Source organism: Cynocephalus volans, chromosome 1, assembly GCF_027409185.1.
Source record: "Cynocephalus volans isolate mCynVol1 chromosome 1, mCynVol1.pri, whole genome shotgun sequence".
Classification (NCBI taxonomy): Eukaryota; Metazoa; Chordata; class Mammalia; order Dermoptera; family Cynocephalidae; genus Cynocephalus; species Cynocephalus volans.
In genome coordinates, this window is record NC_084460.1 from 83,044,532 (window position 1) to 83,332,889 (window position 288,358).

The following is a 288,358-nucleotide window of genomic DNA, read 5'->3' on the forward strand; positions in this document are numbered from 1 at the left end:
TGGTTAATATCAGAACTTTTTCCTGATCTGTGGGGTGTTTTTATTTTTCTTTAAGTTCTGTGTTGGATTTTTCATTGTTCCCACCACTTAAACTCTGCACTAGAACTAATTTGTTGTCCTTTGCTTACTTCTAAAATGGGGGAACTTCCTGTGGTGAACAGCACTTGAGTCCTGTGGTTGAGCTAAATTGCTGCTTTGCTGCTGATTCTCTGAGGAAGGCTTTTTGTGCAGCTCAGGTTTTAACTGTTGAACTTGTAAGCATTTTTTTTGGGTCTTGTGAGGTCTGGTACACCTGGGTTGTGTGGAAACTCTGGCCTGGGCTTTTCAGCAAACTTCACCCCCTACAGTTCTATATTCCTGACCAGTCTCCACTGAGTGATCCTGTGCTGACTGGAGGGCAGATCAGCTGTCCATGCTGTGCCCCCATGTTCCCCTGGTGGGCCTGTCTCCCCTACTGCCCACACTCCAAACACTTCCCATGGGGCGGGCTGTGTGCCAGTCTTTTGCAATGACTCACTAGTCTTTGAGTGGCTCCTTTTTTCAGTTGTCTGTGGCTCCTCATTCCTATGTGGGTCTGTGGGAACCCTGTCAGTGGTCTTGCTGGCCTGAGGACCCCCAAGGCCCTCTTCTGCCCTGTTGCCTCCAAGCAACTTCATCTGAAGGGCACAGGGGCAGCATTTGCCAGGTCTTGCTCTGTGTGCTCACCAAGGCTGTCCTTGAAGTGGTTGGGTCTCGAAATGGTCTGAGCAGTCCTTTCTTTCTCTTATCATGGCTTCTCCTGCCTTCATGAACTCCGTAGGTCTCTCCTCTTCCCATTAGCTCTAGTGGCCCCAGCTTGGCAGTCATTGCTTTTTAATAGTTGTAAATTGGTTGATTTGTGGGAGAGAGTGATGCTGGGGACCGTCTATTCCATCATCTTGATAGGAAGTCCTGGCATGGTTACTTTAAATAATTGGGGAGGCAGTAGTATTTTTTAAATTAAAAAATAATTCCTGGTAATGAAGTACAGCTCTGGCATTACCAACTATTATTATTACCCGACGTCAAAAGAAAGCCCGCAGCCTCTGAACACATCAGACAAGGTGGGGGAAAAGTTAGAAAAAAGATTTCATAGAGGCGTGGGTTGGTAGCTTTTAAAAAATGAAACTCAAAACATTCCCAGCCATAACTCATACATGGTCTTGAGGTTTAATTTATACAACATGAGTAGTCAGAAACTCCAAGTCAAGACATTAACACAAAGCAACTCTAGTTTGATAGCACCTCTGCCACCTGGTAGAACAAGAAAATGAAAAGTCTCTACTGGCAGCCATGTATGCTCACTAAGGGCTCCCTGCCCTGACCTCTCCCAAGTCTCCCCATAAGGTCATCTTGGCCCCTTCTTGCACTGAGGCAGCCCAGTGAAGGCTGGGGTGTGGTTATTCCTTTTTACAGATGGAGAGGAAGGTAGAAGAGAGCACATGAGCTTCTCACTGCCAAGTTCAAGTATAGGAGCTTTCCTGGCCCCTCAAAAAGGCCAAATCCCAGGACTTCCTCCTCTGCACAAAGAAATCTCTTGGAATTGCTTCTCGGCCTTTTGGATAAGATCAAGTGAAGAAATCTCTTGGGGCCCCCAATGGATTCAGGTTAGGGCAGAGCCCCAGGGCTCTGAGTGGGAGTCACTCATTACCCTGGGCCCTAGCATTGCAAAAGTGACAGTTTGGTCTCCCCACTGTTCCCATCCATTGCCCACCAGGGACAAGGCTTCCAGGATAGAGGGACCACTGGGAAACTTTGCCTCTTGTTCATATCAAGCCCTTCTTGTCTCAAGGCTCCAAAGTTTACTCTTTTTGTTTTTTTCTTACAAATAAATTTTTAATAAGAAAAGCTTTGGATCTATAGGAAGAAGACCATGTGATCTTCTTTAAAGCCATAAAATGAACACTGACAAACTGAACCACGTGTCAAAGTTTTAGATAAGGAGATAAAACCATAAAAACAATTTCTTAAATGGATATAAAAATTCAAATGCATTCCATTTAAAATCCCAGGAATTTTTCTTTTTAATAAAATAATTCTAAAGTATATGCAGAAGAATAAATGCCCAAGAAGATATAATAAACTTGTCTGTATTAGTTGGGATTGCCTTTAGTCATATTTGGTAGAAAACAATTTAGGAACTTAAATAAACAGGGTATTTCTTTTGTTTTTTGTTTTTAACCAAATAATAAGTCCATAAATCAAGTCTAGGTACACAATGGTAGTATTTAAAGTGATGATATAGTTTTTTGAATGATATAGTTTGAATAATGTATCCTCCTAAATTCTTGCTCCACCATGTTTTTCACGAAAAATTTGTCCTAATGTTTGGAAAATGTCTGTTCCAAGTTTTAGGACCATGTGTTTTGTCCAAGTTTCAGGAAGGAAGAAAGAAAAGGAAGAAAAGGATAAGAAAAGAATGAAAAAGTTTTTCAGGAAGTAAAACTTTCCCAGAATTCCACAATAAATTTCCATTTAGAGTTCATTGTTTCACAGCTATGTCACATGGCTAAACTAGTTATCATGGAGATTGAGGAAATGCCAGCACAAATTATCTCAGGATACTGACAGTGATAAAGAAGGAAAGATTTGGGTAGGCTGCTGGCAACATCTAAAGTAATACTGGTATATAAAATAAGAACCATGAAGGGGAATTTGCTTTCTTAGATATAAGGTCCATAGGGTATTGGACAAATAATTTTTTGAAGAGAATTTGGAACTTAGAAATATTTCTGAGTATATATAAAGAATGTAATACATGACAAAATATACTTCTGTCTGTAGACCTCCCTCTGTTAGATCACATTCTTTGTCACTAGGAATTTTTCTCAATATATTTATTTAGCCACTTATTCATTCAACAAATACTTATTATTTATTAAATGACAGCCATTATCCTAAGAACACAGTGAAAAATCACTGATACTCTACCTTCGTTGAGCTTATGTTCTAATTGACAGTCAGTAAATAAAGTAAATACACAAAATGTATAATATGTTACATACTAATAAGTCTATGAAGAAAATAAAACAATAAAGAGAGATAAAAAGATTTTAGATATGAATATAAATGTGTGTGAAAATTTTATAAAGGTTGACTTGGAACGTATTCCCTGAGAAGTTGACTTTTGAGTAACAAGCCAAGCAAATGAGTTTACTAGCCATGCAAACACCTCAGTGGGAAAACTTCCAGGGCAAGCTGCAAGGAGAAAGTTTAAGAAATAGTGAGCAAGCCAATAACATTGGATAAATGCAGGATGGAAGGTAGTAGGAGAGGCAAGAGGGGCCCAAATTATGTGGAACTTCCTAGGACTTAGACCTTGACTTTGACTGATGCTGCTCAGTTTAAAATTAAAGGGGAGGAAGAGGTGCAGGAAAAGGGAGATGAGACTGAGGAATATTACAATAATTCAACAAAAATGGTGGGTATGTGAGTTCAAAGACAAGGTCTGAATTGAGAGATAAAAAATGTGGAGTCATCTGCGCATAGGGAGTATTGTAAACCATGAGATTATATGAAATAACCAAGATTTAAAAGAAGACAGGCTCAAGAACTGAGCCTTGTGATGTTCCGATATAGAGAATTTGGTGAGATGAGCAAGAGTTTCCACAACATGAGCACACCTGTGTAACCAGCATAGCATCAAGAAGCTGGATGTTAATGAAACTCAGAAGCACACTTGAGCCTTGTTTCACTTATCAGCTTTCCCTCATCCAATTAAAATTACTATCTAAACTTGTAACACCAATATATTTGCCTTTATATATATAAAACTATACAGAATACACCTATTTGTATCTTGCTTATTTTGTTGAATATTATGTTTATGACATTTATTCATCATGTTGTTCGCAGCATTCATTCCTTCTCTTTGCTGTATAGTATTCACTGAGTGAATATGCCAAACTCTTTATATATAAAAATTTTGATGACCTTTTAAGATTTTACTTTTTTTTTGATGTTCAGTTATTTTATATAGTGCCATTATGAAAAATTTTGGCCATATTGTTTCATGAACATAGTTAAATATTTTGGGGGGGTTAAAACCTGACCAAATTGTCTGAGTTATAAGGTACATATGTGTTTATCTATTTTAGATACTGTAAAAATATATACATAGTAAACTCTAAAAGAAAGCTCATGCATCTATAATATGAGACAATTATGGAAAAATCACTAAAGATAAAGATGATTATTTCAAAGTGATAAAGGGAAGGAATACAATATGATACAAAGAAGAAAATACAATTCATATTTCCATGTAATCAATAACAGCCCTTTAAAGTAATAGAGCCCCTTCTGCCTAAAAGTAGGCAATAGAGAGCGTGCCTGGGGTCCTAGGCAAGGAGCCAAGGGCTGCAACCCCCTCTGCCCAGAAAAAGGCAAGAGAGAACACCTGGGGTCCTAGGCAAGGAGCTGAAGGCAGTACCTCCCACCCAAATGTGGGTAAGAGAGCACACCAAAAACACTACTTCCATGTGGGTGACCATCTGTAGCCACTGCCACAGCCACCGCTGCCAAAAAAGTGGCTCAATGGCACAGCAGCAGCTACAGCTACCATGCAGCACTCAGCTGCATTGACACAAATAGAATCACCAGTGGAGACTGGAAAAAGAGGGCGTTTCTCTCCTCAGAGCCCACTCCAGAGTGATAGAAGAAGCAACTGTCCTTCCAGATGGCCAGATATCAACATAGAGATACTAGAAATACAAAAACCTGAGAAAATATGGCACCACCAAAAGAATACAGTGATTCTCAAATACCAGACCCTACTGAGCAAGAAACCCTTGAAATGACTGAAAAGGAATTCTAAGCAACAATCTTAAAGAAACTCACCAAGATACAAGAAGACTCAGTTAGCCAACTTAGTGAAATGAGAAAAAAATCCAGGAAATGAAGGGTGAAATTTACAAAGAGATTAATACTTTAGGAAAGAATGTAGCAGAACTCATGGAACTGAAAGATTCACTCAGTGAAATAAAAAACACAATCAATAGCTCAAGCAGCAGGCTAGAGCAAGCAAACAAAAGAATTTCTGATCTTGAAGATAGTGTTCTTGTAATAACCCAGGTAGACAAAAAAAGGAAAATAGAATTTTAAAGAAACAAGGAAAATCTAAGACAGCTAGCAGACAACCTTAGGTGTTCCAGAAGAGGAGGAGAAAGGAAAAGGCATGGAAAACCTATTCAATGAAATAATAATGGAAAACTTCCCAGGTATGGGGAGAGACATGAACCTTCAGATCCAGGAGGCTCAAAGATCCCCAAACAGACTCAACCCAAAAAGACTCTCTCTAAGACACATTATAGTCAAACCGGCAAAGCTCAAGGACAAAGAGAGAATCTTAAAAGAAGCAAGAGAAAAGCATCAAGTCACCTATAAGGGAGCCCCTATCACACTAACAACAAACTTCTCAACAGAAACACTACATGGCAGAAGAAAATGGGATGATATATTCAAAATACTAAAAGAAAAAAACTGCCAGCCAAGAATACTATACCCAGCAAGGCTACCCTTCAGAAACGAGGAAAAAATAGTGTATTTTCCAGACAAACAAAAGCTGCGGGAGTTCACCACATGACCTGCCCAACAAGAAATTCTCAAGGAAATCCTGAATCATGAAACCAGAAAATGATAATCACTACCACGAATACACAAGAACGAACAAACCCCACTGGTAGACAAAAATGCAAATGAAAAGAGAAAGAAACTGAATCTTAACATCATGAAAAGCCACAGTGACAATGCAATAATGCCTCTACTTTATTTCTGATTTTAGTAATTTTGGTTTTCTCTCTTTTTTCTTGGTCAGTCTAGATAAAGGTTTGAAAATTTTGTTGATCTTTTTAAAGAATCTACTTTTGGTTTTGTTGATTTTCTCTATTGTTTTTTAATTCCCTATTTCATATATTTCTATTGTAATCTTTGTTATTTCCTACTAATATTTGCTTTTGGTCTAGTTAACTCTACTTTTTCTATTTTCTTAAGGTAGAAGTTTACATTACTGATTTGAGGTTTTTCTTATTTTTTTGATATAGGTATTTACAAGTACAAATTTTTCCTACAAGCACTGCATGAGCCCTGCACCCTATAAATTTTGATATGTTGCACTTTGATCTTTATCTCAAAGTATGCTCTAATTTCCCTGTGATTTTTCTTTTTAGCCATTGTTTATTTAGGAGAGTATTGTTTAATTTCCACACATTTGTGAGCTTTCTAAATTTCCTTCTGTTATTGTGGTCAGAACATATTCTCTATGATCTTAGTCTTTTTTTTTTAAAGGAAAAATTTAAACAAACAAAAAGTTCATAGAAAGATTTCCATTATCTTTCAATTCTAGTTTTCCATGAACTTTTTGAAGTGCCCTGTGTTTACATTGTATTTTATTGATTTTTTATGCAATTTATGTTGCTAAACTTAGATATTTAATTTCTGTTCTTGATTTCTTTTTATTAAGTGGACTTGTTGATTTGCTCGTAAATTAATTTGCCTTTGAAAAGTTTATTCATCTTCCTCTGTTGAAATTAATTTGATATTTGCATGCTTTTGGAAGACTTTAGAGAACTATCTTAAAAAATTGTAGAGATTATAAAATGAAATATGTAAATTTTAACAAGTTTTACATCTTCAGTTTTTGTGAAAATTTAAGCCCTGCTTTCTACAGAATATTATTTATATGTTATCTATGTATTTGTTATTTGAACAAATACACTTGCATATCCTTTAAAAAAATAATAATTTGGGGATAGAAGGAAAGAAAGCCATTGAAGACTTTAAAAATAAAATAATATAGGTAAAGAAAAACATCTATAACTATAAGAAGAAATAGATGAGTTTTTCATCATCTTGGGAGACTTAGACTTTTCCACTGATGAATAAAAGAAACAATATAATCTAAAGATATATAAGTTCTAAATGGCATAACTAACAAATTTGTCCTAGTTAACTTACATTGAATATGATTCCCAACAAAAACAACATATACATGTTTCGTAGTCCACGTAGAACATTTACCAAAATCGATCATTTTCTGCATCATAAAGTAAGCTGCAGCAGATTTCAAAGGACTCAAATCATTCAAAATATTTGTGTGTGTGTGACAGCCAAGCCTCACTCTTCATCCCCAGATCTAGAATGGGGTAGAGGACCATTTTCCAAAAAAAAAAATTATATATGTGTGTATATATAATCAAAATAACCCACACAGTGTAAATCTCATAGATAAACCTCACCAACATGAAGTCATAAATCATAATTATAAACACATGAGTAAATAATCTACTAAGAGTGACAGTTAATACAAACAGGAAGCAGTGTGATTAGAGCCTAAAAGTTCAGAAAATAAAAATATTGAGTACAAGATATTTTATTTTAAATAATTAAAATGATAAGATAAAGGAATAAGATACTATTAAAAAAATACCTGGAAGATTTTATAAAAGAACCAAATAGAAATTCTGGGAATGAAAATATAACCATTGAAACACAAATGTGGTGTAGAGGATAAGCACCAGGACACAGGTGGAAAAAGAATGAGTGAACTGGGAGATACATGGAAAGAGATTACGTAGAATGTAGTGCAAAGAGATGAGAAGATGAACATATGAAAGGCAGGCTAAAACATATGGAAGATGTGTAGGTCAAACATACATTTAGAAGGTATTTCATTCCATTGCTAGGTATTTTACCCAAAAGGAATGAAAACATATGTCACAAAAAAATTTGTACAAGAATGTTCATAGCAGTCTTACTCACAATAGGCAAAAACTAGAAACACCTCAAATGTCTATCCTCTGGAGAATGGGAAAACAGATTTTGGTATATTCATACAATGAATGGAATTGTACTCAGCAGCGAAAAGGAATGAACTACTAATACACATAATCACATGGATGAATCTTAAAAACTTTATGCTGAGAGAAAGCCAGACATGAAGGAATACATACTGTATGATCTCATTTATGTGAAGTTACAGAACAGGCCAATCTAATCTATGGTGGTTGCCTCTGAGGAGGGGTATGAGGAACTTTTGGGGATGATAGTAATATTCTATATCTTGTTTAGGGTGTTGATAACATGGGCTTACACAATTGTCAAAACTCATGAATTGAACATGTGTGGTATGTAAATTTTATTGTATGTAAATTATACCCTCCCAAAATTAAAAATTAAAAAGTGAAAAAAGAAGAGAAACCAACCAAGGATATATGTCTGAAAAATGTAAAGAGCCCTAAAAATTGATGCAAAAAGATAAACGACTTAGTACAGGAAAGTGCAAATAACATAAACTGAAATTTCAAAGAAGAGAAAATTTTTAGAGCCAATAAATATATGGAAAGTGCATAATCTCACTAGTAATCAGAGAAATAAAAACAATAACAGCACCGCTTTGGCATTTTCAGATATAAAAAAATTATAAGTCTCAAAAAATTCCAAAATGCTGACTAGGATGAGGGCAAAGGACATTCTCATACATTGCAAGAGGGTGTATGAATGGGTACAGTCATTTTGGAGAATAATTTGGAAATATTTGGTAAAGGTAAATTACAATCTAGGAATTTCACTTTTGGGTATACCCTAGGTCATCAATTCCTTTAACTTTTTGGTCTCAGGATCCTTTTAAACTTTTAAAAATTATTGAGGATACCAAAGAGCTTTTATTTATGTGAGTCGTATCTATCAATATTTACCATATTAAAAAATGAAGTTGAGAAATTAAAAATATATTGTTATTTAAAAAGCAATAATAAACCCATTACATGTTAACATGAATAATATATTTTTACAAAATAATTATATTTTCCAAAACAAAAGTTTTCATGAGAAGAAAAGCAGTATTTTACATTTCTGTAAATATGTTTGGCTTAATAGAAGACAGCTGGATTCTCTTTCTGCATTTAATCTATTGTGGTATACTGTTTTGATTGAAGTATATGAACAAAATACAGAATTGGAAAAGGAAGGAGTATTTTAATAGTCTTTTCAGATAATTGTGGCTATTCTTTGATACTGGACCCAAAACTAAAAAGTGGTAATTTCTTAAAGATTAGTTTGAAACCATGTCAACGAATTTTTCATACTCTGTTAAATTAACATCCATATTTTATCTTGCACTTTGAATGGACTTTTTACCCATGCATAATTTTGTAACATTTTTACATTGGTCATTTGGAAATATTAATTTACTAAGTTATACAGATTTTCAAAATGTTGATATATTTACACTATATAATACCAGAAAAAAATCACTACCCATCTCATCAGAGAAGTCATGAAGCACTGAGAACCTGTTAAGCTGGATTCAAATTTTCAAAAATTCTAATTTTTCTTGAAAACTGAAATTTTATCATCAATAACAATACTGTCAGTTTTCTTTTGAGTGGCAGGCTTGCGTCATTTGTTTTTGAGAAGATTTCTGCCAAATACCCAAGAGTTAATAATCAGTTTGCTAGTTGTTCTTTCAAATAAAAATGATATTCCATGAAAAAAAGTGGTAGTTCTTCTTACAACTAAGACAATCACACAAATGCTTTTTTTCTGGAGACAGGTATTGCACTTTGGCATGCAACAGGAGTAATGTGTGCTTACTTCTCATTTAAACATACACAATATTAAATAGATAATTATGTAAGAGTTGAAATTTAATAAAGTTAATATTTGTTGGTGATTTCTTAACCCACCAGTACACAATGGTGAAGAGTATAGTGATTACTAGTATATCTTGGTGCCACTGCCTTGATTCATGCTAAGGTACCATCAGTTTTACCTGCTGCAGCTTTTGCACCATCAGTGCAAATGTCAATACAGGGAAAAAGATAAATGACATGTTATTTTTATTATGAAAGTGTTTGCCCTCATGAACTGCCTGAAAGGATCTTGGGTCCACCAGGGATCTTTGGACCACACGTTGAGAATAGCTGGTCAAAGAAATATTTGACTTTGCACACAAAGAAATGGTACTTTCATAGCAATATTTGTTTGTCATTGCAAAGATCAGAAACAACCGTCCCCCAGAAAGTGGACAAAAAATTGAATGACATGCAAGGAAATGACACACAGTACTGGAAATCAGCTAGAGATAAATATATCAAGATACAAACATGAGACTTAAAAATAAAGGAAGATTCATGCAGTATGACACCATTTATGTAAAGTTTAAGTATATACAAAACAACACTATGTGTTTTTTAGAGATGCATATATTTGTAGTGAGCATATACAGAATTGAATTGGAGGGGCTGGACTGTTAGCTCACTTGGTTACAGCCTTAGCCCTGATAACACCAAGCTCAAAGGTTTGGATCCCTGTACCAACCAGTTGCCCCCCCAAAAAAGGGGAAAAAAAAGTTGCATTGGAATGATAATTACCAGATTCGGGATAGTGATTACCTGTGTGAGTTAGGGAAGGAATTACATTTGAGGAGATACACAGAGGACTTCAAATGCACTTGTAATGTTTTACTTCTTAAGCTGAGGGGTGGTAGTAAGGGGTTCATTATATCATTCTTTGTAGCTCTCTCTATCCTGAAGAATTTCAAAATAAAGAACAGCCCATCTATAATCATATTCTTTCAGATACTTGACTGTGAAATTAGGCAGTCATATAGTTGAACTATTACTATCGCAACTTCAGCATGTAGACATAAAGTCAGGGACTATCTTCATAGTAACAGTGTAATATCTCTTAATAACACAAAAATATATTCCACTATATGGGTCTCTTTTTTTCCCTTAGGTACAATGACCACCAACACTCACTGACTGGATGGTTTAAAATTACCCACTAGTCATCCATGCTCGATTACAGAAAGCATCTCTCGATATGCCCACTCCATGGTAGGTAAGAGCGTACACTGTCCTGCCCCCACAGTGTTCCGGGCCATCAATTTAGCCTCTCGATGTTTTCAGCATTCTCAGCAGACAGAGCTCTGTGTGCATCTGCTATTTTAGTTCCTTCTTCAGGGGCCTCCTTACCCTCTTCAACTTTGTAACTGAAGTGGGAATTCTTTGCTCTGTTCCTGTCATTATAACCTCAGCGGCCTCAGAATGTGCACACATTCCTGAGCCTGTCCTTCCTAGTGGTTTGACATTTAAAACAAACTGGCTGGGCTTCAGCTTAGTGAGTGATGGCAGAGACAAAATAAACATAATTTCCATAATGACTTTTTCATTTTGGGGGACAACATTACGTTTTTCTCAGGGGCTTTTATTTAAAACAAATACTACGCCTTGCTTTTTTGAAGCAGATATCCTAAGTATGGAAATATTATGTAAATGAATAATGGAGAATCTTGATTCCCCTTGGACGAGCCTTGTGAAAGGCTAAGTTGGACAGTTTATCCATTCCTCCCCTCTCAAATATGTTCCTGACTTTATTGTGAGGTACCAGATGCTGTCTCTCTGGGCCATGTAGTTTGGATCCTCCACCAAAATTACTTTTATTTGTTCTATATACTAGTGTCACGCTGCTGGTTTTCACTGAGGAATGTGATTTCTTTTTAAACTGTAACAATCTATTAACCAATATGTTTTTTAAAAATTCCTGTTATTCATTTTATCACCTGTAGCACCCTTCTGCCTTCCCCCTGCCACCCCACCCCTTCATTCAAACTAGGCAGGAGGCATCCATTGCCTCAGAAAAGCGGTGTTGTAAAGAAATTAGAAGTAGCAGTAAAGTGTAAGCATCTGAATTTCAAAGTAGATTTCTGAAATACAGCAGAGATACTTTGAGAAAATAGGGTTTTAAGTCTCAAAAATCAGGATTTTGAGGTTAAAAAATCCATAACTCTGAAGAACTACGATATGAACCTTGTTGCATAGATAATACATTTGGAAGACTATTTGTTGAGCTGGGGACTAGGAAAAACTGGAACAAATGGAGAATACTCTGAGTTGACTGGGTTTATGCTGAATCAACTAAGATTACCTTTTTTGTCACTAAATGAAATGGGATCCAGGGCTCAAGACATAAATTAAGTTCAGATACAAAGAAATAAAGAAAATTACACTATTATATGTTTGAACTTGTAAGCTAGGGTTTGTACCCTTACACACCCTATAAAACATGTTGTTGCCCTTATGGGACAGATACTGAGGCTGTTGTTGCTGTGTTAGTGTTCTCTTCTTGAGACCCTATAGAAAAAAATTCTTGCATCTCAGTATTGGGAGAGCTTTTCTTCCTCTGCGCAACTGGTTATTTTTAGTATGACTCATGGATACGATTGAAAATCTCTCAACTTTGGCTGCGTGAAAACATGGCGTCAACTCTGAGCACTACCTTTTGCTAGTGTATAAAACCTCATGGGACACATTTCATCTACTTTTCTTATTCTGATGACTATTCTTACTTTGTTTTCCTTTTGGTTTTATGTCTTTACTTGCTGTCAATCTGGCTGGACTCTCTGGGAAGCAGGATGCTTTTTAAGGAGTGCCCTTGGGATTAAACACCCATGGAAGGGAGTGAAGAGGAATCAGAATTGGGGAGGGGGAGAAGTTAAGTTTCAATGCAGCCCCTGTGATTGTCTCAACGGACCACATGGGGAGCTGTGCAGCAAGAATGGTTCCTTGGAGTTGTCCCAATTTGGGCCTGAATGGCCAGGTATTTAAATCAGGGTACTTCAAAAAGTTCATAGAAGATTCATATTATCTCTTAATTCTATTTTTCCACGAACTTTTTTGAGGTACCCTTGTTTCTATTCTTGCTTTCCCACAACCCATTTTCTACACAGCAGCTAAAAATGCGGATCTATGCCATCCCTGTTTTTAACCTGCCAAATAGCTTTCTCTCAAGGCCTGCAAGACTTACCCACTTCCCAGCCTCACCACCCTCATCAGTCATCTGGTCTGTTTTGGTTCCTCTAATGTGCCGTGTGCCTTTTCTCCCCAGTCTTCTCACATTCTGTTCCCTTTCTGGTCTGCTTTTCCTCTACTTCTCCCTTAAGACTAGTAACTCCCTCTCATCCTTCAGATCTCAGACAAATATCTCTTCCTCCAGGAAGCTGTCCCTAACTTTCTAACTGACCACCTCTCCTTTTATAATTTCATATCAATTGTGCTTTTTTTGTAGCATAGGTAGCATGTCAATTTTATCATTCATTAAGAAAAGACTTTAACATCTTTTTCTTCTACTAGAACATACATTCCACAAAGGTTGGGACATCTTGATCACCTTAGCATTCTTAATGCCCAGCACAGATCCTACACATAGGAGATGCTTTATGTATTCATTTACTTACTAAATAAAATATATTTATTGCAGGATTTCAGGAGACCACAGCATTATAGTGATGCCAAAGACATGATTATGTAGGTGAGAGGTGCTTGTGTGGGAAAGCAGGAGATATCCCCTTATGACATGTTTGAGTGAGTCCTGATTAAAGTGTACTCAAATCAGCACTTACGGCACACATATCCTCAGTATTATGATTAATTTTCTAGGATAGACATTTCCAAACCATGGTTTTGGCTAAATTAAAAGGATAGGCCTTACTCTGATTTTTGTTTATGAGCTAGTTTGGCAAACAGAATCATTGTTTTTCTCTCTTAAAAGAAAAGACATTTAGACCATTTCTTCTCCATATTACCATAGTTCTGGATTAAGAAGGAACAAAATATTCCCAGAGGAAATCTGGTGTGTGGAAGTGAGTCTCTGTTAAGAACAGTGGAATACACAAAATTTCTTATGACTACATGAAATCCCAGCCAAGACAGAGAGAGAGAGAGAGATAGAGAGAGAGACAGAGATAGGTATTGGAGATATGTCTAATATAAGATAATGAAGTAATCAGATTGATTTCTACAACGCATATATAAAAACAATTGTTTTGTTGTTATAACACCTGTGTAAAATATGTATGTAGGTATATGTGTATAGATGTACACTGTGGATTTTATACTAATATGAGTGGACTGGTAGTTCAAAAATAAAACAAGGCAAAAAAGAATTCTAAAATAATTCAAAAAATAAAAAAATTAGAATTTACTATAATTAACACTTCTTTCATCTTAGTTTCCAACAAGGCCTCATGGAGTTCTATTATTTCTATGAATGAGTAAGCCTGCCATTTGTGTGAGTGCTTGACATTTTTACATTATTTGAGTAGTATATGGCTCCTCCAGATTCTCAGTACCAAAGTGAATTCTAGTCATCCTTATTGATTGAAAGACAGAGCAAATGTATTTTTTTTTCTATTCAGTCCAAGCTTTAAAAAGGTCTGTCTATAAAGACATAAGGGAGCTATGTAAACACGATGTGTCTGATTATCATTTTACAGAAAAAATGCACAAGAAAGTTCCAGGATTTCCAGTCCCCTCCACCCGCCATATCCCCAGAAAGTTTTTCTTTGAAGTAGACAAGTTCAATATGTACTGGGGTTGGGGGTGAGGGGTATCAGAAGAGTCAATACGGAACATGCTCTGCTGAGGCTGGGGTTTTCATGGCAGGGCTTGGGAGCTACAGCTTCCACTGGAGCCCATTGCCTGTTATGCTAAGCACATGGCTGTAGGTCTTGCATAACCTGTAACAAAAGATGTATATGAGGAGGTGGAAATGAGTCTCATGAAAGCACATCTAACAGAACCCTCCTCACCCAGGCAAGTACCTACCTGTAAAAACCCAGCCATGGGAATTGTCCTGCTCCTCTGAAGTTCATACAGCAGACCACCCGTCCACCCTCTTGGCTCTATGCCTCACTCTGCTCTTCCATGGTTTTCCAGCATCTAACTTGGCTCCAGGCCTTGGTTCTCTAGTCTTGTTTTTGGTACGGTTGACTTTGAAAGTCTCCTCTGGAAACGTTCCTCTTACTTGATCTGGAATTCCTCCTTAGACACCATCCAAATTTTACCTCCAAGATCCCCAGTCTGACAGTGAGTAAAAGACACACAACGTGTGCACCCCCTGCCCCCACTTCTGCCATATCGGCCCATTCCCTACGCAGCCTCCCTGCCAGGGAAGGGGACTTGGGTAAAGGAGAGCACTGAAGGGGGTATGTAGAGACATCAGAAATATGGCTTGTATGTGGACATTAGCGATCCTTGTTTCTGTCAAAAGAGGGAGCAGGCACCCACAGGAATGGCTGATCTCATTCATACTCTTGAGAATGGATGCATTGGGAGCATTTTAACCACTATCTTTAAGTATTTTTTTTTTACATTTGCAATATGCTTTATTGTTCACAAAAACCTTAGCATACAGTTTTGATTACTGTGAAAGAACCTGTGTGGAATTCTTAAATTAATACTTATTTTGTTCCCTCACGTTTCAACATCTCTGAAGTTGGTAGGTGTTTCACAATCAGTGGTGTTTTACAATCAGTGTCCACCAGGAGTGGCTGTGACTAGGTGTCTGTTGTTGCCTGTTGATGTGTAAACTTGGTCTTAGCTCTTCATGTTGTCACGTCAGTTGAATTATGTGGATGGTTGACACTACTTATGTTGATTGCTGTTTAGTATTTCTTAAACAGATTGCAATAGGACTTGACTTTGAAACGAAAAGTTATCATGTACACAGAAAAACACAGAAGCAGAGGAGTGGAATGAGATGTGATATGTGAGCCAAAGAGCCGTCATTGGAGGAGTGACCATAGTTCCATAGGGTCTTGTAAAGCAACCACCAAATGTTTACCTAAGAAAGAAAGACTTTGACATGTGGATGATGCCATGTTTCATTTTCTTGTTGAAACAGATACAAAAGAATTACCTGTCATACACCAAGCCATGTACCTAAAGTCAGGAGAAACTGCCAAATTCCTCAGAATAAAGGGAAGACCTTTTGAAGTAACAACAGTCCTCATAGAACCATCACAGGACATTGTATTGTAGTTTCATTGGGAGGATTTTTTCCATACTTAATGGTACATAAAAAATGGAGTGTCTTTTTCAAGTACCTATTAAGTTAAAGTTTCTTTTGCTGATGGATGCTTTTACATGACATGTGTGCCTCATATCAATTCTACTCTGTCAATATTATTATCCCCAATGCACCTTGCATTCAGTGCACATATTCTCTTACCTCATTTCACAATTGTCTTCTGAAGTGGGCAATTCTTCCTTAACCATTTAATCTTTATTATGCCTAAAAATAAGTCAGTACCACAGATAGGCCTGTAGGTGCCTGTGAAAAGTAGATGAATTAAAGATGACCCAGTAGATGTCCCTTGACATCACTAGACAAGCATTTTCTAGAAAACTCAGTATTAGAAATGTATTGAACATTTGTTTTTACCAAATTCCAGGTTCTCAAGACATAACCAGATGAGAGTCTCAAACATACACATAAATGGGAGGAAAGAAGAATCAAAATGAAGTAAAATGAAAACCACTTGAATTTCTGTCCATGATTATAATTTTATTTTATTTTACTTTTTGGCGGCTGGCCAGTATGGGGATCCAAACCCTTGACCTTGGTGTTATAACACTGGGCTCTAACCGACTGAGTAACCGGCCAGACTTCCATGATTATAATTTTATTTATACCAATATTTTTTAATGTTTAGGCATGTTCAGAAAAAGTGTTTTCTTCTCAGATGAGGATTTTCTTGGGAAAGGCCAGTCTGTGGTAAGCACGCTGGCAACAGGGGTGGAATTGCCAGAAATATATTGTGGGAAGGAGATGGCTCTGAAATTTCTAGTGTGATTCTGAACCCAGGAGAATTTACTTGCATGGAATTACTGCATCACGGAATGAAACCAGAAAGATTATTATTTACACTTCATACATTTGCTTCTTTTTAGATCTGGTTCAAAGGCACTGAGAGTTATGTTCTAAATTAGAGGCATCTAATTAATTAAATCACAAGTGCTGTGTAACAAGTAGTAAAAATAATTCTTTTCCCCCAAATTGAGCTGATAGGGCCATTCTCTTCTTTCTTAGGCCAAACATTCAGTGAAAAAAGAATTGGTGGATAGCCATTGTTTTATCACAGTCTCTTGGCTATAAAAGGTTTGAGCATGTTATTGGCATTCAAATTGTTAATAACAAATGCAATGCCACCTAATACTTTGTTACTATTTATCTGTAATCAGTTTTTCCTAATTGATTAAAACAGCTAGGGCTATTCACTGACTCTTGAGAATGGGCTGGTAGATTTAAAAATAATATTTATAGAATCATTTGCAACTATACCTATTCTCACCCTTTTCCTGCCCATCTTCATAGGATGACATAACCCTTCAGTCCAAGGTGAGTCCCCTATCTACTTCCTGAATGTATACATCAATATTAAATTTACCAGTTACCTCACCTCTGAAACTGATGCTTCTGAATTTTCTATCTTAGTGAATACCACCATTATCCACCAGGTTTCCCAAGCAAGCACCTAGGAATCAGCAGAAACACTTTTCTTTCCATTCCTATACTCGAGTTCCCTCCAATCCACTAGTGTCCTGTCCATTTCACTAATTCAACATTTTTCCTGCCTGTCCATTTCTCTCTAACTCCTCTCTATCAGTCCAGGTCCTCACCTTTGTAGAGCCTCCTAAATGGTTTCCCTGCTACAATTTTTGATATCACTATAATCCCTTCTCTATACCACTACCAAGGTTGTCTTTGTAAGTGCAAATCTGCTTAAAACCTTTAAAGGGTGCTTCACCATCTCTAGGAGAAAATGTAAGGTCCTTGGCATGGAACCAAACCCTAAGGCTCTGGCCCCGCAGGCCTTTCAGGATCACTCTGCATCGTTCTCCGAAGACCCCTCATGTTGTAAACATAGGAAAGAACTTGCTATTTTGAAAATGGACCATGTTTCCTCTCCCCACTTTGCATTTGCAGGGTGGTTCCCCCTATGACCATTTGTTCCTTGCTTGCCGCAAATGTTCCTACTTGTTCTCTAAGGCTAGCTCATTCTCTAACATCTTTAGGAAACATTGAGGCAGCACACTCTGAGTTCAAAGTCAGTTACAATGGTGCCTTCTCCTGTGTTTCCACAGGGATCTGTGCATACCTTCATTGAGGCACTTGTCCCGTAGCATTTAAGTTTTTGTTGTATGTGTCTGTTTACCCATGATACTTTAAACTCCTTGAGGAGAGAAGCTGTGTCTTTTATTTTTATATCTCCAGGCCAAGCATGGTACTTGTTGCTTAGCAGCTGCTCAATAAATTGCTGCTGAGTAAAGGAGTTTTAATCCTTTTCTATCACTTCTAAAACTTTGTTCAAGCAAAGTTATTTTTCAATTTTTTTATGTATTTTTATCTTCTTCTTTTCCTTAAGTCTCATTCATTTTAAAAAAAAACAAGAAAACGTTTTCTCTGTCTTAGCCCCTTCGTTTTAGCCCCACTTTGTGGAAAGGATAGTCCGATTATTGCTTTAAACTCCTAACCTCCCATGGATTCTTCAACCCACTGGAATTTGACTTCTAATTCAACATTCCAATGAAATTGTTCTTACCAGTGTCACCAATTGCTTCCTAATTGTGAAAGTCAGGCTTTATCTTAAGTGATTACTCTTCAGGATTTCAAATTATTGACCTCCCAGCTTTTCCTGAAAATACTTATCACTTTGGCTTTTGTAACATCATTTCCCCTGGTCTACATCATCTCTGAACACTAATCAGCTAATCCAGCCTGGCTTTGCTTAAATGCTGGTGTCCCAAGGGGCCCTTATTAATTCCTTTATCTTCTTATTCTCCTTGAGTAATTTCATCTAATCTCACATCTTTGGTGACTACATACCCCATGAACCCAAATTTTGACCCCCAGAACTCTATTTCCAATGTGCAGTAACTTCTGTGACTCACAGTACCCTCAAGTTTTATGTGTTAAAATTAAATTTCCTTTCTCAAACATGGCCCATTTTATATTTCCTACCTTAGTGAGTTAGCAGTACAGTCAGGGTGTTGACTACTTATAATCTTTCTCCAGGTTTTTATACTAGACTACGTAATAAAAAGAAAAAAAAAAAAGGAAAAGAAAAAAGAAAAGAAAAGAGATTAGACTACATAATAAATAATTTCAAGGAAAAAGTTATTGTCTATATGTATTCCAAGTTAGCTTTTGTATTAGTTATTGCTGCATAACAAATCACTACAAATTTAGCAGTTTCAAACAGCATACATTTATTATTGCGAAGTTTCTGTGGGTCAGGAGTACAAGCATGGTTTAGCTGGGTCCTCTGCTCAGTTTCACAAAGCTGCAGTCAAGGTGTTGGCTGGGGCTTGGCTCTTAAATAAGAGTCAGAGTCTTCTTCCAAGATCACATGGTTGTTGGCAAAATTCATTTCCTTGCAGCTGTAGAATAGCTTGCTTATTTGTGGGCAGCTTGCTTATTTAAGGCCAGTAGGAGAGAGAGTCTCTGACTTGTTCACCCTCTTTTTTAAAGGGCTTGTCTGATTAGGTTGGGCCTACCAGGATATCTTTTTTATTAAGTCAAAGTCAGCTGATTAGGGACTGTAATTACTCCTGCAAAATCTCTTCACCTTTGCCATGTAATGTAACATAATCATGGGAGAGACTATCCCATTGCTTTTGCCATATTCCACTGGTTGGAAGCAAGTTAAGGCCCTGCTCACACTCAAGGGAGAGGATTCACCAGGGCATGGGTCATTAGGAGTCATACTAGCATTCTACCTACTACAGCTTAATTAAATATTTATATATATATGGGTAATGACAAGAACCAATAAATGTTTATCATTTGGAAGTATTAAAAGGTTGAATACAAAGAAGAAAATGATAGAACTTTAAATTTTAAAGTTTAATGACAATGGCACATATTTTGAAGATGGAAAAATGGTTTGTTATGCTTATTCTATCTCACAGTTACTGTCTTGAGCGAAAGATATATCCAAGTACCTAAAGATATATCCAAATACCTAAATAAATAGTATATTTATTAAAAGAAATAATAAAATAAGTAATTCTAAGAGACAGACATTTAATTACATAGCTGGCTTAATTTAAGAACCGTTTTACCATGTGTTAGCCTCATTAGTATTAAGAGAGAATAAATGTAATTATATTGTATGTCTCTAAGTAAATTATATGGTTTTCCTTAGTGTATATTAATTCAGCTTTTCCTAATAGGTTTTATTTTTTTCCTTTTTCTTTTAATACCTTTGACAGACTGATTTCATCAGAAGTGCGAGTCTCTCCTCAGGATAGGCAGTTCAGGCATTTTTTTAAATTGTTTCCTTACAGTTTTAAATGACATATCTACAGAAGTTCCTCTGTCAATGACTTTTCCCTTAGTGGCCCCACACTATCTGAGGGTATACTCTGTAGTGCCTTTTCCTATGTGCATTGGACAGATATTGTACAGTTACTACAAAAGCTATTAGAGTATGAAATCTACTAAGAATTCTACCATTTCAGGCTATTTTTCTTAGGGACAACTATCCTACTGGTATTTAGTAAAAAGTGGCATGGCTTGGTGAACTCATCTCTATTTCTTGACATTGGCAATGATAATACAATGCCTGTGGTGTATGATCGTGGGAGACTGGCTTGCAAATCCCTACAGATATGTGGTCACCTCTCTGCTTTCCCTCTCTCTTGCTTGGGCAACTGCCACGTTGATGCACTGGAGCCACTCTTCTGCATTCTTCTCATCTTTGGCTTTGAACACATAGGTTTTATTGTCTGTGAAGATTTCAAAAGCCCGAGGGAGAGAGCGGTCCCTGCGTTTCTTGGCCACAGCTTTCACACTCTGTACTTTGCTGAGTTCTATTGGGGAGTCGTCAGGATCGTCTTTCTGAAACGCATGGCAAGGAAAGAACATGAGCTAGCTCCTACTTTAGGCAAAGATCTCTGGCTACTGGAGAATTTTCCAAGAGGGCTGGAATTCTTTCACTTCCTGTGGCTCAAGACCTTTGTTATTTTGGGTGCTGAGGCCTCAAGGAGTCGTTAAAACAACTGAAGAAATGGATGATTGGGCCTTTGTTATAGTATTATAAATTGGCACAAGATAGCCAATTTACAGAAAATTTTTATAAAGTGGGATTTAAACATGCTTAATTCACAGTTCTTTGATTTTCAGTCATTTTCTGTTGATGTTAACAGAACAAAATGCAGCAGTACAATTTGGAATACTATTAACTCCTCAGAATTTCAGATAGTTTGGGAAGCAGAAAGTTGAAATTTCCTTTATGCTAGCTCTAAGAGAGGGTTTGCCAAACCTTTAATTGAATAAATGGGGTGTCAATGTTTGAGTAAGTCAAACTGTTTATGAAACTCTCTGCAGCTTTGGAAGCATGCATTGTCTACAAACACTAAGTGAAGGAATATTAATGATGTTACACTTGCCTTTTATCAAAGCAGAGGTTTAAGGATGTCTACAATACCAGGCTCACCATGAACACCAGGCTATTATGAATAGTTTTAAGAAATCAGATACTTTTATAAAACAATTTCAGATCTTTACCATCCCTGAATTTGTCTCCTGGAGAATGTACCTGTGGTTGAGAATCTTGCCATTTCTTCTTTCCTGCCTCTCCTTGTACAATCACTCTTTTGCTGTGCAATTAAAAGCCACCCTTTCACCCCTCACAAATGTTTTAGTGTATTGTCCAACTTGGAAAAATCTCAGGAGCATCAAACAAAAAAGCAATTCCAAATATTGATATCAGGGAAACATGCATCAACCAAAGCAACATAATCATGTCCCATCTATTTCACTAAGAATACCCTAAATGAATCATTGTGCAGTACATGCTTGTATTGAAACAACATAGTGTACCCCATAAATATGTACACGTAAGTGTTAAGATATTTGGAATAAAAAAAGAGATGCATTTCTAATAGCATTTCCCTTTTTAATGTTTAATAATCATTTATTAAATTTGTTATCATACGTACAGATTTTCATAAATGATATAACTTTTTAAAAAGATAAATCAATCAGAAAAAACCTTATCACTTAGAGACCGATGGTCACAAGAAATTAAAATAATTAAATTTCAATTTATACACAGTTTTATTGCAGTGAAAAATGATAGGGCAATCAGATAAAATGCTGTGGGAGAGGAAGAACAGAAATATTATTTCAAAGAGAAAAGAAACAATATAAACATTTCTCTTGAAGAAGAGCTAATTTATGTATTTTTTTTAAGAAATTGCTGGTGTTAGTTACCAAAGTGTTATGGTATTTTTTTCCAGGGGTTACACTGAAAGGAGAGATGTAATTTTTTAATTTTAAAATGTCAATATTTACAATTCAGCAGAAATCACAGTCCATGCAGCTGTTTGAACTTATGATAAAAGTGTTGGTGCAAGTTAAAATGCTTTGAGGTATGGGACAGATTTTTCAAAATTCTTTTAGGGGATACACAGGACAAAGTTTGAAGACATCTATACCAGATAGTTCTTAGCCTAATTTGATTTATAGTAAGTATCTGACAGTAGTAAAATTGTATATCTTTGCATTAGTCTATAGTAATATGTAATGTATATGGAGGAACTGATCAAGAAAATTAAGTTGCCACAGTAATCTGAAGAGGGACAGTGAATCAACTAAGACAGGAACAGACTGAAAGTCAAAGGACACTGTTGGCTAACTGGTTAGTGGAGACCATGACCTTGAGAATGCAAAAATAAAAAATTACACTATAGTCCTTTAGCCAGTTCTTATTTTAAAATGCACACTTCTTTCATGTCAGAGAAAGGGCCTTTTACAACATGGCTAAAGCTTCAGCAGCACTGCTGACCTCTGGTAGGTTATTATGTCCCTGGAGATTAGAGGAATTTTCTGCGGCAATCACGCTATATTATCTTATTTCTCACTGTTTGAGCCATATGTTTTGTCAGATTTCTAGAATGTCAAACCATTATTTCCCAATAGAGATGTCAAACAAATCAGCTCATTATAAATAGCTTTTTCTTTAAACTTTATCAAAAAGCCTTCAATCAAGAAATATAAGGTCATTATTTGAGTTCAGGAAAAACATTCTTATGGACTAACTCTGCTTTCTCTTAAGGGATCTGACAAATCACTATGTCTTCACTTTTATTCCTGATTTCTTGGGTAAAAATAGGAAATTTAGATGGCTATTTTAAAAACTTTAAAAACACTTCGGTGTGAATCTGTGCTAAAAAAAAAAACAACAATGTTTCTTTAAACCGCCTAAATTGAACATGCCATTATACTTCCCTTTCAAGAAGATCTTCAGCAACAGAAAAGTTCATCTGTTTATGTTATAATACACACAGGTGAAGAAAGGAACATGAGTTCAAGGTAGGTGTCACAAGCATATTCTTTCTCATTCAGAAAGTTAACATAAAGTCTTATTAATTAAAAGAGCACTGATCAGAATTTGTCATAATTTACACACATCATATTTGATTTCTGTTGAGTAAAATGTTCAAATAAGTTTTATAATGAGGCCTCTATAGCTATAGTGCATATATCCAGAGTGAATTGTAATTTAACACTTTCATTAATTAATTCAGACACAATTTGTTCTATGTGATGGTTAAGTTTATGTGACAATTTGACTGGGTTAAAGGATGCTCACATAGCTAATAAAATTATTTCTTGGAGTGTCTGTGAGGTTGTTTCCAGAAGAGATTAGCATTTGAAACAGTAGCCTGTGTAAAGAATATCACTCTCACCATTGTGGGTGGATGCCAAAGTGAGAGCCTAGATAGAACAAAAAAGCAGAGAAAGGAAAAATTTGCTCTCTCTTCTTGAGCTGAGATATCCATTTTCTACTGCTCTCGGACATTAGGGTTCCTGATTTTCCAGCCTTTGGACTCTGGGACTTACACCAAAACCTCACTCCACCCCTGCACCCTGCTTTGGTCTCAGACTGAATTTTACCACCTGTTTTTGTAGTTCTCCAGATTGCAAATGGCACATCATGGAACTTCTCAGCCTCCATAATTGCATGAGCCAGTTCCAATAAATCTCTTATATCTCTCTCTATATCCTATTGGTTCCATTTCTCTGGAGAACCCTGACTAATACAGTTTTAATACAGCTTACCACTAGCTCTGTATTTTAAGCGTGCCTGGGAAGCAGTATGCTCCTTTAAAAACATGCTTTGTTGTCACACTACCTAAGCTTAACTCTAGTTTTACTCTATCCTTAGATAAGCCAGCCAGTCTCTTTGAGCCTCAGTTTCCTCATCTATGAAATGGCAATAGTAATAGTGCTGGCCTCAAAGGATTGTTCTGAGGATTATTTGAGGCAATCCAGGGTGGCATATGATGAGTCTTGAATAAATGCTAGCTATTATGATTGTATTTCAAAATAGCCAAGAAGTAGGTCAATACTGATCTTGAGTGAGTAGAATTTAATGATAAATAAAACCGAAGAGGATAATTTTGCATTATTGATTGGAATAGAATGCTGTTTCAGAGGTTTCCCACTGAAAATTCTTTTCTTTTTTTCCAGTGGATGGCTGGTACAGCGATCCAAACCCTTGACTTTGGTGTTACAACTCCACACTCTAATCAGCTGAGTTAACTGGCCAGCCCCCGACTGAAAATTCTGAGTACAGGTATTTACTGAGCATCCTACTCAGATTGAAAATTATATTAAATGCATATTTATTAATTCTATTAGAATTCTATTCTATCCTATTCATTAACTCGATATTAAATGAGTAAAAGATAGTAGTATTTTTTCCTAATCAGAACTGAGCTTTGTTGATTATTAAACATACTGAAAATAAATCAGCCCTTATTCCTTCCTCCCTGCCTACCGTCCCCCTTCCCTGGACCCCTACTTCCAAATATTACCTATAGTTATAAGAAAATCAGAGTTGGTCTCATAACTATAAATTTATTCAGGCAATCCACAAGGAAACAAAAGGCATGGTGTTTGAGTCAAGACCAACAAATAGCCCTTCTGCAGTTCATCTTCTAAAACTTAAGTCAACTAAAAAAACTTCCATAATAAACTGAAGAGGGACAGTGAACAAACTAACATAGAAATGAACAGAATGGACAGAGGGACATATGTAATAAAATAGCACTGTAAGACTGTAAAATAAAGAAGAAATTATCGCAGTTTTAAATCCAGACAAAATGCCTAGCTGGTTGGTGGAGATCAAGACTTTAAAAATGCAAGTATAAAAGATGACGGAGGAACTTACAGACTTTCCTTTTTGAAACAGAAGTTGATTTCCAGCTAGTGTAAAATAACGGGTTTTCCACCTTTTGATGAACTTCCATCTGACTTGCTTCTCTTTAAGTTTTCCTTCTATGAGAGGCTGGCCATCTTGATTTACAACTGTTGAAGGTAACAGAAGGATCAAGCCATTTATTTTCCATTATTTATTTGGCAAGTGATCAAAAGTCAGAATTGTATAGTGAACCCGAACCCAGTAAGCATATTTAGAAAGTGGTCTAATAAATTATGAATTTGGTTAATGTTTCCTCCTTTATCCCAGAAGAATGCACAATTCAGACATGATAACGGGTAAGTGTTGGAAGTTGTCATTGAGAGTTCAGAAAAAGAGCATCTGGTTAGCAGTATTTAAGGTTCTTCCAGATATCCAGCTTTCTGTGCTTCTTCTTTCTTTAATGGCATTCTGATCCTTAGACTGAAATGACCATATTGATTTAGAACAGTTTTAAATTTTGGCACAAAATATCTAGTATGCCATAAGCTTCATTTCCTATTGTTGATTTGCCAGTAACTTTTTTAATAACTAGGTTATTAAAAAAAAATTTCCATGCTTTAAGACATAAGAACTGCTTAGAAATATAGTTTTAAAAATAATCATAAGCCAATTATATTTAGCTATTTGGCAGCAAAAGTCAATGTGGCACTGCAAATGACTTGTCCTTCTACAACCATACACTAAGCCTCAAAGGCAAACTTACCCAACTCTTCTGTACATGCTGTTTCCACTTTCTGGAACACACATACTCTCTCTCCTCCCATATTCCCATCTTCACCTAGTCAACACTGATCATTTCATATTTCAACTCAAATGTTGATCCCTTTGGGAAACCTTTCCAAAACCCAGACAAGAGTGCTGTCTTCCCTATACGTTTTCATAGCACACGGCATGTTTCTTTTAATCAGGTATCATCATTTGTCAGTAATTATTGGTGTTTATCTGACTACTGTCTTTCTTTCTCATCAACTGAAGGCTCCACGAGGGCAGGGCTATTACTTTGTTCACTGTTGCATCTCCAGGCATCTAACACAGTGCCTGGCAAATAGTAGGGAATCTATAAATATTTGTTAAATGAATAGATTAATTTTACATTGAAGCAGAGTGTGTATAATTACACATAATCATAGAATTAGAAGATCCATTACAATGTCAAACATTAGATGTTGAACTGAAGAATTTCATTCCTTTCACCAGCTACATTAGATTTATCTTCCAGTTTATCTCAAAGCATCTGATTTGGGCAGGGAGGGGCAATGGAAAGCAAGTGGAAATTTGGAGTAGGACAATATTTACTTATACACATTTATGTTCAATTTTCATGGCAGCTTAAAAGTAACACAATTTGTTCCACTGCTTTGGAAAAAATGTGAACAGGGCTTGTCTGACCATATAAAAACAACCTGTCCTTTTCATGCTACCATTTCTTTTTTCTAGTGTAGGTCAAGTAACTACTTCAGACAGCAGGAGGACTGTCCACCTTGACTAAGCACTTTCAGGTTAAGAATAATGAAATGTATAGTTTTCATAAAAAAATTTCTATTAAGGCTAGTTTGGCTTTTTTTTTTTTTTCTTCTTGTCTATTCAACTATTCAATTGGCCGTTCCATTGTCAACTTCAAATCAAGGCTAAAAACTAAAAAATACATATCAAATCTATTGTTACGCAGTGATAAGGGCTATGATGAAAATAGAATAGGGAGTGAGTGACTTGAGGGGTTGGTGTGTGTGTATTCGAGTGGTCAGGAAAGAGCTTGGACATTTGAGGTGACATTTGATCTGAGACCTCACTGATGAGAAGTGTCTCCCATCTTCTGAGAATCTCCATGGTGACCAGTGCTGTGGAAAGCAGGAACTCTACACATATTTATTGACCATCAATATCAAGAAAGTTATTCCAGTGTTCTGCTTTGGTTTACTAGGAATCATCTGATTTAGAGCATTCTTTGCAAATTTAAATTTTCCATAAACATAGCGGTTGCTTCCTTTCTGCAGCCTCCATGCCCTGAAGTTGCCTAAGTTCCAGCGCTTGTGATGCTGTGTCCTTCCCCTTTGCTACACATTCCCCAGAGCGGAAACAGCCTTCACACAGTGTCTGCCTGGGCGAGGGGTTCAGTAAATGTTTAAGAACAGCGCATAGTTGAGTCATAAAGGGTGCAGTAGTCCGTCTGAGAGGAGAAAAGAGTTTCAAGAGGAGATCCAAGAAGAGAAAAAAAGGGAAATATAATAAGCAAAAACAAGCAAACAACAAAAAAACCAAGCCAAAAATTAGATTAAAAAAATTTTTAAGATACCTGTTTTCTGTTTTCAAGTTAGAAAAAATTGCTAATCTAATTGTAATGTTCAAGGATTTTAAATATGAACTCACAAAATTTAGATTTGAGTTCTCTCAATTACAGTTTTCTGATCAGCAAAGAGGAAACAATAACCTCATCCTGCTTAACAGGGATGTTGAAAAATCAAAAATCAAAGTAAAGAAATTTATGTAAGGACACTAGGTAAATCTATTTAGCACCGCTCAAAGCCCTTTTATTACTTCACAGTTTGTAATCACATTGTTTCTTGCCATGGTTCTAATGATAAGATGATTTAATGTCATGCCATTTAATGACGGTACATTTTTCCTATCTCAGTCTTTCATATTTACTCAGAGAAGCATTTGAAATAGCTACAATATCTGCGATCATTTGAAATCATGATTGATTCAGGTAATATTTAAGCACATGGACCCTTCTGGATCTGACATAGGGATTAGTTAACTGTTTCTCCTCGAGACAGCTCCATATGCTTCACTTGAAGACTATGTGTGACAAAAGTTTGCAAGGAGCACCTGGCAAATTTCTGAAGGAATCATTAGAAACATGAGTGAATGGGATATAATAATCATGACAAGAGACTCAAGACAAAATGATAGGCTTACCAAGAACAAAGGACGGAGGACTTCAGAGGTATGCAGCTAAGCAAAGACTTTTCACTGTAGCCTTGTGAGAATCAACCCCAAGGGAAAAGTCCATGAAAAGGGTTTCCTAAAGGAAGTGCTAGCAAAGCTTTAAAGTAGCTGAATGTTAGGCCCAAGTTTAGGTATCAGAGTCAGCTTCAGAGGCTGTTTGTACCTGTAAGATTAATTTAAAAATAGTTTCAAAAGACAAAAGGAGTAAGACTTAAAATTTTTTTCCAGCTGCTATCCTATATCTTAAAAAAAAGTTTTTTTGCGATTATGTATAGCATATCCATGACTGGCATATGTCATTTTAATTGGTCTATTGCCCATAGCACATACTTGTAAGAAAGTAATTTTCATATGATGCCACAGCCTCTTCATGGGAAAAACAAGGAAATATTTTTTTCCTAAGGATTATTATATTCCATTTGAAAAATAAGATGTGGAATGATACTATGAGGGCATGATCATATATCTAAAATAATCTCATTTGGATGTAACACGTACAGGATATTCAAACATTTTCTCATTTTCTAATGAACACATTCTTTTATTCAAAGCACCACAAATTGGCTAAGACATTCTCAACTAAACTGGATCTGATCCTTTCTTTAAATATTAACTGGCTGAAAAAGCTATGTATTATTAAACTCTAGTGTAATTAGAACCCAAACTTACCATGTTTATCAACCTAAAACTTTTTCAGGATGCTAATAAAAATGTTTATACATTCATTGTATCCTTTTTGTGCACCAAGAGTTGAAAATATTTATGTTAATAAAATGAATTTTGAAGGTGCTCATCTTACTTAACATAAAGTTGATGAATGAAAGTAAAATGATAATAGATCCCCTAGAGCTGAGAAGCTATGTAACAGGAAAAATAAAGCAAAAAATAATATTCATCTGTTTATCTATCAACCATCCATCCATCCCACATGCATTTTTGAGCACAGATAAGCTGTAAGGCACTATGTTTGGTGCTGAGGGGTTCCAAAACTCTGCTCACAGGGAGCTTGAATTTATCATATTGTAGGGGAGGTGAAGCATTTTGCAAATTCAGAGTTTGGCGAGTGCCATTGGGGAAGTATAAGCCAAGTGTTACAGCATTCCAAGAGAAGAAATTCCACTTCTAGTTCAGAAGAGATGACATGAGAGATCAGCTCCTGATGAAGAAGAGGGAACGAATTTTTTAGGAAGAGTACAGAAAAGGATCAAGGTAACAAGAGAGACGTGTGTGAGGGGAAACACATGAAAAAACCTGAAGAAGCTGGAAGAATGAGTGAATCAGAAGCAAGTGTGTAAAGCAGTTTTCTAGGACAAAGTCACGGGCTGAGGGCTTAGGGTATAAGACAATGCAAGATTTTCTAGGTGTAAGAACTAGGAAAGAGATTGGGTATCAGTCATGAGGAGGTCATATTAGACTTTATTGAAAGGTTATCTAAAACCATATTAGATAGGACTAACAAGGAGCTTAGAGCCTCTGAGGGTCCAACTAGCACAGGCATGAAGCCTCGTGAACCTCAGATGGGATCAGCTATTTAGAGTCCTGGAAGAAAACAGATGGCATCTTGAGTCAGGTAATTTATTTGGCAGCCTTGTGGAACATGGAGCAGGACAGGAGAGATGGAGAACAGAAGCTATTGAGCACAGATTATATATCCAACTGGGCAAAGTTGGAATATACTTTGTACCTGCAACTTGCCTATTTGTAGGTAGTCTGTATCTGAGTGTTTTTTTTCTTGTTTTTTTCCCCCATGTCATAGAAGCGTGTGCACGATAAACATGGTGGTGATTGCCTTATTATGGGGGAAGGATAGAAAGGAGGAAAAAAAGAAGACCATGGGACCAAAGTATAGAAAAAAATAAATCCCTTTTATTCCTTGGCAGTAGAATTGACTAGAAGTAAATGAGGTGCCTCTCTAGTGGTTTCTTCTCAGTTAATAAGAGGATTTAATATTCGTATAGTTCTTGTCATGGAAGACTGGAGTTCCACTTTTTATTAATAACCTTTATCATTTATTAATTCTCCCATTCTTTTACTCACAGTGCATTTATTGAATGTACTAGGCACCTGCCAAGTGATGGGAATACAAAGACAAATAAATAAGATGATCTTGGTCTTTGAGATGTGGAAGAATGCAGTAGGAACACTGGTACAGGGTCAAGTGTAGTATAATGGGATAAATACCAGGATAGAACCACACACAAAGTCTTATTGGAACACACCAGAGAGGCACTTATTCTAAACTGGGGCAGAGGAAGCAGGAAAGCTTCCTGGAGTAGATGCTGTCTGAACTGAATTCTCAGGAACAAGTAGTAGTTTTGAAGATGGGGGAAAAAAAAAATCATTGCAAAGGGCCAAAGCTGAGAGAGGGGGCATGAAATAAATTCTAGGAACTGCAACTCATTCTATATGACTGGATCCTGGGTGGTAGCAGGGTGGAAAAGAAGCAGGAAGAGACAAGGAGTGAGATTCAAAGTGAGACCAAACCTAAAGAACCCTGGGCATCATGCAAAGTGGACTCTAATGCTTTGTAATGTAACATAATAAAAAATAATAATTTTTGTAGCCATACAACCCCTTTTATCTCAAGAGCACAAGAGTTCAATAATTCAAAGTCTCCATTTTGTTTTAGGATTTGTTACAATTCTTAAAGTTTTCAACCAAATATAATTTATTTAAACGTGGTGTGCTGAATGGCATATTTACTCCTTATTATAATAGATCAAATAGGACTGTATCAAAAACTTTCTCTGGTATAGGCCCACAGTTTATGGGATAAGGGCACTGTCTTCGGAGCCAGACCTCAGATGAAGTCTAGAATCTGTCACTTAACAGATGACTTGTCTTGGGCAAGTTACTTAACCTCACTGTGCTTCAGTTTTCTCCTCTCTAGAGTTGTTATACTTAACAACAGGGCCAACACAAACGTTTGTGCAGGTTTTTCACTGCACAAGGGCACTTGGCCAAGGTGGTGAGTCGGGGCTAAAATCCAGCCTGAATTTTGCATACATCCCCAAGTGGACTACACCCACCACAAATAAAGGCACATTAAAGAGCATAATGGTTAGTAATGGCCTTGCTTAACCAAGACCTGATCACAGTAAGGAACTGAAAATTGTAGATTCTATCATCATGATCATGATCAACATGAAATGATCGTATCCGTCCTTTTACTGTGATGATGAATGGGTGGTTTTTAGAAATACTATACCCTAATGGCTTTAGGATAAGAACCACCTCCCTTCTTTTAATCAAGAATATATTGAAACCTATATGAAAGTGTTAGGTATAGTGAGAGAATTCAGAGTAAGACAGGGACTCCATTTAAGGTTCAAGGCCTGCAGGTTTTGAACTTATACCTTTAATAAAAATGCAGGTGTGGGAGGTAATTCAGAGTCCTAAAAGGAAGGTGAACTCTTCTGTTTTTGAATAACTGATCCATTTATTCACCAAGACTGCCATTTTCAAGCCAACCCAAAATGGATTGGCTGCACTGGGAGCACTCCCCACATTGTCTGTGTTTGCTCTCTTTTCTTCCTAGACTTCCCACTTGTTCTTGTGACAGGCTGTTAGGGATGACAGTGACCTCCACATAACTACTATTCACATTGCACACAACTTCCATTCAGATTCAGAAATTCCTATGCTATGTATGTTTTGACTTATGTCAATTTTGTTTTTGAGTTTAATTTGTGATATTTGAATTTTTAGACATTATTTTCTGATTGTTAAAGATAAATGCCTTCAAAAGAAGACATATTCTAGAAGAAAAAATATAAACCCCAAATAGTTTTAAAATAATAACTGAAAAAAGTATGCTTTCCCCCCCCCCTTTAAATCACTGCTTCTGGGAATTATGGCTCCTATACAGTCCTATGGGGAATTTCTCTGTATGTATTAAGAGTTTCAAATTTACTTCAGTCCCTTCCACGGTTTTACTGATTTTTTTTGTGTGCATGCCAGTTCTAATAAAGCCAACTATAATTATAGAGGATATGCTTAAAGAGGGATAGAAACATTAAATCAGGGGGTCATAGGAGCCACATTTAGTAGACTGAGTGTCTGTGGTTTTTGAAATCACTAAGAATCATAACAAATGGAATGTTTCTTGTGAATATCTAGGCAGTGCTTTCGAGTGACATGTTTATCGGTAATGAATAAATGAGAAGGCTTAACCAACGTTGATTTTGCAACATCCTACAAGGTGCTGTGGGGACCAAAATAGGACAGAAAAATAAGTTTGACAGCAGCCCATTGAGGGTACCGCCACATATGACTGAAGGCTTTCTTTCTCGATACTTTTATACCCATCAAAATGTAGTATGCTTTCTAGGCTTCTCTGACCAATTGCTGATGTATTGCTCTAAAAAAGCCTCAGAACTATTATTTTATATGCTGTTGGAGCTATGTTTCCCAAACTGTGCTCTAAGGGCCATCTACATCAGAATTATTTGCTGGCTTGTTAGAATGCACATTCCAAGGCACCACCCAAACCTACTGAATCAAAATTTTGGGGTGGGGTGAGGGAGCCTGCATTTTTAACAAGGTCTCCAGGTGATTCTTAATAGGTCAAGAATGTCTAGGAAATGATTAGTATTCTCATGGTAGGTGACAGTAATAGGTCATATAATATACGAAAGAGTAAAACTGCAAAACCAGTAGTAGGAAGAGAATTGTTATGACCTTCTATGAAATTTAAGAATAGCATGGCAGCTTAAGATCATATTCACATCCTTGGCTTTAGTCAATAGAGTTACAGAAAAAATACTCAGAATCAATATTCGTGGAATTTGATATATTTATTGCGTTATCGGTGAAATAAAAATTCTAAGTTCACTTTCCAAGAAGATAACCTGCTCATAGTTCTGAGTGGTGTATGTGGTCACCTTTGTACCTTTATGAGAAGCTCATCAAAGAAGATTGACCCAGATGTGCTGAGTAATGACTAATAGGGACGAATGAGAAAAGATCAGGAGGGTGAAAACGAATGGAGATAATTGTCTAATCATAGGTTTTATACACATATCCCATGTTGGTCCTGCTTAGTCTCATTAATAAGATCTCATGGATGCCTATTACTGGCAACATCTGGCCATAGGACCTTAGATAGTTGTAAATGTTGAGCACTTTTCCATATTGCCTGGACATTATAGAGCTTGCTCAGGGTTGGGAAAAATAGATCTGCATTCTTGTGTCAGGTCTGTGATAAGGAGGCCTAACTTGTTTGGGTTGTGCAGATTGAGCACATTCTAACCATTGTCCCACCTGCCTGTACATTCTTGGTATTCTGGAACATTTTAAGGTGTTACCTAAAATGCTTTCATAAAATTTTTTAACATGAGTTCTATTTGTCATGGTTGAGCACTTGGCCTCAAACCTTTTGGTAATGAGTAGAAGTTTACAATGTTTGCATTGGAAGCTTTAGCTATAATAGGTATACCATCATATCCAGTGTGTTACACACACACACACACACACACACACACCCCTAAGTATATACCCATATGTATACATATACACATATATGTATGTTTTTAATACAAACCCTCACTGTATATATAAACACCTCACATATTCTGTTAAGAAAATAATCTGTTTATCATAGTACTTTTGAAAAGAACTTATTTAAGAAGGGACTGTTTATATGAAGAATATATTTGGCACAAAAGATACACTGCAAATGTTATCGTATGAATATCTATCTTTTTTCTACTAAAATAAATCACTGTGAATTCATTAATTTTTTTGTCACCACTTGGTTGAGAAAAAATTTACTACTGAAAATTTTCTGAGAAGATGAAAACTTTGGTCATTCATTTATTTGGTAAATATTTATTAAGCATCTGTTGTGAGCTAGGGGCTGAAGATAAATGGATGAGGAGAGCCCACTTCATAGAACTTATTGTTTACTGGAGGAGATGGACATTTATCAAATAGTCACACATAAAAAAGAAAGTCAGTACCTGTAACCAGTGTTATGGAGGATAAGTTTGAGGTGCTTTGAAGACCTTGGTATAGTCAGGGAGGTTACAGAAGCCTTCCCTGAAGCAGTGGATCTGAGTTGTAATAAGAAGGCTAAGACTTACATTAACTAGGTGAAGGAGGGAGAAAGGGAATTTGGGGTAAAAGCACATACAAAAGCCTGGTGGCAGGCAGAAGAAGCATGGTGAGTATGGGAAACTCAAAGAGTCTTTGGGCAGAGCAGAGAGAGAGGGAGAGCGGAGGGAGTGTTAGACAAGATAAAGCTGGAGAGGCTGGAAGAGACCATTCCATGTGAGACCATAAAAAGCATGTTATGGAGTCTGGTCTTTCAGCTAAGAGATATGGGAGGCTATGTAAGAATTCATGCAAGGGGTGGCACCATCAAATTCTTGCTTTGAAGAGATCATTCTGACTGCAGTGTAGAAGACAGACTGGAAGGGTCCAGAGTAGTTCAGTGAGGAGTCTATTGCCGTTATTTTAGGTAAGAGGTGATAGTAGCTTACACTAGGTCTATGGGGAGAGGTAGACAGATTTGAGAGAAATTGGGAAAGTAAAATCCTCAATGTTGGGGCGATAGATTGGATAGGAGGGATGGAGAGGGCAGTGGGTCTCTGGTTAGTGCAACAGACTGAGTGATGTTGTGTTTACTGAGCTAGGGGATGGTGGACAAAGACCAAGTAATTTTTTTGGGGGGGGGGCAAAGGAGAGACAATCATGAGATTTAAATGGACTGAGTTTGTGGTGCCTTAGAAGCAGCCTAGTAGGTGGTGGGAGATATAAATGTGGAGTTCAGAGGAGAGGCCTGGACTGCGTATTTGGAAGTTGTCTCATAGAAGTGGTTACTGCAACTGCAGAACCAGTGAAGATTGGTTGTAGGGAGAGTGTACAGTGAAGAGAAGACAGCTACCCCAACAATGAGTAGCTAGGTAATGAAAGTGGGCCCAGAAGGGGGGCTGAGAAGGAGTGTCTAGAGAGTAGGAGGGAAATCAGAGAAGTGTTGTGTTACAGAAACGAAAGGAAGAGAATGTTTTAAGGACCACAGGATTGAATGCTGCTAAGAGGCAAGTAACATGAGGACTAAAACACTTCCAGTGCATGGGTGACTTGCAGGTTGTTAATGACCACAGAGGGAGATAATGGCGTTAGAACCTGCATTAGAGAGAGGTGAGTATTGAGGAGGAGGCAAGTAAGAGGAGAGAGACAGACAATTCTCTGGGCTTTAAAGAAGTGAGAGATAAGACAGTAGATGGAGTGAAAGGAGAGGTTAAGCCACTTGCGTGTGATTAAAGCCAATGGAAGGATTCTGTTGGGAGGGAGAAAAAGAATAGAGAAGAGAAAAGGATAATCTGTACTGTTAAGTTTTGAGAAAGTGGGAAGGATGAAATCCAAGGCAAAATATGACCACTCTATTGAGATATTTGATGACTTCATTCTCTGTGGCTGCTGAAAAGCACCAACATGTCTTTTAAATAGGTGAGTTTGTGGCTGAAAAACAAAATTCATTCCTAGTGTATTTCTGTAGGTAAATAAAAAATTAGAATTAGTCTGAAAGGTGATGACTAGAGCTCTTTTAAAACATATTAAGTGCTTTATTTTAAAACTACATAGAAATTCTTTAAATTGATGTTATCTTAATCCTGTATGATGATGAGACTGATTTACTCACGTCAGTCTGCCTTTCTAACGTTTCCCCTCATCCATGCATTGGCTTAACTCAGCTTGTTTTCCATGTGGAAAAAGACACTTTTCTATGCATGAGAATTTGTGGATAATCACAGAGAGACTAAAGCTTTGCTGCTAGTATAAGGCCTATTAGACACTTTTACTCTATATCAAGACAAGACTGCTGACCCAATATGGAAAAGCAGACACAGTAGGAAGTGAGGCTGAGTGAAAAATGGAACTTAATGCCTGAGGAGTGTTAGGTTACTGATCTTAGCTTGTTTCCCGTCAAGGTCACAAGTTATTGGCAAGTTTATGATGGGCTCTGTGTATATATGCATATTGAAACATTTTAGTATGTTAAAATTGTTATTCCATAATATGTTGAAACCTTGTACACAGCAACATTTTCTTCTTATAAAAGCTTATTTTCCAAAAGATGCTATTTCAAGGTTTCATTCAGTTAGTTTTTTCTTTTTTAATTTTGAGAAAGTGTTATATTTTTTAAGTTAGATTTAAAAATTGCATTTCTTCCACAGCTATCTTATCACTTAGATGATTCATGAATTAACCATATATTTGCCAAATGGTTATTAATCACTACTGTATGCAAGGCACTGGGTAGGGCCTACAATGATGAATAACCAATGGTTCTTCCTCCTTTAGTTTACTGTCTAGTGAGGAGGCTGATGGCAACATGCAGTATACAGTATAGAGGTGTGTGCAGAGGACGGAAAGGACAGAGAGGAGAGGAATTTATTCTGCTCGGGGGTGGGGTGTGTGTGTGTGTGTGTGTGTGTGTATGTGTGTGTGTGAGAGAGAAAGAATGAATGTGTATGAGGAGGTTTAACAGAGAGAAGAATGTCCATGCCACAGAGGCATAGAACAGGAAGATAGAAGGTGGGGAAAGGGGGAAAAGAGTTTAGGACAATAAATTATCGGAGTGGGTGAGTGTGTATTTGTTTTGTCAGTAAATAATTGATATCTGTGAAGAACAAATGGAGGTTGAATTTTATGTAATTAATATGTATTCAGTAGTCACTAACAGTACATAAATGTGAAAAGGGGAAGTTACTCTATGACAAGCATTGCACTGACGTTGGTCTTCTAACAAAGTTCAGCATAGACAGTGCTCTAACATATGTGGTAGGAGAGAAGGTATCATAAGGCACACTCAGCCACTGCACAGGTCCAAATTGTTTTTTTTTCTTGTCATCTTTAAAGTTCTATGAAAGTCAACACTGAAATTAAACAGAAAAGTTTCATATTAATGGACTCAACAGGCTATTTGTAGCCTTACAGGTTGGATCCTCTCAGAGGTCAATTAGTCCATTTTCACATTGGCACCTGGAGTGGAAAGATATCTGGCCCATACGAAGGGTGTCAAAGAAGAGCTACATTGCTGTCACTAGTCATTTCTGCCATCTGAAGAAAATCTCCTTACGGAGGAGGCCATTTCTATACTGATACCATTTTGAAGCTGTCTCTTTATGCCCACACGATATAATGGACAGTATGCTCTTATAACACAAATATTTGAAATCAGCTTCTAAAGAGGAATCATGATAGAAGGTTGTCTGAAAAAAAATTCTTCCATTTTCTTTGAGAACTCAAGGAGACCTCCTAGTGACAACCACATTCAAATTCTAAATATCTAGTGACTAAGAGAGTAATCACACTGGGAACCACTCAGATTTATAGAGAAGGATGCAAGTGCCAAAACTCTAAGTTGTTTTATGTAGGGTGTAAGAAAAAAGACATTCCATTTGTCTCCAGAAAAAAAAAGTGAAAGTCACGACCTAGTTCTTCCTCCTACTTTTAAAAAATGTGACTGAATGGAAAGCCAGCTGTGTTCCAGGACGCTGCAGCTGACTAACTCTTACTGTTAGGATGCGCTGTGCAGTTCCAAGACACAAGGGCAGCTGATAAGGGGCTCAGCCTGATTTTCCAGAAATAATTTCTGTCTGTTCAATGTACTTGCTCAATCTCTGTTCTCTCATTCATGTGGAGTAGCGAGATCTGCAATAAACACCACCAGGCAAGTCTCTGAGGATTATTAAGTTATTTTGGTGATTTTCTAATCTTCTACTCTGTACTTTTATAAAGTGATTATTGAAAACTGAATCAGTAATTGGAGAGATTGGAAATAGCTTCTACTATAATCATTTCCTGCATGTAATAATTTCCCACACATTATCATACCAAAGTCCCTGCTCTTCTTTAAGTAGAATAAGTCATCAAGAAGGTAGATCACTTCTAAAACATTAGACTTGCCTCTTAGTCTTTACAATATATTATAAAACTATGGCATAATTGCTCTTGGAATTTCCAAGATTCTATGTCCTTAACTTGGATTTGCCCTAAAGGTTGAAATTACAGGTTCTGGAACCAGCCTGTCTGAATTAAAATCCTAGTTCCACCACTGTCTTGCTGTGTGACCTGGGGAAAATTACTTAATCTCTCTGTTTCAGTTTTCTCATCTATAAAATAGAGTCATCTTTTCTCATCTATAAAATAATGGTGAGAAAATGAGAAAAAATACATGTAAAGCTTAGCATTATAATGATTAGAATGATAAATGCTAGCAATTATAATCATTTCAGGGCCTCTACATCATTCTAGCACTTAGTTTCCTCTGACTTTATCAGCACTTAATTAAATAAAAAATATTTTATTGATCACCAGATATTAAACTACTATGAATTTCTGTGTGTTGATGGTGAATTTGATGGGAAGATGGCGATGAGACTTTTACCTGAAGAGGTTGTATTAGTCCTTTTTCTGTTGCTTATAGCAAAATAACTGAAACTGGATAATTTATAAAGAAACAAAATTTATTTCTCACAGTTTCAGAGACTGGGAAGGCCACAGTCCAGAGAATACATCTGGTGAGGGTCTTCTTCTGGGTGGCAACTCAGGGTACTACATAGCGAGAAATGACCTGAGCAAGAGAGAACTAACCTTCTCACTTGCCCTCCTTATAAAACCATCAGAACCACATCCAGTACTCCATGAATGTATCAACCTATTCATGAGAACACTGTCCTCATGATCCAATCACTTCTTAAAGTCTTCACCTTTCAAATACCATAATTGGATTTCCCACCCTCTTAGCATTGTTATAATTGGGTATAAGCTTCAAGAGTTTTGGGGTGACAATCCATAGCAGAGAGGAATGACCATGTAAGTCAGCGGATGTGCTGTCAGTTTCTGAAGAAGTCCCATGGCTTAGTCTACACACTGTTAAGAAGTGTTTTATATTTCTGGATATCTTTCCTGATGTGTAATTGGAATTTTCTAATTGCCTTATGTTTTGTTCCTCATTTACAGAGATGCTGGCCAACATTTTTAAAAAATGGTGGAACGTTGAATATCTGAAAACAGTTATTGTATCATTTGTCAGTACTTTTTGAAAATATAAAAAATCCAGTTTCTTCAGACTTTTGTCCTAGTCTTTGATCCTACTTCTTTAGACCCCTCCTCCCTGAGCCTGATAGGGCATCTGGCACCTGTGGGGTTGCTGATGAAAGCCAGAACATTGCACCGTACACAGTTGGGCACAGTACAGTCAAGCACTAAGACAGTCAGGGAAGTGGATCCTTTGCTTTAACTGTGGGAACTTCTCTCAAGTAGCAAACAGCACTAAACTCCATTTACCAGATTAAAAGTGCACTGGGTATGGTATAGCAATGTCTTTGATATGCTTAATGCAATCAGTCTGGAAACATCATATTTTAATATTTAAGGCATATTTGACTTTACCATTTCTAAGTATTTATTCATTCATTCATTCCTTCACTCACTCAACAAATATTTATTGCATGCTAAAAACACACAAGAAGGTATGCTAGATTTTCTCACATACGCCTTCTGGCCCTACCTGGATTATGAATCCCTTTCAGAGCAGAGATATCGTAGCTTATATTTCTATCCTGACCCTCAACCTGTAGAAGACACTTAACCGATACATCAGATGTACATTGCATAAATGAAAAAAGGGATGCAAGTACTATGCTAGCTGTGCATGACCAATAACAAAATATTTATTCCTATGTCTTGATCCTCTTTAAACTTAGAATTTAAGCAGACCATGAATGCAAATACCATCTCGAATAATACATCTGGCAGCAGTGTTATGTAAGACCTTTCACTTAGATTAAATATATAATTTATATGCTTATGTAAAAACAAGAAGATGAAATCAACAACCTATATAAACTTTTTCAGGGAGCCAAAGGCTTTTGGTGAAAATAATAGTTTAAAATAGGATTTCTGTCAGACTCAAATCCCTTTTCATGGAGCAAAAGGAAATGAGCAAAGAAATTCAAACCCACTGAAGTTTTCAAGGCCAAACATTTTGATTCAATATGTTCTGCTATAAAATATTTGGCCTTGTTTGAATTTTTACTGCTCTATGTTCTCAGATTATATTTAACTGTGAGAAACACAAATAGGAAAGTGTGAATGTGCAGAATGTTCTTGTCAAGTGAATGGCAGTGAACTTGAAAAAACGTACTTTAAAGGAACACTTTGTGTTTTTAACTTTCAGCCCCTTTTCTGAGGCTTCCCTAGGCCAGATATGATTAAATATTTATTGAACTAAGGACTCAGCTTACTCAGAGTAAAAACTCTTAAGGGCCTCTCAGTGCCATCGAAGATAAGTACCTTGTTTTACCATGCTCTCAAATAAAGTTTATTTTATGCTCTTTTTCACATGTGAATAAGGTCTAATTAGAAAGTTTTATAACAGAGACATTTAATTCCCAATTCCTTATTTGCTTGAATTAACTTTTTAAAAATTGGGGTGTTTGTGCTGGCATCAGCTCAATCCAGACTCTGTAATCAGCCAACAATCTGTGCCTCACAAAGGCTGGCATCCTAAACTGCCAGCTTCTTCTATCCACACCTTTTCCGTGGGGTAATACATTTTAATTGGTACCTTTCTGTGAGCCCCTTGCATCTCCATCTGGCCAAATAAACATACTTTTTTGATTCAGCCTCATCATCTTGGCAGTAAACAAGAGGATAGACTTGCCACAATGAGTAATCTTTAAGATGCACAAAATCCAAAACGTAAAGCACCGAGTACAGGTGGTATAATCAGTGGCTTTCTAGAGGATGGCTCATCTACAAAGGGGCTTTTTGTTCAGTAATGTGTTAACACTGCTCCCTTGGTCTAAACTGCAGTTCCTGAGCAGTGTCAGCATTGAGAACTCTCTCCTCTCAGAGGGCAAATAGGTGATGAAATATTTTGTTTCCAAGGACAGCATAACTTTATGGACATAGATTTAATATCAAGCTATTTCCACTGGCCAGACTGGGCCAAATGTAACCAGGAGACAGAATGGCAGAATGGTTAAGAGCATGGTCTCTGTAGTCAGATTGGTTCATATCCTGCCGCTGTTAATTTATTACTTGTGTTACTTTAGGCAGTTACCAAACCTCTCTGTGCCTCAGTTTCCCCTTCAGTAAAACAGAAATAATATCAATACTTACCTCAAAAGATTATCAAGAGGACTGATTAAATACAATAAGGTATCTGACATGTTTATCATAGGGCTTGGCTCATATTTTCTAATAATTACTATTTTAGGCAAGGTTGGTAGACCAAATTCCTTGGGCCGCAGAAAGGTGAAGAGTGAATAAATAGCCATGAGGTTATTCCTCAAATAATTCCTTACTCTTTACATGTTTCACCTTTTTCACAGTTACAACAGTGTAAGTAATAACTATGAGATAGTATGATCTGTGTGCTCATTCACTCATTTAGTGTGGTCTCATTTCTTTGAGGCTCTGGAACACACCTTGACAGAATGCTTGTTTTTCTCTAATCCTCAGGGTCATTTGGGTGAAATGAAGAATCCTTTCAAGGCAAAAGGGTCAAGGCTGCTTTCTTGATAACCACATACAGGTAGGGGATAGTTTCTCTCGCTCATTTCTGGTTCTGTGTCTCTGTTCTTTCTAACATCTTCCCTTCTTCTCCCGACCACTTTGATGAGATGTTTTTCTCAGCATGAAGCAAAGGAGATCAGGCACAACTCTGTGCATCAACACAAGTTAGGATGCTTACGCAAGAGGAAGGCCAACTAGAACAGTGGGGCTCATAGAGCCCTGTAAATCCAAGGGGCACAAATGGTTCTTAGCAGCAAATGGGGTGTCTCTCACCAGTTGCTTTTTCAGGGTTGTTGCACATGAAGCATTGCCATGCTCCTGCTGTTTCGCTGAAGCCAAACACGTCAAAAAACCTCACTTCTTCCAGATGGAGCTGTACCTGGTCCAGATCCTGTATCAGGAACACAAAGCACAAAGAACATAAGCTGATCTGCCTGCTACTTAGCATTCTGAGCCTAGAAAACTGGGTTGTAGCATCAGGACAGCCGATGCTCAATTCCAGTGCTAAGGACTAAGAGGGAGCTTTGGAAAAAACTTCTCTCGGCCAGCCTTGGAAAAGAGAAGTCAGCTCAAACTCTTCCATGGGAATATTCTCAAATGCAGAGCAAGTGAACCTGGGCCCCAGGGCTGGGTGTCCAGGTTAGCGGGGAGGTGTCAGAGCCTGAAGAGGCCCAGAATTTTCTTGCATCTAGCAGCAGCTCCAGAGTTTCTGAAAAGGAAGGATATCTAAGAGGCAGTGTGGTTGAAGGAAATGCTGCTGGGGGATTTGTCTCTTATTTACATTTTATATAAACCAAGAACCAATTATCCATATCAAAAATTATTATATTTATTAGGTTGGCTTTGCAGGGGACTGATGGAAAATATGAGGGCAGGCTTAATCCCTCAGCCCTTGGCTCCAACACTTAGTCTTATGTCTTATCTGAAAAGTGTATGCAAATTTTGGATTCTGTTCCATGACATAGCTGTATGGGTTTTAATAGAAAATAATGTCTTAAGTTATTTATCAGTAAATTAGTTAATTTTTTTCCATCCAAATGGTTGAGAAGAATTGATACACCACGAAGACTGCCTATAGTTTGTATGCCCTGTGGCCCCCTGCCAATGTGCTCTCTTTTAAGAGGCAGAGGAGAGAGGTTCCATTAGCGTATAACTGGATGGAAATCTATTAGCCTAACCAAATTAAATAGCTTTACTGTCCTCCTGAGGCTTTCCTATTATGTAAATAACTCGTATCCTTTGTTATAGGGTGGCCAGAACTGTACTCTTAAAAGGTTGCTCTTCTGAAAAGGGATTTAATGTCCTTGCTAGCCTTGCATGTGCCCAGACAGCTCACGTGTTTGTCCTCTGTTGTTGCTGTGATTTTATTTTCTTCTGTTTGGCCGACACACTCTTATCTTCTCTACTTATAGTAACAGTTTCTTAAGCATTCCCAAGAACTGAGTAATGTAGGTGCTATTTTCACTTTTTATAATGAATCTAAATAGAGAATGATCAAGTGCCTAGTCAGATCCTACCCAAAAGCTCTGGTTCGACATTTCTTGCAGAGGTGAGAAGTTTGCTAGACTATAAGCTCCTTGAGAGCAGAAACATATCTACTTTGTTCACAATTGTATACCCAGGGTTTAGTCCAGCATTAGGAATGGATTAACATCATTCATTTGCAGGCCCAGTAAAAGCCTGTTTTCCAGTGAACTATATGAAAGATATTATAAAAATTTAAAGGTAATTTCTTTCTTTTTTTTTTTTTTGAGAACATTTAATCTAGCTGGACACAATGAGGACAGGGATTTTGTCTAATGTGTTGGCTGCTGTAAACTCATCACCTAAAAGTGCCCGTCACATAGCAAGTATTAAATAAATATTTGTAGAATAATGAAGGCATAAACCGGGACTAGAAGACAAAATTTTTCAGCATCCTTTATTAAAAGTCTTATGGCTCGTGCTTTAGAATTGGACATTTTTGAGCCTCAACATACTGAATACGGTATTTTGGGTTGCTAAAATTAATACCATATTGCAGGCATTCCAATAGGCACTGTATATATAGGAATGTTGTTTTAACAAAAGTGATTTCGAATGTGTTCAATGGAAAACAAGGAAAGTTTTTTTTTTTTTTTTTTTTTTTTTTTTTTTTTTTTTTTAAAAAGGCATATTCCCCGAAATAATGAAAAAGCACCTGGGAGTTCTGTAGTTTTCAAAGGATGAAATCCATATTAAAATTTATGGGGAAAAAGCAGATGTTCATAAATATCAGTTTCAAAACTGCTAAGTCTCTGAAGTCTGTAGTTGGCCATTGGCATGCAGATCGTTTCTCTGTTTCCCACACAATTAAGGATCAATTTTTTATTCAGCACAAACACTACTAGCAAGAAAATACTTAAAATAACATGTAGAGATTCCTTTATTTTTCCTGTTTTGAGACCAGATATGTCCCAGGTTGTTGCCTATAATCCACATTTGTCTTGGCAAAAAGTTACTTTAAAAGTTTAGGACAGATGGTAAGCTACATCCCAGTGTTCGAGTTCTGATGCCAAAAGCAGGCTTACCTCTTCAGAGGATTTAGGTGTTACACAAAGGGAACTGAGTGAAGAAGATAGATGGTAGTTCTATGAACTACTGAAGTTGGCAATCATAGCCAACTTTGAATTGAAAGACAAATGAAACATGTAGTTTCAAATATTTGTGGAAAAATCAAAGCAAAATAAATCAAAACAAACAAACACAAACCAAAAACCAGTGATACTAAAATTTTTGGAATTGTAACCTCATAAATGTGCTTGAGGTCATTATTTCTCTCTCCCACTTTTCTTTACCATTCTGGGTCCTGTAGCTTCCCCAGGCCTTGACCAAGAATTGTCGTGTGACTTGTATTTTTACTTTTTTTAAGCCAAGAGAGCTAAAATTAATTCATTTAGAGAATTACAAAATTAAGGCAACTAGACTCCAGAAGAGTGAAAAAAAAAATTCATACCTAACTCTAAGTCACACCCTGACTATTTCAGTTCTACTGGGGTTGTGGTACACAGACCATAGGGTGATCTCCCAATAATTTTCACCTCCTGATGGTCATCTGTTTGTGTAATCCCCTCCCCTTGAGTGTGGGAGGGACCTCTGACTTCCTTCGAGCCAAGAATAATAGCAAAGGTGATGTGATGTCACTCCCATAATAATTACACACACACACACACACCCCTATATATATACATAAGACCTGTCTTGCTAGCAGATGCATCGTGATTCTCTCTTGCTGGCCTTGAAGAGACAAGTTGCAGTATTATGAACTGCAGGTGGCCTCTAGAATCTAAAGGCAGCCTTCAGCCAGTAGCCAATAACAGATCAGGGCCTTCAGTCCTTCTACTGCACAGAAATGATTTCTTCCAACAGCCTGAGTAAGTTTGGAAACAGACCCTTCTCATTTGAATTTCCAAATGAGAACAGAGCCCAGCCAACATCTTGACCGCAGCCTCATAATGGCCTAAGCAAAGGACCCAGCTAAGTTATAAATGGAGTCCTGACCCTCTGAAACTGTGAGATCATAAATGTGTGTTGCTTTAAGTTGCTAGGTTTGTGGTAATTTGTTATGCAGCATTGAAAACTAATACCGAGATAGTGCCATGAAGAGAAAGGGAAAGTGACATCCTATTGACCAATTCTCAATGAAAATAATTATTCTGTTTAAAGGAATCACATTCTCCCAAGTACACTCCAAATCAGACTTCAATAAAACTTGAAAAATTTTGAAGTTCAAGTTATTTTGGTTGACTTAAAAAATGATATGTAATTATAATAAGCATGCACTAAGAATGATTTTCCTGATAAGAATCATTTAATTCAAAAAGATTGAAAGCCACTGGAGAGAAAATGATATTTTTAAGCAGTTGTTTGAGTATTTCTCCAACGTAGAAAAAAATCATTAATGAGAGTAGGAATTTGGAAAACCTATATAAAATATTTCTTGTAAAGCCTCTTAAGGGAGAGATAAGCCAGACAGCATGAAAAGATGAGAAGATACTTACAACATTATTTTGCTGACAAATGACAGCATGAGTCAACACAATGGACTCTGAAGAAGTGCATAGTGGCCTCTGGATCTTATAATGTGGTCTATGTACTCTAAGAGGGTACTATGAAGCAATTTTCCAGAAATCAGTGAAAGCATACATCTGGAAGAACTCTGGGTTCTAGAACATTTAAATTCTGTCCTAAAGCCATTTGTGCACAGATACAAAACATAGGATTGCCTCACGTGTTCTGTGTGCCTGTGGCTAATAGGATCAACTCCAGGCACATATTTCAAGTATGTTTTAAGAAATGTAAACAATATTTTTTAAAAATCCCAAATATTTTTACATACTAATGAGGATGTTATTTCTAGTGCACATACTCTAACTATACTAAATCCAGGGTGTGAAATAAACTTATTTAGGGAATATAATTAACAATTCATTTTTATATTGTACTACATTATACAGGAATAATGTCTTGTAAGAAACACTGGATGTTAAATGAATAAACTAGCAGAAGAGACTTAAAAGAAGATCCACACTTTAATTTAATTTTTTTATTTATTTGAACTTCTGAAAAGTACTACTGTTGAATTCAATTCATAACACTTATTATTTGTAGCACCTGGTATCAAGAACCATGGACAGAGAGATGAAGGAGACACAATTCTGCATTCCAAAGGAGTGAGAAGGTAATTCCCTGGCCCCACAGTACAACAGAGAAAAACTGGAATACACCTTTGTGTGTGTGTGTGTGTGTGTGTGTGTGTGTGTGTGTGTGTGTGTGTGTGTGTGTGTGTGGTGTGATTGTTACTAAACTTCCTTTAGTGTGACTCTTTTGGCCCACAACTGGATTAAAGATCCTTAGCATGAGGACTGACTTCTATATTATTTGGTAGCTTCTGAAAATACTTAGTATAGCACTTTGCCCATAGTAAATGTTCAATGAATTATAAATTTTTACTAATTGAGGCACATAGATCTTATCTCTAATTTAAATCAACAGTAGCATTTAGGTTTTCAATTTTCATGTCTATTCAACTAGGACCATTAAGCCTTTTCAAAACACATTTATTTTTAAAAAATATACCTGCATCTCTATGGGTATTATAGGAATTCATTTTATTTAACTTTATGTAACAAGTTTTTAGAACAAAATGGTAATAATTGAAGAAGGGTGTTTGTCTGAACCCATCAATATAGCATATTGACAGCTTGTTCTCAAGACTCTCAGCTTTTCCAGATCATTAATTCTCCATCAGTAATGGCATCAGAAATCGCTAGGAAACTTGTTACAAACATCAGATACAGGTCTTATCCCTGAAAGCCTAGCCTGATAAGTCTGTGGTCAGGCCTGGGCATATGCATTTTTAAACAAGCTCCCCAAGTTATTCTGGTGTACACTGATTAGAAAGTTAATCCTGTACCCTTGGGAGCAGATGTGGGGATGGCTGATCTGTGTCCATTAATTGGTATTTGAGGAATTTGTCAGTCTCCATGTGCATACGCTCATACATTTCCACAATAGTTTGGCTTTATATGACAAAATATGTGGTCTGGTCCTAATAACAAAGTTTCCATCCTTGAAAGTTTGAGATATTATTCCAAATTGTGCAATATAGAAGGAAGAGAGGAGACGTGAACATTGAACTCCTTGGGCCTACTTTGGAAGTTGGCAGAAGGCTGGGGTATGTGGGGAGGAGGGTGGGCAACAGGTGGGAGATAGCCTCTGAGAAGAGGCAGCAGGGTGCTGGCATGGCAGAACTCACAGTGTGTGTCAGTGTTCCACTTGGATGTCACACACGTGCTACAACCCTCTGGCTCTCAGTTTTCTATCCCAAATTAGCAAGGGAACTCCAGGTCATATATGACTATATGGAGTCAGTGTGGCAAGAGAGGTACTGAATTCCTTCTTGGCAATTTGTGGCAATCCTGACTATGGGTCTGGCTTCAAGTGGCTGGAGGAAAGAGAGAAGTTCTAAAGAACACTTTCATTTAAGAACTAGCAAATAGGATAGAGTATTTGATTTGATTTAAAAAGTCATATTTTCATACTCATCTAAGGATTATGAGAAAATTATCTTACTACAGAATGTTAGCAGTTAACATGACAAGAGTTGAAATAAAGCAGTTTATGGAAGAGTTAATAGAAGCATATGGGTTGAGTAGAAAATAAAGTTGGCAAATTGGGTGAAGCTATGTAATAAGCTTTATGAATGTCTGGTAAATAACAGTTACTTTCTTTACAAATCCAATTTATTTTAAAGTGCAGCCTGTTAAAACCCTCAAGATATTTTTATCTGAGTGGAAGCAAGAGCAAAAAACTGCAAATGTTCAAATTGTCCAGAAAACTTTAACAATTTTACAGTGGTGTCTGCAGTAAACTGTAATCACCAGAACTTTTGGCAATTAAAGCCAGCATTTACATGTTCTCCTTATATTGGAAAGCAAAGACTGGCAGTGATTTTGTTTTTCTAGTTGATGATTGACACCTACATTTGACAAATATGTATTGAGCTTCTACTGTGTGGACTAGACTGCAAAGGGTGCTGGTGTAGAAAGAGCTCGTTGGAGGGGCTTTCTTTTCCTTCCTTCGAGAATAAGGTAATATAAAAACCATACTCCTCAGGCATGTAGTTATTTTATTGGAAGTAAGGTCCTTCTCTTGTCATCTTTTTTCCCTTTATCCCTGATATCGTTCTCATTCCCAGACTACTCCTCCCACCTTCCCTTTATATAAGTACTCCCTTTTTGGGTTTGATATATGTCTTGGAACAGATAGGTATTCTTGAAAACTATGTAGCAATGTTTAGTACTTTTTTCATTTTTGCAAATGATGCTATGCTGTGGACCTCATTCTGTCTCTTGTTTGTTTCATTCAAGAGCCCTGCATGGTATTGCATGTGTATTTCGCTTGTTGCCTCTACTGCTGCCCAGTCATTCCACAGAGTGCATCCATCACCCACCACATTTCATCCAACCATTCCCTCAGTGATGGGCACCAAGGCAGCCTCCACCTGTGCACTTACATGAACCATGTAGCAATAAATAACCTCGTACATGTCCCCTTGTGGATGTGAGCAAGAATTTTTCTGGGCTAATCACTCAGGAATGGAATTGATGGGCCATAGGGCATGTATTAGTGTAAAACTGTAGGGAAAATATTTTTGTTTCTGCAGTTAGGGCTTTCTGAGCAAATTTTACTGAAACTTGGGACCTAGGCTAAAAGAAGAAGTTTTAGAAGTGAATTTATGGCTGATTAGAAAGTGAGGGACCCTCTAGAGAGATTTATTTTCCCAGAGCTATGTGTTTACATTTCAAGGTGGGGATGAGACCCAGGATCCTGGACATCCCTGGGTCATCAAGCTGGAGACATTAGTTTTACTTTCCCCCGGAGAGATTTATTTACATTCCAAAGGGTAAAAGTAAGAACCCAGACCCCTTCCCAAGGAGCAAAGATTTTTCTCCTCTCTTTTCAGGAGGTGGCAGGCAGAGGGGATGGAGGCAGCTGTCATTACAGTACAGAACCTAGTATGTGTAGGATGACATCTGTTCTCATCTTGTTGCCCCAGGGCTAACGACTGAGGTGAAAGGGAACCAGTGAAGTTATCTGCTATAAGTTATTTGCTATATGTAAATAATAATAATAATCTGCCCTACTCCAGAACCTTGTTTGCATGAGACATTAAAAATTTAACATTATGCATATCCTGAACTTCACTAGGTTCTGCCAAATTGCTTTCCAGAATGGCTGTCCAGTTTACATTCTTATCAGCAGAGCATGAATATTTCTTTTTTCCACATCACAGTGGGAGGCCTTTCTAGGCTCTGAATTTTCTGGAAGAATTACCAGCCAAGATCTTTTCTCATGTCTGAAATAGGCCATGCTTTTGTTGACCATCAGCATACTGGTCTGATTGCATCAGGGGCATGTAACAGTCTCCAGTGACTTCTTAAGCGACTACTTTTAAGCCATGAGAAAAATCAACCACACTTCTGTAGAAAGCATTGTATCTTTCTCCTTTTACTATTTTTCCTATTATTGCCTTTCGCTAGTGTGAAGCATTCTGGGTTCTGGGAGTCAGACCACCATTTTTAGGTTCAATTATTTTAATACACTAATGCATGTCAACATTTGGGAAGGATCTAGTTTCATTTTAAGAACTATCATATGGTTGACATGTTTACTACCTAGAGTAGTTACAGAGAGGATAAATTGACTCTACCATGGACTTGGGGAGAAGGCATTAGTTCTCATGACGTTGGAATTTTAAATGTCTCCATTTAATCATTCAACAGAGAAACCAGAGGTAAGCACTGATGAAGAAATATCGATTGAGGCAGATATGGTAAGTTGAACTACCCCTCAGCAGAGAAATGGATAAAACTGTGGTCTATTTACACAATGGAAAATTTTAGATACTAAAATGAATGAACTAGCTCTACATGTATGAACATATATATTTTAAAAACATAGCATTAAGTGAAGAAAGCACATTGCAAAAGATATATGCAGTATGATAACATTTAGGTAAAATTTTAAAATAATAGTACAAAAATATTCATGGAAATCATATACACCAACCTCAGGAGAGTATTTTCCACAGTTTCTTTTCATAAAGGGGGATAGATATTTGAAGTAAATATGAAAGTAATGTAAACATCTCTTCTATCTTGTTGTGGGTATAGGTATCATATTTCTGTACTTTTCTGAGTTTATGAGCTATTTCATAATCTAATAAAAAGTAAAAGTGAGGGCAGAGAACATAATTCAGTGAAGCAAAAAGACTGGCAAGGGTTAGAATCTGTGAGGAAGAAAGGGTCTGCCTCTGGGTGGGGGGCTTTCTTGGTACTCCTCAAATCTCTGGTACAGGAGTCTCCTTATTTTTGCCTGTATGAGGGTGGCCTTGGTAGCAAAAATCATTAAGGGACCATCTTTCTCCTGAATTTTGCACTTATTCTTGTCAGAGGGCTCCATGTTAAATTTTCTTTTAACCTAACTCTTTAAACTTGGAGACGAAGAAACAGACATGAAATACAAAGTGTTTGAAATATGTTCTATTTTGTTTTAGAAAACAAAACTTAAAGCATGCTGACACCAAGTTCTATCTTAGGGAAGTTTTATGGAGTGGGTTAAATGACAAAGGTGATACTTAAAAATAAGATTTTTTTTTTTTTTTTTTTTTTCCTGCTGTAGTGGTATGGTATAAAGAACATAGGTTTTGGAGCCAGAAGATCAGAGTTTGGGCCTTGCCTCTGTCATTCGCTGGCAGTTCTTGGGAAACTATCTTAATTTCTTGGTGTTTCTAATATGCTCCCCAGACTGTAATACTACTAGGATCCCTAAGCTGTCTGATTCAGGGAGCTGTTGCCACAATCAATTCTTCGATAATTATACTCCTTTGTAAACTGTAGAGAGATAATAAAAAGTAGTGATAATGATGATTACTTGAGTAAGGCAAGATAAGAAGAACCTTTTTATGCATCTAAAATGTACTGTTTTGGGTCTCTTAGTTAGATAAGCACATGTAAATCTTTCTGAAATGAATGACTTGTTTAAGAAGCACTGATGTTAGGCGCCTGAGAAACATATTTAGTTTTCTAAAAGCAAGTAACGTACTTATTTGTCTGTGTTTGTTAGTTTGTCGTCAAACCTAGGAGCACTGGATGTAATCAGATGCAAACATAGAGAGATGTAATGCATGTGAACATTTCAAAGGGGAGAAATGACATGCGCAGGCTTGATGGGGCCATAATGAAATGCACAAATAGAAATGCACATAGAAATATGCATGGGTAATGGTGTAACAAGATGCATAAATGGATGGGTGGAATGATAAAGGCATTGGGGGGTGTAATGTGATTTATAAATGGGAGCATTAAATGGGGAGGACGGGAAGGGCAGGGTGTGATTAGAAGCAGAGAGAAAGAATGCAGGACCATGCATGAATGGAGGAGCTAATGACATGTGCATGATGAAGATGTAATGAGATAAAAATGGAATGGCATAATGAAGTTCACAGATGGAGGGTGTAATGAGCTGTGTAGAAAGGAGGGAATAATGACAAGCATGAAAGGAAGGATTTAATACTGTGAATAAAGAAATGAGCATAAGAAGACGTGAGGACTGAAAGAAGAAGCAGAAAAAAAAGGACATTAGAGAATGGATGGGAAATAACAAGGTGCACCAATGAGCACCCTAATGAGATGCTGAAATGAAAAGATGCAAGGATGGGTGCCCGTTTAGGGAATAATTAGACATACACACGGGAGGATAATGAGGTACCCGGGCCTGATCAGACACAGACTATAGCATTCAGCTCTTACTAAGGAGGTGAAAAATGGGAAAGAAAAAAAGAAATTCAGAGCAGAGCCAAAAAGATATCTAAATCCAGAAAAGAGAAGAATAAACAGGTGATTTAACCATAGCCTGGAAATTTACGAAGTAGTGGTTTTATAGTTGCTGTTTATAGGGCACATATTCTGTGCCAGGTGCTCTGCTAGGTGTATAACTAAATGCATCATCTCATTTCACCTTCCTCACAATCCTGTGAGGGAGGAGGATTTGTTCCTGGTTTGTAGATGAAGAAATTGAGCTGCAGTGAGGTTAACCGACTCACTCCGATTCCCAGAGCATGTCAGTGGTTGAGATGTGATTCAAGTCAAGTCAATTGGATTCCAATTGCTTTTGCCTCTGTTTCGGTGTTTTGTAAGAGGAGGCTGTGGGACCTCCTGCCTCGAACTACCAGGATCACTTGTCAGAGATGCAGACTCACAGGCTCACCCCAGCAAGTATTATTTGCAAGATCTGCAGAGGACCCAGGAACTTGCGTTTTTAACAAGCTCCCCAGGGACTCTTACATGCGCTAAGGTCTGGGAAGTACTCAGCAAAAGCAGTGCTAGAGTGGGTGGCAATCAAGTGCTGCCATCAGCTCAGTGAAAGATCATGAAGAAAGGGGATTATGTACAGCATGAAGAATTTAGGTTGCTTACAGGGAGACTGTCTATTGGTAGAAAGAGTTACCAGACCCTGGAGTGAGGCATCAAATGGTTCTGTGGATTGCCATTTAGTAGAGTTGTTTTTTTTGTTTTTTTTTTAAAGTCCCTTTCCCCTCAGATTGGTCTTCAATAGGAACTTGAAATTATATTGAACATAATATAAAAATGTAAAAAGTATTTAATATAATTAGATTCTAAGAAATACTTGTTTACTAAATTAAAAAAATAAAAAATTATTCCATATTCCTGCATTCTCTAAGGGGAAGAGGGTAATGTGTCCTTAGAACCAAAAGTTTGCCAGTTCAAATGCAACTTTCAGGGTTCTAAAATTAAAAGCAAATAGTGCCACTGATTGTTATCTTTCTTGATGTATCTAGTTTTGAGATATCGAAATCGCTATGATTTTTTTAGGGAAAAACCAGAATTTATATTTTGAAATGAGTGTTAAAGTTGGATGACTACTCATATTTTAGTGACATAGCTTCTGCTCAAAACCTTTCTAGCAGTCTCTTTTGAAATTGTTTTTAGAGTGTATTCGTGAGCCACACAAGAAAACAGGTTTCCTTACTTTAGTGAAATCCAGCTTTTACCTGGGAAAACTATTATTCAGTTTGATCCACCTCCTTTTATAATACACCTGGGCTCAGATAAATTTGGGGCTATTTGTGAAAATAAAATTCATTCTCAAAAGATGGAGCTTTTGTCATGACTGAGAATATATAGTCACAAAACATTTACTGAGTACTGCTGTGCCTCAGGCCAAGGTCGGTGCTGGAGGATACAGACATGAATAGGAAGACCCTGATCCCACAGCCTGTGGGAGGCACAAAGACATTAAAATCAAACTATTCCGCAGTACATTGACTGCTTTATTGACATACGTATGAAAGCTTATGGGAACATGGCTGAGGCGGCCATTCATTTTGTTTGGAGGAGTATTGAAGAGGAAGGACAATAAAATATACTAGCTACCATTTATTGAGCTCTTACTATAAGCCAGTGACTGTTTCAAAGATTTTACATGTATTATGTCTTTTAAGTCATAACATCCTTGTGAAGTGGGTATGATTATTTTCTGCACTTTGCAGGTAAAGATGGAGCAAAGAGGAGTTAAATGAAAGAGCTGGTAAGTAAGTGGTGGAGGGAAGATTGAGAGCCAATCCCGAGCTTCTAGCTACCACACTTTCACACTGCACCAAGAGAGGTGCTGTTTATTCCAATAGTTTAGTGCCCAATGTTTGTAGGCATTCATGCAATATCTACAATAACAGCAAGGGAAAAACAAAAACATTTTACTCCCGCACTGATTATTTAAAAAAAAGAATCCAAAGCACTGTTGGATTAGAACAGACATTTCAGAGGGACTGCATACCTCTGTTCCCCCAGGAATAAAGTTATTTCGTTAACTATTTCTAAAGAATTTTTTTAAAAAATTTCCTTGACTGATGCAGAACATCTGGCTGACTGTGAAGGAATGTTCATGACAGTAATAAAATTGACATGCTTCATTATAGGACAGTCTGGCTTGTGAAACATGAAGGAAATACAGTACAGGTGATCAACCGGGATTTCAACTAAACTGAGAAAACATTTCTATGCCAACTTAAAATTTTTAAAAAAGCATATGTACAGCATAAGTACAGTATATGCGGACAGTGCTTAAGGAGGTATGAATAGTAGTGTATATAGTTAGCCACGTGTAAGGCTAGTAATTTTCTAAAAGGGATAAGAGGATTCAAAAACAAGGACTATAATACAACAGACCAATGTATAACAGTGGAAACAAATCTGATTTCTAACGGTGAATAGAACTGTCACTTAAGTTCAATGTGTTTATAAAATCATGTGCAATCACTTGATATAATGGGTTGTGTGTACAGACTTGTTTAAATGGGGGGCCCTGATGTATAGCTGTCAAGGGAAAACAATGAATTCAAATTAAGGTAGAGATAATATTTAGGGAGGCAAAGTTTAGAATTTGGCTGAACTTTCCAAGTCAGTGGTCTTAAGTCATCAATAAAAGTCATGCTTGTCAATGTCTTTAAGGGTCATGCTATTTTTCTCAAGTACTCTTTACTTTCGAATCTCTCCTGTGTTAATCACATAAATCCCAGCTGACTACTACGTGGCTACAGTGGAGGAGTGAGTGCAGTGATATTACATAAACTGTGATAATAATTCATCTTGTGCTTCAGCTAAACCTTTCCCAGTGTTACCCAGCATTGCAAGCCGTATCCACGGAGCATGGTATAAACATGGCCGTGATCAGCTGACCTCATCTCGCTGTTGTTATCTATCCTCCTTCACTGTGGCCAGCTGTGTGAAGGGTGCGCCTGTGCTGTTGTTTCAAAGGGTGTAGTAGAGTCTGTTTGGGGGATAGGAGGAGAAGGAGGTTCTTGTGTAGAGAAACTCAGCACAGATCCAGCATCTTCTTCACTTAGAATAACTATTTTTTCCCTTTCCTGGGCTCTAAAGACCATCTTTCTCCTTCCCCAATTGGTTTTCCTATGTATAGATGCTTCCTTTTCAGCATTTAAAATTTTCTCTTTTGGTTTACATCTTTACCTTCCATATTCCCAAACTACTCAACCAAAAGATAAAAATCCAAGCCTGGATCAACTCCATCTCAGCCTCTGAACAGCTGATCATGGCTGGAGAAAATCAGATCTCCATTTTACGTCAAATCCATAATCTCAGACTTCAAATGGTTGCTCTTCATTGCCTGACAGCCCTGCAGTATTTCTCTAGGAAGCTCATGGTTCCTTTCTCTCAGACTCTTCATGTCAGACCTTCTCTGTCCTCAAATCTCCCACATTCCACCCCTCCATTCCCTACCCCACTTTCAGCTGATGTTCTCATTTCTTTCACTGAAAGAGTTGAAAAGCCATGAAAGCATTCATTCATCTCTCCACCATGAAATCTACTAGTTGACCTGGAGCTGTATGCGATCACCTCTTCTCTCATCTGCCTCATTGATCTCATCCTCTTTATTGTATCACCCTAACAATTTACAAACATGTTCTGGGGGCTTTCACTTTAAACCATCTCCATGACCCCTCCACTTACCAACCCGTTCAGCACCAAACTTCTCAGTACAGCTCTCTACATATTCTGCGTTTCCTTCCTCATTCTGTCCTTCTTGTTCCCCCATCTACTCCTTTCTGGTCCTTGCCCTTAAAACTGTTAATATTCTTTCCAAGTTGTCCACTTGGATGGACACTTATCTTGATCTAGCTGTTGAATCTCATACAATTCCTTTCTCTCTCCTTGGATGCTCTTAGTATCAGTGACTTCTACACTTTCTGGGTTTCTTTTGTCTCTTGGCCAACTTCTGGACTCAGTCCTGAACTGGGCCCTTCTCCTCTCTACACTCTCTTCTTCGATTGCTTTAACCTTCCTATGGTTTTCATCATCTGTATGCTGATGATGCCTTCATCTATATTTCTGGCCTAAATCATTTTATATTTGAATACCCAACTGCCTACAGCACAATTCCACTGAGACATCTCACAGGCATTTGACAATTAAGATGTCCAAAGATCTTGCTTCCCAGCCCCCTTCCTTCTTGCCCATTTCCAAAGCTAATTTCCTCCCAGTTTTACTCACCTTAATAAATGATACCACCATGCAAGAAACTTGCCATCAGCCTTGATTCATCACTTTCCTTCACCCTTATATCCCATCCATTAGCTAGTTATGTTACTTTACCTCCAAAATTTATATTGAATATGTCATTTATTTCTCTCTCTATGAGTACCATCCAAATTCAAGCTACTCTCTTCTCCCATCTGGATCAGCAATAGTCTATTCTGTGATCATCCTAACTCTATTTCTGTCCCTCTCTGACTTAGTCTTCACACAGCAGACTGAGTGTGCAATGGACTGAAGCCTATACACCCCTCCCCTCCAAGTTCATATGTTGAAATCCTAACACCCAAGGTGATGTTGTTGGAAGGTGGGGCCTTTGGGAGGAGATCAGCTCTTGGGAATGGAGCCCTAGTTGATGGCATTAGTACCCTTATAAAACAGGTCCAAGAGAGGCCCCTTGCCCCTTCCACCATGTGTGAACACAGCAGGAAGGCACCACGCATGAGCTAGAAAGCAGCCCCTCACCAGACACTGAATCTGCCTTGATCTTGTATTTTCCAGCCCCCAGAACTATGAGAAAGAAATGTCTGATGTTTGTAAGTCACTCGGTCTATGGTATTTTGTTATAGCAGCCCCGACTGACCGAGACACTAGGTAATGTCTGCTGAACAAATTCTTCAGTGGTTTCCCATAGACTGCAGTGAAAGCTATACTCCTTGCCATGATCAGCAAGGCCAGGAGTGACTAACTCTCCAGCCTTCATTCTCCCTTTGTTCACTGGCTCTCCCCTGGTTCTTTCACTTCCAGTGCTGAGGAAGGGGAACGTAACTCACTCCTGGGTGACTGGGAGACAGGAAGATGAAAATATTAGAACCTTCACTTTTATTTACTTTTTATCTCACCCTTTAAAGTTTCTATTTTTGAATAAGTTTCATAATGAAAAAACAAGTGTGTGAAATAATGCATGTAAACAGTTTATAAGTAAATAAGTATGCACATATTGAAGGTTCTTGCTCAAATTTTTTTTCTGATGGGATGTGTGATTTAAACTTGGAGGAGAATGCTCTAATACACCAAGGTTTTTCCTTTTCCTTATTCTTGCTTTTTTGTTGTTCTTGTGTTTTGGTCTCAAAGCCTTTGTGCAAGTGGTTCTCTTTACCAGGGAAACTCATGACATCTGCTCAGAGAAGCCTTCCCTGACATCCAACAAATGCTCACTTTCTCTAGGCATTTTATTTTTTTACAGTATCTTTCAGTGTGGAACTGTGTATTTGTTTACCAGTATTTTACTTGTCACCATGAGGGCAGGGACCATGATTGTTTATGTCCAGTCTCTGCACAGGGCTTGGCATAGCGCAGGCATTTGCAAAAAAATATTTTTGGCGGAATGAGTGAATTTGGAGTTACATTTACCAAGATTTCACTGTGATTCTTTTTTTTTTTTTTTTGTCTCCTCCATTTTCTTGCTCATGCCATTCTTCCTACATGGAACTGTTTCCCTCTTTTTAAAATACACTTGAAGTCTGTATTTTGATGTCCACCACCTCCCAACCAGCTCCCTCCCTGAGCAAGGAGCATCCAAAACATTTGCATCTGGGTCCACATTCCACCCTCAGTCTGCCACCCAAACCTCTTGCCTCCAGTTCCTAATCATGACTTGCAGTCTTCATTTAGTTTACCCTCTGGTCACTGGATTAACCCCTTGGCCTGGCTTTTTTTGGATAGACTCTTATTCACACCTTTAAAAATCTCTTTACCTCACCTTTACTACTACTTAGATACTTACTGCCAGATTTTCCTGGTTCTGAGCTCATAGCCACAAAGCCTAGAAGCCCCCACCTCCATCTAGGCTTCTGAAACCACAAACCCCACTCCCATCTAGCGTGCTCTGGAAGGGAGTTCAACATAGCTAACCTCTCTCAAACACTGAGTCACACCACTCTCCCTGGAGGCTGACCTTCCACAACACATGTCGTTTACATCACACTTGCAGACTTCAATTTCTCACTAGACTTTAGATCATTACATACTACGTATATAAGCCCACCCCTTATTTACTTACTTATGCATTTATTTATTCAAGCACATTAACACCTTAATTCGAAACACTAGATCTAAGCCTTTGGGAGCATCAGAAGGTCTGCTTTTGTTCCACTTCAGTTTTATTCATGCTTTGACACTACAGCCAGTCACCCTGGGAACTGTCAAGTATGTTTGCAGTGATGTGGACTGAAAACAAATCTCCAAATGTTAGCCAGATGGGGCACATTTTATTTTGGCAGTAAATTCAATTTATTATTATTTTTTGTTTCCATAATGGGCATAGTTTTGAGAGCTCATTTTTATGGCATATGGAATTTCCCCATGCTTTGGGAACTGGAACACGTGTGTCAATAAAATTGTTTTTTTCTCTCAAATTCTAGCCTTTTAGCAATTCCCCGATCAACGTGGTCAACTATCTGGTCCTCTGATAATCAGAGTGCCGCTGCCTCTGAAAGGCTGGGCAGCACATGTACTGGAATGGAATTATTAATAGTAATCTCTAGTTGCTCTGTGGAGGTCCTTCCTATTTCTTCAACAAATCAACTAGTTTTCCATTCTCCTTCTAAAATCCTTGTTTTATACTGGAAATTGATTATCTTGGATTGAATTTTCTTTAAGTAAACTGCTCATTTGCCTAAAGTAATTTTTTTCTTGATATATTAAAGAAATGCATACTTAGAGAAAATTTAGAAAGTGCTAATCCCATCAACCAGAGCTAACCGTCATTAACATTATGTTGTATTTCCTTTGGTTGTTATAATGGGAAATCCTCCAAATAATATTCTTTATATAAATAATTTTGTATCCAGAAATATGGTATGTACCATAAGTATATTTCAGGTCATTAAACATTTCTAGTAAACATGACTTTTCATGGTTTCTTAATATTCTTTTGTACTAATGTATAATAATTTTATTCTCTCATTTTTAGATACTTAGGCTATTTACAAATCACTCCACAATATTTTTGTGTGTGCGTGTGTGTGTCTTAGGTTTTGTACACAATTCAGATTATTTCTTTAGAACAGATTCCTAGAAATGGAATCACTATGTTACAGGATATGAATATTTTTAAGACTCTTGACCTGCATTGCTAAATTGCTTTTTAGAAATGTTGAAATAATTTACACTCTAACTAGAAATGTGTGAGTGTCTACACTCTCTTACTCTACCAACAATGATTATTGTGTTTTAAAAAATAGGTTTAAAAGGGTAACTTGTTATTCTGTGACTATTTTGACTACTATTGATGCTAAACACTTTCTGGACAGAGTCTCCTTTGAGTACTTGCTCATGTTCTTGGCAATTGATCATTGATTTGCATAAACTTATACGATCTTAAGGATATTAAACCATGTCTTTCATGCTTGTTACAAATATTTTCATTTTAAATTATTGTGTATAACATGTTTTGCTTTTTATAAACTATATTTTTATGTAGGCAAATCTATCAATCCTCTACTCTTTGACATTGCTTATAGGTTTAATTAACTTAAATTTAAAAAGAAAGAAACAAAGACAAAAAAAAGCATGTGCAAGGATAATGTAACAAACTACCTGCCAGCCAAACTTAACAAATGCTAATATTTTGCTTCTGATTATTTAAAAATAAAATTACAGATGAAATTGAGATCTCCTCAATTTCCTTCCCCAGTAACATTTTCGTGCCTCCTTTCCCCACTTCCTCCTTATCCAAAGGCAGCCCCATGAATTTGAATTTGCTATGCTTCTAAATATGGTGTATTCTTATCATGAATTTGGTATGCTTCTAAATATAGCTTATTATTATCACAAGTATATGTACTCATAAGTAATGCATAACACTGCTTGATGTGTTTTAAACATTTGTACAAGCTTTCATACTAATCATATCATAGTTTTGTAACTTGCTTATTAAAACTCAATATTATATTTTCAAGATTTATCCAATGTTATCACATATAGGTCTAATTAATTGACTTTCACTTACTACAGCATGACTATACCACAACAATTTTCTCCATTCCTCTACTGATGGACATTTGTATTGCTCTTGATTTTTTCCCTTCAAACAATGCTGCAGTTAATATCTCTGTACATGTTTCCTGATGCAGGTATGTGAGAGTTTCACCTAGAAAAGGAATTACAAGATAATAGGGTATATGAATTTATAATATAACCAGCTATTGCCAGACTTTTCTTTAAAGAAGGTTGTAAATGAAAATTTGTCTTAAGCCTTGTGTAGGACAGAACAGTTTTGCTTATGCACCTCCTTGTGCATAAGCATTTTTCTGATAAGTTTTAAACGGAATTAAGACTTCTGGACAGCTATACTGTCCACCTTGACTGCTAGCTAGCTATAATTCATGAGTCTAATTAATAATTATATATGTATTTTTTCTTAAGTATTTTTTTCTAAGTAGTTATACCTGTTTTATTCCCATCAGTGGTGTATGAACATTCCCATTTTTCACATCTTTGTCAAGACTTGTATTGCCACAATTTTTAATTTTTGCCAGTCTGACCATTGTAAAATGGCATAACCTTTAAAAAAATTTAAATTGATTACTTCAATGATTTTTACTAAACATCTTGTCTTATGTGTTTTGGCCATTTGAGTTTTCTGTTCAGTGGATTTTTTGTTCATGTTCTTTGCCCATTTTTGTCTTGGGTTGTCTGTCTCTGCTGACTTGTAGGAGATTTTTGTGTCCATTATACATATTTCTAATGCTTTCTCCCAGTTTTGTGCTTGTATTTTAACTTTGTTATAGTGTTGTGTTTTGTCATATGGAAATTAAAATATTTTACATAGTTCTATTTATTTATATTTCCTTTATGATTTCTACTCATTTATGTCTTAAATCCTTTCTTATCCTGAGGTCAGAAAGACAACTTTTGATATTTTATTCTAATTGTTGTAAGATTTCACTGATTACCTTTAGGCTTTTAATTTAAGTGGAGTTAATTTATTCAGTGTCTAGGAGGGATCTAATTTTATCTTTTTAGTCTGGAAAGTCACATGTCTTCACACTATTTTAAAAACATTTAATTTTCTCCTCAGTGATTTGAAATCCCCCTTTCTATCAAAATTTGGTATATGCTTGGGACTATCTCTGGACACTTTATTCTTTACCATTGATTTATCCCTGCAGCAGTATTCACACCTCATCTTATAGTTTTAGAATAAGTTTTCTTTTACTAGTAGAAAAATTTCCTCATCTATGTTCTTTCTTAGAATTGTTTTGTCTATTCTAAATTTAGGATCAGTTTGTCAAACTCCATGAAGAAATTCTGTTGCTGTTATGATTGGAAATGAAATTCTATTTATACTTTAATTTGGGAGAAAATTTCCCTTTGTGTGATAATGACTGTTCCTACCCATAAGGAGGGCATATCTTTCCATTAATTCAAATCTTTTAAAAAATCATTTTATTAGTATTTTAAAATTTTTCTTTACTAAAGAGTTTCACATCTTATATTTATTCCTAAGTACCTTATAGGCTTTATTGCTATTATAAATAGTATCTTTTTACTGAATTTTCTAATCAGTTATTACTCACATATGTTATTGATTTTATATGTTGCTCTTATATCAGATAACTTCATAGATCTTCCTTATAATGTTCTATACAAATAATCTTATTGTCTATAAATAATTTCTCTCTTTCTCTTGTTTTCTCTCTCTTTCTATATCTCTCTCTCCTTCTCTCTTTGATTTTTTTCTTTCAATCCTTATAGCTCTTATATGATTTTCTTGTCTTTGGGTAGGACCTCCAGTAAAATGTTAAATGTGTGGATGATAGGAGGCATGCTTGTGTGATTTCTAATTACAGCAAATGATTTTAAATTTTTTCTATCTGTTTAAAGTTAGTTCTAGGGTTTTGATGTCTGTTCTTTTTTTTTTTTTCGGTAGGTTTTTAAAAAAGGACTTAACTTGTTTTATATGTAGTTAAACAATTAAATATATGCATTAACCAATTCTATGTATATATCTGTGTTCATTTCTGGAATCAATACTCTGTTCCATTTATCTGTATGTTAATTTTTTCTATAAAAATTAAGTGATTTAATAATAATAGTTTTATAGTATGTTTTAACATTTAGGGAAGTCCTCTTTAATTTTTTTTTCCCCTGCCTCGAAAATTTTCAAACTGGTCTCACCTGTTTATCTTTCTGGTTATATTTTACCATCACTTCATAAAGTATCAAAAATCATCCTGCTAGAATCATAAGGTATCAAAAATCATCCTGCTAGGTTAACTCAGTTAAACTGTTAATTAACTTAGGAAGTATTAACATCTCTGTAATATTCATTATTTCCAGTCAGGAACGTGGTATGTTACTATGTTTACTGAAGTCTTATTTCTCTCCTTTGCTCTGTGGCTTTGAGAAAATTAATCTCTTTTCTACTTAGTTTACTCATTTGTAAAATGGGAATAATAATGCCATCTATCTCATAGTGTTGATGTTGGGATTATGTGAAATAATTGATATTAAGTGCACAGGACAGTGACTGGCTGATATGGATTGTGTCCCCCAAGTTTTATGTATTAGTAGCTTGATCCCACTGTGACTGTTAAAGAGGGTGGGAAATCCTATTACACTAATTGAAAGGTGGGGCCTTGAAGAGGTGATTAGTTCCTGAGGACCAGGCTAGTGAATGGATTAAAAATGGTGGTCATGGGCATGGTTTTGAAGGCTTTAAAAGGAGAGTGCATGAGGGACTAGCTCTCTCTGCCCCATCATTCTCACCATGAGACCCTGTGTTCCCAAAGAAGGTCCTCACCATAAGTGTTCCCTGGACTTTGGACTTTCCAGCCTCTGAAACTGTAAGCAATAAATTTTGTTTTCTTTGGAAATCACCCAGTTTCAAGTATTTTGTTATAAGCCACAGAAAAGGACTAATACATTGGCACATTCTAATTACCCAGTAAAAGTTCATTATTGTCATTATTAATATTATTTCCAATAGTTTTTCTTTTTATTCTCATATTATCTGAATGTTGATTTTTATCTCTGTATTTCAAATAGTATACTCCTTATTTCTGTCTTGTGTTAGATTTATTCAAAATGTTGTTGTTATTATTTTTAATTCCTACTGTGAGCCAGACATGCTCTTCAGATATCCAGTGTTCTATAATGAACAAGACAGACAAGAACCTTGCTCTAATGGAGATTATAGCCTCATGTTAGCTCTTACTTTTGAAGTTCTCTGGTGCATATATATATTTTTTTGCTGCCTGGTCAGTAGGAGAATCTGAATCCTTGACCTTGGTATTACAAGGCTGTGCTCTAACCAACTGAGCTAACCAGGCTCATACTTTTGAACAACACTAAAAAACAGAGGTTATAGTGAATATTCTGATTTTATTTGAGTATTTAATAAAAACATCTTTGGTAGTTCACCACTAAGCATAATTTTTCTGTTGCTATAAGACAAATATTTATCATATTAAGAAAGCATCTTTCCACTGCTAGTTAGTAATAGTGCTTATTCATTTTATTCAGTCACCACCTATCACTGAGTTCCTGTTATATGCTAGCTGATGCTCTGGGTGCTGGGTGTACAATGACAAGCACATGATCTCTTGGAAAACTAGTCTAATTAGAGAAACAGACATTAATAAAATTTTTATACAAAATGTATGATGGATTTTATCAAATGCCATTTAACTATCTAAAGGTGATCATTTTTTCTTATTTGAGCTATTGAACTGATATTAAATTGTACCAATATTAAACTATTCTTATATTTTTGTACCTTAAAAAATATCACATTATATAAGGATTTTCACACTTCAACTTCTGTGTGAGATTGATATATAGTTTCTAAATTTTATAATGAAAATCCATGTTTGATATTTGGAGAATGTTTTCTGATAATGCTGGTCTGATCAAACTAGAAAAATACAATAACTTGAGAGATTATTCTTCAGGTTCATTTTTCTGCCTCTATTATGAACTTCTCTTAGTGCATCTAAGATGGATTTGAATTTGTGTTATTTTTGAGGGAGAGAGAGAGGTTCAAAAGAGAGAAATACTGGCTAGAATTCAAAATATTAGCCAACATTTATGAGAGATCACAATGTGCAGCCACTGTTTTGAGAGTTCTGTATGTATTACCTCATTCAATCCTCAAAACAGCTCTATGAGGTAGGTGCTAATATTACCTACATTGTACAGATAAAAACTGGGGCACAGAGACAAATACTGCAGAACTGGTAAGTGACAGAGCCAGATTTTATATCCAAGTAAACTGATGTCAGAGCCTACGTGCTTATCTACTCTGTGTAAATAAAGAAAGGTAGGTTATGTTGCCATAAACTTCAGTTTTTTTAAATTATTATTAAGAATATTCATGAGATACAAAGCTAAGTGGCACCCCTCGTGCCCATGATGTGAGGGTCAGATTCATTCTGGGGGCATACCCATTACCAGAAATTACTTTTGCACCCCACGTCCCCACCCAATTATCCCCCAACCTTTGTCTCCCTCCCCTCTCCCCCCGACTCTGCTTTGTAGCCCTAGGAATGTTCCCTCCCTCTGTAAGATGACAGTGCTACTATGGTCTTTCTTTCCTTCCTTCTTTCCTTTCTCTCTTAGCTCCCACATATGAATGAGCACATGTGGTATTTATCCCTTTGTGCTTATTTCACTCAACATAAGTTTCTCCAGGTTCATCCATGTTGTTGCATATGGGAGTATTTCATTCTTTTTTATGTCAGAGTAGTATTCCATGGTATATATATACCACAGTTTTCTTAATCATCCATTGATGGACATTTAGGTTGGTTCCAGGCATAACACCACCTGACTTCAAATTATACTACAAAGCTATTGTAAGTAGCAGAGTTGCGCAGCGGAAGCGTGCTGGGCCCATACAAAGCTATTGTAACCAAAACAGCATGGTACTGATATAAAAATAGACATTCAGTGGAGTAGAATTGAAAACCCAGAAATCACTCCTCAGGCTTATAGCCTTCTGATATTGGACAAAGGCAACAAAAATCTACATAAACTTCAGTGTTTTATAAGACAAAAGATTGTTTCTTTCTCATACAAAGTATGTGGTGGGACTGGTGGTCCTCCATGTGGTGGCTCATAATTCCAGGCCGTTTCCATCTCAATATCAACATTTATTTCTGCAATCACCACAGCAGAGGAAGAGAAGGAACACAGGGAATCACACACTGGCTTTTAAAAGCTTCCACTCAGAGTGACACATATCCCCTCTCATATTTCATTGGATAAAGCAAGTCACATGGCCAAACCTTACTTCAATAGGCAGGGTCATGTGATCCTCTCCTGTGCCCAGAGGAGAGAAGCACCAGATGTACTGGTGGCAGCCCTGATGTCACCCTAGTGTGCTCCCTGGCTCTAGCTCTGCCACTGACCTTCAACAGGTCCTTTTGCTTCCAATTTTAACATCTGGAAAATAACAGAATTCGTTTATATATTCAATTGATACCTATTTATTGAGAGCCTACAATCGGCAAAGCACTGTGTGACCCTGGCAATACAATGGTTAACATGGCAAAATCCCTTCCTTCACACATTTTGCAATTTAATAGATAACTTAATGATAATTTCAGCTCTGAAATTCCATGATTCTATTATAAAGCTACCACAATAACAAGCCTTCCATAATATTATATTCTAGATACTCAGGCATTTTATCAGGAGTTCCTTCTTCCTTATGTGCCTGAATCCACTAGGCTGCAGTAAAGCTTCATTACAGCAGCAGATACACACATGTTCATCACATTCGAGTCACTAGTCTATGTATATATTGGCACATATTGTAAAAACTAAGCAGGCTTTGTACGATTCTCACAGTTATTTTGAATTCAGTGGGCAGAACACTTTGTAAAAAGTAGGAGAAAATCAATTCAATTGAGAAATACCTGGGCAGATAATTATGCCATGTAATTACATTATATTTCCTATTACTCATGAATAAGTGAAATTACAAAACTTTGAAAATTTCAAAAAATTTCAGCTTACAGTTAATTTTTCTCTAGAGAGATATTTATTGGTATAAAATAGAAGAAATATGAATAATACTTATGAGCATGCACAAAACTATTTTTGCCAAGTTTTTTTTTAAATCTCTTAGGGCTTGAAGCAGCCTGCCAAATTTTAATTTACTAGTTGCCTCTAGTTAAAATATAATTTACAATGAAAAATTTATGAGAATTTGAGGCATTGTCTTTAAACATGATTCAACAGTTGAAATTTTGAATGAAATGTGCAAAGAATTCCATTTTACTTTACACTGATGCAATTGTGGCATTTCCTTTATTTTTAATACTGCATGTTAAATTCTTATACCAAAGCCAAGAACAGTGATGCAAGAGTTGGACATGTCTGTAGTGCTTTAATATAAATAAAATTCTGATTAATCACACCAATTTCTCATCCTGTTATAACTCTTCAGCACTAAAGAGGGATTGAATTAGTTTCACACCATAGCAGTTTTCAATTAGTTAATTTGCTACTTGTTTATACTTTGAATTTCTTTAATATTGGCATGTTTGGTACCATTTTTAATAGTAAAACAAAGACAGAGGCTATGGTCAGTGAGCATCCAATACTTACTATTGGACTTTCTTGAAGGCAATAATCAGATTCTCTGAGTATGGAAAGGACTTATAGAGAGAAGCTGGTAATATTTACTAGAAGAGATCAATAACCATTCTCTGCTCTCAATACATATATTCCCCTTGAGTGATCCAGTCTACTGCCATAACATCAAGTGTTTCCGTGTGACTCCTAAGTCCATATATCTGGTCATGGTTTTCTTTCTGAGGGCCACACTGGCATTTCAACCACCATCACTACCTAGATATCCACACAAATAGCTTGGATGCGAAGTATGAAAACAAGAATGCTTTATCTTCCCTTCTGTTAACTTCTTTTGTGGTCTTTTTCAGGGTGGTATTGTCATCCATTTGGCTGAACAGTGCACCTGGAGTCATCCTTGATTCTTCCATTTTCCTTAATAGGTTCCAAATCCTGTCGATTTGACTTTCTCAATACCTCTCCAAACCATCCTCTTCCTACAACTTCCAACTTTAGTTCAGGCGTTCTGTTTCAGTCCATTTGAGTTGTTAGAACAAAATACCTGAGCCTGGGTAATTTATAAATAATAGAAATTTATTTCTCACTGTTCTGAAGTTTCTCTCATGACTCACCTCCTAAATGCCCCACCTCTTAATACTATCACATTGGAGGTTAAGCTCCGAATGTGAATTTTGGAGGTACACATACATTCAAACCATAGCACCTTCATTTCCTACCTGGTGACAATATCATCCTCCTACGTAGCCATTCTTTCTCCAGTCAGGCTTCCTCTAATCATTCCCTGCTACACCCAGGCCTGGGAGTTTTCGCACAGGAGAGTATGAGCATGTCAGTAAACCTCCACTGCTGGATTCACTCTGTCCAGTGCGTGAGACTAGTTCCACCCTCTATTTTCGCAGTTCAGCTGCCCACTCAAGAGGTCTCAGCCAACTGCGTCCTGAGAGTGAGGCCCAGTTTCCACACTCCAGAAGTGCTCTGCATCTCACGTCGTGCTTGCCTGCCTCCGCAGAGCTCTGTGGTGACTGCACAGGACAAGGGAGTGAGAGGAGGCCTGCAGGGAAGACATGAAAGCACCAAGAACTTGGAGCCGATCTCTGTTGCTCTTTCCTTTTCAGTCTTCAAGTCTACCATCTTCCTTTTCAAAATGTTTCCTACTCCATACTGAGCATGCAGTTTTTGTGTGGCTCTGAGTGGGCTGTATTGTGTCAGTCTGTGGGCCCCAAAGGGCAGTAACTTGTCTACTGCTACCACTTTGTCCTGAGTCCAGTATGGCACCACATGAAAACCATTACTTAATGAGTGTTTTTTGATAATGATAACAGAAGGAAAAACTTGAACTGTTAAGAGAAAGGCAAAGATTTTCAAGGCAATCTTAAATCTTGGTTCAAGTAACATGTCTGAGGAAGGAAGCATTTACCTTCTGCTGTGGGAACATGGACTCCATCATGGCCGTTTCAAAGCTGTGCACACCCCCCGCATGGGTCTTGTCCCACAGAGATCTGAGGAATTGCACAGAATGGCTCTGAGCTGACAGGGGCTCTAGAAACAGGCTCTGGAAGGGCAAAAGAGAGGAAAACATGACCCTGTGTCTCTTGACCCAACAATGTTGTTTGGCTGATTTCAAGGCACTATTTAGACTTCATTTGAACTTTACCATGATTTTAATTTAAATGAAAGAATGAAGATTTATCTTGAAGATAAAACATATGATATGTATCAGGGCTTTCATTTTTTATACAGAAAATTAAAATTATTTAACAGGATTTTCAAGGCAGTTGATATCGATCTCCATAAATATGCTTAACCTCCCAAGAATGTTACTTCATTGGAAAGTGGTTAATGTAAATATAAATGTTTATTTTATCAAAGATTGGGGAATTAGGGTGTATGATAAAAACTAAAGTACAAAATCGAGTCTATTTATACAGAGTAGATCGTGAAGAACAGAAATTCAATCACAAGAGTTCATTATGCAATTACTCAAATATGAACAGTGTGAGTGGATGTGTGGGGGAAATAAAAATACTTTTAATCCTGAAATGTATAATGGATGAATATTCTTAAGGCTTTAAGATAATTTCTCTAAATGTTGGGCAATAAAGTGGTTAAAGTAAGAAAATCTCATTTACATATATTTCACTCAAGCCAATAAAAATCAATTTCTCAAGGGAAGATTTAAACTTGTGTTTGTATATTTAGTATTCAATAATGTGTCTAATAATTATTTATGTGTTCTGATGTTATACCTATAAATGGAAGAAGCCTTTCAATTCAAGAGAACAATTTTATAAAAACACATAGAACATCAAAAAGTATAAAAGGCCATTTATACACATATAATACCATATATATTATCCTTTATGTATAATGTATGATAAAATAATGAGGTTGGCTTATAAAGTCAGATTTTCTATGTCAATGAATGTCCAAGCATTGACTTATCTCTAGGTGGTCTTTGTATATGAAACTTCTATTTAGTTAATGAGAATTAATAAACATTTTTTCAGAAAAATCTCATTAATATCATCAAAATGAGCTGTTTCTAGGACTGAGTGGGAAAAAGTGGAGGATATTAAACTTTGAGCAAGTGATCCACAGATTTAAAAAGTTTCAGAGCCAGTAACAGATAGATTAATTATGCAACCCATAATGTGGACCCACCTGGGAATTTCCCAATTACTATCAGAAACTTATAAAGCACACAGTTTTTCATTTGAAGAAGAGCAGAACATTATTTAATAAATCATCAATTTAAAGAGGAGCATTTAGACTGGAATCTGCGAATTTGAGAACTCCATGAATGTGTCAAGTTGACAGAAAAGAGAGAGTCTGGTCCACTACACGAGACTAGTGCTCGGTTGTAATTATCAGGTCAAAGTTTGATTTTTATTTACCCCAAAGCCAGAATTCACCCAGAAGATCACACAATATCAAAGGTATGGAAAAAGAAAGAAACCACTATAGTAAAATGAACATAGAAGAAACATAGCATAAAACAGATGCTTTTTGGTGATTTTGCTTAAAAAGAAAGACAAAGAATCAAACTAAGTCAAAATAAGACTGAAGGGGGAAAAAACATGTTTTCTTGGTTTGTTCTCAGAAAACTTACAACTGTTAAGAACAAAGCCAAAGATGAAGCCAAATACAAAATCACTGATGAAAACTATTTGAAAAATATAAGTAGAAGAAAAATAAAGTTCTTATTTTTTAAAAAGGAAGAAACTCGATGCTATTTTTAACATTCCCATTCAATTTGGTTCACATCAAAATATGACTTGTTCTCTGAGATGTTATTAAGTGTTCTTAAGAAGACTTACTATAGGAAAAAATGATATTTCTAAGGCATGCCCAACCTGTCTCTTTTCTTAATTACTCTGGTTCAACTTTATGATTATGATATATTTAGCATTAAAACATATTTTTTCCCAATAAGTCTGACTTGACTTTATAAAGAAATACAACTATCTGGTTGGTGACATTTGTAGGAGCTATTACAGAGATATTTTACTAGCAGAAGTAAATAAATGATCTTATCACTTGGGTAATTTTCAATCATCTTACAACATTTGCATTCTGTTTTTTCTGCCTCTGCCCTACCTTCTCCTGTCTTTATCCCCCCATTTTATTTTTCAACACATGTGCAATAATGAAAAGCTCACCGGATCAGGGGCCAGCTGGTCTGAGTTCTGCCCTTCAGTTTTCTTATTTGTAAAGATGCTAAGATCCTTCCTATTACTAACATTTTATAATCTATATTTTATTCTCATGTGAGTTTAATGCATCTAAGATAAGTACTCGTATTTCCAAATAAGAATCCCATTTGATGCTAATATCTTTGCATCAAATTCTTCATTGTTAAGTTGAAAGTTTCTCTTTATGTAATTGTACCTATATATATATGTTTTTTAGATAAAAGTGACATTCCAGTATCTTAACAAAGTCAAAAAGGAACATTGACACTAAAAATAATAGGAGATTGGAAGACTCTAGAGAAATAAAGTCTAGCTCTACATAAGGAAAGCTCTCCCCAAATAAGCTCATTTTGTTGTAGTTATTTAAAAGAAAGTATTTTCCCTTTTTGTCTTCTTTTTAAAAGCTAAGGATATTGAAGATATGAATAGCTTTGACCTACTGATTAATAATCGGGGTCTTTTATAAGAAAACTGTCTAAAAATATAGAAAATCCATGTTAAAAATCATTAATGAAATGTTTATGTATTGCCATTATCTATTTATCAACTCTGACCAAAGAATTCATAATTAAATAAAAATGATTATAAATTCATACCCCACCAGCTCATCAAGAAGCCTGATGAACACGAATCATACATACCTGCTGGAATAGAAACATGATTTGGATCCATGGCCGAGGTTCTTGGCTGATGAGAATAAAACTGGACTTACTGTATAGGCAGTAATGACCCTTCAGGGAGCAGGTGAAGAACAACTTTGCTACACAACTTCTAACAGTATCTAAAAACAGATACACATAATGTAACACATTAGGTTCTTCCCAGAGTTACACAAACACCTTTAGAAAAAATAGTTCAGTTTTCAGACTGTGAGCTAATAACTCCAAACAACTGTTTATTTGGGAGTGGATCCATTTTACAGAATGTAGAGTTAAATGAAGATGTTTTAAACAGATTGTATTCTATCTCTTTCTCTTGTTTTAATTAACAATGTGTGAAGAATCCTGAAGTGACTTGAATCTTGAACCCATGGAAGGAAAAAACCTCTTGCCACTAAAAGGGGAGATACCATGTTATTTTCATTGGATTGGACTCTTTGAAGTGATAACCTGGGAAGAATAAACACATGGATGGAGGAATCTCAGGCATTTGCTGGCCATGAACCATGGGTGCTGTTCTCTTGATTGTGAGGGGGACACAGAGACAGTTTCCAAAATAATTCTGGCCAGACGTGTGGCTTCTTGTGAACTGGCCCAGTCTGGTATGAAAAGTTCATCTTGAAGAGCTTCAGCAGGGAGCCTTAAAGAGATCATCCTTTAGCAACAGGAAAGTGGTGGGTGGGTGGCATGGAGAAGAGGTGTGAGGAGTCATATGTAGAGACAGTCAATGAATAAATGAATGAATAAAGCAAGTGTGGGTTGAAACTATATGCAATAGCACTGCGTTAAGTACTGGATAATAATAGTTATCTCTGATTGACTTTCACATGTGTTACATGCTTGATTCCATTTCATTTTTACAACGCTTTAAGGTGGGTGTTATTATTTCTATTTTAAAGATGAGAAAACAGCCCATTAAAAAGTAACCCTAGTGAAGCACTGTGACTGCGTTGTTCACCACTATAACCTCGGCACATGATAGATAAATAGATAAATAGTGTCTGGACAGATAAATGATAAATGATGCTCAGGAATCCAGAAAAAAATGCCAGAGCTGGGATTTGAACTCAGCACAGCTAATACCACGTAGGGATACTTCAACATCTACCATTCTGCACATTTTGAAATCTTTAGAGTCATATTGATATCTCATGTGGTATTTATTGTTTCTGAATTAATCTGACTTTATTTTTTACTTTTTTTTATTGTGGAAAATATGTATAACATAAGGTTCACCATTTTAAGCATTTCAAAACATAGACTTCTGTGGAATTAATTATATTCACAATGCTGTGTGACCACCACCTCTATCTGTTTCCAAACCTTCTCCATCATCCTAGACATAAACTCTGTACCCATTAAGCAATAACTTCCCATTATTTTTTCCCCCAATCTGGCTTTTTAAATGAAATAGTTTCAGTATGTCCTATCAACTACAATATATATTGAGAAGTTAATATTAAAAAAAAATTTTTTTTTAAAGTGGAAATGGATTAGAGTTTATTAAAGTTGATGGGTGCCTTAATAAGAGTGACTGAGTCAGTCCCCACGTAAGACAGTGTATTGAATTCCCTAGAGAATCGGGGGGAAGGCTTCTCTGTGCTCCATCAGGGGTCAGGTGTGAAGGAAGTAACAGGCTTTTCAGGAAAACTTTGGAAGAGCTAAGGGAGAATAGCCAATAATAGATTAGAGGAGAAAGCCTTGGAAAGAAAACAATAAAGCCACAGGGTAAGTTAGAGATATATACAGAAATCTTAACAGTTAATAGTTTTCTGTCATTCTGAAACATTGGTATAGAAAAGGACTAATTTTTGTAAAGTTAATTGGGGAAATTTAAAAAATTGGGAATTGAGCATTCAATATTTTTGCATAAAATCAGAAATCATGTCTGTATTCTGTGGGTGGATGGATCATGAGATATAAAGAATGCTTGAAGGTTTGGTGGAAAAGACCAGGAGGCCTGGCACTGAGAAAGACCTGAGAGAATAGAGTGGAGCACAGTATCAGCTTAAAATTGCCCTATCGGAAATTGTTTGAAAACAGTAAACTTAAACAAGACTTTGGTACTGATGCTCTGAAAATTGAATTTAAATTAATCTATGTTAAAGAAATTAGAAACCAAGTATTCCATAAGAGCCTACACACAGAAATGGTATTTGAAGTAAATCTAAGTGTAATGTATATATTGACATAGCAATCTGGTTTGCTTCAATAGAAAGTTTCAAAAGGGAACAAATTCTTTTCTAAGAACCCATGCAGTTAACTTGACAGTTGCAAGTTTTTTGTCAGGCCTTTGCCATGAAAAAAGTTTTTGTCTATTTCCTTCCCCTAAATTCTTACTTCTCATTCATGTTTTCCTTTGAAAATGAACATTGACTAGATTTATTTTACTCACTCTGAGTCTACCAGGTTTTTATACACAAACCACAGGGGTCTCAGATCGCATAAAATGATCAAAGTGGTAGAAGAGAGAATAAATCAGTTCTGTGATACAAGGCTTCTGTTAATGCTTTCAGTAAACCTGGTCTGTATCAATATTTTTCTCCTCATTTTTTAGAGATTTTTTTGGCTTGGAAAAATTTCCCCACAGCATTAAGATATGTTGTGATTTTTTCTCTGTAATTTTTTCCTTCCTGGTCATTCCATGTATCAAATGGTGGGCATGCAATAAATGGTTGTTGGATGGATGGATGGATGGATGGATGGATGGATGGATGGATGGATGGATGAATGTCAGATGCTGTGCTGAGAGCAATAGGGCCCATGGTGTTGCTGCTCTACGGTTGAAGCACACAGTCAGTGGGAGACACATCTGTAAATAATCGTTATAAATTGTTTTAAGGCCATGGGATAATGGAGGGACACACAACTTTGCTCAGAGAAATGAACAACTCATTCTGATTGTGGAACAAAGCAGGCTTCGTGGAGGAGGAGATATTTGAGGTGGACCTTGAAATATGACCAAGATTTTGAACTTAGAAAAAAAGTGTGAAGGAGACAAGTATTTTAAATGTAGGGAACCCTGAAAAAATCACACAGGGCTTGAATGTTAAAGGTAATTCTAGGTACTATGTTTAGTGTTTCTGTGTCATTAAAATACTTTTAACTTATATAATTGATGCCCAGAAGATTACTTATTTTTTTAAGCTAAATGTTGAAGAGAGAGGAGGTCGTGTTTTCCTAAATATGCAATGCTTTCCATATTTTACCAAATTTGAAAGTTATTTTTTTACTTTTGATAGAATATAGCTTCTTTTTCTAAAAATCAAAGGATTTAGCTTGTTCTTTATAAAGAATGATGTTAAATGAGCATCCATAATTGTACATATAATGTATTGTATGTTAAAATATCCAAAATATATACATTACACAGATGGACAAAATATATACATTACACAGATGGACATGTTTAAAGACATGATGCAAAAATACAAAAAATAAAATTGGTCTTATTAAAAAATTTATTTATTGTTATTATTATTTTTTTACATTCAAAGATGTTGTTGTGGAGCAGAATGGGGGCAGATAGGGTGGGGTAGGGAAACAGAGGTGGAGGTGGGGGGTGGGGCTGGCCTGATTGCAGAGGGTGGAGAGGCCTGGCTGAGGCCTGTGGGTTGCCCCCACTCTGGCTCAGGAGCCTGGGGGGGTTTCTGGCTATGGCTCGATTGTGGGCAGGCTGAATGCAAACATCAGGGGGGTGTGACTGAGGACCTTGGTGCCCCCACCCTGGCTCGGGAGCTCATGGGGCTTCTGCGGAAGCTCAGTTGTCACTAGGTTGTATGCTGGTGTGGGGGGGGGGGCATGTGGCTGAGGCCCTTGTATCCCTCATCCCAGCGTGGGAGCCCAGGGTGCTTCCGGCAGTGGCCTGGTGGTCATCTCTGAGCTGGATGCAGACATCAGGGGTGTGTGGCTGAGGCCCTCAGGCTCCCCTCAGCCCAGCTCAGGAGCCTGGGGGGCTTCTGACACTTTTAGGTTTTATAGGTGTTCTTTGGAGGTATTAGACTTTTACTGGTTAATAACAGAACTTTGTGTTTGATCTGTAGGTGTTTTGTGTTTTCTTTCCGTTCTGTGTTGGGATTATTAACTACCCCCACCACTTAAACTCTGCACTGGAACTAATTTGTTGTCCTTTGCTTACTTCTAATATGGGCAAGCTTCCTGTGGGGACCAGCACTTGAGCTCTGTGGTTGTGCTAAATTGTTGCTTTGCTGCTGATTCTCTGGGGAAGGCTTTTTGTGTTGCTCAGGTTTTAATTGTTGACCTTGTAATCACTTCTGGGTCTTGTGAGGTCTGGTACATCTGGGTTGTGTGGAAACTCTGTTCTGGGCCTGAGTCTTTTCTGCAAACTGCATTCCCTGTAGTCCTATATTCATGACCAGTCTCCACTGAGTATCCTGTTGTGATTGGAGGGCAGATCAGTTTTCCATGCTGTGCCCTAACGTTCCTCTGGTGGGCCCATCTCCCCCACCCCCTGCACTCCAATAACTTCCCATGGGGTGGGCTATGTGCCAGTCCCTTGCGATGACTTACTGGACCTTTGGTAGCTCCTTTTTTAGTTACCTGTTGCCCTTCATTCTTTTGTGGGTCCACACGAACCCTGTTAGTGGTCTTGTTGGCCTGGTGGCCGCCAAGGCCCTCCTCTCCCCTGCAGTCTCCAAGCAACTTCACACAAAGGGTACAGCTATGGTTTTTGCCAACTCTTGCTCTGTGTGCTCACCAAGGCCAAACTTGAAATGACCAGGGCTAGAAATGGTCAGAGTGGTCCCTTCTTTCTGTCATTGCAGCTTCTTCCACCCTCATGAACTCCGTAGGTCTCTCCTCCTCTTCCCCTCAGCTCTAGCAGCCCCAGCTTGGCAGTCGTTGCTTCATTGCTTTTTTAATAGTTGTAAAATCAATTGCAGGAGAGAGTGATGCTGGGGACTGTCTATTCTGCCATTTTGATTCTCCCCTCCGGTCTTCTTTTTGAGTCAAAATCTTTAAGAATCATTTTGGATTTTTTTCTTCTGCCACTTTTCTCCCACTGTGCCATTCATATGCTTTTATTACTGTGTTGCATTCACTATACCATATTAAAATTTTCTGTTAGTATATTTAAAAAAAACTTTTATTTTAGAATGGGTTTGGCTTTTCAGAAAAATTACAATATAGCATAGAGTTCCCATGTACTACACATCTAGTTTCCCCTATTTAGCATGATATATTTGTTGCAGGTAATAAACCAATATTGTTGTATTTTTATAAAGTAAAATCCATAGTTTATTTAGATTTTCTTAGTTTTTACTTAATGTCCTTTTTCTGTTCTAGAATCCCATCTAGAATACTACATGACATTTATTCATTATGTATCCTTAGGTTCTCCTTGGCTGTGACAGTTTCTCAGACTTTCCTTGTTTTTGATGACCTTGACAGTTTTGAGGAGTACTTTTGTCAAGTACTTTGTAGAATGTCCCTCAACTGGATTTGTCTGTTTTTCTCATGATTAGATTGAGATTTCAAGTTTTGCGGAGGAAGACCATAGAGGTAAAGTGCCATTTTTAATTGTATTAAGGATACATTTGATCAACATGATTTATGGATTTTGATGTTGGCCTTGACCAGCTGGCTGATGTAGTGTTTATCAGATTTCTCCATTATAAATTTTCTCTTTTTTTCTACTTTCCACATTGCACTATTTGGAAGGAATTCACTATGATTAAGGAGTGTGGAGTTGCCTCCACCTCCTTGAGAGTGGAACAGCTTATTTGAAATTTTTCTGCATAGAAGATTTGTTTATTCTTCCCCCAGTTATTTCATGCAAATCATTTATTCAATCATTTCCCCCAGTTTTACTGGGGTATAATTGACAAATGTATTCAATCATTACATCAGTATGCCCTCATGGGTATTTATTTTATACCCTGGGTTATAATTCAGCATTATTTTATTTTGTTGCTCAAATTGTTCCAGCTTTGGCCATTGAGGACTCTTCCTGTGTCCATTTGGTGTACCCCCATCATTGTGGGGTTTTTATGCTTGTTTGTTTTTAGCACTTTGTTACTTTTTGGCACTAAAAGATGCTCCAGGCTCACATTGTATATTTTCTGCCTCAGTCCTAGAATCAGCTGTTTTCCCAAAGGGCTCTAGTTTCTTTCTTTCTTGACCTCAGTGTTATCAGTACCACACTGTAACCAAGCAAGCTAATGGGCCAGCCCTGGTTTCTTTTATTAGAAACCAAGACATGGGTGCTCAGTGTGCTTGTTGCTACTGGGGTTTCATTACTCCAAGGCCCTTTCAGCTGACAGAGCAAGGAAATTATGTGTGTATTCTAACCAGAGTATGTAAATATTTCCATATGTAACCATCTGCATCTTTATTAAGCTAAACATGAGTTCATGCTGATGACTTCCATTCTAATCCATTACCACATGGATCATTCTGCATCCTCCTCTTGCTTATTTGTAAACTCCCACTTCAACAGTGAGAAGCCTGGCTCTCACTCTGTTAGTATTCTTTTCACCTCTGTCCCACTAGAGAAGGCTGAGTTCTCTCTCTTTCTCCTTTCCTGAATCTCTCCCTCCTATTTTTTTCTTAAAAATCTTTGTGTATTTAGCCCCCACCATAGTATCTGGCACAGAGAACATGTTCAATAAATGTTTAGTAATTCAAGCTTGCCTCAAAATATAATAATGACATTCTATTACATGGTTTCTGGTTCCTTCTGGAGCAATAGGATAGCAGTAGGTTAGTCCCATGAAAATAATGAGAAATTATAACAATAATAATACAGTGTTAATTTTCATATTGAAATTTTATCTATACTTTTAACTAAATACATTGTCATCTATTCAGCATTAAATGTAGCTATTTATTAATGTGAACATTCTTCCATTGTTTAGCTCCTTGTATTTTAGATGTATTACAGATGCCAATAATTCTGCATCTTGGTAAAGAAATTCTCCTTACACATTTCATATTTGTAAAATGCTAAAAAAAAAGAAATCTAGAAAGTATACCAATTGACATTTTGGGGAACATATTAAAATTAGAAATAGTGCTAGATGACATCATAAAGTTTCAGAAAGGAGTTATTTTTATAATTTTATAATAGCATTTAAAAAGTCTGTTGGAAATTTTAAACCAAGCAAAACTGTAATAAAAAATAAAAAATCAGATTTTAGTGTGTGTGTGTGTGTGTGTGTGTGTGTGTGTGTGTGTGTGTGAATTACTTAAAATATTACAGCAAGTTGATGTGTGGAATAAACTAATACTAGTATTTACTTTTGTACCCGTCTTTTAGATGTTTTACATAATTGCCGTTTAATCTTCATAATTATCTATTATTATCTCTATTTTCACTTAAGAGGTTAAAGGGTCAGAGAGTTAGTGACTTGGTCAAGTGAGATGCAGAACCAGGATTTGGACCCAAGTTCATTAAAATGCAAGACCTATGTTTTGTTCACAAAGCTACTCTACCTCCTTCAAAGTCACATTGCTTAAGGCACTCGAATCTGCTTCCCTAGCTGAGCTATCTGTAACTTCTGTGGCGACAGAATGGCAATTCAGCATAAATTGCCAGTATCTTTAAGAAGACCACATAAGACGTCCAGTCCTGGAAATACAGCCTAAGGCTTTAATTTCTATGCAGTTATTATATAGTCAACATAATTCTCTAACCTGGGGGTAGGACAAATCCTTTCATAAGTCTAAAGAGCTGTGGCAAAACTAGAAGCTCTTAATAGGCCCGTGTAAAATGGGAATAATTGGTCTCTTTTATCCTCAAATATGGTAGGAGGAAGTAGGTGAGGTTTCTGAATCTGGAGGGAATAATGAAAATGACTAAGCTCAGAGTCCCTCAAGGGTAGAAAAACCATGGAATCAGGGGAGGGTGCAGCGGTAGCCATCCTGCCCGGGGGTGCTCTGCTATCAGTTGATAGCTGTGTCTATTTTTTTAAATACCTGTTTTGGAACTCAGAAACATACTATTCTTCTTGGGAGACTAGACACTTAATAACCCATCTCCCAGGGTGGTCACTTATACATATTCTATGCCATTATATATTTTTTGTTTAGACGTAAGTGCCTTTTAAGAATACAAATGGAATATGGCTTTGATTTTTTTAATAGCTAGTAGAAATATCAAAGAGTTGGCTTGATTTTGGGGGAAAAAGGAATGTTAGCTCTTGTTTTGAATTCTTTTCTAAACTTATACTTTGAAAGTTCCCTCCCAGCTAAATAAGGGTCATGTAAACGTTTCTGGCTTGTTTCCCAGGATTTTCAACTGAGCCGGTCTTCTCTATATCTAAACTATACTTCTAGAATGATTTATAAAAACTCAAACACAGTAATCTGTTTGCTGAAATTGCTAGACTAAAAGTATTCACACATTGAACATAGCTTATAATAAACAACGAATTCACAGAAGCCATTTTGAGGGACTTAGGAAGGGAACAAATTTTCCTTGACTCCTTACTTTGTACTGACGTGTAAGTTTAACAAATTATATTTAATCCTTATGAAGTAAGTGAGGAACTGCCACATGAGAATAAACTTCTTGTCTCTGAAATTCTGTGATTCAATGAGGAAGTATGAGACCTATGAAGAAATGTGTCTGTGATGGCTGTCCAGGGCTGCCAGGGCTGCCAGGGCTTGCTCTCAATACTCGGGACAGGACAGGTGACAACAGGACTGTTAGAGCAGGTTTTCTCCTCCTACTCAAAACTAGCCAGGCAGAAACCTTTAAAGCCATTTTTTTTTTTCTATCTCCCATTGAATTCTCTTTTGATGGATTTCAAGGACATGGAATTCAAACTACTGACACAGAATGAATAAATATTACTGTCATTTAACTATATAAATGTCCTAAATTGGACAGAAAAAAAGTAGGAGGAAATGAAACTGGTAATTTGTCTGATGAAAGTTTTCCTGAAATAGGCAAAATAAAGCACGTTTTTGAAGTCAACAATAAATTAAAATTTGGGGAGGAAATGTAGAACATTCTTATCACTTTAAAATGCTTTTGCTTTTGCTTGAAAAATGGATAAAGTCATCACAAGCTGGTGTGGACCACTTATCAAACTTTAATTTCATATGATTTGCAAAATATAATTTTATCTTAGACCAAAACTGTATTCCTCCTCACCCTCAAATTAAAGTTAGGAAGTTTTGAACAGAACAACAACTATTTCATAATTTTGACATAGGAAATAGAAGAAAAGAAATGCTAAGGTAAAACATAATCAGAGTCTTAAAAGCAAAGATGAATTTCTGTAATGATTGCTTGAAATGATATCAAATAATTCAAGAGTAGACACTGTTTTAATCATCTTGGTGTTTCCAGGGCTGGGATGAGTTGGTCACCCTAGTTAAGGCATAAAATTAGTAAATTCATGAGCGGCTCTCAGATGGACATGTGCTTGGCACAGAGTAAGTGTTTAATAATGTGTGTTACCATTATCATTATCACTATCACTACTATTACTATTGTACATGGGGGGAAAAAAGACCCCTCAGCTAGGTGCAAGGTGCAAGTATTTTTGTTGTTGTTGTTGTTGTTGTTGCTGTAAGCACTTTTTATTTTATTTTATTTATTATTATTATTATTACTTTTATTTTAACTTCTCAATATACATTGTAGTTGATTTTCATGACCTTTTACCTATTCCTCCTCCCTCCTCCCTCTCTCCCCTCCGCCCCACATCATTTCTGTTCACTTGTCTTAAAAAGTTCAAGGAATTGTTGTGATTGCTGTGTCTTCATCCCCCCCACCCTTTATTTGTTTGTGTGCTTATTTATTTATTTATAGCTTCCACAAATAAGTGAGAACGTGGAATTTCTCTTTCTGTGCCTGACTTGTTTCACTTAATATAATTTTCTCTAAGTCCATCCATGTTGCTGTGAATGGCAGATTTCATTCTTTTTTATAGCAGAGTAGTATTCCATTGTATAGATATACCACAGTTTCCTTATCCATTCATCTGATGATGGACATTTGGGCTGATTCAAACTCCTGGCTATTGCAAATAGTGCTGCAATAAAAACTGGAGGACAGGTATCCCTTTGACATGATGATTTCCATTCCTCTGGGTATATTCCCAGCAGTGGAATAGCTGGATCATATGGCAGATCTATCTGTAATTGTGTGAGGAACCTCCGTAGCATTTTCCATAAAGTCTGCACCATTTTGCAGTTCCACCAGCAGTGTAGGAGGGTTCCTTTTTCTCTGCAACCTCTCCAGCACTTATCATTCTTAGTCTTTTGGATATTACCCATTCTGACTGGAGTGAGATGGTACCTCAAAGTGGTCTTGATTTGCATTTCCCGGATGCTGAGTGATGTTGAGCATTTTTTCATGCGTCTGTTGGCCATTTGTATATCTTCCTTTGAGAAATGCCTATTCAGCTCCTTTGCCCATTTTTTAATTGAATGTTGTCGTAATGCTGTTTTAATTAGAGAGAAGGGACTGCATAATGACTCTTGGAATTTCAGTTCCTTAGTGTCCTGAAATTTTCACCTGATTGCTTATTTTAAAATAAACTTACTACAACCAATCAGCTGCCAAAAACCAAACCAAAACAAAACAAAAGAACTTATTACAGAGTTAATACTGAAATGAAGGCTGAAATCAAATTCTATGCAACAGAAATAAATTTCTCTGGGGACATGACAGAAGGAGATGATCTAGCAAGAAAGATCTTGTAACAGTTCGTGGAACCATCACTGCTCTCTCTCAAATCCTCCAAAGTTCTAGAACTCTAGGCTATGTGCAGGTGAAGCTTTTGATGGCCTTATAGTTTCTGAGGCTCAGAAGCACAGAAATGTGGCAAGAATGCCACCAGGAAGCTCTAAGGAAAGGTTTGGCTTGACATTTTGCTGTATTCAAAGCATCGTAAGTGAGAGGAAGACAGTCTTTTTGCAGCAGAATAAGGGGGGGAATAGCTAACATTGACTGGTTTTTATGCATTACGCGCTGTTCTAAGAACTTTATGTGTGTTTTGCCACTTAATCCTCATGACAGTGATGTAGATACTTTCAGTTTCAAGGAAGAATCTGAGGACCAAAAATGCGAAGTAATTTACCTAAGGTCACATGGCTAGTACATAGCAGTCAAGATGAGCCCAGGCTGTTTGGCTCTGCTGCCCACTATACAGCCCTGCACAGCCTGCACAGTATTACACTGGACTAAGCAGCAATTAGTAGTCCAAGTCAGAGAGGGACTTAATTCATACCTAGGTATTTTTAATTATTTAAATCTTATTACAGATTGTATGTCACTTTCATTTACACCATATTTAGGTATTTGTTGATGGTTTATTTTTTGTTTTAATTGCAGTTTTGATGTTTATAGTATAATTCAATGAGTTACGTGGTACATTCTGATTTATGCTCAACTTCTCTTGAGGGAAGCCCTGGTGACTGACCCATGCAATCTTAGCTCAGAGTACTACTGTTCCCCAGCGGGAACCGCCTGAACAGAAGGTATCAGAATCAAGAAAAGGAAATAAATTGCCTCTGTCAGGTCAGCCTTGGAAATCAGAATGTCTATCGTGAAAGCAAATGTCATAATCATAAAATTATTTTTCTAGAAATTAATGTTTCACATGGCAGAGGTCAATATATCTTTGAAAGTCTTAGTTTCTTCCATTGTTTCTTTAAAGCTGTATTTATGTATAACTTATTTCATTCTTATGTGAATTAAAATCCAGTGAGGATTAAATTAATCATTCTAATATACATTAAACAAAGTTGATGCTTTTTACTGTTCCTGATTAATTATTTCCACCTTCATTTTCTTACTGCTGCTTGGAAAAAAAGTTATCATATCATGAAATAGAGTAGTGATGTTATTCAGGTTCCAGAAACTCAACCTTCAGGTTGTAAATTTGAAATAGCTGGTTGTGTATTTTGTCCTAGAGAGGAAGACAGAAAGATCTATTAAAAAACTACAGTGAAAGTTAATAGAGTTTAATTATTCCTGCCTCAACTGGCTATTTCTGAGTGGTCCAGGAGGTAGCATAAACTTTGGGGTGAGAAGACCACGTTCATTCAGCACAGGCGTAGGCGTGTCCTTTTGCCCCCAAACTCTGGCATTTCAGAAATTTGCCTTGTGGGGAAATCTGAGGCTGGGTGCTAGATCAAAATCACAGTCTCAGAACTGGAAGGGACTTTGAGTGGTGGTCTCTCTCCAAATAAGGCAGGATTGCAACGGAACCCGCTCAGAAAGCTTTTCTTTTCTTTAAAATCTTGAGATCCAAAATACTTGAAAGCATGGCAAAGCTCCCAATTCAATTTTCTCCATGTCTTGAGATCATAATGTCTTCATCTTGAAATTAAATAAAATGTTTATATTAGCAAGACCTCTATCGTCAATTGTTTTCTGCTTCACTGAGAGCCCTCTCTTGTGAAGGGGAATTTGAGAATCAGAAAATCAAGATGGAGGCATTTATGACCCAGAGCCTGCCGGGAAATTGTTGAGATAAAATCCGTCTGCACAGTATGATAGCTTCTTGCTCAAAGGAAATCTCCTAGTAGAGAATCCTTGGGCTGGTGCCTCCAGGAGACGATCTTCCACATTCGTGAACGCATAACTATTTGAGCACCACGCAGTATCTGGTATTGTTCTACACCAAAAAGAACACCTCATCACTATTGAGTCCTGGGCTAGACTCCTGGATTGAGAGAAGGGAAGCAAATGGGATAAATGATAAGAGATCTTTCCCAGGATTTGGATGGCAAAATGGCAAGAGGTAGCTAAAGTACTAAGTTTCTGTAAGTACTTATGAGGAGCCTGAAATGGTCATGTGCTCCAGGTGTAGGGATCATGCATGGGACCTGCTCTTGCCTGTGCTGGCCCTGGCTGCCTATTAAGAGCAACAGTATCCCATAGCAGGCTTTGCCTCAGCCACATCCAGAACCAAGGGAGGCAGACCTGGTGGTTAACCAGGATCTCTGAGACCATGAATATAAATGGATTAGAAATAGTCTGGGTTGGGGATGAGCAGAGACAGAGATACATGACATAAGCCATGGGCCCTCACTTTCTCCTCACTAGTGGGACTCACCCCATCTCCCCATTGGAATGGGAGCCAGCTCCAAATCCTGCCTAGCTGCTGCCAGTGCCCTACCATCTGGAGAATGGCCTTGTTCATGGATCTACCTGTGTCCACCCAGATGGACCTTGCTGGAAACATGATGTTGGCATTCATTTGCAGCCAAGAGCTGCATCTGTCCAATAGCTTTTGCTGCCCTGCAGACTTCATCCTTTTAGGTATGACTGAGCCTCATCTTCAGGGTCATTGCTTACAGCTACACAGTCCTTCTACTGCATGAGTTCAGGGGGTGTCCTTCGCATAGGCCACAGTGTAAATGGTGCCCTCTGGAGTTGGGCAATAGAGGCTCTGAAATCCAATGCAAGTGGGCCACAGTCCTAGGACAGTGTGATTTGGGATTGCATGGTGATCCCCGGAGGGTGCTGACATTCTTCTATAGTTAGTTTCTTCTCATTCATCTCTTCTTACCCATATTCCTTGTGCTTATGATTTTCTTTACTTTTTTCAACCCCCTGTATGCCTGGTGGCCAAGACCCTGCTTTATGGCTCAGCCAAACCTCATTTAGCTTACTAAGCCTAGCCCAGGAATGAAAGACAGGGAGGGAGGGATACAGGTGAGAAATTGGATGTAACCCTTGTTTCAACAGAAGATGACTGCAGAGGGCCACAGGATACCTCCGGCCACAACAAACAGCCTTGTACAACACAGTGAATTTGCACTGAGCAGGAGCTGCACTTCTTGTGGTTCTTTTGTGGGATATGTTCAATGGTAGCTAGGCAAATAAATAGTAAATAAAATAGAAATATGCGTGTACTTTGCAGATTTGAATAAAAATAGTCTGTTCTTTAAGAACTGAAACTTTATCATTCCAAGAGCTTGAGTGCACTCTGCCATTCAACAACAACTTCATTATCACAGGACAAGGTCAGTTCACCCAATGGCAAAGTGGCTAATGGCACAGACCCTGATGCTGGACAACCTGGGTTCAAATCTCAGGTCTACCATGTGCCATTTATGTGATCTTGGTCAAATTTTGCCTTCTATATTTCAGTTTCTGCATTGGTAATTTGGGGATAATAATATCTACTTCACAAGGTAGAATAAAGCACTTAAAATACTGCCTAGCACAGTGCTTGCTGCTACCACTAGCACAGAAAGATTAACCCAGACCACTCAATAGTTACGCTTATAGTGTTTATTTGTGGAGTATCTGCTGCTTAAGTATGGAGTTTGTCACGTGTGTGTGAGGTCACATAATAAATTCTTTTTTATTGTGGAAAAATACACATAACAAAAATTTAACCAATTTAGCCATTTAAAAAGTGTACAATTCAGTGGCATTAATTAAACATTCATGATGTTGTGCAACCATCATCACTATCTAGTTCCAGAACTTTTTCATCACCCTAAATGGAAACTCCATACCCATTGAACAGTTACTCCTCATTTCCCTCCTTCTAGCCCTTGGCTAGAAAATCTGCATTTTGTTTCTATGGATTTGCCTATTCTGGATATTTCATATAAATGGAATCAAACAATATGTGGCCCTTTGTGTCTGGCTTCTTTCATGTAGCATAATGTTTTCAAGGTTCATCCATGAAGTGCATGTATCAGCATTTCATTTTTCATGGCTAAATAATATTCCATTATATGGTTTTACTATGTTTTGTTTGCCCATTCATTCATCGATGGACATTTGGGTTGTTTTCACCTTTTGGTTATTATGAATAGTGCTGCCATAAACATTCATGCACATGTTTTTGTTTGAAAACTTGTTTTCAATTCCTTGGGTTATATACCTAAGAATGGAAGTGCTGGGTCATATGGTAATTCTATGTTTAACTTGCTGAGGAGTGGTCATGTATTTTTAATAGTTGTTTCCTTATCCTTACAATGTCCAAATTTAAAAATAAAACCATCATATTAATTGTGAAGGAGATATATCTGACTAGTGACATCTGCAGTCACTTTCCCAGTCTCCTGATTATACAGACAGCTGTGGAGCAGCCCTTGCAGAGAGTACTGATATCAGGATCACTTCTCATTGGTGACTGCTTACAATTACAGAAAAGGGCTATTGAGGCAACATTGTTCATAGTTTTGAATTAATTTCAGTGTGGTTTCCAATATTTCCAGGAATTTAGCTGATAAACCCCCAAAGTAGGGATAATGAAAATATAAATTATAAAACTAACTTAAAATTGAACTTATCTTTAAAAGACTGTATTGACGCTTTTATTACTTCTTCAGTGAATTTTTTGAATCCACTAGAAAGAATGCACCCTCCAGCAACAGTGATGAATCTGACTCTGCTCTGGGAAGAGGAATTTGATGTAGCACTTGTCCAATCACAAAACATTCTAGGGGAAGTTCCCTTAGAAGAACTCAGCATTTTCCTACCATGCACTCTTGATGGTCACCAAGTATGTTAGATGTCCAAACAGTAAGGATACAAAGTAGTCAGCATCAATAGGATCAGAAGCAAATCTGGGGTATTTTTATAGCAGCTAGCACAGTTTGTAGGCATGTAAGTAATTTTGGAATTTATATGAATTTTAAATCAAATACACACACATACTATTTTTTTTTTTTTGCATGATGCTAATGTAGTTAATTTCTGGCAATGATACAGAGTCACTCTGTGGCCATACTGAGTCAGTGAAAGTCCATGTGTTATAAATAAACATTTGGCTCCATCAAGCAGAAATTTATCAAAAGTTGTGCAGAGGCAAATAAGGCAGGCAAGTTGTGATCCCCTGCAGGTACCATTCCATGTGCTACCAATTACTTTGCAATCCTGCAAAATGTATAACAGCAACCAGATTTCAGGCACAGAAAATTTTAGGAAATTTTATTACTAAACTCCACTAAAATAGGGCTGTTTACATTTTTTTTTCCTCCCAGGAAGGAAGGATGAGACTAAGATTTTCTATTTATGAGTCATCTATCTCATTGCTCTTGCCAGCTGGCATTTCTGAACTGAGACCTTCTGGTCTGGCTGCAACCCAATGGCCTCCAAAGAACACTCTTGGGAGAATGATAAGTATTTACCAGGAGGATTGATTAAGTCGGATAGGTTGGTGCAGGGTGCATGGGACCTCCACATAGTATATACCAACTGTATCAAATTCTGAAGTTCTTGCTGGAAGTGGCTTTTAGCAACTCCTAGCCAAGCCTGGCTTTCCTAAAACAGCCACCATCTATTCTAAGCTGATTTCATGGTTATGTGACTGACATGAGAAAGTTAGGGGGCATTCGCTGTCGCCAAGTGACGTTTCATTGAACAGAAAGCAACTAATTTTGTGGCACTAATTCTGGGAATATACCATGAATTTGGAAGCCAATTTTTGGAAAACAATTGTAGTCTTAAGGGAAACAATTCTGCAGGCTACAAGTATACTAAAAACTTCTGAGGAAGACATTTTCATGTAGTCAGTTGTACTCATAGAACGTAAGTTCTGAAAAATGTTACAGATTACTTTTCATTGGTGCAGTTATTTTCACAGCATGAATAGCTGTTAAGCTTGAGGAAGGTTAATTTCATTTGTTATCCTTCACCAGGGAATGTCTAACACTATCACCATCATTAACAAATACTATGGGGATTTACCAAGAATGGGGCATTGCGTTGTGTACTGAAACCATAAGAAGACTCATCGAAAGTCTTACAATTTACAAAACAGATATTAGCAATGTATGAATATATACATAAAAAAGAGCAATCCAAGGTCAAGTGCCAAATGAAGAGTAATGGGAATAACCTAGGACAAAGGAGGTAAGATTTATCTAGCCTTGATGAATGGTGGGCCTCGGTAAATGGAGCCGAGGGCACCTAGAGGAGCAACAGCATGCGCAAAGGCAGGGAGGTGGGGATGAGAATGGCCCGTCCAAGAAGGCAGTGTGGCACGGACAGGCAGAGACAAGATCATGAGGCCAAGGCTGAGTCCTGACTCTGCCACCTACAGGCTACATGACCTTGGACAGTTTATTTGACTTTTCTATTTTCTCATTCATAAAATGAGGACAGTGATAGCTACACTACAGGCTTTTTATCAGAATTAAATAAAATTATGTTTATTCTTTTATTTAATAAGTATTCTTTATGCACCATGAATTTTCTAAATGAAGTTACCTATTTTTACTAATAATGAGTTGACCCACTGGGAGAAAGCAAAAGTTCATGTGGGAAATTCCTAGAGCCTGAAACAAGAGGCATAAGCTGCACGCAAACACAGAGAGCATGACCATCAACTTAAAACCCCTCAGCACCAACCCTGACACAAAGACAAAACAAGACCAAAAACCAAAAGGTGGTCTATTTCTGTTATTTATAATATATATTTCTTTGTTTGATAATTTACAAATAATTCCCTATTTTCCTTTTTTTTTTAAATGGGGCCGGGGTTAGTTAAGATGAAAGTGGTCAAAATAGAAGTGGTAAAAACAAAATCCCAACTATCCAGGCACATGAATAATAGATTGGGCTGATAAAGCACCCTATAAAAATTTGGTATCTCTAAGCAGTAAAAAAAATAATGATTAAAAGGGGTTTAATACAGTGTAGACCAAGAATCATTAATAATAATTTTCAAAAGCTCAGTCATTCACCATGCATTTACTGAGTTCCTATGGTACAGGCATTATATATTCAGTAGTATATAAAAGATGTGCTCTCTATTTTGTCTAAAGGAGGAGACGACCAATAAAAAATAATACACAAAATTACAAATGTGATAAGTGGTATGAAGGAAAAAAAAAGAAACCTAGGAAAAATCCCAATAGGGGCGCAGGTAATTTAGATTGGAGTGGGGGCCCAAGAGGGCTGCTTTGAGGAAGGGGCATTTGTGCTGAGACCTCAAGGACAAGTAGGAGTAAGCAAGGTGGAGAGTGGGGGGCAATGTGGTCCAGACCTGGGCTTTGAGGTGGGCATACAGCAGGTGAAAGGAGAGGCCAGATGGAGCCCAAGCATGCAGAGTCCTCAAAGACCGTGCCCGACTTGGCAGCCTTGGTTTTCCTTTTTAAATTTGTATAAGCCTCCCCATGATAGATAACAACATGTTTGACATATATATATATATATATATATATATATATATGACATAGGTCCAGTATGACAAATGTCCACTATTTTACCTCTCACTGATCTTCCTGAGCTTGTCTATCCCCAAATACAACTATCTTTTAACATAAATCCCAGGGTAAACAACTACAGGTTGTTTGCAAACATCCCTGCAGATGGTCTTGGGTGTACAGGTGCCGTCAGTGTCCACACTGATGTTAAGCTCTATGGGCTGGAGAACCAGATGCCACCGTGAGCATTGACAGCAGAGATAACGCTCCCCCACCAGGAAAGATCCACAGTTTCTTGTGTTTCATACTTGTCTAATCCTCTTGGGGAGGAGAGGCTGCTGAATTTAATTTAATTTTAGTTTCATCTACTGTCAAAACTGAAAGTCAGTAACCACCCCTCTCCTCCAAATACCTTCCTCAATATTTTGACGCTCAAAGTCAAAGAAATGCTCTCTGAAAAGCTGCCCTTGAAAAGCCCAAAGTCTATGGGTTCCGGGCTGTTGGGGAGTGTTTATTATTTGACATTCTCAAAGAGAGTAGACTAACAAAAAGAATGCAAGCAATGTGCATGGGATAAAGAAATGCAAACACAATGAACTGAGACAGGAGATGAGAACATGAAAGATAGACAGGAAGATTTATTATGAGGAAAGGAAGTCAATTCAAAGGAAAGACCATCATGGCATAGTGGTAGTAATAATCCAAGACATCCAAATGTTTTCCCCTCTCCATAGAGCACACAGGACCTGAATATCACTAGTGTCTGTTGTAGATAAAAGAGGGAACAGAATACAAAAGAATCCATTTCTAAAAAAAATAATTCAGGCAATTTTGCATACTTTTTCTTTTTTCTTTTTTCTCATCAAGTCTCCAAATACTCTGCTAGGAAAAGGGGATGAAAGTTATTGGCTCAGAGTTAGTGAAGGCTGTTATAGATGACCCCAATGACACTTGAAGTATGCATCTGTCACAGCCAAGCACACTGCATCTTAACACACTGCCTTTGTCTGCCTGGCTAAAGCGGGGCAGTGGAGGGACAGAGCTGCATAGCACACCGGATCCATGGCTACCAGCCCGCCTCCGCCTGCCACGTCCTTCTGTGGGCAGAGACCCTGATATGCAAATCAGCATCCTAGAAACCTCCTTTCTGTCATTTCTTGTCTACTGATTTTGTCCCCCTTCCTCACATGGTAGAACCTCACCAATGGGTACTAGGAGTGACTGAAAATATCAGCAAATATTTCCCTTTGGGTTTTAGAAAGAAGGCTGGAGGGAACAGGTTCAGAATAGTTCAATAGCAGTAATAGCATTGGGTTTTAAACTGCTAGTTATTTTTGGCACTATTCTCTCATTCCCCAAAGCCTTCTGCATACCAAACTGTTTACAGTTAGAGTGAGGACTCCATGCCCGCATCCAATTACTTCGAGGTTTACAAATGAGCTAAGGGTGGCAGCTCAGACAGTGACTGCATCAGGTTAGGCCCAGCTGTATAGCTGGAAGACCTCAGCAGAACTGTACAAAATCCCTCTCACATGGCACTTCTCTTGTACCTCAAAGGGTCGTACCCGGGCACTGGTTACTTCTAAGTCAGCGTACACTCTCACGTCTGCTTTACTCTTCCAAACATTTTCTTGACATCCTGTGTCTGCTGTCTTCTCCCCCATTCTCCTAAGCTTATACCTTTTAATTCCTTTGTTATCATCTACGTTTCGTTTTGGTAATAATGGAGATAAACATGTGCTCATTCAATCATGCTTACTGGAAAGTTTTGTGTGTGGGGTCGGAAACTCTTAAATGCCACCTCACATAGAACTCCAGGTGAATCTGGCAGCTGGAAAAAACTGTGTAGAGCAGGATTGATAAACTTCTGTCCAGGAGCCAAGTCTGATTCATTGCTTGTTTGTTTAAATAAAGTTTTATTAGAACACAGTCATGGGCATCCATTTATATGTCTATGGCTGCTTTCACACTGCAATGGCAGACTTGAATAGCTGCAACAGAGACCAAATGCCCTGTTTCTGTCCAAAAGTATTTACTACCCAGCCTTTTGCAAAGAGTATGCCAACCCCTGATCTAGAACACAAGCTGATAGCAATAAATAATATTGTGAGACATGATATAAACATTTTTCTATGTTTCAAGCTTGTTTGAAAAATGTTAGCATTTTTGGAATTATTACATTTAGTTTTAGTGTCAAAGGGAATGCCATGGGCAGGAAAGAAATATATTTTACCAAGGACTGGAAAAAGTATATCCTTTTAAAGAAAGGTACCAATCTAGATACAATATCTTGCATCCAATATAGCAGTGAGATATATGTTACTCATAGACAGAAATATGACATTTATCTACATATGAAATTAAGGAAATGTCAGCTAAAACATCTGTGTGTCCAGTGTTTCGACAAAAATATTCAATTTGTAAGATTATACTGCTAAATTTTTGTAGTAAAGGCAGCAATAATTGCACATTGCTGGCTTAGATCTTTATTCATTTTTTGTTTTTAGGAGGAATGTTCCATTATTTATTTATTTATTTGGAAATACAAATGTATTTATTTTTAATTGAAACATATTGTACATATTGGTGGGGTACAGTGTTGACTATCAATACCTGTGTGTAATATGTGATCCTCAAATCAGGATAATTACTATATTTATCATTACACAATGTAAACATTTTTTGTGGCCCTTTACCAATTTCTCACTGACCACCTCCCCCTTCCCACCTCTGGTGGCCTCAGATCTGTTCTCTTCTTATGAAATTTCAATAAATTATTGTGATTGTTACATCTTTCTTTCTTTCCTTTTAATTTTTTTTTTTCACCTCCGACTTATGAGTGAGGACATGTGGTATTTCTCCTTGTGTGCCTGGCTTATTTCACTTAATATAATTTTCTCTAAGTTCATTCATGTTGCTGCTAATGGCAGAATTTCATTCCTTTTTTATGGCAGAGTAGTATTCCATTGTGTGTATATATCACACTTTCCTCATCCAGTGTTCGTTGATAGACATTTAGGTTGGTTCCAACTCTTGGCTACTGTAAATAGAACTGTGATAAACATGGGAGTGCAGGTATCCCTTTGACATGATGATTTCCATTCATCATGGCCTTCTGGCTCTGGCTCCACCATTTCTGTGGCCTTCTGGCTCTGGCTCCACCATTGTCACCAGCCTGGTTGTGGTCAGTTGTGGGCAGGGACGAGGCCCATGGACCACTGCTGCCTCAGGATCCCAGGGGCTTCTGGCTCCACTCTGTGTCTTTGAGTGGGGGGTTTAATTCATTTACATTTAGAGTTGTTATTGTTGTCTTATTCTTGGCATTTTATCAATTTTTGTTTGGATATTTTAAATATCTTTTGTTCTTTTCTTCCTCTTTCATTGTTTGTCTTTGATGTTTGTTGGTGTTTTGAGGTGGTAAGGTTTAGTTTCTTTCTCCTTCACATTTTTGTTCTACCAGTGGGTTTTGTTTTTCTTGTGTATTCGTGGTAGTGATTACTATTTTTCGTATTTTAGATGCAAGATTCTGTTGAGGATTTCTTGCAGGGCTGGTGATGTGGTGATAAACTCCCACATTATTTGTTTGTCTGGGAAATACACTATTTCTCCCTCATTTCTGAAGGATAGCTTTGCTGGGTATAGTATTCTTGGCTGGCAGGTTTTTTTCTTTTATTGTTTTGAATATATCCTCCCATTTTCTCTGGCTTGTAGAGTTTCTGTTGAGAAGTCTGCCAATAGTCTGATGGGAGTTTCCTCACAGGTTACTTGCTGCTTTTCTCTTGCTGCTTTTAGGATTATCTCTCTTTTTTTAAGCTTTGCCAGTTTGACTATATTGTGTCTTAGAAAGGATCTTTTTGGATTGAATCTATTTGGGGATCTTTAAGCCCCCTGGATCTGAAGGTCCATGTCTCTGTCTATACCTGGGAAGTTTCTGTTATTATTTCATTCAATAAGTTTTCCATGCCTTTCTCTTTCTCCTCTCCTTCAGAAACACCCATGATTTGGATGTTTGTGCACTTAAGGTTGTCTGCTAGCTCTCTTAGACTTTCTACATTTTTAAAAAATTCTTTTTTCCTTTATTTTTTGGTCTGTCTGGGTTATTTTGAAAAGACCATCTTCAAGGTCAGGAATTCTTTCTTCTGCTTGCTCTAACCTGCTGCTTAAGCTCTTGGTTGTGTTTTTTATTTCACTGAATGAATCCTTCAGTTCCAAGAGTTCTGCTACATTCTTTTTTAAGGTATTAATGTCTTGGTAAATTTCCTCCCTTGTTTCCTGGATATTTTTTCTCATTTCATTGTGTTGTCTAATTGAGTCTTCTTATATCTCATTGAGTTTCCTTAAGATTGTTGCTCAGAATTTCTTTTCCATCATTTCAAGGGTTTCTTGCCCTATGGGGTGTGGTACTTGAAAATTACTGTATTCCTTTGGTGCTACCATATTTTCTTGAGTTTTTGTATTGCTAGTATCTACACATTGATGTCTGATCATCTGGTAGAGCAGTTGCTTCTTGTTATTTTGGAGTGGGCTTTGATAAGAGAGACTTCCTCTTTTTTTTCCAGTCTCTGCTGGTGACTCTCATGTCAATGCTGTTGAGTGGGCAGTAGGCTGCCTGTACAGAGGCTGTGGCTGCTACTGTGGTGATGAGCCACCCTTGTGGCAGTGGCTGTGATGGGCCACCCACCATGGAAGTGGTGTTTTCAGCATGCTCCTACCTTCTGCTGGGTAATAGGGGCTGCCCGTGGTTCCTGCCTTAGATCTTTAAATTGTACTTCTAAACTATTCCACATTTTCAAACCTAAATTTTCACCATTGTTATTAAAAAGTGAAACATCTTCGAAAAATAGTCTTGTCTCATAAGGTCCAAGTATTTTTCAACATAGAAAAAGTCTTTATGGGAAATATATAAAATTTCTAACAGTGGTAAGATGGTAAGATTAAGGACGATTTTCTTTAGCTTTTTCTCTGTTTTCCAAACTTTTACAGTGAACATTATACTTTTATAATTATAAAAAATTACCTTCATTAGAAATTTTTTTTCTACCAGGAAGTGGATTAGGATTGGTCTGTGATATTATAATAGATCAAATTAACTTGTCAACTTTCATAAAGTTATTATCACAGTGGGTAGCCTTCTGAGGTATAAGGGATCAACTAACTGAGTTTGTTTTATACATAAAATAATTTCAGGCCATACCAGCCTCAGAGGTGTAAAATACTCAGAATCTAAGAATTGTGTCTGAAAATCACTGGGTATAGATAAATTGGCAGCTAATTTTTCTTTTTGGCACCCATTTTTAGTTTAGAGACTAAGGTGACATGCATGTGTAACTGTTCTGGGGAGACTAAGGTGACATGCATGTGTAACTGTTCTTTACCAGGTCCACTTCTCCACCCATGTCTTTCCTAGATATGAGTTGGCCGGAGTCAGAGGGCAAGTAAAATGATTATTAAAAACAATGTCCATGATAGTTAGAGCTTGTAATGTGAATACTGATTGAATTTAGGGGTAAAAGTACTAAGAGCTTTTAGAAGTAATATTTTTTGGATGTTCCCTTCATTTAATTCTCAAATATGCAACAAAGCAGCCATTGTCATAGACAAGGACATTGAGATGCAGAGGTTGCCTGTCAGCTGAGGCCACTGGCTCCCACCCTGGCTGCTGGAGCCCATGCTCCAGACCACAGCACCAAACAGCCTCACTTCTGCACTTCCCTCTACTTTTATGAATTACTATAATGAAGCTCATTTATTCTGAAAGACTAAGTTACCACCAGTTCCCACTAATTATCTGTTTTCTTCAGTATATAAAATGTTTGAAAAATGCCATTCATGTATTCCCAGCAAATGGTTAATGCCTTAACCATTCTATCTCTTTTTCAATGCTGACCTTAAGAAATAATTTATTTGTGGTAGTCTCTGTGGGTTTTCAAACTTTTATGTTGCATCAAAAAACAATTAACTTTTCTTTTTCTTTTTTTTTTTTTTTTTTTTTCGTGACCAGCGCTCAGCCAGGGAGTGCACCGGTCATTCTTATATAGGTATCCGAACCCGCGGCGGGAGCGTCGCCGCGCTGCTAGCGCAGCACGCTACCGAGTGCGCCACGGGCTCAACCCCTTAACTTTTCTTTTTCTGATAAAATAAAGGATCTTTCCCTAACCATAAGTGAAAAGTCATGTGCAATGTTAAAGTCCACAGAGAGATAGCAGTTCAGTTGCAAGTTCAGGACTGCACTCTAACCGTACGTACATTGTCTACGGGTCAAGTGCTGGGCAGGCCTGCTCCTTGCTCTTCATTTGTTGGTTCATGTGTTCTTTCATTCAATGAACCGTGCTGTGTTGAGCACCTCCTCTGTGTCCAGCATTGTGCTAGCCACTGGAGATAAAGTCCAGGCCCTGCAGTGATATTGCAAGGATATTAACTGAGACCCTTGATGCTGACTGTTTCTATTCTTAGTTGCTGTGGTTAGGATGCCCTAGTCTAGCTCTGACCCTGAGGCCTGAAACCCCTGACACTCTGAGCAGGTATCCCATGAGGTGTGGGAGGTTTTGATAACTGGATTATTTAATCAGAACCGTGAAAGCCAAGGCTATTGTAAACCTAAACAAGGCAACTTGAATCCTACCCAAGGGCTCCTGTAATCTCTTCAGTTCCCACCTTGGGTCTGGTTGAGGCCTCCAGGGGCTATGATGGTATCTAGTTCCCTGGGCTTCTACCTGTCAGGCTAGGAACTTCATACCAAGATAGTGGAAATTTCCAGGAAGCCCCTTTCCAGGTGACAATGAAGTATTTTGGGAAGGTCATTTATCTGTGAAGGCAGTGACTGGTGACTGGGAAGGCCTACGCTGGCTGCAGGGGCTGGCTCTGGCTGGATTTGTTGCTGCATGGACTTCTTTGTCCTGGTCAGCTGGCTACAAAAAGTGGCAGCCTACTCCTCCCCCGGGCTAGTGTTACCAAGCACTGGGCCCTGCACTGGGCAAGCAGGGCAAAGGCAGCTGAGGGCTCCAGCTGTTACTATGATCTTGGCCCATTCACTGGGGACATCTCTCTCCTCCTTTTATTCTCCTTTTCCGGACCCTCATCTGACTGGAGAATGTTAGCACCTTCTGTCTGGAGGAAAGAGACAAAGGGTGAGAACACAAAGGAATGTTCCGCTAATAGAAATTATTTCAGGCTTCTGCCCAAGAAAGCAGTGATGGTGAGGGTGTAGAATTTGGAAAAGAGAAGAGGAATTCTTCTCTGACCCTTTAACTTGTTTATTGTATCTAAACCCCTTCATTATTCTATTGTAGTGGTATTCCAAGCCAACCTCACCTAGAGTGAACAGAGTGGCCTACTCACATCTCCCTGCACAAAGCTTGCCTGCAACCAGATGATTCAATGTCAAGTTATTTTTATTTATTTATTTATTTGTACTGTATCTGAGATGGAAAGAAAGGAATGTGACCAAAACCAGAAAGATATTCATTTTACTTCAAAAATCAGTAGGGTCATCATTACAGCAATCTGGGTATAAATCTCTTCTTAATACCAGGAAAAGTCATTTCTCGATGAGATTTCTATTATCAGTAAAACACCTCTAAGGGATCAGAAGAGCTTATCAAACCATATCTTGATGGATAAAGTGAAAATGAATTTGAAACACATGGATTACATTTTCTTTAAAATTTGCTTGAGTTCAAAAGTTAGCAATAGTAATGCTTGACTGAAAACATTTGGGAATTTCTTAAGCCTCAAGTGTTTGAAAAACCAGTTTCTAAGTTGAACTTAGATGGGTTCCTTTACCCATCAGGGCACTATAATTTACATTAAACATATTCACAGATAATACTTTAACCAACCATGGGTGGCAATATGTTATTGTTTTATTTTTTGCTATGGAAATCTTCTCATATTTTAGCACTATAAATTCTCAAGCCTTTTTATTTATATAATTACTTTAAGAAGATAGAATAATTCTTCTTGCTATAGTTCAGGGAATGCAGTTAAACATGACAAAATTTCTAGGAGCCATAACAAATATCTTAAGTGTTCAATGACTGTTTGACATTTGAATTAATAAAAGATGTACAATATCAATACTGTAAGAATACAAAGGATATCTTTGTCTTGATTCTTTTACAGTAGACTCAACTGTTTATAAGAGTTTAAAGACTTTGATGAAAAGCAAATAAGCAAACAAAAAAAACCCCATGGTTTAACTGTATTTATGAACTGATACGATTATAAGATAAAAATTCAGTAGAAAGATAAAATAGGGATGTAGCAATAGTCTTAACTGTCCACATTTAGCAGAAAAGATAGTTTTTATTTAAGTATATTCAAGATTCTTTTTTAAAGAACTTAGAAAAAAATCATGTAGATTCAGTAGAGAAAAGATGGTCCAGGGCCGAGCCCGTGGTGCACTCGGGAGAGTGCGGCACTGGGAGCGGGGCAACGCTCCCGCCGCGGGTTCGGATCCTATATAGGAATGGCCGGTGCACTCACTGGCTGAGTGCCGGTCACGAAAAAGACAAAAAAAAAAAAAAAAAAAAAAAAAAAAAAAAAGATGGTCCAAAGTATAATGACATCAGTTCCTATTAAAAGGAATGAGGGCCAATTGGACTAATCTATAAATATCAATGATAGGTGAATTCACATATAGATACTTGTCTCAGCCCACCTTTTAATGTTTTGGGTTTAGGAGAGTATATATTGCCACCAACGTTTATGCTTAATTTTAATTCTTCATATTTTAAGGGAAATGTAATCCGTATGTTTCTAATTCATTTACATGATTTGGCTAAACACCATTGAAGACATATTTGATGCCCAAGGTATTTTGAGTCTTATAAAATGTTCTTCTATGAGGAGCTAAATGCTGTGTTTATAAAAAGTCAGAAGGACACAAAATACAAATTCAGACATATACCAAGGAGTAGAATTTCCTGGCTTCCAAGTCTATACGTCTTTTCTTATAGCTCGTATTCTGTTAGAAGAATCAGAGGACAGCTAGAACCACAAATTCAGTGCCATGAACAGTCCATATGAATAAGCCTGGTATTCTTGAGTGTCCTTGAAAAGAAAACTCATCTCCTCAGTTAAGAGATGATCATTAAATGAAGAGTCAACTAATTAAACCATAAATTCATGGTAAGGAAGAAAATTCTTCTACTACTGGGATCCACTGGAACTTATCATTCCTGCTGTAGTAGTGCTTCTCAAACTTTAATGTGCATGTAAATCACCTGGGAGATCTTGTTATACTGTAGGTACCGATTCAATAGGTCTAGGGTAGGCCTGAGAATATGAATTTCAAACAAGTGTCTAGGTGACATTGATGCTGTTGATTCGTGAACCACACTGGGAGAAGCAAAGCTAAACTCTGTTGCAGGGTTTCTCAATCCTTACTGATATTTTGGGCTAAATACTTCTTTGTTTTGGACTAGGGGTGGGGTGGTTGAGTGGGCTATCATGTGCACTGTAGGATATTTAGCAGTATCCCCGGGCTCTACCCACTAGATGTAGTATTGCCCCCTCCCTGTCGGACATTACCAAATGGGATGGAGGTGGGGCGGGGGTGTGTGTGACAAAATTGCTTCTGGTTTACAACCATTGCTCTATTGTTATGTTTAATGGTTATACATTTGTTTTATACTGTAAATGCTTCTTTTGATGAACTGGCTTCAGTGAGCACAGCATTCATCAGTTAAATCAATAAACATTCTGCCTAATTTGAGCAATCAGTACACTTTTATTTATGGATGTTGTAGATTTTATAACTGATATTGTTTCCCTCCTTACTATGACCCCTAGAGTGTTCAGAAGTAGATTTGCAAACCACGTTTAGCAATTGCCAGAATTTCCAGGAATAAATTTCTGATAAATAACCCAACTACCAGACTTGTTTTATTTCTCTGTGTTTATTTCCCCCATCACATTGAATGAGTCATCTCTTTTAATTTTATCATACATTTTTGTTTCTCCAAACTTCATATACTGTTTGGAATGATTGGTTTTTATTGAGTAAGGTAAACAAAACTATTAGAATAAAAACAGAACAGGCCCAATGCATTAATTTGCTGATTATGGTTAGTTATTTGCAGTTAAATATAAATTAATTAATAAATCAAAAAAAATAGTGAGATAAGCCTCAAAAATTGAAAAATCTGGCCTATTTCTCCCAACTGTAGCAAACTGATCAATGCAGATGTCTGTAGAAAGAACAAGAAATTAATATGAGGGAATTTTGTTTGTTTGTTTTCATTTTTGTTTTACTTTATATTAGAGATATAAAATTAGCAATAAAGTTATTTGAGGCTGATGAAAAACTTGGCCAAATGACTAAAGTTTTATATTTTGCCTACCCTATCATAAGATATTTAGAATTAATTGCATTTAGAATATACAGGATCTTAAAAGTTATCCAGCCCAATGTTTCTCAAGTTTCTTTAAGCTGTGGAATCTATCAGGAAAGCCAATGTGTAAAACTAGCTCAATCAGAGCTGCTCTGTTTGCAGGGCAGGAGAAGTGAGGAGAAAGAATGATCTGGAGCCCTTCTGAAGGGGCCTCTTGAGGGTCATTAGGGAGCAAGCTTAAAAACTCGTAACCCCATGATATACTCTTGGGACAGGGTGAGGAAGTGGCAGCCCAAGTAGATGAAGTAAACTGTTCAAGGAATCGGAACTGCCCTACAGCAGAGCTGGGACTGGAACCCAATTTAGACAGAATGCTGGGGAATCTGGAATTATTACCTGGGTCCAAGTTACCCAGCACCTCTATTACTGAAGCCAATTGTTCTTGTTAAAAATTTCCAAACCTTGAAGAAATGAATACATTAAAATATGCAGGTTTCCCTTTTCCTCTTCCCTTCTCCTCCACCCGCATCCCCAATCTAATTCTTCAGAGAAAACTAGTGGTAATAGTTTGATGTGTGTCCTTCTAGAATTCTCCCTCCTCCCCCCAAATTTATATATACATATACATGTATGTAAATCCTTTTCTTTGTTCTGGTTCTTCTTAGCTGCCTCTATTTTTTTCTTTTATTATATAGCACTTAACATTTTCCCAAATCCTACATACTTTACTGATTTACCATTTCCATTACTTATTGTATGTCTTTTCCCACTAGAACCATCTCCATGAGGGAAGGATATTTGCCTGTTTTGCTCACTGATGTCTTCCACATTCCTAGAATGGTGCTGGTATGTGATGGGCACCCAAAAATATTTGTAAAATGAATGGATGAATGAACAATGAATGGCCAGGATGAAGAGGCAGAACACAGGATTTCTAGGGCAGTGAAACTATTTTGTATGATACTACAATGGTCGATACACGTCATACATTTGTCAAAACCTGTAGAAGGTACAATACCAAGAGTGAACCCCAACGTAAACTATGGACTTTGGGTCCTCATGATGTGTCAATGTAGGTTCATCAATTGCACAAATGTACCACTGTGGTGGGGGCTGTTGATAGTGGAGGAGGCTGTGTGTGTGTAGAAGGGGACTGGGGGTATGAGAACTGTGTACTTTCTACTCAGTTTTGCTGTGAACCTAAAACTGCTCTAAAAATAGTTTATTAATTAAGAAAAAAATAGAGTGAGTGGTCATCTCAAAATTCATATGTCAAAACCCAGACTCTTGGTTTCTATTTCCCTGCGTGTTCTCTCTTCCCCGAGTCTTTCTTGGCTGTCTCAGTAGAGGACACCCCCGTGCACTGGGTGATCAGGCCCAGCCCACCAGCACTGCTGATGGCTTTCCCTTGAAATATATCTGGAGTGAACACTTCTCACCATCTGTAGTCTAACCACCCTGCTCCAAGTTCCCAGGCATAAAGTGTCCTTCTGTCTCATGGCTTTGTATTTGCCATTCCATCCATGCTTCTTCTCCTCATTTAGGTCTCCATTGCAAAGTCACCTCCACAGAGAACACTCCCCAAGCACTCTGCCTAAATAGCACAGCAGTCCCATCCCACCTCCAGCTCTCTATCCCCAACTCTATTCTGTGGTATAGCACCTATCCCTACTTGACGTTATGCTATGTTTTCTTTTTTGTTCTTGGTCTATCTCATCTCACAGAATAAGTTCCAAAAAGAAAAGGACTTAGTTTTGTTTGCTGCTAGATCCCCAGTGCCTAGCGTATAGTCGGCACTCAATACATTTCTGTACATCAGTGAATGAATCTCTCACCTGTGAACACTTGCCTCCTAGGGAGCCTCTCTAGACCCCTCTACAGACTGTTCTCCACATCGCAGGTAGGGGGATCTTTTCAAATCTGTTTTTCTCTCAGGATAGACATGGTCTATTAGACCCTGTGGGGTCTGGCCCCACCTGCCTTGAACCACGATCCCCCCTTCACTTCACTTCAGTGCTCCCCAGGGGCCAACTCTTGGTCCCGAAGTGGGCTGTTCTCTTTCCACAGGACCTTTGCACAGGCTCTTCTCCCTGACAGATGACTCTGCCTACCCTTCACGTTTCTCCTCAAGAGCCCCTTCTCCAGGGAAGCCTCCTTCACTCCCCGGTTTAGGTCAGACTCTGTGTGATCTGCTCTCACAGAAACACATTCCTCTCCTGTGGATAACTCTTCTCACTTTGTAACTATGCATTTACATAGTGATTATTCAATTAATGCTTTATTCCACAGGATAAGTTCCATGACATCAGAGACAACCACTATTTTATGGACAACTGAATCCACCACCCACAGCACAGTGCTTGGCACATGCCAGATTCTCAACAAGTGATGAGTGAATGAAGGTGTAAATCAGCATGGCAATCTCCACTGTCCCCAAACAGGTCTCATGAGCACATCCACAGAATATAAAAAAGGACCTTTCAGCATCACTAACTTTCCTCAGTTTCAAGAGAGCAGGGGGCAGCTAGCTGAGTCTCGCCCTGCTTGGCCAACACCAGGTGCTGGGTGCACAAATACTAGAGAAATAGAAGCCACAGTTCTTGGGTGTAAGGCCTTGGGAAACTTGTTGGAGAGACACAGTCACCTGTTAATGTCCCTAGCCACACGGGTAAGACATTACATCCCAGATTAACATTTCTTCAAACATCTAAACTTAAGCGATCATCTGTAAAAAATTGTTTTAATTTAAACTTATAAATGAAAGGGTTTCACATGAGAGATAGAATAACACTCAGGATTTCTGTGATGGCATTACGTTCCCACATTTGTGGCTTATTTAATGTGGGCGTAATATTTTAATGGATGTGGGATAATTGATTGTGAATGTTTCATCTGAAAAACAATTATTTTCCCTAAAACAATTTATTTTCTAAAAGTTTCTGAATCTTTTTATATGAAAAGAAAAAAATTGCATTTTATAATTTTTCACCGGTCCCTAATGTGGACAGGGCAAACATGTGGACACAGGAATTCGCTGTCCTTTCCTTGGCTCTTTTTTGCTCACTCCAAGTGGTACTGCCAACCCATGACACAGGCGCTGTCAGCTTCAGGCAGACTCACTGCTGTTTATAAACATACATGTCTCTGAAAGTGAACTGTAACACAAATAAACGCGGCCAAATTATCAAATACCTGGACTTCTAATTGACAAATATGTCATGGCCCATGTGTTTGGAAAAAACACCTAAAAATCTTCCATCATCTGAAATCTGATGGTTGTCGTGGAGTAAACAGAAAGAAATGATCTACCTCCCCCAGCCCCGTCTTTTCCTCATCTCATCAAAGCCTGTTATGCAGCCATATAATCTCTTTTCAGTTTCCTGGCCACCAGCTCTTCATCACCAACAGAGCTCAAAAATACGAGTTCACTTTGTTTACTCTGTTTTTAGATGAGATCTGAGGATATCCAGAGACCATTTTGTTTTCCTACAGGGCATAAACTGCCAGTTTCATAATGAACGTAATTGGAAAAATAACATTCACTTTACTGAAATTTGGCTTGTGGTAAACTGGATGGAAGCTACTCTTCTGCTGGGGACCATCAGTGGCTCAGGACCATTTTGTATGACACTGTATCTTTTGGGTAAAGACAGTCCTCAAACGACAATAACAGATGACTGATAATAATCTCTGTGTATGAACTTCCCTAAAAAGGGATACAAATATTGATTGGAGATATGAGTATATTGCCATATAACCTTCCATTTAAAAATAATACATTTACAAGAATATATTTAAGAATATGAAGTATGCCACAGCAAACTACATTTCCTCCTCCTCCTCCTTACAAAGTGGCTACCTTTAGGGTGAGATATATTGAAATACACTCCTGTGCATTTTTGATCCATTTATGTATTTACTTTGCCTCTGTTTGTCCCTTTAAGTCTATTAGAGTCATACACAAGCTGGACAGGATATTCGGGGAACTAACTATTTCAAGGTCTTGGATGACTCATTTCATATACAGGCAGATAAGCCCTCCTGCATCTCCATACAAAATCGCCTAAGAGTGTGCAGGTGCTCATCGACTTTACTTTGTGCTATTTCCTAGTTGGGTCAATATTCATCTCTTCTGTAGAGAAATATCAGGTAACTCAAGATGTAGACAAACAATGCACCCCTTTGTTCAACAATATTGTAAGAACATTTTCTTTACTTATTTGAATATTCAAAGAAAACCAAACTTTTAAAAAAAATTTTAAGAAGGACATGATTTTGCAAATATAATTAATGAAAAATAAAGTTATCTGATGTCTGTATTGATACTCTGCAACATGTTAAGCTGTGGATTAACACAGCTTAATCTTAAGCTTGCACTGACCCTTGGCTGGGGACGTACAAGGGCAGTGATCTGATGTTAACTCATTAGAGGAGCTCAAGGAGGATCTTTCCAAAAGGATCCATGGATCTTCCTTTGTCATGTTACGTGGATGTCTCTCGCCACCGGTGCAGAACCAGGACATGTGTGGCAGGAGAAAGCAAAGGCGAGAACCCAGCCACTGTTATGTCTCCCTCTGTTGCCTAAAATCCACTCTGGAGAAACAGGAGCTGGTGAGTAAGGCAATCCAAAAAATGTTCCAAAGCACCAAAAAAAATTCTCTGGAAAAGTTTTTCCTCATTAGTGTCCTTCAGACAAGAGCCTGATGGCCCACCTCAACAAAACAAGGCTCCAGACAATTTGTAACTTCTTCCTTTTTGCTGTTTTTTTCTTCTCAAATTGTGTGAAAAAGCTTTAGAATTCTTTTCTGGCTTCAAATTTTGGAATGCCAACTCCTGGAGAAATTATCCTAAGCCCACGATTAAACCAATCTATTAAAAAAATGAAAAAGAAGCCACCCCCAGAAGCCTCAAGTGGATAAGCATTGTCATCATCCTCCAGATGGAACCAACTGGACCAGCGGGGTGTAAGGACTGATGTTGGCTTGGCCCTCACAGTCACCCAACACTGAGGCTGGAATTGAGAACATACAAATTTTCAGCAAGGAAGCTTTCTTTGTAAATAGTCATGAACACAGTGCCCGATTCTTGATATTTACAATGAATCTTATTTTAAGAAAAATCAATTTATGTGGGTTTATTAGAGAAAACACTTTATTACTAGCTTAAAAATTAGCTTTCTGCAAGTCAGGCTTGCTGATACGCTCTACAGATGGTATGTATTTTCACCCAATCAGGAAATTTTTCAAAGCAAATCAAAGTAACGTTGATGGGTTCTTGTAAGCTTTTATATCATCCTTTATGGAACTCCAGTGATGGGCCAGATTTTCATGGATTTATTCCAATACCATGTTTGCTTGTTTGTTTTTAATGTCTAATCATTTTTATTCACATAAATGAATACCAGTAATTCAGATTTTTAAAATGCCTTGTGTCAGATGAACTCAATTCCGGTCTTATATGTAAATACAATCAGGAAAATGATATTAGACAACCACTCTGCTTATGAATATGTAACTTTCAGTGGCTGAAAAACCTGCATTAACACCAGAAGCCTACAAGGCTCAGGAGTGAATTACTGACCTGGGGAGAACAGGCTCTTTCATACTCCCAGTGACACTGCTAAACCAACCTCAGTAAGACCTGAGGTTTGACGTTTTTTCCAGATGTGATGAGGGATTTGCGCCGATCCACTTACACTCCATTGACTGTCCCCAGTGTGATTGATATCATGCAATAATAGATGGCTGACTGGGGTTAAGAATGTTGTTTGTGACCTTGATTCACCTCTTACCGAACTGTGCTGCACAATGACTAGTGAGATTTCTATTCTTTCAGCACACTTTATTACTGAAGTATAGGTTGAGCCATATGAACTGATGTTTTTGTATGTCAAAACAGCTGAATATCCATTTTTTTCATATGGCTCAACCAGATGCCAAAAGAATTTCCTTAAAGGGTTGTTCGTCATATTCTTATAATGTGGACTTTGTAACAGCAGTCCAAATTTATTCTTAATACGTCGTTATTTTCTGCTGGCTATTTGTCTTTTTAACTTTAAATGTTTCAGAACTTTTTATGCTTCTTCTGTTTGTTTCTTGATTACTTTGCATAATTCATGAGGAAAGATCAAGTATGTTTCCTTTATACCAACAACATGTTAAACATAACACAATTTCTAAGTCTAAATCTTTCTTCATCAAATTTTTAAGGAAAGGTAGTATTGTGTGCCAAGTGATCTTACAACAACAAGCAAAATCGTGTCAGCCAGATGACTGCTGGTGTTTGACTGAATGGTTTACACAATCTCTGAAATAATAACAATGTGTCCCCTGCAATCAGCCAGAGTCCTTGCTCAGTGGATGTATTAACAGTGAGTCATATAAATCTTCGATCCCTCACATGTATCTGTACAAGGAATTTCCCAGGAAATTACAAAAGTATGAATGAATTCCAAAATGTCAACTTAAAAAAATGCGTACTCAGTTCTAGGTCATCCCTGGTAGGAAATACTGGTTATCTACCAAAAGAAAATACTCCACTTTTTTTTCTTTTTTAAATAAAAATGATGGTGGATTCACACAATATTTTGGGAAAAACCCAAGTCACCTAGTTAACTCTCCAACTAATTTTAACTTCCCAAATAATTAAAGGCAATAAGAAATATCATGTGTTTTTGAAAATGAGATGTTTGAAGTAACTCTGCAGGACTTCCTCCACATGTCCACAGGACTAAAACTCACAGTATAGCAAGGCTTTAATGCTTTAGGCCTAAGTTAAAACAAAACAAAACTATTCTAGTAGATAGAAGTGTTTCTACTTTATCTTTGCCTCTCCCTCTGTCAGGCTGGGAAATTCACTTAACCTCTTATAGATTAAATTCTCCCAACTGTGCATTGGACATATCAATTATTAGCAAAATGGGCAATGGCAAAGAATTTACATTGATTGAGCTTTATTGATTTTAGCTATCCCCAAGCTCTGGTATACTTATTTAAAACTTATATTTGAATATGAGCAATAGGACTTTTACTGCTACCATTTTAAAAAGAATTTTAAGAAGGTTAATCAAATTATTGTAAATGCCTTTGTAAGTGTCAGATTCTGCACAGATGTACTAACTAATAGTGGTTGTTGTTGCCTAATGCTTGACCGTCCTTTTCCCTTGGTTAGCATGAGAATACATTGTTTCCTCTGATTTGAAGTGGGAAAACGGATAGAAAGTAGAGTACAGAAAACAGGACCCTCTTAGTATGTAAAACTGATAGTGGGTGGGTGAATATGAATTCGATTCACTATTCTTTGGCTGTGTTTCCTTCTGGAGGCCAGGTGGTGAGACTTTTTTATGAGGGCTGTCCCCTGTGAGAAGATGGCAAGCCGTACCAGAGTGTTGGGGCCTTCGTGCAAGTCTCAAGGGAGGAACCTGGCTACCGCCTAAGAACTGCTGTAGGGACGATCCTGTGAGCCTGACAGTGCCTTTCAGACGTCCAAACCTGTTCAACCCACTGCCAGAAGAGTGCACCAGCCCCAAGCACTATGGCATTTTAGGACCTGTGTCTCAAACCCATCAGCTTTCTGAGGGCCAGGGCTAGGCCACACAATGGAAAGGCATGCTAGAAAATCTAGCAATCAGATAAATGTTCTAAAAAATCAAAAGTAATGCCAAAAATCTGTGAGGAACAAAATTTCAGGACAATATTTAGAACAGGATTAATATTACTAATTATTCCTTTTGTCTCAGGCTCTGATATGGCTTGGCAAGACATTGTTAGTGATCCTGACGTTACTTAAAATTTTACTGAGTATTTTTGGTGCTCCCTTAAATTGTGCGCCTGAGGAGCTGGTCCCTAACATCTTTTTTTTTTTTTTTTTTACTCTGTCCTTTGTTTTCTGACTATCTCACATTCTCACTGGCTCCTGACCTTCCATGTCACCTCTTGACTATGGTTTTGCCCTTTTCTTTCTGTCTTCTAATCTCCAAGAGGTCAGGGATCGTGTCTGGCTGCTTTATAGCAGAATCCTGAGTATGTCAGAACAGTGCCTGGCACATGGGAGCTGCATGGTAGGAAAGTCACCAGGAGCTGGTTCTCAATGCTGCCATGGCTTCCTTGTATGATTATGTGGAAGAAAAATGTCTCTTGGCTGGACCCCTATCTTAGAGGCTGCTTCAGGGCCACAGGCCTCTTTCCAGGATCTTCCTGAACACTGGGGACAGGGAACCAGAAATAATGTATCGTGAGGTTTTTAAAATCAGAGAGTTGGTGGACTTAGGTGCGCCTTAAGTAAATTCAAATGGGAATCAACAAGATAATCAACCTTGCTTTTAAAAAAAGTAATTAAAATAATGTAGGGTATTTCAAAATTATATATTTTGTAAAAGATCCAGAAAAAGGTATGACAGTTTATATGATTTGAAGGTTTTATGTTCTTGATTTTTTTTTTTTTTTTGCAGTGACTCCTGACATTTCTCAGGTTTGGTAAGTTCAGAGCACTTACCTTCAATGGTGCACTGATCGGGGACTGGAATCTTCTTTCCGATTTCCACAGCATATGCTTTCACTTTACTGAGATTTTCCTTTAGGTACAAGTAGAGCTTATCTTGGTGTTCTATAGGACTTGTGGTTGTTTCTGGAGTTTCTTCCTGGAAGTTTTCTTTAACAGTTTCTGGCAAATTCTCTGATTCTACAGGTGTAATATTTGGGTGTGAAGCTGAGGAACTTCGCAGCTGTGATCCATCAGTGTCTGTCTTCGAAGGCAACTTGTCACTTCCTTGGCGAAGTGGGTCTATTTCTGAAAGAGAGACGCTGGCTGGGATGTGTCCACTCTCTACACCTTCCCCCTCTTCTGCATTCACACCCTTTGTGAGCACAGCGTGCAATGCCAGACTTTTTGACCTACAATACAAAGGGAAAGTTAAAACAGTTAAAGAACTCGAGTGACCATTCATTGACAAGGAAATAAATAGTAATAACACTAGGACAAAAACATACTTCCTCTGGAGTGTGAAACTGTTAACAGTCTTGATAAAATATAGATCACCAACAAGTTTATGCAATAAACCAAACGTTTGAAAAATCTAGTTAACCTCCCAAAACAAAGATTTAAAAATCAATATCATGGCAAAACTGGCTGCAGAATGGTGGACTTATAAATGAGGGTACTTCAAAAGGCTCATGGAAAAACTTTCCATTAACTTTTTGAAGACCCTTCATATTTTTATTCTTTTTCTACTTTTGCTTCTAATTTTTCATCAGAAATCAAGAGAAGCTATTGACAGTAATTCTCAATATTGGCAAATCTTTATTTTAAAAGTTTTTAAGTAAATAAGCCATAGACTTGTTTTCCACTTGTGTTCCCTATTTAAAATAGTGAACTTCTTTGAATAATGAGAGCACTGTGGATATTTCATTCATGAAAGGACAGAAATCTGGGAGACTATGGATAAAGATATATGAAAAGCACGCCATAGCAGTGTGATAACAAAACCAATAGCAAGCATGAAGTGCATACTTAAAAAACTAACCAAACAAAATTTATACCTGTTAAATCTAATGTTTTTTCTTTCTTCTTTAGAAACTTGGCCCAAACTATATCTTCTGATAGAGCCAGGGGTATTGCTCTCAGCATTTATTTTGTTTTCAAAAGCCTGGATTTTAACTTGGAGCTTTTCACGGTCTTCATTTTCAGCTATAGTGAGCTTGCTTTCTTCCAGTTTCTCAGGGAATTCCATTTCAGTGCTGGGTTTCCCCCTAAAGGAATAGAAACCATTGCATTAGATGCTGGTCACAGGTACCCTTCAGAACAGTGTTATTCCCTACTTAACTGCCTCTTGTTCAAAACTGAAAACTTTGCCTGACAATTTTTTTTCAATAGTTATTTAACAAATATTTATTAAATATCTACTATGGGCATAGGTCTTTGAAATTTCTTCTACAACTTATTCTTAGAAGTTTACAAATATTGGTGTTGTGTCAACTTTGGATTAGAAATACTTTTTGAAGGATTCAAAGAATAAAAAGCAATTTTTATGGTCATCTACCACTTTCTTATCTAGAAACTCTCCAAAATATGGCACTCATATGAAATTCATGCCAGACATTTTCTTGAAAATTGACATGTGCTCATATGTGTGTACTGAAATTGATAGAATAAGAACATTTCATATGGACTATGTAAGCTCATGGTTTTGTTAATGGAAATCAGTGTAACACTTTAGAAGCAAGAAACCTCTTTCTGAATTTTAAGATGTTGCAGAAAGGAGGTTTTCCATGAATGATATTAATAGTTCCCAAATATCTTTTACAGCAGAGTTTATAAACCACTCTGTGGGTTATTAAAAGGACTTCCTTTAAGGCAGGGCCACGGGTGGTAGAATTTTGGAACCCCTCTGAGGGCTAACAGTGCCTTAGATAGAGTAAGAATCTACAGATTAGCTGAAGAAATAGCTCGCTGATGCACACTGAGGTGCTGAATGACTACAGAAAATTAGTATGGACGTATCTTCCCTTATCTGCCTCCTAATATTGAGTCGGCTACTAGAGCTACTTTAGTATTTATTTAACAATCACTATCCATCACAACGTATGGAATTAGTATTAATTCTTTCTCTATAAAAACAAGCTTAAAATGAGCTTTTACTCACCACGTTTCTGACACTGAACATGTGGGGTTTTTTTTTTTTTTTCTCATACCAATCAATTCTGCAGCTCTCTGGACAACAACAGGGTGTTCTACAATTCAATTCAATCCTGACACTTACTATTCCACAGGCTGCCATACTTCAGATGCCAGTCAAAAGTGGGGGGTCCCCAGATTACCCACTTGGCTAAAAAGCTAGGGGGTTCCCACAACTTATCCCAACTCCACGGTTCAATAATTCACTAGACCAGCTCACAGGACTCAGGAAAACACTTTAAGTTATTATTCTCAATGTATTATAAAGGATACAACTCAGGAACAGCCATATGGAAGAGACACACAAGACAAGTTATAGGGGAGAAGGGGCCTATTATTGTGTTGGTTTGTCTGTATGTATTTACTCGAATGTCTTTAGTATTTTTCCTAGATGTTGAGGAAAGGGCCCCAAACTTACAGAAAAATCCTAGCTTTTTAAAACATGTGGCTATTTTTCCCTAAGGGCCAAAGTGCACCTGGCATAGTATCTGTGAGGGTGAAAGACATATTTTTTTTTTTAACACCACTGCTTTTTAGGAAAAATCAATACAGAAGGGCTAGTGACTATTTTTTTCAGTTACATTCTCCCTGTTCCGGGGTTATATCTGTGGTGAGCCCTGGGGAAGGTGAGTTGGCAGGGTTGCATACGAGTTTTTCTGGTTCGCACAGAGAACAGTCCTGGCCTGAGGGAGGGTTCATGATTATGGGCCCTCAGTCGTCAGAATCTACCTGCCCAGGGACAGCTGCTGATGGTACAAAGTGTGAAGAAGAGTAGATCATCTATTAGGTAATCAGGCAATTGTGTATTACTAATAACCTATTGTTGACAAAATTTGAAAACATTTTTCTTACATGATTTTTATAGGTTTCCTATGGCTTTGCATAATGTTCATTTGTCTACCATGCTTGAATGAAATATACCTAAGTAGATTGCAAGAATCCGTAGGCAGGAATAAAGGCTAATCTTGAAAATGTTTTCCTTTCTGACCTATACACGATAACATGATACTGGCTGCGTGCAAGCAGATGGGAGGCTTTGACATCTTCTAGCCATAAGACTCTTTCTTTCTTTTTTTTTTTTTTTGTCTTTTTGTGACCGGTAAGGGGATCGCAACCCTTGGCGTGGTGTTGCCCGCACCGCACTCAGCCAGTGAGTGCACCAGCCATTCCTATATAGGATCCGAACCCGCGGCAGGAGCGTCGCTGTGCTCCCAAGTGCTGCACTCTCCCGAGTGTGCCACGGGGCCGGCCCTAGCCATAAGACTCTTGATGTTTACTCCTATTACAAATGAAACCAAGAGAATTCTATCACTGGATGGTGTTTAACAAACATAATGATTACCGAGGTTAATTTAAAAAGATCTAATAAACCCTGTCGACACAAGAAATTTGGGGGGTATTTATTTATTTATTTATTTATTTATTTATTTATTTATTTATTTATTAAAGATGACCAGTAAGGGGATCTTAACCCTTGGCTTGGTGTTGTCAGCACCACACTCACTCAGTGAGCTCACGGGCCATCCCTATATAGGGTCCAAACTCGTGGCCTTGGTGTTATCAGCACCTCACTCTCCTGAGTGAGCCATAGGCCAGCCCTGGGGGGTATTTATTTTTTATCCATGCTAGTCCATGTATAGTCACCAAACTGAAGTATTTCTCTGGTTCCTTGGAACTTAATCACATTTCAAAAATGAATGATACCTTTATTTTTGAACTTTATTTCACAAATTTCTATAGTTGGAATAATTAAAACTTAAAATTTATAAAGCACAAAGTACACCCCAAAATATATACATCAGATACTGAGCATTATACAAATTTTTAAATCTCAAAACATATGAATTCCTAGAGAAACAATTTATTATAAATTTACTATTTTCTTCTTTCTGTATAAAGCTCTGGGTTATAAAAAAAAATCACAATAATCACATTTTCTTCCAAAAAAATTTCAAATTTCATATGATTACAGTAATTATATTAAGATAATTTTATTGGATCAATTTATAATTTTTAAATAATTTTTCTTACTTTTGGAGATCTTTCTTTTTTATTTGTTGTACTCTTTCTATCAATTTCACCATCTATAAAATGGGGATAATAACTGTATCTAACTCATAGAGTTGTTGGAAAGATTAAATGACAGAATCAGTGTCAAGCACATACCAGGCAGTCAACAGATGTTAGATTTAATTACTATTATTAATTGTTTTTATTATTACTATTGTACCTTTCAAAACTTTGTCTTCCCTGTCTATGCCTTTGGCTAATACACAGAGAAAACATTGGTGGCCCAGACACAGGAAGATGGATATCCTGTATCCAGAAGGAAACTGATGTCCCTTGAGAATGCTGTGGCATTACTCAGCCCCCTTTCCCTGCTGGTATCAGTGTCTCTGGTTACCAGGTGTTGGTTACTAAGTACCAGAGCCTGAATGAGTCACAGCTCTGTAGCTGGGAGGAGCCATCCTTCATTCTCAGGTTGCTTTACAGCATCCCCTGGCAGAGACTTTGGGCATGAGAGAAGTTATGCGGTTATACCTAAACACCCACTAACCCCAAGAGGGGCAGGTCAGGTGCCTTTAGATAGGGTTGCCAGTAAAATACAGGACACCCATACAAATCTGAATTTCAGATAAACAACAAATATTTTTAAAGTGTAGGTATTTAATATTTAAAATTTTTTAAATGTAAAAATGTATCATATGATACTAAAATTATTATACTAAAAAATACTAAAAGATTACTTGTTCTTTATTTATCTGAAATTCAACTGAGTTTCCTTAATTTTTGTTTCTTAAATCTGGCAATTTTACCCTGAGATAAAGCCCTGCTGCTCAGGGGGCAGGGACCTGTAGAGCTCATCTCATTCCCACGTGTCTGGCACATACAGGTACCTGGAATGTTTGTGGAATAAGTGAACTGAGACCACCTTGGTGTCTGAAGTCAGCTTACCCTCCACCCCCACCACCTCCTGAGGTCTGCTAGATGCCCAAGAGGCACTGGCCACTTCTCCTGGCCCATCAGGTGGAGGTGGCACAGTGTTATCTGGCAAATGTGAAATGTGGAGAGAAGCAGAGAGCAAGGGAGGGAGCTAAGAGAGGAATCTGCAAAGGAGCAAATAAGAAGAGTGAAGAAGCAACAATAAAATGTTTGGGCCAAAGAAATGTCTAGATGTGAGGCCGATGGGTAGAATTCTCACCACAGAGTTTCTCGTACACAGTCCCCCTTGTTTTTATGATTTGGAGATTCGGAGAGCGCAAAAGTCAGGGAACAAGGGTGATAATAAAGAGTCACTGAGCCAGCCAAGTCCTGAAGAGGAGTCAAAGGGACTTTCCTGTCTCTGGCCATCAATCCACCTGGGCATGACGCAGAGTTCTGCTGGCAGGGAGGGAGGACGAATTTTGATTCCAATAGTTTGGAAGGTCAGGAAATGGTAGATAGAAGGTTTGGGTTTATAATAAACATTCCCTGCTCCTTCACCTGTTCTGTTGCTTTTTAATTTAATATGAAAAGATAGAAGAGAGGAATTTGTTCAAAAACAAAGACACTGTCCAGAGATAAACAAACTCCTCTGCCAGAGCAGGGAGATGCTCATGGTTGTAGCAGAGCTGGCAGAGCCACCGGCCCGGTGCGTGTTTACTTGTGGGGAACAGGGGTGCGGGCCAGCGTGTTGACTCATGCAGGGGGTTGTTATTTCTTTTCTATTTGTCACTTTTAACTACAGAGGTAATTTTACAGAAATCTTTGCCAGAGTTCTATAATCTTCTAAATATTAGCTTGGCCTTAACTCAACACGCCACGTTACAAGAGGCTCAGATGATTTCCAGTCTGAGCGTTTCCTGGTCTCTGTTGCCAAAGTAAAGTTTTTAAAGGTACCTCTAGTGATGCCCAGGGGGAGGCCTAATTATCTCCCTCTCGTGTGAGCCGGGACTCCCCTTAGAAGCAATTTGGCCCTTGGGTAGCTCACCATTCTCACTAAGCCGGAAGACCAGACCATAAATCTGGCAGGGGTGGAGGGATTGGCAGCCTCTCTTCCTACCTTCTTAAATCAAAGAAAAATATTTGTTAATGTTTGACGATCTTGGCTTGAGATCCTGTGTCCAGGATGTGTACTCCTGCAGAGTTAAGCTTGTTAGAGGAGAAGTAGGGGAATGTAATGGACCAAATCCATGTCAGGATCCTAAATTCTTAGAATGTTATGTTCCTTACTCTTCAGCGATTTCTTGGGTCATCGGTCATCATACAAATGACAGAGATGATCCGCCAGCCCTACAATGCTATCATCTCTTTTGGGACTGCAATGCATAATGCTGCTGGGACAGCTGCACAGGAATTCTAAGGGAAAGGACAAGGATAAGCCTAGGTTCTTGGTACTCTTTTCTGCCTCTGACCAGCTCAGTGGGCAAGAGCAGAGATGGCAGGTGCCTAGTTACACGGGGATCCGAGTGTGGTCATGCCAATGGTAGAACTTTGCTGAAATGGAAGGACTCCGTGGTTTATTTTATTCACACAAGATTTTAAAAAGGGATTTCAAAGGGAGATAGTTGTGGGAAACTGGACTGAACATGGACTTACGGGGAAAGACTCAGGTTCATGACTCACAATGTTCTGTTTATTAGTGCTGTGGCCAATCTCTTTATGACTCTGAGTCTTATTTTTGTCATATAAAAATAGGATTAAATATACTGCATCTCCAAATTGCTGAAAGCATTATATAAGATAATGGATTTGACCGTGTAGCCCACACAAAATGGGCATGATAAATTCAAGGGATAAAATACTGGGTTGCTGTTGCCTAGTCTGGACATTTGACCCTGAAAGGCAGCTTATAGAGGTGGTATCAAACCTGGAAGATAAATTTTTCCTGCTCAAAGGCTGGGAGGGCTATAAAAGCCCTCATCCCCCTGCAGCATCCTGAAGAGTGTGTGCTAAAAGAGAGCAACTCTCCCACTGTGTGAGCATACAAGAACTGGGATATAGAAATAGTCAATTTAAAAAATGTCTGCACTTCAGGGATGAATTTTGAGCAATTGCAGGCATAGAGAGAATTCCCTGCGATTAGAATAAAAGTGTAAAAGCCCCAATACGAGGAAGTGACCGCCCTAACACAGATACTGAGTCATTCAACCAACATGGGAGAGAATGGGACATGGAAAAAGCTGCAAAACAGCAAAAAGTGCCAAGCTCCTGCCCTTGCTACTGAGAATGGAATCCCCTGACCAGCAGCACTTTGGGGCTTGTCAGAAATGCAGAATCTCAGGCTTTACTCTAGACCTACCAAATCAGAATGTGCATTTTAACACAATCTCCAGGCGTCCATCTCATGGCACACTCAAGTTTGAGAAATAGTGGCCCAGAAAATGGAAGAAAAGAATCTGAAGGGACCAGATCAGAGGAGTTTTCCCTTGATCCAGCAAGGCTGCTAAGGGGTTCAGTAATTCCGCAGTGCGGTGAGCCTTACAACTATCTGTGCCTTATTTGAAGTTGATGGCCTTCATCATCTTCAGTCCTTTCGGGGTCTCTATAAATTCTGAGGTGAAGGTATCTTTTCAGTTTTGCCACTGATAGACCATGGTTCAGATGGACCCCAAATCTTTAGTCAAGTTTCCCGAGACGAGAGTGGGCAGATCAGGTGAACCACAGCCTCAACCGAAGGCTGCCTGCCCCACGCGGACGAATTGCCATCTGCATGTGGCGCAAGTTAGAAAGCACTCAGTAAACTATAAAGGAGTATAAAAATGTAAAGCAGCAATGTCATCAGAGCATGTGGAATGAGAATTGAGAGCTCTAAAAGCAATGTGCTCTTCTTTTTCTAGGGTAACTCTTGTCTGGGAGCAGGAGCAGGTAACAGGGTGGGGCAGTGAGGACTCAACAGTGAAGACACGTCACTCTCCAGCATTTAACACTGAAACAGCAGGAAAAATGGTTAAAATTTTTCCTTTTTGATACATCCTCTCATCGTCTTCACCTCAAATGTGATACCCTATCCATTTTTAATAAGTAGAAACATGGCTTACCCTGAAATAAAGAGATCTGAATAGTCAAAAACACATCAATGACTGAGCTGAGGATAGAACTCCACACAAAATCCTATGATTCAATTCCTAGTCTACCTAGAATTTAGCATTAACCTATAGTAAAGTGTAGCTAACAGCCTTCAGGCTGCACCTTTTGCCTACAGATGAATATGAATAGTATTAGAACTGTTTTGCCTCAGCTGTAACTCATCCCACAGAAGCTGCATCTCAGCTGTGGTTGAAATGGTGTGTGTTCCTCACCTTTCATGTATCCAATCTCTTTCCTTTAGGTCTTTCCCAGAGGAAAGCTTGGGAAAAAAATGTTAGATATTAAGGAGAATTTTCAAATTTGTCTGAGTTCAACTGCATCAAGACTCTTATGCAGTGGTGTTCAAACTACCTGTGGTAAAGAACCGTTTTTTGATTGTTTGTTTTTTTATTTTTTAATTAAAAAAAAAATTTATTTATGATGATGATTATTTTTTACATTCTAAGATGTTGCAGAGCAGTTCGTGGGGGAGGGGAGAGGGGAAAGCTGGGGGGGGGATAGGAAAGGAGGAGGAGGAAGAGGGAGCATGGTTGAGGCCCATGGCAGCCCCTCATTCTGGCAGGGGAGTCCAGGGGCTTTCTGAAGGTGGCTCAGTCATGGATGGGCTGGATGCAGACTTCAGGGGGCGTGGCTGAGACCGTTGGTACCCCACTGCCATGGGAGCCCTGAATGCTTCTGGCAGTGGCTCTGTCATCACTAGGCTGGATGTGGACATCAGCGTGGGGGTGGCTGAGGCCCTCTGATCCCCACTGCCCTGGCTTTGGAGCCCAGGGAACTTCCCGTGGCAGCTCAGTGGTTGTCGCTGGGCTGGATGCAGACATCAGGGGCATGGCTGAAACCCTTAGCCCCACCCCCCCAGCCCTGGCTCCAGAGCCTGGGGGTTTTATAGGTTGCAGGGAAAGTGAAGGAAAATGGTCAGGGCCCCTCAGATGTTCACAATCTTGCTGAGCATTTAATGTTAATATGCACGCGCACCCAGGTGTTCCTTGACTACTGTCTGACGTTGATGTGCGTGGGCACCTGGGTGTCCTGGGTTATGGACTTAAGCATAAAGGATGAGTGGCTCTGATCCACAGTACTACCCACCCCTGGGATGCCCTCAGGGAGGGGGTCGCAGGGAGGCTGCTACTGCTGCTGGAGGCTGTTGCTGCGGTGCCCCACAGGATGCCCTGAGAGGCCACCACCGCTGCTGCTACAGCTGCTGTAAGCTGCTGCTGCTGCTACTGCTGAGGATGGAACTCATGTCATCTGCCAGTGAGTCCTGGGATCTTTCACAATTACCTAGCATGGCTCTGTGTGTGAGGGGTCTGGTGACCCAGCCTGGCATGGGAGGGGTCTCTGATCCAGTCTGTACAATGGGTTTGAAGGGTCTGTGAGCTCTAGCCCTGACAATACAAATGGAAACTTAGTATAACTAAAATAATGAAACGTTTTGGCTTTAGTTAAGAATTGCCTTAACAATATAATTGCCTAGCTATACAATTGGCATAGTTGGCAGGAGTCCGGGCAGGTAAAAGAGCCCAGCAATTGGTGTCATGGGTAGGATACCAAGCAGGTAAAGAAGCCATTAGCCCCTTAGGATAGGGAGGAAATGTGGCTACTGTTGGGTATGTGGTGCCCAGTGGCCACTTTCCTGTTGAACGGGGTCTGGCTGTAGCTCACTGCACTGTGAGCCCACATGGACCAGAAACCCCATGAAGCGTCACAGTTCCAAGATTTGCAGCAGAAAACAGATAGGTCAGAAATGCGATACATGCCCTGGAGGCTGAAGTACAGCAACAGATCACTCCTGCTTCCAACACCAGAGCCGATGACAAACCCGAAGGTGAGTCGGGGGAGACTGTGCGTCTCCTGGAATGACCTGGTGTTCATCAGAAAGTGAAGCATGAGCAGCCTATGGGACCAGGTGGACCGGTAGGCAACCCACAGGTGACCCAATTCACTACCTATGTCCCATATACCCAGGTCAAATTGGTTGGCTTGGGGAAACAGTAAAGCAGGGAAACAGGGAGAGCCCCTGGCTGCTGCAGGTATGGGACCTAGGGGTGGATGGTATGATGTGCTCTGGAGACGATGTAGTAAACGCATGTCACATTTGTCTGAAGGCAGATGGCTCACCGGGTGCCATATAAACCCGAGTAGAGTGCCGATGCAGATGGGCAGATGACTTGAGGACGGGTGCCCCTGCAGAATTTCAAGTATGTTTTCATCTGGTGAAATGTGGAAAAGTTAGTCTCTGTTACTATGCGCCTGTCTCTGTGGCAGCAGTTACAGGAGAGCCGCAGATATGCCCAGGGGCAGGGAAGCCTCTCCAGGATGGACTGGGCGAAAGCAGCTGTTCGAACTGTGTGGGCAAACTGGAGAACTGCGGGAGACTGTGAATAAATGGCAAACATATGCAGAGATAACTCAGGAGTGGGGGAGGGGCAGCTCGATGCTAATAGCCAAGACAATGGGAGAAAGGCCCTGAGGGCACCTCAGAAGTTTGAAAGGGCGTCCCTCCCATCACAGTCCTGGAGGCCTAAGAGGATTGAGTTTCTTTGGAGGACAGACCTGGGGTGTCACTGCCCTCAAGAAACTGCTCCCTGCATCCCAGCCACTCTGGCTGGAGCAGCCCTGCCTTGGGCGGCCCCAAGTGTGGTTCATGCAGCAGCTCTGTACAGCACAAGCCGGAAACCTTGGTGGTGTTCACATTGTGTTAAGTTTGGGGGCCAGCAGTATGTGAGAGCAGTGGAGGCATGGTAGCCTCCACCCAGATTTCGGAAGATGTATGAGAAAGCCAGGGGACTCAGGCAGAGACCTGCTGCAGGGGTGGAGCTGCTGCAGAGGTCATCTACCGGGCAGTGTGGAGCACAGGAGTGGAATCAGAGCCCCCAGAGAGAGCCCCCAGTGGGGAAATGTCTAGCGGAGCAGGACAGCAGGACTGCCCCCAGGAGCCCAAAACTGTGGGACTGCCCGCAACATGCAGCACCTGCCTGGAAAAGCCACAAACACCAGGGCAGCTCAATGGTAGGAGTGAGGCTGCCCAATGCTTTGGGGGCCCAGATGCCCTAGTGTGCTTAATGTTTGCCCTGTTTGGGTTTTGGATTTGTTTGGGGCCTGTTTTTCTTCCTTGTCTATTCCTCCATTTTGGAATGGGAATGTAATGTGTACCCAATGTCTGTCCTACCACTGTGTTTTGGAAGTAGATAAATTTGTTTTTGATTTTTACAGGTAAACAGCTGAAAGGAGTTTTGTCTTTAGTCTCAGATGAGACTTTGGACTTTTGAGCTGGTGCTGGAACAAGCTAAATACTTTTGAGACTGCTGGGATGGAAAGTGTATGTGAATGCAAGGGTCAGTTATCCTCGCTAAGGGAACATCGTGGAAGATTCTGAACACGTAGATTGTATGGTGAGGGACCCTGAAGGGGTGGATTGTAAGGAAAGGGAAGGAAAATGGTCATGGGCCCTCAGATGTTCACAATCTTGCTGAGCATTTGATCTTAATATGCACGTGTGCCGAGGTGTTCCTTGGCTATTGTCTGACGTAGGTGCATGTGGGCACCTGGGTGTCCTGGGTTACGGACTTAAATATAAAGGATGAATGGCTCTGATCCACAGTGCCCCCCACCCCTGGGATGCCCCCAGGGAGAGGGTCACAGGGAGGCTGCTACTGCTGCTGGAGGCTGTTGCTACAAGCTGTTGCTGCCAGTGCCCCCAGGATGCCCTGAGAAGCCACTGCCACTGCTGCTGCTGCTGCTGCTGCTACTGCTGCTGAGGACTGAGCTCATGTCATCTGCCAGTGGCTCCTGGGATCTTTCACAATTACCTAGCGTGGATCTGCATGTGAAGGGTCTGGTGACCCAGTCTGTACAATGGGTTTGAAGGGTCTGTAAGCCCTAGCCCTGACAATACAAATGGAAACTTAGTATAACTAAAATAATGAAATGTTTTGGCTTTAGTTATGAATTGCCTTAACAATATAATTGCCTAGCTATACATAGGTGATCTTTGGTGGTGTTAGACCTTTACTGGTTAATATCAGAACTTTGATCTGTGAGTTTTTTGTGTTTTCTTTCAGTTCTATGTTGGATTATTAGCTACTCCCACCACTTAAACTCTGCACTGGAACTAATTTGCTGTCCTTTGGTTAATTCTAAAATGGGGGAACCAGCACTTGAGCTCTGTGGTTGAGCTAAATTGCTGCTTTGCTGCTGATTCTCTGGGGAAGGCTTTTTGTGCAGTTCAGGTTTTAATTGTTGACCTTATATGCACTTCCAGGTCTTGTGAGGTCTGGTACACCTGGGTTGTGTAGAAACTCTGGTCTGGGCCTCAGTCTTTTCAGCAAACTGCACCCCCTGCAATTCTATATTCCTGAACAGTCTCCACTGAGTGTCCTGTTGTGATTGGGGGGCAGATCAGCTGTCCTTGCTGTGCCTCAGTGTTCTCCTGGTGGCTCATCTCCCCCACCTCCTGCACTCCAAACACTTCCCATGGGGCAGGCCATGGGCTGGTCCCTTGAGATGAGTAGCTCCTTTTGTCAGTTGTCTGTGGCCCTTGCTCTTATGTGGGTCCACAGGAACCCCGTTAGTGGTCTTGCTGGCCTGGGGGCTACCAAGGCCCTCTTCTCTCCTGAAGCCTCTAAGATCTTCATACTAAGGGCACAGCAGTGGCTTTTGCCAGCTCTTGCTCAGTGTGCTCACCAGGGCCAGCCTTGAAGTGGCTGGGGCTTGAAATGGTCAGAGCAGTCCTTTCTTTCTCTCATCATGGGTTTTCTTGCCTTTGCGAACTCTGTAGGTCTCTCCTCCTCTTCCTCTGAGCTCTACCAGCCCCAGCCTGGCAGTTGTTGCTTTTTAATAGTTGTAAATTGGGTGATTGTGGGGGAGGGTGATGCTGGGAACTGTCTATTCCACCATCTTGATCAGAAGTCCTTGTTTGTTTTTCTAATTTTCATGTCCACAGACCAATGTTTTTGTAACAAAAACAGTAAAAATAAATTGCCAAAGAAATATAATGAATAAAATAAGACATATGAGGGCACTTCAAAAAATTCATAGAAAAATAGAATTAAAAGATAATATAAACTTTTCCATGAATTTTTTGAAGACCTAGTACTATATCCACTGATCATGCACTTGGATGTTACAGCAATGCCAAATTGCTATAAAAGTTTAACCTCTTATTTTCTTTTTTTTAATTTCTGTAATAGCTTTGTCATAGTCTGGTAAGAAATAGTTTACAGATGAGTGCTGCTCTGTGGGTCACACTTTAAGTAGCTCTGGTGTAGTAGATATGCTGAGTAAAATCACCTTTTCTAATGCCTACCTAAAACAAAGTGCTAATGCTAACAGCTAACATTTACTGAGGTCTTTCTGTGCATAGGTACTCACTGTTCTAAATCCAGTACAGAAATTAGTTTTCACACAATCAAGCGAGGCAGGCCCTACTAGTAGTTCCACTTACAGATGAGGAAACTGAGGAACAGAGATGTGGAGTAACTTATGAAGATCCCTCAGTCAACCCAGCATTAAATGCAAGTGTTGCCTCCAGAGCTCACACTTGACACCTGCCCCTCCACACTGCCTCTCAGTAGGTGTTTGGTTCAGGTTGCATCTGACTCTACCCCGGGAATAAGAAATATACCAGAGCAGGGTTGAGAGTCACTAAGCAACTCTTTGCATTGATTTAAAAAATTAATTTTGGCACTTCTTTTAACCTGTTGGGGCTCAGAACACAGTATAGCCCGTTGGTGTACTGAGCACTTGGAACTGAAGGATATCAGAAGGCCTTAGAAGCAAGGTCTCTCTGACCTTCTCCTGCCCTCCTGTCTCCCTCCTCTCTTCTCCCCTGAAGGAAGTCATAGAAACCATAATTCCTCTTCCCCGAGATGGTTCATAGAAACCAGAACTCCTCTCCCCCAAAGCAAGCCATAAAAGGTAGAAAGGTCACTCTCTCCTTTCTCCCTTCTCCCTTGAAGACCCTTAGTCCAAAGGTGTCCTGCCCCAGACCCAGAGAGAAGGAACGATATACAGAGAGGACAAGGAGAATCTGAACAGACAGGCCTTGCTGGGTTGCCCTTTCAGTCTGTTACTATTAGATCACACCCTCTCAGTCTGTTACTTTAGATCACACAGGTTTCCCTGTGTCTTTGGGTCTGCATTTCTGAAGACTCCTATGTCACGTAAAACTTTAAATAAGTTTATGTTTTTCTCTTGTTAACCTGTCTTTTGTTATAGGAGTGTTGGCCGTGACCTTTATGATGGGAGAGGAAAGGAAACGCCCTTCCGCCCCTACAAACCCAAAATGGAAAGGTGTTCAAAACTCAGAAAACATCACGCAAATGGTGACTTGAAAGTTCAATTATGATAGATGTCAAAAAAGGAGCAGGCAGCTTTTGGGGAACCAAAATAGCAAATAGCTAGGTCATTAGGTTCCACGAAGGACTGTTTTAGCATCAGCGATCACCCATCCCACACAGGGCTGTTCGAGGGTCAAGTTCCTCTCCACTCTCCTCTCACAGCACACCCTTTCTTTTTCCTCCAGGCTAGAAGTTGGTGTTCTCTGTCTTCACTGAAATGGGAAGCCAGGCCATAGGAGCTTGACAAAAGGCTATTTTCTTTTTGGGTGTCCTGTGGCTCTGCTACAGAAGAGGGGCCTGGTCCCCCTGGTGAGGCTGTAAGTGCACAGCTCACACTCCATGGCAGGGCTGTCCCCCTCTACCCCCATGACCCACACCACAGAGCTGGCCCCCCTGGACCTCACACTCCCCAGGTTGCTCCATTGTCTCCAAAGCTGATAATGGTGTCTCCCACCTACATCGCCGGCTGATAAACAAATTCCTGAAATACCTTTAAAGACCTTCATGTCACCCTAAATGCTGTGTTAAGGAGGGATAACCCTTGGAGTAAATGAACAACAGATGGAACATAAATGGTACCATATGTCAGTCTTCATCTCTGCACTAAGGAGAGGCACAGCCCGAGGCCATTCCTTCCTCATCTTTGCATGGAGCAGTGACTACAGCCACGGCTGCTGCCACAACAGGCCGCTGCCACTTTCTTTTCGTACAAGTGACCACTGTTGCCCTCTCTAGGCTGAAAAGATAACCATTTCTTATTAAAACTCTGTTTTCATTCTTAAAAGTTACCTTGGTGGGGCAAAATTACGTTCAACTTTTCCTAAGCAGGGGGCAATGCTGACCAGAATGTCATATGTTTTTAATTATGGCCCTGAACAGATTCGTGTACATTCCCTGAGCCAACAGTTGCTCTCAAAAAAATCAATTTCTCTCTGTATAAACATGTCCTTCCTTTAAAAGTGGGAGTGCATTGTAAGCACTTTTAAGGACTTATTTTGCTTCTATAGAGCACAGGCTCTGAATAGCTCGCTCTTCAAGTCTAGGGGAGACTGGAGGGACACAGAAAGGTACCTAAGACTCCAGGACAGGGCTGCAGGTGCTGGAGGAGCAGAGAGGCAGCGTGGGCTCGGAGGAAAATACGATCACCATGGCAAGGATGGGTGGGGAGGACCTCACGGGGAAGTGACACCAAACTGAGTCTTGGAGAATGGCAGCCTTCAATGGAAAGAGAGACATGAAGTGGGTATTCTAGAAGATAATAACAAAGGTTAGGGGTGAATAGGCAAAAGTCACCTTTGACATTCCTTTAAAATTCTTTTGAATTATCCATGAGGTATTGTGAACACTGTAACTCTCATCCATACTAAAATTTGAGACCCATTGGACCAGAGTAAAGGAAGAAATAAAAGGAAACTCAATAAACTGGTGTCTGGGTATTTACATTATTGCCCCTCAATGAAATACCATCAGCTATAGGCAAGTGGGGGTTGGGTAGAGGATTTTACTTTGTTCTTGACTGTCCACAGGGTTTACCCCATCATGCTTTAATGTGAAGCCTCTATAATCCTAATGCATATTAAAACACTGTTGTCATCAGAATTAAACAATATAACATAGGTGAAAGCACCTAGCACAGGATCTGCCATGCGGTACGAAGTGCTTAAAAGCTTAATCAGACCTACAGGTGCAGAACTTTTTGCAAAGTTATAGAGAAGAACTTGCCTCCTGTTCTCTGCAATTTCTGTCAGGGACTCAGTGAAGAGCCGTCACTCTCAAGCTCTTTGGCAATATCCTGGGGAACTGTGTATTACAGCAGGGTTAGGTTCTGATGTGACCCCCCAGGATGTTAGATGGGAACTCTGGAATGACAGGTTGCAAAGGGTCTCACAGTTGAAAAGAGTCTTTGTAGGCCCCGTTGCTTGGCTATACATTAGGGCCACGCATTGAACCAAATCCCTGGCTCTCTGCTGTAATCCATTTCTTTGATGTTCACTGCATGGAATGCAGGATAAACCAAAACTCCGGAGCCACTCAAGGGGGACAGATTTCCTGTAGTCATTCTTCTCTGAACATAATCTCCTTATTCTATTTCCCCTCATTCCTCCCTGCCCCCACACAGTCTGTTTTATTTCCTTCCCTCCATTGTGCCATCTCTTCCCATTTATACTGAAATCAAATTTACACCTACTCTGTCAGTTCTAACTATAATTTACTTTTCCTTCTCCTTTTTTATTTTCAGGACTGACTCTTAAAAACAAATAACAAATACAAAATCTCACCATCACTACCACTGACACCACTAAAACAACAAAAACATACCAGCCATTTAAGCAAGCTAAAGGTTTGGGGAAGATTTAATCAACTTCTTTGTTTCCCCATGGTTTCAGCTAAGATTTGAAAGCAGGTCTGAGGAAACTGCTACCCTCCTCCCATCCCCAGGCCTGGAACATGGGCTATGTGCAGGGATCCTTTCTCCCTTCTCCTCTGGTTTCTCCTTCAGCCCTTTGCCATCACCATCTTCTCTCCCTATCTTTTCTCAGTTCCCCTGTTTACCTCCAACTCCTTTCTTTCCACAGTTTCCAACCCTCAAAGTTTCAGCCTGAGCCTAACCTCCTCCTAAGACCACCTGTGACAAATTGTGCCCATTCAGATGCTGCCTGATTAGTTCATCTGGTGGAAGCATCTTCTAGTCAATGATCGCTTGACTGCTCTGCTCAGCCTGTCGCACAGTAGCCAGAAGCTCACCCTCTCCTTTTCCCACTTCGACTGGATCCTGGCAGGCAAACAGCCCAATAGTTATGGCTGACCAGAAGCTGGTAGGACTCGCGTGGTTCCAAAAGGTGTGGTTCTCAGTTCCCTCGCCTGACACCTCCTTTTCAACCACAATTGCCATTGTGCCCCTTTTGTTTCTCCAGAATTAATTTCAAAATCTAAGTGCTTTGCTTGGCTGTCCTGTTATTTAGCCTCTGTTGGTTTATTATTAAGACATAAACATTCTAAACCAGAGGAACAGGGGAAGTGCAAGTCTGCTCACCTGTGCGTCTGATATAACTCACCCCATTTATTCAGTCATTTGGCACAAGGACGGCTCCTGTCTGCTTTAGTTTTTCATTCTCTCTGGGATGCTAATTGTTTTTCTTTTGATAATGCTTGTAGTTTTGGCCTGAAGTCTAAAATCTGGCCTGCTGGGCTATGTGTTAGATTTATAAATTAGATGACATCTGTTTTGAATTTTATCATCTTTAATTTTCTTTCAAGCTCTTTTTACTCATTCATTTCCCCTATAATTGTAAGGGTCAGACTTTGCTGTATGCTTTAGACAAAAGTGTAAACCTTTCTGCTTTGGGGGGCAGAGATTAAAATGACTGAAGCTAAACGGTCACAATGAAGGCTATTCAGGGACAAGATGTTGAGAGAGAAGCCTTAGCAACCATCCCGGAGAGGATGAACAGTTACAACAAAAGGCTGGCTGTCCACACCAGTGTGTTGAGGTTCCCACTGAATCATCACAATCAATTAGAGGAAGACTGACAGTGAGGGCTGAGCTGGGAAAAGTACTGTGAATGGAGAGAGATGGGGTGGTGGCAGCAGTGGTGGTATGAGGGGGTGGTGACCTTTCCATCTCTTCATGTTTAATTTTGCTTTTTCTTTGTCCCCCTCCTCCAGAATACTAATAAAGGGAGGAAAACTTAAAAGCACTCTTGTACATGCAGACTCATATTTAGAGACCTTATTTTTTCCTCCTATCTGCCTATCTCCTGAGTGCTTCTTTTCATAGGGAAGCTTTTTATTGCTAATGGGGTTGGGCTTTCTTATTTAAGATCAATTTTCCTGTTAAGATGCCTAATGGAACACCTTTCTATAACATTTTTTCCTTTATATAAACCTTTTCGTACATATAATCTCAGAGACGTCAAATGGCCGCTTGAGACCTTGCATTTGTAGGGGTAATAGAGAATGGAAGGACCTCTGGCCAGGACACATGCTCAAGCTCTCACTTCCAACGCATGTGTCAGTCATGACTGGGAGAAGACATAAACAGCCTGGCTGTGCACACAATACCAGATGCCTCCCCAACACCAGCCGCAGAGACTCTAAACCAAATTTCTGAAACCACTTCATGAAAATTGGCCAACAGCAACTTTGTGATTGCATATAAATGCCAGATCCCTTCCTGATGCCAGCCTTGAGTTTCTTAGATGGTGCCATGTTCAGGTTGTTGGTAGTCAAGTCATGGGTTTATGAAGATACTATTTTTGAATGGTGTATGTATATAGCAATGGTTCTCAAGTAGGGGTAATTTTTGTCTCCTGCAGGACAATTTAGCAATGTCTGGAGACATTTTTGGTTATCACAACTGAGAGGGGGAGCTGTAACTAGCATCTAGTGAATAGAGGCCAAGGTTGCTGGTACACATTCTATAATGCACATGGCAGCCCCCAACTGAGAATTATCTAGCCTAAGTATAAATAGTACCAAGGTTGAGAAACTCTGGTATATAGGCATCGAACCAGGTGACTACCAATTTTCCCATCCTCAATCAAAACTACTGTGTTGAGAGAAAAGGACATTTGCAATTGGTCTTCCTCTAATAAATAATATTACTGACTTTGATGACCATATTAGTCATGTAATATTCTCTGTGCATAGTGGGCCTAAGAGAGCCTCCCAGATGGGCTCCTCTCCTGCTATTTCTTTCTCGGGTATCGGCACCATCTCCTCTGTCTGTGCAGTCACTCGAGCTAGATATCTGGGTTTTCATCCATTCCCGTCCCCTTCTCCTTACCCCGCCTCCCGTGGGTGATCAGTTCCTCATCGTTCTGTGCTCTTTCACTATATGATCTTCTCAGGCTCCCCATCCCCAAGCTTGTTCAGGCCTTCCTCATGACCTGATAAGGCTCCAACAATACATCCTGGCTACTCTCTCTTGCCAGCTTGCTGCTCCAGCCAAATCCATTCAGTGCTCCACAGCACTAGTCACTCCTCATTCATATTCACCTATTCCTTCAGTAAAGAAATATTTATTGAGTGCCTACTATCTGCTAATTTCTGTGACAGGAGCTGTGGTTATCCTGTGGATTAAAATCTTTCCAAGCCTCCATATGACTTACAGAATAAACAAACCCCTTGCCTCTAACACAGCGTGTAAGCCTTCGATAATATGCCTCTAACCTAACATCTCAGCTTACTCTCCTACCCTACTCTGAGGTACTTGCTCCAGCCATGTTGACCAAACCATTTTTCCTTAGTCTGGGTTGCACATGCTTAAGCCCTTGTATCTTTGTATGTGCTGTTCTCTCTATTTGTAGTGTCCTTTCTTTTTTTTTCTTCTGACTGGTAAGGGGATCACAACCCTTGGCATGGTGTGGTCTGCACCACACTCAGCCAGTGAGCATACCGGCCATCCCTATATAGGATCTGAACCTGCAGCCGCGGCGCTACCAGCGCCACACTCTCCTGAATGAGCCATGGGGCCAGCCCTGTAGTGTCCTTTCTATTCTTATCTGAGGAATTCTTATTCATTCTGTGCAACTTAACCTAGTGCCTAGAGAAATGCCTGGCACATGGAAGATACTTGATATATAGGGAATAAATTTAAATTTCACCTTCTCTGTGAAACATTGTTCAATTCCCTGGTTGCTGGTCCATGCCTCTCTCCTGCTCCATAGCTCACTGTATGAATTTCTATCAAAACTGCATTGCACACTCTGACTATGAATGGTGTCCTGTGTCTCTTAGCACCTGCTGGCTCTACACCATGCTGAACATAAAGCAGGTCCTTGTGACGAAATGCTCATCGTTTTCATAAGGGTGGCTTCTTGTGTTTTTGGAATCCTGTTTCATACTCAAAATGGTATGCATCATTTGCTACTCCACAAACCCACAGGATTTGACTCTAGTCTCAACGGGGCCTCACCCCTGCCCCTTCTCCAGAACTGAACACCGCCAGTGCATAGGATCTGAAGCGTGAAGGTGGGCTTTAATCTGCCCTCTCTCATTTAGTCACTGCGTAACATTGGGAAGATATTTGACCAGTCTCTGAGCCTCTGTTTATTCCTCTGTAAAATAAGAATAATAATATCTGCCCTCCTCGCCTTGTAGGGTGATCACAAGGATCAGATGAGATTACATACGTGTATTTGAAAGTACTTTGTAATTTCTAAAGGTCATAAAACTTTACAAGTTTCCCCCTACTCAAAATATAGCAAAACAAAATAAAACCCTTCCCTCAACCTTGCATGGTCTTCTTTGTTTTTTCGAAAGACAAACTTCTAGAAAAGGCCAGTTTTGTGCAGTATATCCACTCTCTCTTTTCTGCCCCAGGCATCCCATTTTCTGCCCAGCCATACCACTGGCAGCTTACTAACCACATTCACCAATAACTTCCCCAGGCCTAACACCCGTGGACACTTTTCTGTCCGTCCCTCATTTGATCTGACTCCAGTCTGCCTCTTCCCGAGACATTCTCTGCACTGGGGCCAGAGTGAGCTTCCTGAAATATGGACTCTGATTACTTCCTGCCATGTGCAAAACCCCACAGTACTAGAATTCAGACTCCTTAGGAAGGTACATCAGGCCCACCATCCTCTGGTCCCTGCCTACCACTTTGTCAGCATCTTCTAACATTGCTCTCCTTGTAACATACACCCTAATCATATAAAATGACTTCTGTTTCCAGAAAGTGCTTTTTCACATGCTTCCCAAAACACAGGCTGGTGCAATCTGGTCATCTTTCAATACTTGGTTCAAGAGATCACCTCTTCTGGGAAACCTTAACTGACCTCAGCTTCGCATTCCTCTTCCTTCCATGCAGAAACAGATACCCCCTTCTCTGTATTCCCCAAATTCCTTGAACTCACCTCTATTTGCATAACCTTCCCACCATTCTCTAATTATGCACTTGAATATTTGCCTCCTTTACTAGACAGTGGGCTTCTTGGGTACGAGGAACATGTTTTATCTCTCTCTATACGTCTAGCTTCCTGGTACATAGAAAGCTATATTGAAGTTAGTTTAACATAAATTGCTAAATGCTTGAATAAATAAATGAATGCTATAAAACATTATTAATTGTATTACATTCCTATTTCTTTACCATATTTTGTACACTTTTAGAATTTATTATTATTATTATTATTATTACATTCTGGTTTCCATAGATTGAGAGAAAATACTGGCAAATGCCATAATTTATTCAGACGTTACCCTAAGATACTGGGTGTGGATTTCCTTGGGAAGTTTTGTGCCTACCAAAGAAAGCGTAGCTCTCTGTGCATGGCCTGCCTGGGTTCACAGCAGCTCAGGGGTACACAGGAACTCCTGCTCACCTGCCACTTCCAGCCGTGGCATTTTCCAGTTGTTGGGAAAGGAGCTTGGCAATGGCCGTGAAGCTGTTGCTCATGCGGAAGATGTCTCTGCTCTGAGGGCCCAGGATGGAGGGGAAGGCGTCGGTGATGCTCTTAATCTCCAGCAGGAGCATATGGTGACATGAATGTTCCATGTTGGCCAGCTGGCTTACCAGGTACATTAGGCAGTTCCTGGCTCTTTCCTGTCAAGAATCATAAAGAAAAAAGATCTATATTTTCAAAGAAAGTCAGAGTCCCATGACCAGACGATGACAATTCTATAGAAGGTGGACTTAGAGACCTAGCTGAAGCTAACTAATTTTCATGCATCATTCCTTTGAATCTGCTTCTTTGAGGTTTTAAATTTTGTCCTGATTTCCAGGACAAACTGGCTTTTAAAATAAAAAAAATTTTTTTCTGTTAATTTTTCTTTCTTAGAAATGTGCGAACATTCTCATTAGCCTATGTTGCCAAGTCAAAACCTCTCAACTGCCATTAATGATCTGACCGCACACATCCACCTTTGCAACTATGTGACTTGCTAACTCCTCTCGCACAGAGGTGACATGGTCAGTAGTCACAAAGTGAGCCTTGACCCTGGCTCAGATGATGTCAACATACCCCTCTGGTGTTCAAGGTTTACTTCCTTTCTCACTCATTTATTCACATTAGGCATCTTTCAACATATTACAGTTTTTATGTGATTTGTCAAGTGAGTAGATCATGTTATCCAGCTTTAATCAGGCTAACTCTCACAAGTAACTTAAATAGGTTCCTTCAAAGAAACTGATTATTAAGGACAGTATAAATAATGCAGCCATGAGTGAGTAACAAGAAAATGGCTTTGCTGACATATCTCCCATGCCTATTACAACTCCTCATCAGTCATATTTTAAGGTAACATGATCTAATCCAACATGACTAGAATTTAGCCAAAAACATTCAAAATTGTTAATCAGGTTATTTGAAATGTAGATTTGTACTCAATAGAAATAACGATATACCATTAATAAATAAAATCAATCTAAAATATGGTTTAGTTCATTTTTAACTTCTCTTTTAAAATCTTATTTTTGTGTGCGCATATTTAAATTTTTTTTATAATGTTCTTGTAGTAGAATATATATATAATCATAAATAAATATATTTTGGAGGTTAAGGCTCAAAATCCTTCTAACTTAGAGATGTGCAGATCTAAATCACTCTTCTGGTTAAGAATTCCATTTTACCTTTTGTTCTAGTATTTGAGGTACTTGACTGCACTTGATCACCTGCTTACTAAGGCTTTTATTCAGTCACCAAATAGGTACCGCATGCTCATAATATGCCTGTGCTAGACTCTAGATGACAAAGGTGCATGGGAGGATGTCCCTGCCTTTAAGGGACTCACAATCTCCTCTTTCACATATCATTCCCTAATGGTTACACATGCCAGTCAAGGCTTCTGCAGGGGCTGCTTTTCATCCATCAATCATCAACCTTGCACAGAATTGAGCCTTTAGATTCTACACTGAGTGCACCTAAATTCACTGATTTAAGCAAAACTTATATGCTAAAATATGACATTACAAATAAAGTATGCAGTTGCAAAGGAATGATGTGTTTTATAAGAAATACTTACTACAGAGACATTTAAGTAGTGACGTTCCCTAGTCTTTAATACTTGATTTTCAAAAACTCCACATACAATTGCACTGGAACACATCTCTCAAGGGAGTGAGGTACATTTGGCAACCAAACCTTTAATTATTTTTTAAGTCCTACTAGGACATAACACTCTATATGGGTGTGTGGGACAGAGGCTTATGCTTCCATGAGCTGGACAGGTAGTTGAAGAGAAATTAACTCATTAAAGGATAACAATATTAGATGAATGAAAAATAAAGACCATTGGAACAAGTTCCTGACAGCCCCTATTTCATACTTTGGCTCACACAATTGCCAGGTGGCAGAATGACACTTAAATACTCTCAGGTCTAATACATTTTATGCAACATAGATACATTTATTCTTACAATGCCTCCATGTGTGAATTCACAGTATGTGACACATCACAGGGATATTTTCTATTCCACATTTAAAGGCAAAAGCTGGATGTGGGGATCCTTACCATATGCCAGGCCCCATTCTAGAAGTTAGGAAACAGCACTGAAGAAAAAGGACAAAGATCCCTGCTATCATAATGAGACAGGCAGACAAGCAAAATACCTATGTAAAATATATAGTGTGCTGAATGTAGAAATGCTTCTCAAAGGAAAATAAACCAGGAGGGGAAGGAAGTCTGGAGGATGGGAAGGAAGTCTGGAGGATGGGAAGGTCAATGTTAAAAAGTGTAGTCAGGTCACATCTTAGAGAGAAGGTGACATTTGAATTCAACAAGTTTTGGAACCTAAACCCAACATTTTCAGTAATGTTAGAAACCAATTATAGTAAAATTCATTATGCTTGATACAGGAAAGTAGGAAGATATAGGAATTGGGACACATGAGTTGTGACATTTTATCTACTGTTTGTTCTACTGAGGATGTAATTTCAAATTTCAGATAACTTCCTCAGCATCAGAATCAGATTCTTCTTTAGCATTCTTTAAAGTCATTCCCCAAGCATTTCATTTGCTTATCCAAAAAATGTCCCCATGGTTTCATTAAGAATCCTTTTCACTATAAAAATTAGCAAGGCTAGTTTTTAAAGCATATGTCTTCCTAAAGGTGAGGGTAGCCATGTGGATATTTGCTGAAATCAACATAATTCTGAATAATCTTCTGGCAGCCAAACTGAGCTGAAGGGAAAATTAATCACAGTGAAGGAAAAAGAAAAATTATAACTGCTCTGGAACTAACATATGAAACCAAGCCAACCTCACATCATTTATTCTAAAACCTTGGAGCACATCCATGTACCTCACAGGGGTAACAGATGTGATTTTGGATTAGAAAGTGCACTGTTAGGGCAAGAAGGGGGTTAGGAGACTTGATTTCTTTTTGGATTCATGATATTTTGTCTCTGAGGACAGTGACTGCATTTTTCTGCTTTCAGTTATCCCACTGTGGGGATAGGGTCAGCAGCACATGTATGCCTTAATTGTGGGCCAGACCTTATCCTTTCTGCTATGGTTTGAATGTATCCCCCACAGTTCATGTGTTGGAAACTTAATTTCCAATGCAACAGTGTTGACATGTGGAACCTTTAAAAGATGATTAGGTCATGAGGATCTGAGCCCTCATAAATGGACTAATGCTGTTATTGTGGGAGTGTGTTTGTTATCTTGGGAGTTGGTTTCTGATAAAAGAATGAGTTGACCCTCCTTCCTCTTTTATACTTGCCCTCTCTTTCCCTTCTGACTTCTGCCATGGGATGATGCAGCAAGAAGGCCCTAACCAGATGCTAGCATCATACTCTGGGACTTCCCTGCCTCCAGAGCAGTGAGCAATATAAGTTCCTGTTCATTATAACTAACCCAGTCTCATATATTCTGTTATTGTGACATAAAATGGACTAAGACACCTTCTGACACAAATTTATTCTTTATTATTAAAATAGTAATAACCAACTCCCAGAGAGCACTTAGTCTAAGTGCCAAGACTAATCTACATGCTTTGTAGGTATTTACTCATGTATTCCTCTGAATAATGCTCTGAGGTAAGTACTACGATCACTGCCATTTTACAAGGAAGAAACTGAAAATAGATAGAAGACTAACTTGCTCAAGGTCACATGTCCCCTCTGTCTCTAAATCTGTACATTCACTGGCTATGCCACCAGCCCCTCTCATCACAAAGCACAAATTCAGAGGTGCAGGCAGCCCCTCTTCCACATGGGTGGCCCACTATAACCACCACCAGAGCCAATGCTGCTGCAAGGTTGGTACATTGCCACAGTAGTGGCCTCAGCCACTGTGAAGGCAGCCTGCTGCTCACTCAACTGCATTGACACAAGGAAAATCACAGGCAGAGACTGGAAAAAGAAGAGGCTGTCTCTCTCCTCAAAGTCCACTCCAGAGTAACAGAAGAAGCAACTGCTATACCAGATGACCAGACATCAATGTAGAGATACTAGAAATATGAAAAACCAAGAAACTATGACACCACCTAAAGAATACAGTAGTTCTCAAACCAGCCCATAGAGCAGGAAACCATTGAAATGACTGAAAAGAAATTCTTAGCAACAATCTTAAAAAAACTCAATGAGATAAGAGAAGACTCAGACAACATAATGAAAAGAGAAAAAATATCCAGGATATGATGGAGGAAATTTACAAAGAGATTAATACCTTAAAAAAGAATGTAGCAGAACTCCTGAAACTGAGGATTCATTCAACAAAATAAAAAACACAACCAAGAGCTTAAGCAGCAGGTTAGAACAAGCAGAAGAAAGAATTTTTGACCTTGAAGATGGTATTTTCAAAATAACTTGGGCAGATACAAAAAGGAAAGAAGAATTTTTAAAAATGTAGAAAATCTAAGAGAGCTAGCAGACAACCATAGTGCACAAACATCCAAATCACGGTTGGTCCTGAAAGCGAAGAGAAAGGAAAAGGCATGGAAAACCTATTCAACAAAATAATAGTGAAAAACGTCCCAGATATAGGGAGAGACACAGATCTTCAGATCAAGGAGGCTCAAAGATCCCTGAACAGATTCAATCCAAAAATGTTCTCTCTGAGACACATTGCAGTCAAACTGGAAAAGCTCAAAAACAAACAGAAAATCCTAAAGCAGCAAGATAAAAGCATTAACTAACCTACAAAGGAGCCCCCCTCGATTAACAGCAGACTTCTCAATAGAAACTCTACAGGCCAGAAGAAAATGGAATGATATATTCAAAATACTAAAAGAAAAAAACTGCCAGCTAAGAATACTATACCCAGCAAGGCTCTCCCTCAGAAATGAGGGAGAAATAGTGTATTTCCTAGACAACAAAAAATGTGGGAGTTCACTACCACAACACCAGCCCTGCAAGAAATTCTCAAGGGAGTCCTTCATCTGGAATTCAAAAAACAATAATCACTACCATGAATACACAAGAAAGAACAAAATCCACTGATAGAACAAAAATGCAAATGAGAAACAGAAACTAAATCTTACCACCTCAAAAAGCCAATGAACATAAGACAAACAACAAAAGGGGAAGAAAGGAACAAAGATATTTAAAGATGCTTAAAACATCCAAACAAAAATCTATAAAATGCCAGGAGTAAGATAATATTCTTCAATAACAACCTTAAGTGTAAATGGATTAAGCTCCCCACTCAAATGACAAAGATTGACTGACTGTATTAAAAAGCTAGACCCAACTATATGCTGTCTTTAAGAGATTCAACTCATCTGTAAAGACACACAGAGACTAATAGCGAAGGGATGGAAAAAAATATACCATGCAAATGAAAACCAAAAATGAACAAAAGTAGATATTCTTATGTCAGATAAAATGAACTTTAAACCAAAAACCATAAAAAGAGACAAAGAGGGCCACTACGTAATAATAAAGGTATCTATCCAGCAAGAAGATGTAACAATCATAAATATATATGCATCCAACACTAGAGCACCCAGATATATAAAGCAAACACTATTAGGTCTAAAGAAAGAGGTACACCTCAATACAATAATAGTAGGGACCCCAAACACCCCTCTCTCAGCACTAGACACACTATTCAGGCAACAAATCAATGGAGAAATACAGAATTTAAACTACACTTTAGACCAATTGGACCTGGCAGATATCTACAGAACATTTCATCCAACAACTACAGAATATACATTCTTCTCATCAGCACATGGAATATTCTCCAGGATAGACCACATGTTAGGTTACAAATCAAGTCTCAGCACATTTTAAAAAGTTAAAATCATTCCAAGTATCTTTTCAGATCACAATGGAATAAAACTAGAAATCAACAGCAAGGGAAACTCTGGAAACTATACAAACACCTGGAAATTAAACAACATGCTACTGAATGACCTATTGGTCCAAGAAGAAATTAAACAGAAAGTAAAAAAATTTCTCAAAACGAATGAAAATTAAGACACATCATACCAAAACATGTAGGATACTACAAAAGCAGTACTAAGAGGGAAGTTTATTACAATAAATTCTTTCATCAAAAGAATAGAAAGATTTCAAATAAACAACCTAATGTTACACCTCAAAAACTAGAAAAACAAGGAAAATCCAATCCCAGAATTAGTAGACAGAAAGAAATAATTAAGATCAGAGCAGAACTAAGTGAAATAGACACCCCCCAAAAATGATACAAAAGATTAATAAAACAAAAAGTTGGCTTTTTTGAGAAGATAAACAAAATAGACAAGCCATTAACTAGGCTAACTAAAAAAAGAAGAGAGAAGACCTCACTAACAAAAATCAGAAATAAAACATAGACATTACGACCAATACCACAGAAATACAAAGAATCATTAGAGACTATATAAACAACTATACACCAACAAATTTGAAAACCTAGGGGAAATGGATAAATTTTTGGACACATACAAACAACCAAGACTGTACCAAGAAGAAATAGAAAACCTGAACAGACCAATAACAAGCAACAAGATCAAAGCAGTAATCAGCAGTCTCCCAACAAAGAAAATCCCAGGATTGGAAGGCTTTACTGCTGAATTCTACCAAACCTTTAAACAGGAATTAATACCAAGTCTCTTCAAACTATTCCAAAAAACTGAAACAGAGGCCATTCTCCCAAACTCATTTTATGGGGCCAGCATCACCCTGATACCAAAACCAGCCAAAGATACAACAAAAAAGAAAACTACAGGCCAATATCTCTGATGAACATGACACAAAAATCCTCAATAAATTATTAACATTCAAAGTACAGCAACACATCAAAAAATTATACACCATGATCAAGTGCAATTCATCCCCAGGGATGCAAGGATGGTTCAACATATGAAGTCAATAAATATGATACACCACATCAACAAAATCAAGCACAAAAACCATATGATTATCGCAACAGATGCTGAAAAAGCATTTGTCAAAATTCAACATCCCTTCATGATAAAGACTCTCAGCAAATCACGTATAGAAGGAAAATATCTCAACACAATAAAAATCAGATATGACAAACCCATTACCAGTGTTATCCTGAATGTGGAAAAGCTGAAAGATTTTTCCTTAAGAACAGGAGCAAGGTAAGGAATCCCACTCTCACCAATCCTATTTAACATAGTATTGGAAGTACTAGCCAGACTAATCAGGCAATAGAAGGAAATATGTGGTATCCAGATTGGAAAAAATGAAGTCAGACTGTCACTGTTTGCAGATGACATGATCCTATTTATGAAAAAACCTAAAGACTCTACCAAAAAACTCTTAGAGCTGATGAACAATTTCAGTAAAGTTGAAGGATACAAATCAACATGCAAAAGTTAATAGCATTTTTAAACTCCAACAATGAACTAGAAGAAAAAGAAATCAAGCCCATTTACAATAGTCACCAAAAAAATAAAACATTTAGGCATCCATTTAACGAAGGAGGTGAAAGAGCTCTACAACGAGAACTACAAATCACTACTGAAACAAATTAAAGATGACACAAAAATATAGGAAGACATTCCATTCTTGGATTGGAAGAATTAACAGTGTGAAAATATCCATACTGATCTATGTATTCAATGTGATCACCACTGAAATATCAATGATATTCTAAGAAATAGAAAAAACAATCCTAACATCATATGGAACAACAAAAGATCCTGAATAGCCAAAGCAATTCTGAGCAAAAAAGGTAAAGCTGGAGGCATAACACTACCTGATTTCAAATTATATTACAAAGCTATAGTAACCAAAACGGCATGATGCTGGCATAAAAACAGACACTTGGACCAATAGAACAGAATAGAAAACCCAGAAATCAATGCACATACATACAAACTGATTTTTGATAAGGGCAACAGGAGCATACATTGGGGAAAGGACTGCCTCTTCAATAACTGGTTCTGGGAAGACAGACATCCATATGTAGAAGAATGTAACTAGACTGGTACTTCTCGCCATATGTGAAAATCAACTCCAAATGGATATAAGACCTGAAACTATATAACTACCAAATGAAAACAGGAGAAACAATTCAGGAGGTAGGACTGGGCAGTGGCTTTTTTAATAAGACCCTAAAAGCTCAGGTTTTAAAAGAAAAAATAAACATATGAGATTATATCAAACTAAAAAGCTCCTGCACAGCAAAAGAAACAGTTAACTAAGTGAAAAGACAACCTCCATTACGGGAAAAAATATTCTCAAACTATGCATCCAACAAGATTAATATCCAGAATACACAAGGAACTCAAACAACTTAGCAGTAAAAAAAAAAAAAAGTAACCCTATTAAAAATTGGGCAAAGGAGCTGAATAGGCATTTCAAAAAGGAAGATAGATGAACAGTCAACAGACACGTGAAAAAATGCTCAACATCACTAAACATCAGGGAAATGCAAGTCAAAACCACACTGAGAGATCATCTCACCCCACTTAAATTGTCCATTATCAAAAACCCAGAGTAACAAATGCTTGCAAGGATGTGGAGATAGGAGTTTCCTCAAACAACTACAGATAGAACTGCTGTACGATCCAGCAATCCCACTGCTGGGGGTATACCCAAAGGAATGGAAATCATCATGTTGAAGGGATACTTGCATTCCCATAGTAATCCCAGCTCTATTTACAAAAGCCAAGAGTTGGAACCAATGTAAATGTCCATTGATGGATGACTAGATAAGGAAAATGTGGTACATATGCATAATGAAATACTACTCTGCCATAAAAAAGAATGAAATTCTGCCATTTGTAGCAACAGGGATGAACTTAGAGAAAATTATGTTATGTGGAATAAGCCAGGCACTGAAAGAGAAATAGTGTGTCCTAACTCATAAGTGGGAACTGAAAAAAAGTGAATAAATTTAAAAAGGAAGAAAGAAAAATACATCATTCACAATAATTTATTGAACTTTCAAAAAGAGAGAACAGAACTGAGGCTATCAGAGGTGGCAAAGGGGGAGAGGGATGGGTGATTAGTGAGAAGTTGGTAAAGGCTACAAAAAAATGATTAAACCATGTAATGATCAATATAGTAATAAAGAAAAAAAAAACACAAAACCTAGCACTATCAGACCTTTTAATTTAGTCCTCTCTCACTTATGTGATGTGTCACTTCATGATGGTTTAATTTCATTTCCTTGAAAAATAATAATGTTGAACATCCTTTCTTGTTTATTGGTCACTACTATATCTTGTTTGAAGATTCTGTTCACAACTTTTTCCTATTATTATTTTTTTTTATTACTGAGTTGTAGGACTATTTAATATTGTCTTCCATTTTGTGGCTTAAATTTTCTTTATCTTAATTGTATCCTTTGAAGAATAGAAGTTCTAAATTTGGATTGTCTACTTTATTGATTTTTTTTCCTTTTATTAATGCTTTTGTGTTCTATATAGGAAATCTTTCCTTACACTATGGTCACATACATATTCCTCTATTTCTCTAGAAGGTTTATATTTAGTTTTTATGTCTAGGCTTGTGGGTCATTCTGAATTAATTTTTGTGAAGTAGAATCGAGATTCAATATTTCCTATATGATCCTCCAGTTGTTCCAGTACCATTTGTTGAAAGGACTATTCATTACACATTAGAAAAACAAAAACAAAAACAAAACTCACCCACGCACATATTTTTTCACTCGATTTTTCTGCATCTTGTTCATCATCAGAGATATGTAGTCCTTTCACTGAATTATTTTTTAATTTAGTTATATATATATCATACACACTCTGTAAATATAAAATAGATCAGTAGTTCTCAAACCTTTTGGTTTCTGGACCCTTTTACCCTCTTAAAAATTATTGAAGACCCCAAAGAATTTTTGTTCATCTGGGTTATATGTATTGATATTTACCATATTGGAAGTTAAAATCAAGAAATTAAAAAATTAATCCATTTAAAAATAACAATAAGCCTACTACATGTTAAATACATAGCATATTTCTATGAAAAAAAAAATTTCCAAAACAAAAAATTAGTGAGAAGGGTGACATTCCTTTACATTTTTGCAAATCATTTTAGTAACTGCTTAAATGAATGCCAGCTGTAGTCTCATCTGTGTTTGATCTGTCAAATCTGACCTCACATAGGTAATGTGCTTGGGAAGAGGAGGGCTATTTTCTGAATAGCCTTGATAATTGTGGATATTCTTCTTGGGTACTACACCAAAACTCAATAAGCAGTAGTTTCATAGAGGTTGTTTGCAATGTGCAACAATAGTTAACTTTTTGTACCCTATCACGTTAAAATTCACTGGTATGGCATTTTGATTGGATATTTTACATGTGCCTGGTTTTGTAACATTAAGCATTGGTCATTTGGCAAAATATTGGTTCACTGTGTTAGGCATTTCTTGCAAATATTGACGCATTTCATTATAGAGTATCAAAAACATCCCATTTGTTAATATCACCACTAATCTCACCAGAAAATTCTTTACATATTGGGAAACTGTCAGGTTTACAGTGGCAGATACAGATTTCCCAAAATCCTAATTTTCACTTGCAAGCTCAAGTTATATCATTGGCAACAAATACTAGTATCAGTAGTTTTGCTTGAAGTAAAAGTCTCACTTCATTCATTTTCCAGATAATGTCTACCAAGCAGCCCCAGACAAATAATCATAAGCTGTCAGTCATTTTTTTAAGTAAAATCTGTTCCCTAAAAAAAATGGTTAGTCCACTATGGAAAACAGTATGGATGTTTCTCAAGGAACTACAGATAGATCTTCCATATGGTTCAGCAATCCCACTTCTGGGTATATACCCAAAGAAATGGAAATCATTATGCCAAAGGGATACCTGCACTCCCATCCCATGTTCATCACAGCTCTGTTTTCACAATAGCCAAGACATGGAACCAACCTAAATGTCCACTGATGGATGACTGGATAGGGAATAGGTGGTATTACATACAATGGAATACTACTCTGCCATAAAAAAATGAAATTTTGCCATTCACAACAACATGGATGAGCTTGGAGAAACTTATGCTGAGTGAAATAAGCCAGGCACAGAGGGAAAAATACTGCATGTGCTCACTCATAAGTGGGAGCTAAGAGAGAAAGAAGGAAGGAAAGAAAGACCACTGTGGTGCGATGGACTTGCAGAGGGAGAGAGCAGACCTAGGGATACAAAGTGGAGTGGAGGAAAGGGGGAGGGGGAGGGAGTTGGGGATCATTGGGTGGGAGACATGGGGTATAATCACAATTTGTGGTAACGGGCCTGCTGCCAGTATTGACCTGGCCATCACATCTTGGGCACAAGTGGTGATGGTCAGCTTCGTACCCCATGAATATTCATAACTAATAAGAATAATAATAATAAAAGGGGTTAGTTTGACAGATAGGCCAATGGCACAAGTGTTTTTTCTTAAGCCAGCCACTGTGTGTCTGTGTTTCAGTAGGTAGCAGAAGGCTGAGCCAATGTGTACTTCCCTCCTAACCACATGGAGTGTTAAAACGACGTGTGCTCAGGGTTGAGATTTAATAAAATTAATCATTTCTACTGCTTCATCAAATTAGTGCCTCTCTGGGTGAGGGGTTGGGGCGAGAAAGGGAGTGGAGTGATTTTGCCCCCCAGAGGACAATTGGAAGAATGTCTGGAGACATTTTTGGTTGTCACAACTGGGGAAAGGGCAGGAGGGCTAGTGGAATCTGGTGGGTAGAGGAGGCCAGAAATGCTGCCAAACATCCCACAGTGCACAGGACAGCCCCAACAACTCAGAACTACCTCGCCCAAAATGCCAATATTGCCAAGGCTGAGAAACCTTGAGTTAAGTGAAATTGGCTGTTTGTTTGTTTTTTCCCCCTCTCCTGCAGATGTGTGTTGATGAAGAATATGACTGTGAGTGGTTTGGTGTCACTGTTCTGATTTGTGCTAGGGCACCAGCAGTTTTACCCACCACTGCTTTGTTCTATCAGTGCAAATGTCAGCACAATGAAAATGGTAAATGATGTATTAGTATTATGATGAGAATAACTTTGAACTCACAAAGGGTCTTGGGGTCCATGGACCACACTGAGGACTGATAAACTAGAATCAAGGGTCAGCAAACTTTTCCTGTGAAGGACTAGATAGTAAATGGCTTTGCAGGCCATATGGTCTCTGATGTGGGATAAAAGCTTCAGGCAATAAGTAACAAGTGAGTGTGGCTGAATTTGTCCACATGCAGTAATTTTCTGACCCCTGAACTGGCTTATACGCTTGTAGAATTGCATTGGCCATATTATTCATTTTTATCATTTTGTTTTTTAAATGTCGCTATTCGTGTCTCATAAAGCTCCTCTGTTATCTTTTGTCAGGATAACAGAACCCAACGCAGAAAATGGCCAAGAAAGAATGGGGACGGGCCTGGTTACAATGATGATAGTTTCCCTGTACTAAGCATCCACTACGTGCCTGGTGCCTGACATCCGCTTCCCCACTGAATCCTCACAACATCTTGCAAAATGGGTATCTAGATGAGGATGCTGATGTCAAGAGGGACAATAACTTGACTGAAGTTACACAGGTAAGATATGCGTAAGCGGCAGCACCAAGATTGAATCGAGACCTGTCTGACTCCAGAGTCTGAATGTTTCTACTTTCCCAGGACTGGTAAACACCGTTCAGTGCAGCCCTGTGTGCAGCAACCCTTCTTTCTTTCTTCCACCCATGGCAGCATCACCAACTGATTACAGCATTCTTCCCTGCTGAATCTAGAAGCCTCCTGAGACCCTTTCTCAACACTGTCCTCCTTGTGAGTGGTTCTCAGTCCGTGCTACACGTTAGAATCACCTAAGAAGCTGTTAGAACAATTCTAATACTGAGTAAACCCTTCCCATCCCAGTTCCTATTTAATTTCATTAAAATGGTGGGGTCCAGGAATAGAGATTATTTAGGCATGGATTGCTTTACATTGAGACAAACTTTGGATGATTTCTGCCTGTGTTCTTTCTAACCTATATAAGTTTGAGCATCTTATTTGGCCCATTTGAGCTCAGTTTCTTCATCTGTAAATTGGAGCTAGCAGTTCGGTGGCAGATACTTTTGACCACCTGTCAACAGTCATATCTCATCCTGTCACCTTTTTCTCTTATCGGTAGGACTCCTATCTTGCCACAAAGTGCAAATAATAGCTATTCAATTTATCAGGCTCCTTTGCAACTAAAGGGTGGATATATGACTTAATCCTGGGAATTGGACCCGTGGTGAAGTTTTCTGGGGGTGGGAAATGGCTGAAAAATGTTTTATCCCCAAATAAAAAGAGGTGGAAGAACACATCCCTTTTCTGTAACCAGTCATTGTTGTATTTACATGTACTGCCTGGATTGGTGGCAGCTGTCTTGCAAGCGCGAGGAGGCATGTTTATGGAGCCAATTAAAATATACTGAGAATGGCGAAGAGAGGATGGAAAGAACCTGTCATCAAAGGTCCTTGATGACGTTGTGAAACTTTCAAACAAATCTTGGACCCACCATGTCTTCCAGGCTTCTTGTTATGAGATAATAAAGGTTCTTATTGCTGAAGTCAGCTTTAGTTGGATACGTTATCACCAAACTCATCTTAGCCAACACAAATGCTTCATGATGTTGTTGGGAGGAATAATAAAATAATAACTATAAAAGGCCTGGCATAGAGTAGGTGATTAAAAGAATGGTGGCAATCAGGTGTTATTAGAAGTATTATTTTTAACATGATCTGATACCAGAAATACCAATGAATGAAAAAAATAAGAACCTGAGTGTTTTACTGTGAAGATTATTGTTTTGAATGACAGGCATACTATCTGGCACATAGTAAATATTCAATGATTCCATTGGTTTTGACATTATGGAATATATGCTACATATGAAAGACTACATTTAAATATATGTAAGTTATGAAACAGAAGATTGTCAATAACATTGAAGGCATCTGTGAGCCCCTCCCTTCCTATCTCCCTTCCTTCCTCCAAGATCCCTTGCAGATAAACCAATATGAGGTTTTAAAAGCATTGTTAACCAGTGGGAATCACTCTGGAAGAGGTAAATTTATTTCTTCCTACTGGAGGTATATGATTCTTTGTCCTATTATATTGGAGGTGTTTGGCACCTCCTATTGTGTTATTTGTCCAGAGTTTGACATAATGACCTTTAAAATAAAATTTCAAATGCTCTGATTGACTGGTGGGCTTACAGCCACTTTCTTTAGAAAATCCAGAGCCATAACTGAGACAAAGCCACTAAAGACATCCTAGTACTGTTTTTCTGTTGGATTCAGCTCGTCTGTCGGAGCAACGTGTTAAGTTTCTCCACCCCGGCCATGATCAGGACTGCCGAACTGCACCCACTCTGGAGATTTATAGCTCTCACTCTCAAACATCTTCTAGCAACAGCCTAAATAGTTCTACTGCCTAAAATCTTCCCTCAAAAAAGAGATGTGACTAGGTTTTGGGGTTTTGAGAAGCTTTCTTTACTGCATGCAAAGTAGAATTGGCGAGTAAGGAACTAGCAGGGAGAACAGTGTTGACTGTTCAAATTGTCAATACATGTGAAAAATTGTCTTTGGATAAATATTAACAAGGAACATTCTACCTTCAGAGCATGGAAAGGTGGCAGCAGCATGTAAAGCTCTCCAGCTGTGCCTCATGCATCTGGGCAGGCGTGTTCTGTAGTATGGTGGTGTATAGTGTGGGCCCAGAAGCTCCTTCCTGAATTTGAGTTTGGCACTGTGACTAACCAGTCATAGACCTTGGGCAAGTTATTTAACTCTCCATGGCTCAGTTTATAAAACAGTACCTACTTCGCAGAGTGGTTGTGTGGATTCAATGCGTTAAAAACATAAAGCATTCAAAACAATGCCTGGCACATGGAAATGCTAAACAAATGTTAGCTATTACTATTTGAGTGTCAAAAATCCCAAATGTGACTAAAAAAATATGTGAGTTATCACAAAAACTAAAATGAGCCATCTCAGAAGCTATATAGTCCCCTAATTTTTCCCAGATAATTTATTTTGTGAATTGATAATGGCTTGGAAGTTCTAGAAATGTCCAAAACCCCAAAACCAATTCAGAATAAGCAAGTGTGAACCACTGTCATGGTAACCTGCAAAAAAGTTTACCTAGAAGTGAAATATGCTCAGCATTTTACCAAGAAAGCCAATTTCCCATTTTAAAAATGTTACGTGATGAAATAAAAAATTGCAACTTAAAATTTTCTTAGTGTCCTGAACCCAATTTGAGCTCATCATCTACAGATATTTAGATCTTTAGATCTTTTCACTCTTTACAATTATTCCCCAATCTTTTAAAATCTTTTCCGAATTCTGAAATAAAAATATTTTATCAAAACATTTTCAATTCTATAAAAAGTTGCTGTTATTGAGGTAAGGGTCAAGCTCTCCAGTAATCTGTAAATTCCAAGAAAATTGTACAATTAATAAACTTCATTCTTTAAAAGTATGCTACCCAGGCAAGGATATGCTCCCCTAGCATATCCTTAAATATTAAAATATTAGCATAAAGATATAAAGTAAGTAGACATCAAATGTTAGTTTATCATATTCAAAAGCTGAGTTCATTTTTTTTTAACAGAACACTGAGCAAGATGCCTGAAATCCTTTTTTAATGGACCAAAGCAGAGAATAAATAAAGAAAAACCTTGTTAATATCTCTTTTAGGTAGATAATCCTCCAACTTTGAGCTGATTTTTAAAATAGAATTCCAAAAAGTCACATTCTTCAATTTTTCCTTTTATCTTTTGGTCATGTCTCAATTTTTCTGTCTATTAGCTTGGGGTAACTGAATATATTTCTCTATCCATTGATAAATAAAAACTCTATGAGAATTGAAACTTATTTACATATTCTAAATGATCACTTAGTCAAATATAAAGGGAATAAGTTCCCATTCTTTCTTTGTTATTTTTTATTCAGTTTGCATGGTTTCAGGGACACATAATTTCTTTGGGCACTTGGGAGAGTAATAAATCATGCTTGCTAAAACAATGGTGTCTGGGCAAAACAATTTTTAAAAATAAATTGCAGTGATAAAAGTTAAGAAACAGCTGATGAAACCAGATGTATCCTTTGTTTTGTATGAACCTCAAATTTTGTAGAATGGCAAAAATTAAGGATGAATTGGACTCAGTTCAACTCTATGCATTTGGCACAGAATGCTGAAGTAAACCCCACCCTTGTAAAAGAAATATAATTTTTGTATTTATAAAACACTATGACTTGGGTTTATTTAAGTATGGAACTTACTATATCTTCCTCAAAAAGATGTTTGAATGGAATTAATTTAGTATTTAAAACAGAAGTCAGAGAATACAAGAGGTGGCTTAACTTTATGCTCATGCTATTTGAGACAATAATGTGACTAAATAAATTATGCCTTCAGCTTGATAGAATTTTTTTAAAGAATAGAAAACTGGACATGGTTTGCTGTCAAAGAAATTTTTCCAATTTCCAATTAAAAATTTTTCCCCCAATAGCATTCAGTGTGGCCAACATCTATATTTAAAACCCCAAATTCTTCTCTATTTGTGCTGAGAGTTTATTTTCCAGCATCTTTTCATTGCATTGACTTCCAAAAACTTCCAGACCGTAAAGCCTGTAGAAGGCCATCTTAATTTGAGCTTTGAACGTCGTGTTATTCGGTGGTTTGATAAAAGATTTAGAGGTTCTATAGTTCAGATTTATTCTCTAAAAACGGGGGGCTTGGGAACTTAGCCTCTTAAAGGTAAATCTTTTGTGTGGGCTCCAGACACTCAGAATGAATTGCACTGAGCCAGAATTTCTTCTCCCACCACACCACAGTCCCCTCATGTAAATGACCTCTCACTGATTATCCTGGACAATGGCTCCACTATTTCTTTGGCTTCAATTAAATACACTTTTTGAAAGACCACTGGGGACTTTAGCATTGAAAATTTTATAGAGAACTCAAAGAGGCAGCCCATCTTTAATTACACAATATCTGTTTAGCAAATGCGGTGTAATCACTGAGTGGGAGGAAAAAGTAACCACAGGCCTTCTGGCCCAATCATGGAAAGCATTTTGAAGAAAGATGCTTGTTATGGGCCCAAAAATAAAGAAATGAAAAAAAAAAGGAAAAAGAAAGAAAGAAAGAGAAAAAGAAACATTGTATTTGAACCTTTTGCCAGGAAAAATAAGTACGTGTTTTTTGCTCATTAGAGAATGGAACAATATGGTAAGATTTAACTCAGTTGAACTACACATTAGCTACATAGAATTTTCCATAATTTACTGATTGTATGACATAATTAACTCATTACATAATTAGATGCAAGGTGGCTTTATCTTTCTTTGCACCTACTTATTTTCAAAAGAAATAGCCCGAATGTTTTATTTATGGTAGTTGAAATGTAACTCTCAAAATACAAGTTAGCCAGAAAGATTTGGGTGAGTATTATTTTATTACTTATAGGAAAGAATGAAATGGAAAAATGCATTTTGCTAAAGTGTAACCTTGCTTGGGATTGGTGATTTACTTAGCCAGGAAAGCTTAAAAAAATATTTCTCTGGGATCTTCCCACCAATCCCTCCAACACTCCCTTTTTTAGTTCCTGGATTTCGCCTTGGGTTAAGTTATTGGTCTCATAGCAACTGCGTTTTTGTTGGGAACTGCTTTAACTGCTTTCTAGAAGCAGGGAATGAATGAATAAGTGAATGAATGAATGAAAGAAAGAATGAGTGAGTAAATGAATGGAAGCAAATTGCAGCTAATAGGATGGGGTTGTAATGGTCTCTTTGGCGAGGGTGCTCTCAAAAGAAAAAGTTTGAAATATGATTTCCCAGACACAAAATTACTCTGCAAATTGCTCTCTATTCATTTATGAGCTCATCTTTATGTAAATGGTGGCAACAGAATAAAACAGTTTAGAATTTTTAGATAGGGTTGTGTTGAGATCATGAATGGACCTATGGTTTAATCTTACCATTTCTCAACAGAAGAACAGAAAAGTCATCTTATTGTGTCTACTGTCCCCATTGTATTTACTGTACAGAATACTAAATTTCATGTGTCTTGCCTTTGAGATCATTCTTACTTCCTAAGATGGAGGTAGGTAGAATAATTCACTTTAGATTTGTTTATTACTTAACAAGAAATAAAGTGATGTTACGATACCCATCCCATTGTAATTTCTTATGTGCTATCTACGTGTACTCATGTAGATAATGCCAGTCATCCTGGTTAATACTAAAAGCTATAATGTGTGAACATTTCAGTGTGACAGTCCATTGCTGATAACCCAACTGTCTGATACGTCTTTTCTTAGAGGGCTTTAGTTCAGTCCATGTGAACCAGTACCAAGTTTCCAACTCTGCTCACTCCAAAATAAATTCAGGCTTAAATTTTCTGATAAATAATGAAGAAGACTGCAATGTAAATATAAGTCCAAAGTAGTAGAGCCTTGGCTTTGCAACAAAATTCATCCACCTTCAAATATTCTCTTCATATTTTTTGAGAGTACATTTGTAATAAAACTTGACATCATGGTGACGCCACCTCTGTATCAAATCTTGCAGGGAGTTTTGGGAATGTTTCCAGATTCCACTTGAACTATAATAAGTCAAGTAGCATTAGAAATATCAAAATCAAAACTTAAGCAATAGGAAAATCTTGTATATATCCTCTATGATATTCTGTGTGAAATCATTGATTAGGAACATCATCCCCCTTTCTACAGGAGTGGGGATGGAGTGAGAAATTCTAGGAATATTACACAAGAAGTATCAACACTTCAGTTTTTGCCCAGTGAAGGATCATTTCTAAGTGAATAAAAAACTAAGCCCCTATCAACAGCACAGGGGTTGAATCCTACTCAACTCTGTACTTCCTACAGGTCCTTGCACACAGCAGGTTGTGATAAATGTTCATGAACTGTATTATAAATAATGCAATAATGGTAATGTTCCCTGAGTTCCTCTTTATTCCCACATTGCCAAGGCTAAAAATTTTTAAAGATTATTGATTATTTACATATAAAAAAATGGATCTTGCAAAGAAAGCAATGGGAGTATGAATGTGTGTGTCTGTAAACATACATGCATCATGCATGCATATACATATGTGGGCATGTCCAGCCCTCAAGGGGTGTCCTATAGCAAATAAATCCTGTAGGACCTGGATCCTGGGTGCAGTGCTTTCCAAGTGCATATGCATCAGCTGGGATCTTGTTAAATAGTAGCTTCTGATTCATGTTACTGGGTGATGCCCAATGCTGCTGGTCCAGGGACCACACTTTGTTTTACCACACGGGAAGTAATCTGACAGGTCCTGAAAACCAGTGCCCATAATTGACGACTGCAGCCCAATGTCTATAGTTTTCCTGGCCCTCCTCAAATAAAAACTGCCATGTCATCAGATGCCATCTACTAGTACAAGACACTGATGTTCAGTCAAGTTCCATCCTCTACATAACAGTTATCTGGTGGCCCATAGATACTTACTTGCCAACTATGAGCCCATTACTTAGATGCATAGTACTGGTGTAAGAGGAGGTGTAAGGCATGGTTTCTCCCTTCAGAGTACTTACAGTGGGTTGGGAGTGAGTGCATTCATACACTAAATAAATGGAAAGCAAATGAAACCAAAAGACAATCAGATGCTAAACTTGTTACAGAGCACACTCTGAAATGTCTGGGGAAGGGAAGACTACAATGACCTGGGGAGCTTATAGAAATGCCTTTGTCTCAGATCAGGTTCCTTAGAAACAGACCCTGAGATGCTTTGAGTGTAACTTGTTTATTTGGAAACTACAGGAAACCAGTAGGGGAGTAGAACAGTGAGAAAGAGTAGGAGAGCAGCTCTGAAAGTAGCCTAGGAAATTCTGAGGAAAGATTATTGCATTTGAGGGGTCAGGGAGTTGGGGTATTTGCACACCAGCTCCCATGATTGGTTGAAAGCTGCTGGGGTGGGCAAGCATTAATTTCTCACCATGTGTGTTAGCAGAATGGCATGTGAAGTTGGGGAAAGCTTTAAGACAAAGGGATGCTAGCAGTTGGAAGTAGCTGGCTCTTCCTGAAGTGATTTAGGTCTGAGGGCTATGGCAGGGCAAGGACTGCTGTGACAGTCATAGAAGAGCAGCAAGCTTTGAGCTGGAATTAGCAACTACTCCATCCTCTTCCACCCATCTGCCACCACTGCCCACTGTCCTTTCTGACAAACCCAGGGCTCATTCACCAGGCTCAGGGCTGGAAAGGCACTCACTAAGTGATAGCCTTCTGCTTTTCTTGCAGCAGGCGCATGCCCACTTCCTTCACAGACACCAGTGTGAGAAAGTCACATGGTCCCCTCTGGAAAGAGGAAGAACAGATGGGGGGACCATGCTTCCCATTTCGGGGGTTTGATCCCGAGGGGAGACTGGTCAGGCAGACACCCCTTCCATGTGCTGCTGAAGGGTTGTGGGGCTTGCCATCCTGCCCCAGCTCAAAGGGGAAAACTGAGGGCCCTCTGTGCACTGGGTCAGTTGGCCCAAATTACAGTTGATAATTACAAGATATTGTTGGAAATTGTTGCAACATGTAACTTTTGTAACCATTATTTACTACTCCACATTTGCAACTACTTGTGGGGACTGTATGTCCTGTTACCAGCTCTTTAGTTTCTTGGGAACTCTGAGAGACATAGGATCACATTTACTTGTCTGCACCATGAAGGGAAACAAAACACTGTTCCAAGATAACCTGGGATCCAGTCATGAATCAAGTGAGAGAGAGTAGGTAGAAAACAGGACTGTCCGCTAATCCATAAGGAGTTTTCATAATCTGGCCCCAGTCTGCTGTCCAGCCTCAGTTCTCTCCCTCCCCTCCATTGTTCATCCTATGCTCCAGGCACTTATCAGCTTCCAGAAACCTCAAGCTAATTGCCATGGCATGTGATGTGACTTCCCCGTGGAAATTTTCCTCCTCTTCCCCCAACACAACCCTATCATCCCACAAGTCAAACTTTTAACACTCTCCCAAACCTCCCTTGCAGGATGACTTACTTCCTTCTAGGTCCAATTCAAAATTCAGTAATAGCAAGTACCAAAAGGAAATTCTAATTTTCTGTTTGTACATCTGCCCTGTCCCCATTCACTGTGAGCTCCTGTAGGACAGGGACCATGTCTTTCTCCTCTCTGTGTCCCCATCTCCAGCTCTGGGTCTTGTACCCAGAAAGAATCAGCAACCCAACTCTCTATCATTGGGGGAGGAAGGATAAGGAATATCAGCACTCTTATTTGAAAATATATTTTGTATATACTTAAAGTTTGTTTTTGTTTGCTTTACACTTTGTAAGAAGTTTATTGATAGTGTTATTTACAGTTACCACATAACCTGTTTAAGAGAGAAAAACCAATAAATCTATTTTCATTTGTGAAAAAAAATATATTTCCCCGTTGCTGACAATTTTGTGATATTAAGTAGCAGCAAGCTGGCACCACCCAAGGCTTGAGAAAATGAATCCCCAAAGTCATGAGCCCACCAAAGTTTTAATAGTATTCATCATCCTTGGGGAACTGTTGGTTTTAAGTCACAGGTCCCTCCTCTTGCAGAATGGCCTCCAGCTTCTTTAGCCTTGATTTGCAAGTTAAAGGTGCAAATCATCCATCCAGCTCCTATTTCGCAGGATGTTTTTCAACAGTCAGGATGGAGACAGTAATGTGGTTCTCAGTTGCTTTTGTCATTCTTTTCCTTTTCCTCCTGAAAGTGTTTTTGTAGGCCTGCCGGATGTCACAGAAATGCGACCTGGGCAAGATGTGTGTCACTTCTTTACTTGAAAAGTGTCCATGACTCTGAGCCCAGAGAGGATGTAATAAACACACCCTGGTGCTTAGCCAGCATATTTCAGCCAGTTAGAAAAACAAGGCAGAGGGCACAGGATCTGACAGCCACGATGGCAGCAGTTGCACTCAGGGGCACACCATTTGAATCTCCACAGGTGCAGGCTATGGGTCTTCAGCTAAGGAAAAACAAGTGGCCATAGCATCCTTCCACGTGCTATGAGATCATTTGTAAAAGCATGTGAAAGCATCTCATCTCTGTTTCCACCCCTAGGTCTGTTGCCTTGTAGGTCTGGCATGGGGTGCAAAACACAGCGATGGGGTGCATGCTATGTGCTGGTATGTGCCTCCTAAAGAGACCAGGTCCCATATGAGGATCTAACTATTAAACTAAAATTGTTTCAGTTCGTTTATGTGAGACTTAAGTAGATGGACAGAAACATGAGTTCAAATGGGACTCAAAAAAATCAAAGCCATTCCTACAAGAGTATCTTCTTTTATTGACCCATGATAGGAAAGATGGCTGCAATAACCACAATATCCTAAGAAGTGGGCTGAGACCACTGCATGGCTGAGAGAGTCTAATGAGGGAGGAGATAACGAAACAAATAAAACTCTCTAAAATAGAAACAAACATTCTATTTCAGTCCTCCAAGGAGAAGGAACATTAATCTGGCTTGGCTTTAATTTAAACCACTTCCGATTTAGTTCATGAGAGATTTTTTTTTTTAAATCCTGCAAACTTATTCTAGCTGTTTTTAGGGGGGTGGAGCAGGGGGACCACCTCCCCTTTATGGAAGGCAACACACTTCCAGAGCCCCAAGAAAACAAGGCCTATTTCAAATGACAAAACTTCATGAAATGGGGCTTTATTGTTTTGTCAATCTTATTCCTCCTAGGAGTGATGGTGGACAATATAAGTGCAAAGCAGACACCTAGTCCACTTCGAGGGGCAGAAACCTATATACACCAGTTATGTTCCAAAAAAGAAAAAAAGGGATAGCCAGTTCTGCGTTTCACCTTTAATGACACACGTGGTTGTCTGCAACACCTCAGTCCAGTTCTGTCTGTCCTTATTTTGACTCGTCCTACACATACCCGTACATCCAGCCACCTTCTTTGGAGAAACAGGGACAAAGTGCTGACACTTACTGAATGTTTACTATTTGCTAAACATTGTTCTGCACAGTTTAACTCATTAAATCTCACAACAATCCTGTGAGGTGAATAATATTCCTATTCCCATTTTACAGATGAGGAAACTGAGTCAAGAGAGGTGATGTGATTTGTCAAAGGCCACGTAGCTGGTAAGTGGCTGAATCAGGATGGAAACCCAGGCAACCTGATTCCTGAGCCCACCCTCTCAGTCGCTGGGCTGTACTGTATGGACGCCCCATGGCAAGCAAGCTCATTCACAGACATGTCCTAGGTGGTGGTCACTGTTCAGTCTACTGTGGTAAATGTTCCTTCTCGAAGCTGTACTCCAGCCATTTTGCTGCCTGCTGAAGCCTTGTATGCAAAAACCTCTTTTCATGGTCCACTCAGCATCATTTTCACTTAAGGCACCTACCGAGGAGCCAGGATGCCTTGGAATTATAGGCAACCATGCCTTACCACATGCTTTCTGCTTAATGACCCCACGTTCCCATTAAATTCTCATCTTTCACCTGTTAGATATCAGGTAGTAATTGTGTAGGCTCTGAAGTATAGTACCCTCTCCACATTAATATTTTCTTCCCCTCTCTTAAGTAATAATTGTGTCACCTAGAAGAATTAGAAAGTGACTTGATCAACTGAAAGTGTCAAGTGAGAATTCAATCTTCAAATTCTTAATTATCAGTACTCTTGAGTACTTAGTTATTCTTCTGGCCACGCATGAATTCAGATAGATATGATATAACTTCTTTCTTCTGGAAGCTCAGAGACTCACGGAGGAGAAATAAACCTGGGCTTGCAAATTACAATGTGGAACTGTTGGTGTGACATTTGAGGTACAACCAAAGCAAGGTGGGAGTATAGACTGGGGGTGTTAACTTTGCCTAAGGGAACTGGGAAGAACTCACAGAGGAGACCTCATTTGAGCTGGGTCAGGAAAGATAAGTAGGTGAAGGGGGCAAGGACTATCCAGGCAGATGAACAGGCTGTGAAGATCATGATGTATGTTAGAGCAAGAAGTGTTCAGGGAAGGATGTAAAATCCTTAGTAGACAGAATGCAGGGGGGATGGAGTAGGCTGGCCAGGTAAGAGCTGAAGTTAATGAGGGAGATTTGGGTCAAGCCAAGGAGTTTGGATAGTATTTGGCAGTGGATGAGCCTACAGAAGTTTTCATGCAAGGAAGTAGGATCACACTTGTATTTTTAGGAAGAAAATTGGTAACTCTACTAAAGATACATTGGAGTTGGAAGAAGCACATTCCTTTCTCATTAGCCCTCTCTAGCTAGGCAGGTTTTTATTATACCAATGCTGCAATTTTGTTGCTGTTGTTAGTTAAAATTCATCAAGCACTTGTATGCTAGGCACTGTGCTAAGTGCTTTGTATGAATTAGACGTCGGTATGTATGTTTGGGGATGCTAGGCCCTTAGGAACTATAAGAAGTCACTTCTGCTATTGTCTGAGAGGTCTCCACTGCAATCTTCTCATTTGAGAAAGACAAAAGGGCCCATGTATTTTTGCTATGTTTAGGACATATGTAATAAAATACTATTTCTTATCTGTGAATTTGCCTCAACCGAACATACCACAGCAGTGGGGTAAGTCCTGGCATTGTGAAGAACCAGATATCACCTTCACTGGACAGAAAGGCGTACCCCAAGAGCAATAATTCATCAGTTGCCCCAGAAGTGGATTTCTCAGCCCTTTGGTCCTTCTGGTTGCATTCCCCCTCCAGTAGATGTGCTCTGAATGCCACTACATACTTGGAAATGGTCTGTGAGTTGTGGCATGGCCTCCCACAGTGACGCAAGCACTATATGGCTATTAAGCATGGCTTCATTTAAATTTGGACAAAAAAAGATCCCCAAGTTAATTTGAGAGATAGAGAAAATAATGAACTGCAGATTTTACTTTTTGTTTTATATGTATACCTCTCCTCTTCTGGGTATAATACAGACTGAACAATTATGATGCTGCAATCAAGCTGTTGAAAGCAGTTCGCCTACCCAGATGGGCCCTGATTTGAAAGACAGGTGCCCTGCTCTGGTTCCCTGTGGCCAGCCCTGCAGTTCTTACACATAGCTTCCTGCAAGCACAGGAGGTAAAGCATAAGCCAATTAATAACTTGGGTGATTTCAGGCTGACTCTAGCCCTGTGGCTGTCTCCGGACTAATAATTGTATACCCTTAGGAGATTCTGCTCTTCTTCTTAAAGATCAAACCTTGGGGTTTGCTGGAAACCAGGCAATAAGGGAGGGGTCTAACAGTAGGCTCCACTCAGTCACAGATTGTGCATTTCAAAAGTTGGAGCAAGATTCCAAAGTTAGATTGGCTCTTCTGTATTTCCAAAATCTTTTAAATCTTAGCAATGAAATTATCTGATAATTTGAACCCCTGAAAACAACTGAAAGTTTTACTTTGGTGTCAAAGAGAAAATTTTCAAATTAAGTCAATTTTTTGATGAGACCAGAACGGGATGAGAGAGAGGATCCTAGGGCCAGAGGTCAATAGGATCCTGTGACTGTCTCATCAGAAACACCCCAACCATCCCCATGTCTCATATATGCCCATGTCCCATTGTCTGCCCATAGACTAAGCTCTGCACGTAGAGAGCAGTGGGGCTTTTCTAAGGCAAAGTTTCTGCTGTTTCCTCTTTATTGCAATTTCCTCTCCCATGGGGGCCCAGGACATCATACTGAACTTTGCCCTCATGCCCACCTTAGGAGTTTCTTGTTTCTTTTTGGGAAGAGGCTGGGTGGGAATATACATACATAGCTATCTTGCCTGTTGGTTTTGGTCTTTAGGAATATTGCTCCACAAGATTTTATTTAGAAAGTTGAACAGATTCACTCAAATTAAGCAGTTGCTAGCTGCTTAGACTACTACACTTACTCTTGAGACATCTGAGCCGTAGCATTTCTTAAAGCTAAAAGAAAGACTTTCCAATGGTAATATCTTGGGCATTAGAAGCAAACAGGAAGGGGCATTATTTCTGAGCAAAGCATCCTGCATGACATTGATAGGTAATTTTATTAGACTGATCCTACATGAACTGGAATAATGGCATCTAAGAATATCAGGGCCAGAAGGGAGTTACACCAATGTATAGCTGTTATTTTTGAGGAAAGAGGAATGGGAATTGACCAGCTGCCACAGAGACTGTTGCTTGTCCTCCCCCGTTTTTACTGCCATTCTCTCTTCATTAGCTGGGCATGTGGCCACCTGAACTCAGACTGCTTGTTCTGACCTCCCTGGCAGCTGGGTGTGGTCATATTCAGCTTTGTTCTATTTAGCCAATGGGATGTAAATAGGAGGTTGTGTTTGACTGTCTGGAAGAGTCTTTCTCCTCTTTCCCCTTCCTGCTGGCTGAAATGCTGACCTGATGGGTGGGATGGTAGCAGTGTTGGATCATGAGATGAAAGCAACAAGGCAGAAGGAGCCTGGGCCTCTGAAACATGGGGCTCAAGACTGGCTGCCTTCTTCATGTGGGAGAGAAATAGGTATCTACCTTTAAGTCACTCCTGGTTTTCCTTGTCTTGTTTTCATGTTACTGTCAACCAAACCTACTTGAAACTGCTATGTCAGTAGTCTAGAAAATGATTAAATTGATTAGCAATGGCTTGACGGAGGAGGACAGAATGGATGATGGGCAAGACCTGATTCTGAATCTAAGAGATTTTAAGTATTCTGTCAGGGGTTCTCAAATGCTGATCCACAAACAGCTGCATCAGAATTACCCTGGCAGAGGTTCCCGTAAATCCAGATTTCTGGGTCTCTTTCCTGGAGATTTCAATTAAGTTAGTATTCTGTGAGGCCCAAGAATTACAGTATTTAAAAGTTTCCCTTGTAATACTGATATCCAGATATATTTGGTAATTATTTGATCTACCACGGTTTTCTGCTGGGGGTAGGAGAGGTGAACTCAGAACCACCAGAAAAATTTGTTTGTTTGGGGGGGCAAAAAAAGTACAAACAAATTTGTATTCTGAAATGAATTATTCCTCAGGTTATTTGGATCCACCTCTTCTCCTCTGCACCCACCAAGAGTCACATGAATGTTGCCTAACAGAGCAGCCTCTTTCATATTAGGTTTGGTTCAGGCAAACCTACAGTGACATAATTGCATGTAGCTAGTATTTCTGGTTGTTTTTTTTTTTTTTTTTAACAGAAGATTACATTTTCCACAGGAAGTTTAGTCACCTCCAATGTGCATTACTATACATTAATGAGTCATAAATGTACTTACGACAAAACAACTACTATTAAAGCAAAGAAAGAGTATGCTTTTTAAGGATTCCAGAGCCTCACACTTCAGAGGTTGAACCTGTCATCCTTGCAAAGGTGTTCAAGGTCAGCAGACTCAGTTAAACAGCTGTCAGCTGATATTGGCCTGATAACACTCATGCCAGCTGGTTCTCCTGGCAGCAAAGGTGACAGGCAGGAGAAAGTGCTACCAGAAGGCAGGCAGTGGCAAGGGCAAGACACTCCCAACAGCAGTGAACAGAAAGGGATTATACTAAGCAGCATGTCTGCACCAAAGAAGTCCCCTTTCAAGATCCACCCTCACACTGACTTGTGCAGGCTGCCTGGGAGCTCAGTTCTCCTGCTAGAGGTGAATTGTCTCTACCAGGAGGAAGCCCAGGACCCAAGGGCTCTGCACCACTCTGAGCAGAAACAAAATACAACAGCACCAAGGAACCGTTTTAAGACAAAATTTGAAAATGAATGCCAAAGATACAAAATATCTAATTCCAACTGGGTCTCTAATTACCCTGTCAAAATTTGGGTAAGTCACGTAAACTTCCTGTTTTTTAATTTTATCTTGTGCAGAATCAAGGGGTTAAACTTGATGAACTATGAAATTCCTTTTAAAAATTGAACAATTTTTATATTTCTCTAATGGCTAATTATATTATATGTAAGTCAATTAAAGGAAAATCTCTTTATCAATTATGTATTTGCTTTTATTTTAAAAAGATAAAAATCCTGAATCCCAATATAAAATCATCAGAGACACTCTTCAGAACCTGAATTTCTGGAAACATTCTTAGTTGTTAGAATGGAAAGATTCTAATCCCACAAGATCTAATGGCATCCTGTTGTCCCCACCGAAAGATTCCATTATGCAAATATTTAGGCTAGGACTTTTAAACATTTACGAACGTTTATTTCATTCTCCCAAATAACATCATTCAGGGTGCTCAAAACATACTCAGGCCAGGCACTTATTGACATGACAGCTATGGGCTGTCATTAATGAGTAGTCTCTGAGACCTAATCTGTGCTCACCGATTATCTCCTGGGTTAAGTAGAACTGCAGTCAGAAATGAGATAAAGCTCTTTTGTTGGTTGTTATTAAACAAAATCATTGACAGCTGTGGGCTGTCATTAAGGGATAGTCTCTGAGACCTAATTCTGTGCTTACTGATGGTCCCTGGGTTAAGCAAAACTGCAACAGAAATGAGATAAAGTTCTTTTACTGGTCTTGAATCTATCATAGTGCTCCCTCAATCCTCCTTTCTCAGGTAATACACCAGCAATGAAATCCTCACTTCCTGAAACTTACACATAACCCTGCTACCTTGACCCAGAGGCCACTGTCCATGCAAAAGGTTTGAAGGAGAAATGGGAACTCTCAGAAGTTCCAAGACAACTTTGTAGGTCATAGACCGCCAATAGATTAAGTGCCAATAGAATTCAGAAAGAAGGCAAACTTACTTCATCCACATGCCCAACTGCTCCATAGATCCTTGCCATTTGTCCAGTGAGGTAGGGGAATCTCTCACCAACCTCTTTCAGCATTGGAAGAAAACTGCTCAGTGCCATTGGTTCATAGCCTGCTATTTCTATAAGGATGTTTAAGATGACATCATTATGGGTTGAATCCTTCAAATGCCCAATTAAGAAAGGCATACACTTCTGAACCACCTACAAAGAGAGAGGAGAGGAGGAGGTAAGAGAGAAGAAAGAAAGAGAATATTAATAAATCAGAATCAAGTTTGAAAGCAAACTTTTTTTTTTTTTGGTATTAAATCTGAACTCAACACATTCTGGAATTATTACCCTCACTGGTATACTTTAAAAAATCTCCCAAGTTTGGAACTTAAAATTTACACTAAAATCATTACAGGTTTCCATTTCTTTTTCTCTTAATCTGTGCCCTGCTGTTGAAGAGTAAGGTTTACAAAATGCTTAGACACTGCTATTCATAAACCAAGTTTTTATGTCCTCATCGGAAATGTTTCATATCCTCCAACCACCACAGGAGCTGCAATTTAAAAGGCAATATAAGTATGTAAGAGATCCTTGTTGACTTTACCCAAAGCCTTCAAATTAGAGAAATATTGTTTAGAGATGTTTAATAATAAAAATAAGAAAGAAAAGATCTCCCATATTTTCTTCAATTTTCCATTTTGATCACAAAAACATAGTAATAACATAAAATAATAAAAGAAAAATGATTGCCACTCTTTTTCTTGTTTCTTAATGCTTTCATGAATGTAAGGATGAAGTAATTTGTATCAGAAAATGTGACTGGTGGAATAAAGTTGCTGCTACATTAATACACAGACATGTTGCATACTGACAATTTAGTGATCTGTTTTATCTGCTAAAATAAAAGAATTAGAAAGAGAAAACTGTGAAGAATAGAACAATAAAAGTAGAAAAGATTTGCCCAACCACATTTCTGCTAAGCTTATTTCTTTTGTTTGTTGTTGGTTTGCTTTCTTGATTTGTTACTTTTTTGGTGAGGTAGAATTTAAATGTAGATTCCAGTGTTAAAACCAAATCTGATAGGCCAGCCCCGTGGCTCACTTGGGAGAGTGCGGCACTGGTAGCGCCAAGGCCACGGGTTCAGATCCTATGTAGGGGTGGCTGGTGCGCTCACTGGCTGAGCGTGGTGCAGACCACACCGTGCCAAGGGTTGCAATCCCCTTACTGGTCAGAAAAACAACAACAACAACAACAACAAAAAACCGAATCTGATGCACAGCCCAATTTGCCCAAAGCTGAACTCATAATCCACCCCTGCCAAAAACCTCCTTCTCCCACCAGCCCCTCCAGCCCCCAGTGTCTCCTTTTGCCATAAATGACACTGTTATCCATCTGGTTACTTAAGTCAGAAATCTGGGAATTACTCTTGACTCCTGTTTCTCCCTTACCAGCGGCTGTATCCAAGGCAATCACCAAGTCCTGTTGATGCCACCAACCAAGTATCCCACAGGTCTGTCCATGCCCCTCCATTTCTGTTCATTTAGTCATTCACTCATTCACGCCTGTTTATTGAGTCCTTCCTATTTGCAAGGTCTGTTCTAGGTGCTGGGGATACAGCTGATAAATCTGACAGGATTCCTGCCTTCATGGAATAAAGCCCACTATCTAGTGAAGGAGACATTCAGTAAAACCAGTAAACACATCAGAAATGCATAATTATCAATTTTAATAGATGTCATGTAGGGGAAATATAGATCTCTGTGAGGGACTGTCCCAGAGCCCTAATTTGGGCTGGGGGTCAGGGAAGGCCTCTGTCAGTGGGGACATTAAGCTGAATTGGAGACACAGTCTTCCTGCACTTGGATTATCCCAGCAGCCTCCCAACAAGTCTCCCTGCCTCAGTCTTGCCCACCCAGTCCCTTCTCACCGTATGTTCACACGGTGTCCCTTCCCTTCTTAAAACCCTTCAGTCACAGCCCTTGCTCTCAAGATAGAAGCTTAACATACCTTCTCTGACCTGACTCCTATTCATCCTCCCACATTCAACCCCTCCCCGTCCCGTCCCACCCTCCCCCCATCCAGACCCCATCACATAGCAACTTCAACCATGCTGAATTTAAACAATTTTCTTGATCTGCTAAGGTTCCTTTTGCATCTGGGATTTTACTCACGTGATTCACTCTGCCTGGTGTTCCTGTTGCCCCTGTTTTGCTGGACTAACTCCTAATCATTCTTGAGGTTTCAGAATAACTGCTATTTCCTTTAAAGACTTTCAACTCTGCTCCTCTTCCCCTCTCAGCCTAGTGTCCCTGCTGAAGCTCCTGCTGTACCCTCGGTGGCCATGAGCAGATCCTTTCTATGCTCCCTTCTCACTGCTGGACTAGGTGTCAGCCTGTCAGGCTGGATTGAGAGCTCTACGAGGTCAAGAGTCATGTCTATTCTGTACCCCATAGTGCACCCAACGACTAGCACTAAGCCTAGCAAGAAGGTGAGTCAGTAAATATTTGAGGAACAAAGCAAAGGAAGGAAAATCTAAGTGATTTTATAGAGTGACATTTGAATAAAATATCTCCACCATCCCATAGTTGTTGAATAGTGGTACATAATGTTCAAGCATATATACTGTCATGTGTCCTATGCAACATAACTAACAGGGACGTAAAAAAAGACAGTTTTGAAATAATTAAAATTATTCTATGTAGATATTTAAACTTCATATTCACATCTAGTACTTTAGAGGAAAGGACAGGGCTAGTTTTGGGTAAATGGCCTGTACTTGTAAGAACGAACAGTTCTATAGATGCTGCCTGTGCATTTGGGAGCGATTGTATGCTTCTTTAGAAGAAGCCACAATCAGTCCCTGGCACATATGGCAGAAGTGTCAGCCAGCTGCTTCAGGTCAGGGCAACATGTTCAAGCTGAGGCCTTCAGATGTGGAAAATGTGTGCACGTTTCCTGCCCCATTCTATAAAATTCCATTTCCCAGCCCTTACTCTTCAGGTCCTGTTCCTGGAACACCAAGGTCTCTGACATGTGCTTCTTGCCATGCCAATTTTACTTTTTTATTTAAACTCCAGCCATCCATTCCAAGCCACACAAGAATGTGTTGTACCTCTTACCCCATAAAGAAACATAAAAAAGGGGGGGGGGGGAGAGGGAGGGAGGGAGGGAGGGAGGAAGGAAGGAAGGAAGGAAGCAAGGAAGGGAGGAAGGAAAGTAAGTTCAAGGAAAACACATATGCCTGGGCACAACTGAATTCATAGAAAAGCGAAGAGAAGAGAAGCTCTGAATAATGTAAAAAAACTAGTAACAATTTTACAAATTAAACAAAAGTTGATTCTTTTACTCAGAATTCCTAATAACCCAAAGTTTATTATGATGGTGATTGAAAAGACAGATACTTTTTGAAGTTTATCGCACACATAAAAGAAAAGCGGTGATTTGGGCTTTAGATAGATAATTCTTGGATTAGAAGGAATTTTATTTTCCAAACACAGGGCACTTCCTTAGGCTGGTCTCCTCAGTGCTGCCTTTGTGTCTTGGTCACAAGCCTCGTCTTTGCTGAGAGCAGTGCAGTCACTAAGACAACGCGTCTGGCTGGCAGAGAGCAAGCTGGCATGGCCTTCACTCAGGCCATACCCCATTCCAGGGACCACTGAAAGGGTTTCCAAACTGTCCTCCTTGCCTCAAGTATCTCCCCCTTCTGTTCAGCCTCCTCACTGCCACCAGAGTTATTGTCCTTTAATCCTGATCTGATCACATCAAGTCTCTTAGAGACTTTCAGAGTCATGGCCCATGGCTAGAATCCCAATGCCATGGCATTTCAGGGTCTCCACTGATGGGTGTATCTGCCACTTCTTCCCCCATGACCCAGCTACACCCACTGGCCATCACAATGGCTTGAACATGGAACGAAATCTCGTACTTCCAAATCCAATCTCAAGTATCTCCACTCTGGGAAGCCTTCCCTCCGGCCCACCCTGACACCTGGGGCTAGACACACCAGATATTCAGCAACTATATAAAATGTTCTATCCTCCTACCCGACAAAGGTACCTATCTAACAATCTGGGATGCTCGATTTGAATTTAGAATTTTTGGCCTCTGTAGAGGGAACCAGGAGAGATGACCCCCAACCCCCACTCCTCACCCACCCCCTTCTCTTTTCTTCCTACCCCTGGCTTTGCCCTGAATGTGAATATCCCAGCCCACACATGCAGCTCATCTAGGGCTATGGGGTCGCACTGCTGGCATGGCTTACCCACAGGAGAATGGACCCAGGGACCAGGCCAGCACAAGCCCTGGGAGCAGTCTTGAGGAATCTAGAAAGGAATTCCAAGGTCCCAGTTACCTGGACTGTGTTTAGTAGGTGAGGTGGGGGATGGGAACTGGGGCACAACCAGAAGAGGGCAGACCAGAACCCTCTGAAGCGAGCTGCCTAGGGCGGGGTCCCAGCCTCCACTTCTCTGGTTCTTCCTGAGCAGAATTAGCCACTTCCTTTTTGTGCTCCCAAAGCAGGCGTAGCATTTTGTCATTGAACTGAGGTTTCATCGACACATCTCATCTCCCTTGGGCAAGGCCACCTTGAGGGTTAGGGCCGTCTGAAAACATAGTGTCATAATTTAATTGTCAGCAAATGACATTTAAATTCTAACATATCAAATAAAAGGTAAAGAGCTATTGTGTGTGTGTGTGTGTGTGTGTGTGTGTGTGTGTGTGTCCCTACACACTCCTTCTTAAATTAGTCCTCAGGCCCAGTTTTCTCTTTCAATTAATTTGGCTAGCATTAAGAATCTGTCCATCTTTAGAAATCTACAAATCACTATCACTCTTCTCATTTTCTACTTTCTCTCACCATACTGAAAAATACACATTCTGAAAACCATGGTTGGCTCTAAAGACTGTTTTAGAATGTCCATGTATTCCATCACTCCATCTGCTTAATGTGCTGTAAATGACTTTTTACTTTAAATAAATACCAAAAGTGACCTCTGAGTATTGTCAACCTAGTGACGCTATGTTAGGTACTCTAAGATTAGGTATGTGAACAGGAATGCTCTGCACTGAGAGAAAATCCTGGAAATGACTCTTCTCTAGCACCAGAACACAAAAGCAGTTTCTCTGGGTCTGAACATTAATCAGTGGAGGCTGCACTTGGCACTTTCTGTCACTCATCTCTGCGTGCCTGGAGCTAGCAGCCCACATCCTGGGGTTAATAACAGATGTGCTTATACGTGTTACTAAATTCCGCTCCTTGCATTGGCTAGACTATAGCGTGGTTTGTGGCAGCCAACAACACAGACTTGATTCCCATAAGGGCCACTTGGAAAATTGACCACCCAGCCTTTTCTTACCAATGGATCCTGAGGATTCTCTGGAGGTACCAGCCATGAATCACTAGCCAGAAACTGCCTCCCTCCATCTGGGAAGAATAGCTTCCTGAAAAGAGGGATGCCCAGAGGGCAACGAGGAAGGGGTCCTCCTCGCCCCACCAGCCACATCCTGGAGCTCCCAGACACGTGATGTGAAGCTGTGCCACCTTCTCAATCTCATGGACTAGTCAGCTCTGCATAGAGAAAAAGTTTGTTCGAGGGCCACGTTCTCACTGGTCACAGAAAGCGGGCAGCGAGAGGTGCATTCAAGGAAACACGAAACATTCCTGCATGTTTCCCTAACTGAGAACCCACTCAGTTTACCTCCAAGTTACAGAGCATTGGGGGAATTTTATACAAAAAACAAAAGCTCCACTTTGATTTAAATTTGACAGGGTCAGAAATCTTCTATTCAGCTTATTTCTTTTGAGATGGAATTGACTAGACTTAAATTGAATGCTTCAGTCTGCATTTCCAATAGCTGCCATTGATTTCACTCTCTTTTCACAGTAAGCCCTTCGTCCATATTTCCCTGTTCCCCTTGCCCACCATCTAACTAAGGAACAGGAGGAGAGAGGAGGCGAACCAGGTACTTCTGACTCCCGTCGCCCGCGGAGGGGAGCCTCATTAGCAGGTGCGGGCTGCAGGGGCACGTGCTGCAGGCAGAGCCGCAGGTAGAGTGGCAGGAGGCAGCTGGGGTCCTGCCTGGACATGAAGGGAAAGGCTGATGGAAATGGGGTTGGGATGTTCCCCTGTTACAACCTCTTCCCCCCATCAAGACCCTGGCATGGGCAGAACCCTGTAGGCGCTGCCTAAACCCTGCCCTGGCCACTCCATTCTGGGACCCACACTCCATACCCATGATACCTACAGGAATCTGCATTCCCCTCTCTTATTCTGTTCAATTCTCCTCATTCTCTTGTCTAGCTCCCCACCTCAACTGCCATCTCTCCCACGCTTTCCATCGTGTCCTATGGAACTCCCATTTGCTTCACAAGCCACAATCCTACAGCCTCAGTTTTTAGTGTGTTGAGGTCAAAGTACTTCACTGGCTGGAATTAGACTGGGTTTAGGCTGTAGCTTGGCCTTACCTGTCTGGCTTTGGGAAAGTTACCTAACTGGTATCAGACCCAGTCTGACTATAGTGGCCAGTGGGAGAGGTGGAAACTGCCCATATGAAAGTTGGAGGCTCTGGTAAAGATGAAGCAGGTGTGAAAAGCCCCCTCAGCAAGTCACTTCTTGGTAGCACCACTGTTCTTAACCTCTCCAAGCTGGCTCCTGCGTTTGTAAAATGAAAAGCTTGTGCTGAGTAAATGAGTCCACGTCTGTAACATGCCTACACAGTGCCCGGTGCGTGGTATGCGCTCAGCTGCTGCTGGTGCCTTTGCCCTGCTCCCTGCACTCTATAACGCAGTGAGAAAACTACTCCCCTGCAGCCTTCCAAGTGGAAGCTGCTTAGCTCCTTCCCCAGGCCAAGAGACAAGGGAGTCAGCTTCAAAGTCCTGGATCTGTCTTGCCATTTACTACCTGTGTGACGATGGGCAAGTTAATTTCTCAGAGCATCCATTCTGACTGGTGTAAAATGGAGAAAAATAGTACATCGCACAGTTACTGGTAGGATTAAATGAAATATTAGATGTAAAAAAAAAAGTCCTTTATGAACAATCAAGTTCTCTGCAAATTTAGGCACTAATACTAACTTATCCATGTTAAGAAATATTCCTGAAGGGACTTCTGTGTGCCAGTGCTATGCTAGGCACTGGGGACATGGTGGAGAACAAGATGGTTCTCATATCTCAAGCAACTGCCCCCAGTCAAGGTGGTCCAGAAGGAGAGAGACCAGTACAAGACAAATTTGTTACAGTATGAAATTTGCTAGGTGGGGGAAAGAAGTCAGAGTAGATTTCTAGCAAGAAAGTGACGTCTAAGCTTCTGTCTAAAGGGCTGGAATAGTTAGCCAAGAAGGGATGGTAGTGGTGAGAGAAGAACATTCCAGGCAGGAGCATAGCATATATGTAAAGGCTCAGTGCCCCAAGACAGTGCCCATCCGTGGGTACCTGAGACTGTAGTTGTTTGAGGTGTCAAGGCTAGAGGGGCCCCATGAGGCCAGAAAGTGGTTGGAGGACTGATTTTAAATGGCTTCATCAGCCCTTTCCTGCATCTCTGGGCAACCATAGAAGAGTTGTAACCAGGAGTCTGACGGGACATCTTTGAATGCCATATGTGGGTCACCCTCACTCTTGGATGCTACCTTACTGGGTAGGGTGTCCCTGAGTCCTTCCCCCCCAACCTTCCCTTCCATGTGCAATGCACAATAAATGACTGCCTCCACCCACCCCACTCTGAGACATTGCCCCCGTGGGTCACTGATGAGCCCTGGTTGCCAAATCCAAGGTCAATTCCATCTCTTGTCTCCCTTACTTCTCTAGACCTTGACCCTGTTGAGCTACTTTTTTCCTCTTTGGAGAGCCCAGCACAATCTATCCTGGTTCTCCATGGTCTCCACTCTCTTTAGTTTCTTGTTCATTAATTCATTTCTTAATTCAACAAGTTTTTATTGAAGCCCTACTATGTGCCCAGTACTACTATGTGCCTACCATATGCTACTGAGTATGACAAATATGTACACAAGTTTATGATATAGACATGGGTCCTAATGTCCTCAAGGAGTTTACAGTGTACTGGAAGAGGCAGACAGGCAAAAATAATGACAATATATTGTTCTAAGGGCAAAAGCAAAGATGCATACCAGGCAACATAGAGGTCCCCAGTCCTCTGCCTGACCTCTAGTCTTGCTACTCAAAGTGTGGTGCCTGAAGCAGCAGCAGCACCTCCAACACCTGGGAACTTGTAAAAAAGATAGAATTGAGGGCCCCATCCCAGACCTACTGAACCGAAATTTCTGGGGCGGGGCTCAGGCACTGGCCAGTCTTCCTCGTTTCATCTCCTAAAGCCTCCTGTGGAGCCTGCTCTCCAATGTCCAGGACTCCCAGCCCTGCTCCACATCCTGAAGGCCCTAGCCCCTCTGTTCCACCTGCACAAAGCTACACATCTTGTAGGGTCTAGCATTGATGCCATTCCCTTTGTGGGACTTCATGGCATCTATTTCCTCTTAAGGCAGAATTCATTATCCCTCCCTCTCTGTTCATGCCATTTTCAATGCACTCATCACCTTGTTAAATTCAGTTTGGTTCTATGAAAGTTTCCTGAGCACTATCAGATACTATGCAAAGGTCTGGGATACAGAGGAAAAGAAGAAATTATTCTTTGCTAAAGGAGCTTGCAGTCTACTGTGGTTAATTATGCACATGACCACTCTTTTTTGCCTTTCTTTGAATAAGTTGGATGTTGAATACAAATATTACAGTCTTCATTTTAGTGTTAACTGGTTTTTCATTTAGTGTTAAATGGAGCAGAGATACAACCATGATTGATATAACTTTGGGCTGACTCTTCATCTTTGCACACATGTTGGCACCCTGCAGAATCCATTTTTACTTCTCCCTGGCATACTCTAGTTTCTATCTGGGTATCCTCCAGTTCAGGAGAAGCTTCAGGGGTGTATCATGAGTCCCAAACAGAGAGGATATCAGGACTTTTGCTTGGCTGTTGCTGGCAGTGGTGGGTGTAGCAGAAGCATGTGGCCTAGAGAGCCCCTGTACCCTCTGGAGATGACCAGGAGAAAGGCTGCAGAAAATGAAAGCCAAAACCTAGAAATCAAATCTAAGAAATGGGGTAAGAGAAACCAGTGCGGGTTGGGTGTTCTGTTACTGACAACCACAAGCATCATAATTGTTACAATCTTTTACTTGAATCTAAAGAACAACTGATTTGCTATCTAGAAAATGACCTATTGCTCTCACCTTAGGCTGATTTACTCACAAATCATGTGTAGGATTTTCCTTTGGCCCAACCTGATTCTCGATTCCTAGAACTGCATGGCCATATTAAATTTCCATTAAAGCTACCCTGCAGTGGCTACAGATTTGCCCATTTGTTACTTTTCATTACTATACCCGTAATTGTTTATTTCATGTGTCAACTTGACTGGGCCAAGGGGGTGCCCAGATATTTGGCTAAACATTATCTCTGGATGTGTCTATGAGGGTTTGTGGATGAGATTAGATTTTGAATGGGTAGACTGAGTTAAGCAGATTGCCCCTCCAATGCGAGTAGGCACCATCCAATTGGTTGAGAGCCTGAATAGAACAAAAAGGTGTGGGAAAGGAGAACTCAGTATCTGCTGATTGCTTGAGCTGGAACATTGGTCTTCTCCTGCCCTCAGACTGGGACTTACACCATCGGTCCTCTGTTTATCAGGCTTTCAGACTTGAACTGGAACTACACCACTGGCTTTCCTGGGTATCCAGCTTACAGACAGCAGATGGGACTTAGCCTCCATAATTGCATGAGCCAATTCCTCATTTTATATTTATATATATATATATAAAATAAGTAGATGAGTGCCTTCACTTAGAGATAGATGGGTTCAGTCATATGAGTGAGGTCACCCTAAGCACACATCCTGTTCACAAACCCAGAAACAAGCCTGGTGTGTGGACCATCACTTGTAATGTAGTTTTTACCTCTGGTTGTTTTCTCTTTGCTGCTACATGCAAAAGACGTAGTAGATGGTACTGTTCTGGTTGTTCCAGCTTAGACATCAAGGCCAGGAGTTCTGTTAAGTGTCTGTTAATTGGCTGAGGCTGTTTTTCATACACGGCAGGTAACACTCTCAACAACATGACGTTACCTGTTGAGGGAACAATGAAGGGAATGGTGACTTAGCCCAAGGGCGATAGAAATAACATTATTGTCAATGCAATAACGTTTGCACTTACACATTAACTAGCACAGACTGATGGCCAAGTCTTCTGCTAAAAATAACACAGTACCTTACTCTGAAAAATCAGTAAAGCATGATTTAAATGAATTCCATAAAAGGGGATATTTTATGATACGATCAGCATCATTAACTAATGAAAAATTTTCCTGTAATTCACCATGGGGATACAGAAACATTTGACAGTAACCAGACCACACCCTTGAGAAGGACAGTTCCGATAAAGAATTCCTGATGAGGAAACAGCACTTGGATGATGTTTAAATGGAAATTAGGCGGTGCCATGAACATGAACCTAAATGAAAACTGAACAACAATGAAAATCCAGAGAAATATATTCACGTTCCTAAGAGACATAGAAGAATGATTTAGACAACTGCCAAACAGAACCCATACCTTATTTTTAGGAATAGTTTTAAAAGTAGCAATGCAAATTTAAACCCCCAATTTCTGCATTATTTCAAGAGAAGTTTAGACTCAGCTTGTTTGTCATATGTGATTTGCCTGAAAGATGTTTATAGACAACTGGATTTAAAATGGCAAAACCTGAAGAAAAAAATATTACATAAGCTATAGGGACTTATCTGCAAACAATGTATGGGAAGCATCTGCTTATTACTTTATGGTATGGATTTTTTTTTTTCTCAAAATCTTCTCAAGTACTTAAATGTCTCAGAGGAACTGGTTTCTAAGGATTTCTCAAACAAGAATTTTCTTGACCTTATTTACTTTTATTGTACTTTAAATTTGGCTTTGTATTTAGAAAACATGCACAGAAAGAATCAAATAAGCAGGAATCACACATATGTAGAGCTTATTAAATGGTAGGGAGGACATGCCCATATATAAAAGATATTTAAATAAAAGTGTTAAGAAAAGAAGGCCAAGATTTTCAGAATATCAATATCTAAATTTAATGAAAAGGTGATTCTGGGTAAAATTGAATGTATTTGGTTGCCAATGAATAATGAGATTTGCTTTTTCCACATGTAGTTCAAAGAATTAGTCTCAAACAGGTTTTAGTCATATGCCCACAGAATACAAAATGTTGAAAATATTCAGGATTTTCTTAAAAAAAAGAAGTTGTGTCCATTAGCATTTATTTTGAACAATTTAATTTTCAATGATTTATTTGTTTTCTTGCTTATTTTTAGTAAGAGTTTCTCCCTAAAGGATCAGGAATTTTTAATGTAATCCTCAATTTGTTCAGACCACATTAGGTTCTAGAACTTAGTTATGGGAACACACTGATGAACTGATGAGAAAGCTCATGTTCCATGGGACTGTAGATGAAATCTAAGCCAGGAAACTGGGCATGTCTTTTCAGTACAACACTCACTAAAGCCTTGAAGGCGAAAACCCCAGATTAGTCATTTTCAGCTGACTCAAATTTCAATCAAATAATACAAAAATAAATGCAAAAGAACTTTTTTGAGTCAGAAACTGATGAAGACATCTAGGTGTAGAAATCCTATAAATTCCATTCATAAATTAATACATTCTTTTAAATTATTAAGTACTTCAAAACATCAGATGAATGTAGGTAATAACGTAAGGAACACTGGTGTGCCCACCTACCAGCTTTGTCAAAACTCAGCCTCGTGCCGTCATTGAGTCCGATCTCATTCATTTCTTTTTCTCCCCAGAGGCAACCACCATCATGAAGTTAGTCTTTTTCATTTTCATGAATGTTTTTACACCTTAATTACATGTGTATGTATCAATAAACATTTTATAGTATTGTTTTGCATGCATTAAAATTTTATATGAATAGTATCATTCTGTACATGTCCCCTTGCATCATATTTTTTTCTACTCAACATTATGTTGAAGTTTTATCTCCAAGAAGCTCTCCTTCATTTATTCTGTCAGCTGTATGGTATCCCTTGTGTAAATGCACAATGACTCCATGGCTGAAAGGCAATTTATTATTATTATTTGCTTTTATCAACAGTGCTACAATTTTTACACCTCTCCTGGAGCGTAAGTGGACTGAGTAGAAAGGCGGTGTGTACAAATTGTGTCCCTGAGAGTTGAGTTTCTAGATGTTCCAATTTTTTTTGCGAAGAGGTTGTTTTCTATAGCTGCCATAAGAAATTATCACAAAATTATTGGCCTAAAATAACACAAATTTATTATTTTCTACTTCTGTAGTTCAGAAGTCTGACATGCGTTTCACTGGGCTAAAATCAAGGTGTGGGTAAGGCTGAGTTCCTTCCTGGAGGCTCTAGCAGAGAATTTGTTTCTGTGGCTTTGCCAGCTTCTAGAACATCTCTTAGTTTGTGGCCCCTGCCTCCATCTTCAAAGCCAGCAGCATGGCATCTCTCTGACCCTGCTTCTGTCATCACATCTCCTCCTCTGATTCTCTCTTCTGTCTCCCTCTTCCACTTTTAAGGACCCTTGTGATTACAATGGGCCCCCCCCGAATAATCTAGGATTATCTCCCTATCTTATATAGCAAACTTAAATCTATCTGAAATGCAATATGACATAACACGTTCACAGATGCTCAGATTAGGACATGGACATCTATGGGGAGCTGTTACTGTGCCTACCACCAACATGATCACAAGTTACACTCCCCCAGCAGCACGAATATTTTTGTTGTTCCACATCCTTCTCACCATTTGGTCTTGACAGACATCGGATTTTGATAATCTGATGGGGTATAAAATGATATATCATGTTTTTAAAAATTTTTCATTTCCTTAATAACCTGTGGGACTGAGCACCCTTTTTACATATATTTACACGTCATTTCCTCTCCTGTAATTTGGTCATACATAACCTTTGCCTACTTTCTCTTGGGATTTCGCATTTTTCTTATTCATTTGTAGAAGTTTCTTATTTATTCTGGAGACTAATTTTTTGTTGGCTTATCAATTTTAAATTGCAATCTTAATATAGTTTTTTCAATTTTTCTACTTTATGGTTTATAATTTTTTTTATTGATAAATCTTTATCCATGTTTATAAAAATATTCTATATTTTCTCTTAAAAGCATTATGGTTTTATGTTTTGTATTTGTCTTTAATCCATCTGAAATTTACTTTTGTACATATGAGGAAGGAATCTAATTATATATATATATATATGTGTGTGTGTGTGTGTGTGTGTATATATATATATATATATATATTTGTGTATAAATAATTGTTCCAGAATCGTTTATTGAGTAGCCAATTGTTACTCTTCTGATTTGCAACATGTATTATGTTTCATATATTAGGTTTCCAATATATGTCTGGATCTGTTTCTGGGCATTTACCTATCCCTTCACCAATTCCTCATTTTCTTAACAGTGTTAACTTTATAATAAATTGTTACATCTCACAGGACAAGTTTCCTCCCTTCTATTTCTTCAAATTCCTCTTGGCTGCTTTATACAAATTTTAGCATCGGTTTGTCAACTTCCTTGAAAAAATAGGCTGGGATTTTTTTTTTTTTTTCATTTTAAATATGTAGACTAATTTGGGATAATTGACATCATTGTGAAACTGAGTCTTCTCACTCAAGAACATGATTTATCTTTTCATCTGTGTAGATCTTACTTATGTCTTCCAATAAAGGATTATAATGGTAGCTGTGCTTTGTGTATTCTTTTGTTAAATTGATGTCTCAGTATCCCATATCTGTTGTTGCTACTGTTAATAGAAGCTATTTTTAAAAAGATATTTTCAATTTGTTTGCTGGTAATAATAAAGCAATCGATTTTTGTATGCTCATCTTACATGCTGTAAAACTTCAATTCTTTTATTAATAATGTCTTTTTTTTAATCTGTTGACATGATCGTGTGCTTCTTTAAACTCTTAATGTGATCAATTAGTAGATATTCTCACATTTAATCAATCTTGCAGTATTGAAATAAGCTCAACCTGTTTATGATATATTTTTATGCATATATTTCTGGGTTCGTTTGGCTAATATTCTATTTAGAGTTTTTGCACTTATGTTCTTAAATGAGACTGGCTGCAATTTTCCTTTCTTGTACTGTCCTTATCTCTTTTTGGTATCAAACATAATAGACATATAAAAAGAACTCAGCACATTCCTGCACACTCTATTCTCAGGAGCAGTTTTTATAAGATGGGGATTATGTGTTCCTTGATTGTTTGGTAGAACTTGCCTATCAGATCATATGCATGATTCTATATTTCATTATATCAAACTGAAATGATGTAGTTTAAGTTCCTGTATACTTCACAGTTTTTTCTTTTTTTGCATTTGAGTGATCAGTTATGAGAGAGGTGGGCTTATCAGTTATGTGAAAGTTTCCCTCCATAATTATGGATTTGTCAATTTCTCCTTATATTAGTCTCTGGTATATATATTTTGAAACAATGCTGCTAGATAATTCTGAGATATCTTTCTGGTAAATGTTTCTTTTATCATAATTCACTTATACTTTTTTGCTTAAAAGTCTATTTTTAACTGATATTAATATAGCTATGCTAACTTTTTAAAATAGCACTTGCTTGGTATGTTCTCCTAATCTTCTCCCCTTTTAACTTTTTTTTCTTTTTACTTTCAACATTTCTACTTTCTTATTTTTTTATGTGTGTCTTTATCAGTGATACATTGCTGCATTTTAAAAATATTCCTGACAACCTTTCCCTCTTAACTGGAAAGTGTGTTTTGTGAACATTTATGATGATTATTTCTATATTTGAATTTATATTTACCACACTATATTGTGGATTTTATTTATCTTGCTTTGTCTGTGCTTTTCTTCCCTCTGTCACTGCTTTCTACTAAGTAGATCAAGTTTTGTTGTTTTTTTTTTTTGTTTGTTTGTTTGTTTGTTTTTTAAAATTCCTCTATTCCTTCTATTTGGATGTCTGTTTCCTTTTGGTTTTGGTGGTTGTCCAAAAATTATAACAAACATTCTTGAATGAAGAAAATTAATTTATTTCTCTATCATCCTCCTGAACAATAAAAGGATTTTAGAATACTTTATTGAATATAAAGAGGACCTTTTGGACTATTTTCTTATATCTATCTTCCAGTTCATTAATATTCTCTTCAGCTTTTCCCCCACTTCTTAAGCTTGCTTTAAAATTTCAATTACCTTTTTTTTCTTTTAATTCTAGAAATTATATTTGGTACTTAAAAAAATCCAACTAGTCTTTTTCTTTCTGACAATGTCTTATTCTTTTCTCATATTTTCAATTTCTTCTTTTAGATCTTAATTTTAAACTCACTTATTTTCTAGTTTTTAGCTGATATTTTAAATAAATTTCTTGAGGGAGGGCTGTCTAATCCTTTTCTATTCCTGCTGATTCTCATTTATGGTTGACTGTTTCCTCATATGTTTAAATATCTTTGATTGCAAACTAATTTTTTACTGTGGCAGCTAGTATGCATAGGAATTCCAAATGTGTGAGTGCAGTCCCCAAATCCCAAGCTGTTAGGGACCTTGTCGAGTTCAGTCAAAGAGAGGCATACTTGCTTCCTATTTTCTCATGCTGGGGCAGAGGGTGGGGTTATACCTACTGAAATCCAATATGGAACCCTCTGAGAGCACTGGCTTTAGTGAGGGTCTCACTTCTAACTCCCTACCCTCAGCTTAAGCTTTGCTACCCATGGTCATCAACACTCAGTGGTTATAAAAGCGATAGCCCCTATCCCCTTTCTTCCCCACTCCAGAGGGGCCCTAGCATCAGCTCATGGGCTTACTGTTCTGTTTTTGATTTCCTCTCTCTCTTTGGCCCCTGGATATTTCTCTTACTTTATTGAGAGCACAACCACATATTTTAAGTTATTATTATTATTATTATTATTGTTATGTATACACATTTCTATGTGTTTTGCACAGGAGGGTTTTCAGCTGATATAGACCTCAATATATTGTTGGAAGCAGGAATCCCAATTTACTTTTAAAACATGATCCTGGCCTCCAAGCCTTGTAGAAGAATATAATGTCCACATAATATTAGGTTATGAAAAGAAACATACCTAAAATCAGTTTATTCCTTTTCCCCAGTTCTCTCCTATTTTAGGTTTATCCAGTTGTACTGTGTTGTTGGTTATTTATAGTGTGTTTACAGAGGTGTAGTTGAAACTCCAGAAGGACTACATACAAGATAACTCGTAATGAATTTGACTTCTAGAGTCACAGAAATTCCTAATGCATTGGTTTATCTTGGAAACAGAGAGTCATTTTTACAATTTAGACTGTAGAACAGTGTACAAAAAAGAAGTGAAAAAAGTTTTCTATGCATAAAAGGTTATGAAATAACAAAAGCTCACACAAAAGGATGATTTGCTTTCACACCCTCGTGCCCGCTGAACTGTTTCTCCCCCTCCCCCACCTCTCACCCCCAGAGCTACCAATTCAAGTTACAACAGCTAATCCTCTGGGGACAGTGGAAGCCCAGTTTCTTTCCTCTTTCCCCTCTGACACTCCTCCGACTAATGTGACTGCAGTGTAAACCTTTGCGGTTTAATATTGTGCAACGTCCACGACTCCCTCGCTCTCCCACCCAGCCCCCTCCTCCCAAACTCAGGGGAACTCCCGTTACCGCAGTGCCACCAGCATTGCTCGTTCATCTCCATTCAGGCTTCCCCGGCATTTATTAAGGGCTCTCGGCTCCTGCCTCTCATTCTCGCAGGAGAGGGAGCCTCTTGCCTCGTCCCCCTCTCGCCGGCTGTGCAAAGAACTTTGTCTCTCTCCAGCCATGCACCTCCCTGCGATTCTGTGTTGCGCTCTCTGGTCTGCGGTGTTGGCCGAGAACTCGGATGATTATGAGCTCATGTATGTGAATTTGGACAACGAAATAGACCATGGATTCCATCCCACAGAGGACCGTAAGTTCACTTTAACTGTTTCTATGCTAACCCTAACAACATATCCACCTCTTTCGAACTAAATAATATACGTACACTTTTTAAGCAATGAAGCGAGCTAAAAGTTATTGTTTGTTAAGCAAATGTGAGAAGGATCTGAAGAGAAAGGAAGATTTCAGAAAGTTATTTCTGTAACGTATATTATGGGTTGAACCACGTGAAATCGCCGATATGTGACTGTTCCGAGCCACGCAAACGGCAATTTCATAGAGTACAACTTTATACCTGAATGAACGGTTTCTGTGTCATTTTCGAGATGTTTACACGGAATTTTTCGCAGATGTCCTTAAAGGGAATTGGGATGCGGGGGACCGGGGCTGTAACTTGGCACCACCGAGGGAGGTCAGCTTTAACAAAGCACCCCCAAGGCAGGCCTGGGCGGGATGGTAACACGTGTGTGTCCCGCACTCTAGCCACGCCGTGCGACTGCAGTCGGGAGCACTCCGAATGGGACAAGCTCTTCATCATGCTGGAGAACTCGCAGATGAGGCAGGGCATGCTGCTGCAGGCCACGGACGACGTGCTGCGGGGCGAGCTGCAGAGGCTGCGGGCGGAGCTGGGCCGGCTGGCGGGCAGCCTGGCGAGGCCGTGCGCGCCGACGGTCCCCGCGGAGGCCGGGCTGGCCCCGGCGCTGGAAGAGCTGCTGCGGGCGAGCCGCGACGCGGGCCTCCGGCTGGCGCGCCTGGAGGGCGCCTGGACGCCGCGGCCGGAGGCGGCGGGGCGCGGCCTGGGCGCGGTGCTGGAGGAGCTGCGGCAGACGCGGGCCGACCTGCGCGCCCTGCGGGGCTGGGCGGCCGGGCGCTGGCTGCCGGCAGGTAAGGGCCTCCCCGGCCGCGGCTTTGTTCCCGGAGCGTGCGTCGCGGGAAGCCTGGTCGGGTCACCTTCCAGGGGACGCTGTAATGGGAAAGCACACACACGCACACGTCCCTATTTCCGCATGCATGGTCACCGAGTTCAGGCACACCCCGCCAGGCGGGAAAATTGACTTTAGAACGTATTCCTCAGCCCTAGGAACCCACAAGAAGGCTGTGGACGTAAGAGTCACGGTCTCGAAGTGGACGCCAGGGGTCCCCGACACCCGATCCGACCAGGCGTTGCAGGAGTTCCACCGGCCGGTGACAGCAGTGACCTCTCTCGCTGCCCGGCTTCCCTCCGTTAGGGCTTTGCACGTCTTCTAATTTTATCCTGCCGCTCTCTTTAGGGGAGCTCTGGTTTCCCGCGCTATTTCAGGGCCCAGCCTAATTTTTAGAGACGTTTCCCAACCCCTGGGCTGGCCCCTCCTCCTCTCCTATTCCGATCAAGAGACTTGGGGCAGAATCTGATCTCCTGAAGGATCAGAGAAATTCCCCAGGGCCCCCCACCCCGCTGGGCCCGTGGAGTTAGCGCGTCAGTGGCGGTGGTCGGATGGTGCGCGGTTTGGCGGTCAGCGTGGAACGGTCAGGTGTAGTAGCCAATCCGCGTAAGCGACAGCAGTCCCACCCCGGGGATTTGGAGAATCAGAGCCACACAGGAGAGAGTCTGCTCAAACCAGATGCAGCTTGTCAAAGTCCCATGTGACACTCCATGAATCTCCAGACAGACGTGGGTTCTTTTAAAGTTGTTTAAAAGAAAGAAATAGAAGATTTGGGGCCAAGTAATACCGGCTTATAAGTCAAAATTTCTAAAAATGGTGATATGATAATCATTTATTAATTACATTAGATCAGTGTCCTAGGTAAGAAAATATAATTTACATATTTCCTGAGGATAACAGAAACAGAAATCAAACAATGCCATCCTTCCCCATGTTCCCTATAAAACAACCCTTACTGGATGGGGTAGGGGAAAGAATCATAAGCATGTGTGAGTCTGTTTCATTTAAAATCACAGAAACCATACCAGAATATCAGTCTTTCCTCACTCTTTGAAGGCTGCTTATCAGCACAGAGTACCTTTCCTTAAATATTCAGTAGGGCTTCAGAGGAGAAAAAGCATAAAATCAAATATACAGTCGGTCCTCAATGTAAATGATAGGAAATAAATTATAATTCTGTGGCTATTCTAATGGTTGAAATTTCTTGTGTTTTGCAAACCATGTAAAGTTATTGTGCATATGACGTACCTGAAAAACTGAAGAATTACCCTAATTTTCATCTTCACTTCTGCATATTAGTTAGAACAGAAGAGGGATGTGTGTCTGAATTCTAAAATGTTAATTCTTATTACATCCAATGATATTTTTACCCACATGCTTTGATTTCTCTTCTCTTGGTCGCCTGCCAGCTTGGTTCCTAAGGGGTTCCTAATCATTCTGTTGTCGGCCTCCTGAGAACCTGGTTTTAATTTTGTTTGACCTTTGATAATATAATCAGAAAAACCTATTAGTTAAAAGCCATTTCATGAGAGAGTTTCTGACATTTTAAAGAGGTATCAAGAGCCTCTATCACTGGTCTCCAAAAGAAGCCACAAAAAACTGCCAACGTGTAGTTCCAGTGCAGCCTAGAAGGAAGCTGGTCTCCCGGACACAATCAAGGAATGCTTTGGAATGCAATTCTGACTGCCTGGGCTTATTTAAACAGGAAATCAGTTAATTAGATTGTAGTAGACACCCTCTTGAACACTACTTTACTGAAACTTTACAGAGACCAGAATATCTCAAATACTCATGGATATGGTAATACTTTGTTTCATGATCTTTATTTTATTTAATTAATGTAGCTAAAAAAAAATGCACCTAGTAATTTCACTTGAGAAAAGAATCAATATTTTATTCAAAATTAATTTCAAAAAATGTCAAAAGTGCAAATTAGCGAAAAAAGTTAATACTAAAGAGTGAAAAGACCAGTTTGTACTTACTTTAGTATTGTAGTTACTTCTATGTGATTTTCTGAATCTCGATTTTTCTTTTTTTACTATTGCTAAAGGATAGAGTCCACATCTGTTTAATATTTTCAGGACAGGGCCTAGCTGGGAGCCACTTGCAGAAGTTCCACACTTTGCTGGGATGTTTCATTCCTGCAAGTTCTGTCTATCCACCAGTTAGTTCTTAAAAGCTCTGGGAGTTTGCTTTTCAAAAGCAATCTTATGTCAAATCTTCTTCAGGTTGTTATAAAGTGAATACCTATCCCTAATTTAGTTTTTTCTTTAGAAATTTCTTTCTTTGGTGTGTGTGCGTGTATGTCTATAAAGCAGAGCTCTTCTGTTGAATGTTTTAGCACCATGATTTCCCAGAGACACCTGGAAGGTCTTTGTTTCAGCATCCTCAGCTCCCCAACTGACCATGTGGCTTTGAGATAGACAGAGGTGGGAGCTCAGTGAATTTGAAATGTCCCCTCCTCCTAAGTGCTCTTTAGCAGAAACATGTTCACCAACCAGGCTCCTTAAAAGAGTTCATTCCCCTTAAAGATTTTCTATTACTGCTTAAATAGTATTTGTAAGCATGTAGACAAAGTAAGATTTTTAAAATGTATATCGTGAGTTTTAATCGTGATTGTTTAATAAAAGTTTTATAAATTCCTATTAATACAAGAAGGGAAGATTTTTTACAAGGTTTTGCAATAGCTTTTTTGACTTCAGTATTACAGGGAATAGACTTTTAAAGAAAATGCCTTTCAATTTTAAACTGCACTATTAATTCAAAGACAAAGATTATTCTTCACACGAGTCATCTTATCACATAAATATCCACCTGGTAGTTGCTTTTATACGCTATGTTTAAAGATATGTGTACATTAATCTTTTTAACTTAAAAACAGCAGTACACATGAACTTTTAATGTATAGACTGGAAGATTACCACTGTAGTAGTGACTATTTTTAAAGCATAAACCACAAAATAAGAGTTTTTAAGCATATCCTTGGTCTACCCAGTTCATCTTGAGTGCTATATACCTGTTGCTTACAGTCTTGCAGGATATTAGAAGCAGAATAGAAAGGCCTGTAATAGATAACACTGGAGCCTGGAGAGATGGGGCTCATCTAAAGCTACACAGCTCCTTAATAGTAAAACAAACTGAATTCTAGCCCTCCTAGCCAAATCCTGGGGTTCTATTATTAAGAGGCAATGTAGCGTGCTGGTGAAGGGTGTGGCTGCTGTAACCAGACTGCCAAGTTCAAACCCCAATCTTGCTACTTATCAGCTGTGTAAGCACAGGCAAGTTACTTTGCCTAAGTTTTCTCATCTGTAAAATGAGAGTAAAAAAGACCATCGCTTAGTGTTGGTATGAGGATTAAAATGACACATAAAGTGATTAGAATAGTATCTGGCACCCAGTAAGTACCCAGTAAGCGTTAGTCATCTTTATTATACATTGTTGCCTTTCAAAGGTAGTTTTATAAAAACCCTTCAAAGTTTACAAATATTTGAGAACAAGTGATGTATTAAAATTTATTCCACAATAGCATCACTATTCTAGAATTTTGTTTAAAAATGCATGTTGATAATGGCTAAATGAGTGAGCTAGATCTATTGAATTTCACAGGGTTATTATTCTAGGGGCTTGGTGGAGACAAAAAGGGGGAAATAGGTTTAGGTCTAAATTCTTGGAAATTATAGAATCATTGTCTGAAGCTAATTCAGTGATTCAACTTTTTTTTTTTTTTTTTTTTTTTTTTTTTTTTAAAGCAGTAACAAAGAAAATAAGCTAGTTGGGAGGGGAGGTAGAATTCAACATGGTTTTTATTATTTTGTGGGCTGGACTAGTTGGCTCTTCTATTTGCATGTTTTCTTCTCCATTTAGATGCTTCATCGAATAAGACAGGTGGCTTTCCTTATTCTTATTTTCTTTGCTCTACAAAGATTACACTTACGGCCCCTTAAGTCATAATGTGATACTGTGTATAGTTTTCAATTCGAGTCATTAAAATGTTTATGTTAAAATAACTAAATGCCAGAATACTTCTGAATGAATTTGTATTTTCTCTCACATTCTTCTCACTTTCTTGATACTCTAGGTTGTGAGACAGCGATTTTATTCCCAATGCGTTCCAAGAAGATTTTTGGAAGTGTGCATCCAGTGAGACCAATGAAGCTTGAGTCTTTCAGTGCCTGCCTTTGGGTCAAAGCCACAGATGTGTTAAACAAAACCATCCTCTTCTCCTATGGCACAAAGAGGAATCCATATGAGATCCAGCTGTATCTCAGCTACCAGTCCATAGTGTTTGTGGTGGGTGGAGAAGAAAACACACTGGCTGCTGATACTGTGGTTTCTCTAGGAAGGTGGACCCACCTGTGCGGCACCTGGAATTCAGAGAAGGGGCGCGTGTCCTTGTGGGTAAATGGTGAACTGGTGGCCACTGCTGTTGAGAGGGCCATGGGTCATGTTGTTCCTGACGGAGGAATCCTGCAGATTGGCCAAGAAAAGAATGGCTGCTGTGTGGGAGGAGGCTTTGATGAAACATTAGCCTTTTCTGGAAGACTGACAGGCTTCAATCTCTGGAATCGTGTTCTCAGCCATGAAGAGATAAGAGAGACTGGAGGGGTGGAGTCTTGTCACATCCGGGGGAATGTCGTCGGGTGGGGGGTCACAGAGATTCAACCACATGGAGGAGCTCAGTATGTTTCGTAAGTGTTGTGAAACTCTACTTGAAGCCAAAGAAAGAAACTCACATTTTAAATATATGCCACTTTGGAAGGTCTAAAAACCCCAATGCATCATAAGCCTTGAGACTAATGAAGGAGAGAGTTGAGATCGATCTTTATTTATCTTGGCAAAATACTGAATAAACAGTTGAAGGGAAGACATTGGAGAAAGCTTTGGGGGATATTGTTACTAGACTTTGTGCCATGGTGCTTTCTGATTAATGCTGTGCCTCTGTCAGATAAACTCTCAAATAATTAAAAAGGACTGTATTGTTGAATAGTAGGACAATTGTTTTACTTTTCTTTGGTTAATTTTGTTTTGGCCAGAGATGAATTTTACATTGGAAGAATAACAAAATAAGATGTGTTGTTCATTGTTCTTTGTTATTGGTATGTACCTTATTACAAAAAATTATGATAAAAACATATTTATACTATAAGGTGACTTAACAAATATAAATGTAGTTTATATGTTATAATCGAATGTAACTTTTGAGAAGATAGTTGTATAAGTTATATTGTAAAATGGGTTTGTATTAATTTTATTAAGACTATTTTTGTAATGCTCTACTTTAAATAAAGTGTTTTATAAAACTAGTTCATGTCATCTAATTGTAAATCTAAGAGATGTTTTGGAGCAAATTCACACTTTTCTTTTTTCATCTAAAATAGGCAATTAGTTTTCAGGGTCTAATCTGTTATGTAAACGGCAGTAGTTAACATCGTAACTATTAGAAACAAACCATGAAAGCTGTTTTAAGTTTTGGCTTCCTATAAATTATAAGCAGGAAATACGATCTTGTCTAAGTCAATTCAGCTCTCTGGGTTTTCGTTTTCTCAGCTGAGAAATCAAGAAATTGAGGAAATAAGGATTTCTAGGTCTCTTCTAATTTGATGATTCCATGAGCTTAAACAACTTCCGTAATATGAAAGGAAGCAAACAAACAAGCATGAATCATCAGAGTTTCCTGCATACACATGATGCCTGCAAACAATGGCTTAGGACTGTTATTGGGGAGATCTAAGAATCTGGAGAAGAAACGCCTGTGAGAGCTTGGAAACATACCCCATGTTCTCACTCATGAAGGAGAGGAAAGTCCAGCCCCTTCACACTGCACATGGGGAGATGGGAGGTAACTCTTCCCACCACACTAGTGTTCTCCCATAGATTCTATGTGAGGGCTGGTAGAAGAGCACCACAAAATTGCTTCAGAAATACAGTAGAATCAGCCACAATGTATATCGACAAAATAAAATTAAAAAAAAAAACAAAAAACGAAATACAGTAGAATCACAGTGAGGATGTGTCCTCCTAAAGATAGGGCCTGAACAACCACAGATCATTTCCTGTTCATGAGGTTTGATGAACAGAACCAGGGGTAATTTTATAACTAACCATGGGGGTGTCCTTAGATCAGTTACATAACTTCTCTGGGTCTTCTCAGTAAATGGAGGGGGGTTGGACTCTTAGAGCCTTTCAGCAATAAAATTCCATGCATCTAATAATTTTTTTTTTTTAAGATGACTGGTAAGGGGATCTTAATCCTTGACTTGGTGTTGTCAGCACCACGCTCTCCCAAGTGAGCTAATTGGCCATCCCTATATAGGGATCCGAACACTTGGCCTTGGTATTATCAGCACCACACTCTCCCAAGTGAGCCATGGGCTGGCCCCTTGAATCTAATAATTTTTGAGGATGCTCATGGCATCAGCACAGTTTCATCCCACTCTCAAGACCCACAAAACCAGCCTGATGAGTCTCTAAGAAAATTACTTGCAGCTTTGAGCTGACAGGTCAGTTTCTGACTCTTGGAAATTACATAATTCAAGGTTGCAGGCACACTGGCCACCGGCAAAGTCCCTGTCCAGCCATTGTCTACATGACTTGAAGTCTCAAGTGGAAAAAGAAATACTGGACCCAAACTTAGGTAGAAAGTGAGGCATGCTTTCGATTCCAGCATGAACTATATTTAAGACACCTCAGATGATGCAAGCCAAGACAAATGCAAACTCACATGCTGACAGAAATAAATATAAGGGAACTTTATATTTTTTAAATAATTACATATTGAGGACAAAAAATAAACAAATAGAAGGAAAAAAAACTAATTCTTGGGTCATAAAGGTAGAAATTTCATCTGCTATGGCAATAAATCTGGATAAGTGTTCAGGAACTTCTAGTCATTCCCTAATATCCAGTTTCTCTCTTTGCCTAAGTAACAGAAATCTAGTTTTAGTGGCACATACAGCCACTCAGAGTAAAGTCTATATTTTTTTTTTAGCATTGCTTGCATCTAGGTGTGGCCACATAATTCAGTTCTGGCCGGTGCTGAAGTACTGTATGCTATTCTCTTTCCCTTCCTCCTTCTGTCTGATTGGAATGTGGTAATGATGGTTGGAATTTCAGCAACCATCTTAAACTGTGAGATTCCCTGCAACAATGTAGAAAAGCTTGGTTTTCTGATGATTGTGAAGCTGCCTAGCCAGCCCTGCTCTGCCTGCCCCTGGACTTCTTTTACATTCAAGAAAAAATACACTTCTATCTTTTTTTTTTTTTTTTTTTGACCGGTAAGGGTAAGGGGATCGCAACCCTCGGCACAGTGTTGTCTGCACCACGCTCAGCCAGTGAGCGCACCGGACATCCCTATATAGGATCCGAACCCACGCCACCAGCGCCGCACTCTCCTGAGTGAGCCATGGGGCTGGCCCCACTTCTATCTTCTTTGATCCATTATTGGTTGACCACCCAATCTAACCCTGATCTAGTAGAATTAAAAAAAAAATTTTTTAATTAAAAAGACCATGCACTTTATTCTCTTCAAAGCACTCATAGCCTGTAATCAGAAGATACATTTTACAAATTCTCAGGTTGGACTTTTTTTTTTACTAACCAACAGCATTTAGTGAGTTTTAGAATATATAGGTATCAGCAAAAGGAGGAAGTAAGAAATGTGTAAAACTGAGAGAAAATGTCTAAGAAGAAATAGCATGCTGGCTTAGTTTATCATATTGGAACACAGTTTCATTTGTCAGAATAGTTATTGAGGGCACCGCCATGTTATGGCATAGTAAAAAAATTGTGCAAAGTGACTTAGGTGAAAAATGTCTGTGTAACTAATATAAACTATATTAGATATATTAGATATTACTTGTGTGGGCTAGGGTGACCAATTGTCCTGGCTTGCCTGGGACTGTCCCAGCATTAGCACTGAAAGTCTCAGATCCCAGAAACCCTCACTCTACTACATATGTATGTGTGTCCAGTAGAACAACATTTTTGCAGAAATAATACATGAACAAAACACAATTAACATATTTTCTTTATCCATTACAATATAAATAGGCCTTTAAGTATTAATTCCTTTAAAATGTTTTCAGAACATTTGACTACTAAGTATATGTACATCATAGAATTTTGGAGCTTGGTATTTACAATTACTTAATTGACTTTAAAATGAATTAGATTTGCAAACAAACATTTCTTGTCAAATCTTATATTAGGACGCTCTTCTTTGAGACATTTACTAAAACCAAATGTTTCCAGAATTGCCTTTTTAGCTACTTAAGATATAGCACTCTTAAAGTTGAGAGTCTTGGTCAAAGTACTTGTGCATATTCATTTACACAGTCTTAGATTCAGTGAACGTGAAAGCTCTCATTACTGATCCTTGTGTTCAGTTTCATAAATCCAGAGTGTAGAAAACAGCTGCTGGGCTATGGGGTCACAAATCCAGTGTTCAGGTCCTGGCACCATCACCTACTAACTTAATAACTGTAAGACATCAGGCCTGTCAACTAATCTTCATGAGTTCCAAATTAGCCAAGAAATTAGGGATAACAAGACTTGCCTACATTGTTGAAGACTTATTAAGCAGAAAATGTACATTAAGAGCTTTCTAAACCATAAAATAGTACTTGAAATAAAATAATTATCATAAAAAATGTTTTCCAAGTTGTTCCCAGTGGATTAAAACATACATGCATAAGCAGGTAGCTTCCAGTCAGGACGGCAGAAAAGATGGTCACCAGTGTCACTCTCTCCCACAAATCAACCAATTTACCACTATTAAAAAGCAATGACAGCCAAGCTGGGGCTGCTAGAGCTCAGGGGAAGAGGAGAGACCTACAGAGTACATGAAGGCAGGAGAAGCCAGAATGAGAGAAAGAAAGGACGCTCTCACCATTTTAAATCCTGGCCACTTCCAGGCTGGCCCTGGCGAGCACCCAGAGCAAGAGCTGGCAAAAGCCACAGCTGTGCCCTTCGGGTGAAGTTGCTTGGAGGCAGCAGGAGAGAAGAGGGTCTTGGTGGCCCTCAGACCAGCAAGACCACTAACAGGGTTCCCAAGACCCACATAGGAGCAAGGTGCCACAGACAACTGAGAAAAGGAGCCACTCAGAGGCCAATGAGTCATCACAAGGAACTGGCCCACAGCCCGTCCCATGGGAACTATTTGGAGTGTAGGCAGTGGGGGAGATGGGTCCACCAGGGGACATTGGGGCACAGCAAGGAGAGCTGATCTGCCCCCCAATCAGCACAGGACCACTCAGAGGATACTGGTCAGGAATGTAGAACTGCATGGGATGCAGTTTGCTGAGAAGACTCAGGCCCAGACCAGAATTTCTACACAAGCCAGGTGCACTGGATTTCACCAGATCCAGAAGTATCTACAAAGTCAACCATTAAAACCTGAGCTGCACAAAAAGTCTTCCCCAGGGAATCAGCAGAATAGCAGCAAAGCAACAATTTAGCTTAACCACAAGGCTCAAGTGCTGGTCCTCACAGGAAAATCCCACATATTAGAAGTAAGCAAAGGACAACAAATTAGTTCCAGTGCAAAGTTTACGTGGGGGGAATAGTGAATAATCCAACACAGATCTGAAAGAAAAAAAAAATACCCACAGACCAGGGACGAAGTTTGATGTTAACTAGTAAAGGTCTCACTTCAACAAAGAACACCTATAACACCTGGAAGAACCAGAAGCCCTTTGGTCCACCAATCCAGGGATGGGGGAGGGCCAGGGGTCTCAGCCATGTCCCCCAACACCCACAATCAGCCCAGCAATGACCATTGAGCTGCCACAGGAAACATCCTGGGCTCCCAGGTGAAGGCAGTGGTGGGCAGAGGGCTTCAGCCACACACACCCCCAATGTCTGCAACCAGCCTAGTGACAACTACTGAACCTCTGCTGGAAGCCCCATGGTTTTCTGAGCCAGGGTGGTGGGGGGGGGCTGAGGATTTCAGCCGCACACCTCTGACATCTGCATTCAGCCCAGCAATGACCAAACCACCACTGGAAGCCCTCTGGTCTCCCCTGCAGGAATGAAGGGTATGCCATAGGCCTCAACGAGGCTCCCCCTCCTTCCTTCTTCTCCCACCCTATTTCCTTCCCCCTTCCTCTCTCCCCCTCTCACTCACTGCTCCACAACAAGATCCCGGAATGTAAAAACAGAGGGAGCCAGGAACCGACCCCTCCTCCTGCAACCAAGCATGCTGCTACTGCCACAGGGCCCGCCCAGGGTTCTGGGGTATGGAGACGGGGACCAACCCTCCTCTCACAGCCAGGCAGGTAGCATGCCAGGAGCACTGCTTCATGTGGATAGCCCACCACTGCCACTGTGATAGCCATGGCTGCCGCGAAAGCAGCTAGATGCCCCAGCCGCCGTGCAGATGGCCTGCCAGCCATTCAAGTGCATTGTCGCTTGGAGGGTCACCAATGGAGACCAACGAATGGAGGGGGATGTTTCTCTTCACCCACCATGTAAACTTTTAGAAGAAGCATCTACTCTATAATAATATTGGGGGACCTGATCACACCTCTCAGCACTGGACAGATCATCCAGGCAACAAATCAACAGAGTAACCGTTACTCTTTCAGTTGGAGAGAAGAAATCTAGGGTTATCAGAGGTGGGAGGGAGAGAGGGATGGGAGAGATTGGACAAGGGGCATAAAGAATAAGTACAACTTGTAATAATGTATATGCTAATAATATTGATTTGATCAACATATGTTAACGTTGAACCCCAAAATATGTATAATCAATTATGATTCAATAAAAAATAAATAAAATAATCTCCCCCCAAATTCATACATATGTAAGCAAATAAACAGAAATACAAACAAATAAATGAATATAAGGATTCTCTTACATTGTGGGTAAGTCATTTTCAGAGTTCAGCACATGGATGTCCACTTCTGTACAGGCCTTATTGTACTTCACAGCGACATCTGCTGGTGAAATCAAGAAGGTGCAAATTCTGACTTCCTTCAGAGCCAAGACTTGGTCAACAATTCAGAAGAGGCCCTTTTCTGTCCCAAGATATGTCTCTATTCATTGATTCGTATTTGGATTGCCTTTTACAACACTATATTTAGTATTTCCCTATATGTGTTAGTGTTCAGGTTGAATATTCTTAATAATATTGCTTAGTAGTTTATTTCCTAGAATATTTGATTAATAAATTTTTTTTCTAACAACTTGTAATACAGCAAACCTAAAACTTTTTCTTTAAGAATAATTGTATCATAAATTTTTAATGGCTAAGCATCTCCCTAGGGATTATGAAACAAAGAAATATGGTTCTGCCTCCAATGTTTCAATAGGGACCTGGTATATGGCAGATGCTCAATTAATGATGACAACAACACTGATGATGATGATGATGATGATAAGAATCACAGTAACTGTTGATAAACTATGGGCCTACCATTGTGCAAAGTATAGATGCTTCATCTATTTAAAGCTCACCCACCCTATGTGGTACATATTACTATTGTCATAATATATAGGGGATCAATTTTTTTAATCTCCATTATTCTGAGACAGCTCACCTATCAGTGGTCTGAATTTTGTCTCACATAGAGAAATAAATGAGATGAATTTATCATCATTAACTAGACAGTCTTTTCCAGGATATTCCAGTAAGTCAGAAAGGAATGTGGACTCTTGCTGAGGCAATATTAGATTTTCTTTCCAAGACTTTCTACTTAAGTTTCAAATCAGTTGAGGTAATTTGGTGACTCGTGCCAGAGGACGATGTAAAAGGCATATTAATGGAGAGGAATATTTCCTTATTATAATCACTGATTCAAAAAAGAGACATCACTGCTTTTGGATCTGAGAGCGATGGCGTGCACTGCAATCAAAATTTGAAAGGGCTCCCCTACAAGCCCTCAAATAATCTAAAGTTGGAGATACCCTCATTTTAAGAGTCTTTAATAATATTGTCAGCTTCTCTGGTTAAAGGTACATTAACTCATGCTACACTAAACATTGGTTGTGCTTTTATCTTCCAATAATGGACAGGTATTACAGCCCATCTTTGTATGGCAAAGAACGAGTTTGGAGAATTATGCAGGAGCACTGGAAAACAACTCTCTCCTCTGAAATGGTTCTGATGTTACAAAACATCAAATTACTGCTGATATGATTTAAGCAGAAAACAAATTCATGACCCGAGTGACATCCTTGCCTTATTTTTTAATTCAAGGGGGAGCATTCAATATTTCCCCATTAGGTATAGTGTTAGTTTAGGTTTCTAGGGTTTTTTTGGTAGATACCCTTTATCAGAACAAGAATGCCTCCTTCTATTGCTAGTTTGCTGGGAGATTTTTCTTTTTTAAGTCATGAACAGATTTTGAATTTTACTAATGAAAAGATTTGATGTTTTGATTTTTATATTTGGGTCTTTATTCGACCTAAAATTAATCTATGTATGTTATAATATGGACAATTCTCCCAGAACCATTTATTGACTAGTCTATCCATCTCCATTGCAAAGATTCCCCTGCCATACTGTCAAGCATCACTTAACGACGGGGATACATTCTGAGAGGTGTGTTGTTAGGTGATTTCATCATTGTGTGAACGTCACACAAACCTAGACGATATATCCTGCTACACACAGAGTAGGGTATATGGAATAGCCCATTGCTCCTGGCCACTGTCATATATACAGTCTATCATTGACCAAAATGTCTTTATGTGGTGCATGACTCTATTCAATTTCCATGTATGCATGGGTTTGTGTCTTGCCTTTCTATTCTACTTTGTGGGCTATTTGTCTGTTCTTACACCAGTGCTACACTGTCTTAATCACTATGATTTTACAATGTCTTGATATTTGGTAGGAAAATTACCTCCTCCTCTTCCCCCCCCAAAATTCCCATCTTGTTCACCTTCTGTGAAATTGTTTTGGCTATCTGTTCTTCTTTACCTTGTGAATTTTAAGATCAGTTTGTTATTTTTCATAGAAATCTCTGTTCATATTTTATCAAAATTTTACTAAATTTATTGAGAATTAACATCTTTGATACATCAAGTTCTGCCATCCATGAACATGGTACATTGCTGCATTTGCTTCTTCTTTATTCAGTTGTTTTCAATAAAGTTTTACAATTTTATTCTCAAAAGTAACATGCATGACTTCCAAGCTCTTTGCAAAAAAAAAAAAAAAAATCACATACTTATTTTCCTCTAAGTATTGTACAAATATTTTGATCTGCAATTGGTTGAATCTGTGGTGCAGAAACTGTGGATATGGAGGGCAAGTTATATTTGGATTTTCTGCTACAGATAATCATCTTTTCTAGAAATAGCATTTGTTTTGGGACTTCCTTTCTGATTCTTATAACTTTCATTCATTTTTATGGTCTAGGCTAGAGATTCTAGTGCCAAAACAGAAGTAGATATTATAGTAGCATCCTTGTCTCATTCCCTTAAATGAATGCTTCTACTGTTTCAGCAATAAACATATATGTGTATGTGTGTGTGTGTTTTACATATATATATATATATATATATATGTATATCTATATGGCCTGAATAAATAAATATATATATTCCTTAACCTGATTAAGAGGTTATATATAATATAATCAGGTTAAGGAAATTCTCAAAAATTTCTAGTTTGCAATTTTTTTCATGAATGGATACCAAATTTTATGATCTTTTACTGATCACATGATTTTTTTCCTTTTAGTCTTTTACTGTGATAAATTACATTTTAAATATTAAACCATCCTTGCATTCCTAGGATGAATTCAACTTCATCATTAGCATTTTATAAAAGGAAGATAACAATAGTTTCCACCTCACAAAATATTGGGGAATAATTATATAAATGAAAAGACCAGACCTGGTGTACAGTTAGTACTCATCAAATATTACCTATTATTTTCTTTAAGCATTGCTAGAGTCATTTTGCTAAACTTTTATTTATAATTTGTGCTTTTATGTTCATAATTAAGATGGTCCTGTATTTTCCTTTCTCATACTGCTTTGGTGTTGATATCACAGGTATACTAGCCTTGTATAATTAATTGGAGAATGCACTTCTTTTTCAATTATCTGAAAAAGTTTAGATAAAATCGTAAATATCTATACCTTGAAAATTTGTTGTAATTTGCCTACAAAACTGTAATAAGACAGTTTTTTTTTATTTAAAAAATTTTGGGTAGGTTGATTTTAAAATCCTGTTATTTGATATAGATATATTCAGGTTTTCTATCCCCTTACCTCTCAAATATGAATCAAGACAACACTCCGCTCATGCCTTTTATCTTTCTTCCAAAAAGAAAGACCTTTTACAATTTCCTTCTCACTGGCAGAATTCAGAGAATACAAAACAGGCAAATGGCGTCTAAACAATTTGAATAAAATGAATGTGTATTTACATTTAATGTGAAAGTAAACATTACTTCTATATAAACATTAATAATGAGAGGTAGCAAAAATTGGCTTGGAACTACTGAAATATTTGCCTTCAGGGACTAAGTCTCTCATAATTAACTTATAAGCATAAAGGAGGCATCTGGTTTAGAATCAGGGATGGACATACATATAGTACAATTGTAAAAATATATGATCAATGAAATAATACCAACAAAGTCAGCTAAGGGGCAGACACCACTGATACAACAGAAGGCTGGCTTGGTCCCATCTGGTCAACTTTTTTATCATTGTTTTAAAATGAAAACCAGAGTGACTCTGCTCATAAAATTTACAGATGACAAAGACCTTGGAAGAGCTGCAGGTATATTGAGATGGAAGAAACATTATTCAATAAGATCTTGGCATGCTGCAGCAATGGGCTGAATCTCCTAAGAAAAAGGGTAACGTTAAAAGTAAGCACAGTTGACCCTTGAATAACACAGGGATTTAGGGTACCAACACTGCTAGCAGTCAAAAATTTGCATGTAACTTTTGACTCCCCTAAAACTTTACTACTAATAGCCTACTATTGACTGGAAGCCTTATCAATAATATAAACAGTCAATTAACAAATATTTTGTATTTTATATTATTATATACTGTATTCTTATAACAAAGTAAACTAGAGAAAAGAAAATGCTCTTAAGAGGAAGAGAAAATACATTTACAGTACTCTACTGTATTTATTGATACTCTAAGGTTTTTTATTGAAAAAAATCCACATATAGGTGGACCCATGCAGTTCAAACCCACATTGTTCAAGGGTTAACTGCACTTACATAAGGCTCAAAAACCCAACTCCAGGGCCAACCCTGTGGCTCACTCAGGAGTGTGTGGCACTGGGAGTGCAGTGGTGCTCCCGCCGCAGGTTCGGATCCTATATAGGGATGGCCGGTGAGATCACTGGCTGAGCACGGTGCGGATGATACCAAGCCAAGGGTTCTGATCCCCTTACCGGTCACAAAAAACCAAAAACAAAAAAACAAAAAAATAAAACCCAACTCCACACATAGAGTATGGCAGAAATTGCTGAATATACTACAAAACAACTTGTATTAAAAAACAAATTTGCAAAATATACATCTGACAAAGGATTAATATCCAGAATATATAAGGAACTCAAACAACTTTACAAGAAGAAAACAAGCAACCCAATTAAAAAATGGGCAAAAGAGCTAAGTAGGCATTTCTCTAAGGAAGATATACAAATGGCCAACAGACATATGAAAAAATGCTCAACATCACTCAGCATCCGGGAAATGCAAATCAAAACCACACTGAGATACCATCTAACCCCAGTTAGGATGGATAAAATCCAAAAGACTCTGAACGATAAATGCTGGTGAGGTTGCGGAGAAAAAGGAACTCTCATACATTGTTGGTGGGACTGCAAAATGTTGCAGCCTCTATGGAAAATGGTATGGAGGTTCCTCAAATAATTGCAGATAGATCTACCATACGACCCAGCTATCCCACTGTTGGGAATATACCCAGAGGAATGGAAATCATCAAGTCAAAGGTATACCTGTTCCCCAATGTTTATTACAGCACTCTTTACAATAGCCAAGAGTTGGAACCAGCCCAAATGCCCATCATCAGATGAGTGGATACGGAAAATGTGGTATATCTACACAATGGAATACTACTCAGCTATAAAAACGAATGAAATACTGCCATTTGCAACAACATGGATGGACCTTGAGAGAATTATATTAAGTGAAACAAGTCAGGCACAGAAAGAGAAATACCACATGTTCTCACTTATTGGTCGGAGCTAAAAATTAATATATAAATTCACAAACACACACACACACACACACACACACATACACACAAAAAAAACGGGGGGTGGGAAGAAGATATAACAACCACAATTCCTTGAAGTTGATATGACAAGCAAACAGAAAGGACATTGTTGGGGGGGAGGGGGGGGAGGGAGAAGGGAGGGAGGTATTGGTGATGGGGAGCAATAATCAGCCACAATGTATATCGACAAAATAAAATTTTAATAAATAAATAAATAAATAAATATAATAATAAATAAATAACAAAAACAAATTTGGAGATTTAGTGGACAATAAACTCAACAGAAGTCAAAGGTGTGATTGTGTGGCTGACAAGAAAGTGAATTTGATTTTAGGTTACATTACGGTAGACATGGCATTGCAATGGGGATAAATCCATTTTAGTCCTTGCAGGCAAGACCAAACCTGGCATATTACGGTCAGCCATTGCCTGCAGGCTGTGTGATGCCAACCAGCAAACCAGAGCTTATTCAAGGGAGGCAAAAGAAGGAGGGGACAGGGTACATCCAGCAAATGGATGCAGATCAAGTCATCTGAATACCCTGAGAGGGAATCTGTGGATGTTATGCCTGGGGAAGGAAAGAGGGGTGTGCAAAGGGATGGAGTGGTAAGATGTGAGAGTAGTGGCTTAGTTCCTGAAAGCTTGTCACGTGAAAGAGAAGCTAGGGTTTACGGCCCAAGGAGAGGGTCTTAGCCAAAAATGGGAGCCCCCCAGCGAAAGAACTTTTAATTCAACGAAAGGAAGAAATATCTAACACTCAGATTTGTCCAGAAGTTGTCACAGAAAATAGTGAGTTCGCTGGCACTAAAGGGATTCAAATATAGGGAGGCAATCATGATTATCATTATCACCATCTTAGCTACTGTTTATTGGAAGCTAAATATGTTCTGCCATTATTCATGAAATGTCTTACTATCTGTATTTACATATGAGGAAACAGAGGCTCAGAAAGATAAAAAGACGACTATTTGGTGGCGCTGAGATTCAATCATAAAAGTAGGCTTTAGAGTGAAATGGCCAGGGTTTGAATCTTGCTTTTTAACTTCTCTAAGCTTCAGCTTGCTCATCTACAAAATGTTACGGTGGGCGTGTGTGTTTTCTCGGTACCCAGTCTTCATTCACACCACTGTGGGCACCAGCCCTGGGTCTCTCCTGGGGATCTACTCCTCCTCTACTCCCCTTCCATGTGGTTTTGCCACAGCTGACCACCTGCAGGTTCTCCTGCTCCAAGGTGGCTCCTGATCTTCTGGCAATAATGATGGATTGGCTCAGAAATTGTCGTGTGGTCAGTGGCAGGTCCAATAGAGAGAATGAGACTGTGGATTATCTTTTGCTTACTTGGTATTCACAATGACGTGAGCTGGAAGCTGCAGAGGCCCACGCCGTGGAGAATGAAAGTCAAACCCATCCACAAGCAGCAGAGCTGAGTAATGACCACCACTGACCCGAGCCACGTGGGAAGTCTGAGAGCTCACGGACGTTCCAGTCATGCGCGCCACTGACGAGTCTCTGTTGCCTCTGCTCCCCTCTTCCTCCTGCTCTTTCTTTTCTTCTTCCTCTTCATCATCAAGCCATTTATGCCTGGGGTGTCTGCTACTTAAAATACTACTAACTTGTAAAATGGGATAATAATCTGACATCCGTTATATATTCTTGCGGGTATTAAATGAGATAATGGGTATAAATGGCTTAATATCATATCTGGCATAAAGAATGCATGCAATCAATTTTAGCCATGGTAGTTACTAATGTTATTATTATTACTGTCATCATCGAATGGATGAGCATTCAATGCTTTTTGCAGAAGTAGAAATATGGGAGAATAAAGATTAGAATACTGCAAATCAAGAAGGAAAGTGTAAAGGGGAGAAAAATTATAGGTAATGAAAAAAGAAATCCCAACGATTACCTCTATGGCTGTTTGGCAGGGGATGTAAGGCAAAGATTTGCAGAGTAGAACAGCTACTACTCAGACAGCAAATCCCTTCTGTTTTGTCAATCATGTGTGATGGGCTCGTGTGAGTGATATTGGAGTTTTACAGTCACATCAGTCCTAAAAACGTAAACCCTGAAATATGTTACTTCAACTTTGTATAAGTCAAATAACCATTCATTTTATGGTGATTTCCATAGCGTCAAATCAAATAAACCAAATTATTTGCTTATTTCAAATGCTTATAGTACAATTAGAAAGTATATTTTGTGTTTCAAAAGATTTCTTTGTCATTGAAAAAGCATTAAAAAAAAAAAACCAAATAGATGAGCTAAGTTCTTGGCAGCTGTAAAGAGATAATCCAGTTTTTTTTCCCCCATAAATCTGTTACTTGCAAGTCTGACCGTTATGTTTTAAAATGTGTGATATGTATAAGTGCTTGTAATTCCTATAAAATCTGTCCCAAGAACATAGACAAGGTGGTGAAAAAAGCATAATTGCATTTCTGGACTTTTAGCAAACTTAATATCACGTAAAAAGTGTAATTAGCAATTTAATTTTGTGGTCAAAGGAAATTAGAAATGAAAACATTGACTAGTATTATTAATGACAAGTCTTTAGAGGGGAGCACAGGTTGAGTGACAAACTTCTACTGTCATGCTGGAGTTCAGACACTGGGGCATCTGGCTGACCATTGGGGTGGCTGGTCAGAAGTCTGAGGATGGTGCTAAGACCCCTCCTTAGGAATGTGTGGTACAATGAGCTTCACTTAGAACAAAACCTTAGTTCTTGGCAGGTAATAGGCGTTTTTAAAACTGGAAAACTAATACGTTGGTAACCCTGACCCCTGGGTGGAGAGTTGAGTACAGGAAAAGGAAAGTTTTAGATAAAACAGACCCATCTATTTTACTACATATGTGATAACATAGTTTGGGAGCCAAGAAACCTGCTCTGGGGCCTCTCTACCAACATATAACACCAAGAAGAAAGACTGGCATTCTCTTCCATCCTGCCACAGGCTGCCACATGGAATTGGTGGGCAGAGGACTGGTGGCTCTCAAAGTTTCAGGTGGATCAGCACAAAGGTACAGAGGCTGCAGGCCTGGCAGGGCAGCATGGAGTCCCCTGAGTGGAGTCCATTCCTGGGACCTCCCAGCAGCAGCCTTGAGTCTGCTGGGCTCAGGGTGTGGAGGAGGACAGCACCGTAGCATGCGGTGCAAGAAGCCTGAGCAGAATAGCAGCATAGGCTTGCAAACTGGTCTGCGTGCCTCGGGAAGGCAACACACATAGGACATGGGAACCCTAAGAAGTACTTGGACAGGGAGCACTTTACAGGAGGTTAATGCTCAACCTGAGCACGTGGGGGACTGTGTCAGTAAAATGTAGGCTGATGTAGTCATGGACCACGTGCATTTTTATTAATGAGGACATGGGACATTTGGATGCATATCAAATAATACCATATATCGTTCTCTGGCCCCAAATTCAAAAATGCATGGTTTCTAATAGATCTGAAACTGAAAGAAAAAAAGAGAAGACAAAAAGAATATTTTGTGTGGACTAACTTTACCTTGTTTTTCATTCAAATGTTGGAACCATTAGCAGAGGTGTCCTGATTTGATTTTTTATGGTAGTACTAACACACTTGTAAATCAGTCCCAAATCATGTTCACATTTAAGAAGTCATTACACATTTTCTGGTGTATCTTATCTAACAAAAGACATTTCTTTCTTTTGGAAACCAAATGAAGAAGAGGTTCTCCATCTGCCACTGAGAGGAGTGGGACACATTCCACTCAGTACACAGAGATGAGCTTTCCACGGCTAATAGTTGGACAAGGTAAGCAACAGTATAGAAAATGCAGTTCTCCAAACTGAGAGAAGTAGAGTTGGAAAGAAGCTTACAACTCATCTAATGAACCCAAATAATTCATCTGCCAGGTGAAGAGACACAGTCTCAACCAGCCCAGGCGACCCTATGCATGTTCACAAGTCAACTAGCAGCAAAGCAGAAAATGAGCTTGCCTCTAAATAGTCTAGGTCCCACTTTCCACATACCATAAATGCTTTATGAAAATACTTTTAAATGACACATAAAACATGTCCCCAAGCACAGCCTTTGCAACGTACCTTGGAGTATGCTCTTTACTATAACTTCTGTGTGATCAGCTAGGAGATCGGCCTTGGTAATTGCCACCAGGGACAGGTAGTTAGACATATTCCTGCACAGTTCCTTGTTGCCTCTGTGGAGGAATTTCACTGCAATAGGGATGGCTAATGCCATCACAAGGGGCCGGCTGTAATTCTGAGAAAATGTAAGAAAGTGACAAATAATAAGTGACTTCTTATTCATTCATTTATAGTCATTTATTCATTCATTCAGACAATATTTATTAAGTTCTCAGAGTACAGCGATGAAGCACAGGCCCTCCCCTGTTTACACTGTATCTGAGAACTGCGGGAACTCTTGGTCTTGTTTGGGAGACTTAAAGGCAAACAGGGAGTTAGCAGCATGGGCTGGTGAGGGCCATGACAGGCAAAGTGCAGGGCGCTAATCAAGTAAGGAAGAAGCACCTAATCCAGTCTTGGGGGTGTCAAGAAAGCTTCCTGGAGGAGGTGATGTTTTAGCTGGGACCTAATGGTTGAATAGGAGATGGCTGGGTGGTGGCAAGGTGAGGAGTGGACAGCCTGTGGAGGCACAGAGGTGAAGGGCGCTCTATGCCTTTGGGGAGTTGTAAAGAGTTAGTCCAGCTGGAGTGAGGTATGTGGGGAAACAGGGTGGGAAGGTGACAGGAGGGGCAGGAGAGGCAAACAGCATGATTGTGAACGGTCTGGTGCACCAGGCTGAGGAGTTTGAGATTAATCTTTAGGGCAATCAGGGATCATTGATGAGAGGAATAACCCATCAGATTTACACTTGAGAAAACAACCAAAGGAATGTTGAACAAGTTGCTTTCTGAGGGTATCTTTAAAAACCAAAGTTTCATCGAATGAGATTCAGAAGAAAAAAATAAATGAACATAAGGCTAAAGGAATTCTGGATCCTAAAATAATTCTCTTCTTGATTTACTTTGTGACTAAACATAAATGCCCTTACATATAAAATAGCACTATCAGCATTTAGTTCCTTAATTAGGGAATAATATTTGGAAAACACAAATGGTTTTCTTAAAAACACACTCACTCCCTCTGACCATCAACCACCCCTTGAACTGACTATAGGGTAAAAGCTGCACAGAGCACAATGCTTGTGGAGCTCACTTCATATTTTCATGTGATAAGTAAAAAGTGGTTGTTTTTCTCTAACTGTTCACATGAAAAGTACTTATCTTTCCACCCATGGATTTTGCCCTCTAGTACCTCCCACAGATGTGGGTTTATGATAGGGACTCAATGAACATCTGTCAAGTTAAATAACTAGTGACTAAAATATCATCTATTGTGACAGTTGTTGCTGGACACCTAATGTGGTGGGAAGGGCATCTGATGGAAAAGAAAGACTCTGGATCCTAATCTCGGCTCTGTCACCATCTTGCAGGCTGATGGTGGAGAGGTGATCCAACTCTCCAGGTCTCACTGGTAAAAGTGACTGTCTTCATCTTTCCCAATTAAACAGTCTCTGATGAGAGGATCCCAAAGCAGACATAATACCAACCGCCCAACTCAGGAAGACTTTCTAGGCTGCTGGGGGACTAGTGACCTTCTTGTAAAGAGGGTCAAGTGATAATTACTGTCCAGATAGAGGTCTGCATTAAGGTAATCAGTATCTAGGTTTGTCTGTATCACATTGAGAACACTGAGGGAAAACCTAGAATGATGGACAAGAGTATTACAACAAAAACTACTAACCGTCGACCAAAAAATATTCACTCCTTTTTCCTTTAGTAACACATTTCCTGAATTTCAGCTGGGATATGACCACCCTGCTCCAGGCTGCATTTCTCAGCCTTCTTTGCAACTGGATGTGCCCATGTGCAAAATTCTGGCCAATGGGCTAAAAGTGGCAGTAATGTGATCAACCTCTAGGTCATAATTACCATGAAGTGACTTGGTCTCTTATTTCTTTTCTCCCTTTAATGCTGACTGGAATGAGGATATGGTAACAAAGATTTGAGCAGTCATCTTAGACCATGAGTTAGACCATGTGTTGAGTAACAGAGAAAAAAAAGATAGATGGAGCATGGGTTTGTGATACCACAGAGCCACCATATCAGCCCTAGGCTGCTACACTTAAATCATTAGATGAGAGACAAGTAAAGCTCTGTGCTGTTTAAACCTCTGCTATATTTAGATCTTTGTTATAGTAGCTGAGCTTGTATCCTGACTAAGACAATGCAAAGTCAGGACCACTTTTATTCTTCAACATTCCCCTATAGCTTGAAGAAAAAGTTATATCCATAGATAGAATGAAATGTACTATTCTATCTTTATATGTCAAATCCTCCAATAAAGACACGAGAAAGGACATGAGGCAAAAAGTGTCATTGATAAACAGGGTCCCTGGGTAATATTATGTCATCTTAGAAATAAGAGCATTGGGTCAATTGGATATTTATATGGGAGAAAAATGTATCTTGAGCTTTATCTGACATAACAATCAATTCCAGAGATATTTCAGATCTAAAGGTGAAAAATAAAAGAAGGGTAGAGAAGAAAACACAGGAAAACAGCCTGATGGACAAAGGTACCCAGAATATATTAAAAAAACGCTTCCAAATCAATAAGAAAAAGACAGCAACCAAATCAGAAAATAGAGGACTTGAACAGATATTTTACAAAAGACAATATCAAAATAGTCCAAAAACATGAAAATGTGCTTAATTTCATTAATCATTAATTTTGGTCTGGGTTCTGATTATTGGGTTGTATTTAATGAGAATTCATCAAGCTACAATATGACCTCTTTTCTGAAAAAGAGGTATAGTCACATAATTTCAGATTTCAGATATTTTCTAAGTGCACTCAAAGGTTAGTGTGAATACAGGATTGAATACTGTATGCATGGTCAATGGTATTTCAAAAAGCTTGTGGAAAAATGAAATTAAAAGATAATATAAATCTTTCCATGAGCTTTTTGATACACCCTGTATAAACAACCCCTGTATTAGGGTTTTGTGAAAGACTACGACATATAGGGAGTGGTGGTACAATGTAGCCAAGAGTATAATGGTGGGGACAGTGTCAGGAAGATAACACATCCTCACACTGAGTATGGGAGTCAGGTAAAGTAAATCTTATGGGATAGCTGAGGTACCCAAATGTATGTTCTTGAGAAAGTTAGTGAGTCTTGGCAGTGATGATAACATTGCAATATTCCTATCTTGATGTCCAGTCCATAAATATTTCCTGAAGTCACAGAAAATGTTATTGCTATGGTTTTCTCCCACCTTCAGATCATTAGCCCTACTCCTACCAAATTCAAACATCCTTCTTCTGGAGATGCTACCCTAATTTCTCTTTGGGTAACTGTTCTAATGAAGGCATTTGTACCCTTGGTCTCAAGGGTGACTAAGTGACTCAGACACTGACCAATCAGAGATCACATTTCTCTGGTCCAAATGATAGTTCAAGGACAAGCAAGTTACCAAATTATGATTAAGGAGCCATGAAATGGCTTGAAACAAATATAGACCTGATAAATCTTTACTTCTTTCCTGAAATTCCATCCATTTTCCAGACCCAGGGGTCAATATGGCCGCTGAGCAGAGAGGAAAGGTATTCCATGACCTGACTTGATGCCCACCATAAGTCAGCCATACTGAAAGCTCCGACCTTATCTTTGGATGGGATAGCAGTTCCATTCAGTAGGTCTCTGTCCTATCCATCTTAGAGTTCCTAACTCCTCTGAAGTATCAGGGCCATGGCCTGCAGCCAGACTTCTCTGATGACTTCCCTGAATACCTTTCTCTAGATTGTCTCCCCTCCCAGGGGATTTAATTGGGACTGGGCCATTGCTGATGGGATGAGCTATGTGGCTTCCCTGGAAGCCTGACTGCTCCCCTTCCCCAGGGGCTGGCACTCAGCTTTAGAAGTCTGGGCATGAGCTTGGTCAGGCCCCACAGAATTGTTTGCATCCACTGAGTCTAACTCACATCAAAGAATTTCCAAAAGGCTGGTGTATAACCAGTCATGACAATTTACTCATCCATTGGGAATGCTTTCCTAGGTCAGACCTATGGCATCCCTTTCATGTTATCAGGATTAGAAACCGGAATGTTCACTCATGGGCACAAAATCAGATATGAGCAAAGAAAGATCCTGAGGGATATTTCATCTAGGCCATGGTGAAACCTGATTAAAATAACACACCTGCTCCACAACTGAATCTCCCTCTCTGGTGACTGGAATTTTCCATCCATCGGATTCAGTCTCTACCCCCACCCTACCCCTGAATAGTGCGAGGAAAACGTGCCAAAGTAATGACTCCACACTGAGTATCCTCTTTTTGTTATCATACTCTTCAGACATGTGGTGTTTAGGAAGGCTAATTGATTTGGTCATTTTTTGCAATTATCATCATATTCTAACCCTGCTACCCTAAGTTAATTGCAGTTACTTCAACTGGAGCATTGGGTGTTCCCCAAACCCCTCAATCTCACCTATACAATTTCTTGGGTTGTTTCTTTTTTTTTTTTTTTGTCTTTTTGTGACCGGTAAGGGGATCGCAACCCTTGGTGTGGTGTTGCCCGCACCACACTCAGCCAGTGAGCGCACCGGCCATTCCTATATAGGATCCGAACCCGCGGCGGGAGCGCCTGTGCACTCCCAAGCGCTGCACTCTCCCGAGTGTGCCATGGGGCCGGCCCTTGGGTTGTTTCTATTAAGCAGCCAACCTCTCCATTACATGTAGGTTTTTGCTAGTTTAACTTTTTGCTGTAGTTGTTGTTAGAAGCAATTTTTGAACCTTTTTTTTATTGATTGTACATATTCATGGGGCACAGAGCTGACCAAGAGCATCTGTGCCCAAGATGTGGTGATAAGATCAATACTATCAGCATGCCCACCACCTCAAATTGCAATTATTCCCTGTGTCCCCCACCCAACTCTCCTTAATTCCCCTCTCCCCCCACCCAAACCCCCAGCAACCCTACGTCTGTTCTCTCCCTCTGCAAGTCCAACACACCACTGTGGTCTTTCTTTCCTTCCTTCTTTCTCTCTTAGGTTCCGCTTATGAGTGAGGACATGTGGTATTTTTCTCTCTGTGCCTGGCTTATTTAATTTAATATAACTTTCTCCAAGCTCATCCATGTTGCTGTAAGTGGCAGAATTTCATTCTTTTTTATGGCTAAGTAGCATTTCTCTGTGTTTATGCACCACATTTTCCTTATCCAGTCATCTGTTGATAGACATTTAGGTTGGTTCCAACTCTTGGCTATTATACATAGAGTTGCAATGAAGATGGGAGTGCATGTATCCTTTCAACATTATGATTTCCATTCCTTTGGGTATATACCCAGAAGTGGAATTGCTGAATCATGTGGTAGTTCTATCTGTAGTTGTTTGAGAAACCTTCATACTGTTTTCCATAGTGGCTGTACTAATTTACAGTCCAACCAACAGTGTAGAAGAGCTCTTCTTTCTCTGCATCCTGGCCAGCATTTGTTACTGTCTTTTTGATTATAGCCAGTAAAACTGGGGTGAGGTGATATCTCAATGTGGTTTTGATTTGGATTTCCCTGATGATTAGTGATGCTGAACATTTTTTTTAAGTATCTGTTCACTATTTGCATACCTTCCTTCAAAAAATGTCTACTCAGCTCCTTTGCCCATTTTTTAATTGAGTTTTTTGTTTGTTTGTTTGTTTGTTTACTGTGTAATTGTTTGAGTTCCTTGCATATTCTGGATATTAATCCCTTGTTGGATGTATAGTTTGCAAATGTTTTCTCCCATTCAGTAGGTTGTCTTTTTACTCTATTGATTGCTTCAATTACTGTGCAGAAGATTTTTAGTTTGATATACTCCCATTTATTTTTTCTTTTGTTGCTTGTGATTTGGGGGTCTTATTCACAAAGTCTTTGCCCAGTCTTACTTCCTGAAGTGTTTCCTCTGTGTTTTCCTTTTGTAGTTTTATAGTTTTGGGTCTTATACTTAAGTCTATAATCCACTTTGAGTTGATTTTGGTATATGGTGAGAGGCGCAGGTCTAGTTTCATTCTTCTGCATATGGATGTCCAATTTTCCCAGCACTATTTCCTGAAGTGGCAGTCTTTTCCCTAATGTATGTTCTTGTTGCCTTTGTCAAAGATCAATTGGCTGTAAGTATGTGGGTTGATTTCTGGATTCTCTGTTCTGTTCCATTGGTCTGTGTGTCTGTTTTTATGCCAGTACCATGCTGTTTTGATTACTATAGCTTTGTAGTATAATTATTTGAAGTCAGGTAGTGTTCTGTTTCTTGCTGTTTTTTTTTTGTTTTTTTTTTTTTAATCCTCAGAATTGCTTTGGCTATTCGGGGTCTTGTGTTGTTCCATATAAGTATTAGGATTGTTTTTTTCTATTTCTGTGAAGAATGTCACTGGTATTTTGATGGGGATTGCACTGAATCTGTAGATTGCTTTGGGTGATATGAACATTTTCACAATGTTGATTCTTCCAATCCAAGAGCATAGAATGTCTTTCCACCTTTTTGTGTCTTCTTTAATTTCTTTCAGCAGTGATTTGTAGGTCTCATTGTGGAGATCTTTCACCTCCTTGCTTAAATCGATTCCTAGGTATTTTATTTTTTTGGTGACTACTGTGAATGAGCTTACCTTCTTGATTTCTTTTTCTGCTAGTTTGTTATTGGAGAACAAAAATGATACTGATTTTGGGGTGTTGATTTTGTATCCTGCAACATTACTGAAATTGTTAATCAGCTCTAAGAGTTTTTTGGTAGAGTCTTTAGGTTTTTCTATGCATAAGATCATGTCATCTGCACATAAGGATAGTGTTTTAACAGTGGGGTTTGTTCTTTCTTGTGTATTCATAGTAGGGATTACTGTTTTTCAGATTCCACAAGCAGGACTTCCTTGAGAATTCCTTGCATGACTGGTCATGTGGTGATGAACTCCCACAGTTTTTGTTGGTCTGGGAAATACACTATTTCTCCCTCATTTCTGAAGGATAGCCTTGTTGGGTATAGTATTCTTGGTTGGCAGTTTTCTCTTTCAGTATTTTGAATATGTCATCCCATTTTCTTCCTGCCTGCTGTGTTTCAGTTCAGAAGTCTGCTATTAGTCTGATGGGGATTCCCTTATAAGTGACTTGACACTTTTTTCATGCTGCCTTTAGGATTCTGTCTTTGTCTTTGAGCTTTGCCAGTTTGACTATAATGTGTCTCAGAGATGATCTGTTTGGATTGAATCTGTTTGGGGATCTTTGTTCTTCCTGGATCTGAAGATCTGTGTCTTTCCCTATACCTGGGAAGTTTTCTGTTATTATTTCATTGAATAGATCTTCAGTGCCTTTACCTTTCCCCTCTCCTTCTGGAATGCCCATGATTTGGATGTTTGTGCACTTATGGTTGTCTGCTAGCTCTCTTAGACTTTCTTCATTTTAAAAAATTCTTTTCTCCTCTTTTTTTTGGGTGGGGATATACTTGGGTTATTTCATAAAAACCATCTTCAAGATCAGAGATTCTTTCTTATGCTTACTCTAATCTGCTGCTTAAGTTCTCAGTGGTGTTTTTTTATTTCATTGAATGAATCCTTCAGTTCCAGGAGTTCTTCTACACACTTTAAAGGTATTAATCTCTTTGTAAATTTCCTCCTTCATATCCTTGATATTTTTTCTTGATCATTATGTTGTCTAACTGAGTCTTCTCTTATTGAGTTTCCTTAAGATAGTTACTTGGAATTCCTTTTCAGTCATCTCAAGAGTTTCCTGTTCTGTAGGGTCTGGCACCTGAGAATTACTATGTTTCTTTGGCAGTGTCATATTCTCTTGGTTTTTTGTACCTCTATTATCTCTATGTTGATTTCTGGTCATCTGGTAGATCAGTTGCTTCTTCCGTTACTCTGGAGTGGACTTTGAGGAGAAAGACTTACTCTTCTTTTTCCGGTCTCCTCTGGTGACTCTCTTTGTGTCAATGCTGTCAAGAACTGGTGGGCCACCTGCCTGGTGGTTGTGGCTGCTACTGTGGTGATAAGCCATCCTTGCGGTGGTAGAAGCTGAGGTAGTGGCTGTTGTTGACAACCTCCATGGAAGTTGTGTGGGGCCTCATGGTCACAATGGTGCTTGCTCCTGCCTTCTGTGCTTGTGGTGGAAGGCTGCCCGGGGCTTTTCCCTGCCTGTGCCATGCCAGTCACGGTGGGTGATGCTTAGTCCTGTCTTCTACGTGGGTAGTGGGAGTGCTTTCTGGGGCTTTTCTCTGCCTGTACCTCCCCGGTCCCAGTGGCTAGTTTAACTTTTAGATGACACATACTTGTCTCTATCATGACTGATCAAAGCCCAAACTTCAAAGATGGAACACAATCACACAACTCTCAGAGCTTTCCAACAAAGATCTCCATGCTGAAGTTCATCTACTCTGGGTCTTTCATCAGAACAATCTGCAGGTACAGCACACATCTTCCATTAGAGGAATATGTCTTCAAGCACACTTACCTGTAACTTGCTGAGAAACCAATGGTGGTTGCATTGGGAAGTGTTCCCTACTAAATGTGAACACAGGCAGGCACAGCAAAAGATCAATGGAAATCAGCATTCACAGCAACTGATATTTTTAAACCTTGGGGTGAGCTAGGGCTAGCCAGCAACAATGAAAGAACAGACTGTCTTAATCAATTGGATCATATTCTTTTTACAACAATTCTAGAAGATCTAGAGAAAAATAGTGGCCAGCTATTAGTCTCTGACATGTGGTTCCAAGTGAAATGTGTAAAATGCCCCCCCCAAATGTATGTTATTATTTAAAAAACAATAACAACAAAACTTTAACATTCAACTTTTCTGTTTTCTCCCACATATGTCATTTGGGAATCTCTCAAATGACATAAAAAGTGAAACATTATGCAAAAAGCAAATAGTGCATACAAATACCAAGGAACTGCCACTAAAAGCTCTCAGTCTCCAAACAGTGTCTTGACAATTCCTAACGTATCGAGAAGCTGTGGGTGCTGCCTATGGCAACAGGATGTGAGTAAAGGATTGGGAGACCAAGATGAGGCTGCACAGACAAGGGCCCCACAGACCCAACAGGTACCGAACAGCTTCCTTCCAATGGCTGAGCTTCACTTTCAGAAGAAACAAAAGGAGTTGCTAATGTGTAGATCTCAGGCCCATGAAATTATTTTATCTCTAGAATTATTTGGATCACGGAAATGCTAAAAGCACACATGCAGAGTAAATCCTACAAATAAACCACTTTAACAGCAGCTGGTAATGCCAGAGCCCAGGACAGACCTTGCCCTTCATGCAGATGTGAGCATGTTGGTGTGAGTATCATCTAACACACAGTTTGGGGCTCAGGGAACAAATTCAGCAAAGTGCAGCATAGAAATAAAGACTTGCTCGTGGGGACAGTTATATTTAGCTGTAGAGGTAAAACAAGAGGGCTTTGTTCTTGGAATGCCAAGAATTATGTTTCTTAACCAGATTAGCATCAATTTGAGCTTCTGGTGGAAATTTTCCTTTTGAAAATGCACTTTGGGAACATTTCCCAGTGTTTTAAAATTGAAGAGAATAAAGCTAAGTAGAAAAATATCTATCTGAGGTGATAGCAACTAAAAAGCTCTTTGGCTCTCAGGGCTTGAATTCAACTATGAGCCAGAAAAATCATTAAGCTCAAGAAATATTAAACTTCATTTATAAAAGCAGGATTCTTTGGTTATTCATCTAGCATTACCAATCAGATAGTCAAAGAAATTTTGGATTAGTATATAAAATGCTTGATTCTTAGCAGCATAGCTATAAAAAAAGTCTAATTGGCACATACGCCTAAGTTTTCGCAGTGTATTTTCGGACAGGTAATAAGTAAGGGAGCAGGTCTCAGGAACAGGGTGGGGGAGGGTGGTGTCCCAGTGCCTTCCCATTTCATGCCACTGTCTGAAGAGCAGGAACTGAAGCCACTCTGGAGAAAAGTGTAGCTACTACAGAAGCCAGAGGGTTGTCACGTCTCTTGAGCCCACTCATTTATTCAATCGTTCAAATAACAATTATTTGAGCACCTACTATGTGCCAGGCACTATACCAGGCACTGGGACTACTTCAGAGAATAAAACAGAGTTTATAATTTGGGGAGAGGAAAAATAGACCATAAACAACGGCTATCATAAGTAATTTAATTAATAGCTTGTTAGAAAGTACTGAGAGCTATTTTAGAGTCTCCTGCAAATAATGAGAATATGATAATACCCACCAGAGTTAATACCCACACAGCACTTCCTATGCCCTAGATATTTTGTCTATTATGTGATGTCTGTTCACTTAATCCTCACAACAAACTCATGAGGCAGCTACTCAGATCATCTGCATTTTACACATGAAGAAATGAAGAAAAAGACACAGAAAGATTACTTTGCACAAGGTCACATTACAGGTAGAGGGTAGATCTGGGGTTGCCTACTGAGTGAATTTCTAATTGATATAACCTGTCTCGCCTCTAAAAGCTGTGAAAGAAATGCTCCCAACTGTCCAAGGCACGTCGCGTGCAAGGCCAGCCAGGGGCAGCGTCTGAATCTTCATACAGCACTGACTGGGGAAGAGGGAACAAGAGGACTAAAGTGTGGAGTCAAGTAGAGTGACAGTGGGTCCTTCTACAAAGAGGGGAAAGTAGATACTTTCTGATTTTCCAGCAGTGGATTTGGGGATTATTTATATTTTCCCTCCTACCTCCAGACACCCCCACTTTGGTTTTCTCCCTCCTCATTAGTCATCAATAGTGATGGCAGAGATGGCGGAAGAGATAAAATGCAGAGCTAATTAAGTACATGGCAAGGCTCTGCTAAGTGATTTGGTTGGGGAAGAGGCTGTCGCAGATGTAACCAGAACAGTTAGGATAAACCCAGGCCTTGACTCTCAGCCCGCACGATGGTTGGGCTGTCAGTTCTCTAGAATTTCATTCCAGTGCATCAGCTATGTCAATAATTATAACATCCCCGAGGCACATTTTAATTTTTCTCAACCCTCTCCAAGTTTGTATTTATCCTAGAATGTGATATACCTTGTAGGGGTATCTTCTCCTTCAGGATTTCTCCAGGGGCAAAAACATAAACAGCCAGCTCCACACAGGAACGTGGTGAGAGGAAGCTGTTAACCCTAGATAAGCTGTGGTTTGAATTAGGTACTTCCATTTAGCGGCTAGACCACAAATGAGGATTGTTTTTGCAGTAAAAGATCCTCTTCACATGCACCCACCAGCACCAATTAGTAGTACTTAATTCCAGGAGTTGGTCTTGAGTGGAACTGACAGATGCTCACTTCCATCCCCTGCAAGAAGACTCTGGATTTATTTGATAGTTGCAGATCACTACTTTCATTGAACACTTACTATGTAACAATTGCACTATGTAAACACTTTGTATGTGATATCACCTTTAACCTTCCTAACAGTCCTGAGCAGTAGGTATTAACCCCATTTCAGATGGCAGAACAGAAACTTAGAGAGAGAAGATAACTTGCCAGTCTCCCACATATAAGACTAGGATCTGTATGACTAAAGCCTTCATGCTCTAAAGCTATTTGCTGTTCTACCTCTCAGCATCTCCTGAGGGTATCAGAATTTCAGACTGGGAGGTGATCTTATTCAGTCCTTTGTTTTATACATGACAAGCTGAGAGACTTGTCTTACACAGGATGGGTGGGTAGAAGTGTGTGGTCCAAGGCAAAAAAAAAAAAAAAAAAAAAAATCGGACTCACACATGCATGCTGCATACATGTGCTGATTTTGTATTGAGGAAGGATTAGAAGTTGAGTTCTGGATTTTAAAAATTATTTTAAGGTAAACATGGCAAGTTCATCAACTTAGGGACCAAGAAAAGAAGGAATTCAATATAATTACCAATTAAAAGAGGAACAGAAGTGGTCAGCTGAAGTAGCTTAGGTGTAGGCTAAAAAAAATAAATTTGGAGGGGAAAAAACAGAAGAGTTTGTGTGTACAAGTGTGTATGTGTGCGCATGCACGCATATGAACACATTTAGCTTAAAATGATAGTACAGTAGCCAGAAAAAAAAATCTAATAATACAGCCAAGGATGTGGGAAGAAGAAACGGCTGGGCCCTTGCCTGATCAGATCAAATCATACTGGGATTGCTTATCTTGGGAGGTGGGATGGGGTGGAGAGGGAATCACTCTTTTTTGGAGGGGGTAAGCCAAAAATGTTGAGTGCTTAACTTTTGAAAATTGGCCTACTGCTTAATTTTACTGAAAGAAAAATAAAGGAACAAAATAACTCATCTGGATTTCTGCGTGTTTCCCACAAGAACCTAAATTACAAGGAGTACAAAATCCTTTCAATGTTTACTGCAGGCCAGAAAGTTCTCTTAAAATTGATGAAAGTTAAATACAAATTCTGTGACCACAGCCTTGCCTTTGGTTCTTGGAGCCAACTTTCTGTGACCACATCCCAGGGGTGGCCAGGACATGATGCTGAACTTTGGTGAAAGGCAAGTTTGCCTTCAGGGCTTCCCACCTTTCATCATAGAAACTTCTGCCTCCTCCTTGAGCACACAATGGACACCTCCTGCCACACCGGCCCTGCAGGCTAGAATTGCCCACTTCTGTGACTCACTTACCCTCTTGACTCTGAGGCATATCCCTCAGCCCTTCTCTCTGTCCCTTCGCAAAATATCAATCCTTGACCTCAGGACTCTGCTCTCAGCAATCTTACAAATTATCTTACAATGAGTTATTTACATTGAGTCATTGCTCATCAGTAAGTTTAGCATTTCTATTTCTCAAAAGCATTTGCTTTTCCCCTTTTATGTAGGAGACACAATAACTTATCCAGAGTAAAATGTCCCTCTATGTTAGAATTTTGGAATTGTGGAGAGATAACTTGCTTACAATTCTCTGACCTTGGTCTTATTTCACAAATCCATACTTTTGCGCAAGCTATTTTTTCTGCTTAGAATGTTCTCTCGCTCCACCTTTTCTATCTAGTGAAATTCCTGCTCACTGCTCACAACCTTTCCAAATACAATCTCCATTCAGGAAACATACCCTGGTTCGCTAGAACTGTGCTAACACAGGAGCCACTGATCACAGGAAGCTCGTGAGCACCTGAATTGTGACTAGTCCAAAGTAAGATGTGCTGAGTCACACACAGTATAAAAAAAAAGAGAAATCTCATCTATTGTTATATTGATTACATGTTGAAATGATAATATTTTGGATATATTGGGTTAAGGAAAATATATGATCAAAATTAATTTAATCTGTTTCTTTTTACTTCTTTTTAATGTGGCTACTAGAAAATTAAAAATTACATAGGTAGCTTGTGTTTGTGGCTTACCCTAGATTTCTGTTGGATAGCACTGCTCTAGAATCTACATCAGTGGTCTTTGAGGCACCTGTGTTCTCCTGAGTGCTCTCCTGACTGTGCCCCACCCTGCTATCATATATGCCCAGCTGTGCCCTGCTCTGCTGCAATGGCTGATGCAACATTTGACTTTCCCGCCCTGCTGTATTGGCTAAGGGACCCAGAACTTTCCCCGCCTAAACGAAGTTACAACCACATAAGTTCACCCTTTACCTCACTGCAAAAATCCAGAAGTGTAACAATATAAAAGGGACAGCCCCACTGCATTTGGGGCTTAGCCTTCGTGACATGAGTCTGCTGAGCCACTGCCGGCATCAATAAATTCTGCTTCTTGCCACAAACCTTGGTGTCCTGCCCCTTCTTGAGTTTGCTGTAACATGCTGTAACAGTTTTGAACTTGCAGAGGGAGCTGGAGAACACAGCTGATTTCTGACTGAATGTGGAGTGGCACCTTGGCGTGAAATAACCTGTGTGTCTGATGTATATCAATAGTATATTCAAGATAGTATATTCAAGATAAACAATGAAGAACAGATGTATTAGGTGTCTGGTGTTTCATCCAAGCAGTATTAACCTTTTGCCAATTTTGCTGAAATCCCCATTTCCTCCCCACCTATTCCTAACCTTGGGGACAAAGGAAAAACAGTGTGGTGCTGCGTGTAATCTTTTGTTGAGTTGACCAGTCCCTGAAGTGAGCAGATAGAGTGAAATATGCTCCAGTTAAGCATGGAAACTGTGAGAAAAAAGAAGAAAGCAAGCGAATATTTGCTGCCACACACAGTGCTAAGCAATTTAACATAACGATACCTAAGTGGAACACAGGTTCTGAGCGGTGTCCGTGAATGCTGTTGGTAGTGGGGAGGGCAAAGGAGGTTCCGTGGTCAAATTGGATTGGAAAATTCTGGACTAAACAAAGTTAACCAGTTTTCTTTGGTGTAGGGCTTTTTCAGAGCCTTCAAGATGCTATAAAACATTGTGACATTTCCAAAGGGAAAAACTGAATTCTGTGTGTTTCCCAACTTATTTGACCACAGAATTCTTTTTTGAAAAACACCTGTCAACACCACTGGTTGGTAAAATTTGTCACAGACAATATCCCTTAATCTGCATTTCACCAGGAGGAAACTGTGGCTTAGGAAGTTAAGTGACTTGCCCCACACCTCGATGTTGCACAACTGGTTTGTAGCTGAGCCAAAATTTCAAATTCACATTTACATCAGAGGAAGGAATTATACATGGTCCGAACAGGAAAATATCATCTTGGACAATTCACAATACGTATAGAGATGTACTTAAAAATGACCTAGTCACTACTCCCCACAGATCCAAGCTCACTGTCCCTCAGTTCACTCTCCACTTCCTCTTTGGTCTTCTTGGATGAAAGAGGGCTCCTCTCCTAAATTTTCCAGTATTCCTTACTTGGATCTAGGCATGTACTGCTTTTTGTTAGCTTTTTATATGTGCACATGTATATGTGTATTCTCTCCAAATAGATTATGGGTTTGCTGTGGTATTGCTTTGAATTCCCCACAGTGTGTCTTGCATATAGTAGGGGATCAACAGAACTCTCTCAGTTTATTAATTACCAGCCTGTCTGGCACCTACTAATGGTTTATGGTGTCTTCTTACAGAATCGAGCAATACAGAAACATTGGCTCTTGGTTCAGAGACATCACATGTTCACATAAGCTGCCAAACCAGTATTAAGTAGCCTGATGCTGAATGCTGACATACCTGTAAAATGCAACTCATGATATCAGATGCAATTTTTGCATGAGGAGAGTCTTCATCTTTCCCAGGGGGTCTCAGGTTGTGTTCCAAGCAGGAGTCCCAGAGCCCCACAAGGGCCTTTGCATGCTTTTCAATGGACTCTGTCTCTCTGATAGCTGTTGTGATTCTTGTGATACAGATTTCAACCACTGCCTGGTCATTCTCATTGGTCTGGTAATCCTATTTGGAAAGAAAACCTTCATGTTAAATAATACTCTGCAAAGTTATCCTTCAAAGGACTGACAGAATACTAACTCAGTCATTCAGAAAATGGATGTGGCATGCTGTGTGCAAAGGGAGAGGGTGTAAAGCCCGAGACTATAAGGGCCTTCTTCCTTGGAGATAGTGATTCTGTAGAAGAGGCAGATATGCAGACATGTTGAAATGGACAGGTTCATGCTCCCACAGATGCACAGACAGTTTTGAGAGTCTGAAGGAGCTTAAGTATTCAATTGCAAATGGGTTTAATCTTCTGGCTATTTCAGTTAAGTCCATTATAGTTCAGGGGTTACTTTCTACTCTGACATTTCGATAACTTCTGTGAAATGTTTTAAATTACCTTCCAATTTTGCATCACTAGCTATCTCTCTTTCTGGACATAATAGAACACAGTGTTTCATCTCTCCCTTTTCAACTCAAATAATTACCAAACCTGTTTTAGCTTTGTCCAACCAAATTTCCCTCCATCTCCCTGTTTTTAATTCTCCTTCAAATACCTCATCATCTTTCCTGAGAGAAAAATGACCCTCCAAAACATGTAAATGTGAAAAATAGGCCCATTGCTTTAATTTGGAAAATTGTTCTGACTGTAAACTCCACATGGTTGACTCACAGAACTGAAAACATAGCAGAGCGACGAAGTGTTTAGATCCTTACATTGTCCAGGGCGATTAGGAATGGGAAGCGATAGGGCTTTTCTATCTGACTGCAAGCTCCAGCTCTTTTTTCTTTTACTCCTGTAACTAATGGGGCAGTAAATACCTTAGACATGAAGCCGTCTCTGTATTGTAGATTATTTATAGCCTGGATTCTCCAGAAGTGGAAATTTCCAAGACAAAGGACAGGAATATTTTTAAGGCTCATGATACATACTGCCAAACTATGTTCAAGAAACGTCTTACTAATTTATACTCCCATCAGCTGGGTAAAAGCGTGCTCTCCTAATTGGACCTTTGCAAGAACAGAGTGTTTTTTTAATTTTTGCTAATTTTATCCATAAAAACCAGTATCTCATTGCTGTTTTACTTAAGAATTTCTTTGACCAAAAGTGAGGTTGAATATTTCCATGTGTTTATTGGCCAAAATATATTTCCTCCTTTGGGAACTGCCCTCTGTGTGTCCTATGTCTATTTATCTTAGATGACTTGGAGTTTTGTTTTGGGTCCTTGTTTGGTGCAAAATCATTTTCTATTAAGGATATTAAGTTGACATTTGACAGTTTGGTTGCAAATATATCTCCTTGTGTCAGTATTTTTAGGTTTTTTGCTGCTATTTATTGACATGCTAAGATTTTAGACAGTCACATGTGTCAATTTTGGGGGGTCTCATTATTTTTCCTTTTTAAATCGGAAATTTAAGTTTAAATTATTTATTTTTTAAAAAGGTAATATATGAACATGGTACAGAAATAAAAAAGATGCAAAGAAACGGTTTACCGTGAAAAGTTAGTCTCCCTCCCAGCCCTATCCCCACCCGCTTCCCTTTCCCAGGGGAAACCAAACTCGCCAATTCCTTACATATTTTGCAGAGGCATTCTAAGCACATGCAGATATCATCTACGCATTCTCTTTTCTTTTTATGTGATTCCTTTAACAGGTTTTTCTTGTTAGCTTCAAGTTTTCCTTATTCAAAGTTTAATAAAAATTTACCTGTATTTTTTCTAGATTAAAAAAATATGACAAATATCCAGCATTTGTTATTTTAGAAATTAGCCATTTAACCATTCACTTAGTTCTTAAATCCATCTGGTATTTATGGAAGTAATCAAAGATGTACATTTCTTTCTAAATAGCTAATCTAATTTTCCCACCATCATTTATTTCTTAGTAGTTGTTTTATATACATCAGGTTCTGTTTCAGGACTGTCTTTTCTGCTTGCTTGTTCCATTTCTTAATTCTTTCATAATACTAATTTTGCCACTTTCTTTATATAAGCTCCATAAGTTTTTAAAGGAGCTTTAAAATAGCCTGGTGTCGAAAGCTGTATTTTAGGTCTTTTTGTTGCTGATGTTAACAAAACCTTTAGGTTCCCACCCCCTCATTAGGACATTTAACTAATTATTGCTGATTAAGTGAACCTATGGGTTTTTTTTAAACTTATTTTGTACCCAGCTATTCACCTCAACTATTCCTAATTATGATAAATTTTTAGAACATTCTCTTGGGTTTTATAGAAAGGTTTCTGTATTTTATGAAGTCTTTCTGAGATCTATACCTTTTGTATATCTCATGGCTTATTATGCCGGCTACAATTTCCTAAGCTTTCACATAAGTGATTAGAGCAAGAATCCTGGTTTAGTTACTGGTTTTAGTTTCAGATTTTTGGTATAAAATTTTACCATCAAAAACAAGAAAATACAGTAAATGTTTTAAATCATATAGAATGCATCACTTTCTTCCTATTTATAAAGTTTATATATCTGATTTAATTTCTCTAGTAAGCTGGCTTATTTTGGGTAAGATAGATATTTTATAACGTTATAATTTATAATATAATTAATAATAATAAAGGAGTATTAATCCATTCCTATTTTACTGAGTTTGTCTTTTAGTCCAGAATGAATGGTGAATTTCATTAAATGCCTTTTTAGTATCTATAATATATTATTTTCTTATTACATTTATCAATATGATAAATTATAGAAACAAATTTTATAATATTGGTTAACTTTGTGTTCTTGAGACACATCTTACTGGATCCTGGGAAATAATTTTTTAATGTGTTGCTGGATTCTGTTTTTAATATTTTATTTAAAATTTTTGCATTAATATTTGGCCTTTATGTCTGTCAGTTTTCAGATCAATTTTATGCTAATTTTGTAAAAGTATTTTGGAAGATTTAAGCTCTCTATAACCTTATTTGTTTTTTGACCTTAATGTGTCAGGGAGGAGTGAACTAAAATTTCCTGCAACTAATGTGTTTATCTGTTTTCCTGGTATCTCCTGGAGTTTTCCTTTCATGAATGTTGTTGGTGTATAATTTGATGCATAGATATTCTTAATCTTTATAATTCTTGTGATCTTGTGAACTGAACCTTTGGCATAAAAAGTGCCTTTTTTTTGTCTTATTTAATGCTTCTTGGCATGAGTTTTTCCTTGTCTGATGTAAAGATTATGATCTCTGTTTCTTTTGGTTTGCCTTTGCCCAGCAGCATTTGCCTATTTTATTTTTATTTTAAAAATTTCTTCTATAACCTATGTTGCATCAAATGAATGGCTGTTACCCTTGTTTATATAACTTTGTGGAAAACAGTTTAGTAGTCATTATTTAATGATTCTTAATAGCCAAAAGTATGCCTAGTAGATGGAGTATACAAAAGTATGAAGGTAGTACTTGATTATCAACTGATTCTAAGCCATTAGATCATAATCAACAATTAAAGCATGGTGGGGCTATGTGCAGACCTCACAGATTTTCATTTGAGAATTGAGGGCCCTGACTTAACAAATAAGTGGGCAATAAACTGCTTCTCACAATTTTCAGCAAAGTGAATTAGTTTTGACTCAGCATTGATTTCCTACCTCAAAGTATCATTTCCTGTGCTTTATCTGGTATTTGATGTGGTGCCAAAAAAAATAACCTGTATGTTAGGCTTGAATATGTGATATGGTTTTGTTGTAAACATCAAAATGATTTACTTTAATTTGAATTATTAACATGTGTTTTTATAATGAAGTAAATCATTGTTTAACTTTCCATCTTTTTATTTTTACATTTTCTAAATTATTTTATTTGCTTGTCTCTTGTTTGTTGGATTTTGACTTGTAATTCAATCTAAAAGTCTTTTTCTATTAACAGGTAAATTTTTCTCATTGACATGAAGTGATACGATAGATATATTTGGCCTTAAATATGTCATATTATTTTATATTATGCTTTCGTTTTTTCTTAACTTTTGAAGATCAATTATTTTACTAGAAAATGGTACATCTTGGATCAAACACAAGCAAGCCAGAGGGCAGAAATAAGCTGTGTGAGTCAGTAGCCCAGACACGTATGTCATCTACCACTATTGAAATGGCACCTTATACCCAGGCCACACTTGTGTTGAATGGGAAGTTCCCTATTACCATATGACAGAGGAGGAAAATATCTGAACTTGATGTACTGATGTATTTTCTGGGTATGTGAGTGCAGGTCAGTCTTACTGCTGTTACATTGTAGACTAATTAGGGGTAGCCTTGAAAGACAGCAGTGAGAGAAAATTCTCCCCATGGGCAGAGCTTCAGTCCATGTGGCTGATCATTAACTTTGTGTGGAAAGAGAAATGTACAGGGAAGAGCTAAGAAACATGGCAGCGGCAGATGGCTTGGCTGAATGGCTAAGGCCTGGAAGAAGAAAGATTGAGATATTGGAAATAAGGAAGTATGGGTAAGAAGCATGGGGCGGACACATGGGACTGGGCACAAAGTGTAAATATCTTTTTTATTTCATATTAATGGCTGTGAAAGCATTCATAACAGAATAGGCACTAAAAAGCCAAGTTGTTAGAATGACTTAGCCAAATGACATAAACCAAAGCCTCTGTCATCAACCATCCCAGTTGACCTATTGGGTACATAAACAGAGTAACTATGGTGATGGATAGAAGCTATGTATCACCCAACAGGGCCTAGATGTGCAATCTGCCAGTAACAGAAGCCAATGCTTAGCCCCCAAAATGGCACCATCCCTCAAGGACCCCAGTCAATCACGTGGTGTCAAACTACTTACATTAGACCTTTCCCACCTCGGAAAGGACATCAATTATACTGAGTAGAATTTACATGTAACTCAGATTTGGGTTTGTTTTCCCCTACCACAGGGCCTAAGCCAGAACCACTACTTGAAGGATCACAGAGTATTTGGTCTGCTGACATAGGATCCTACATAATATTACATCAGACCAAAGAACCACTTTACAGCAAAGGATTCCAGCAGTGGGCACAGGATCATGGGACTCACTGGTCCTATCACATACTGTAACCCTGCTACCCCCCACCCTGAAACTGCTGGTCTGATAAATCAATGTAGCAGGCTCTTGAAGGAGCAACTCAGCCTAATATCCTGTGAGGATGGGGCACCACCCTCCAAGAGGCAGTATACAGACTAAAGCAATGACCATAACATGGGGCTGTATTATCTACAGGTAGAGTACTTAAGCCTGGAAGCTCAGTCACTTCAGGCTCCTTGTGTCAAGAGACCAGCAGATAAAGAAAGGAGTCACCACCCCAGCAGAAGTAATTGACCATAATCATTAGGAGAAAGCAGTCTGCTGATAAACAATAGGGGCATCTCTTGGTACTACCCTGCCCAATTTTGATGGTAAATGAAAACAGAGCAGTCACAGCCTGAGAAGGGCATGGAGATATGGGACTCAGACCCCACAGGAAAGAGCATCTGAGTCGCCCATCCAGAGAGTAACTTAGATCAGCAGAGGTTCTAGCTGAAGAAGAATGGAATCTAGAATAGGTGGTAGAGGAGGGAAACTGTATTAGTTTTCTTGTTGGTGCTATAAATAATTACCATATACCTAGTGGCTCAAGAATGTGTGCTGAGAAATTTTTTTTCTTACAGTTCTGGAGGTCAGAATTCAACAATTAGTCTCACTGAACTAAAGTCAAGGTGTCAGCAAGGCTGGTTCCCTCTGAAGGCTCTGAGAGAAGAGTCCATCTTCTTATCTTTTTTAGCTTCTAGGGCTGCCTACATTCTTTGGCTTGTGGTCCCTCCCTCCAACTTTAGAACACCACTCCAGTCTTTGCTGCCAGCATCCTATCTCCTTTTTCTGCCTTTGACCTTCTTGCCTCCCTCTTAAAAGGACCCTCATGATTATATTGGGCCCACCCAGATAATCTGGCCCATCCAGGATAATCTTCTCATTTCAAGATCCTTAATCACATTACATCTGAAAAATTCCTTTTGCTGTGGAAGATAGCATATTCTCAGCTTTCAGGGTTTAGGTTGTGGGCATCTTTGGGGGGCCATTATTCAGCCTACCACAGAGTACTGATTGCAGCCTTGATACCACCTGAAGTGGTAGACATGTTAGATCCTCTCATTAACCTTCTTGTAAATTTCCTCAGGACAAGAGATCAATCAGCATCTCGGAGAAGCTCTTTCCATATGGGTTGAGCTTACTGTATAAAGTGAAGAGTTCTGAATGGTGCCAGGGTACTGTAGTGGAAACTATAGTACTCTGCCCAAATTCTCCCTCCAGGACAGAGGCAGTCATTTCCTCAGATGATGGTTCACAGCCAAGTCTGCCTGCAGAAATTGTCCTCAGTCAAAGGGAATGGGATGATTCAGCATTTCTTTCTTCCCTTGGGACAGCCTCATTCATTGACTAGTGCATGTGGGGATATGAAGGCCTGTTGGTTGACTCTGAAGGATCATCCCAGTTCCAGAGCTCCCTGTGAGACTAGCTGAGGTCTTTTCCACAACTGCATCATAGTTCAACTCTCTCTCTGCTCAATTCTGCTTCATCCACTCCCTGACAGGTATGGCTTCTAAGAGAACATCCCTACACTTTACCTGCACGGTAATCACCATTTTAGAGTCTGTTTTCCTGGGAACCAAACTGCAACAGAGTTTTAAAAGATGACACTGAAAAACATAGTAAGCCATGTCCAAATAAATAGTTTAACAATAAATGGCAAAGAGATTCATTGGGATGAAACAAGCCTCAATAAGAGCTGAAGAAGCAACTCAATGAAAATACATGACTTGCACATGTGTCTTGGTTCATGAACACCATGACTCAAATTCCACACTAAGAAAGTACTGAATTATCAGAGAATTTTGAAAGAGGCCTTTGGAATGATGTTGGTGTATGCAGGTAGTATCAGTGTGATTGCTGAACATAAGCATATATTCTAAAGTTTCTAACCAGAAAAGTTAAGCAGCTGTCCATAAAGATAAATTACTTCACACAGTCATAACTGCAGTAAATATAGCAATATATTAAGTATAGGTACATCACCTATGAACTTTGATATTACTGTGAGCCTGTTGAAACCAAAGATTTCTTATCCCATGGCAATTTACTAAAGAGTAAAGGGAAATCTTGCAACTTGGAAAATTTTATATATTTAAATCCTATATATGACATAAAGAAAAAAATATTTTCCAAAAAGGAGATTTCCTCCAAAAAGAGGAAAAAACCTGAATAAGCAGTTAATTTATTTGCTTATTTGCCTCAGCAAATATTCAAAAAGGCAAAAAAAAAATTTCTTAATTGGTTTTAGTAATGCAATTGGATAGAGCTTTTTCAGTGAGGGGTCATCTTTGTAATTAGAGTTTTCCTGCTTTACATTACAGAAAAGACCCTGTTCTTATGAAATGTATATGTGTGCATGTGTTTATGTCTGAGCTCAACATTGGATCAGTACCCATGCATATTAAAATGAGCATCTTCTAAGGACCAAATCTATTTAATGTCAAACTCATCAAGCTGGGTTTAGAGATTGGTTCTCATGCAGACCTGGTCATTGTCAATTTTAAAGTAATTTATTCTAAAGTGTGGAGATGTGTAATTGGAGAAACAGGACAATGAAAAAAACCACAAATCATGCTAGTCCTGGCCTGGTTATCAGAAGGGATTACTCTCACTCAGCCATAGACACTATACTTCCGTGTCAGCCTCCTTTCAATTCACCCTTCTCTATGCTTTAAACAGTCTTCAAGGAATGGTCCACTGACAAAAGCAGTTGGTGGTGGGAAGAGTGGATGTGACATGCGAGATGAAGTTTGGCAGAGAAGAATGGAGACACTTTAAAACAAAAGATGTCATCATTTCTCCCTCTCTTCCTTTAGAGATAGCATTGCATAGTAGTTAAAAACATGAACTGTGGACCCAGCAGCCTCTGAGGCCCCACTGGAGTAACAGGTAGCCACGCAGGACCCCAGTAAGTGGGCCTCACCTCCGAAAGTCTGACCCAGCCACCACCAAGGCCCCGCCAGAGTGATAGCTGCACTGTCGGCAACACTCCCTGCCACTGCTGCAAACACCAGAACAAGTGGTGAACAAATACAGAACGAGTGAGCAGTGACAGCCAACACCATAGCAACTGCCCTAACAAGGTTGGCTCACTGCCTCATCAGCAGCCACTGCTACCTCATAGGTGACCTGCTAACCACTCATTGGCACAGACAGAAGGAGTGTCACAAGTGGAACCCAGGGAAAGAGGAAAGAAAAAACAGAAAACTCACCCATATTCATCCACTCAAATCAAGGAGCACTAGTATACTCCAGTGCACCCATCAGGATCAGGGGGACCTGAACAGAGTGCCAGCAGTCTCACCCAAGAACACCCACCAGCACCTAAGAGTGACAAGACTCCAAGGCCCTAGCCCCAAAATTTGAGAGCTTGCCTGCTTCCTGATGAACAACATAGTGTCACCAAACTCAGCAAGGAAATACTAAGTGTCCCAGGGGCTAGGTCACAGAAGCACCCTCAAATAACTCCAACAATGAATTTGGCCAAAGTATGTACATGTAGATTACACTACTGCATCTATCTGGAACCAATACTAAAACACCCCATTCAACCATCATCATAAAATACATCTTCAAGAGGAACTCCCTCTTCACAAGCCCCACTCCAGAGTACTAGAAAAAGCAACTGCTCTACCAGATGACTAAAAACCAACATAGAGATACTATAAGTATGAAAAAATAAAAACCAAGAAAGTAATGTCACCAGCAAAGGAATATAATAATTCTCAAATATCAGATCCTATAGAACAAGAAGTCTTCGAAATGACGAGAAAAGAATTTTCAGCAACAATCCTAAGGAAACTCAATGAAATACAAGAAGACTCAGTGACAACACAACACAATGAGAAAAAGTATCCAGGACCTGAAGGAGGAAATGTATAGAAAAATTATTGGCCTAAAAAGAATGTAGCAGAGCTTGTGGAGCTGACGGATTTATTTAGCAAAATAAACAACACAGCAGAGAGCTTAAACAGCAGGCAAGAAAAAGCAGAAAAGAGAATTTCTGATGTTGAAGATGGCTTTTTTGAAATAACCCTGGGCAGACAAAAAAATAAAAATAAAAAAGAATTTTAAAAAATGAAGAAAATCTAAAAGAGGTAGCAGACAACCTTAAGTGCACAAATATTTGAATTATGGGTGTTCCAAAAGAGGAGGAAAAAGGAAAAGGCATTGAAAACCTATTCAATAAAATAATAGCAGAAAACTTCACAGGTATAGGGAGAAATATGGATCTTCGGATCCAGGAGGCTCAAAGGTCCCCAAACAGATTCAAACTAGAAAGATCATCTCCAAGACATGTAATAAAAATTGGCAAAGCTCAAAGACAAAGAGAAAATCCTAAAAGCAGCAAGAGAATAAGCATCACGTCACCTGTAAGGGAGCCCCTATCAGGCTAACAGAAGGCTTTTATTTGGAAACCCTAAATGCCAGAGGAGAATGGGATAGTATATTCAAAATACTAAAAGACAAAAATTGCCAGCCAAGAATACTATACCCAGCAAACTATCCTTCAAAAATGAAGGACAAACAGTATATTTACCAGTCAAACAAAAGCTGTGGGAGTTCACCACCACATAACCAGCTTTACAAGTAAATCAATACCTTTCAGTAATAACTCAACATAAAAGGATTAAGTTATCCAATCAAAAGATGCAAACTGACTGATTGGATTAAAAGATAGACCCAACAATACATTGCTGTTAAGAGACTCAAGTTACCTGTAAAGACACACACAGGCTAAGAGTGAAAGGATGGAAAAAGATATATGATGCAAATAGAAACCAAAAACAAACAGCAGTAGCTATTTTTATATCAGATTAAATAGACTTTAAACCAAAAACCATAAAAAGAGGAACAGAAGGCCACTATATAATGATAAAGGGATCTATGCAGCAAGAAGACATAACAATCACAAATACATATGCACCCAACATCGGAGGATCAGATATGTAAAGCAAACACTGTTAGACCTAAAGAAAGACAGACACAGATACTATAATAGTAGAGGACCAGAATGCCCCTGTTTCAACATTGGACAGATCATCTAGGGAAAAAAGCAACAGAGAAACACAAGATCTAAACAACACTTTACACTAATTGGGCTTGGCAGACATTTACAAAACATTTTATCCAACAATTACAGAATATACATTCTTCTCATCACCACATGGAACATTCTTAGGATAGACCACATTTTAGATCACAAATCAAGTCTCAACAAATTTTTAAAAATTGTAATTATTTTTTATGGCCACAATGGATTAAAAATAGAAATCAATAACAAATGAAACTCCAGAAATAGTACAAATACATGGAAATTAAACATCATTCTACTGAATGACATATGGGTCCAAGAAGAAATTAAACATGAAATCAAAAAATTATTGAAACTAATGAAAATAATGACACATCATACCAACACCCGTGGGATACTGCAAAAGTAGTACTAAGAAGGAAGCTTATCACAATAAACACTTACTACAGAAGAACAGAAAGAGTGCAAATAACCTAATGCTTCACCTCAAAGAACTAGAAAAACAAGAACAATCCAGCCCAAAAATTAGTAGAGAGAAAGAAATTATTATGATAAGAGCAGAACTAAATGAAATACAAACCCAGAAAACAATACAAAAATCAATGAAACAAAAAGTAGGGTTTTTGAGAAGATAAACAAAGTAGACAAGTCATTAGCTAGGTTAACTATAAAAAGAAGAGAGAAGACACAAATAATAGTAATTAGAAATGAAAAAGGACACATTACAATCAATACCACTGAAATACAAAGAATCATTAGAGACTATTATAAACAACTGTACACCAACAAATTTGAAAACCTGGAGGAAATGAATAAATTTCTGGACACATATAAATTACCAAGACTGAACTAAGAAGACATAGAAAACCTAAACAGACCAATAACAATCAAAGAGACTGAAGCTGTAATCAGCAGTCTCCCAACGAAGAAAAGCCCAGGTTCGGATGGCTTTACTGTTGAATTCTACCAGGCATTTAAAAAGGAATTAATACCAATTCTCTTCAAACTATTCCAAAAAATTGACACAATTCTTTCAAACTCATTCAATGAGGCCAGCATCACCTTGATACCAAAACCAGACAAAGATACAGCAAAAAAGAAAACTATAGGCCAATATCTTTGATGAATATAGATGCAAAAATCCTCAATAAAATATTAACAAATAGAATACAGCAACACATCCAAAAAAGTGTACATTACAATCAAATGGGATTCATCCCAGGGATGCAAGCATGGTTCAACATATGCAAGTCAATAAATGTGATACAATGCATCAACAAAATCAAAGACAAAAAACGTGATTATCTCAATAGACACTGAGAAAGCATTCAACAAAATTCAACATCCCTTCATGATAAAGACTCTCAACAAACTAGGTATAGAAGGAAAGTATCTCAACACAATTAGAGCCATATATGACAAATCCACTGCCAATATCATCCTGTATGGGGAAAAGTTGAAAGCTTTTCCCTTAAGAAAGGGAACAGGACAAAGATGCCCACTCTTGATACTCCTATCCAACAAAGTATTGAAAGTACTAGCCAGAGCAATCAGGGAAGAGAAAGAAATAAAGGGCATCCAGATTGGAAAATAAGAAGACAAACTGTCACTGTTTTCAGAAGACATGATCCTATATAAAAACTCTTAGAGTTGATAAACGATTTCAGCAAAGTTGCAGGATACAAAATCAACACGCAAAAATAAGTAGTATTTTTATACTGCAACTAAAAATTAGCAGAAAAAAAAATAAAGAAACCTAGCTCATTTATAATAGTCACTAATAAAATAATATAAAATACCTAGGAATAAAGTTAACCAAGGATGTGAAAGATCTCTATGACAAGAGCTACAAATCACTGTTGAGAGAAATTAAAGAGGACACAAGAAAATGGAAAGACATTCCTTGTCCTTGGATTGGAAGAATTAACATTGTGAAAATGTCCAAAGTACCCAAAGTAATCTATAGATTCAACACAATCCCCATAAACATAACAATGACATTCTTCACAGAATTGGGATATTCAACCCTAACATGCATGTGGAACAACAAAAGACACCAAATAGCCAAAGCAATCTTGAGCAAAACCTAGGGCCAGAGGCATAACACTACCTGACTTCAAATTATACTACAAAGCTATAGTAACCAAAACAGCATGGTACTGGCATAAAAACAGACACACAGAACAATGGAACAGAATAGAGAACCCAGAAGTCTGCTCATATACCTATAGCCATCTGATCTTTGACAAAGGTACCAAGAACATACACTGGGGAAGAGACTGCCTCTTCAATAAATGGTGCTGGAAAAATTGAACATCCATATACAGAAGAATGAAACTAGACCAGTACCTCTCATCATATACCAAAATCAACTCAAAATGAATTAAAGAATTAAATATATTTCTTAAAACAATAAAACTCCAAAAGAAAGCATAGGGGAAACACTTCAGGAAGGAGGATTGGGCATGGACTTTATGAATATGACCCCAAAAGCACAGGCAACAAAAGGAAAAATAAACAAATAGGATTATATCAAACTAAAAAGCTTCTGCACAGCAAAAGAAACAACAGAGTAAAAAGACAGCCAACAGAGTGGGAGAAAATATTTGTAAAATATGCACCTGACAAAGGATTAATATCCAGAATATACAAGGAACTCAAACAACTTTTTTGTTAAAATTTTATTTTGTCAATATACAATGTGGTTGATTATTGTGTCCCATTACCGAAACCTCCCTCCCTCCTCCCTCTCCCTCCTCCCACCCAACAATGTCCTTTCTGTTTGCTTGTCGTATCAACTTCAAGGAATTGTAACTGTTATGTCTTCTTAGCCCCCCCCCCCAGTTTTTTTTTTTGTGTGTATGAATTTATTTATTTATTTTTAGCTCCCACCAATAAATGAGAACATGTGGTATTTCTCTTTCTGTGCCTGACTTGTTTCACTTAATATAATTCTCTCTAGGTCCATCCATGTTGTTGCAAATGGCAGTATTTCATTCGTTTTTATAGCTGAGTAGTATTCCATTGTGTAGATGTACCACATTTTCCGTATCCACTCATCTGATGATGGACATTTGGGCTGGTTCCAACTCTTGGCTATTGTAAAGAGTGCTGCGATGAACATTGGGGAACAGGTGTACCTTCAACTTGATGATTTCCATTCCTCTGGGTATATTCCCAGCAGTGGGATAGCTGGGTCATATGGTAGATCTATCTGCAATTGTTTGAGGAACCTCCATACCATTTTCCATAGAGGCGGCACCATTTTGCAGTCCCACCAACAATGTATGAGAGTTCCTTTTTCTCTGCAACCTTGCCAGCATTTATCGTTCAGAGTCTTTTGGATTTTAGCCATCCTAACTGGGGTGAGATGGTATCCTAGTGTAGTTTTGATTTGCATTTCCCGAATGCTGCAACTCAAACAACTTAACAGTAAAAAAACAAGTAACTTGATTAAAAAATGGGCAAAGGAGCTGAATTGGTATTTCTCAAAGGAAGATATAAGAATGGCCAACAGACACATGAAAAAATGCTCATCATCACTCAGCATCCAGGAAATGCAGATCAAAACCACACTGAATTATCATCTCACTCCAGTTAGGCTGGATTTATCAGAAAGACTGAGAGCAATAAATGCTGGTTAGGATGCAGAGAAAGGGGAAACCTCCTACACTGTTGGTGGGACTGTAAAATGGTACAGCCATTATGGAAAATGGTATGGATGTTCCTCAGACAACTACAGATAGAACTTCCATATGACCCAGCTATCCCACCATTGCATATATGCCCAAAGGAATGGAAGGGACATCATGTTGAAGGGACACCTGTACTCTCATGTTTATTGCAGTTCTATTTACAATAGCCAAGAGTTGGAAGCAGCCAAAATGCCCACCATCAGATGAGTGGATAAGGAAAATGTATATTTACACAATCGGATACTACTCTGCTATAAAAAAGAATGAAATACTGCCATCCACTGCAACAAGGATGAACTTAGATAAAATTATGTTAAGTGAAATAAGCCAGGAACAGAAAGAGAAACACTGCATGGTCTCACTTTTATGTGGGAGCTAATAAAAATAAATAAATAAATGACAAAAAAAGATACAACAATTCGTTGAACTTTTTAAGAGAAGAGAAGAGAACTGAGATTGACAGGGGTGGGAAGAGGGGAGAGAGAAGGGAAAATGGGAGGAATTGGTAAAGGGCCATAAAAATCAATTACATTATGTAATGATAAATAAAGAATAAAAAAATAAAAAATAAAAAAATACACAAACCGTGTCAGACTGCCCATGCTAATGCTAGGTTCTGCCTTTACCAGCTCTGCAGTCTCAGGCAATCATTCATCTCTCTGTGCCTCAGTTTCCTAATTCTTAAAATTAGGATATTATTAATACCTACCTCCTAGGATTGTTGTGAGGATTAAATGAGTTAATACAGGGTACTTCAAAAAGTGTGTGGAAAAATAGAATTAAAAGATAATACAATGCTTTCCAGGAAGTTTTTGAAGTACCCTTGTGAATGGAAAGGATTTACAACAATGTCTGACATATAGTAAATGCAGATAAATGTTAGCTATTATTTTTTATTATTTTTCTTAGGGATACCATAACCCTAAAAGCCAGCTTTGCATTTATAATATACAGTGAATTACAAATATTTCCTTGTGTGGTTTATATTTGTATACATTTATTCCACAACCATTTAATGAAGACCACATAGTTACTAGAGTAACTATGAGTCACATTCTCATACCCTTCAGAGTCACACTCTGCATTGGCATCCATATTAATAATCCTTTATATTTGCATCACTCTTTCCACTTTTAAAAGCAAACATATATATGTTATGTTATGTTCTCTATCACTCCAAGAATCTCCAAAGCCAAGACACTAACAACAGCTACAACAAGTGGTCCAGAGCTGATAATATCAGTGGGGTTCCTGGCAGAAGAAAACAGAAAACCACTTAATGGGAGCGGGTAAATGCACTCAACCCAGGTCATTCAGTATTCACACAAGTAAAATCCTATCTAAACTGAATTTAAAAATCCAAAATTAAAGAACATTCAAGGAAATAAACCATTATAAGCCCATGTCAGCAGATTAGACATAGAGCAGACTAGATATTCAAAACCTTCAGATACTAGAATTGTTAACCTCATATAAAAATTTATGTTCAAAATCATTCAATATATGAAGGAAAATTACTTTCATGAAAAAATACCAAGTCACTTTAAAAAGAATCAGAAACACATTTTTTTTTTTTGACCGGTAAGGGGATTGCAACCCTCGGGACAGTGTGGTCCGCAGCATGCTCAGCCAGTGAGTGCACCAGCCATCCCTATATAGGATCCAAACCCGCGGCCTTGGTGCTACCAGTGCCACACTCTCCCGAGAGAGCCATGGGGCCAGCCTGAAACACATTTTTTTAAAAAAGAAACATCTAGAAATGAAAAACTCAATGGATGAATGAAATAGTGGACAAGATACAGCTGGAAAAAAGTCTCATGGATTGGAAGGTAGAGCTGAGGAAATGAAAAATACTGTATCACATAGAGATGGAAAACACAAAAGATTAAGAAACATGAGGATAAAACAGGATAGAATGCGAAGAATATAAGGGCAGTGACCTTGCTTTGTTTAATATTATATTCTCAGTGCCTAGAGTATTACTGGGAGATAGTATGAAGTCAAAAAATATTTGTTGGATGCATAAGTGAGTGGATAAATATAATTTCCAAAATGAGAAATTAGTTCGAAAGGCAATATTTGAGATAATGTTAAAGAACTTTCTAAAATTGATAAAAGATGTAAAACCTCAAATACATTAAACACAGTAAAAATTGAGTAGGAATATACAAACAAAACCACATCTAGACACAAACCGTGAAACCACGGAACACCAAAAACACTGAGAAAATATTAAAACAAACAGAAAAGGTAGATTAGGTGTGAAGCAATGGCAATTAAACTGACAGCAGATTTTATAAACAGCAATAATCAAAATTACTGAGAGATAAAAAGGCTGCCAGTCTAGAAAACTATATTGTTTAATTAAGTTTGGCCTAAAGCTGTCTCTGTACATATATGAAGCTGGGCCTAAAAGTTTATCCAAACATAGCGAACTGTAACCTAACTTGATGTGTGAACAGACTCATCTACCCTTGTAACAGGTAGCCAGTCTCAGCCAATCACAGCAGCCAAACCACAAACTTACAGTCAACCACAAACTTACAAGGAGAAAAGGACAAATCCAAATTATAATGGAAAACTTAAAAAAATTTCTCTCAGTAATCGATAGTCCAAGCAAACGCAAATTTATTGAGGATACAGAAAATTTTAACAATATTAACAAGAGTTTTTTAATCAACACAATATTTGATACCCAATAACTAGAGAATACACATTTCTGTCAAGCACATATGAAACACTTAAAGGGGCAGTATAGTGTCGTGGCTAAGAACACAATTTTTGAAGTCAAACTCTCTGGGCTTAATTCTTGACTCTACTATTTAGTAGCTATATAATCTTGGACAAGTTACATTATTAACCTCTCTGTGCCTCAGTTTTCTAATCTATAAAATGGTAATAGCATTAGTACACTTATCTCAAAAGCTTACCAAAAGGAATAAATATGTTAACATAAAAACTCTTAGAAAAGTTTCTGGCACATAGTAAGTGCTATTATTATTTACACAGATTACCAAAAACTATGCTACAAAAAAAGCCTCAACCACTTTCAAACAATTGGTATCATGCAGTGCACATTCTCTGAGTGCATGCAGTTAAGTTTTAACAACAAAAAGTTCATAAAAAATTATTTGGGAAATTAAAAACCAAACATCTAATTTGATTATAAGTCAAAGAGAAAATCACAATAAAAATCAGAATATTTAGAATTTATAATGAAAATAATACCTCAAAACTTGTAGAATGACATTAAGTGGTACTTAGCAAGAAATTTATGACCTTAAATGCTTATATTAGAAGATAAGAAGGTTAAAAAAAAAATCAATAACCTAATCATGCAATTGAGGAGATTAGAAAAAGAACAGCAGAATAAAGACAGAGAACGTACAAAAAGGAAAATAAAGATTTAAAAAGAAATTAATGAGATTTTAAAAAGATCCTATACAGATGATCAATAAACCAAAACTTTTAAAAAAGAAGACAAACCTCTAAAAATATTGACAAAAGAAAATATCAGTGAAAAAGAGCATTTAAATACAGATGCAGCAGAAAACAAAAATAATAAAAATAATTCAAACAATTGTATGCTAATAAATTTGAAAACTCACATACAATGTAAAACTGGCTAGAAAATATATTTCACCAAAAGTGTCTGAAACAAAACTCTCAATTTTCCTCAAAGAAATTGAATCAGTAGTTTAAAAACCTATTAATTAAAAAAACCTCATGACATGCAGAGGGTTTTACAACTTCCTATAAAATCTTTAAAGTTTAGATCATCACAGTATTATAAAACTCTTTTAGATAATAGAAAATGTGGAAACATTGCTCAACTCATTTTAAAAGACTAGTGTGTATACCTTGATATCAAAGCCAGGTAAAGACAGTGGCGGAAAGGTCAATTATAGGCCAAGCCTGTATATAAACATAGTTCCAGACTCCTTTAAAAATAGCAAACCAAATTAAAAAATGCATTAAAATAAATGACAAATTTCATTTTATCTCAGGAATGCAATAATGGTTCTATATTTGAAAAATCTATTGCTGTAACTTACCACATTAACAGATTAAAGGGGAAAATAAGATTATCTCTAGAGGATAGAAAAAGCAGTAGATAAAATTAAATAATTCTTGAAAAACATGAATAAAAGGGAAACTCCTTAATCTGATAAAGGGTATTAACTAAAAGCCTGGAGCAAACATGCTTACATTGAAGACTCAGAAAATTCCCTTTAAATAAAGAATGAGAAAAGGATAATTCATTCTATTCAACCTCTGTTCTAGAGAGCTATTCAGGACAAAGAAATCAAATGAAAGGCATAAGGATTGGAAAGGAAGAAACAAACCATTGTTATTTTAAGATGATGATTGCAAACATAAAAAACTCCAAAGAATGTGTTTTTCCTATTTAAAAAGTATTCTCTCTTCTCCTTCCTCTCTTACCGTCTTGTTTGACCTCACTGTTAATGAGAAGAGTATGCATTTAAATAACAATTACATGCTTCTTCACTTCGATTGAAAAAAACTATTAAAATCTGATAAAAGCAAAGTGTTGGTGAGGATGTAAAGTAACTGGAACTTTCGTACACTGCTGATGGGAGTGTAATTGGTACAACCACATTGGAAAGCAATTTGGTGATATATCATAAAGTTGGAAGTACACAAAATCCCAAAACCAGTTGTTTCACTTTTAGTTATATACCTTAGAAATATACATTTGCCAAAATTGCCAATTACAAGACTGTTTACTCTAGCACTGTTTAAATAATATATATCAATCAAAAGAAAAATGGATAAATAAACTGTGGCATATTAGTATAACGGAATACCCTGTCTCAGTGAAAATAAATGAATTGGAACTACACGTACCAACATGGATAAATCCCCAAAACATAATATTGAGCCTTATGACGCCATTTATGTATAGCTTAAAAACATCAAATACAATGCTATACATAATTTTTGAACCGTGCATATGTAGAAAAGAAATAAAACCATGCATGGATGAACTCCACAATCAGGATATTGGTTACCTTGAGAACCTTAAGGGAGGAGAATTGGATGAGAGAGAGACACTCAGGGGACTTTCAGTTATACCTAATTTCTTAAATTGGGTAATTCTGTGTGCATAATGTGTTTCATTGTTAAAAAAAAAAAAAAAGAGAGCGAACTGGAAGGTGGGTGGATGTAATGGATACAGGGTGAACACCAGCGGGAAGGTGGCAGAAGTGGCTGAGTGGACGAGCCTCACTTGAAGTAGTCTGGGAGGAAAGCCAAGCTTGTACGAGAAACAACTATTAGATAAAAGTAATCCAGAAAGGACTTGAAATCCAGAAAGGACTAAAGGGCATGTTTGGAAGCTTGGAGAGAATTTCGAATGAGGAGTCACATTTTCAAAGCAAAGCCTAAAGACAAAATATTTTACAACTGGTGGAAAAAGAGGGCATGGACTGGAGAGCAGAATCTAGTAAGGTTCAGTTACTTGTAAGTGACTTTGGGGGAAGGATTGGAGGCGTGCTCCCCAAATTTTCAGATTCTACAAAGCTGAGAGTTATAACTAATATATTTGGCAGAATCGTGATTTTTAAAAGGTATAGGTATGCTGGAATAAGGGCCTAAAGACAAGAATATTTCTGCAATGGTTTAAGATGTGAGATAATACATTTAATTTTTTTTAGAAGTTGTCTAATTACAAGTCTTGATTCAACCTGAGGGCCTTAGCGCATGACAGGATAAATGTGGACAACTGTGTGATGTTACTATTAAAAGGAAATTTTAGAAACTAGTATCAGCAAATGTTCCAAGCAATTGGTCTAACTACTGAGCAATGATAAATTACAATAATAAATTAGGAAGATTCCAGGGGAGGTAAACAGAATGCTGAGAAAGCAGGCAGTACTTGGAAGCTACAAAGAGGCGTTCTCCAGGAAATGGAAACAGATTGCCCTTTGAGGATTAAACTAATAAAATCCACTTGTATAAGTGAGACTAGCCAGCTATGGACCTAAACCAAGACACAATCTGTACATGGATGACATTACAGGTGAGTTAGATATAATCTCAGGAAGGGAGACTGGAATGTGTCTGTAATAGAGAAGAATGAAACGTAATCACTAATAATATTTCTTATCTGGAGAAAGACTGGGAAAATAGTCTTGGGGAGAAAAATGTGAAGCACATAAGAATTTTGACCCACATGAATTGTACTATTCATTGTAAATGAACAAATTGGCATTTGAATTTATATACTTCCAAGTCTTGCATTTGGATAGCATGGTTTGGATATCATTGCTCATGTACTGACAAAATTGAGTTTTCCAGTCCTGAGTGTTGAAGGCTTCAATCTGAGGTGACGAAACCTTCCCCTGACACTGGTACCTTCTTTGTCATGGAAAAACATGAGGATACTAAAGATGTTTAGCTGGCAAGAGGAAAGCCAGAGGTGATATCCAATGCTTACCTCGAAAGGATTAAAGTTTTTCTTGTAGGAACAGAGGTTAAACTCTTCTGATTGTTGGGGACAGAGAACAGAACAAAGAACAATGGACAGAAAGTGCAAAGATAATATTTCATCTGGCTAAAAGGAGAAACATGCTAACTATTTGAAGTTCCAACAATGGAAGAGCTATCCCTTTGTCAGTTAGGATTCTTTGATCACAAGCAACAGAAAAAGACTGGATAACCATAGTAAAAAAAAAAAAAAAAGGGCCGAGCCCGTGGCGCACTTGGGAGAGTGCGGCACTGGGAGCGCAGCGACGCTCCCGCGGCGGGTTCGGATCCTATATAGGAATGGCCGGTGCACTCACTGGCTGAGTGCCGGTCACGAAAAAGACAAAAAAATAAATAAATAAAATAAAATAAAAGCTATGAGGTGGCTCACAGATTTGAAGGAAAAACTGAAGTACCTGGCTTTAGGAGGGGCACTGAGCAAGACGGCCCTGGCAATAGCACAGCAGGACACAAAGGACTGTTTCTTTGGGGCACCGTCATCACCATAGATCACCCTTTCCTGATTTCTTTCCTAGAATTATGAGGACAGAAATTCTGATTGGCAAGCTTTGGTCAGGTGTCCCACTTCTTCCTTCTCCCTCCCCTGGCAAGGCAGAGTAGAGAACCATCAGTGGCAGGGGAACTTGATGAAGGCCTCACCAAGACTTCATGCAGTGGAAAGGGGCAATTTACCAAAGGAAAATAGAGAAGCGGGAAAAAAATATCAGAAACCTATTATATCCTCATCATTGCCACCTATTTGTCAGCAATCCTAAGGAAGGGATGTTTGTGGTGGAAAAGGTGGTTTAAAAGGCCTCTTCCTGTTTTGTGTTTCTGAAGAGGACTGAGAAGTGCACTTGATTTCTCTTACTGAGATCTGGGGTCATCAGGAAGGCCTAATAAGGAAGACCTGGGCCTGGTCACGACAGAAGAGTGGGACACAGAGAAAAAGGAAGTAAGCCACAGAGTAGGTGTGGTGGTTCATCACAAAAGGAAGACAAGCAGCTGCTGGCACCGGTCACTTCAGACTTAATACATCTAAATTAGAAGCCACTGCCTTTATTCTGCTCCACACCATGGTTACAGAGAGAGAAATGGAAGAAGTCAGATATGATGGAAGTTGGTAGATGGAGAAGACACATGAGCTCCTGGCTCTTGGACCTGCTGGTCGAGCAGGACGCTGACTGGTGGGCTTAAAGGATGGATGATGCTCCTAATGACAGGACACCTGCCAGCCTTAACAGTGGGAACCTACACCAGAACTCACCACCCCAAATTCAGAATTTGACTTCTGTAAGACAAAGCATTTGATGAAGGAAACAAAAGAAATCACTGGCCGCTAGTGACCTCTAGTGGAAACAGGGTTTAGAGGGCTTAGCGTTGTTTTGCTTTTTTTTTTTGGATTTTTTTCTGTTAGGAAGATGAAAATCAGTGGCACATTCAGCCAGTTTATTTCCAGCAGAGTGTGAAGGAAGGGGCTGCTGGAATCAGCTCAGAAATCCTACCCAGGAAGTAAAAATGTACCAGGAACATTGTGTTTTGAGTCAGACTAAGTTGATTAATCTTCTGGAAAAAATGTGGACACATAATTGTTGTCAAAGTTGTTACCTGAGAGAAGAGGGGTGCTTGGGCAGTGACTTCATCTGTCACTGGGGGAATGTGGCGTGTTGATGGCAGTGAGCAGGAGAACGCACTGACAGGCCTGAGGAGGAAGCCACTCTGGGTGCCAGGATGGCTTTTAAACATCTCTTTGTTGTAACATGGAAGAGAGCTGTACTCTAAAATACACACACATTTGCCAATTGAGTACTTCGTGGCCTGAGTCCCGCCACTTTCCTCTTCCCAATGGGTGTCTGCACCAAATGCTGGCCAATGCTGGGTGGATGTGCGAGGACGCTTGGTGGCCTAGGCCTTTGAAGTGGGACCCATCTCACCAAGGGTCCACGCACAACCAAGAAGGTCAGCGTCACACCACGCTGGGCCCTCTGCACCCATCCTCTTCGGGACGTGCTTTCAGAATATATAATCCTGACATTGAGGAAAAGCAAAGAAATGGGAGGGCTAATGGAGGTTTTAAATCTGTCCGATCACACTCGGGACCAATCATCGGTGAGTGGAATTAAATAATGGGAGAGTAGAAAAAGGAGCAAAGGAAGGATAGAAAATAGAGACAAGACAGAAGCAGCAGCAGCAGCATTATCAAGCCCTGGGCAACTGTCACTTCTGGCAGCAAAAGATCTCCACCCTTGTCTCACATTGCTTGCGTGGGAGGAGTGTCATTCTCCTCCTTTCAATATCCAGCCTCCACCACATGCCCTGCTTTGTTTACTGATGCTGTCGTGCAGCTTGGAAAGTCTGCTTTTTCCCAGATTTGCTCCCTCTCTGCTCCATGTCATTTCAAGAATGTAAAAACAGCCCCTAAATAATCCATTTGTGAGAATTCCACTCTGGTCTGCAATTTCCAGAGTTCTGGTCTCCATGACTGGGCAAAAGATGGTCTAACTGCCCCCAAGTCAATGACTTCCCTGGTGTTATTTCTTAGATGCCAGCTAAACCACAGCAGAGTTCAAAGAGACCAATATTAGTGGTTCTTTCTCTTTCCCCTGCAAAGACCCTTCCCCAGGATATAGACGAGCTCTAGGATAGGTCACTTCAGGGATCTAGTCTATAAACCAGTTTACTTACTGAAGATGAGCTTATTATTTTAATCTGCTCCAAAGCTTCTGTCAGGCTGTCTTCTATCTCAGAGTCATCTAAGGAGAAGAGGTCCCCAGCTCGTGAAAGATCTTTTCGTCCCAAAACCAGTCTGAACAGTTGATGCATGGTGCAGAGTTTGATCAATTGACTTTCTGTAGACCCAGGGCCATGTGTTTCAGTTACCAGAGGTTAGTAAGACAAAAACACGTAGCAGGAGGTACACTTGTGTTCAAGGAAAGGTCATTTTCCTCCAGACTTTGAGGTCTTCATTGTCACTCTCTGTAAGGGAAACAAATGACACAATGTAGCCATCAGCAGAATAGCATGAGCTCAGAATGTGAACTTGGTGCCCAGCAGAGAGAGAGAAAAAAGAAACTTGGAAACATGTTCATAGAGCAACAGATCCTGGCTTGATGACCTTTAAATGAGCTCTTTCCTTTTTTTAGTCTCAAAAAGTCCTGTCTAAAATTATTGGGTTTCTCTAGAATTTAATTTGAACCTTAAAAAAGCAGCATAAGCCCCACACTCGCTTTTTCTCCTGTTTTCTCCCTCCTTCCTCCTTCTCCTTCCCTCTTTGCCACAAGGAAACAAGTAGAAGGAGCGCTCACCAGATTTTCCCCAAACAGATTCCCATGGAGATCAAACAGAAAGGGAGAAGGAAAGGAAAGAGAGCGCATAGAGAACATCTTTTAGACCTACTGTCTGCTGCCCTTTCTTCTAGATCCTGGACCTGGAAACCAGTTCTTACCCACTTGGCTTGGCTGCCTTGCTGTGTGGTGAATAGAAGTTCCTCCTGCCTCCATCCAAAAGGTGATCTTCTATGTACTCCCTAATCAAGTAGCAATGAAAGAAGGACTCTGCCTAGGAGTGTGGGGTTAGATAAATCTCTACTTAATGTAAGCATGAACTTGAACTTGAACACTGAAATTGAACGTGACAGCACTGTCATGCAGGCTAAAGAGGAAGGGCGTGGGGATCAGTTAATCCTCTCCCTATTCCCACAGTTGAAGTCATAACGTCCCACTCGGTACTGCTCACTTGGTTAACAGCCCACAAAGAGTACGGCAACGGTGCAAATTAGATATCTCATTTTTCTTATCAGCTTCCTTCTGGGCCTAATAATAGCACGACCACTTTCACTGCGAGAGACCTTGGTAATTATTTAATGGCCAGGGAGGTTTAATGACTTTTCCAAGGCCCCAGAGTAGTAGTAACAGCAGGGCTGGTCTCCTGATCCTAAGCCAGTGGGCTTCCTCCACAGTTTCCAGTGGAGTGGAATCACCTCATGCATGCAGGTAATTTATAAATGCAGCCACATGATAGTGAGAGCCAAGAGTGAATTATTTAATATAAGCAATAGGTGATTCCACCCAGCATTTCACTCTGAATGTGTGGAATTCAGAGGGGAATCTGTTGTTCCCTTGGGTGGTCTCAGACCTCCCCTCTGAGCTACTGTTGTGGGAGTACCTCTCTGTGCTGAATGCAATTTTAAAGTTTAAAGATACCTACTTTACATACAACATGGTCTCTAAATACAAACCAAATCTTTCATCAGGCACTCAGTTAAATAAGCTATCTGTAGTATTCCAAATGGTTCAATTCATGGGCCATTTTAGGACAGTGTTGCCTATATGCAATTTTTGCCCTATCTGCCGGCTTTAGAAAAATGATGACTAATATTTACAAACCCTTATCTATGTGGCAGGCAGAGACACTTTTAAATGCTAACTCATTTAATTCTCACTATAATTATATAAGGATGTATTATACCAATTTTTTAGGTGAGGAGCCTGAGTCAGTTAAATAACTTTCCCAAGCCATGCAGCTAGTAAGCTGGAGAGCTGGGATTTGGACCCAGAGACTCCAGAGCTAGATTCCAAGTTCATAACTGCTGTGAAAACTTGCCTCCATGTAAGATGTGAGGCTACTGTTAGGAGCAAAGATCCTCAGGGCATTATTAACATTTAGAGGTGAAGGTATAGGTAAGGGTCATAAGGCAAGAAAATGAAATCCTCTTTCCTCCTACACTGACCCTGTATACTTGTGTATCTCTGCCCTGGGATTTAGGAGATAGAAGAGTCACAAGGAAGTGAAGCTTGGAAGAGGGAAGGAGACAAGGAGAGTGGTAGGGAACGTTACAGGGGGTGGAGTGGGAGTAGGGCAGAGTGAGGTCACCACAAGGTAGTCTGCACCCTGACAAACCTGGAAGGGTGAATTACAGTACCTACAAGAAAAATCAGAGCAGTACTTTCCTGCATTTTCCCCTTAACACATTCCCTACCCCACGCCAGCCTCAGGCATCTGCAGTGACAGAGTCTCAGTGAAATAACAGTTAGGAAAATAGACTTCACCTTGACACATCAGCTTGTTGGGCAATATCTGGCACCTCATGAAGCAGATTCAGCTGCCCCAGAGATATCCGAGCAGGAGCTCTGAGAAGGAGCAGAAATGAGGGCTGGTAGAGAGGAGCATGTACAGGCTTGTCCTGGGCTCTGTCCTCACACTCCACACTTATATGACACCTGGTATGGAGCCGCATGTCCATGCTTCCAGCTTCGGCTGCTACCCTTGAGCGCCCATCACACGCAAAGCCTTTCTTTGGGCCCTAAGCAGAAACGCCAAGTTGCTTAACACACAGCCATTGGAGAAAACTGTCACAAATCTCGGGGTACGGTGGGGAGAGATGAGACTTGTACCACACCTCCTACACTGTGAGGCTGACCCAGAGAAAAGACTCCTGAGTACTATGAAGAGAAGTTTAGGAAAGTACAAGGGAGAGAGAGGTCACTCCTGGGGGAAGATAGTAAGAGTGGCTTTGTGGAAGAAATGGCGTTTGCGCAGCATCTTGCAGAAAAGGTAAGATTTTTACAGGTTTTATTCAATACACATGTGCTGAGTACACAATAAGTACATGGTTGTGGGACTTTTGGTTCATGCTTTTTTCTCTGAGCCTCAGTTTTCTCATCTGCAAAATGGGGCTAATGCAAGCCTAATCTGCCTCACTGGGTTGTTTTGAAGATCAAAGTTGATAACATGTGAAAGAACCTTTCGTAAAATAATGACAGCAACAGCTGATGTTTAGTGGGTGTTTGCCATGTGTCAGGCTCTACTCTGAGTGCTTTCCAAGTACTGAGTCACTTAATTCCTATGGCAATTCCATGCAATGAAAAACTGATGTTCAGAGAGGAAACCTCCAGCCCTGAGGCATTCAAGGAGTAAGTTGCAGAGTTAGAATTGAAGGTAGTTGAAAGCCCTCTCCAGACTTTGTACAGTCGCATACAGGACCCTGTGTGATGATTATTATTGAACTGCCTCCCTTCCCATCAGATTTTATTTAAAGAGCATCTCCACACGCTGCACTATGCCATCCTTTCCTGAGTAAGGATGGGCAGGTATGTCATTTATTTTTCAGTAGCTCTGGTGAATGTTTTGCTCAGGTGTCTGGCTTCTCCTGCTGTTCTTTTTGCAACAGCAAAGGTGGGTGATCAGAGACAGATCAACTTCTACTTCATTTTCTGAGAAACTGCCTACCCTTATAAATGACATAGTTCTGTGGCCTATATGCATGTATATGCACGCACATACCATCTACACACATGTAAACACATACGCACACACATGCACATATGTGCACACTCAAATACTTTGTATGCACCAAGCTCTCTGCTAGACACTTTCTTCTCTTAATTCTCCCATCAACTTTGCAGGTAATATTACGTTGGAGGAAACAGGACTGGTGAGGTTTAATATTATGCCCAAGGTTACACACGGAGCCAAGATTTACATCCAAGTAGATCAGACTTCAAATCTCATACTTTTTATGTTACAACAAAACAAAACAAAACAACAACAACAACAAAAACCTGGTTTATAAAATTCATTCTTACTCTCCACTTTTAATCTCTTCCCCTCATAATTTCTTCCCCTAATCTTTACCGGAACCTAATCTGAGGCCCACCGTCTCATTATGAGTTTAGTGTTTTCTTTTGGTTAGGTTTTTTTTTTTTTTTTTTTTTGAAAGCAGTTCTTAGTTACAAGTCAGCTTCCTGTAAGGAGAAACAGACACCACAAAAAGAGAAATGATTCTGCACCCAGGCGACCTTTCCAGGGCGCTGCCGCTGTCCCCGCCCTCGGTTTACCTGCGTGCTCCTCCTCCCAGGCGCACTGGCCGACTCTCAGCTGCGAGTTCTGAGGCCGGGCGGGGGTTGGGGCGCGGACTCTGCGGGCACAGCGGGCGGGGTCCGCTCAGCTCAGTGAACCTGCAGGAGTTCATCGCGGTGCCCGAGCCGCTGCAAGAATTCAAGGAATGCAGCCGGTGCCGCTGGCAGCTCCAGGGCCCGTCAGGTGACCGCTGCACCTCACCGGGCGGGGTTACCTCTGAGGGCAACGCTGTTTCCTGGGGTGAAGCCCAAAGCCTGCTCCAGGAAGGGTCAGTTGTTTTTAACAGGGAAAACAAAACTCCCTGTGTTCGTGAAAATCTATACTTTCCCTGGGAAGAAAGGGGAGGAAGAAGCCACGCAGGAAACATAGTTTTCAACAGACCCTAGCAGGTGCATGCAATGGCTGCGGGGGCCGCCGCTCCCAGCCCCGGGGGACGAGAGCTGCGGCTACGAACTGTTGAAAGTTTAAGGAGGCAGGAAGATGCTAATAAATGGAACAAACTTACTCTATAAACACGCATACTCTCTTTCCTCCACTTTTGCTGGGAGGTTCATAAAAATCCACGTGGACCAGGTATGTTGGATTTGTACTTTTAAATATTGCAGCAACACTCAGAGCAAATGTTTATCCTGCTGAACCTGTTGACACTTCAATGAAGAAAAAGGCACTGAAACCCTCCCTTATGTTTAAACAGTTAGCAGTGCATTTTTTAAAAAACGGGTTTTAACTGTATTTTTCTCTGCCCCTAATTTGTCTGTTCCTGTAGCAGATCTGTTGCCCCCTCAAATCATCTATCTGCTGGCAAAGCATATGGGCAGCTATCCTGCAGCTCCATCCATCTTCATGATCACTAGGATGTGGACACTGTGAGTGTGTCCCCGGGAGTGCTACCCTACAAAAGTGTGTGGTCAGGGTGGCCACAATTAAAGCAGGTCATATGCTCCAGGAGAATGACCTCATACATCTTCCTAGACACTTAGTGATCAATCATATTTCTATGCCATTCACATACAGAGAACGTCCCTGTCCCTGTGTAGGTGTATTCTTTCATCAGCAATTTTCTGACTTACAAGATGTCTACACCCCCCGCCCCCTTTTTTTTTCTTAACAAGAAACGAGAATTTTTATTAATACAGTGATTAAGTTCATTGAATCAATCTATTGGAGCAAAGTCTACATTAAGATCACATTGACCTCAATTCGGTGGTTTAACATTACAACCAGACTCTTTTTTAAAAAACATAGACTTTATTTTTATATCAGTTTTAGGTTTACAGAGAAATTGAGCAGGAAGTCCAGATAGTTCCTGTACCCACCCCCCAAACATATGTGCATCTATCATTAACATGTTACATTATTATGGTACATTCGTTACAGTTTTAATGGAACAGACTATATTTCTAGGTTACCCTCTGTTAAAGATATGATTTCTGCCTCCTCATCCTCTATTCATTATCATGGGTATAATCCCTAGATTTTATCCAATTTTCTTACGTTTTTTAAAAGGTGTAGGGTTCAGAATTGGACATTATACGACTCTAGTAAAAAGAGCAGAGTGGTGAGAGTGTGGGAACCTGGACACAACTGGGTCTCAGTCTCATCTATGCCATTACCTGCAGTGTAAACTTGATCAGATTAATAAACCTCCCTGAACCTCAGTTTCTTCATTTGCACCTGAGGATTGTGATATGGATTATTGGGAGGCTTAATGAGATCATATAAAAAAGCATTTAACACAGAGCCTGGCATATCACAGTCACAGAAGTGGCAGCAATCACATCTTTAACAATATTGTTATTCATATAGGTCATTCTCCTGTTAGCACATCTCCATGCCAGACCTTTCAAAAACTAATACACTACTGTACTGCTCAGTACGTCGAGATCACAGGGTTTAAGATGCTTAGGTCTTTTCCATTTACACCATATTTATCTCTTAGTTGTACTTGCCCTCAATCCTAAATTTGCGTATGTCATTTTTCATCTGTAAACTTTCCTGTCTTGAATGTGTCCATGTTGATTTTTAGGCAACCTTATCTTGTTTCCTGGAGAGATAGCCTTACTGTAGTCCTACCACCACCATAGTTAAATGTAATAATGAATTTTTTGCAGAGCAAAAATGGACTAGAATAGAACGTAACTCAGACTTTTTGTGGCTGGGTAATCCAAATACCTGAGTTTTCCATGTAAGAGTAGTACTTGTTCCCATGTTTATTAGCGAGGAGGGAATGCCCTACCTCTGGGACACCAGCCACTTTATGAGTTTTCAAGGTGACCTACACTCAACGTGGTGCACTAATAAAACTGGTGATTTGTTATATTATGCATCTGTCGATTCTGCTAAATGGAAATATACATGAACTGGAGAACTAAATTCCTACCACTATTATGTTGGGATACAACCTGTAGAAAAATTGAAGCTCTTTGGGAGGGATTTGATAAACATAATGAATTCAGAAAACAAATTTATTGTGAGGAATTCAGCCTCTAGTTTCCAACTCAGGTTATGTCCTGGTTTCCTCACTTTAGAAAATTTCAGAATAGCAATATTGATTTACATTATGCTTTAGACAATATTACTCAGCATCAAAATATTTTCATTTCATTCACCTTTATTAAAAATGCCCATTGACTAACTTAGACCCATTTGGGTTCTAGAAACTTTCAATAAAGTTCTCAGATAGATCTTCCCTTGAAAGAAAGGATTAAAGATTCTTTTGAAGGAGCATCTCTTTCACACAGTGTGAAAGGACAGGCGTTCCCATGGGAATTGGCCGCATACATTTCAGCTCTTCCCACAAGCTGCCTGTTGTTCCCTGGACTTCTCTGTGTCCTCTGCTGTTTGTGTTGCTACAATTCTCCTGAGAGCCTCTGAGGCTGGGTTATTCCAAATGGTACTGAAAAACTCAGCCCTCTGTGTTTTTGCTAGAACTTCTAAGTTAGTAGCAGGCTTATTATCATAAGCACCTACAAAAATAGGTTTGGCAATCTATTTAGGTAAGAGCTCAAAAAAACTAATGTTGAGTACATATTGCAATTTATTGAAACACAAATGGACAGAAAAAACTTTTCTTTGTGGGAACGAGAGATACTTATCTTCAAGTCTAACAAACCTTCTAAAACCAAGAATTTTGTGATCTGTCGTAATGATTTCATAGTGTATCCATTTTCACCTGTAAATTTTGACTTTGCAGGTCATATATGCTCTGGAATGGTGTAAATCTTGCTAAAAAAAAAAAAAACCCTCTAATTCAAATTCTGTGAGTTTGTTTTTCCGGAAAACATACCCAAACTTTCACACTACAAGGAAAACTCAATGTTAAATGTATCTTCATTTACATTTAAATTCTCTGCTTTAAACAACTACATGACCAATTCGAATAATCCCCTAAGTATTTTTTCTATTCTTCAAATTTTAAATATATGTAAATGTCATTAATCTAATGGTTGATTACTATAGCAATTTAAATGTGTATCTGAAAGAACAAAAAAGTGATTAGATTCAATGATATCTGAAATACCAAAGGGGGGGGAAAACAGGAACAACAAACAGTAATGTTGACTGTCCAATTCACTGACTGTAATGATGGTATTTAATTTTCTTCAAAAATCATAGGTAGGACCAGTTTCCTTGTTGGTTGAAAAATATTTTTGGAGGTAAACAAAAGTATGAAATAGAAATGAGACTAGAATATTACGGAGTAAAACAAAAATGCACATAATGTGAATCTAGAAGCACAGTTCTCTGCTCCTAAGGCCTAGAGACATGTTTTAATAACCCACAGAGAAGTGGCTTTTTTACCCTAATAACTGAAACTCAGGTATACATGGCCAGACACACAGCTCCCAAATGCACTTTATCTGCATAATCAGCAGCCCCTGGAAGTTTCCCAGCCTCACTCCCACAGCCCCATTCCTTGCCTCCCTGCAGTTTCTGACATTTACTTAAATTAGCTTTTGGTTTTGCTAAACAAAAGGACAGAAAAGAAGACAGCCATACCTCTCAGTACAGGAAACTGTGGCCGTCATAGGAAATAGAAGGCACAATGCTTGATCTTTATAGCACTTCGTCTGGAACCCATGACTATGCTCAGAGGCAGCCCTGCAGCCCCGTCCTGTCGGCTGCCAGGGCGCCTCCCTGCGCAGCTTGTCAGGCCAGCCGAGCACTTGATTCCCTCCCCATAGACTCACCGTGTGGAATAGGGCAAATGAGTAACTTCTCCCTCTCCCAAACTTCTGCTCAGACCTAATAATTGGCACAAAGCTTCATTTATTTCTGCAGTAGATTTACAGAAGCTTCCCTGAGCCGATCTGTAGTTTGAAAGAATTAGGAGATTTGCCTAACAACCAGTAACTTAGGTTCTGTTAATGAATAACTCACTTTAAGGAATCAGGAAGTTTTAGGTTAATATCAGATGAGGGGCCTTTTAGCAGGCACCAGAGGAAGGCTTGGGGAAGGAACGGAGGCAGGGAAGCAGTGGACTGAAATGGTATTTATGCCAAATATGATAGAAGAAACATACCACAAGAGAAGCCAAATTGCTCGTCTGAGGGAGCACAGGTGCCACTGTACTGTTGGTGCTGCTAATAAAACACGGAGCAACTGAATGAAGCACTCCTAGTTGCACTAGGGACTTTTCCAAGCCAGCACCGTTCCTTCTTGCATCCACCCAAATTGCTAACTCACTTGCTTTTACCATCCAAACGTGGAACTCTTCTCAGGCTTCATGCATTGGGGATCTCTGACAAGCAGTCCCTCGTCTGCTCACATCTCTGTCTTTTAAGGAGAATGCATAAAGCCTCTAATGCATGAAGTAATCAGTGGTGCCCAGTGGACTGTTGTATCTGGAGGCTCTTTTCTCCCCTTAAGTGCATGACATGGGCTTTCTCCCATTATTGATTTGAGGTTTTGTCTATATATAAAGTTATAGAATATTTCTGAGCCTCTCCCGACCAGAGCTTTCAGTCAAACTGTGTGGGTATACTAGGGGCAGTGTGGTGGGGGAGAGTAAGGTGTAAGGTATACAACTGGACAGATCAATATTCCCATGCCACTGGCAATCATGCTGCCATGTAAATAAATTGCTGGCTCAATTAAAAGCCATACTCACAGGTGAAGATGACTTTCTCCTGTGTTTACCTCCCAACATCCACTTATCCTACTTGTAGTCTAAACCATACCCAAATTTCCCTTGGGAAACCATGTTCTTTGGGTAGAGTTGATACCCATAAACAGGATGGGCCCTAATTTGTCTTAGCCTATCAGAGTAATTGCATTCTCCTGATGATAGTGACTAATCTAGAGGAGGTCCAATGAGAGGACAAAGACGAATGTTTGGCTTTGGGGGAAAAAGTCTTTGCTGCTGGACTTGATGACAAGAAGATATATGTCTAGTTGCTCTTATCATCTTGCTGCTGAAAAACCTGGTGACTTTATTTGTACCCCTTAAATCAGTTGCCCCTAAAGCTAGTGAGATCTGTTCTTCATTGTAGACCGATAAATTCCTTAATAGCTTAGGTAATTTTAGGTTGGGTTTCCTGCCGTTTACCATTGAAAAAATTCTACTAACAGAATCAGCCTCACCTGGGTTAGTGACAGGCTGTCCTGGGTGCTGTTCCTGGAAGAGTAAGTGGACTGAGGGACTCCTCAGGAACCACTTATGACAAATGGGCCCTTCAATAACAACTATAGGCTTCGACTGACAGCTAGTAGAAGCAGGGAAGGCCTGGAAAGGAATGTAGTCACTCAGTATATCTGAAAGTGGGACTTTCCAAATTAATTCTTCCTACCACCTACGTGTTCATTTCCTCAATACTTCCACTTTAACCTCTAGACATGTCTGGCAGTGCCTAGCCATATACTGTGTGACCTCGACAAACCTGATCATGGAATCCATCCAACCATGTACAATATTCATAAATTTCTTTGGGTAATTAGTTTTACAGAGTATTGATCTATTTTTATTTTCCCCCCTCTGTTCCTGCACAACCTCATCCCCTTCCCTTTCTTGGGAAACTTGACATAAAAACATTTTCTCTAACCACAAAACCAGGCTAAGATGTTTCCTATGTGAATATGTGAATTCTAAGGCAACTTTAAATGGAGGAATTACATATAAACACTGAGAATTTATGAATGATCTTGTTTTCTATAGTTTTTCTTACTTGAAACCATGGAAACTCCTTCAGGTACACCATTTTTGTGGTCAGCCTTCCACTTTTGGGAGAGGCCATTGTAGGCACAGACTCAGACATAGCCAGGTACTTCTTTTTAACTCAGCAAAATGGCATGTGCCATGAACTGTGAGTCACGCTCAGGCATAGGGACCTATGGCTACAGTTCATTCAGTTTGTTTCATTATACTAAAGAATATTTTGATAGAAGATATGTTAGTAAAAGTAATATCTTTTACTCCCAAATTAGAGAGGACTTGTTATTCTTCCAAACTATCTTCTGTTTCTGTGTTTCTTTCCTTGGTGAAGGGTTCTCACCATCTACCAAGTAAACAAACAGGAAAGCTTAGTGTCATCCTATATTCCTCTCTCCTGTCCCCACCCACATCCATTGGATGCTGTCTATTCTGTGTCCTAACATTCCTATGATCTGTGGTGGACAGATCCTAAGGTGACTCTCAATGATCCATTTCCTGGTGTTTATGCCCTTGTGTAAATTCTTCTCATTGAGTGTGGAAGGGACTTGTGGCTTACTTCTAACAGAGAATATTATGATGATGACTGAATGTTACTCCTATGATTACCTTATGATTTCTAAGCCTCCATCTTGCTGGCAGACTCACTCTAGAGAGTCTTCTTGCTGGATAATGAGATAATCGACCAGTTAAGAAAACCCACATGACAGGGAACTATGGGTAACCTACAGGCCAACAACCAGCAAGAAGCCACGGCCCTTAGTCCTACAGACACTAAGAAATTAATCTTTCAACAGTCTGAGTGAACTTGGAAAAGAATTCTTCCCCAGCTGAGCTTCCAAATGTGAATACAGCCAGCTAACATGTTGATTGCAGTCTTGTGAGACCCTGAGCAGAGAACCTATCTAAGCCATACCTGGATTCTTGACCCATAGAAACTATGAAATAATAAGTGTGTGTTGTTTTAAGCCACTAAGTTTATGGTAATTTATTAAACAGCAATAGAAAATGAATACATGACCTTTTTCCCCCTCTCCACTGTGTTAGATAAATAGCTATTGTTTCTGTCAGTTCCTCGCCTTCTGTTGTCTGGATATTGGTAGTAGCTCTCTAGCAGGTCTTCCTACCCCCAACATGGCCTCTTCAACAGCATTCTTAACTTTTTTAAGTAAAATATAATATCATATGTGACTCTTCTACTTAAAATCTATAAATAGAACCTCATTGTCTGAGGATTAAATCCAAATTCCTTTGCTTGTAATCTAGTCTCCACCCCCCCCTCCGTCATTGCTTCCACCACTCATGCACACACTACCCTGTGTAGTGAGGTCACTGCCTTCAGAATACATCTGGGAGCCTATCAACATTCATCATCTTTACTATTGCTGCTGTGATCAAAAAGCACACTTAGATTATTGCAATAGCTCCCTGACTTCTGCCCTTGCCTTGTTAAAATACAGTCACCCAAATGATCCTATTAAAATAGAAGTCAGAACTGACTCTCCTTTGTTCCATAGTCTGCAATGGAATGGCTCTTCAACTCACCCTGAGTCAAAGCCAAAGTCCTTTCAATGATTAGCAAAGCCCTCTAGGATGTGGCTTCTCCCTTCTCCCTCTACATCTTCAATTTTGTCTCTTATCACTCTTGCTATTGATCTCTTTGTTCCAGACACACGGGAGCTACAGAGTTTCCTTGCTGTTCTTTGGACTTAAGAGATATTAGAAATATATAATATAATGTAGTGTAATATAATATATAGAATAGTATGGAAATGCCAACTCATCCTCTAACCATAGTTCTTACCTCTTCTTCTCTGGAAAGGTGCCCATGCCAAACACAGCTGATTTTATTTTCCTTCATCTCTGCAGGGTGACTTGCACAAATCCCTACCATATTATTCACATTCTCTCCCACTAGCTGACAAACCCTCAGGGACAGGAATCAATTTTTAATTCATCTGAGGAACTCCAGCTCTAGCTTACTATTGGAACAAAGGAAGAATTCAATAAAATTTTCATAAATAAAGGGCTTTCTTTATAAAGGCATCAATAAAATAATAATAAAATACATTTCTATAATTTAAAATAATTCTGATGCATAAATAAAGAGATGAATAGAAAAGAAAACCATTGACTGAAATACAATCTTTTTTCTTGTCAAATCGGTAAAAAAAAAAAATCTAATTAGGGAAATATCCTTTTACTGAAAAAAAAAAAACCACCAGCCTGCCTTATAGGAAAAACAGACAGAAGACACAAATTACCAGCATCAAGAATAAAAGAGTTAACATCACTACAGGTTGTATAGATATGAAAAGGAGAATAAGGAAATATTATGAAAATTTTGAGGCAGGATCACACACAAGGTCCTAGGCAGGTGCAGTGCACAGCACCCTCTGCCTGGCAGAAGGCAGGAACACACTGAAAACACCACTTCTGAGTGGGTAGTCCACAGCAGCTACTGCCACAGCCACTGCTGCTGCAAAGGTGGCTCACTGCTGCATTAGCAGTCATAGCCACCATGCAGGCAGCCCACTGCCCACTTGACTGCATTGACAGGAGAGTCACCGGTGAAAACTGGAAAAAGAACAGGAAGTCTCTGTCCTCAAAGTCCACTCCAGAGTAATAGTAGAAGCAACTGCTCTAACAGGTGACCAGACATCAATGTAGAAATATTGAAATATGAAAAATTAGAAAAATATGACACAACCAAAAGAATGCAGTAATTTGTAAATACCAGATACTATAGAGCAGAAAACCCTTGAAATAACTGAAAATGAATTCTGAGCAACAATCTTAAGGAAACTCAGTGAGATACAAGAAGGCTTAGACAATATATTGAAATGAGAAAAAAATCCAGGATATGAAGAAGGAAATTTACAAACAGATTAATACCTTTTTTAAAAAAGTAGCAGAACTCATGGAACTGAAAGATTTATTCAATGAAATAAAAAATATAACTGACAACCAAGAGCTTCAGCAGCAGGTTAGAACAAACAGAAGGAAGAAATTCTCATCTCAAAATAGTCTTTTCAAAATAACCCAAGTGGACAAAAAAGAATTTTAAAAATGAAGAAAATATCTAAGAGGCTAGCGGACAACCTTAAGCACACAAACATCATAATTATGGGTGTTCCAGAAGAGGTGGAGAAAGGAAAAGTCATTGAAAATCTATTCAATGAAAGAATAATGGAAAAGTTCCCATGTATAAAGAGAGACACAGACCTTCAGATCCAGGAGTCTCAAAGATCCCTAAACAATTCAATCCAAAAAGATCCTCTCCAAGACATACTATAGTCAAACTGGCAAAGCTCAAAGTAAAGAGAGAATCCTAAAAGCAGCAAGAGAGATGCATCAAGTCATCTGTAAGGGAGCTCCTAACAGACCAGCAGCAGACTTCTCAACAGAAACTCTATAGGTGAGAAGAAAATGGGATGACATATTCAAAAATCTAAAAGAAAAAAATTACCAGTGAAGAATACTATACCCAGCAAGGCTATCCTTCAGAAATGAGGGAGAAATAGTGTATTTTCCAGACAAACAAAAACTGTGGGAGTTCACCACCACACCACGAGCCCTGCAAGAAATCCTCAAGGTAGTCCTGCATCTGGAATCAGAAAAAGATAGTCACTACCACAAATATGTAAGAAAGAGCAAAACCCACTGGCAGAACAAAAGTGCAAATGAGAAAGAAAAGAAATGAAATCTTACAACCTCAAAAAATCAACAACATAAAAGACAAACAATAAAAAGGGAAGAAAGGAACAAAATATACTTAAAACATCCAAATGAAAAACAATAAAATGCCAGGAGTCAGACAATACCTTTCAATAACAAGCCTAAATGCAAATGGAATAAAATCCCCACTCAAAAGACATATACTGACTGGTTGGATTAAAAAGCAAGACCAACTCTATGCTCTCTTCAAGAGAATCACCGCACCTGTAAAAACACACACAGACTAATAGTGAAAGAATGGAAAAAGCTATACCATGTGAATGGAAACCAAAAATGAGCAGTAGTAGCTATTCATATATACAATAAAATAGATGTTAAACCAAAAACCATAAAAAGAGACCAAGAAGGTCACTATATACAAGAAATGGATCTATCCAGCAAGAAGACATAAAAATCATAAGTCTATATGCACCCAACTCTGGAGCACCCAGATATATGAAGCAAACACTATCAGGCATAAAGAAAGAGATAGACCCCAATATGATAATAGTAGGGGACCTGAAACTGCTCTCTAAGCACTGGACAAATCATCTAGGCAACAAATCAACAGAGAAACACAGGATTTAAACAACATTTTAGACCGATTGGACCTGGCAGATATCTATAGAACAATTTATTTAACAACTACAGAATATACATTCTTCTCATCAGCACATAGAACATTCTCCAGGATAGACCACATGTTAGGTCACAAATCAAATATCAACAAACTGTAAAAATTGATATCATTTTAAGTATATTTTCAAACCACAATGGATTAAAACTACAAATCAATAACAAACAAAACTCTGAAAACTATACAAGTACATAGAAATTAAGCAACAAGTTTTTCTCAAACTAACAAAAATAATGACACATCATACCAAAACCTAGGGGATACTGCAAAAGCAGTACTAAGAGAGAATTTTATTGCAACGAACATTTACATCAAAAGAATGGGAAGATTTCAAATAAACAACCTAACACCACACCTCAAACAACTAGAAAAGCAAGAACAATCCAACCCCCAAATTATTAGATGGAAAGAAATATTTAAGATCAGAGCAGAGCCAAATGAAATAGAGACCCCAAAAAACCAACACAAAAGATCAATAAAACAAAAAGTTGTTGTTTTTTTTGAGAAGATAAACAAAATAGACAAAGCATTAGCTGTGCTTTTTTTTTAAAAAAGAGAGAAGACACAAATAACAAAAATCAGAAATGAAAAAGGAGACATTACAAATGATACCACAGAAATGCAAAGAATCATTAGAGACTATTATAAACAACTATATGCAACAAATTTGAAAATCTGGAGGAAGTGGATGAATTTATGGTCACATACAAACTACTAAGACTGAACCAAGAAGAAACAGAAAATGTGAATAGACCAATAACAAGCAACAAGATTGAAGCAGTAATCAGTAGTTTCTCAACAAAGAAAAGCCCAGGACCAGATGGCTTTAATGCTGAATTCTACCAAACCTTTAAAGAGGAAGTAATTCGAATTGTCTTCAAACTCTTCCCAAAAATTGAAACAGAGGCCACTCTCTCAAAGTCATTCTATGAGGCCAGCATCACCCCAATACCAAAACCAGACAAAGATACAACAAAAAAAGAAGACTACAGGCCAATTTCTCTGATGAACAGATGCAAAAATCCTCAACAAAATATTAGCAATCAGAATACAGCACCACATCAAAAAAATATATACTATGATCAAGTGGGATTCATTCCAGGGATGCAAGCATGGTTCAACATATGCAAGTCAATAAGTGTGATACACCACCTCAATAAATTCAAGGATAAAAACTATATGATTGTCTCATCTCAATAGATACTGAAGAAGCAATTGACAAAATTCAACATGCCTTCATGATAAACACTCTCAGCAAACTAGGTATAGAAGGAAAGTATCTCAATACAACAAAAGCCATATACAATAAACCCACCACCAATACCATCCTGAATGGGGAAAAGCTAACAGCTTTTCCGTTAAGAATGGGAACAAGACAAGGATGCCCTCTCTCACCACTCCTATTCAACACAGTGTTGAAGTACCAGCCAGAGCAATCAGCAAGAGAAAGAAATAAAGAGCACCCACGTTGGAAAAGACAAAGACAAACTGTCCCTATTGCAGATGACATGATCTCATATAAAGAAAAACATAACAATCTCTGGAAATGATAAACAATTTCTGTAATGTTGCAGGATGCAAAAATCAGTAGCATTTTTATATCCCAACTAGCTGAAAAATAAACCAAGAAAGGAAGCCCATTTACAGTAATCACTAAAAAAATAAAATACCTAGGAATCAATTTAACCAAGGAGGTGAAAGATCTCTACAATGAGTACTATAAATTACTGCTGAAAGAAATTAAAGAGGACAGAAGAAAATGGAAAGATATTCTATGCTCTTGGATTGGAAGAATTAATATTGTGAAAATGTCCATACTACTCAAAGTGATCTACAGGTTCAATGCAATCCCCATCAAAATACCAATGGCATTCTTCACAGAAATAGAAAAAACAACCCTAACATTCATGTGGAACAACAGAAGACCCCAAATAGCCAAAGAAATCCTGAGCAAAAAAAAAATTAAAAAACAAAAAATAAAGCTGGAGGCATAACACTATCTGACTTCAAATTATGCTACAAAGCAATATAACCCAAGCAGCATGGTACTGGCATAAAAACAGACACTCAGACCAGTGGAACAGAATAGAAAACCCAGAAATTAACTCGTATACTTACAGCCAACTGATCTTTGACAAGGGCAGCAGGAGCAAACATTGGAGAAAGGACTGCCTCTTCAATAAGTGGTGCTGGGAAAACTATACATCCATATGTAGAAGAATGAAACTAGACCCGCCTCTGTCTCCATATACCAAAATCAACTCAAAACGGATTAAAGACATACATGAGACCCGAAACTACAAAACTCCTAAAAGAAAACATAGGGAAAACACTTCAGGAAGTAGGACTGAGCAAAAACTTTATAAACGAGACCCCAAAAGCACAAGCAGCAAAAGGAAAAATAAACAAATGAGATTATATCAAACAAAAAAGCTTCTGCACAGCAAAAGAAAAAATTAGCAGAGCAAAATACCACCCTTTAAACTATGCACCCAACAAGGGATTGATATCCAGAATATACAAGGAACTCAAACAGCTTAATAATAAAAACAACAACAACAACAACAACAAAAAGCTTTATTAGTGAGCAAAGGAGCTGAATGGGCATTTCTCAAAGGAAGATATACAAACAGCCAACAGACACATAAAAAAATGCTCAACATCACTAAGCATCAGGGAAATGCAAATCAAAACCACATTGAGACATCATCTCATGACTGGCCATTATCAAAACAACAGCAAATAACAAATGCTGGGAAGGATTCAGAGAAAGGGGGACTCTCTTACACTGTTGGTGGGACTGTAAATTAGTGCAGCCTTTATGGAAAAAGGTATGGAGGTTCCTCAAACAACTACAGATAGAACTACCATGTGATACAGCTATCCTGCTGCTGGGTATATACCTAAAGGAATTGAAATCATCACGTCAAAGAGATCCCTGCAATCCCATGTTTATCACAGCTCTACTTACAATAGCCAAGAGTTGAAGCCAACATAAATGTCCATCGATGGATGACTGGATAAGGAAAATGTGGTATGTATACACAATGGAATACTACTCTGACATAATAAGGAATGAAATTCTGCCATTTGCAACAACATGAATGAACTTAGAGAAAATTATGTTAAGTGAGATAAACCAGGCACAGAAAAGAAACACCACATGTCCTTACACGTAAGTGGGAGCTGAAAAAAATAAAAAATAAAAAAAGAAAGAAAGAAAGGTAGAATAATCACAGTATTTCCTTGAACTTTCAAAAGGAGAAAACAGAACTGAGGTCACCAGAGGTGGGAAACAGGGAAGGGGCGGGGGTTAGGGAAAAACTGGTAAAAGGCCACAAAAAATGTTTGAATTCTGTAATGATAAAATAAAAACTGAAAATAAAAGAAAATTTTATGTTAATAAATTTGACAACTTAAACAAAATGGACAAATATCCTGAAGGACAAAAACTGTCAAAGCTCACTCAAGAAAAACTAGATAACCAGAAATTCGTATATTTATTTATTTAAAAATTGGATTCATAGTTAAAACCATTCACATGAAGAAAAGTTAAAGCCGAGATAACTTCACTGGTAAATTCTACAAAACCCTTAAGAAAGAAATAATAGCAATAGTACGTAATTTCTTTCAAAAATTTTATTTTTTCCACAACTCATTCTGTAAGTCTACTATTACCTTGATATCAAAACCAGACAATGTGATGTCAGCATCAAGACAGATAAATGGATCAGAACAGAGACCCTAGAAATAGACTCATACAGATGTGGACAACTGATTTTTATGTAAAAGCATTTCAATGAAGAAAAGATAGCTTTTTTTAACAAATAGTACTGGGAATATATCATATTCATGGGTTAAGAAAAGAACTTTGATCTGTATTTCATACCATATGCAACAGTTAACTCAAAATGGATCACAGACCTAAAAGTAAAGCTAAAACTATACAACTTCTAAAGGAAAACCCAGGACAAAATTTTCATGACCTTGGGTTAAGTAAAGGTTTCTTGGATATGATACCAAAAATATGATGGATAAAAGAAAAAAAGTTGATAAATGGGACTTCATCAAAATTAAGAACTTTTGCTCTTCAAAAGATACTGTTAACAGAATGAAAAAATAAGCCATAGACTTGGAGAATATATTTGCATAACATATAATTGATGAAGGACTTATATCCAGAATAGATAAATTCTTAAAAACTCACTTATAAGAAAACAAAACTCTGAATTAAAAAATGGTCAAAAGATTTGAACAAACACTTCACCAGAAAAGACATATGGATGAAAATAAGCATATGAAAAGGTGCTCGACATAATTAATCATTAGGGAAATGGAAAATTAAAACCACAATGGGCTACTACTACACACACTTATTAGAATGTGTAAAATTAAAAAAACAAGGAAGTAAGCAAAACTGACCATACCAAGTCTTGGTGAAGATGGAGCAACCAGAAGTCTCCTACACTGAAGGCAGGGGTGTAAAGTGATACAACCACTTTCAAAAACTCATCTGGCATTTTCCTAAAAAGTTACATATGTGGATTCTGCCTTTCTACACCTATGTCTTTATTCAAGACAAATGAAGACACGTCCATACAAATGCATATGAATGGCTATAGCAGTTTTATTTGTAATATGAAAAACTAGAAAAAACCCAAATGTCTATGAACAGATGAATGGATAAACTAATGATGGTATATCTATACAATGGATTATTACTCAGTAATAGAAAGGACTGAGATATTTAGATCCAACAACATGAATGAATCTCAATTACACAGTGTGAAAACAGTCACTAAAAAAAAGTACTGCTGTATGATCCTATTTAAATAAATTTGTGAAAAACACAAACTAATCTATAGTAAAGAGAAAGAACTGGCTGCTTAGTTATGTCGGGGAGGGGAACAGAGGTATAGGGGAGAAGTTACAAAGGGTCATGAAGAAACTTTTGGAGGTGAGGGTATGTTCACTCTCTTGATTGAAATGATTTCACACGTGTATACATATGTCAAAATCTATCTGAGTATAGTTCAAATATGTGCAACTATATCAATTATACCTCAACAAAGTTGTTAAAGCATGCTCAGCACTGGCAAAATGGAGAAAAGGCACATTCTTATACTGTTGGTGTAAATGTAAGCCACTACAGCTTCTCTAAAGGCCAATTTGGCTTATTTGTCAAAATAAAATCTTTGAAAAATTGTACCCTCTGGCTCAGATATTCAACTTCTAGGACTTGGTCATAAGGACGTTCATCGCAGTGTTAAGAATGTCTGACAATAGTGAAAAAAGGAAAGGGGAAATACTGAGCTTCCAATTCCGCTCCCAAGACAAAGTCAGAGGAACTCCGTGGTTCATTCTGAAGGGAATGATTCCCTGGTTTACTCCCAGGAATGGCTCCAAATGGAAATTATGAGAGGGATGGAGGATTGCAGCCTGATGGCTCAGGTTCAAAGTCCTAAGCATTTGAGTCCAGCTGTGGCTGATAGTGAAAGCCCCTCAAGATGTACCCACTGAGGCTGAACATGAGACAGTGACCTAAGGAGCTGACACTTTGGGATACAGCAGGGGCCCCTCTGCAGCAGGGGCCAGCCCTAGAAAAGCCTTAGACTAGTGTCTGTGCAACTGACCAGGCCTCAGTGACCCACATTATGACATCTAGGACACTGACAATGGTGGGCTGGTTGGACTTGAACTCTCTCTCCAACTGGCATTTGGAACCAGAACTGGCCTAAACCAAGCTCAATTTGGGGACAATTGGGGATACATTTGAAAAAAAGGAAAATATTGTATTTTCTGCTAATAAGAACAAGTGAAAATGTGAACACTAATTAGAAAAATGAAATTGATGTGATCACATTTGTTCTCTAAAACAGTGAGGTGGGTTCTATAGGTTACGTATTTATACTTTTAAAAACAAAATGCGATCCTACTGAATAAATTATTTCATAACCTTCTCTTTGTGCATATGTTGCAAACATCTTTCCAGATCAAAAATATTCATCCATATCAATTTAATAGATAATAAAATCCCACTGTATAAATATACCATAATTTTTCTTTTCAACCATGCTTCAACATTTGAATATTTTCATTCTTTCCTGGTTTCTTTATAAAAATTGATTCGTCTCTTCTCAGGATGGAGTCTGCATATCAAGGGATATTGCCAAGAGTGGCTTTTGTAAGACCAGAGAAGTTCCCATGATAAATTCCCCAAGGGCAATGGGAACCACTTCATTCTTTATTACATAAATAAGAAAAAGAATCAAATTATTCTTACCTGAAAAAAGTAGATTGGCTGTAAGGTGTCTAGCCTTATCCATGCAAGAGAAATGGAGGTCATTTTTCATGGATAAATATCCAGACAAATAGTTAAATAAATGGTAGGTAGATAGAACTATCACAGGGTGTTAACACTGGACATCTACTCTAATGAGGTCACAGGAATGCCTGCTTTTCTTGTATTTTACTTCCTTTTACTTACTGATTTTTCTGCACTGATCATATTACCTTTAAATAGGAAAAAAACATTAACATTAATAAATTTATTTTTTTCCCTTTTGTTTATTTATTTATTGAATAATAATTGATTATACATATTTTGGGGGTTCAATGTTGACATATGTTGATCAAATTAATATTACTAGTATGTATATTGTTACAAATTGTACTTATTCTTTATGCCCCTTGTCCAATCTTTCCTCATCCCCTCTCCATCCCCCCTCCCACCACTGATAACACGAGATTTCTTCTGTCTCTCTGAAAGAGTAATGGTTACTCTATTGATTTGTTGCCTAGATGTTATGTCCAATGCTGAGAGGTGTGTTCAGGTTCCCCAATATTATTGTAGAGCAGCTGCTTCTTTTGTCACTCTGAAATGGGCTTTGTGGAGAGAGGACATCCTCTTCTTTTCTTTGGTCTCTGCTGGTGACTCTCCTTGTGTCAATGCACTCCAGTGGCCGGTGCACCATCTGCATGGTGGCTGTGATGTCCAGCCACTTTCACGGCAGCTGTGGTTACTGTGGTGGCTGTGGTGGGCCACCCACAGAGAGGTGATGTTTTTGGCATGCTCCTTGGGACTGGTGGGTGTGCTTACTTGTGGGAAGGGTCTGGTCTCTGGCTCCATATCCCAGGCCCCTGGGCAGGGCCCCAAGGCACTGGCGGTGTGCCTGGTTGTGAGCAGGGGGGTGTGGTCCCTGGCTCTATGCCTTGGGTCCCCTGGTGGGCCTGAGGTGCTGGTGGTGTGCCTGGGCCAGAACTAATTTTTTGTCCTTTGCTTACTTCTAAAATGGGGAAACTTCCTGTGGGAACCAGCTGTGTGGTTGAGCTAAATTGAGTCTTTGCTGCTATTTCCCTAGGGAAGGCTTTTTGTGTTGCTCAGGGTTTAATGGTTGACCTTATAGGTACTTTCAGCTCTCCAGAGACCTGGTACACCTAGGTTGTGCAGAAACTCTATCTGGGCCTGAGTTTTTTCATCAAACTGCCCCCCATGCAGTTCTGCATTTCTGACCAGTCTCCTCTGAGTGGTCCTGCACTGATTGGGGTGTAGATCTGCTGTCCTTGCTGTGTCCTAGTGCTCTCCCAGTGGGCCTGTGTCCCCACTACCCATGCTCCAAGCACTTCCTGTGGGACAGGCTCTGCACTGGTCCCTTGCAATGACTCACTGGCCTCTGAGTGGCTCCGTTTTTCAGGTGTTCTGGCTCCTTGCTCCTATGTGGATCCATGGGAACCCTCTTAGTGGTCTTGCTCTCCTGGGGGCCACCAAAGACCTCTTTTCCCCTGCCACCTCCATGCACCTCCATCTGAAGAGCATAGCTGTGGCTTCTGCCAGCTACTGCTCCATGCACTCAGCAGCTCCAGCCTTAAAGTGGCCACAGCCCGAAATGCTCAAAGCAGTTTTTTCTTCCTTTCATCATGCCTTCTCCCACCTTCATGAACTCTGTAGGTCTCTCCTCCTCTTCCTCTGAGCTCCAGCAGCCCCAGTTTGGCTGATGTTACATTTTTATAGTTGTAAATTGTTTGATTTGTGGGGGAGAGTGATGCTGGGGACTGTCTATTCTGCCATCTTGACTGGAACTACCCAACATTAATAAATTTAAAATGAAATTATATAACAATTATTAGGATACACTCAATTACAAAAAAACAATACTGAAATAATTTGAATATTTGTCTTTGCACCACAAAGTCATGATGAAAAGTTCACCTGATTTTAAAAAATCATGAAATAAGAATTGTACTGATGTTTTTAGATTTGAAACAGATTTACTTAGAGATATTTCAGAGGGTAAAGTCACTGCATTGGAATGTTTTGATCTAGGTGAAGAAGAAATAAATCTTTTTAAAAAATCTGAATATCTTGAAATGGAAAAAGCAATCTCAACATTCATTTGGAATAACAAAAGACCATGAATAGCCAAAGCAATCCTGAGCAAAAAAAAAAAAATAAAGCTGGAGGCATAATATTACCTGACTTCAAAGTATACTACAGAGCTATAGTAGCCAAAACAGCATGGTACTGGTGTAAAAGCAGACACACAGACCAATGGAACAGAATAGAGAATCCAGAAGTCAACCCATACACCTACAGCCATCTGATCTTTGACAAAGGCACCAAGTCTACACACGGGGGAAATGGCTGCCTCTTCAGTAAATGGTGCTGGGAAAATTGGACATTCATATGTAGGAGAATGAAACTAGACCTGGACCTCTCACCATATACCAAAATCAACTCAAAATGGGTTAAAGAATTAAATATACATCCTGAAACAATAAAACTCCTTAAAGAAAACATAGAGGAAACTCTCCAGGAGGTAGGATTGGACACAGACTTCATGAATAGGACCCCAAAAGCACAGGAAGCCAAAGGAAAAATGAACAAATGGGATTATACCAAACTAAAAAGCTTCTGTACCATAAAAGAAATGATTAACAGAGTGGAAAGACAACCAACAGAGTGGGAGAAAATGTTTGCAAAATATATATCTGATGAAGGATTAATATCCAGAATATACAAGGAACTCAACTTAGCAAAAAAACAAGTAACCCAATTAAAAAATGGGCAAAGGAGCTGAACAGGCATTTCTCAAAGGAAGATATAAGAATGGCTAACAGACACATGAGAAAATGCTCAACATCACTGAGCATTTGGGAAATGCAAATCAAAACCACTTTGAGGTATCATCTCACTCCAGTTAGGGTGGCTAATATCCAAAAGACTGAAAATGATAAATGCTCTGAGGATGCAGAGAAAAAGGAACCCTCCCACACTGTTGGTGGGACTGCAAAATGGTGCAGCCTTTTTGGAAAATGGTGTGGAAGTTCCTCAAACAATTACAGATAGATCTACCATATGTCCCACTGCTGGATATATGCCCAGAGAAATGGAAGTCATCATGTCAAAGAGATGCCTGTACTCCCATGTTTATTGCAGCAGTATTTACAATAGCCAAGAGTTGGAACCAGCCTAAATGCCCATCATCAGATGAGTAGATATGGAAAATGTGGTATATCTACACAATGAAATACTACTCTGCCATAAAAAAAGATTGAAATACTACCACTTGCAGCCACAGGATGGACTTAGAGAAAATTATATTAAGTGAAATAAGCCAGGCACAGAAAGAGAAATACTGCATATTCTCACTTATTTGTGGGATCTAATATAAATAAATAAATAAATAAATATACAAACAAATAAATGGGGGGGAAGAAGACACAAAAATAACAACAATTCCTTGAACTTGTTAAGACAAGTGAACAGATACGATGTTGATTGGGGGGTGGGAGGGAGGAAAAGGAGGAATTGGTAAAGGGACACAAAAATCAACTACACTGTGTATTGATAAATTAAAATTAAGGAAAAGAAAGTTTAAAAAATAATAAAAATAAATAAATTTTAAAAATCCAAAAATCTCAAAAATTAAGGAAAAGTAAATATTACCATTACCCATAATTAGTAAGTGAATACTTTGTCATATTATCTTCCAGTTCTATCAGGTAAATTACAAATATACTCAATATCCACTCACCCAGAAGCAAATACCATAAAGAGTTTGGTGTATAACATTAAATGTTTGTACTTTTGCACTTATATATGTGCATAAAAATTTAAGTATGGTTTTGCATGTGTGTGTTTATGTAACTTACACAAATTGTGTCATGTTGTATATTGTAACAATCATCAGCATCTTATTTTTTCATTCATCACTACTATGCTTTGAGAGTTATTCATATATAAATAATTTATATTCATACATAAATAATATAGCTACGTATGGATGGATGGGTGGATGGATGGATGGATAGATACGTAGATAGAAGATAGATAGACAGATCTCCTTTTGGTGGTAGATAGCATTTCACTCTATGAGTATAGCACATTCTATTTATCCATTCTACTATTGATGAAGTTGAGTGGTTTGCAGGATTTCACTGAGAGACAATGTGGAGTTGGAGCTGGAAGAACACACTTGCTCTGGGCTGCCTGTTCGGATTCACATCCAGTCCTACCATTTACTAGCCACATAACCTTGGGCATTGTTCTCAACCTTTTTTCAGTTACATTTTTTTTTAATCTGTAAGGCAAGGATATCAATAGTACCTACCTCTAGAGTTGTTAGGATTATATGATGTAATATTTATAATGTGCTGGGAATTATGGCTGGAAAGTAGTAAGTGCTACGTGAGTGTTAAATACACGCCAAAGGAACATCCTTGTAAGTGCTTCCTTGTGCACAGGTGCAGGAATTTGTGATGTTTTATAACCAGAAATAAAATTTCCAGGTTGTAGGTGTGCATATTTTAAATTTTATTAAACACTGTCAAATTATACTTCAGAACAGCAGTGCCAACCAATACTCTCACAAGAAGGATGCCTTTTTTGTCATGCTCTTGACAACATTCAACAAAGACTCCTTAATTTGACCTGTTGATGGAAGAAATGGTATCTTTTGTATTAACTTGCCTTTTTCTGATACATGATGAGATTAAACATATTTTAAGTTCTAAAGATATTCATACTTACTCTTGTGTTAAGTGCCTTTTCAAATTTATATTCTTTTAATAGCTTATATGGAGTTTCTTTTTCTTACTGATTTGAAGGAGTGTTTTATATATTGTGGATTCTGAAGCTTTTTCTGGTACATATTGTTGTAATTATATTTAATTTGTGTTTCAGCTTTCTTTTGGGGAGGTCTTTGCTAACACGATATTTTTAATACAAAAGTTTTATTTTAATTTAAAATTTAAGAAAGTAATACATTCACATAGTACAAACATTTAAAATACATTAAAAGGTATAGAGTGAGAAGATACCTACCCACACATCTACTTAATTTCCCCCTCTACTGTACTTAGTTCCTGCCCAAACCTCTTCTACAAAAAAAAGTCTTTCCAGAGTTTCTCAATTCAAATAAAAGCAAATGTAAATATGTATTTTATTTCCTCAATTTTACATAAATAATTGTTTGATATATACACTTAGTTCTGTATATTGCTTTATCACTTAACAGTGTATCTTGGTGCTTCTTCCATATCAACATGTTGAGAGCTTACTCAATGCTTTTAAAACTGCATATTATTCCACTGTGTGAAGGTACCATAATTTATTTAACAATGGGCATTTGGGTAATTTTAACATTTTTTCATTTATAAAAGTAGAGCAATAAATTAGAACAAAAGCTTCTAGTTTTTTAAAGAAATTTATTTTTCCCTTTATGGTTCATGCTTTTTGTGCCATTTAAGAAGTCCTTCCTTACCTGAAGTTCATAAAGATAGACATTCTTCTATATTTTCTTCCAAAATATGTGGAGTTTAAAAAAAATTTTTGTTGTTGTTGTTTATAATGTGAAATAGAAATCTGGCTTTATTTTCTCTAAATAGAACATTTTTCTAACACAAATTTATTAAAATAGTGTTCTCTTTATCCGTTAATTTATGATACCAGCTCTGTTATACTCAAGTGTACATATATGTTTGGGTTTGTTTCAGAAATCCCTATTACATTTCACTGGCCTATTTGTTTTCCTCTGTGCCAATACTACACTGTTTTGACTATCTTCGTTTTTTAATGTCTTAATATTGTATAGAAAGAGTATTCCTTCTTTGTTCATTCTTTTTGAAATTGTCTTAGGAATTCTTTTACCACACAAATTTTACACTTAATCATAGTCCATAGAAATCAATTTGAGGTCTTGATTAGAGTTATAATGAATATATAAATTATTTTATTACTTCCTTCCTTTTACTTTCATTAGGTTTATTTTGCTGCTCTTTTTCTACTTTCCTGAGTTTAAAGTTGAGGTCATTGATTTTCTGCCTCTCTTCTTTCCTCATATTTGCCTTTAAAACAGTAAATTTCCTTATAAGCATGGCTTTTGCTGTCGTTCATAAGTTTTGGTATGTTTTATTTTTATTATCATTGACTTTAAAATATTTCCTATTTTTATTGTGACTTCTTTTTTGACCCATGAGTTATTTAGAAGTCTTTGATTTCCAAATATTTAGCGTTTTTTCTGGTTACTTTTTTGTTCCCCCACTGTGAGCAGAGAACCTACTCTGTTCAATTCTTTAAAATATTTTGAAATATGTTCTATATATCACCATGTGATCATTTAAAAAATGTTCTGCCAGCCTTATAACACGAAGGTCATGGTTTCAGATCCCCGTACTGGCCAGCTACCAAAAACTATGATAATAATAATAATAATGATGATGTTTTGCATGTTGGATTCAGTGCTCTATTTATGTACATTAGATCAAGTTTACAAATTAGTTTTCCAAATATTATAATCTTCCTTTTCATATGGCTTCATCTATTAGATATTTAGAGGTGTGTTACAATTTCCTGGTGTTTTAGAATTGTCCTTTCTTCCTATTGTCTATTTTAAAGTTCTATTTTGTAATTATATCTATTTTGAGTCTCCGTTATATTTAGGAAGAAAATGAGAATTTTTATAATCTTCCTGGTGGATGGAAACTTTTATTATTATGAAGCATCCTTTACCTATAATAATGCTTTTTTTTAATGTCAGCTTTATCTGATAACTTTACTACACAATCTTTCTTTTGGTTAGTATTTGCATGCTATATCTTTTTTTCATCTTTTTAATTTCAACCTCTCTTTATCCTTATGTTTTAAATGTATCTTTTTTACATCATATGGTTGTTGGGTTTTTTTCTCTTAATCTGATCATTTTTGTCTTTTAATTAGAACATTTAGATCATTTTCATTTAATTTCATTACTTATATATTTGGATTTAAGTTTACCATCTTAGTACTCATTTTCCATTTTTTCTATTTGTTTTATGATTCCTTCTTTCTGCTTTCTTGCTTTTGTTTTGATTATTTTCTATTTCCCTTTTTTCCTCAATACATTTAGAAATTATATGCTCTTTTACTATTGTTTTAGTACTTCCTTAGAGTATATAACATGTATATGTGTACACTGTCATATACGTATATGTAATAGGTATGTATGTGTGTAGGTATATGTACACATACAAATGGGGGAATTCATGTATTTCTCCACAAGACATTATTTCAGCAATGATATTATGATGTGCCTAGGTGTAAATTTCTCTTAATGTATCCTGCTTAGGATTCATAAAGCTTCTTGAATCTGTGATTTGAGGTCATTTTTGGAATACTCTTAGCCATGGTGTCTTCAAATATTATTCTTACTCTATTTCCTCTCCTTCTTTTCCTTGTGAGTCTTCAATTACAGATATAATAAACTTCTTTGCACTATTTATGTCTCTTAATTTCACTTATAGTTATCATCCTTTGATTTTCTGTGCTCTGTTCTAGATTTTTTTTTCTGATTTGTCTTCCAGTTCATTAATTCTTTCTTCAGCTGTGACTGATATACTGCCTCATCCACTAAAATTTTAATTTCAATGATTGTGCTTTATAGTTTCTCGAATTTTCATTTGCTTTATATGTATATAGATAGATATACATAGACAGATAGATTCCAATTCTCTGCAAAATTTTTATTTGTGTGTTTTTTTCCTTTCCTTGAACATGGTAACCATAATGATTTTAAAGTCTGTGCCTAATAACTGCAGTCTCTGGAGACCCAATGAGTCCATTTCTGTTGGATTTTTTTTTTTCTGGTTTTTATTTATATTTTGTTATCTCCTTGTATGCTTGGTTATGTGTGTGTGTGAGTGTGTTTAAATGGAAATTCTATTTGCAATGTCTACTGTTGAAATAATGTAAGGTTAAGAATGTTACAGTCTTAGGAAGGGGATTTATACTTGCTTATGTCGGGTACCTGGAGGCATTAGCATTAGTATTATCTCAATCCAATTTTGAGTATAGATGTAAGTTGAAGCTGAGTCCAGTTCCTATCTTCCTAGTTCACCCTGTCCCTGAGATATAGCCTTTCAGGATTTCTACAGGTTTCTACAAGTCCCCTTTTCTTCTTGCTAGATTTTGAACTTTAACCCCTATTCCCCTTTTTCTGTGAAGCTGTGAAAAGAAATGCTCAGCTCCTCAGCCTCTTAGACTTTCAGGTTCCCTTTGAATCAACAAAACCTCACCAGGGAAAAATAGCCCCAAATGCCAGCTTCACCTCCCAGGGCTTCAATCCTCCTCCATACCTTGACTCACTGGTTATTATCGTTTTGTGTTTTCAAAGCCTTAAAACACTTAAAAAATTATTTTGTTCCAGATTTTATTGTCCTCGGCAGAACAGGTGGTCAGATTTACCTAGCCTATCTTTATTGAAAGTGGAATTCCAAAGCAGTTAAGTTTTGAATTTCAAAAATGCATTTTTTTTCCATGAGTTTAGAAAATCAGTCTACATATGCACTGGAATTGCACTGAATTTTAATACATTTGCTTTAAAATAACATTTATAGATATTTTTGTATCATTTCTACAAACTTAGTTTTAAGGTTCAAGAGATCACACTGTGAAGACACTGAATGAATAAAGTAGTAACTTGCCTTGAAAAACTATCTAAACTCCAATTATGCTTTACCAGTTTACATAACTCTAGTTTTTTATAATCAATGGTATTACAGTTGCCAGGGAAACATCTTTCCTAGCTTCTTTATCCCTGAGCCAGAATAAAGGATTTCCACCTAAATTTTCAGGGACAAAACAATGACTTTCTTAACTAAAGGAGATTTCAGAAAACAACTAGTAAGGCTGATGTGAAACATATGCTAGGAAGGTAAGACTGTGAAATTAAATATTTTTTCATGTTGGTACTATTGTCTTTATCTTTACTACCCCATAATGAATGGTTTGTAGGCTGGATACAACCTCCATCCTTAATGAAACAACACTTAATTAAGTGGTGGACAAAACCAGAAACATACTGTGGTTTAAGGAAATCTTTTAGGTTATTTTCAGATGTTTCTAGTTTGGCAAAAGCCAGAGCAGATTTTGTTGAGCACATTTTATTCCTATGTGTATTTTAAAGGAAATCTAACCCATGTGTTTTATTTCATTAATATTTTGCCAAGTTAAATGGCTCTTTTGTAAGATATATTTAATGTTAAGTTATTTTTATGAGGCTTTTTCCCTGGGATTATGAATTCATATGTCACCTAAAGTAAGTATACTTTGATCCAAATATCTTGTAGTTATGAAGTCAGAAACCCACAAAACTTGGGTGATTTCCCAACAGTGCCAAATACAATATTTCATTTTTACTACTAACATCATGATTTTTTTCCCCATATTTTTCAGTTGAGGCTTTATTGGAAAACAAAACAAAACAAAACAAAACAAAACTGTTATTCTCCTTTTTAAGGCCCTGCTTTTTGATAAATATCTAAATGAGACCATGGCCCAATTCAACATGGGCCACTAACCCCGAATTGTGGGAGTAGATCTGTGAGTATGGTTTGTGTAATGACTTACTCACAGCTATGGTTTTTATAAGTATTCAGTGGACACGCCAGAGGACTTGATGAATTAACCCATAACTTAACCCATAAGAGTGTCAAAAATGACTGATGAAGATATGGAGCAATAAGAACGTTCAATCAATGCTGGTAGGAGTACAAATTAGTAAACTGCTTTGGAAAACAATTTAGATCATCTAATAAAGTTGCAGATGTACATGTCCTATAACTCAATAATTCCACTCCTGGATATAGTCCTAAAGAAACTTGCACATGTAAACCAGGATACATGTACTAAATAATTCATAGTGTCATAATAACAGAAAACTGGAAACAAATTAAAAATCCATCAACAGAAGAGATGGATCAGTAAGTTGTGATATTCACACAATGGGTTTGTATACAGCAATGAAATGAATGAATTATAGGCACATACATTGTCCACATGGATGAATCTCAAATACAGTGCAGAATGAAAAAAGAACAAGTTGTAGTGGAAAAAAGCAGTAAGACTATATTTATATGAAATTCTAAAATATGTAAAGTAAACAATTTAGTGTTTAGAAATATATACAAATATATAACAGTGTAAATCAAAACTATGGGATGACATAAATAAAATTCAAGTTAGTCATTGATTCTCATGGAAAAGTGGAGCCTCCTTCTAAGATTGCATTAATGCTCTATTTTTTAAAATCTGTGAGGTATGTACACAAGTATTTGTTTTTATCATTATTTTTTACTTTAAAAATATATTGTGAATATTATGTTGTACTTACTCAACTTTTAAAAGTTAATTTAAAAATGCAGATTCAAGCATGCTGTCAGACATACTGGATTATTTACCTACAACCTCAATTCCCATGAAACCTAAGCAAAAGGTACCATCTGTCAGAGTTTAGTCTTGTGCTTAATGCTTCCTTTCCTGTCCTGACTTTTCAAAAAAAAAAAAAAATTTCCCTTGGGTTCTTTCTATGTGTTACATAGCTAAGCTATTTCTTATATTTTCAGATTAGATTAAATACTATCAGGCAGCTTCTGTCATTTCACATAAGTAGTAGTGATTACTCTATCAGAAAAAAAAAAATCTATAATAACACAGCATAGTAGTTAATGTTTGACAAGCAAGTCTCAGTGGTGTACTATAGCTGTCAGTACAGCCATTAGTAACATGAAGACACAGGGCTAAATTCTACAAGAGAACAGAGCTCTCCCTTAGTCAAGACAAGCACTGAACTCTTTCCAAACAACAAGGAATCTATTTGTTGTGTAGAATCAATTATTCACGAATGTAGGACAGCCTTCCTCCCCACCCCCTTCTCCCTCCCGCCCTCCCTCTCTCCCTTCTCTTCCTTTCCTCTCTTCTTTCACCAACTTTATTAAATATCTACTACATGCCAGCTGCCAAATGTTCACGTATGCGCTGGTGTCCCAATAGAGTTAAAGGGGCATTTGGCAGTGCACATACTGCAGTCACAGCTCCTTTCTTCTTTTGGCACAGAATGACCCTTACTTTGGCCAATGAATTGATACCTTCACAATTTTTTCCATATTTGTTACTAGTATAATTTCTTTTGTCTTTTTTAAATTGTGAGTTCTATGACATATACAAATGAGTATATGTAATGTGTATATATATATATATATGATTTAAAGGATGATAATGAAATTAACACTCATGTACTTACCACTCAGCTTAAGAAACACACATTAACTGCAATAAGAATTTGTGTCCATCCACAGCTTTTTCTTCCTCTCCCCACCCAAAAATAAAGCACTGTTTGAGTTGTGTGTCATCATCTCCTTGCTTTTCTATATAGTTGTATAACCTATATGTTTATCTAGATATTTCACGTGTTTTGAAATATTAATATCATTGCTATAATATAGTGTACATTCTTCAGTGACTCAACATTATATTTTTGCAATTCATCCATGGAGCTGTGGGCAATTTACTTTTTACAGTTACATAGTATTCCACTGCATGCCTTTGTCCCACTTTGTTCTTTCTTTGTCATTGGACATCTGACTGGTTCCCAGTTTGGAATCTTTCTGTACACAGAGATTATAAACATATGCTTCTTTACTGGCTCCTAAAAGTTTTTAAAGTCTTGCATTTCACATTTAAGTCCTTAATACTTGGAGAATTGATTGTTGTAGGATATAGGAATCTGCTTTATTTTTCCTCATGTAGTCAACCAATAGTCAGAGTACGACTTATTTTAGGAGTTGATCTCTTTTCCAGTGATCCATACCGTCATCTCAGTCCATACCACTTCCTTCTAGGGAAGGGCCTACTTCTGGGCTCTATATTTTGTTCTTTTGGAATATAGTCTACCCTTGCGCCAATACCACATTGTCTCAGTTACCATATTTGAAGAGCAAAGTACCTTATCTTTTCCTTCTCAAAATTATTCTGTATGTTCTTGGCCCTTTGCATTCCCATATACATTACAGAATCAGATTGTAACTTCCATGTAAAACTCTAAGGTTTGATTGGTATAGCATGAAATTTACAATTCATTTGGGGAGAATTAACATTCCTACAGTATTGAACTTTCCTATCTATGAGGATGCCATAATTCTAAAATTATTTAGGTCTTCTTTAATGTTTTTCAATTTTTTTGTGTGTACTAGTAAATTTTTTGCTACTTACCTTATTTTTGTGCTATTGTAAATGCTGAGAATGTAAATTGATAAGACTATTTTGGAAAAACAACGTGACACTACCTAATGAAGTGGGAGAACCACATACCTAGAACCTAGCAATGCCAGTCCTAGGCGTGTGCCCAAGGAAAGGTCTTGCCCATGAGCACCAGGAGACCTGTAAAAACAGCATTACTCATAATGCTAAAAGCAAAACAATCCAAATGTTTACAAGCAGTATAGTGGATAAATTACTGTGGTGTGTTCACTGGAATAGTACAAGGTAGTAAAGTTAACTAAATCTATGCATATTAACTTGTGTCAATATTTAAATCATAATGTTGAGTGAAAAGAGCAAGTCATGAAAGAATCCATATGGGGTGATTCTTTTTATATAAAATTCAATGACAGAAAATATTATATTAGAATATATTAGAAAATATATTCTTAGGGGAATATGGATATGTAGCAAGATTATAAAGAAAGGCAAAGGAACGAACAGCATTAAATTTGATAAAGCAGTAACCTGGGAATGGACAGGAACAGGGTTGTTATTGGAGGGACACACTGGCATCTTTAAAATATCAGCCATTTTCCATCTTAAGTTGGCTGGAGGGGGCACCTGTGTTTGTTTTATTATTTTAAAAATATACATGCATATATGTGTGTATGCATGCTATATACACATATATAGTATATGTACTTTTGATGTATGATATCATTTATGATAAAATCTTAGTACAAACTTAATTAAAAGTTTTGATAATTGAACATTGATTTTTGGTAATCTAAAGAGTACTTTTATGGTTTCATATGGCTCGTTAATGTGTTAGCGCCTCAAGAGTATTTTCTAGATCTAAGTTTTTTTATTTTCTATCTTTGTACATGGTGAGGTTATAACCTAACCCTAAGGATGTGCTTTTATATTCTTTTGCTTATATATTTTAATTTTTTTTTAAATTACACTTTCTGATTGATGTAAGAGAGACTCAAGGAGCCTTGCAAGGGACTTGTGCAGACCTGGATCGGGACCCCACAGCAGCACTGAGTGGCATGTAGTAGGTGTCATTAAATCACTGTGTGGAAAAAAATATCTACTGATGCTTGAATTTTTTCTCTACCAGCTTATGGCTGGAGAGCTTTCTTTAGCCCACCAGACAAATGAAAATGGGATAGGTAACAAACTTGAGACCCTTTTTTTAATTCCCATTCTTTCTCCCTATGCTTCATTCCTCCTTTTCTGCTTAAAATATCTACCCAAACCCACATCTTTTCAACACATACACAGGACTGTGTCATATACTGAATTGCCTGACATTTTCTTACCCAAAGAGAATATTCTAGCTCCAAAGTTCCTAAACTTCAGCCATTTAAAAATCCCTTCATTACTTTCAACATATCCATTTCATATGTGCTATTATATATGTAGTATTTTTCTTTAATTTACATTAGTTTGACTCAGTTTTGCTATCTTTATCTCACCCTAAGAAATATAAGTAAAATCATAGGTTTGATGTGCTATTTCTATCTTATCTGATATTCATGAGAATAGTTATAACTAACATTTTTAAAAGTTTGTCCATATACCACGTTTGACCAAAAATCATTCTGAGTATGTCCATGTGCTACACTTTGGGAAAGTCTAATCAAATTTTGAAAGACAAAAAAAAAAAAAGTCTGATTCTCTTCCCGCCACCTCTGCTCCAACAGTACATGCTCAGTAGAAGGGCTACCAGCAGCCAGCTCCAGCCTCAGCATTTGCCAGACTGCCAGTCATCCCCTTTGGCTGCAGAATGTTTCCCATTTGGATTTGCTTTCTGCATTTTATTTGGGATTGCCATTTCTCTGTTGCGCAGCTCACTAGAAAAGGGGGTAAATTTATGCCCTGGGAAAACAGCATTCCCGCAGCTGCAATGCCAGCCGGTCGGCCAAGATAAAGTAGCAGAGCAGAATTAACAGACTGGTGCTCAAGTCCCTGTTTCTACATAAGCCAAGTCACTAAGGGCATGTGCGGCTATGTTAAGAGTGGGTTGTCAGTCTCCCCATCAGCATCCTGCAAATGGCAGGATGACAGCAGGCCCCGCAGTCTTCTGCGACAATCCTATTCACACATCTCCTTGGTGATCATCAACCACGTGGGCTTAATTGACTCAAATTCTCCACCAGCTTTCTAGCGTGGGCATTCCTGGCTTACTGTGTCCTGCCTCTTTCTCAATGGCATGAAGCATCTCTGATACAGTTTGATTAAAGAGGTTTTTTTCTTTTCCTTTTAGCTGCTCTTCAAGGTCAGATGGTTAAGATATTTCCAGAAGGCTGCCACTGCCTCTTAGTTCTAAACATGTGTATATGATACCATTGGCAGGGCCTTGCAAGTGCATGGCTGAGTCCATTAAGACTTATTGAAGCCTGAAAGGGAGAATCAATGTTTCATTTACATCAGAAGGCTCCACATGGCATCACATCCTGCTGGACTCAGGCTGGACAACATCTTAATACTAATCAGCTTTCCCTGACATTGAATGTTAAGGATTGGTATTTTGAAAACCCAAAGTACTAGCTCCGGCCCTCCCAGCTGCTCTCAGACAATCGTCTGCCCCCTTGCCAGACTGTACAATTTGACACTCTTGTTCACTGACTTCTCACTCATTACACTGATCAAGATACAAAACTTGTTAGTTAATTTTTCATGCACTTGGGGGATCTGGTTGCATATTTTAATGATCTGCTCTCAGAATGTGCTGATCAAACTGCATATTTTGTTGATTCGCTGTGACATATCCTTAACCACAGTGTTGTTTGTGCAGGGTCCTGGGTGATGTGAGCTGCATCCGAGAAGCACTGAGTGGCTGCTGTGTGTGCTAATTGAGCTGTGCAGCTCCACCGAGGCGTTGATGTGCTCTTTACTGAGCTGAATAACAACCATTTGGATAGTTCATATTCTGTATTCCAGGGCTCAGATGATATCAAAACCAGTATTTATTAGAGTAGCATTCATTCTACTTAAACCTTAAGGCATTTTTCTCGTTTGCTTAGGGTTTGGTCATGAAAACTGGGGACTCTACACACATGCATACACACACACACACACATGCACACACCATGCATAAATGAAATAAACTAAGAAGCCAGGGATTGAGTCTAGACAAGGTCAGAAAGATAATGGCAAATTCGCTAGACTCTCTGGATATGCTGATGTTGAGAGCTTAGGAATTGGCTCAGTGCATTTGGAAACTAAATCATCTGACCTCGCTGTGTCTGACCACAAGGCATTGACTCCAAACTGGCTGCATCAGGCAGAGAGGGTGCTCAGGGACTCCTGCCAACCAGGAGGTAGAGAGCTAGACCACCAGGGCCTTCCACAGAAGGTCAGAAGAGCTGGGTTCTTGTCCAGACCCTACACTGGACCACTCATGTGACTCCCAGGAAATATATGAGGGACTCCAGACCTTATTTGCCAAATTTGCTTTTTAAAAAGGTGGGAAAGGCCATGGGTACCTTCAGCTTCTAAATTTTGTAAAGCAGAAATAGCCAACTCATAGGCTTTAAAAAACAGCTCTACTAAGGAAAATTATTTTACATTATAGACAGATTTTGCTTTTTTAAGATACTACCAAAACACAATAATAATAAAAATGGAAGATTAAAATTAAAAATGGGGTTTGGGAGTACTGGTATTGCCTTCTCAGGATATAATCAAAAAGATAGCACAAATAAATATGATTTTTCAGCATGCCTCAAATGCAGACTTTTTATGCAGATAGTCTATATAAACCTATAAAGGGCCAAATAGTAAATACTTTAGTCTATGCAGGCCATCTGGTCTCTGTCAAAACTACTCAACTCTTCCACTGCAGTGGGAAAGCAGCCATAGAAGATGCCATAAACAAATGAGTATGGCTATGTATCAATAAAACTTTATTTACAACATGAGGCAGCTGGCTGAATTTGTCCCAAGAGTAATAATGTGCCTACCCTTGGTCTAGAACATTACTCTATCATCCTCCAGTTTACTCTTTTGTGAAAATGAAAACAGGCCTTATGAGGATGATAGGAGAATTGGCGAGTTGACAGAGTACCTAGTACTCAAGCCCTTAGAACAATGACTCACACATAGCAAGCACTACGGAAGTGTTAGCTGATGCAGTGACTACAGTATTAGTTATTATTTGGATTGTATAACCCAATTGTTGTCCTGATCATTCAACTAATACTTATTAAGCCTCTACTATATGTCTTTTCTGGGTTCTGGTTCTTCTGTGGCAGGGGTGACCTAACCAATCAGAGCCTTTTTGTCATGGAGCACACAGAATGGTGGGGCAAAGACGAGAAGAGAGAAAGAGACAGAGACAGACAGACACCAGGGCATATATGTGTGTGTGTGTGTATATATATTATATATGTATATATACCATAGATGATACGTTATGGTAATTTCTACAACATATATGTGTGTGTGTGTGTATATATATTATATATGTATATATACCATAGATGATACGTTATGGTAATTTCTACAAAAGGGGAGGCTCCGGGGCACACAGCAGAGACGTCCAAGCCAGTCATGGGAGATTAACGAGGCTTCCAGGAGGAAGTGACAGCTAAACTAAAATATGAAACACAGCTGGACTAAGTCAATCAAAGGGGAATGATGAGGGATGGGGGCATACTGGGAAAGGTAGAGAAAGAGTGTCTAATTGGAGGAAACAGGCTGAGAAGATCTGTGGATAACTGGATAACTGAGTGGATGTGAAGTGATGAGGAGATGGGCTAAAGAGGTGAGCACAACCTCATGGGCCATGCTAAGGATTTGGGATTGATCCTAAACTGGAAGCTTGAATGGTTTAAGCAGAGGAGCGACATGATCAGACTTGTATTTTACAAAGAATACCCTGGCTGCACGTGGAGAATGGATTGGAGGGGGCAAGATGTAAAACCAGCCCTAAGAAAAGCAGAAAGAGAATACCAGAGAGGCAGGACCATGTGGATGGGGGGAGCGAGTATCAGGAAAGAGAGGATGGTCAGCCATGGGACCCTTTCCAGAGGGGTGAAGGAAGAGGAGACTTGAAGAGAGGCCATCAGGAGCCCCCAAGAAAGTGCTTGTAATAGAGTGATAAGGGCCAGCCTAGAGTGTAAGGACAGCCAGTGGTCACTGGAATAGACATGGAGATCCATTTCAAGAAATTTGAAAGGGGAGCAGAAACTGAATAGTAGGTAAATATAGTCAGAACGAAGTAGACAGAGCAGAAGAAAAGCATAAAGGAAGCAACACATAAAGGGAGAGAAGCAGGTAGTTGATGGTGCAGGGTGCTGGGGGAGGCTCTGAGGGACAGGATCAAGAGCAAGTTAGGATCAGCCTTGGCAGAAAGGGGCTGCATCCCCCAAGACATAGAGGAAGGAAAATGTCTTAAAGTATCAGCAAAACCATTCTGCTATGGACAAAGGAGAGCCAAGAAAAACCATGCTAGATCTTCTAAAGTAAGGGGTGGAAAACAATTTCCTGAGAGGCCAGTGATGGTATTGGGGCTGAACACCTGGGGCAGAGGAGAAGGTCTGGCTCAGACACCATGGAGGATGCGATGGGACACTAAGAAGAAATGAATAAAAGATCTGAAGGAGGCCTGAGGTTCCAATCAGAGTTTGAGAGCACAAATGTACAGCAGACTCTAATAGCATTACTTGGGGATTTCCACCCCCACACCCCCAAGTATGCTTGTCAGCTCAGATCCGGAAAAGACAAAAGAGAAAGTGTGAACTACCCAGAGGAGGAGTTGCAGAAAGCCAAGGAGGAGAGGGAGTGTAGAGTGTGGAGAGAGTGCTGTGAGGACACTGAGAGAATGACCCCAGCCGAGGAGCCAGCCAAGAGAAGCCAGAGCAGGGCATGTATGCAGGGAAGTCATTAAACTGGGTTTGTTTCGTTTCATAACATTCACTAGGATGAATTAATTTCCCAAGCTCATGGGCTTTTATTTTGTGGTATGAGCAGATAAAAGAAACTTACTCATTATAATGATTAAAGGGGGGAAGGTAACTTTCACGTGTTAGTTAATTGAAATGGAATTTCCCATCTGATAACTATTTCACAAAAGTAGCACTTGAAATCCGGCTGTGGAGCCCTCACTGAATAAGAGACACAGGCAGAGCCACCCATCAGCACGTCTTCTTGAGGCTCCTTCTAGAGAGCTCTCTGGGCCTGGCGCACGGCCCCCAGACCTTAGGCACACATGCCTGACCGGCTTCCTTTTGGCCACTCTTCCCAGCTTGAGACTTTTAGTTCTGCCAGTGCTTCTTGACATTTTCAAATACCTGAATTTTTGGCAGCACATTTAAAGGATTAAAAGACAAACACCTTTTTAGAAAAACAAGTTTCAGGAAACTCAGAAAACTGCTTGAGTAGAAATGGTTACCCCCTGAGAATGTTCTCTTGTGTCCTCCTAGAGCATAGTTCTTCTGGGTTCCAGGAAACCAGTGACCTTTCTGTGGCCCAGTTTGATTTCTCATTTCTGTCTTTACCTGTCACTCCCAGCAAGTTGACCCCTGCCCCACATCACCCACTCAACGAGCCCTTTTCTGTCAAGTCCCCAGCCCCTGACTGACCTCACCTCAACTGTGTAAAAACAAATTGATCATACTGATCCAAACGGGTCTGGACACATTTGGCTACGTGCACACAGCCTAAGAATCGAGTGGAACCTGGTTTCAATCTGTGGAGCAGACTCACAGAAAGGCTCGAGGATCTTTGGCCTCATGACTTTCAGAGCCACAGAGGTTTCCTCTGTGGTTGGTGAATGTCTGTATCTGGAAGCATGTTCTAAAATAGAAAGGCAAATGTCTTTCACCGATTTTAAATGCACACACTGGCAGGTGATAGTGATTGCTATTTTAGTACAACAGACACTGTACTAAAAATACTGCCTATACATTATTTCATTTGCTCCTCACAACAACCCTGATCTACAGCACTGATAATAAGGCATGTTATTATTCTGTTTCACAGATAGAGTGACTGAAGCTTAGAGAACAGCAAAATGACTCTCTAAAGTCACATAACCACTAAAAAAGCCACTATTTGCACCCGGGCAGGCTGAACTCAGAGAGGACACTCCACCGTTCTACAATGCCTTATCAGTGGTTTTTTTCATTTATAATTCATCACACAATTCAAGTTTTCTAGAATCTAAGACTGTGAGCTTAACTGACCCAGGTTCTCCTTGCCGCCTGGATACACTCATTTCCTCATTTGTTAAAGTGCTTTCCTCCTTACACACAGCTCTTACGAAGTGTGGTCAGCAAGCATTCTATGCGTTGCTTTCTGCCTTTTCAGGTCTCCCCCACCTGCAATTCTGTTGCCAGATCTCGAGGACAGTAGTTTCCTCTCCACCGTTTCTTACTCGCGTCTTCCACAAGGGGGCGCGTTCTGACCATAAAGCTTCTGGTGCTCGAGCCCGTCTACTGAAATACAACCAGTGTCACCCCAAGGCTTTCATTCTGTTGTAAGAAATGGCTTTATTCAGCCACACTCATTGTTATTTCACGCAGGGGAAACAACAGTTAAAAAGGAAACCATATAATTTTTGTGGACTGTTTCACCATAATTCATTCACTGGATTTCTGTGTTAGGTTGTATGGAATTCATTAAGCAGGATATTGAAGCTTATGAATGGAACCCTAGTAATTCCTCTTTAATAAACATGAGTTACTTTTATTTCTTAAACTTTATTAGACATTTATTCTAAACATTACTCAAAAATGCTTGTTAATAATATGAATGATGATTTTGATTCCGTTTGCATTATTACTATGTCTAAAGACCCAAAATACAAAGTCTGGATTATTTACAAAGACCGAGAAAATGGCTGGCATTTGAATGTAAATCTTTGTGCCCAAGCTTAATTCCATCTTGACACTTCTCACCAAACCTTGTAAGGAAGGTGGTGGCTGCTACCACAGTGGCCTTTTTGTGTAGCGGAGACTTGCTTGGAGCCATGAAGTGTGAGTCACACGGGAGGGGGTTCTCGTTGGCTCCCTGCACGCTGCAGTGTTCACCAAGCAGAGCTATCACAAAAGGGAGAGAAAGAGGAAAGACATGGAAATACGATGCTCACTTTATTTTTTTTTTTTTTTAATTTTATTTTGTCGATATACATTGTAGCTGATTAATGCTCCCCATCACCAAAACCTCCCTCCCTTCTCCCTCCCCCCCTCCCCCCAACCATGTCCTTTCTGTTTGTTTGTTGTATCAACTTCAAATAATTGTGGTTGTTATATCTTCTTCCCCCCCCCCCGGTTTGTGTGTGTATGTGTGTATGTGTGTGTGTGAATTTATATATTAATTTTTAGCTCCCACCAATAAGTGAGAACATGTGGTATTTCTCTTTCTGTGCCTGACTTGTTTCACTTAATATAATTCTCTCGAGGTCCATCCATGTTGTTGCAAATGGCAGTATTTCATTCGTTTTTATAGCTGAGTAGTATTCCATTGTGTAGATGTACCACATTTTCCGTATCCACTCATCTGATGATGGGCATTTGGGCTGGTTCCAACTCTTGGCTATTGTAAAGAGTGCTGCGATAAACATTGGGGAACAGGTATACCTTCGACTTGATGATTTCCATTCCTCTGGGTATATTCCCAACAGTGGGATGGCTGGGTCGTATGGTAGATCTATCCGCAATTGTTTAAGGAACCTCCATACCATTTTCCATAGAGGCTGCACCATTTTGCAGTCCCACCAACAATGTATGAGAGTTCCTTTTTCTCCGCAGCCTCGCCAGCATTTATCGTTCATAGTCTTTTGGATTTTAGCCATCCTAACTGGGGTTAGATGGTATCTCAATGTGGTTTTGATTTGCATTTCCCGGATGCTGAGTGATGTTGAGCATTTTTTCATATGTCTGCTGGCCATTTGGATATCTTCCTTAGAGAAATGCCTACTTAGCTCTTTTGCCCATTTTTTAATTGGGTTGCTTGTTTTCTTCTTGTAAAGTTGTTTGAGTTCCTTATATATTCTGGATATTAATCCTTTGTCAGATGTATATTTTGCAAATATTTTCTCCCACTCTGTTGGTTGTCTTTTAACTCTTTTAATTGTTTCTTTTGCTGTGCAGAAGCTTTTTAGTTTGATATAATCCCATTTGTTTATTTTTCCTTTGGTTGCCCGTGCTTTTGGGGTCGTATTCATGAAGTCTGTGCCCAGTCCTATTTCCTGAAGTGTTTCCCCTATGTTTTCTTTAAGAAGTTTTATTGTCTCAGGGTGTATATTTAAATCCTTAATCCATTTTGAGTTGATTTTAGTATACGGTGAGAGGTATGGATCTAGTTTCATTCTCCTGCATATCGATATCCAGTTATCCCAGCACCACTTGCTGAAGAGGCAGAAGCATTTGATAAAGTTCAGCACTCATTCATGACAAAGACCCTCTATAAGTTAGGTATAGAGGGAAAGTATCTCAACATAATTAAAGCCATATATGCCAAACCCACTGCCAATATCATCCTGAATGGGGAAAAGCTGAAAGCTTTTCCTTTAAGAACAGGAACTAGACAAGGATGCCCACTCTCACCACTCCTATTCAACATAGTGTTGGAAGTACTAGCCAGAGCAATCAGAGAAGAGAAGGAAATAAAGGGCATCCAGATTGGAAAAGATGAAGTCAAACTGTCCCTGTTTGCAGATGACATGATCCTATATATCGAACAGCCTAAAACCTCTACAAAAAAACTCTTGGAATTGATAAATGATTTCAGCACAGTAGCAGGATACAAAATCAACACACAAAAATCAGTAGCATTTCTTTTCTCCAATAGTGAACATGCAGAAGGAGAAATCAAGAAAGCCTGCCCATTTACAATAGCCACCAAAAAAATAAAATACTTAGGAATTGAGTTAACCAAGGAGGTGAAAAATCTCTATAATGAGAACTACAAACCACTGCTGAGAGAAATTAGAGAGGATACAAGAAGATGGAAAGATATTCCATGCTCTTGGCTTGGAAGAATCAACATAGTGAAAATGTCCATACTACCCAAAGTGATATACAAATTCAATGCAATCCCCATCAAAATTCCAAAGACATTTTTCTCAGAAATGGAAAAAACTATTCAGACATTTATATGGAACAATAAAAGACCACGAATAGCCAAAGCAATGCTCAGCAAAAAAAAATAAAGCTGGAGGCATAACACTACCTGACTTTAAGCTATACTACAAAGCTATAATAACCAAAACAGTATGGTACTGGCATAAAAACAGACACACTGACCAATGGAATAGAATAGAGAATCCAGAAATCAACCCACACACTTACTGCCATCTGATCTTTGACAAAGGCACCAAGCCTATTCACTGGGGAAGCGATGCTCACTTTAAAGTCAAGCTCACCTTGTCCTCCTTACCTGCCAGACTTTAAAACGTAATGATTCCTCTGGCTTGGTCCAGGCCATCTTCTCGTCTCTTTCGCGCTCTTTTTTTCCCATTTCCATGACTTTGAAGACCACTTGTGGGGTGATGTCTCTCACACTTATATCCTTAGACCTCTCCTCTGATGTATGTCACCTGACTCACGTCTAAATACCTTCCTGAAAACTCCATGTGTATGACTCCTTGACATATTAAACTGAATAAATCCAAAACAGAGCAATAGATTTCCTACCACAGCCCAGAAAGCATCACATTTTTTCCAATTTCAGGAAAATCTACCATAACAACTACTGATTACTAACACCAGACACCTGGGAGTCACCTTGACATCCACTTTGCCTCTTCCCAAACTCTAACATACCAGCCAGTCCTCTCTGTTCTATATCTAAAATATATCTTGTATTTTTCTCCTTTTTTTTTTTTTTTTCTTCTATTTTGTGTTCCACCTTAGTTCAAGCTTCCACGGTCTCTGGCCTCTGCAGGAGCTCTCACTGGAGCCCCATTTCCTCTCGTTCCTCTCCCCAACAATCTAGTCCCCATACAGAAGCCAGACTAATCTTCTTAAAACATATATTTGATTATGATTTCTCTCACTTAAAACCCATCAATGGCTTCTCGTTGCACATAGAATAAAATCCCAACTCCTTACCAAGGCCCACAGGGCCTTGTAAGCTCTGGTCCCTGCCCACCTGTGTCACTTTATCCCGTTCCTTACTCCGCTCAGCTGGCATTCTCTGCGACCCTAAGGCTCCTTGTACTGGCTGTTCCTTTAGGCTTTCCCTGACCACACTAGCCAGGTATGTCCTTATCAATTTTCTAGCACCCCAATTATTTCTTTTCAAACAGTTGTTACAGCCTGTAATCTATTAATTTATTTGCTTGCTCAGTTATTATCTCTCCCCAACTATGTAATCCCCAAACCTGGTTCAGTCAGTAAAACTCACGGTCCATAACAGAGATGTACAAAACTATGACTAAAAAATTCAGTTTTGTTTACAAATCCCCATTTTGCCAAGGTAAGAAATTTAATCTAAATCAAGGTAGTCCCCTCTCCACTTCCCTTTGGTTGCACCCTGTTTGTAGGGAGAGTACATGGACACTCATTAAGACCTCCATGTTCTCTGTCCACACAAGCACCTGCCCAATACCTGTTGTCCTTCCAGGACTCTGTCAGTGATTCACAAAGGCCACCAGAGAGACGCTGTCTTCTCAAACACAGGCCACCTCCATCCAGTGGTTCTTACCACTGTCCCTGTAAAGTGCAGCACAAATTATTCCGTAGCTCCTGCACCACGCTGAGATCTGGACAGGCTGTACTGTTGGGTTCAGCTTGGTCTGTCTCAGTCTTACTCTGCAGTCATTCCTACCTTGGAACAGGTGCAGGGGGACCTTTCTTCAGAACCCTCAATGTCTGCATTCTTATTGCCCTTTCTGCAACTCTCCTATCCTCTAAATTCAAGCAATCTTTGCCTAGAAGGAAAAGGCAAGATGATAGATTGAAGCCTTGATCTTATCTTTAAGGTCCCATCCCCAAATATTTGGTCTATATTGAGTCTTGTGCATTCTTCTGAGGGCCTAATATTTTGAAACTCAAATGTAAAGGGAAGTTTTCCCCTCTGCTTTCTGTTTTCACGTCACTCTGCTGAACCTATGAACCTCAAAAACCAAACTGGCTAAATTGGGAGGAAGAGCTTAAACAGGAGGTAGAAAAAACATATATATTAAAACAAGTTAATGGTTCAAAGATATTTCTTCATCACATCAGTCTTCTACCTGGTACATTGTTGGTGTGTAATAGGTATTTTAAAAAGTAATAATAAGTGAATGACTGAATGAACAAATAGATGCTTAATGTTGTCAGAAAATTGCAGTTATGTAAATTGGCAAGATCCCAAATTAGGAGGGACAAGTCCTATTTCTTACCCTCCTGCTGAGTGCTTGATCCTCTATAGTTCACTTGATTATTCCATTCCAAGCCTTCAAAATAGTGACACAATTATAGACGACGATAACCACTTTGCAGAGTTCTTCGAGCTTCTTATAACAAAATATAAGTGTACGAAGGCTTACATTTTTTGCAGAAATCAGTTAATTACACTGTCTTCTTGATGAGCAAAATACTTTCCAGGATTCTTCCATTAAATTGTCTCATAATCTCTCTTACAAGACAATACAAACTACGAGTAGGCCTTCAAGATCTGCTAGAATTTAGACTCTTCCAAAAGAAGTTCACATTGAAAAAAAAAAAATTCCATATTTTCACTGGCATACAGAAAAAAGCCAAAAGATGTGAAAAGTAATATGGCACTAATTTTAAAAATATAAACTGTATTTGTGCTCCTTGAGGTTGCACTCACACCTTTAAGCACCAATTTGCTCATCTATAAAATGAGATTAAAATAAATAATACCGACCTCATGAGGTCATTTTGAAGGTTAAATGAGAAAGTACCGTAAATTTCTTACCTATTGCCAAACCCAATAATTGTTAGCTTTTGTTATTATTTCTTTATTATTTCACAATAACAAACCAACAAAGCTTCTTTTCCACTTATCTATTGTTGCATAACAAATCATTCCAAATTAGTGGCTTAAAACAGCGAACATACTATGATTGCAGATTCTGTGGGTTAGAAATGCAGAAAAGGCACGGCGGGGGTGGCTTGATTCTGCTTCATGACGTCTGAAGCTTCAGATGAGAAGACTCAAAGGCTTGGAGTGACTCAAGAGCTGGGGCCTGCAGTCAGCTGAAGGCTCACATACTCGGATGTCTAGCAGGCAATGCTGGCTGTCAGCTGATGTCTCAGCTGAGGCTGTGGGTCAGATCACCTACATGTGGTCTCTCTACTTCCTCATGGCATGGTGGCTGGATTCCAAGAGCGAGCATCCCGAGAGAGGCAGGTAGAAGTTGTACCATATTGATGAACTAGCCTTGGAAGTCACATAGCATCACTCCTGTCATAGTCCCAGGCCCCCCAAGATTCAAAGTTTGGTGACATAAACTCTCCCTCTCAATTGAAGGATCCACATCACATCATAAAAAAATAAAATAAAATAAAATAAAAAAACATGTAAGAAGGGACATTGCATTGTGGCCATATTGGAAAATACAATCTGTCAAAGCTTCCAAACTGACAAATGTGGTACACATGCACATTATTCTTGATATTTGCCATTCTTGAATAAAATTGTGTTTTTGTAAATTAGGAGTAATTTAATAGGCATGGTTTATAGGGTTAAAGGACTTTCTGTGGAACTCCATCATCATCATCATCATCATCATCACCATCAAAACTAGCAAACAAGAAGGAATGAAAGAACCCTTAGGGTCTACTAAATTGATAGTAGCATGAACTCTATAAGAATTCACTGTCCAGAGTTCATGACTGCAGAAACACTGCTCCACCTGCTATAGACACACATCCCAGTCCAACTGCGCAGGGATCTTGAACAGCCCAGAGTGGGAGGTTAGCAATCCTGTGACTGAAGCTCTGCGTTCATGCTCTGTTCCCTGTCACTGCTCCCTGCTGTTGGGCTGAGAAGTGGAAGTGCCTTCCATATGAGACTACGTATGGGGGTAGGACAGCTGGGGAAGACAGATTTGTGGGGGGGAAAGACAGATATCTGAGAGGAAGTCTGAGCTTCCCAGATGGGTTTGCTGTGACAATCGTCTCTGTAAGACAGTTTCTCTTCTAAGTAAAGGAATATGATTCCAAGACTGTTGGAATCCGAAAGCCAGCATAGAAACACAAAACAAAACAATAACAACAACAGAAATGAGAGAAAACTAATATGCAACCACCAATTAAAAAAATTTTACTGTTAGAACATTTTTACAAAAAAAAAAAAAAACAACCCATGAATTAAATGTTTCTGTCAACTTTCCCCATCATTTCATAGAGAAGGGGATGTTTTAGGACACTGTCCTGATCTCCGCTCCCACCCCACCTCCACCAGGAGAAAGGAGATACTTCAGAAGATTATTATCTCCAAGTAAAAGCCAGTTCTTTAAAATATATAAATCTAGCTTTATGAACAACTTCCTACATAGTCCATGAATTTCTCTCTTTGATTTGGACCAGTGAAAACTGTTATGGATCTGTGTGGGGTCAACCGTAGGTATCTGAGAGCCACTGGTTTCGGGACTCCAGCTCCCCTGACAGTTGGAGATTAGACCGCAGGAGACTCACTGCTGCAAAGGGCTGTCCACACACTCTCTCCGCTTCCTCACCTTCCCTCACCCTCCATAATGAGGGCCTGTCCTCCCCCCTCTCACCATGAAATGATCTCACCAAGGTCACTGGCGACTTCCTACTGACCCCGTCTAATGGACGCTTCTCAGCCCTCTCTCTTGCCGTCTCACTGGCATGGGACACTGTCAATCATTCCCACCACTCTTGTACTTTTTTCTTTAATATTATCACACTTTACCTCCAGAGAATGAGGTTCTGCCTTCTCTAGCTTTTCACACATAACTGAGTCAGACAAGATTTTAGCTTGTAAGAAATAGTAAGACAGATGCATGCTCTGTATGGGAAGACGTTGGAAGAAATCTTTTCCTCTTGTATGTCAATATAGTCGTACACCACATGATGACGTTTCTGTCAACGATGAACCACATATATGACGGGGTCCCTTAAGATTATAACACGGTATTTTTACGGTACCTTTTCTATGTTTAGATACATGAATGGGAAGCCATTTCAAATTCCTCAAAGGTAAAAATCTATAAAGTGTGCAAATACCAAATGTTGAGCAAGTGTGGCACCAGGGACATCACTGAGTGGTGGTACAGGGCACTGGTGCTGTCACCTTTGAGAAAAATTTGGTGATATCTTGTAAAGTTCAAGAGGTATATCCCCATGACCCAGAGATTTCAATTCTTATTAAGAGCCCTAGAGAAATACACATATACTCATATATAGACCAGGAGACACACAAGAATGTTCATAGCATCATGTCTATAAAACCTTCCTCTCAACACAAAATAGAGAAAAAAACAAAAAGAACAGGAGACTAAGTAAATTGTGTAATACTCACACAGTGACATAGTATATAGCAGTGAAAACCAGAGCTACACCTCCTAATGTGTAAGAATGTCACAAATGCAATTAAGCAAAAAAGCAGATACAAATGACAAATCTTTGCAGAGACTACAGTTGTTTACAGCCTTTCTCTGTTTCCTTCTTTATAATGGGACACCAATATTACTTGGCAAGTTGCTTCCCAGAATAAAAGGGATCTATCTTGCAGCTTCGTGTGGTCGTGGGGTTTAGTTATTGCCAATAAGCTGTGAGAGGAAGTGGTGACTCGGATGTTCAAAAGCTGCTTAAAGGACATGTGCTCAGCTGATGAAATTGTTTTCTCCTCTACCTTTTTCCCTTCTTCCAGCCAGCAATGTGGACATAACGGCTGGAATTCCATCAGCTAACTTTAGACTAGACAGAGACTTTGAAAATAGAAGCCATGAGCTAGGATGAAACAGAAAACAGGTACCTCGATTCCTAAGTACCACCGTAAAAAGCTCTGGATGGCATACCTCCAGACTTCTTTCCTGTGATAGAGGAATAATCTTGTATTTTGTTTAAACTGCTGTCATTTTGTTTTTTTCTGTTACATCTATTGGTTTCTTTTTATATCTGATACAGATGTGCATAAGATACAGATGTAAATAAAGTCTAAAAACATGCCAAACAGCTAGCACATAGCAAAGGCCTGGAAAAGCACATAGAGGTAAACAACAGATTTAGGATAGTGATTACCATGGGGTGGGACATGGGAGAGGAGACGGGAGATGTATACACAACATGTATTGCATTTTGTTTTGTTTTATTCTTTATGCCTTTTCGCATGTCTTAAATACTGATATAAAACTGTTTAAGACTTTTACACAGAAAAAGACTTTGGAGATCTTGGAGCATAAACTATATGGAGTTATCAGTGGCAGTTATCACTGTGGACTCTGCATCCAATCTGCCTCTCACATCTCCTTTCCCTCCGGTGATCTGAGTCAGGTAAACAGAAATAAACCTGCTTATTCTCTTGACTCTTTTCCTTGATGGCCAAAACAACTGCTCCATCTATTCCTTCTCCTCTACCCTACTCTTGTCCCTCATGGATACTCAGAGGTACAGAGATGCCTTCTTTCAGCTAAAAGTCTTTCCAGTTTAATAACATTTCCATGCCACCTTTCGAAGTGTCACCTCGGCCTATTTTCCTTGACGGGGAGAGGAGAGAGAAGAGGGGGTCTCTGTCATCTCTGTGCTCTAGGGTGGAGTCTGGTTCTGCTTTGCACTAAGCTTTCCTTTGCCCAGATAGTGTCATTCCCAAGGGCTGGAGAAGCGGGCACGTTGCCACGTGGCTAGCTGTTGTTTGCTGCTTGGCACATCGGGCTGCCATCTTCCCACCAGGCTAAGAGGACGTCAAATTCGTTGGCATTTAGGAGCATGTCAAGAGCAGAACAGCTTCTACAATGACAGTGAACAATTTCCCTCTGAAAGTTTCACAAATGGGTTGATGAGATTAGACAGCATGCCTCTCTTAGAAGATTTTATAGACACGACCACTTATAGAAAGATGAAAGTGGTGTTTGGGAGAAAATGCCAAGTTGCAGATCTGAGGTGGAGAAGATATTCCATTAACCTTGTATCTACTAGGCTGTCTATTAATTTCAAATGATAAAGGGATGTCAGATAGAGCCAATTAGCATAAAACACTCTTAGTCAGCTTTGCAAACCTTCAACAAATAGCAACAAGGACGTTTGGGGATGGAGCTTTTCCAAGGGACTATTAAAAGTGATTGTGCCTTCGCCTTCTTTCATCTTATGTATTCTATGTGCTGAGTCCTAAGGCAACTACTACGTGATTTCCTTAATCTACTCTTTTTCCTGTCTTTTCTCTCCTTTATGATTTAATGCCCTGGATCTCTTTGCAGAAAAGAGACAAATGGTAACATATTCTTCTGGGGAAGGAAACGTGATTACACCTGATATACACAGTGATTGGGAGTCCCTCTACCTGCTGGGCTGGGGAACAGCCACTTTGAAATTCTGGTCACAACCATAATGATGAGATTTCCACCTGGGCTTATTTCAGCACTAAAGAGTGAGTTTAGAGACACCATGGGTGAACACTGTACAAATTGGGCTTATGTGATGGTGACTCTGTTTTCCAAATGTATCCCAAGGTATGCTATGACAGGTAAATTTTTAAATGTTCACCTTATGCTTGGTTCTGGGTAGATCGACGTGGAGGACATGGGAGTCATCTAAGGTATGGAATTTTCTACTCCTATAAGGACCTTGGGGGCTAGAACCATGCCTTGCTCATCTTTGTTTCTTCAGTGTCTGGTATACAGTGGGTGCTCAATAGCAATTTTTGAGTGAACAAAGCTACATACATCCAACAACTAAACAATGAATGATAGTACCATATATAATAACTACCAAAATGTGATACTGACCACTGAGCTACAGAAGCTGATAATGTAGGTAGACAATAATAATTACAACTATAGATAGATTTAATGAGTGTTTATTATGCACCAGGGGTTTTCCTTAGTGCTTTACATTATGTAATCTATCAAAAGAGGTAAATATTTGTATTAGTTAAGGCAACGTTTCCTGCTCCAACAAACTCTAAAATGTACAGTGGCTTAAACACAATCGAGGTTTTTTTTCTTTTTTATTTATTTTTTCAGTCCAAGTTTGGGATGAATATTCCTGCTACTTCTTCCCAAAGGAGATCCAGGGGGTCCAGGCTCCTTCCACCTTGTTGCTCCTTCATTTCCAATATGTGGCTTCCTGGGATGCTCTGGTCATTGACATCTAGCTGGTAAATGAGGTGCAGAAGGTGGGAACTTCCAAACCATATTAACAGAAAGCAACATACATCACTCACTGCCCACATTTCATTGAACTAACCATATAGCCCCACACAGACACAGTAAAGGCCAGGCAGCCACTTGACAGAACAATTCTACCATGGAAGGGAACAAGAATCACCTGTCCCTGAGCACCCTTACTATCTCCGTTTTGCACTTGAGGAAATGGTGCATAGAGAAGTGAAGCCACTTTCCTGAGATCAGAGTGGTGGAACTCAATTGTACTCCTTGGAAATATTCCTTGCTTTTAAAATTTCTGCATATTCTTGGATATTTGCCTTGTTGATAATTATGGATACTCATTGCTAAATAAGGCCCTATTAGATGTAACAGGAGGGAAACATGAAAGCCAAATTCAACTGAAAAATAAAACTTAGTGAAGGACCCACCTACCCATGCAACTTCATCTCCCCACCTTTTTTGGAAATGTGTGGCTAATTCTGATCGTCACAAACACTGGGGTACTACTTGAATGTAATGATGAAGGCTAAGGTTGCTGGATGTCTATTTATAATAGCTCTTTCACTTGAGACTGTTAAATAATGCCTGAGACAGCATTACTCCACAAAGAAATGTCCCATCTAAAACGCCAGTGGTGTCTCTATGTGACAGTAGACTAAGGCTGTCCCTTCTGACAGGTCTGTACCTGTCAGTGTGGAGAAATGACACGAACTGAGAATAAGCTAGTGGAGTTCAGATGGAGCATATGTCTGGGGTTGGAAGGTTTCTGCCTGAGTTCAGGCCTGCCTCTGACAAGCTAGGTTGTGAATATTGATCAGGTAAGAATGAAGTGACTGTATGAAGTGGAACAGGAAGCAGAAGAAGAGAGCCCACTTGGGAGAGACTTAGCTCTGTGTGGATACAGGCTGGGGTGGTGGTTAGGGATAAGAGTGAGCCTCATCAAGCAGAAAGAGACACAGGGAGTCAAACACAGACCCTGCCCTCTGAGTGTTTCCAGCCTTGAATGGAAGTAGACACAGCATGGCTGGAGGGAAGGGGGAAAGTGGCCAAGGAGACTTAAGGAGGGTGGAGAGAACATGCTGTTATGTTCTGAGGGTAAGAAGACTCTTCCAGCTTTTCCATTACTATTCTTTTTGGGTTCTCTCTCCATAGAGTGCTGGTGCGACCTCCCACTAAAGTGAGGCTCAATGTCTAGGCTTTGATGACGATCATTGCAACATCTGTAGAGTGCTGACTGTGTGCCAGACAGGTGTGTTTCTAAGAGATTTGTTATGCTCTGTACCTACATCCAGGTGTCTCATTTAACAGCCCCAGGAGTAGTGTCTGGCACAAGGCAGGAGGTGACTTATTAAACGGGAATGAAAGCATCAAGGCATGCATGGTGAGTCCTCATGACAATCTGCCCATCGGGTGGGCATTACTATCTAGGTTTTAAGGATGAGGAAACAGAGACTGCAAAAAGGTTCAGCAACTTCACTCAAGTGAAAGAGCTGTTATAAATGACATGATCCTAATTGGCCCCAAAGACTCAACATGCAGAGTCGTGGATGGAAAGAGGGAAAAGGATCATAATAGTTTCCTATGACTGTTGTAACAAATCACTGCTTGGTGGCTTAAAACAATAGGAATTTACTCTCCAACAGTTCTGCAGGACAGAAATCTGAAATCAGTTTCACTGGCTGAAATCAAAGGTATACTCCCTACCCGAGGCTCTGTTGCCTCCTTTCTTCTTCTAGTTTCTGGTGGTCACTGACATTCCTTGGCTTGTTATCCCATCACTGCCTCCTGCTTTTGAGCTTCTGAAAATACTGGGGTGGGGGCTTGTAGAAGATCCAGATTCCTGGGCCCAGGCTGCAGGTTAGTGGATCAAACTTTGAGA

The 288,358-nt window shown here is 38.8% G+C and overlaps 2 protein-coding genes across 3 annotated transcripts; one reads left to right on the plus strand and one right to left on the minus strand.

Moving 5' to 3' along the window:
- Positions 1-20,463: 20,463 nt before the first annotated feature.
- On the minus strand, positions 20,464-235,169 carry VEPH1 (ventricular zone expressed PH domain containing 1). Of its 2 annotated transcripts, XM_063104456.1 has the most exons (13): positions 235,032-235,169; positions 211,897-212,112; positions 196,839-197,013; positions 168,595-168,761; positions 158,640-158,849; positions 129,941-130,161; positions 109,071-109,280; positions 108,028-108,425; positions 71,087-71,226; positions 68,171-68,305; positions 41,828-41,945; positions 25,043-25,179; positions 20,464-20,700 (listed from the first exon to the last, which is right to left on the minus strand). In XM_063104456.1, the coding sequence occupies exons 1-13, from the start codon at positions 235,167-235,169 to the stop codon at positions 20,464-20,466; spliced, it is 2,502 nt and encodes an 833-aa protein (XP_062960526.1). The 2 variants fall into 2 exon arrangements, with proteins under 2 accessions (XP_062960526.1, XP_062960536.1); XM_063104466.1 differs by lacking the exon at positions 68,171-68,305.
- On the plus strand, positions 175,391-181,693 carry PTX3 (pentraxin 3). Its single transcript, XM_063104480.1, has 3 exons — positions 175,391-175,659; positions 176,112-176,513; positions 180,630-181,693. Exons 1-3 carry the CDS (start codon positions 175,530-175,532, stop codon positions 181,241-181,243), a joined length of 1,146 nt encoding a protein of 381 aa, XP_062960550.1. The 5' UTR covers positions 175,391-175,529; the 3' UTR covers positions 181,244-181,693.
- Positions 235,170-288,358: the final 53,189 nt, after the last annotated feature.

Bases quoted from the DNA above. Each gene is read 5' to 3' on its own strand.
- VEPH1 (XM_063104456.1), bottom strand. From the start codon at position 235,169: ATGCATCAACTGTTCAGACTGGTTTTGGGACGAAAAGATCTTTCACGA. The intron at 158,850-168,594 runs GTAAAAACTACA...CTCTCTTTGTAG, and splicing joins CAAAGAGAAAACAACCAGAG to GTGGTTCAGAAGTGTATGCC. The intron at 68,306-71,086 runs GTATGTATGATT...TTGCCCTTCCAG, and splicing joins TCATGTTTCTATTCCAGCAG to AGCCTGTTTCTAGAGCCCCT.
- PTX3 (XM_063104480.1), top strand. From the start codon at position 175,530: ATGCACCTCCCTGCGATTCTGTGTTGCGCTCTCTGGTCTGCGGTGTTG. The intron at 175,660-176,111 runs GTAAGTTCACTT...CCCGCACTCTAG, and splicing joins ATTCCATCCCACAGAGGACC to CCACGCCGTGCGACTGCAGT. The intron at 176,514-180,629 runs GTAAGGGCCTCC...TTGATACTCTAG, and splicing joins CGGGCGCTGGCTGCCGGCAG to GTTGTGAGACAGCGATTTTA.